This window comes from Oncorhynchus nerka, linkage group LG20, assembly GCF_034236695.1.
Source record: "Oncorhynchus nerka isolate Pitt River linkage group LG20, Oner_Uvic_2.0, whole genome shotgun sequence".
In the NCBI taxonomy this organism is placed as follows: Eukaryota; Metazoa; Chordata; class Actinopteri; order Salmoniformes; family Salmonidae; genus Oncorhynchus; species Oncorhynchus nerka.
Window position 1 is genome coordinate 132,569 of NC_088415.1, and position 288,358 is coordinate 420,926.

Below are 288,358 nucleotides of genomic sequence, written 5' to 3' on the forward strand. Positions count from 1 at the left end.
CATGTAGGTAGCAGGGTAGTACATGTAGGTAGCAGGGGTAAAGTACATGTAGGTAGCAGGGGTAGTACGTGTAGGTAGCAGGGGTAAAGATACGTGTAGGTAGCAGGGGTAGTACATGTAGGTAGCAGGGGTAAAGAGGTAGCAGGGGTAGTACATGTAGGTAGCAGGGGTAGTACATGTAGGTAGGGGCAGTAGTACATGTAGGTAGCAGGGGATACATGTAGGTAGCAGGGTGTACATGTAGGTAGCAGGGGTAAAGTACATGTAGGTAGCAGGGGTATCAAGTACATGTAGGTAGCAGGGGTAAAGATACATGTAGGTAGCAGGGTAGTACATGTAGGTAGCAGGGGTCCAAAGTACATGTAGGTAGCAGGGGTAGTACATGTGGTAGCAGGGGTAAAGATACATGTAGGTAGCAGGGTAGTACATGTAGGTAGCAGGGTAAAGTACATGTAGGTAGCAGGGGTAGTACATGTAGGTAGCAGGGTAGTACATGTAGGTAGCAGGGGTAGATACATGTAGGTAGCAGGGGTAGTACATGTAGGTAGCACACACAATTAAAGATACATGTGGTAGCAGGGGTAGTACATGTAGGTAGCAGGGGTAGTACATGTAGGTAGCAGGGGTAAAGATACATGTAGGTAGCAGGGGTAGTACATGTAGGTAGCAGGGGTAGTACATGTAGGTAGCAGGGGTAGTACATGTAGGTAGCAGGGGTAAAGTACATGTAGGTAGCAGGGGTAAAGATACGTGTAGGTAGCAGGGTAGTACATGTAGGTAGCAGGGGTAAAGATACGTGTAGGTAGCAGGGGTAGTACATGTAGGTAGCAGGGTAGTACATGTAGGTAGCAGGGGGTAAAGATACGTGTAGGTAGCAGGGGTAGTACATGTAGGTAGCAGGGGTAAGTACATGTAGGTAGCAGGGGTAGTACATGTAGGTAGCAGGGGTAAAGATACGTGTAGGTAGCAGGGGTAAAGATACGTGTAGGTAGCAGGGGTAAAGATACGTGTAGGTAGCAGGGTAAAGTACATGTAGGTAGCAGGGGTAAAGTACATGTAGGTAGCAGGGGTAGTACATGTAGGTAGCAGGGGTAAAGTACATGTAGGTAGCAGGGGTAAAGATACATGTAGGTAGCAGGGGTAGTACATGTAGGTAGCAGGGGTAAAGATACATGTAGGTAGCAGGGGTAAAGATACGTGTAGGTAGCAGGGTAGTACGTGTAGGTAGCAGGGTAGTACATGTAGGTAGCAGGGGTAGTACATGTAGGTAGCAGGGGTAGTACATGTAGGTAGCAGGGGTAGTACATGTAGGTAGCAGGGGTAGTACATGTAGGTAGCAGGGGTAAAGATACGTGTAGGTAGCAGGGGTAGTACATCTAGGTAGCAGGGGTAAAGTACGTGAGGTAGCAGGGGTCAAGATACATGTAGGTAGCAGGGTAGTACATGTAGGTAGCAGGGGTAAAGATACATGTAGGTAGCAGGGGGTCAAGTACATGTAGGTAGCAGGGGTAGTACATGTAGGTAGCAGGGGTAGTACATGTAGGTAGCAGGGGTAAAGATACGTGTAGGTAGCAGGGGTAGTACATGTAGGTAGCAGGGGTAAGTACGTGTAGGTAGCAGGGGAGTACATGTAGGTAGCAGGGGTAGTACATGTAGGTAGCAGGGGTAAAGTACATGTAGGTAGCAGGGGTAAAGATACATGTAGGTAGCAGGGTAAAGACACGGTAGGTGGCAGTACATGTAGGTAGCAGGGGGTAAAAGATACCTGTAGGTAGCAGGGTAAAGATCGTGTAGGTAGCAGGGGCCAGTACATGTAACAGCAGGGTAAAGATACATGTAGGTAGCAGGGGTAGTACATGTAGGTAGCAGGGGTAGTACATGTAGGTAGCAGGCTACCTTGAGTAAAGTACATGTAGGTAGCAGGGGAGTACATGTAGGTAGCAGGGGTAGTACATGTAGGTAGCAGGGGTAGTACATGTTAGCAGGGGTAAAGTACGTGTAGGTAGCAGGGGTAGTACATGTAGGTAGCAGGGGAGTACATGTAGGTAGCAGGGGTAAAGATACATGTAGGTAGCAGGGGTAAACTACGTGTAGGTAGCAGGGTAGTACATGTAGGTAGCATCTCATGTAGGTAGCAGGGGTCTACATGTAGGTAGCAGGGTAGTACATGTAGGTAGCAACCATCAGTCCATGTCCAGGTAGCAGGGTCCTCCTAGATGTAGGTAGCAGGGGGTAGTACATGTAGGTAGCAGGGTAAAGACATACGCTGTAGCAGGTAGCAGGCAGTAGTACATGTAGGTAGCAGGCGCAGTACGTGTAGGTAGCAGGGCAGTACATGAAGGTAGCAGGGGTAGTACATGTAGGTAGCAGGATGTAGTACATGTAGGTAGCAGGGGTAAAGATACGTGTAGGTATCAGGGGTTAGTACATGTAGGTAGCAGGGGTAAAGATACATGTAGGTAGCAGGGTAGTACATGTAGGTAGCAGGGGTAGTACATGTAGGTAGCAGGGGTAAAGACGGACGCTGTAGGTAGCAGGGGGTAGTGCATGTAGGTAGCAGGGTCAAGTACGTGTAGGTAGCAGGGGTAGTACATGTAGGTAGCAGGGCCAAAAGTACGTGTAGGTAGCAGGGGTAATTCTCAAGATACGTGTCCAGGTAGCAGGGGTAGTACATGTAGGTAGCAGGGGTAGTACATGTAGGTAGCAGGGGTAAAGATACATGTAGGTAGCAGGGGTAGTACATGTAGGTAGCAGGGGTAAGTACACCGTGTAGGTCCTTACTAGTACATGTAGGTAGCAGGGGTAGTACATGACAGGTAGCAGGGTAAAGATACGTGTAGGTAGCAGGGGTAAAGATACGTGTAGGTAGCAGGGGTAAAGTTACATGTAGGTAGCAGGGGTAGTACATGTACCTACAGGGAAGTACATGTAGGTAGCAGGGGTAAAGTACGTGTAGGTAGCAGGGGTAGTACATGTAGGTAGCAGGGGTAGTCAACGTGTAGGTAGCAGGGGTAGTACATGCTAGGTAGCAGGGTAGTACATGTAGGTAGCAGGGGTAAAGATACGTGTAGGTAGCAGGGGTAAAGTACATGTAGGTAGCAGGGTAGTACATGTAGGTAGCAGTTTCAAGTAGTAGGCAGCAGGGTAGTACATGTAGGTAGCAGGTAGTACGTGTAGGTAGCAGGGGTAGTACATGTAGGTAGCAGTTGGGTAGTACCATGTAGGTAGCAGGGGTAGTACATGTAGGTAGCAGGGGTCAAAACTACGCTGTCTGGCCCCCAGGGTAACACATGTAGGTAGCAGGGGACAGCTGTAGGTCAGCATCACCACCGTGTAGGTAGCACCTAAGTACATTAGGTAGCAGGGGGTAAAGATAATGTAGGTAGCAGGGGTAAAGTACATGTAGGTAGCAGGGGTCGCCATCCGGTGAAAGTACATGTAGGTAGCAGGGTACATGTGTAGTAAAATGTAGCAGGGTAAAGATACATACGTGTAGGTAGCAGGGTAAAGTACATGTAGGTAGCAGGGGGTAGTACATGTAGGTAGCAGGGGTAGTACATGTAGGTAGCAGGGGTAGTACATGTAGGTAGCAGGGGTAGTACATGTAGGTAGCAGGGGTAAAGATACATGTAGGTAGCAGGGGTAGTACATGTAGGTAGCAGGGGTAGTACATGTAGGTAGCAGGGGTAAAGATACGTGTAGGTAGCAGGGGTAGTACGTGTAGGTAGCAGGGGTAGTACATGTAGGTAGCAGGGGTAGTACATGTAGGTAGCAGGGGTAAAGATACGTGTAGGTAGCAGGGGTAAAGATACGTGTAGGTAGCAGGGGTAGTACATGTAGGTAGCAGGGGTAGTACATGTAGGTAGCAGGGTAAAGATACATGTAGGTAGCAGGGGTAAAGATACATGTAGGTAGCAGGGGTAGTACATGTAGGTAGCAGGGGTAGTACATGTAGGTAGCAGGGGTAGTACATGTAGGTAGCAGGGGTAAAGATACGTGTAGGTAGCAGGGGTAGTACATGTAGGTAGCAGGGGTAGTACATGTAGGTAGCAGGGGTAGTACATGGAAGTAGCAAGGGGTAGTACATGTAGGTAGCAGGGGTAGTACATGTAGGTAGCAGGGGTAAAGATACGTGTAGGTAGCAGGGGTAAAGTACATGTAGGTAGCAGGGTAAGTACATACGTGTAGGTAGCAGGGGTAGTACATGTAGGTAGCAGGGTAGTACATGTAGGTAGCAGGGTAAAGTACGTGTAGGTAGCAGGGGTAAAGTACATGTAGGTAGCAGGGTAGTACATGTAGGTAGCAGGGGTAGTACATGTAGGTAGCAGGGGTAGTACGTGTAGGTAGCAGGGGTAGTACGTGTGGGTAGCAGGGGTAGTAGGTGTGGGTAGCAGGGGTAAAGATACGTGTAGGTAGCAGGGGTAGTACATGTAGGTAGCAGGGGTAGTACATGTAGGTAGCAGGGGTAAAGATACGTGTAGGTAGCAGGGGTAGTACATGTAGGTAGCAGGGTAGTACATGTAGGTAGCAGGGTAGTACGTGTAGGTAGCAGGGTAGTACATGTAGGTAGCAGGGTAGTACATGTAGGTAGCAGGGGTAGTACATGTAGGTAGCAGGGGTAAAGTACATGTAGGTAGCAGGGGTAGTACATGTAGGTAGCAGGGTAGTACATGTAGGTAGCAGGGTAGTACATGTAGGTAGCAGGGGTAGTACATGTAGGTAGCAGGGGTAAAGATACGTGTAGGTAGCAGGGGTAGTACATGTAGGTAGCAGGGGTAGTACATGTAGGTAGCAGGGGTAGTACATGTAGGTAGCAGGGGTAGTACATGTAGGTAGCAGGGGTAAAGATACGTGTAGGTAGCAGGGGTAGTACGTGTAGGTAGCAGGGGTAGTACATGTAGGTAGCAGGGGTAGTACATGTAGGTAGCAGGGGTAAAGTACATGTAGGTAGCAGGGTAGTACATGTAGGTAGCAGGGGTAAAGATACGTGTAGGTAGCAGGGGTAGTACATGTAGGTAGCAGGGGTAAAGATACGTGTAGGTAGCAGGGGTAGTACGTGTAGGTAGCAGGGGTAGTACGTGTAGGTAGCAGGGGTAGTACATGTAGGTAGCAGGGTACATGTAGGTACATGTAGGTAGCAGGGGTAAAGTACGTGTAGGTAGCAGGGGTAAAGATACGTGTAGGTAGCAGGGGTAGTACATGTAGGTAGCAGGGGTAGTACATGTAGGTAGCAGGGGTAGTACGTGTAGGTAGCAGGGGTAAAGATACGTGTAGGTAGCAGGGGTAGTACATGTAGGTAGCAGGGGTAAAGTACATGTAGGTAGCAGGGGTAAAGATACGTGTAGGTAGCAGGGGTAAAGTACATGTAGGTAGCAGGGGTAGTACATGTAGGTAGCAGGGGTAGTACATGTAGGTAGCAGGGGTAGTACATGTAGGTAGCAGGGGTAGTACATGTAGGTAGCAGGGGTAGTACATGTAGGTAGCAGGGGTAAAGATACGTGTAGGTAGCAGGGGTAAAGATACATGTAGGTAGCAGGGGTAAAGATACATGTAGGTAGCAGGGGTAAAGATACATGTAGGTAGCAGGGGTAGTACATGTAGGTAGCAGGGGTAGTACATGTAGGTAGCAGGGGTAAAGATACATGTAGGTAGCAGGGGTAGTACATGTAGGTAGCAGGGGTAGTACATGTAGGTAGCAGGGGTAGTACGTGTAGGTAGCAGGGGTAGTACATGTAGGTAGCAGGGGTAGTACATGTAGGTAGCAGGGGTAAAGATACGTGTAGGTAGCAGGGGTAGTACATGTAGGTAGCAGGGGTAGTACATGTAGGTAGCAGGGGTAGTACATGTAGGTAGCAGGGGTAAAGATACGTGTAGGTAGCAGGGGTAGTACGTGTAGGTAGCAGGGGTAGTACATGTAGGTAGCAGGGGTAGTACATGTAGGTAGCAGGGGTAGTGCATGTAGGTAGCAGGGGTAGTGCATGTAGGTAGCAGGGGTAGTGCATGTAGGTAGCAGGGGTAGTACATGTAGGTAGCAGGGGTAAAGATACATGTAGGTAGCAGGGGTAAAGATACATGTAGGTAGCAGGGGTAGTACATGTAGGTAGCAGGGGTAGTACATGTAGGTAGCAGGGGTAGTACATGTAGGTAGCAGGGGTAGTACATGTAGGTAGCAGGGGTAAAGATACGTGTAGGTAGCAGGGGTAGTACATGTAGGTAGCAGGGGTAAAGTACATGTAGGTAGCAGGGGTAGTACATGTAGGTAGCAGGGGTAGTACATGTAGGTAGCAGGGGTAGTACATGTAGGTAGCAGGGGTAGTACATGTAGGTAGCAGGGGTAGTACATGTAGGTAGCAGGGGTAGTACATGTAGGTAGCAGGGGTAAAGATACGCGTGGGTCTGTGGTAGTACGTGTGGGTCTGTGGTAGTACGTGTGGGTCTGTGGTAGTACGTGTGGGTCTGTGGTAGTACGTGTGGGTCTGTGGTAGTACGTGTGGGTCTGTGGTAGTACGTGTGGGTCTGTGGTAGTACGTGTGGGTCTGTGGTAGTGGGTCGTACGTGGGGTCAGGGTAGTAGTACACGCGTGGGTCTGTGGTAGTACGCGTGGGTCTGTGGTAGTACGCGTGGGTCTGTGGTAGTACGCGTGGGTCTGTGGTAGTACGCGTGGGTCTGTGGTAGTACGCGTGGGTCTGTGGTAGTACGCGTGGGTCTGTGGTAGTACGCGTGGGACTGTGGTAGGACGTGTGGGTCTGTGGTCGTATGTGTGTGTCCATAAATGTTAGGGTATAATTTGGCCTAGCGGTTAGTGTTGATCCAATGACTGAAAGGTTGTGAGATCGAATCCCGAAGCCGACAAGGTGAATCTGTCGATGTCCCCTTTAGTAGACCGGTGCGGAGTAGGGGGAGCTCTGTAGACCCTCGTGTCAATAAACTTGTGACATTCCTGGATTACTCATTATGTTGATAAAGTCTGATTTAATCAACCAAGAGTCAGTTGAAAGAAGGTTAAAGGTAGAAGACTGTACATATCTGGTTGTCTTGGCAACATCACTACATATCCCATCGAGCCAACCCGTTCCTTTAGTTCCAAGACCAGTCAGAAACGTCCAACTAACCCTACGCCAATGATGCCAGTGGATCTCAAAACTGAACTTGGATCTGCGTTAAGTATCAATGATATCCGTCGTCACCATCATCTTATGACAGATATGCTGAACCAGTCATGGCTATTCCAACAAAACAATACACCATTTCAAGTTCCTTTCCATCAAATTTCTTAGTTACAATATTGTACAACTAGTTTTGAAGTTGAGGGTGCAGTATTTATGAAGTTTGGGAATGAGGATGAAAACTAGCATAGTTCAGATAGTTTAGCCAGGGAAACGAGCTGGGGCCAAGTGCACGTTTGCGCCAGCTGGGCTAATTCAGGAGACTAGGTTTTATGCCCTGATATCAGGAGCTGGTGGCGAAAAGGTTGATCAAACAAATAAATCAGATGACTTTTATTTAAGGAGAACAAATCGACATACAAAAATTAGCTGTAACTTTCACTGTCAATACAGCCCCATAGTGAATTTATTTTATTTTTTCTTTATTTAACCAGGCAAGTCAGTTAAGAACACATTCTTATTTTCAATGACGGCCTGGGAACAGTGGGTTAACTGCCTGTTCAGGGGCAGAACGACAGATTTGTACCTTGTCAGCTCGGGGGTTTGAACTCGCAACCTTCCGTTTACTAGTCCAACGCTCTAACCACTAGGCTACCCTGAAGGTGTCATAATACCCATAACACCTAGCAGTCAAAGGGAAATGGTTCCAATCGTTTTTCCATCCCAGGTTTTGATAATGATGTAAATCTCTCTTGGTGACTTATCAATATATTCCTCTTTTTACTCTCAGATTCGAAAATGCTAATTAGCATTAAAGTAGACATCATGCAAAACTACAAATCCCTGCAAGCTCTTGAACGTCATCTCTAGCTGACACCTTTGCTAACAGATATTGTGTCAATTTAAAACTTGCACAAGACAGTTCACAGAATTGTTAATGTATAGAAATGTAGCCAGTTTATTCATTACTAAATTTAGCTAACATTAGTTAATCCAGAGATTCTTACCTTTGCCTTGATTGGGCAGTGACGTCCAGATCATCATGGCATTTATAGTTCTTTACAATAGTCACATTAGCAGCTAATTAGCATTTAATTGTTGGGGGGGTAAATACAGGCGAATTATATTGATAAAAGAGATTGACATGGTTATCAAAAGTCATGCCAGAGTAAGCCTACAAAAAACACCTTCCTTATTTTAAGTGTTTCTAAAACCCCTTAATGACAAAGTGAAAACAGATTTTTAGATTTACAAATATAGAACAAATACCTTATTTACATACGCATTCAAACCCTTTGCTACGAGAATCGAAATTGAGCTCAGGTGCATCCTGTTTCCATTGATCATCCTTGAGATGTTTCTACAACTTAATTGGAGTCCACCTGTGGTAAATTCAATTGATTGGACATGATTTGGAAAGGCACACACCTGTCTATAAAATGCCCCACAGTTGACAGTGCACGTCAGAGCAAAAACCAAACCACGAGGTTGAAAGAATTGTCCGTGGAGCGCCGAGACAGGATTGTTTCGAGGCACAGATCTGGAGAAGGGTACCAAAACATTTATCCAGCATTGAAGGTCCTCAAGAACACAGTGGCCTCCATCATTCTTAAATGGAAGAAGTTTGGAACCACCTAGACTCTTCCTAGAGCTGGCCGCCCGGCCAAACTGATCAATCGGGGGAGAAGGGCCTTGGTCAGGGAGGTGACCAAGAACGCGATGGTCGCTCTGACAGCTCCAGAGTTCATTTGTTGAGATGGGAGAATCTTCCAGAAGGACAACCATCTCTGCAGCACAACACCAATCAGGCCAAAAGGCACCTAAAGACTCTCAGACATTGAAAACAAATTTCTCTACTCTTTGGCCTGAATGCCAAGTGTCACGTCTGGAGGAAACCTATCACCATCCCTACGGTGAAGCATGGTGGTGGCAGCATCATGCTGTGGGGATCTTTTTCAGCAGCAGGGACTGGGAGACTAGTCAAGATCGAGGGAAAGATGAACGGAGCAAAGTACAGAGAGATCCTAGATGAAAACCTGCTCCAGAGCACTCAGGACCTCCTACTAGGGTGAAGGTTCACCTTCCAACAGAACAACAACCCTAAGCACACAGCCAAGACAACGCAGGAGCGGCTTTGGGACAAGTCTTTGAATGTGATTTAGTGGTCAAGCCAGAGCCTGGACTTGAACCCAATCTAACATCTCTGGAGAGATCTGAAACTAGCTGTGTAGCGATGCTCCCCATCCAACCTGACAGAGCTTGAGAGGATCTGCAGAGAAGAATGGGAGAAACTCCCCAAATACAGGTGTGCCAAGCTTGTAGCGTCATTCCCAAGAAGACTTGTGGCTGTAATCGTTGCCAAAGGTGCTTCAACAAAGTACTGAGTAAAGGGTCTGAATACTTATGTAAATGTGATATTTCATTATTTTTTTTATACATTTGCAAACATTCTAAAAGCCTGTTTATGCTTTGTCATTATGGTGTATTGTGTGTAGTTTGATGAGGATTTATTTTAAATCCATTTTAGAATAATTCTGTAACAAAATGTGGAAAAAGTCAAGGGGTCTGAATACTTTCTGAAGGGGCTGTACATGAATACATGATTTCAACATTACTGGATAGTTTGCTTCACAGCATGACTGTGAGTGTAAAGAACATCCCGCTGCTTGCTTAGCGAGTACCACTTCCTCCCGATTCGGTCCATTCCTGGCGCGAACTCTGGATCTCTGCCTTGCACATGTGACTGCTCTCCTGAAGGGTCTTACCAGTTGACGACATGCGAAAAGCAGGTGGGGACAGTTCAGACTGAGAAGGAAATTCCACATATACCCATGGTCTACACTAGCATCATATCCCCATGGTCTACACTAGCATCATATCCCCATGGTCTACACTAGCATCATAGCCCCATGGTCTACACTAGCATCATATCCCCATGGTCTACACTAGCATCATATCCCCATGGTCTACACTAGCATCATATCCCCATGGTCTACACTAGCATCATATCCCCATGGTCTACACTAGCATCATATCCCCATGGTCTACACTAGCATCATATCCCCATGGTCTACACTAGCATCATATCCCCATGGTCTACACTAGCATCATATCCCCATGGTCTACACTAGCATCATATCCCCATGGTCTACACTAGCATCATATCCCCATGGTCTACACTAGCATCATATCCCCATGGTCTACACTAGCATCATATCCCCATGGTCTACACTAGCATCATAGCGCTTATGAAACGCAATAGCTCACTGTATTGGCAACTGTTTTCACCAATGATTTACATATGCACAATGACTGATAGGGGGTGCTGTGTTGAAGCCACTGCGCCTCCATCTTGGCATTCTGTCCCCGTCGTAAATAATATTATGGAAGCTAGTTTGTTCATGTCTACATTCGTTTCTGACATGTTTATTATATTACAGACATCTTAATGCAGACATTTATATTATGTGAGCTAAACATACAAATAATTGTTAAAATTTTTACCGTTATTTAACTTGGCAAGTCAGTTAAGAACAAATTGTTATTTGCAATGACGGCCTACCCCGTCCAAACCCGGACGACGCTGGGACCAATTGTGCACCACCCTATGGAACTCCCAATCACGGCCAGATGTTATACAGCCTGGATTCAAACCAGGGACAATAGTGATGCCTCTTGCACTGAGATGCAGTGTCTTAGACCGCTGTGCCACTCGGGAGTCATGGACTCTTCTCTCTGCTACCGCATGGCAAGTCTAGATCCAAAAGACCTAACAGCTTCTACCCCCAAGCCATAAGACTCCTGAACAGCTAATCAAATGGCTACCCAGACTATTTCAATCAAATGTACAGAAACCCAGCCTAAAACCCCAAACAGCAAGCAATACAGATGTAGAAGCACGGTGACTAGGAAAAACTCCCTAGAAAGCCAGGAACTTAGGAAGAAACCTAGAGAGGAACCAGGCTCTGAGGTGTGGCCAGTCCTCTTCTGGCTGTGCCGGGTGGAGATTATAACAGTACATGGCCAAGATGTTCAAACTTTCATAGATGACCAGCAGGGCCAAATAATAATAATAATCACAGTGATTATAGAGGGTGCAACAGGTCAGCACCTCAGGAGTAATTGTCAGTTGGCTTTTCATAGCCGAGGATTCAGAGTTTGAGACTGCAGGTTCGGTAGAGAGAGAGAGTTGAAAACAGCAGGTCTGGGACAGGTAGCACGTCCGGTGAACAGGTCAGGGTTCCATAGCCGCAGGCAGAACAGTTGAAACTGGAGCAGCAGCACAGCCAGGTGAACAGGTCAGGGTTCCATAGCCGCAGGCAGAACAGTTGGAGCAGCAGCAGGACAGCCAGGAGAACAGGTCAGGGTTCCATAGCCGCAGGCAGAACAGTTGGAGCAGCAGCAGGACAGGGGACAGCGAGGAGGAGTCATCAGGCCAGGTAGTCCTGAGGCATGGTCCCAGAACTACCTGGGAGGGAGAGAGAATTAGAGGGAGCATACTTCAATTCAGACAGGACACTGGATAAGACAGGAGAAATACTCCAGACATAACAGACTGGCCCTAGCCCCCTGACACAAACTATTGCAGCATAAGGCTGAGGCAGGAGGGGTTGGGAGACACTGTGGCCCCGTCCAACGATACCCCCAGACAGAGCCAACCAGGCAGGATATAATCCCACCCACTTTGCCAAAGCATAACCCCCATACCACCAGAGGGATATCTTCAAACCACCAACTAACTACTCTGAGGCAAGGCTGAGTATAGACCACGAAGATCTCCCCCACGGCACAAACTGAGGGGGGGCACCAAACCCGGACAGGAAGATCACATCAGTGACTCAACCCACTCAATTGACGCACCCCTCCTAGGGATGGCATGGAAGAGCACCAGTAAGTCAGTGACTCTGCCCCGGTAATAGGGTTAGAGGCAGAGAATCCCTTTACAGGAAGCCAGTGTAGAGAGGCTAGCACTGGAGTAATATGATCACATTTTTGGGTTCTAGTCAAGATTCTAGCAGCAGTGTTTAGCACTAACTGAAGTTTATTTAGTGCTTTATCCGGGTAGCCGGAAAGTAGAGCATTGCAGTCTAATCTAGAAGTGAACAGAAAGTTAATGATTTTTGCAATGTTGCAAAGATGGAAAAAAGCTATCTTTGAAATAGTCTTGATATGTTCGTCAAAAGAGAGATCAGGGTCCAGAGTAATGCCGAGGTCCATCAGTTTTTTTTGAGACAACTGTACAACCATCAAGATTAATTGTCAGATCCAACAGCAGATCTCTTTGTTTCTTGGGACCTAGAACCAGCATCTCTGTTTTGTCCGAGTTTAAGAGTAAAACATTTGCCGCCATCCATTATGTCTGAAACACAGGCTTCCAGGAAGGGCAATTTTGGGGCTTCACCATGTTTCATCGAAATGTATAGCTGTGTATCGTCGGCATAGCAGTGAAAGTTAACATTGTGTTTCCGAATGACATCACCAAGATGTAAAATATATAGGGAAAACAGTAGTGGTCCTAAAACGGAGCCTTGAGGAACAGCAAAACTTACAGTTGATTTGTCAGAGGACAAACCATCCACAGAGACAAACTGATATCTTTCTGACAGATAAGATCTTAACCAGGCAAGAACTTGTCAGTGTAGACCAATTTGGGTTTACAATCTCTCCAAAAGAATGTCACGATCGATGGTTTCAAAAGCAGCACTAAGGTCTTGGAGCACGTGGACAGATGCAGAGCCTCGGTCTGACACCATTAAAAGTTAATTTACCACCTTCACAAGTGCAGTCTCAGCGCTATGATGGGATCTAAAAACAGACTGAAGCATTTCGTAAACATTGTTTGTCTTTAGGGAGGCAGTGAGTTGCTGCTCAAAAGCTTTTTCAATTTTTTTGAGAGAAATGGGAGATTCGATTTAGGCTGAATTATGATTTTTATTTTTGTATTTAAAAAATCCGGGGGCTGAACTTTTCAACAGTTTAGCCCATATGGGACTGGCCATAGCCGTCAGGTAGCCTGATGATTAGAGCGTTGGGCCATAGCCGTCAGGTAGCCTGATGATTAGAGCGTTGGGCCATAGCCGTCAGGTAGCCTGATGATTAGAGCGTTGGGCCATAGCCGTCAGGTAGCCTGATGATTAGAGCGTTGGGCCATAGCCGTCAGGTAGCCTGATGATTAGAGCGTTGGGCCATCAGTAGCCTGATGATTAGAGCGTTGGGTCAGGTAGCCTGATGATTAGAGCGTTGGGCCATAGCCGTCAGGTAGCCTGATGATTAGAGCGTTGGGCCATAGCCGTCAGGTAGCCTGATGATTAGAGCGTTGGGCCAGTAACCGGAAGTTTGCTGGATTTAATCCCTGAGCTGACAAAAATCTGTCAGTTAACCCACTGTTCCCCGGGCGCTGAAGGCATGGATGTCGAATAAGGCAGCCCCCCGCTCCTCTCTAATTCAGAGGGGTTGGGTTAAATTTCAGTTAAATACATTCAATTGGATAACTGACTAGGTATTTCCCTTTAATATATTGTTCATTAATTGGCATGGAGTCATCATTGTTTCAATGTCCTGCAATATGATAATGAAGTCCAATGTCCTGCAATATGATAATGAAGTCCAATGTTCAGCAATATGATAATGAAGTCCAATGTTCAGCAATATGATAATGAAGTCCAATGTTCAGCAATATGATAATGAAGTCCAATGTCCTGCAATATGATAATGAAGTCCAATGTTCAGCAATATGATAATGAAGTCCAATGTTCAGCAATATGATAATGAAGTCCAATGTTCAGCAATATGATAATGAAGTCCAATGTTCAGCAATATGATAATGAAGTCCAATGTTCAGCAATATGATAATGAAGTCCAATGTTCAGCAATATGATAATGAAGTCCAATGTTCAGCAATATGATAATGAAGTCCAATGTTCAGCAATATGATAATGAAGTCCAATGTTCAGCAATATGATAATGAAGTCCAATGTTCAGCAATGATAACGATAATAATAATGATGATGATAAGGATGTTAATAATATTAGTGTTCCTTGTACCCCATTTAGGAGATGTGTTTATCATAGTCTTATGCTGAGGGCAGCATCACAGCCATAGGCTGCGTGATTGTTCGTGGGTAGTATACCTCAATATTGAGCCAGTCAAATTGGGGTTAGCCTATATCTGTCGTCTCCTCCCTTTGTGAGTCAAATCAAAGTTTATTTGTCACGTGCGCCGAATACACAGTGAAATGCTTACTTACAGGCTCTAACCAATAGTGCAAAAAAGGTATTAGGTGAACAATTGGTTAAAAACAACAGTAAAAAAACAGTAGAGAGGCTATATACAGTAGAGAGGCTATATATAGTAGAGAGGCTATATACAGTAGAGAAGCTATATACAGTAGAGAGGCTATATACAGTAGAGAGGCTATATATAGTAGAGAGGCTATATACAGTAGAGAAGCTATATACAGTAGAGGCTACATACAGTAGAGAGGCTATATACAGTAGAGAGGCTATATACAGTAGAGAGGCTATATACAGTAGAGAGGCTATACAGTAGAGAGGATTATATAGTAGAGAGGCTATATACAGTAGAGGGGCTATATACAGTAGAGAGCCTGATGATTAGAGAGGCTATATACAGTAGTAGAGGCTATATACAGTAGAGAGGCTATGATACAGTAGAGAGGCTATATACAGTAGAGAGGCTATATACAGTAGAGAGGCTATATACAGTAGAGAGGCTATATATAGTAGCCTGATGAGGCTATATACAGTAGAGAGGCTATATACAGTAGAGGGGCTATATACAGTAGAGAGGCATATAGGTAGCCATGATTAAAGAGGCTATATACAGTAGAGAGGCTATATACAGTAGAGAGGCTATATACAGTAGCCTGATGATTAGGCTACATACAGTAGCGAGGCTATATACAGTAGCGAGGCTATATAGCCGTGATTAGAGGCTACATACAGTAGCTGATGATTAGGCTACATACAGTAGAGAGATTAGAGCTACATACAGTAGAGAGGCTATATACAGTAGAGAGGCTATATACAGTAGAGAGGCTATATACAGTAGCGAGGCTATATACCGTAGGTAGGCTGACATACAGTAGCGAGGCTACAGGTACAGTAGCGAGGCTATATACAGTAGCCTGATGATTATGTAAATGTAGCGAGGCTAGCCATGACAGTAGCGAGGCTACATACAGTAGCGAGGCTATATACAGTAGAGAGGCTATATACAGTAGAGAAGCTATATACAGTAGAGAGGCTATATACAGTAGCGAGGCTATATACAGTAGAGAGGCTACATACAGTAGAGAGGCTATATACAGTAGCGAGGCTATATACAGTAGTAGAGAGGCTATATACAGTAGAGAGGCTATATACAGTAGAGAGGCTATATACAGTAGAGAAGCTATATACAGTAGCGAGGCTACATACAGACACCGGTTAGTCAGGCTGATTGAGGTGTTGTGCTTGATGTGTTTATCCAAGAAGTCTTGAGTCTCCTTGCCAGTGGAAACGTGTGTTGTATTCTATTAGATCAAGATGAGTTTTGCCTTGTGGATGAAGCCTCATCTCAGGTTTAGCTTGCATGGCTGGGATCTCACCTCATTATAGGTCACTCTGTTTTAGCAGTTCAGCACTCAGATCTGGGTAGATGCTTATCCTCTTATCCCCACAGGTCAGAGCCCCCAATTCCACTGCGAGGCAAACAATTTGCAGTTTGACTTCTACACGGTGGATTTATACAATCATACACCGAGATCCATTGCAGAGAGGATCCGTACGAGGCTCAGTGGTTATCAGTGGCATGGGACCTAGCTTCTCCTGCCCAAGAGGACCCGTACAAGGCTCAAAGTTTATCAGTACATAGAGATTAAAAAGCCTCTCTATGGCCAGGGCGTGACACCAACAAGCTTTATCTGCCCTTAACCTTGTTCTGAACACCTCCATAACAAAGGTAATGTGGTTTGGTAAGAAGAATGCCCCTCTCCCCACAGGTGTGATAACTACATCTGAGGGTTTAGAGCTTGAGGTAGTCACCTCATACAAGTACTTGGGAGTATGGCTAGATGGTACACTGTCCTTCTCTCAGTACATATCAAAGCTGCAGGCTAATGTTAAATGTTAAATGTAAAGTTAAATCTATACTTGGTTTCTTCTATCGTAATCGCTCCTCTGTCACCCCAGCTGCCAAACTAACCCTGATTCAGATGACCATCTTACCCATGCTAGATTACGGAGACGTAATTTATAGATCGGCAGGTAAGGGTGCTCTCAGCCATCAGATTTGCCACCAATGCTCCTTATAGGACATATCACAGCACTTTATATTCCTCTGTAAACTGGTCATCTAGGTTCCCCCTTTCATCTGTGGATTCATTGTCGGAGGCTATCAAAACGTCCCGCCGGGGTCAGCCTACACAAAACACAGACTTCTGTATAACTGTCGCAAGACCCACTGGTTGATGCTTATTTATAAAACCCTCTTAGGCCTCACTCCCCCCTATCTGAGATATCTACTGCAGCCCTCATCCTTCACGTACAACACCTGTTCTGCCAGTCACATTCTGTTAAAGGTCCCCAAAGCACACACATCCCTGGGTCGCTTGTATTTTCAGTTTGCTGCAACTAGCGACTGGAGCGAGCTGCAGCAAACACTCAAACTGGACAGTTTTATCTCAATCTCTTCATTCAAAGACTCAATCATGGACACTCTTACTGACAGTTGTGGCGCTGCTTTGCGTGATGTATTGTTGTCTCTACCTTCTTGCCCTTTATGCTGTTGTGTGTGCCCAATAATGTTTGTACCATGTTTTGTGCTGCTACCATGTTGTGTTGCTACCATGTTGTTGTCATGTTGTGTTGCTACCATGCTTTGTTGTAATGTGTTGCTGCCTTGCTATGTTGTTGTCTTAGATCTCCCTTTATGCAGTGTTGTCTCTTGTCGTGATGTGTGTTTTGTCCTATATTTATAATTTCTAAAAAATATATATTTTTAATCCGGGCCCCCGTCCCCGCAGGAGGCCTTTTGGTAGGCCATCATCGTAAATAAGAATTTGTTCTTAACTGACTTGCCTAGTTAAATAAAAGTTACATAAAAAGGAGAAAAAAAGGAGATGATCGTGGACTTCAGGAAACAGCAGAGGGAGCTCCCCCTATCCACATCGACAGGACAGCAGTGGAGAAGGTGGAACATTTTAAGTTCCTCGGCGTACACATCACGGACAAACTGAATTGGTCCACCCACACAGACAGTGTAGTGTGGTGAAGAAGGCGTAACAGCGCCTCTTCAACCTCAGGAGGCTGAAGACATTTGGCTTGTCACCTAAATCCCTCACACACTTTTACAGATGCACAATTGAGAGCATCCTGTCGGGCTGTTTCACTGCCTGGTACGGCAACGGCCGCCCACAACCGCAGGGCTCTCCAGAGGGTGGTGCTCCGGGCAGCCGAGCGGAAATGGAGGAAAACTCGCCTCCCTGCGGACCTGGCATCCTTTCACTCCTCCTCTCTAGGCCTACATTTTCCTCCTCTGTCTCTGCTGCTAAAGCCACATTCTACCACTACCTAAATTCCAAGCATCTGCCTCTAACCCTAGGAAGCTCTTTGCCACCTTCTCCTCCCTCTTGAATCCTCCTCCCCCCCCTCCTCCCTCTCTGCAGATGACTTTCAACCATTTTGAAAAGAAGGTCGACGACATCCGATCCTCGTTTGCTAAGTCAAACGACACCGTGGTTCTGCTCACACTGCCCTACCCTGTGCTCTGACCTCTTTCTCCCCTCTCTCTCCAGATGACATCTCGCGTCTTGTGACGGCCGGCCGCCCAACAACCTGCCCGCTTGACCCTATCCCCTCCTCTCTTCTCCAGACCATCTCCGGTGACCTTCTCCCTTACCTCACCTCGCTCATCAACTCATCCCTGACCGCTGGCTACGTCCCTCCCGTCTTCAAGAGAGCGAGAGTTGCACCCCTTCTGAAAAAACCTACACTCGATCCCTCCGATGTCAACAACTACAGACCAGTATCCCTTCTTTCTTTTCTCTCCAAAACTCTTGAACGTGCCGTCCTTGGCCAGCTCTCCCGCTATCTCTCTCAGAATGACCTTCTTGATCCAAATCAGTCAGGTTTCAAGACTAGTCATTCAACTGAGACTGCTCTTCTCTGTATCACGGAGCGCTCCGCACTGGCTAAAGCTAACTCTCTCTCCTCTGCTCTCATCCTTCTAGACCTATCGGCTGCCTTCGATACTGTGAACCATCAGATCCTCCTCTCCACCCTCTCCGAGTTGGGCATCTCCGGCCGCGGCCCACGCTTGGATTGCGTCCTACCTGACAGGTCGCTCCTACCAGGTGGGTTTGGCGAGAATCCCCTCTCTTCACCCTGTGCTCTCACCACTGGTGTCCCCCAGGGCTCTGTTCTAGGCCCTCTCCTATTTCTCTATACACCAAGTCACTTGGCTCTGTCATAACCTCACATGGTCTCTCCTATCATTGCTATGCAGACGACACACAATTAATCTTCTCCTTTCCCCTTCTGACGACCAGGTGGCGAATCGCATCTCTGCATGTCTGGCAGACATATCAGTGTGGATGACGGATCATCACCTCAAGCTGAACTCTCGGCAAGACGGAGCTGCTCTTCCTCCCGGGAAGGACTGCCCGTTCCATGATCTGGTCATCACGGTTGACAACTCCATTGTGTCCTCGTCCCAGAGCGCTAAGAACCTTGGCGTGATCTGGACAACACCCTGTCGTTCTCAAATAACATCAAGGCGGTGGCCCGTTCCTGTAGGTTCATGCTCTACAACATCCGCAGATCTGACGACCCTGCCTCACACAGGAAGCGGCGCAGGTCCTAATCCAGGCACTTGTCATCTCCCGTCTGGATTACTGCAACTCGCTGTTGGCTGGGCTCCCTGCCTGTGCCATTAAACCCCTACAACTCATCCAGAACGCTGCAGCCCGTCTGGTGTTCAACCTTCCCAAGTTCTCCACGTCACCCCGCTCCTCCGCTCTACCATGTTGTTGCCACTGGCTTCCAGTTGAAGCTCGCATCCGCTACAAGACCATGGTGCTTGCCTACGGAGCTGTGAGGGGAACGGCACCTCAGTACCTCCAGGCTCTGATCAGGCCCTACACCCAAACAAGGGCACTGCGTTCATCCACCTCTGGCCTGCTCGCCTCCCTACCACTGAGGAAGTACAGTTCCCGCTCAGCCCAGTCAAAACTGTTCGCTGCTCTGGCCCCCAATGGTGGAACAAACTCCCTCACGACGCCAGGACAGCGGAGTCAATCACCACCTTCCGGAGACACCTGAAACCCCACCTCTTTAAGGAATACCTAGGATAGGATAAAGTAATCCTTCTCACCCCCCTTAAAAGATTTAGATGCACTATTGTAAAGTGGCTGTTCCACTGGATGTCATAAGGTGAATGCACCAATTTGTAAGTCGCTCTGGATAAGAGCGTCTGCTAAATGACTTAAATGTAAATGTAAATGTACGGTCTGCACAACGCATCACCGGGGCAAACTACCTGCCCTCCAGGACACATACAGCACCCTATGTCACAGGAAGGCCAAAAAGATAATCAACAAATAGATCACTAGTAATTTTATTAATGCCATTTTAATGATGATCTTTACATATATTGCATTACTCATCCCATATGTATATATTGTATTTTATACCATCTATAGCATCTTGCCTATGCCGCTTGGTCATTGCTCATCCTATATGTATATATTGTATTTTATACCATCTATAGCATCTTGCCTATGCCGCTTGGTCATTACTCATCCCATATGTATATATTGTATTTTATACCATCTATAGCATCTTGCCTATGCCGCTTGGTCATTGCTCATCCCATATGTATATATTGTATTTTATACCACCTATAGCATCTTGCCTATGCCGCTTGGTCATTACTCATCCCATATGTATATATTGTATTTTATACCATCTATAGCATCTTGCCTATGCCGCTTGGTCATTGCTCATCCATATATTAATATGTTGTATTTTATACCATCTATTTATTTTGATGCCGCTTGGTCTTTTGCTGGATCCAGTGGATATTAATATGACCAGTATTCTTATTCAATACAGGCAACTCTTATTTAGGTGTCCAAGATCTTTTAGTCGGACAAGTGTTTAAAAAATGGAACCAAGATCCCACAATACAGGCGGACATGTGTTTGAATCTTGGTGGAATCCAAGATGGCGTAGCAGTCGGACGTGTGTGTTTGAATCTTGGTGGAATCCAAGATGGCGTAGCAGTCGGACATGTGTTTGAATCTTGGTGGAATCCAAGATGGCGTAGCAGTCGGACGTGTGTTTGAATCTTGGTGGAATCCAAGATGGCGTAGCAGTCGGACATGTGTTTGAATCTTGGTGGAATCCAAGATGGCGTAGCAGTCGGACGTGTGTTTGAATCTTGGTGGAATCCAAGATGGCGTAGCAGTCGGACGTGTGTTTGAATCTTGGTGGAATCCAAGATGGCGGTAGCAGTCGGACATGTGTTTGTTTTGTCCCGTCTTGTCCCATGTAAATAGTCGGTTTCATCTGGGGGGTTTTCGTATATATTTTAATCTCACTTTCCACCAACGATCTAAATATACTTTCCTGCAACCCCCAATGTGGTACAGATCTGCTGTTTTTTTATGTTACAACTGGAACTTCCATCAGAAGCAAACTAGTAACGAGCTAGTAGTCACTGTTAGCCACGGCTAACGGTCTACACCTTCAGCTCGGACACCAGCCGGCTTTAGCTCCGTCGATACCTGCCAGTCTGCACAGCGCAAAATCAACCCAGAGCATATCGGACTGCTTTTCTCCACCACATCACCGGATTCCTGCCTCAAGCTCTAGGCCATTACACCAGATCATCGCAGCTACAGTAGCTAGCTGCAACCGAGTGGCTACCGCTGGCTAATGCCTCTGTCCCGAAGCAAGCACCTTTGAGCTAGCCTCGAGCTAGGCCCATCTCCCGGCTAACCGAAGAGGTATACCCGCTAATTTCGTGGGCTACAATACCTCTTGCCAATTGGCCTGGACATTTTATTGCCGACACGGAGCCCCGCCGATCCATCACGACTGGTCTGCCGACGTAATTGTCCGATGTGGTTTCAACAGGCTTTTCCATTGCAATGTCGCCGAAGACCCATCTGCTAGCCCCGGCCCGCTAGCTTTCTGAACGCCGTGCCTCCCGCTCGCCTAGCATAGTAGTGACTATCGAACGACTCCCGGACTCACCTATTGCTGCTCTTTGGACCCTATGATCACTCGGCTACACATGCCTCTCTATAATTTCAATATGCCTTGCCTTCTGCTGTTTCAGTTAGTTATTGTTTTATTTCACTGTAGAGCCCCTAGTCCAGCTCAACATTCCTTATATAGCTCTTTTGTCACCTGGCTTAGCTGGTGTCTCTAGAGATGCAAGTGCCCTCATCGTCACTCAATGCCTTGGTTTACCCCCACTGTACTCACATCCTACCCTTGTCTGTACAGATCGGACAATTACAGCTTCTATCTCAAGGCCATAACACTGTTAAACAGCCTTCACTAACATTGAGTGGCTGCTGCCAACATACTGACTCAAAGCTCTAGCCACTTAATATTTAATAATTGAATGTAATAAATGTGCCCCAGGACTACCTGACATGATGACTCCTTGCTGTCCCCAGTCCACCTGGCCATGCTGCTGCTCCAGTTTCAACTGTTCTGCCTTATTATTATTCGACCATGCTGGTCATTTATGAACATTTGAACATCTTGGCCATGTTCTGTTTTAATCTCCACCCGGCACAGCCAGAAGAGGACTGGCCACCCCACATAGCCTGGTTCCTCTCTAGGTTTCTTCCTAGGTTTTGGCCTTTCTAGGGAGTTTTTCCTAGCCACCGTGCTTCTACACCTGCATTGCTTGCTGTTTGGGGTTTTAGGCTGGGTTTCTGTACAGCACTTTGAGATATCAGCTGATGTACGAAGGGCTATATAAATACATTTGATTTGAAATTTGATTTGATAAATGTATCACTAGTCACTTTAAACAATGCCACTTTATATAATGTTTACATACCCTACATTTCTCATCTCATATGTATATACTGTACTCTATACCATCTACTGCATCTTGCCTATGCCGTTCGGCCATCACTCATCCATATATTTATATGTACATATTCTTATTCATTCTTTTACACTTGTGTGTATAAGGTAGTTGTTGTGAAATTGTTAGATTACTTGTTAGATATTACTGCATGGTCGGAACTAGAAGCACAAGCATTTCGCTACACTCGCATTAACATCTGCTAACCATGTGTACTTGACCAATACAATTTGATTTGATTTGATTTACATTATGCCCTGACTCAATGCTACCAAGGCTAGGAATCTGCCCCTTTTATTCTCTGTTCCCAACGCACTAGACGATCAGTTCTTATAGCCTTTAGCCGTACCCTTATCCTACTCCTCCTCTCTTCCTCTGGTGATGTAGAGGTTAAACTAGGCCCTGTAGCCCCCAGCATCACACCTATTCCCCAGGCGCTCTCATTTGTTGACTTCTGTGACAGTAAAAGCATTGGTTTCATGCATGTTAACATCAGAAGCCTCCTCCCTAAAAAAAAATGTTCACTGCTTTAGCACACTCCGCCAACTCTGATGTCCGTGTCTGAATCCTGGATAAGGAAGGCCACAAGAATTCTGAAATGTCCATCCCCAATTACAACATTTTCCATCAAGATAGAACTGCCAAAGGAGGTGGAGTTGCAATCTATTGCAGAGATAGACTGCAGAGTTCTGTCAGACTATCCAGGTCTGTGCCCAGTTTGAGCTTCTACTTTTAAAAATCCACCTTTCCAGAAATGTCTCTCACCGTTGTAGCATGTTATGGACCCCCCTCAGCCCCAAGCTGTGCCCTGGACACCATATGTGAATTGATCGCCCCCATCTATCTTCAGAGTTCGTACTGTTAGGTGACCTAACCTGGGATATGTTTAGCACCCCGGCCGTCCTACAATCTAAGCTAGATGCCCTCAATCTCACACAAATTATCAATGAACCTACCAGGTACAACCCTAAATCCGTAAACATGGGCACCCTCTTAGATATCATCCTGACCAACTTTCCCTCTAAATACACCGCTGCTGTCTTCAACCAGGATCTCAGCGATCACTGCCTCATTGCCTGTGTCCGTAATGGGTCTGCGGTCAAACGACCACCCCTCATCACTGTCAAACGCTCCCTAAAACACTTCAGCGAGCAGCCCTTTCTAATCGACCTGGCCCGGGTATCCTGGAAGGATATTGACCTCATTCCGTCAGTAGAGGATGCCTGGTTATTTTTTTAAAGTGCTTTCCTCACCATCTTAAATAAGCATGCCCCGTTCAAAAAATGTAGAACGAGGAACAGATATAGCCCTTGGTTCACTCCAGACCTGACTGCCAGCACAAAAACATCCTGTGGCGACTGCATTAGCATCGAATAGCCCCCGTAATATGCAATTTTTCAGGGAAGTCAAACAGAAATTTGCGTCCTGTAGCACAAACTCCAAAAAGTTCTGAGACACTGTAAAGTCCATAGAGAATAAGAGCACCTCCTCTCAGCTGCCCACTGCACTGAGGATAGAAAACACTGTCATCACCGATTTAAATCCACAATAATTGAGAATTTCAATAAGCATTTCTCTACGGCTGGCCATGCTTTCCACCTGGCTACCACTACCCGGGTCAACAGCCCTTAACCCCCCACAGCATCTTGCCCAAGCCTCCCCATTTCTACTTCACCCAATTCCAGATAGCTGATGTTCTGAAAGAGCTGCAAAATCTGGACCTAGGTTGTCAGCCGGGCTAGACAACCTGGACCCTCTCTTTCTAAAATTAAATGTTGCAACCCCTATTACTAGTCTGTTCAACCTCTCTTTCGTATCGTCTGAGATCCCCAGAGATTGGAAAGCTGCCTCGGTCATCCCCCTCTTCAAAGGGGGAAACACTCTAGACCCAAACTCCCACAGACCTACATCTTTCCTACCCTGCCTTTCTAAGTTCTTTGAAAGCCAAGTTAACAAACAGATCACTGACCATTTCGAATCCCACCGTACCTTCTCCGCTATGCAATCTGGTTTCCGAGCTGGTCATGGGTGCACCTCAGCCACGCTCAAGGTCCTAAATGATATCATAACCGCCATCAATAAGAGACAATACTGTGCAGCTGTATTCATCGACTTGGCCAAGGCTTTCGACTCTGTCAATCACCACATTCTTATCGGCAGACTCAACAGCCTTGGTTTCTCAAATGACTGCCTTGCCTGGTTCACCAACTACTTCTCAGATGTAGTTCAGTGTGTAAAATCAGAGGACCTGTTGTCCGGACCTTTGGCAGTCTCTATGGGGGTGCCACAGAGTTCAATCCTTGGGCCAACTCTCTTCTCTGTATACATCAATGATGTCGCTCTTGCTGCTGGTGATTCTCTGATCCACCTATAGAGCAGACCACACCATTCAGAATACTTCTGGCCGTTCTTTGGACACTGTGTAACTAACCTCCAGACAAGCTTCAATGCCATACAACTCCTGTGGCCTCCAACTGCTCTTAAATGCAAGTAAAACTAAATGCATGCTCTTTAACCGATTGCTGCCTGCGCCTGCCCGCCCGTCCAGCATCACTACTCTCAACTACAAATACCTAGGTGTCTGGTTAGACTGTAAACTCTCCTTCCAGACTCACATTAAGCATCTCCAATCCAAAATTAAATCTAGAATCGGCTTCCTATTTGGCAACAAAGCATCCTTCACTCATACTGCCAAACATACCCTCGTAAAACTGACTATGTTTGACTTCTGCAATGTCATTTACAAAATAGCCTCCATTACAGTGCCATTCATTTTGTCAACAAAGCCCCATATACCACCCACCACTGCGACCTGTATGCTCTCGTTGGCTGGCCCTCGCTTCATATTCGTTGCCAAACCCACTGACTCCAGGTTATCTATAAGTCTTTGTTAGGTAGACAGATTTTTTTCACATTGAGTTGCAAACACGAGTCACTGAGCCACTTTGTAACCTAGACCATAAAATCAAATCAAATGTATTTATATAGCCCTTCTTACAAGTCAAGAACCAATACATGCAGTCAGCCAGGAAAGCAAAGACTAGCTTTTTCAAACAGAAATTTGCATCCTGTAGCTCTAACTCCAAAAAGGTTTGGGACACTGTAAAGTCCATGGAGAACAAGAGCACCTCCTCCCAGCTGTCCACTGCTCTGAGGCTAGGTGACACGGTCACCACAGATAAATCCATGATAATCGAGAATTTCAAGAAGCATTTCTCTATGGCTGGCAATGTTTTCCTCCTGGCTACCACTACCCCGGCCAACAGCTCCATCCCCCCCACAGCTACTTGCCCAGCCTCCCCAGCTTCTCCTTCACCAAAATCCAATTGCAGATGTTCTGAAGAGCTGCAAAACCTGGAGCTCAGTTGGGCTAGACAATCTGGACCCTCTATTTTTAAAACTATCCACATTGTTGCAGTTCCCCGGATATCGCCCGAGATCCCTAAAGATTGGAAAGCTGCCGTGGTCATCCCCCTCTTCAAAGGGGTGACACTTGGACAAACTTTATAGACCTATATCCATCCTTCCCTGCCAAAATCTTCCCAAGTTAGGTCCAGATCACTGAAACACAGCCACCATCAACGCTGTGCAATCCGGTTTCCAGCAAGAAGAAGGCACCTGGCACGTTTCTAAACGGTAGTGCCATTGGGGTGGCAGGGTAGCCAAGAGCATTGGACTAGTAACTGGATGGTTGCAAGTTCAATTGAGCTGTGGGTACAAATCTGTCATTCTGCCCCTGAACAGGCAGTTAACCCACTGTTCCTAGGCCATCATTGAAAATAAGAATTTGTTCTTAACTGACTTGCCTAGTTAAATATCAGGTTAAAAAAAAATATTTTTATTTTTTTCAAGATGGCCGTCTTCATCGACCTGGCCAAGGCTTTCGACTCTGTCAAACTGTATTCTTATCGACAGACCAATAGCCTTGGTCTCTCCCCTAGAGACTGCCAGTAATCCGGACAACAGGCCCCAATTTTACACACTGAACTCTGTTGTAGTTAGCAATCATTTGAAGACCAAGGCTAGAGTCCATAAAAATACAGTGATTGACAGAGTCGGAAAGCCTTGGCCTCGATGAAAACTTGGCTACACAGTACTGTCTTTAAAAAATAAAAACTTTTTTTAACCTGATATTTAACTAGGCAAGTCAGTTAAGAACAAATTCTTATTTTCAATGATGGCCTAGGAACAGGTTAACTGAAGCAGAATGGGTCTTGTCAGTTTGGGTGGTATATCAGGGGCTTTGTTACCCTGCCAAAAGGCAACAATGGAGGGCACTGTGGGATAGACTGCACTTTTAGAAGCAGGGAAGGATGGCCAGCCATCTTTGGGTGGAGCAACCTTTGCTGAGTAGACTTTACAGGTATTGGATGCTACAGGATGCAAATTTTGTTGAAAGTTCATTGCTTTCCTGGCCGAGGATGTATTGGGACTTAGTAAGAAGGGCTATATAAATACATTTAGGGATTTTAGGTCTGAAGAGGTTACAAAGTGGCTCAGTGAGGCTGTTTGCAACTCAATAGAAAAGCCATTCTAGATTTGAAAATAGATTGAGATGTTTGTTCAATGAGTCTTGGAAGGAGAGTTTATAGGTCTAAAAGCCAGACATTTTTAGGTTTTTGTAGTTGTCCACATATTCTAGGTCAGAACAGCCTAGGGTAGATTTTAGTCGGGTGGGTTTGGCAGGCAGTGCAAACGGTTGAAAAGAATGCATTTGGTTTTACTAGCGAGAGATCCGGACAACAGGCCCTCCAATTTTACACACTGAACTTCTGCGAAGTAGTTGGTGAACCAGGCGAGGCAATCATTTGAGAGACCAAGGCTATTGAGTCTGTCGATAAGAATACAGTGATTGACAGAGTCGAAAGCCTTGGCCAGGTCGATGAAGACGGCTACACAGTACTGTCTTTAAAAAAATAAAAAATTTTAACCTATATTTAACTAGGCAAGTCAGTTAAGAACAAATTCTTATTTTCAATGATGGCCTAGGAACAGTGGGTTAACTGCCTGTTCAGGGGCAGAATGACAGATTTGTACCTTGTCAGCTCGGGGAATTGAACTTGCAACCATCCAGTTACTAGTCCAATGCTCTAACCACTAGGCTACCCTGCCACCCCAATGGCGGTTAGGATACCGTTTAGTACCTTAAGCGTGGCTGAGGTGCACCCGTGACCAGCTCGGAAACCGGATTGCACAGCAGAGAAGGTACGGTGGGATTCGAAATGGTCAGTGATCTGTTTATTAACTTGGCTTTCAAAGATTTTAGAAAGGCAGGGCAGGATGGATATAGGTCTATAACAGTTTGGGTCTAGAGTGTCACCCCCTTTGAAGAGGGGGATGACCACGGCAGCTTTCCAATCTTTAGGGATCTCGGGCGATACGAAGGAGAGGTTGAACAGGCTGGTAATAGGGGTTTGCAACAATGGCGGCGGATAGTTTTAAAAATAGAGGGTCCAGATTGTCTAGCCCAACTGATTTGTACGGGTCCAGGTTTTGCAGCTCTTTCAGAACATCTGCAATCTGGATTTTGGTGAAGGAGAAGCTGGGGAGGCTGGGCAAGTAGCTGTGGGGGGGATGGAGCTGTTGGCCGGGGCATGGGTAGCCAGGAGGAAAACATGGCCAGCCATAGAGAAATGCTTCTTGAAATTCTCGATTATCATGGATTTATCTGTGGTGACCGTGTCACCTAGCCTCAGAGCAGTGGACAGCTGGGAGGAGGTGCTCTTGTTCTCCATGGACTTTACAGTGTCCCAAACCTTTTTGGAGTTAGAGCTACAGGATGAAAATTTCTGTTTGAAAAAGCTAGTCTTTGCTTTCCTGGCTGACTGCATGTATTGGTTCTTGACTTCCCTGAACAGTTGCATATCACGGGGACTATTCGATGCTATTGCAGTATTGCAGGATGTTTTTTGTGCTGTTCAAGGGCAGTCAGGTCTGGAGTGAACCAAGGACTATATCTGTTCTTAGTTCTACATTTTTTGAAAGGGGCTTGCTCATTTAAGATGGTAAAGAAATTACTTTTAAAGAATGACCAGGCATCCTCGACTGACAGGATGAGGTCAATATCCCTCCAGGATACCCGGGCCAGGTAATAACTATAATAATGTTAACATACTGCTTTACTCATCTCATATGTATATACTGAATTCTTTTCTACTGTATTCTAGTCAATGTCACTCCAACATTACTCGTCCTAATATTTATATATTTCTTAATTCCATTCTTTTACTTTTAGATTTGTGTATTATTGTGAATTGTTCTATACTACTGCACTGTTGGAGCTAGGAACACACGCATGTGTATGCGACCAATATGATTTGATTTGATATATATATACAGCAATAGTTTAATAGGATGGCCTTGACTATAAATACAGTTTACATGCAGTATGAAATGGGTTAAACAGTATGTAAACATTATTAAGTTGACCAGTGTTCCATTATTAAGGTGACCAGTGTTCCATTATTAAGGTGACCAGTGTTCCATTATTAAGGTGACCAGTGTTCCATTATAAAGTTGACCAGTGTTCCATTATTAAGGTGACCAGTGTTCCATTATTAAGGTGACCAGTGTTCCATTATTAAGGTGACCAGTGTTCCATTATTAAGTTGACCAGTGTTCCATTATTAAGTTGACCAGTGTTCAATTATTAAGGTGACCAGTGTTCCATTATTAAGGTGACCAGTGTTCCATTATTAAGTTGACCAGTGTTCCATTATTAAGGTGACCAGTGTTCCATTATTAAGTTGACCAGTGTTCCATTATTAAGGTGACCAGTGTTCCATTATTAAGGTGACCAGTGTTCAATTATTAAGGTGACCAGTGTTCCATTATTAAGTTGACCAGGGTTCCATTATTAAGGTGACCAGTGTTCCATTATTAAGGTGACCAGTGTTCCATTATTAAGATGACCAGTGTTCCATTGTTAAAGTGACCAGTGTTCCAGTGTTCCATTATTACCAGTGGTCCATTATTAAAGTGACCAGTGTTCCATTATTACCAGTGTTCCATTAAAAGGTGACCAGTGTTCCATTAATTAAGTGTTCCATTATTACCAGTGTTCCATTATTAAGGTGACCAGTATTCCATTATTAAAGTGACCAGTGTTCCATTATTAAGGTGACCAGTGTTCCATTATTAATATGACCAGTGTTCCATTATTACCAGTGTTCCATTATTAAGGTGACCAGTGTTCCATTATTAAGGTGACCAGTGTTCCATTATTAAGATGACCAGTGTTCCATTGTTAAAGTGACCAGTGTTCCATTATTAAGATGAACAGTGTTCCATTATTACCAGTGGTCCATTATTAAAGTGACCAGTGTTCCATTATTACCAGTGTTCCATTAAAAGGTGACCAGTGTTCCATTAATAAGGTGACGAGTGTTCCATTATTACCAGTGTTCCATTATTAAGGTGACCAGTATTCCATTATTAAAGTGACCAGTGTTCCATTATTAAGGTGACCAGTGTTCCATTATTAATATGACCAGTGTTCCATTATTACCAGTGTTCCATTATTAAGGTGACCAGTGTTCCATTATTAAGATGACCAGTGTTCCATTATTAAGGTGACCAGTGTTCCATTATTAAGGTGACCAGTGTTCCATTATTAAGATGACCAGTGATTTCATGACTATGTACATAGGGCAGCAGGCTCTAAGGGGCAGGGTTGAGGAATCGGTGGTAGCTGTCTAGTGACCGTGACTAAGTTCAGGGCAGGGTACTGGTTTCCACTTGTGGTTTCCACTAGTTACCACAGCCGCAAAGTCAGAATTGGCTATATCGTAAGAATGTACTTTTTGGTCTTCATTTAAGGTTAGGCATAAGGTTAGCAGTTTACTTAAGGTTAGAGTTGAGGTTAGGGTTAGGTTTAAACCCCGTTTTTAAGAAGAGAAATAGTAGAAATAGGGTTGTTTATGACTTTGTGACTGTGGTAACTAGTGACAATCAATCTGAAGGTCCTAGGCTCTAGGAGATTGCACACACGCTGCTGTCCACACGGTTACTGATTAAGTCTTACAATCACGCTGAGTGTAAAACATTGTGTGTGTGTGTATGTGTGTGTGTGTGTGTGTGTGTGTGTGAGAGCGAGCTTGTTTTTCAGGAGGGTGAATGTTGCAAACTTCCCTTTGGACAGTCAGGAGGACAAGACAGGACAGGAGCAGGACAGGGGCAGGACAGAACAGAACAGGATAAGAAAGAAGAGGACAGCAGGACAGGACAGAAAATGAAAGGACAGGAGGACAGAACAGGGCAGGACACAGAACAGGACAGGACAGGAGGACAGAAGAGGACAGGGCAGGACACAGAACAGGGAAGGACAGGACAGGAGGACAGAACAGGGCAGGACGCAGAACAGGGCAGGACGCAGGACAGGGAAGGACAGGAGGACAGAACAGGGCAGGACAGGACAGGAGGACAGAACAGGGCAAGACACAGAACAGGGCAGGACACAGAACAGGACAGGACAGGAGGACAGAACAGGACAGGACACAGAACAGGGCAGGACAGGAGGACAGAACAGGGCAGGACACAGAACAGGGCAGGACACAGAACAGGGCAGGACACAGGACAGGGAAGGACAGGAGGACAGAACAGGGCAGGACAGGGCAGGACAGGAGGACAGAACAGGGCAGGACACATGAACAGGACAGGACAGGAGGACAGAACAGGGCAGGACACAGAACAGGACAGGACAGGACAGGAGGACAGAACAGGACAGGACAGGAGGACAGAACAGGACAGGAGGACAGAACAGGACAGGACAGGAGGACAGAACAGGACAGGACACAGAACAGGGCAGGACAGGAGGACAGAACAGAACAGGACAGGACACAGAACAGGACAGGACAGGAGGACAGAACAGGACAGGACACAGAACAGGGCAGGACAGGAGGACAGAACAGGGCAGGACACAGAACAGGGCAGGACACAGAACAGGGCAGGACACAGAACAGGGCAGGACACATGAACAGGACAGGACAGGAGGACAGAACAGGGCAGGACACAGAACAGGGCAGGACAGGAGGACAGAACAGGGCAGGACACAGAACAGGGCAGGAGGACAGATCAGGACAGGACACAGAACAGGGCAGGACAGGAGGACAGAACAGGACAGGACACAGAACAGGACAGGACAGGAGGACAGAACAGGACAGGACACAGAACAGGGCAGGACAGGAGGACAGAACAGGGCAGGACACAGAACAGGACAGGGCAGGAGGACAGAACAGGACAGGACACAGAACAGGGCAGGACAGGAGGACAGAACAGGGCAGGACACAGAACAGGACAGGACACAGAACAGAACAGGGCAGGAGGACAGAACAGGGCAGGACACAGAACAGGACAGGGCAGGAGGACAGAACAGGACAGGACACAGAACAGGGCAGGGCAGGAGGACAGAACAGGGCAGGACACAGAACAGAACAGGGCAGGAGGACAGAACAGGACAGGACACAGAACAGGGCAGGACAGGAGGACAGAACAGGGCAGGACACAGAACAGGACAGGAGGACAGAACAGGACAGGACACAGAACAGGGCAGGACAGGAGGACAGAACAGGACAGGAGGACAGAACAGGACAGGACAGGAGGACAGAACAGGACAGGACACAGAACAGGGCAGGACACAGAACAGGGCAGGAGGACAGAACAGGACAGGACACAGAACAGGGCAGGACAGGAGGACAGAACAGGGCAGGACACAGAACAGGACAGGACAGGACACAGAACAGGACAGGACAGAACAGGACAGGAGGACAGAACAGGACAGGACAGGAGGACAGAACAGGACAGGACACAGAACAGGACAGGACAGGAGGACAGAACAGGACAGGACACAGAACAGGACAGGACAGGAGGACAGAACAGGGCAGGACACAGAACAGGACAGGACAGGAGGACAGAACAGGACAGGACACAGAACAGGGCAGGACAGGAGGACAGAACAGGGCAGGACACAGAACAGGGCAGGACACAGAACAGGGCAGGACACAGAACAGGACAGGACAGGAGGACAGAACAGGGCAGGACACAGAACAGGGCAGGACAGGAGGACAGAACAGGGCAGGACAGGAGGACAGAAGAGGACAGGACACAGAACAGGACAGGACAGGAGGACAGAAGAGGACAGGGCAGGACGCAGGACAGGGAAGGACAGGACAGGAGGCAGGACAGGAGGATAGGGCAGGGTAGGACTTGAAAGGACAGGAAAAGGCAGCAGGACAGGACAGAAAAAGATAGGAAAGAAGAGGACAGAAAAGGATAGGAAAGAAGAGGACAGGAGGGGAGGGCGCACAGCAGGACAGGTCAGGGTAGGCCTACCGTGGCCCCCGACCTCTCTACCTCCTGATGATGAAATCCTTGCGGCCCATTAATCAGCACTCAGAGATATTTACTATTTAGTCATAAACCTAAAAGTTAGTCATAAACCTAAACCTATTTAGTCATAAACCTAAAAGTTGGCCCAGGTCTCTCATCCAAGGGTCAGCTTTGCTTTCCTGTTCTGAGCCAATTGCAATTTTCCTAAGTCCCTCTTTTGTGGCACCTGATTACACGACTGAACAGTAGTCAAGGTGTGACAAACTAGAGCCTGTAGGACCTGCCTTGTTGATAGTGTTGTTAAGAAGGTAGAGCAGTGCTTTATTATGGACAGACTTACCCCTACCTTAGCTACTGTTGTATCAATATGTTTTGACCATGACAGTTTACAATCCCGGGTTACTCCGAGCAGTGTGTGTGTGTGTATCTATTAGTTACCCATATATGTCAGTACATACACACAACAAGTAGGCCACATGGGTGAGAGGCATTGTGCCATTTTATTTGTTTCTTGAAACCAGGTTTGCTGTTCACTTGCCCTATAAAAGATGGAAGGGAGTTCCATGCACTCATGGCTGTGTATAATACTGTACGTTTACATGAATTTGTTCTGGACCTGGGGACTGTTAAAAGAACCCTGGTGGCATGTCTGTGTGTAAATTGACTTTGCAAACAATTTTATGTTTCTTACAAAAACAAGAAGTGAGGCAGTCAGTCTGTCCTCAACTCTCAGCCTGGAGAGACTTGCATGCATAGTATTAATATTAGCCCTCTTTCTGGGTTCATCTAGAGCAAGACATGCCACTCTGTTCTGGGCCAGCTGCAGTTTAACTAGGTCTTTCTTTGCAGCATGTGTGCAAAGGTGCGGAGAATCAGAGCAGGTGCTATGTCCAGTTCAAGTGTTCAGCAGTCTGATGGCTTGTAGATAGAAATTGTCTTTGAGTCTGTTGGTATCAGACATGCTCCGATACAGTCTTCCTGACCGTCGGTAAGGGAGTGAATAGCTCATGGCTGGGGTATATGGGGTCCTTGATGATGCTCTGGGACTTCTTCAGGCACTGTTTCAAGTGATGTACTGGGCTGTCTTCACCACGATGGAGGGCCTTTGCTGTCATGGACGGAGCAATTCCCATAGCAGGCCGTGATGCAACCTGTCACAACCCTCTCAAAATGCAGTGGTAGAATCTGGAGAAGATCCGGGGTGGCTTGCCAAATTTCGTCAGCCATTTTAGGAAGTAGAGGTGTCGTTGCGCTCTCTTCACAAGAGTGGTGATGTTGTAGTCAATGTCAAGTCCTCAGTGATGTGAACGGTGAGGAACTTAAAACTGCTGACTCTCTACTGCAGTCCAGTTAATGTGGATAGGGGCTTGTTCCCTAAAATGCTTCCTGAAGTCGACAGGAAGAGGTTGTGGTCTTGGCGACACAATGCCAGTTCACTTACCTCTTCCCTATAGGCTTATTCGTTGTTGTTGGTTACTAGGCCTACAACCGTGGTGTCATCAGCAAACTTAATGATGGGGTTAAGAGTCAGTGTGAAGGAGGTGTTATTGCCAATCCTGACAGCCTGTGGTCTGCCCATCAGGAAGTCCAGGATCCAGTTGCAGAGGGTGGTGTCCAGACCCAGGGCTATGAGCTTAGTGTCAAGCTTGGAGGAAGCAATAGTGTTGAATGCTGTAATCAATGTGCCTGGCATGCTGGCCTTGATGTGGACCATGACCAGCTTCTCAAGCACTTCATGATGACCGGGGTGAGTGTGACAAGGTGATAGTCATTTGGGCATGTCACCTTGCTTTACTTGGGCACTGGGATGATTGTGATCTCCTTGAAGCAAGTGGAGACTACAGCCTGGGACAGGAACAGGTTGAAGATGTCAAAGAAGACACCCTCCAGCTGGTTAGCAAACACTCTGAGGACGCGGCCAGGGATGGCATGTGGGCCGGCGGCTTTGTGAGTATTCACTTTGATAAGAGTTTTCCTCACGTCAGCCTCGGAGAGCGAAAGCACCTGGTCGTCCGGAGCAGCGAGAGCCCTCCTGGGTGGCTCGGTATTGTCTGCCTCAAAGCAAGCATAAAATGTGTTAAGTTTGTCTGGGAGGGAAGCTTCGGTGGGCAACACACAGCCGGATTTGCCTATGTAGTCCGTGGTAGTCTGTAGTTCTTGCCACACGCTTCGTGAGTCTGAGTTGTCGAACATCGATTCAAGTTCGCGTCAGTATTGTCTTTTTGCATCCCTAATGCATTTGCGGTGCTGATACCTGCTTGCCTTGTATATGCATCGTGCACCACCAAGTAATCAGGAGTCGTTCTGCTGAAGTTGAATGCTGCAGTACAGACTCTCAGCATGGTATGGATTTCTCCGTTCATCCGGGCATTTTGTTTGGGGTATGTCAGGATTATTATTGTGGGTACAATATCATCAATATATTTCCTAATGAAGCCTGTGACTGATGATGTACAATCCTCAACGTTGATGAATGAGAACCGAGTATGAGAGCTGACCTGAAGAATCGTGTTAGCTCCCTAAGGGTTCAAAACAGATGTCTGCAGCTGTAGAGCAGAAGAACCCTCTAATTCCATGACTGGATACCCAACTAAACATTTTAGGCAGAGAGAACATTTTTTAAACATTTAATATATGTTTGAGAGGCTAATTTTCCATGAGTTAGGGGAACATTCTATCTATGTTAGCAAAACCATTCAGAGAACCTTTTTAGCATGTTTGATGTTAAAGGAGAAAGTTAACTACAAAATGACATTACTGGTGTCTGATGGTGTCTGCTTGCATGGTGTTGTTAACTACAACATGATGTTACTGGTGTCTGCTGTTATGGTGTTGCAGCACTTCGGTCTGCACTTCGGTCTGCAGGTAGTATAACTTTTCATTACATTTCATTACATTTCATTATAGTACAACGGTTTGATTTGTCTAATCTTAGCAATTTCTTCTTAGCTAGCTACATAGCCGTCTTTGTATCAAAGATAATTGCGTAATTATCGTATTTCGTCGTCCTAACGTATCTGCCCAGCAGCTAGCCAGCTAGCTAACGCCCACCGTCTACATAGCTAGCTACATAGCCGTCTCTGTATCAAAGATAATTGTGTAGATAATTGTGTAGTCTAGAGCGATTTTCTAGGTTACCTAGCCAGCTATTGTCGTTCTTTTAACGCAACGTAACGTAATCAACACTGCTAGCTAGCTAGCCAGCTAGCCCCTGAATCAACAACGCAGCCAGCTATTTGTCGTCCTTAACGTAGGAGACACTGCTAGCTAGCCAACAGCTAGCCAACGTCTACCGATTAGAACTCAACAACCCGGTCGCATTCCGCCTCGCTCCACAGGTAGTATCACATTTTCATTTCATTTCATTACAGTACAACGGTTTGATTTGTTTGATCGTAGCTAGCTACATAGCTAGCTACATAGCCGGCTCTGTATCAAAGATAATTGTGTAGTCTAGAGCGATTTTCTAGGTTACCTAGCCAGCTATTGTCGTTCTTTTAACGCAACGTAACGTAATCAACACTGCTAGCTAGCCAGCTAGCCCCGAATCAACAACGCAGCCACTGCCAGCTAGCCTACAAAGTCAACAACGCAGCCACTGCCAGCTAGCCTACTTCAGCAGTACTGTATCATTTTTAATCATTTTAGTCAATAAGATTCTTGCTACGTAAGCTCAACTTTCTGAACATTCGAGACGTGTAGTCCACTTGTCATTCCAATCTCCTTTGCATTAGCGTAGCCTCTTCTGTAGCCTGTCAACTATGTGTCTGTCTATCCCTGTTCTCTCCTCTCTGCACAGACCATACAAACGCTCCACACCGCGTGGCCGCGGCCACCCTAATCTGGTGGTCCCAGCGCGCACGACCCACGTGGAGTTCCAGGTCTCCGGTAGCCTCTGGAACTGCCGATCTGCGGCCAACAAGGCAGAGTTCATCTCAGCCTATGCCTCCCTCCAGTCCCTCGACTTCTTGGCACTGACGGAAACATGGATCACCACAGATAACACTGCTACTCCTACTGCTCTCTCTTCGTCCGCCCACGTGTTCTCGCACACCCCGAGAGCTTCTGGTCAGCGGGGTGGTGGCACCGGGATCCTCATCTCTCCCAAGTGGTCATTCTCTCTTTCTCCCCTTACCCATCTGTCTATCGCCTCCTTTGAATTCCATGCTGTCACAGTTACCAGCCCTTTCAAGCTTAACATCCTTATCATTTATCGCCCTCCAGGTTCCCTCGGAGAGTTCATCAATGAGCTTGATGCCTTGATAAGCTCCTTTCCTGAGGACGGCTCACCTCTCACAGTTCTGGGCGACTTTAACCTCCCCACGTCTACCTTTGACTCATTCCTCTCTGCCTCCTTCTTTCCACTCCTCTCCTCTTTTGACCTCTCCCTCTCACCTTCCCCCCTACTCACAAGGCAGGCAATACGCTCGACCTCATCTTTACTAGATGCTGTTCTTCCACTAACCTCATTGCAACTCCCCTCCAAGTCTCCGACCACTACCTTGTATCCTTTTCCCTCTCGCTCTCATCCAACACTTCCCACACTGCCCCTACTCGGATGGTATCGCGCCGTCCCAACCTTCGCTCTCTCTCCCCCGCTACTCTCTCCTCTTCCATCCTATCATCTCTTCCCTCTGCTCAAACCTTCTCCAACCTATCTCCTGATTCTGCCTCCTCAACCCTCCTCTCCTCCCTTTCTGCATCCTTTGACTCTCTATGTCCCCTATCCTCCAGGCCGGCTCGGTCCTCCCCTCCCGCTCCGTGGCTCGACGACTCATTGCGAGCTCACAGAACAGGGATCCGGGCAGCCGAGCGGAAATGGAGGAAAACTCGCCTCCCTGCGGACCTGGCATCCTTTCACTCCCTCCTCTCTACATTTTCCTCTTCTGTCGCTGCTGCTAAAGCCACTTTCTACCACTCTAAATTCCAAGCATCTGCCTCTAACCCTAGGAAGCTCTTTGCCACCTTCTCCTCCCTCCTGAATCCCCCTCCTCCCTCTCTGCAGATGACTTCGTCAACCATTTTGAAAAGAAGGTCGACGACATCCGATCCTCGTTTGCTAAGTCAAACGACACCGCTGGTTCTGCTCACACTGCCCTACCCTGTGCTCTGACCTCTTTCTCCCTCTCTCTCCAGATGAAATCTCGCGTCTTGTGACGGCCGGCCGCCCAACAACCTGCCCGCTTGACCCTATCCCCTCCTCTCTTCTCCAGACCATTTCCGGAGACCTTCTCCCTTACCTCACCTCGCTCATCAACTCATCCCTGACCGCTGGCTACGTCCCTTCCGTCTTCAAGAGAGCGAGAGTTGCACCCTTCTGAAAAAACCTACACTCGATCCCTCCGATGTCAACAACTACAGACCAGTATCCCTTCTTTCTTTTCTCTCCAAAACCCTTGAACGTGCCGTCCTTGGCCAGCTCTCCCGCTATCTCTCTCAGAATGACCTTCTTGATCCAAATCAGTCAGGTTTCAAGACTAGTCATTCAACTGAGACTGCTATTCTCTGTATCACGGAGGCGCTCCGCACTGCTAAAGCTAACTCTCTCTCCTCTGCTCTCATCCTTCTAGACCTATCGGCTGCCTTCGATACTGTGAACCATCAGATCCTCCTCTCCACCCTCTCCGAGTTGGGCATCTCCGGCGCGGCCCACGCTTGGATTGCGTCCTACCTGACAGGTCGCTCCTACCAGGTGGCGTGGCGAGAATCCGTCTCCTCACCACGTGCTCTCACCACTGGTGTCCCCCAGGGCTCTGTTCTAGGCCCTCTCCTATTCTCGCTATACACCAAGTCACTTGGCTCTGTCATAACCTCACATGGTCTCTCCTATCATTGCTATGCAGACGACACACAATTAATCTTCTCCTTTCCCCCTTCTGATGACCAGGTGGCGAATCGCATCTCTGCATGTCTGGCAGACATATCAGTGTGGATGACGGATCACCACCTCAAGCTGAACCTCGGCAAGACGGAGCTGCTCTTCCTCCCGGGAAGGACTGCCCGTTCCATGATCTCGCCATCACGGTTGACAACTCCACTGTGTCCTCCTCCCAGAGCGCTAAGAACCTTGGCGTGATCCTGGACAACACCCTGTCGTTCTCAACTAACATCAAGGCGGTGGCCCGTTCCTGTAGGTTCATGCTCTACAACATCCGCAGAGTACGACCCTGCCTCACACAGGAAGCGGCGCAGGTCCTAATCCAGGCACTTGTCATCTCCCGTCTGGATTACTGCAACTCGCTGTTGGCTGGGCTCCCTGTCTGTGCCATTAAACCCCTACAACTCATCCAGAACGCCGCAGCCCGTCTGGTGTTCAACCTTCCCAAGTTCTCTCACGTCACCCCGCTCCTCCGCTCTCTCCACTGGCTTCCAGTTGAAGCTCGCATCCGCTACAAGACCATGGTGCTTGCCTACGGAGCTGTGAGGGGAACGGCACCTCAGTACCTCCAGGCTCTGATCAGGCCCTACACCCAAACAAGGGCACTGCGTTCATCCACCTCTGGCCTGCTCGCCTCCCTACCACTGAGGAAGTACAGTTCCCGCTCAGCCCAGTCAAAACTGTTCGCTGCTCTGGCCCCCCAATGGTGGAACAAACTCCCTCACGATGCCAGGACAGCGGAGTCAATCACCACCTTCCGGAGACACCTGAAACCCCACCTCTTTAAGGAATACCTAGGATAGGATAAAGTAATCCTTCTCACCCCCCTTAAAAGATTTAGATGCACTATTGTAAAGTGGCTGTTCCACTGGATGTCATAAGGTGAATGCACCAATTTGTAAGTCGCTCTGGATAAGAGCGTCTGCTAAATGACTTAAATGTAAATGTAAATGTTGTTAACTACAACATGATGTTACTGGTGTCTGATGGTGTCTGCTGTTATGGTGTTGTTAACTACAACATGATGTTACTGGTGTCTGATGGTGTCTGCTAGTGTGGTGTTGTTAACTACAACATGATGTTACTGGTGTCTGCTGTTATGGTGTTGTTAACTACAACATGACATTACTGGTGTCTGATGGTGTCTGCTAGTGTGGTGTTGTTAACTACAACATGATGTTACTGGTGTCTGCTAGCATGGTGTTGTTAACTACAACATGATGTTACTGGTGTCTGATGCATGGTGTTTTTAACACCAACATAATGTTACTGGTGTCTGATGGTGTCTGCTAGTGTGGTGTTGTTATTTCCAACATGATGTTACTGGTCTGATGGTGTCTGCTAGCGTGGTGTTGTTATATACAACATGATGTTACTGGTGTCTGCTAGCATGGTGTTGTTAACACCAACATAATGTTACTGGTGTCTGATGGTGTCTGCTAGCATGGTGTCTAACTACAACATGATGTTACCCTCTTCTCTCTCCCGCTCTCTCTTTCTCTCTCTTTCTTTCTCTCTCTCTCTCTTTCTCTCTCTCTCTTTCTCTCTCTCTCTTTCTCTCTCTCTCTTTCTCTCTCTCTCTTTCTCTCTCTCTCTTTCTCTCTCTCTCTTTCTCGCTCCTTCCTTGCTGCTTTAGCGGTAAATAGTCATCCCCCATCCTCCCCCATTTATGGGGGTTTCAGGGGTGAGAGGAGTGAGTCAGGAAAACAGAGGTGTGATTCCCTTCCTCTTCTTATCTGTTTCTTGGTTCAGAAACCCCATAACCCCATGAGTAGACATTCCCGTTCTCCGTGCTTCCCCCTTCCCAGACAAGCAAGCCCTCTGTCGGCCTTCTGCAGCTGTAAGGCTGAGCTTCTGAGAATGGTGAATAACACTCTCTCTATACCCCCTGTCCCCCCACTCCCTCTCTCCCTCTCTCTCTCTCTCACTCTACTCGTTAACAGAAGCTAAATTAACATTCCAATCAGAGGATCTGTCAGGTTGTTGGGCCAGAACCCTCATTAGACGCTGTCACCTGGAAACACAGAACAGAACCGTATCCCACGGTTACGCAAGAACACCTCACACTGCAGCTCAGCCAATCAGATCACTAGGTCTACTCCTCCTCCTCCTCAGCCAATGAGATGAAGATCTACCCTTCCTCGGCAGGACTAAGTATGTATGCTCCATATGTATTGGACGTCACGCTCCTTGGTGAACAGTATATTTTCCTCGCTCACAAACCATGACTGGTGTTTGATCTTGTGTCCTTGGCTCACAAACACCTCTCTGTTGAACACCTTAACCAGTAGCACCCAATAGCTCCATAGTGTGGCTATGTATAGAATAACAAAGATATTGTGTTAGATTACTGTTTCTCATTTCATGTTAGGCCTATGTAGATGTAATGTATGTTATTGTATATGTTTTAGCTGTGTCCTGTCCTTGTTAGATGATTGGGTTTCATTCTGAAGAAGCCTTCATGGTCTCCCTGGAAAATAGATGATTTATCTGAATGTAACTGTATGGAATAATTAACAGCCTAAACTCTAAAGGACACAAACAGTAGGCTGTAACATGTTTTCCTTGGATCATATCTGCACTGTATCTCTCTTCATTATATTTTCTCCTCTCCATCTCCCCATTCCTCTCTCTTCTCCTTAGTCTATCTCTCCTTTTCTCCTATCTCTATCTCATCTGAATTTATTCCATCCCCCCATTCCTCTCTCTTCTCCTTAGTCTATCTCTCCTTTTCTCCTATCTCTATCTCATCTGAATTTATTCCATCCCCCATTCCTCTCTCTTCTCCTTAGTCTATCTCTCCTTTTCTCCTATCTCTATCTCATCTGAATTTATTCCATCTCCCCATTCCTCTCTCTTCTCCTCATCTGAATTTATTCCATCTCCCCATTCCTCTCTCTTCTCCTTAGTCTATCTCTCCTTTTCTCCTATCTCTATCTCATCTGAATTTATTCCATCCCCCATTCCTCTCTCTTCTCCTTAGTCTATCTCTCCTTTTCTCCTATCTCTATCTCATCTGAATTTATTCCATCTCCCCATTCCTCTCTCTTCTCCTATCCTCTATTCTCTCCATTCTGTCATCAGAGTGGATTCCTTCACACCGAGGACCCACTTTGAGAAGCCTATCCAATGCACAGGTATTTACAGTTTTACTCTGTGTTCAACTAGACATAGTTATCGATAGTTTGTTTCTTTGTTATTCATTCAAAATGTACAGGGTTACCGTGTTAACTTTGTTGTGAGGTACATGTAATTTAGCAGACACTCTTATCCAGAGCAACTTACAAGAGCAATTAGGACTAAGTGCCTTGTTCAAGAACACATCGACAGATGTTTCACCTAGTCAGCTCAGGGATTCGCACCAGTGACCAGTCGGCTAATTTCCCAATGCTTCTAACTGCTAGGCTACCTATCCTTGCTTTCAAGTAAGCTAGGCTACCTATCCTTGCTGTAAGCTAGGCTACCTATCCTTGCTGTAAGCTAGGCTACCTATCCTTGCTGTAAGCTAGGCTACCTATCCTTGCTGTAAGCTAGGCTACCTATCCTTGCTGTAAGCTAGGCTACCTATCCTTGCTGTAAGCTAGGCTACCTATCCTTTGGTTACCTTCCATTCTTTGCTGCTGCGTAATATCCTTTACAGCAGGTCTCAACTCCATTCAGCCACAGGCCCATTTCTTTTTTGAGTGGATTGGTCAGGGGCTGCAACATAATTACAAATAATTTGTAGACTGCAAATTGACCGCCAGAAGCCCAAACAGACATAATATGTGACCGACCGGAACTACAAAATGGTAAATCATACACTGCATTTGAGGAACAATGGGAAAGTAATTCTGCTTTGAAAGTTGATCAACTTGTAATCTCACTTTTGAGAAAAGGGCCTTTGAATGTTTTGGTACCTACTGGAGAGCTCTCCTTTGTCTTCACCCATTCAGCATTGTTCACACCCTCTTAAGCCTTAGCCCCACCCATCTCTTTAAGGATCAGGTCATGTGCTAACCAGTGAGTAGTGTAGTAAAGACTAAAAGTGGTAAAAGTGGTAGCAATAAGGAAAATTCCAGGTAAACAGAAAGTGTCAAGATATAAATATTAGATGATGTTTACTCAGACACACTTGTCTAAATTGATGGGTCATGTGAAACGAATGCTGTAACCCCCAGCCACATCCAGTAATGGAGAAAGTACTAAATTGTCATACTTGAGTAAAAGCCACCCAGTAAAATACTACTTGAGTAAAAGTCTAAAAGTATTGGGTTTTAAAAATAATATGAACATAATTTAACATAATTTACAAATGAAGCATTTGTGTTTAGTGAGTCTGCCAGATCAGATGCTGTAGGGTTGTTCTCTTGATAAGTGTGTGAATTGGACAATTTTCCTGTCAAAATGTAACAAGTACTTTTGGGTGTCAGGGAAAATGTATGGAGTAAAAAGTACATAATTTTTTGGAATGTAGTGAAGTAAAAGTAAAAGTTGTCATAAAAGTTGCTCTGGAGCCTGGCGACAACACCAGGCTCCAGAGCATCGGAGGTGTAAAACAATAAATAACACAAAACATGTACAAGACATTACAACCTTGCACAACATCAATTCACCTACCAAGTTTAGATAAGAAGAATAACTTCATACAAAGCAATGAAAATGATATTCACCTGAAGTGCTGGTACTGCTTGCCCTGTAGCAGCGGCCTGAAGTACAGAGTCAGGTGTTGTTGCCAGCCATAGCTTTCCACCAGCATCGTACCATCCTCCAGTCCAACCAGCTGTGGGATGTTGACCCCTGTCACAGTGCTGTCCTTCACAACACCAGCAATCTCAGACAGTGTTGACTCTGGTCTTTCTGAAACGCTGCTTGATGAGGCCGAAGCACCAGTCAGGGGCAAACTTGGTGTGGCCTGTGATCAGGAAGTGAAAGTCCAGACTGTGTATGAGCATGGTCCGCCAGGCACAATACCAGAGCACAAAATTGTTCTTGTTTTGGCCACTGCAGTTATCACAATTCAGGTCCACACGTGTTTCCCCAACTCCATATTTGGTGAAGAAATGGTGCATGTACAGTTGAAGTCAGAAGTTTACATACACTTAGGTTGGAGTCATTAAAACTAGTTTACAGACACTTAGGTTGGAGTCATTAAAACTAGTTTACATCCACTTAGGTTGGAGTCATTAAAACTAGTTTACAGACACTTAGGTTGGAGTCATTAAAACTAGTTTACAGACACTTAGGTTGGAGTCATTAAAACTAGTTTACAGACACTTAGGTTGGAGTCATTAAAACTCGTTTTTCAACCACTTCACAAATTTCTTGTTAACAAACTATCATTTTGGTAAGTCGGTTAGGTCATCTACTTTGTGCATGACACAAGTCATTTTTCCAACAATTGTTTACAGACAGATTATTTCACAATTCCAGTGGGTCAGAAGTTTACATTCACTAAGTTGGCTGTGCCTTTAAACAGCTTGGAAAATTGCAGAAAATGATGTCATGGCTGTAGAAGCTTCTGATAGGCTAATTGACATCATTTGAGTCAATTAGAGGTGTACCTGTGGATGTATTCCAAGGTTTACCTTCAAACTCAGGGCCTCTTTGCTTCACATCATAGGAAAATCAAAAGAAATCAGCCAAGAACTTAGAAAAAAATTATAAACCTCCACAAGTCTGGTTCATCCTTGGGAGCTATTTCCAAACGCCTGAAGGTACCACGTTCATCTGTACAAACAATAGTACGCAAGTATAAACACCATGGGACCACGCAGCCGTCATACCACTCAGGAAGCAGACACGTTCTGTCTCCTAGAGATGAACCTACTTTGGTGCAAAAAGTTCAAATCAATCCCAGAACAACAGCAAAGGACCTTGTGAAGATGCTGGAGGAAACGGGTACAAAGTATCAATATCCATAGTTAAACGGGTCCAATATCGACATAACCTGAAAGGCCGCTCAGCAAGGAAGAAGTCCCTGCTCCAAAACCGCCATAAAAAAGCCAGACTACCGTTGCAACTGCACATGGGGACAAAGATTATACTTTTTGGAGAAATGCCCTCTGGTCTGATGAAACAAAAATAGAACTGTTTGGCCATAATGACCATCATTATGTTTGGAGGAAAAAGGGGGAGGCTTGCAAGCCGAAGAACGCCATCCCAACCGTGAAGCACGGGGGTGGCAGCATCATGTTGTGGGGGTGCTTTGCTGCAGGAGGGACTGGTGCTCTTCACAAAATAGATGGCATCATGAGGCAGGAAAATTATGTGGATATATTTAATTATGTGGATATATTGAATCAAATCAAATATATTTATAAAGCCCTTCGTACATCAGCTGATATCTCAAAGTGCTGTACAGAAACCCCTCAGCCTAAAACCCCAAACAGGAAGCAATGCAGGTGTAGAAGCACTGTGGCTAGGGAAAACTCCCTAGAAAGGCCAGAACCTAGGAAGAAACTTGGAGAGGAAACAGGCTATGAGGGGTGGAGATTATAAACCTAGAGAGGAACCAGGCTATGTGGGGTGGCCAGTCCTCTTTTGGCTGTGCCGGGTGGAGATTATAAACCTAGAGAGGAACCAGGCTATGAGGGGTGGCCAGTACTCTTCTGGCTGTGCCGGGTGGAGATTATAAACCTAGAGAGGAACCAGGCTATGAGGGGTGGAGATTATAAACCTAGAGAGGAACCAGGCTATGAGGGGTGGAGATTATAAACCTAGAGAGGAACCAGGCTATGAGGGGTGGAGATTATAAACCTAGAGAGGAACCAGGCTATGAGGGGTGGAGATTATAAACCTAGAGAGGAACCAGGCTATGAGGGGTGGAGATTATAAACCTAGAGAGGAACCAGGCTATGTGGGGTGGCCAGTCCTCTTCTGGCTGTGCCGGGTGGAGATTATAACAGAACATGGCCAAGACGTTCAAATGTTCATAGATGTTTATGTGTTTATGCTTTACATACCAAGTGTTGTCATCGATTCCTTGTAGAGACGTCACACGGCTGCTTTTGTTACGAGATGTCAGCAGCTTTCCACCAAAGTGTTTGTGTCCTGGGTGGCGTCCTGGTAACACTATTACATTATCCTCTGCGTGGTTGTTGATGAAGTTCACCACTCGCTGCAGGTCCTCTTGCTTCAGGTGTAACCTGTGCTTGCTTGGGCCACCATTCTCCTTGTATGACTGCTGAGGACAAGTCCTCTTGTTGACCTCTTGCTTGGACCAGCTCTCTTTCTGATGGGAGGCATTAGACCATTCTCCTTGTATGACTGGTGGAGGAGAGTCAGGTGTGTTCTACTGATGCTGAAAGACAAATTCCTGATACAAATAATTTAGCATTATAATATAGATGTGAAATGGAATTCTGAGATAACATCACTACACTGAGTTCATACATGTAATGTTAGCTAACCAGCCAGCCATCAAACTTCAAGCTTTTAGTTTGCACAGGTTGCTTGTCAAGTCACTCTGATTCCCACTGACTGAGTGCAATGCCATAAGAATCATCAGATCTTTCTCCCTCTCTGTCACGGAGGCAATGGTTGCCCTTAGTTTGATGTGATCCGTAGACATGGTTTATACAACAGCCTTCTGTGTTTTCTTTCGACTCCATCTGCATTTGCAATCAAACTCCAGAATTATATTAATCTCTTTATCATATTTTGCTTCTACCAGATATTCCACTGATTTCAAAACTTGGTTAACTTCTTCCGTGACAACGACACTGTTGATCACCGTTTCTTCCCCATCACTGTCATCAGAAGACTCTAAAAATAATAATAATAATTTAAATCAGGGATTTCCTCATCGTCTGAGTCAGCATGGCACGGTCGTCGTCCATCACAACTTTTCCCACTGACCTTTGAACTTTGTTGATAGCGCCTGATAAATTCAGGGCAACAATGTATTTAGAGCAGTAGCAACATATTTGCAGTTCTCCATTATATATCTCCATTATATAAACGTTATATCTTTTGAAAAAACTGCAGTAGAAAGGTTTATCTACGCATAACGAGCAGCTCATTTTATAGACACAAGATGCTACACAGCACACCGTTTGAGCCCATCCCGTCCCCTTCCAGATGTAATATTTGTTTTACTGGGCTGTTTCTGCGAAGCATATACAATTGTTTTATACATCATCTTAGCGAACACTATTCATATCAAAAGTGCACATGACTGTGCTCTTTCATGTCCCTCACACAGACCTAGACGCTCTCAACCTGGCATGAAAATGTAATTAAAGTATTTTTTTCAATATCAGTAGGTTTTGTGATGAATGAGCCATCTGATTCAATAAATGATGGAGCTAAGTTTTCCCTTTTCCAAAAAATGTATTGAAGGTCCCCCAAAGCTTTTTACTGTCATTCTTTATGTAATTTATCTTTGTTTCATAGTGTAGCTTTTTATATTTTTTAGTCAGTTTAGTCACATGATTTCTCAATTTGCAATACGTTTGCCAATCGGTTGTGCAGCCAGACTTATTTGCCATTCTTTTAGCCTCATCCCTCTCAACCATACCATTTTTCAATTCCTCATCAATCCACAGGGATTCAACCATTTTTACAGTTATTTTCTTAATGGGTGCATGCTTATTAGTAACTTGAATAAGCAGTTTCAAAAATGTGTCAAGTGCAGCGTCTGTTTGCTCCTCATTACACACCACAGACCAACAAATATTCTTTACATCATCAACATAGGAATCACAACAAAATGTCTTGATTGACCTCTTATACACTATATTAGGCCCAGCCTTTGGAACTTTGGTTTTCCTAGATATGACTACTATATTGTGATCACTACATCTGATGGATCTGGATACTGCTTTCAAGCTCATTTCTGCAGCATTAATCAAGATGTGATCAAAACATGTTGATGATTTCATTCCTGTGCTGTTTGTAACTACCCTGGTAGGTTGACTGATAACCTGAACCAGGTTGCAGGCACTGGTTACAGTTTGAATCTTTGTCTTGAGTGGGCAGCTTGATGAAAGCCAGTCAATATTTAAATCACCCAGAAAATATTCCTCTATGTTGATGTCACATCCTGCAATATGAGCTACTACATTAATATTTGTGTAAACTCTTCAAAGTTGTACTGTGAGTGACACTGAGTAGACTGATGCACTATTTAATTGGTCCACAATCCACAAGTAAGGCTGTACAGTGAAATATTAGTGTGCTCCCAAAGCAGTTCTGAAGTCTAACACATCGAGTTCAACTGATTTATACTTTTTTTGGCCAAATTAATAATGGTATTTTCTTGAATTTATATAACATTCCAACCATGTTAAGCATTATCTAGTCAAAATATGGCATGATTCCATTATTTATATCAATTTGCATCACTTTCAAATGGGGACTTTTATCTAGAAGGCGAAACGCAAATTCCACTCGTGGCTAATTCTTATTGTGCCTATTTTAACTTAGGTGCTCAAATGCTGTTTCTGTTCCGAACACGCTCTAGCCATAGAAAATGGTAGAGGCCTCACGTGGCCAAACGGCTTTTTAGCCTGGCAGCGCAATTGAGGGCTTCCACCATTTTTTATGTCGTCAACTGGGTGGGACTTCCAACCCAATTGGCTGATCGCTCCTGGTGACCTGGTTGAAGTCATGTCCAACAGGGTCATCAGGAGGGATAGGTTAATCAAGAATAAGAAAATGCACTACTTCAAAATGGAGATTGTCGAAAAAAAAAAAAGATGACAGATACAGATACAAAGGGGAGTCCTCTATTTATGTCTATGGCTCGACTCTGCTGTGGTTCAGTTGGCAAGTGCAGCCAGGACACACGGACCAATTCCTGGACAAGAGAGACTTGAGTTTTATGGTGAGTTTTTATGTCAAAAGGTAAATGTATATTCATGTAACCGTTGTGTGTTTTAAACCGAAGTCAGGGCTTTAGCTGTTTGGACAAAGTTAAGTACTTTAGCCAAGTTTCGTCACTATCCAGGCCATTAAACGTTAGCTACCGTTAGCGCTATGGGGGCTACGCGGCCACTGCGGATGGATAATCAAGTCCAGATGCTAATTAGCTAGCTGGATATTTAGCTTTTGGGCAGCTAGCAGCAGAAGAGGGTCTCTCTCCACATAACGACACAGCTAACTAGCTACGCTGATGAATGGATATATAAGGGCTCCATCTTTTGTAGGTAGATGAGTTGCTTTTACCGGCCAGTGCGTTATCTGGTTGACAGGGTTTATGGTAGAAATCCATCTTTAGCACGTTGGGGGCGATTAAACAACGGAGACCTCATTCAATGAAGGTAAGCGCAGTTAGCGGTGACCATTGGGGCATGCAAGAGACCAAAGTTGTGGAAAGCTGAACTTTTGCATACTCCGCGACATCGCGTTGCGATTGACCAATCAAAGGTCACTAGTTTCCAGCCCCTACTGGATGGTTTTTGCATACCTAGTACCGACACGAGGGCGAAGCTAGAGTAGCCATCCATATAGCGTGGATTACTTCTGTTAGGTTCAGATGGAACAGCTCAGCTTCTCCGCAAAATACCAAGATGGGGAGGGAAGACACTGTCCTGATTTATTTGTTTGTGGTTCCATTAGTAACTCTTTGAATTAGAGACTGTTGTGTCGTCTTGACTGTTCAGGGTGCATTTGTCCAGTATTTTTTTGTACAACAATGAGTCTGACGTGCAGCACGTCGTCAGTGTTGAAGCAGCCGAGTTGAATCACATGATGAGGAAGACGAGCGCTTTGTACCCTGCCACTGGGCCGCCACTCTGTCTCAACAACAACTCGAAAGGAGAGGTGGCTGGCTGGCACTTCTAACGGTGATAGGATGTCTTAAACGAATTAATACATTTTCTCTCTGTCCGCTCTCTCTCCCTGTATGTCTCTCTTACTGAACAAAAAATTTAATGTAATAAGGAAACCAGTCAATTGAAATACGTTAATTAGGCCTGAATCTATGTATTACACATGATTGGGCAGGGGTGCAGCGAGCTGGGGAGACCGCCCCAGGCAATCAAAATGAGTTTTCCCCCACAAAAGGGCTTTATTACAGACAGAAATACTCCTCAGACGATCCTGCAGGTGAAGAAGCCGGATGTGGAGGTCCTGGGCAGGCATTGTTAGACAAGTTCTTCGGTTGTTCATCAAATCAAAGCACAGTAAATAGCCTATATACCACTGCTCTGTGGCTCCATCTGAAACACACCAGTGACCAACATTAACTTTTTTTTCCTTATTGGCCCGGTCGGGCAATTTGGCCAAAAATCGACAGGTCCGAAAATGTATTGTCCTGAAAATAATTTATCCTGGCCCGGACATGGTGTAGTTCTTAAATGCATTGTGGTCATTCAGGGACCACACACTGAGTATACCTTCTAAGACAAACATTCCCAAAGAGAGCTGGACGTGGCACACTATCAACAGTAGCCAGTAAATTGCTAGTATGTTCACTTTTGAAGGTTTACTATTGTAAATCACTTTCCCTAAAATAACCGAGCTCAGCTAGTAGGTTGATGGGCACTTTTGCTCTGGACAGCTTGTGTGTGCTGTGTGTAGGCATTGACTGATGTACTGCTGGAGAAGCTGTGACTGGCGGAACGTGGTGGTCAAATACAAATAGCATGACATTTAGGCGTGTAGTCTTCAATGGTATACTGCCACAGATCAGGTAGGTAAAATGTTGAACTGGAATGCAAAAATGCGCTGAAAATTTACTGGCCCGGTCGGGGATAAGATCTACTCGCCATCACATGTTTTTACAGGCCCTGGACTAGTGGGCCATTGTTAATGTTGGACCCTGCTCGTAAAAGACAATAAATGAATGTGCCAGAACAATAGGCTAAGTGGATTTCATTGCCAAGATTGTGCAAAGCTGTCATCAAGGCGAAGGCTGACTGCTTTAAAGAATCTCAAATATAAAACACTTTTGGTTACTACATGATTCCATATGTGTTATTTCATAGTTTAGATGTCTTCAGTATTATTATACAATGTAGAAAATAGTAAAAATAAAGAGAAACCCTGGAATGAGTAGGCTTATCCAAACTTTTGACTGGGACTTTTTTTTTTTTAAATGTACAAAAATGTGGCTTTGCCATTTTGGAGTATTGTGTGTAGACTGATGAGGGGGACAAAAACACTTTAATCAATTTTAGAATAATGCTGTAACATTACAAAATGTGGAAAAAGAAGGGGTCTGAATACTTTGCGAAGGCACTGTATACTCTATGAAGAACGGATAATGATATGGATTGGCCCTACAATCCCATAATGCATTAACTGAGGCTAGAACAAAGCAGAAGTTAAAAGCAGAACATTGCTACTTATCTACAATTAAAAACAAATCATGGAGGTTTGTTGCATGGATGTCAAATGAAACAAAATGTTATTTGTCACATGCTTTGTAAACAACAGGTGTAGACCAACAATGAAATGCTTACTGACAGGCCCTTCCCAACAATGCAGAGAGAGAAAAAGTAATAGTAAATACTAGAGGTTGACCGATTTCAAGTTTTCATAACAATCGGAAATCGGTATTCTTGGGCGCCGATTTTGCCGACTATTCTTTTTTTTTTACACCTTTTATTTAATCTTTATTTAACCAGGCAAGTCAGTTAAGAACACATTCTTATTTTCAATGACGGCCTAGGAACGAGGCAGAACAACAGATTTTTACCTTGTCAGCTCGCGGGATCCAATCTTGCAACCTTACAGTTAACTCGTCCACCGCTCTAACCACCTGCCTCACGAGGAGCCTGCCTGTTACGCGAATGCAGTAAGCCAAGGTAAGTTGCTAGCTAGCATTAAACTTCTGTTGTAAAACAATCAATCAATGACTGTCGTTGCTCCAATGTGTACTTAACCATAAACATCAATGCCTTTCTTAAAATCATTACACACAAGTATATATTTTTAAACCTGCATATTTAGCTAAAAGAAATCTAGGTTAGCAGGCAATATTTACTAGGTGAAATTGTGTCACTTCTCTTGCGTTCATTGCACACAGAGTCAGGGTATATGCAACAGTTTGGGCCGCCTGGCTCTTTGCGAACTCATTTGCCAGAATTTTACGTAATTATGACAACATTGAAGGTTGTGCAATGTAACAGAAATATTTAGACTCATGGATGCCACCCGTTAGATAAAATACGGAACGGAATAAACGTTTTGTTCTCGAGGTGATAGTTTCCGGATTTGACCTAAGGCTCGTATTTCTGTGTCTATTATAGTTAAGTCTATGATTTGATAGAGCAGTCTGACTGAGGGGTGGTAGGCAGCAGCAGACTCGTAATAGTCAAAGGTATATGGTTTAGAGAGAAATAGTTGACGTGTTATAATTCCTGTAATAACTTGCGGCTGAACTTGAAAGGGGTTCCTTCGTTATTTTACCATTGTCTTCCATAGAGAATGTCTTGATCTACGTCCAATAAGGTCTGTGTTTCGTGCTTACACCACCTCTGTTCATGTCTTCCATAGAGAATGTCTTGATCTACTTCCAATAAGGTCTGTGTTTCGTGCTTACACCATCTCTGTTCATGTCTTCCATAGAGAATGTCTTGATCTACTTCCAATAAGGTCTGTGTTTCGTGCTTACACCATCTCTGTTCATGTCTTCCATAGAGAATGTCTTGATCTACTTCCAATAATACACCATCTCTGTTCATGTCTTCCATAGAGAATGTCTTGATCTACTTCCAATAAGGTCTGTGTTTCGTGCTTACACCATCTCTGTTCATGTCTTCCATAGAGAATGTCTTGATCTACGTCCAATAAGGTCTGTGTTTCGTGCTTACACCACCTCTGTTCATGTCTTCCATAGAGAATGTCTTGATCTACGTCCAATAAGGTCTGTGTTTCGTGCAGGTTAGGGTGCAGGTTAGGGTGCAGGTTAGGGTGCAGGTTAGGGTGCATGTTCGGGTGCAGGTTTAGACCGCCTCTGCGTTTTGATACCCGTGTAAATCTCACTAGGATAAGATAACGTTTGTCAACATTTTCAGAAATCCACTACAAAAAAATATATTCTCTTATATTTAGCCAATATTGATCAGATATCTACACAGTTATAAAATTGGAAAGGTGGTGTAAGCCTACACGAAACAGACCTTATTTTAAGTGAATCTAAAAATATCCTATGGAATAAATGAATGAAGGAACCGCTTTTCAGATGTTGCTAGAAGGTGTCATGGGAATTATGACTCGCGCTTTGGTAGTCAATTCTTACCATATCCATTATTAAAATAGGATTTCCTGCATATAGAAATTACAGTTTTTGTTTTCAACATTCATCACAGGTCACTTGAACTCGATTTTTATTCAAAGAGTTGAGAGTATTTGTCTCCGAAGCAGACGCTTCAGTGTCATTGTCACTTCAGAGCTGTGTGTGTGTGTGTGTGTGTGTTTGACAGATGGCAGAGAAAAGCAGAGCACCAGTGTGGTACTATTACATGGAAATGGCACCAGGGAAAGCAAGGCGTCTTATTTGTGATAAAGATGTAAGCATGGGGTCAGCAACGGCTAAATCAAAACATACCACCAACCTGTGGAATCCCCTTAAGAACACCCATATGTATTATATTAAGTTAAAATAAAAATTATATATATATCCTCCAATAATCGGTATCTGCGTTGAAAAATCATAATCGGTCGACTTCTAGTAAATACACTATTATACACAGGGTACCAGTACTGGGTCGGTGATGACTAGGCTACAGTTGAAGTCAGAAGTTTACATGCACTTAGTTTGGAGTCATTAAAACTCATTTTTCAACCACTCCACAAATGTCTTTTTTAACAAACGATAGTTTTGGCAAGTCTGTTAGGACATCTACTGTGTGCAGAACACAAGTACATCCCAACCGTGAAGCACAGGGGGAGGGGCAGCATCATGTTCTGGGGCAGCATCATGTTCTGGGGCAGCATCATGTTCTGGGGCAGCATCATGTTCTGGGGCAGCATCATGTTCTGGGGGCAGCATCATGTTCTGGGGGCAGCATCATGTTCTGGGGGCAGCATCATGTTCTGGGGGCAGCATCATGTTCTGGGGGTGCATCATGTTCTGGGGGTGCTTCATGTTCTGGGGGTGCTTTGCTGCAGGAGGGCTGGTGCACTTCACAAAATAGATAAAATCAAGTCAAATGTATATATATAGCCCTTCTTACATCAGCTGATATCTCAAAGTGCTGTACAGAAACGCAGCCTAAAACCCCAAACAGCAAGCAATGCAGGTGTAGAAGCACGGTGGCTAGGAAAAACTCCCTAGAAAGGCCAAAACCTAGGAAGAAACCTAGAGAGGAACCAGGCTATGTGGGGTGGCCAGTCCTCTTCTGGCTGTGCCGGGTGGAGATTATAACAGAACATGGCCAAGATGTTCAAATGTTCATAAATGACCAGCAGGGTCAGATAATAATAAGGCAGAACAGTTGAAACTGGAGCAGCAGCACGGCCAGGTGGACTGGGGACAGCAAGGAGTCATCATGCCAGGTAGTCCTGAGGCATGGTCCTAGGGCTCAGGTCGAGAGAGGTCAAGAGAGAGGGAGAGAGCTTAAATTCACACTCCGAATAGAACAGGAGATATTGTTATCCACGTCGGCACCAACGATGTTAGGATGAAACAGTCAGAGGTCACCAAGCGCAACATAGCTTCAGCGTGTAAATCAGCTAGAAAGATCTGTCGGCATCGAGTAATTGATAGGATGATCGAGCAGCAGTAAGGGCTCTTTGGTACTGTCTTTCCAATGACTAGAGATTTCAATTTGTCAGAGCTAATGGTGGGAAGCTTCGGCGTCTCAGACCCCGTAACGGGAGGAGTAGAGACGAGAAGGCCCGGCCTCTGACTCCGACTCGCTGCTTAATGGGGAAAACCTGTTGAAAGTTTCTGTCGGCTGAATGAGCGACACCGGTTGAGCGTTCCTACAGCATTTCCTTCCAGAAACCATGAGAAAGTTGTCCTGCTGCGGGGACTGTGCCAGGGGATTTATACTACTATCTGTACTTACTGGTGGCACAGACGCTGTTTCATCCTCTCCTACACTGAAATTACCCTTGCCTAATGATTGCGTCTGAAGCTGGGCTTGTAGCACAGCTATCCTCGCCGTAAGGCGATCGTTCTCCTGTATATTATGAGTACAGCGGCTGAAATTAGAAGGCATCATGTTAATGTTACTACTTAGCTTCGGCTGTTGGAGGTCCTGTTTTTCCTAAGCGCTGAATAGTGTAGAGAATGGATGGCATCATGATGTGGCTATATTGAAGCAACATCTCAAGACATCAGTTAAAGCTTGGTCGCAAATGGGTCTTCCAAATGGACAATGACCCCAAGCATACTTCCAAAGTTGTGGCAAAATGGCTTAAGGACAACAAAGACAAGGTATTGGAATGGCCATCACAAAGCCCTAACCTCAATCCTATAGAACATTTGTGGGCAGAACTGAGAAAGCATGTGCGAGCAAGGAGGCCTACAAACCTGACTCAGTTACACCAGTTCTGTCAGAAGGAATGGGCCAAAATTCATCCAATTTATTGTTGAAAGCTTGTGGAAGCCTACCCAAAACGTTTGACCCAAGTTAAACAATTTAAGACGATGCTACCAAATACTAACTGAGTGTATGTAACTTCTGACCGACTGGGATTGTGATGAAAGAAATAAAAACTGAAAGGAATCATTCTCTACTGTTATTCTGGCATTTCACATTCTTAAAATAAATTGGTGATCCTAAGACAGGTAATTTTTACTAGGATTAAATGTCAGGAATTATGAAAAACTGAGTTTGAATGTATTTGGCTAAGGTGTATGTAAACTTCTGACTTCAATTATATGTACACAGGGTACCAGTACTGGGTCAGTGATAACTAGGCTATATAAATGGGGTACCAGTACTGGGTCAGTGGTAACTAGGCTATATACAAGGGGTACCAGTACTGGGTCAGTGGTAACTAGGCTATAGACACGGGGTACCAGTACTGGGTCAGTGGTAACTAGGCTATATACACGGGGTACCAGTACTGGGTCAGTGGTAACTAGGCTATATACACGGGGTACCAGTACTGGGTCAGTGGTAACTAGGCTATATAAACGGGGTACCAGTACTGGGTCAGTGGTAACTAGGCTATATACACGGGGTACCAGTACTGGGTCAGTGGTAACTAGGCTATATACACGGGATACCAGTACTGGGTCAGTGGTAACTAGGCTATATACACTGGGTACCAGTACTGGGTCAGTGGTAACTAGGCTATATACACGGGGTACCAGTACTGGGTCAGTGGTAACTAGGCTATATAAACGGGGTACCAGTACTGGGTCAGTGGTAACTAGGCTATATATGCAAGGGGTACCAGTACTGGGTCAGTGGTAACTAGGCTATATACAAGGGGTACCAGTACTGGGTCAGTGGTAACTAGGCTATATACACGGGGTACCAGTACTGGGTCAGTGGTAACTAGGCTATATACAAGGGGTACCAGTACTGGGTCAGTGGTAACTAGGCTATATACACGGGGTACCAGTACTGGGTCAGTGGTAACTAGGCTATATACACGGGGTACCAGTACTGGGTCAGTGGTAACTAGGCTATATACACGGGGTACCAGTACTGGGTCAGTGGTAACTAGGCTATATACACGGGGTACCAGTACTGGGTCAGTGGTAACTAGGCTATATACAAGGGGTACCAGTACTGGGTCAGTGGTAACTAGGCTATATACACGGGGTACCAGTACTGGGTCAGTGGTAACTAGGCTATATACAAGGGGTACCAGTACTGGGTCAGTGGTAACTAGGCTATAATACACGGGGTACCAGTACTGGGTCAGTGGTAACTAGGCTATAGACACGGGGTACCAGTACTGGGTCAGTGGTAACTAGGCTATAGACACGGGGTACCAGTACTGAGTCAATGTGCAGGAGTATGAGGTAGTTGAGTAGATATGTACATATAGGTAGGGATAAAGTGACCAGGCAACAGGATAGATGATAAACAGTAACTGCAGCGTATGTGATGAGTCAAGAGTTGGTGCAGAAAGGGTCAATGCAGATAGTGGAGGTAAGCTATTGGTTAACTATTTATCAGTCTTATGGCTTGGGGGTAGAAGCTGTTCAGAGTCCTGTTGGTTCCAGACTTAGTGCATTATGGATTTTTAGTAGTGGTAGGGGTTAAAAAATATATTATAAAGTACCGTGTATTATTCTTGTATAGTTTAAAGTATTCAATGTTGGCTAATTAAATCTAGAATTTAGCAAACATATTTTAGAATTATTTTCAAACTGAAACAGACCGAACTTTAATATAAATTGGTGTCTTTTCAGCAAAATGTGAGTATGGCAGACTACTACACTACTACTATACTACTACTACTATACTACTACTACTATACTACTACTACTACTACTACTACTACTACTACTACTATACTACTACTATACTACTATACTAATACTACTATACTACTACTACTACTACTACTACACTACTACTACTACTATACTACTACTACTACTATACTACTACTACTATACTACTACTACTACTCTACTACTACTACTACTAACTATACTACTACTACTACTACTACTACTATATACTACTACATACTACTATACTACTACTACTATACTTACTAGCAAACTATACTACTGGCAGACTACTACTACTACTACTATACTACTACTACTCTACTACTCTACTACTATACTACTACTACTCTACTACTACTACTACTATACTACTACTACTACTACTACTACTATACTACTATACTACTACTACTATAGAGTGGCTATTGATTATTGGCAGAGTGGCTATTGATTATTGGCAGAGTGGCTATTGATTATTGGAACATTTTATTGTTCTGGATGCAAATGAAAAATGGTACTTGGGTCAGTTTTACGAACATGCTGTAGCCTAACTTCTATTTGTGTATTGTGCGTTTCGTGGCATCCCAGCGCACGACTAGAATGCATATTAGAGGCTGGTTAAGAGACACCACTAGAGACTAGAGGTCGACCGATTTAATCAGCATTGCCAATTAATTAGGGCCGATTTCAAGGTTACATAACAATCAGTAATTGGCATTTTTTGACGCTGATTATGGCCGATTACATTGCACTCCACGAGGAGACTGCATGGCAGTTCATCTGCCCATTTATCGATAGAAGTGGATGTTATAGCCGGCAACAGTTTTAAACTACTAGTCCACACCATTTGTTGTTTTGACTAGCATCAATGACAGATGAGATCATTGGAAACGTGCCGATCCTGGCAACAAGATTGACAGACACGAAGCCATCAGCGAGGAGACTGCGTGAGCTGTCTGTTTTTGTCTCTACAAAGTTGTCTTCATCGTAACATTCTTGAACGATGTGATCAATTATCAGTTGTAAACCTTTTTCATATGCTGCCTGCAGCGTGATCTATTTAAAACAGTCAGTTGTTGGTTGGAGTACACCTCCGGAGTCACTGGAGGAGCACATATTGATCCTGCTGTACAGGTCATTGCGGCCAGCAGGTCATTGCGGCCAGCAGGTCATTGCGGCCAGCAGGTCATTGCGGCCAGCAGGTCATTGCGGCCAGCAGGTCATTGCGGCCAGCAGGTCATTGCGGCCAGCAGGTCATTGCGGCCAGCAGGTCATTGCGGCCAGCAGGTCATTGCGGCCAGCAGGTCAAATGAACGAGTTACTCAAAAAACAATCTTGACCTCAAGTCAGTAAATTAAAAAAAATAATAATGATAGTCCACCACAACATAACAAGAGTTTTCTGATTAGCAAGGGGTAGTACGTTTTTAATTTCATTGTGTATTTGAAAACACAGTTTGACATCATTGTGATGGGTTTTCTTCACTAGTTACAATGGGAAACGGGCTTCCCTAGAACAGTAACTGGGGGGTGGGAAACGGGCTTCCCTAGAACAGTAACTGGGGGTGGGAAACGGGCTTCCCTAGAACAGTAACCGGGGGGTGGGAAACAGGCTTCCCTAGAACAGTAACCGGGGGGTGGGAAACGGGCTTCCCTAGAACAACAGTAACCGGGGGTGGGAAACTGGCTTCCCTAGAACAGTAACCGGGGGGGGAAACGGGCTTCCCTAGAACAGTAACCGGGGGGGGGGAAACGGGCCGGGGGGGCTTCCCTAGAACAGTAACCGGGGGGAAACTGGCTTCCCTAGAACAGTAACCGGGGGAAACGGGCTTCCCTAGAACAGTAACCGGGGGGGGGGGGTGGAGCTTAAGCAATAGGACTGCAGTGAGGGGTTCCGAAAGTGGATTCTCAATACTCGAATCCGGTGACGATATCAAAGATTAGCGTTATTACTGTAAAGCGTAGACATTCTATTTTCTACCCAGATTGCGAAAACATTTGCATGTTGATTTAATGCGCATTGGTTTCAACATCTGTGTTGAGAAATCGTGTTTTTAAAATTTTTCTAGAATTTGACGATACAGACCGCAATGCAGTCTGGGATGAGCAGTTTGTCTCCTAACTCTAGTACATACAGTGGGGCAAAAAAGTATTTAGTCAGCCACCAATTGTGCAAGTTCTCCTACTTAAAAAGATGAGAGGCCTGTAATTTTCATCATAGGTACACTTCAACTATGACAGACAAAATGAGAAAAAAATCCAGGACATCTCATTGTAGGATTTTTAATGAATTTATTTGCAAATTATGGCCAAAATACCAGCAACAGTGTGTGAAAACTTACAGAAAATGTTTGACCTCTGTCATTGCCAACAAAGGGTATATTTTTATTTTTTTATTTCACCTTTATTTAACCAGGTAGGCTAGTTGAGAACAAGTTCTCATTTGCAAATGGCCAAGAAAAGCATAGCAGTGTGAACAGACAACACAGTTACACATGGAGTAAACAATTTTAACACAGTAGAAAAAAATGGGCAGTCTATATTATTTGCAAAGGCATGAGGATAGGCGAATAATACAATTTTGCAGATTAACACTGGGGTGATAAATGATCAGATGGTCATGTACAGGTAGAGATATTGTGTGCAAAAGAGCAGAAAAGTAAATAAATAAATAAAATAAAAAACAGTATAAGAACAATGGGGATGAGGTAGGTGAAAATTGACCAATAGACTATGTCTGTCGGTTAGCTGCTCGGATACTGATGTTTGAAGTTGGTGAGGGAGATAAAAGTCTCCGTATATAACAAAGTATTGAGAAACTTTTGTTATTGACCAAATACCATTATTGACCAAATAAGTATTTGGTCAATAACAAAAGTTTCTCAATACTTTGTCATTGCCAACAAAGGGTATATAACAGAGGTCAAACGTTTTCTCTAAGTCTTCACAAGAGACTTTTATCTTCCTCACCAACTTCAAACATCTGCTATCTGAGCAGCTAACCGATCGCTGCAGCTGTACATAGTCTATCGGTAAATAGCCCACCCAATTTTACCTACCTCATCCCCATACTGTTTATTTATTTACCTTTCTGCTCTTTTGCACACCAATATCTCTACCTGTACATGATCATCTGATCATTTATCACTCCAGTGTTAATCTGCAAAATTGTAATTATTCGCCTACCTCCTCATGCCTTTTGCACACATTGTATATAGACTCTTTTTTTTCTACTGTGTTATTGACTTGTTAATTGTTTACTCCATGTGTAACTATGTGTTGCTGTCTGTTCACACTGCTTGCTTTATCTTGGCCAGGTCGCAGTTGCAAATGAGAACTTGTTCTCAACTAGCCTACCTGGTTAAATAAAGGTGAAATAAAAATAAATAAAACAAGGTTTTCACACACTTGCTGGTATTTTGGCCATAATTTGCAAATAAATTCATTAAAAATCCTACAATGAGATGTCCTGGATTTTTTTTCTAATTTTGTCTGTCATAGTTGAAGTGTACCTATGATGAAAATTACAGGCTTCTCTCATCTTTTTAAGTGGGAGAACTTGCACAATTGGTGGCTGACTAAATACTTTTTTGCCCAACTTTATATTCACCATAGTGAAGGAGTAGGCTCAGGTTTTCTGGGTCTCTGTTTTTGGTTGGACAGGATTCTCAATTTCTTAGGTTTTTGCATTCTTCATCAAACCAATTGTCACTGTTTGTAATTTTCTTAAGTTGTCAGCTTGAAATGTTTAGATTTGATAGGGAAGCTGAGAGGACAAATATACTGTTTAGGTTTTCTACTGCCAAGTTTACAACTTCACTATTACAGTGGAACGTTTTGTCCAGGAAGTTGTCTAAGAGTGAATTTGTTGCCTAATTTGTTTTTTGGGAAATTTCTACACTACTTTCCTTCAGTCTAAAGCATTTCTTAATATTGCGCAGTTCATTTGGCTTTGATGCCTCATGATTGAGTATTGCTCTGTTCAAGTAGACTGATTTTGCTGTGGTCTGATAGGGTTGGGCTGACTGAACGCTCTGAGAGACTCTGGGTTGAGCTCAGTGCTAAAGTAATCCACAGTACTACTGCCAAGAGATGAGTTATAGGTGTACCTACCATAGGAGTCTCCTCGAAGCCTAACATTGATTATGTACAGAGCTGCGGGAGTTGTGACCTGTTTTTGTTGGTTGTTTTGTCATAGTTGTGCCTAGGGGGGGCATATTGTGGAAGGAATGCGGTCACCTCCAGGTTGGCGTTTGTCCCCCTGTGTGCTGAGGGTGTCAGGTTCTTGTCCAGTTCTGGCATTTAGGTCATCACAGACTAGTACATGTCCCTGGGCCTGGAAATGGTTGATCTCCCCCTCTAGGATGAAGGATCTGTCATTGTTAAAGTTTGGGGATTCAATTGGGGGGATATAGTTAGCACACATTTTTATGTCTCTCCCTCTCTCTCTCTCTCTCGGTCTCTCCCCTCTCTCGGTCTCTCCCCTCTCTCGGTCTCTCCCCTCTCTCGGTCTCTCCCCTCTCTCGGTCTCTCCCCTCTCTCGGTCTCTCCCCTCTCGGCCTCTCTCGGTCTCTCCCCTCTCGGTCTCTCTCGGTCTCTCCCCTCTCGGTCTCTCTCGGTCTCTCCCCTCTCGGTCTCTCTCCTCTCTCGTCTCTCTCCTCTCTCTCTCGGTCTCTCTCCTCTCTCTCTCCTCTCTCTCTCGGTCTCTCTCCTCTCTCGTCTCTCTCTCTCTCTCTCTCTCTCTCTCCTCTCTCTCTCTCCTCTCTCTCTCGGTCTCTCTCCTCTCTCTCTCGGTCTCTCTCCTCTCTCTCGGTCTCTCCCCTCTCTCTCGGTCTCTCTGAAGGCATTCAGTTTCTCTTCAGCAGGTCTGTTCCTTTTCTAAGTTGCCCTATGGTAACAGTGTAGGGTTGCCAACAGCAGTTCTGTTCCTCTTCTAAGTCAGAGACTCATCAACAGTTATTACTGAGGAAGTGATACATTCTCTCCCAGTCAACATCTCAGCCCAACCCTGGTCCTCCAGTATAATCTAGTTCAGTGTTTCCCAACCCTGGTCCTCCAGTATAATCTAGATCAGTGTTTCCCAACCCTGGTCCTCCAGTGTAATCTAGAACAGTGTTTCCCAACCCTGGTCCTCCAGTGTAATCTAGATCAGTTTTTCCCAACCCTGGCCCTCCAGTGTAATCTAGAACAGTGTTTCCCAACCCTGGCCCTCCAGTATAATCTAGTTCAGTGTTTCACAATCCTGGCCCTCCAGTATAATCTAGATCAGTGTTTCCCAAGTGACTAGGCAACAGGATAGATGATAAACAGTAACTGCAGCGTATGTGATGAGTCAAGAGTTGGTGCAGAAAGGGTCAATGCAGATAGTGGAGGCAAGCTATTGGTTAACTATTTATCAGTCTTATGGCTTGGGGGTAGAAGCTGTTCAGAGTCCTGTTGGTTCCAGACTTGGTGCATCGATACCGCTTACCGTGTGGTAGCAGAGAGAAAGGTATGACTTGGGTGGCTGGAGTCTTTGACCCTTTTTAGAACTTTCCTCTTACACCGCCTGGTATAGAGGTCCTGGATGGCAGGAAGTTCTCGACCTGCTCCACTACAGCCCCGTTGATGTGAATGGGGGTGTTTTCGGTTTTCGATTTCTTGTAGTCCACAATAAGATCCTTTGTCTTGCCCACGTTGAGGGAGAGGTAGTTGTCCTGGCACCAAACTGCCAGGTCAATGACCTCCTACTTGTAGGCTGTCTCGTCGTCGGTGATCAGGCCAACAACCGTCTTGTCATTAGCAAACTTAATGATGGTGTTGGAGTCATGGTGGCCACGCAGTCTTGGGTGAAGAGGGTCTACAGCCTGGGACTGAGCACACTCACATAGCTGTGTCTTTTGTATAGTTATGAAAGGGCAGTGTGGAGTGCAATAGATTGCATCATCTGTTGGGGCGGTATGGGGATTGAAGCGGGTCTGGGATGACTGTGTTGATGTCAGCCATGACCAGCCTTTCAGAGCATTTCATGGCTACAGATGGTCAGAGCATGCTCTGAGTACGTGTCCTGGTAATTCGTCTGGGCCTTTGTGTGTTTTTAGATCATGAGGTATTAGTGTATTGTAATGTCGTGTCAGACTCTGGTGTGGTTAACCAGTTACCGGACTGACAGGGTAATGATTACAGAGAGACATGGCTGTGTACACCTGTTACTAGTGGTACAGGTTACAGGGCAGTGTTCATTTTGGCAGTTATTTTAGATTTAGTTTTAGTCAGCCATTTGAGTCACAGTCTGTCCATTTCTCTCTAACTTCCATTTGGTGCAGCCTTGTCCAACCAGGCTGACTGTCCCCTTGCATACCTTAGCTGGCAACATTGATATTGTGGCAGATTATAACCAGTGCCAGCCATAATTAACCATCTACTATAAAGCCTTGGCTAGAGGTTAAACAATTTACTGATCTGATTTTTCTCCCCATCATAACCGTCAAGAGGGTAAGTTAGGGTTAGGGCTAACCCTAACCCCATCATAACCGTCAAGAGGGTAAGTTAGGGTTAGGGCTAACCCTAACCCCATCATAACCGTCAAGAGGGTAAGTTAGGGTTAGGGCTAACCCTAACCCCATCATAACCGTCAAGAGGGTAAATAAGTGGTTACCTTGAAAAGGGGAGGATTTTTGACTTTCAAGAAATGCTATTTTCCGGTCTTTCCCGGTCCCTGTCCTTCCCTGTCCTTGTCCTTCTGGTCCCTGTCTTTCCGGTCCCTGTCCTTCCCTGTCCTTCCCTGTCTTTCTGGTCCCTGTCCTTCCCTGTCTTTCCTGTCCCTGTCTTTCCTGTCCCTGTCCTTCCCTGTCTTTCCTGTCCCTTTCCTGTCCCTGTCCTTCCCTGTCTTTCCTGTCCCTGTCCTTCCCTGTCTTTCCTTTCCCTGTCTTTCCCTGTCTTTCCTGTCCCTCCCTGTCTTTCCTGTCCCTGTCTTTCCCTGTCTTTCCTGTCCCTCCCTGTCTTTCCTGTCCCTGTCCTTCCCTGTCTTTCCCGGTCCCTGTCTTTCCCGGTCCCTGTCTTTCCCGGTCCCTGTCCTTTCCCGGTCCCTGTCCTTCCCTGTCTTTCCGGTCCCTGCCCTTAATATTTTGTACACTGTATGTTGCCCTAAGAGTTTCATAGTTGGTAGAATTGTATTCTAGATGATTTACAGCTGTAGTGACTGCCAAAGGTACTTCCACCACATCCTCCAGTGATTTTCTAACGTTTCCTGTTGCAAAGCCATATCCCAAGTATAAATACAGTAACGCACACACTAATGGGTCAAAACTGTCTAATAGCAAAATAGTGCTGATTAGACACAACTGCAAACGTCAAGGAGTAGGGCTTGGTCTGATGGGAATTCATGATGTCATCGCCCCCCCCCCTTGCTTGAGGAACAATATGAAACAAAAGGGGAAAGGCCCACCCCCTTGACATACCTGGACTACCTATTGTTAAAGGGGAATTTCACCCTGGGCGAATCTGGGCTTGTTTTCATCATGTCCGAGGCCTTTCTAGGACCGTGAGATGTGTTTCACACAATGCCCAGGAGGGAGGAAGAAAGGTCTGGGCGTCGCGCGCTGAATGATGACTTCCGGTGTATTGATGTGGTCTGAGAATAAATGTAGTCCTGCTTTGTGGCGTTTTGCGATGGCTCTGTTACACCAGACAATCAGTCACAAGCATTTCGCTACACCCGCAACAACATCTGCTGAACATGTGTATGTGACCAATAACATCTGCTGAATATGGGCATGTGACCAATAACATCTGCTGAATATGGGCATGTGACCAATAACATCTGCTGAATATGGGCATGTGACCAATAACATCTGCTGAATATGGGCATGTGACCAATAACATCTGCTGAATATGGGCATGTGACCAATAACATCTGCTGAATATGGGCATGTGACCAATAACATCTGCTGAATATGGGCATGTGACCAATAACATCTGCTGAATATGGGCATGTGACCAATAACATCTGCTGAATATGGGCATGTGACCAATAACATCTGCTGAATATGGGCATGTGACCAATAACATCTGCTGAATATGGGCATGTGACCAATAACATCTGCTGAATATGGGCATGTGACCAATAACATGTGATTTTGTGATACTGACCACACTATACGTTTTTGTGCGTGTAGATGTGGTTATCCTTGTTCGATAGAGCCTTTGGACGTCTTTCAGCGACGTTCCTATCAGCAGATTCATTGCTAATTATATAAGCTGACACATTTTTTTCCCCTTGTCTCTACAACTCATGTGGGGCGGTGCTTCGTGCTCTGGCCCCGTCCTTCCCCCAAGGCAGGCAGACACAAGTTATAACATTACAACCAACCGCCTAAATCTAGGTTTACCAGCAAATGTTAGCACATGACCGGCGTTGGCTAGCTAGTTAGCCTGGCGTCTGTTAACTGGTTAATATGTGTCAGGCCTCCTGTTTAACTTTTTAGGGATCATGTAACATTAGGTAAATAGTTTTACCAGCTAAATATAACATCATTGACAAGGGTTGACATTGGTAATGATTATGATAGATTTATTTTAAAATCACTCAATTATAGGCATGATGAAAAATAGGATTCTAAACCGATGCAAATAACAATTATTGGCTATCCAACAAGCTAGCTAGCTAAGTTTACTAGCTAATATGGAGGAGAAACTATAATACAACAATTTAAATGTTTGAAAATCTCTAAAACGTAATATCTGGTTTTACTATAAATATATTTACCTAAGCGTGCATGTGAAACATGGCTGTAGCTCGATACTGGTACATTTGTACGGTCTGTTCGCTGTGCAAAGTTTGAGATTTATGCCATATTTCTGTCAATTAGGGTAAATATTGTTCTATACACGTAATCTCTGCCTATGTGCATGTTCAAACTGTACAATGTGTTACAGACAATGCCGTGTGGTGCCTGGGCTTCTTCCTGGAGTAAATGATTGGAGAGAAATATTCCTTTACCTGCATGTGTCATTGTAGCAGAACTGTAACTCATCGACCGAATCCCTCTCAATGGGTTAGACATTATGCTGGATTTCAAGTAGAAGATGACTCGAGGACCTGAATGGCAGTTTGATCATGACAACACTCCGCCTACAGTTGTTCTCTGAACTCACTATGTTTCTTTGGGATTTCATCATGATCACCTCTCATCATCTGCTGATCACCAGTTCTCTTAACCAAAGATTTTTGTAACCATCTGTAGCTAAGTCACATTATCTGTTAACCTTTCGGTTTCTAGTCCAACGCTCTAACCACTAGGCTCTAACCCGATCTGACTAGGAGTGGTGTACTTCTATTTGTTTAGATCAGGGAGCGCAACAAAATATGTCAGTGATGTCGTCATTTCCTCAATCAAAGTTTGTACCGACAGATATAGCCTATTGAATTACAGGGCTCTCCAACCCTGTTCCTGGAGAGAGACCCTCCTGTAGGGTTTCACTCCAACCCTGTTCCTGGAGAGAGACCCTCCTGTAGGGTTTCACTCCAACCCTGTTCCTGGAGAGAGACCCTCCTGTAGGGTTTCACTCCAACCCCGTTCCTGGAGAGAGACCCTCCTGTCGGGTTTCACTCCAACCCCGTTCCTGGAGAGAGACCCTCCTGTCGGGTTTCACTCCAACCCCGTTCCTGGAGAGAGACCCTCCTGTCGGGTTTCACTCCAACCCCATTTGTAACCAACCCCATCCATTTTATAATCCAGCTAATTATTATAATCAGGTGTGCAACCCCATCCATTTTATAATCCAGCTAATTATTATAATCAGGATGGTAGCTCTCCAGAACGGGGTTGGAATGTAGACTCTACAGGATGGTAGCTCTCCAGGAACAGGATGGTAGCTCTCAGGGTTGGAATGTAGACCCTACAGGATGGTAGCTCTCCAGGAACGGGGTTGGAATGTAGACCCTACAGGATGGTAGCTCTCCAGGAACGGGGTTGGAATGTAGACCCTACAGGATGGTAGCTCTCCAGGAACGGGGTTGGAATGTAGACCCTACAGGATGGTAGCTCTCCACAGGGGTTGGAAACAGGGGGTTGGTTGGAATGTAGACTCTACAGGATGGTAGCTCTCCAGGAAGCGGGGTTGGAATGTAGACCCTACAGGATGGTAGCTCTCCAGGAACGGGGTTGGAATGTAGACCCTACAGGATGGTAGCTCTCCAGGAACGGGGTTGGAATGTAGACCCTACAGGATGGTAGCTCTCCAGGAACGGGGTTGGAATGTAGACCCTACAGGATGGTAGCTCTCCAGGAACGGGGTTGGAATGTAGACCCTACAGGATGGTAGCTCTCCAGGAATGGGGTTGGAATGTAGACTCTACAGGATGGTAGCTCTCCAGGAACGGGGTTGGAATGTAGACTCTACAGGATGGTAGCTCTCCAGGAACAGGGTTGGAGAGCCCTGTTTATAAAATATGCATAAAATGGATCCTCCAATTGCAATGTCTGTCTATGCCCACACATTTTGTCTCAAGAAAATGTTATATTTTTAATACCCTCAAACATCAAGTTAGGCATACCTCATTTCAAAATAGTCCATCACTGTCAATGGTGAATGCCAGTTCTTGAAATGTTACTGGTGAAACTGCATGCCAATCATTTGGTCTCAGTTTCATGGGAATATCTTATGCATTTCCTTCTTGTTGAATGACAGTTTATTACCATCTGTTCTAAACAATTAGCCTTTCTTGGGAAGAGTGCACTTGGCCCAGCATCGTCCGGGTGTGGCCGCGGTAGGCAGTCATTGTAAATAAGAATTTGTTCTTAACTGACTTTCCTAGTTCAAGAAGGTTACACACACACACCACACTGACCAAAAAAGTTTTTTTGTTGGCATTTACATATGTCCCCATTACCAGTCAAACATACAAAACCTATTTCTTTCACTTACTTGCTGTGCTGTTTCGTTGTTCAGTCGTTTCATTCTCACCCAGGGTTTTTATGGAACGCCTTTTGGGTCTTTGCATGTCAAAGAAGAGAACACACTTTGACCTGTCAAATAAAACTTGTTGACCAATTAGGGCCTGAATATGACTGCACGTCACATAATAATTTAACACGTTCATGACCCCCCCCCCCCATCGTTATTACACGTTGATTACACTATCACTTGTGTTTCATATTACTGCATTACTTATATACTTGCACATTCATCTTCTGCACATCAATCACTCCAGTGTCTAATTGGTATATTGTAATTACTTCACCACCATGGCATATTTATTGCCTTGTCTCTTTTTTCTTACCTCATTTGCACACACTGTATATAGATTTTCTTCAACTGTATTATTGACTGTACGCTAGTTTATTCCATGTGTAACTTTGTGTTTGTGTCTCACTGCTTTGCTTTATCTTGGCCAGGTCGCAGTTGTAAATGAGAACTTGTTCTCAACTTGCCTACCTGGTTAAATAAAGGTGAAAAAATGTGTCAACGATTCATCATGCTATGATGCTATGCTATGATGCTATGCTATGATGTTGGTAAAGTTGTCTTGCGTACCTACAGTGCCGGTCATTAAAAAGCTAGCTAGCTGATGGATGCAAACAATGTTCTTCCCCAGAAACATAGCAAAACGACATCTGTTTCAGTAGAGCTATAGCTACTAACTATACATATCTAACCATATAGCTAGGTGTCATCATCTAAAATAACCCTAATTTATAAAACTGTTCTTATTTGATTAATGGTTGTCGGACCAATCTATGTGAAGCTAGCCACAATAAGGATTAGCCACAATAGTTGACTTTGCGGTTGTCCTTCAGAATAAAAGTATGCCATTGACAGTGATGCAAATGAATACAAATAGTAGAATTATGCCATAATTTAATAGATCATGCTAAATGAGGTTGGAATGTTATATAAAATTAACAAAATACTACCATTTGTTAATCTGTTGAAATCACACTGGATGTATTGTACTTTAGAATTGCATTGGGGGCATACTTATTTCACTGTACAGCCTTACCCCATGTCATTGATCCACAATCCATAAGTATCAGTCTACTCCGTGACACCCAGGGAACATTAGCATTGTAGCTCTTATTGCGGGACTCTGAAACAACTGTGGATTGAGCCACATTTATTGTCAACCTCGGAGTCTGATAACTCGGAGGATGAAAAAATTGGGTAGACTGTTACCCATTTCATTGATCCCCAATCCTTTAGGTAAAGCTGTACAGTGCAATATGAATGTCAATACAGACAGACTGACTGGTGAGGGGATTTCAGTCACAGTCCCGCGATAAGAGCTACAACGCTAATATTTGTGTGAACTCTTCACGGTTGTGTTCTGTGGGTGTCACCGAGTAGACTGATACCCCATTTCATTGCTTCATATTCCAACCTTGTTTAATATGATCTAGTCTAAATATGGCATGATTCCACCAATTGTAACCTCCTGCATCACTTTCAGGGGTACTTTTATTTTGAAGGCAAACCACAAATTTCACTATTGTGCCTAACCCTTATTGTGGCTAGCTTCACAACACATAACCCAGTCAGGTCTAGCCTCACTAGCCAGATGAAGCTAGCTGGCTGCTTATCATGTTAGCTTTGGGCAACAAAGCTAGCGGAACACCCCCCCCCGCAACAGCAACAACAAAAATCTCAATTTAAATTCCTCAAGCATTCAAGTATTTTACACCATTTTAAAGATCAAATTCTCGTTAATCCAGCCACAGTGTCTGATTTCAAAAAGGATTTACAGCAAAAGCACACCAAACGATTATTATTATTATTTCCAGCCAAAGAGTCACAAAAAGGAGAAAGAGATCAAATTAATCACTAACCTTTTGATCTTCATCAGATGACACTAATAGGACTTCATGTTACACAATACATGTATGTTTTGTTTGATAAAGTTCATATATAAAAAAAAAAAAATCTGAGTTTAAATTGGCACGTTACATTCAGTAGTTCTAAAACATGTAGTGATATTGCAGAGCCACGTCAATTTACATAAATACTCAGACTATTATACATGGAACTTTAGATAAATGTCTCCTTAACCTCTTGGTGTTAGGGGGCAGTATTTTCATTTTTGGAGAAAAAAAAGTTCCCGTTATAAACGGGGATATTTTGTCAGGAAAAGATGCTAGAATATGCATCTAATTGACAGCTTTCGATAAACACTAACGTTTCCAAAACTGTAAAGATATTGTCTGTGAGTATAACAGAACTGATGTTACAGGCGAGAGCCTGAGAAAAATCCTATCCGGAAGTGCCCCAGGTTTTGAAAGTGCTGCGTTCCAATGACTCCCTATTCAGCTGTGAATGTACCATCAACGAGCTTACGCTTTCTACGTATTCCCCAAGGTGTCTACAGCATTATGACGTAGTTTTACTCATTTCTGTTGAAGAATAGCCGTAGGCGGCCACATTGCGTAAGTGGTCACATGGTGGCTCCGAGAGAGATTCTCACGTAAAATACAGAGGTAGCCATTACTCCAATCGGTCAGAGTGAAAAACGAATTGTCCCGACGGATATATTATCGAATAGATATTAGAAAAACACCTTGAGGATGGATTCTAAACAACGTTTGCCATGTTTCTGTCGATATTATGGAGCTAATTTGGAAAAAAAAATTGGCGTTGTGGTGACCGCAATTTCTCAGCCAAACATGAAGAACAAACAGAGCTATTTTGCCTACAAAAATAATATTTTGGGAAAAATGAACTTTGGCTGTCTACCTGGGAGTCTCGTGAGTGAAAACATCCGAAGTACATCAAAGGTAAACGATTTAATTTGATTGCTTTTCTGATTTCCGTGACAAGTTTGCCTGCTGCTAGCAAGGCATAATGCTATGATAAACTTACACAAATGCTTGTCTAGCGTTGGCTGTAAAGCATATTTTGAAAATCTGAGATGACAGGGTGATTAACAAAAGACTAAGATGTGTTCTAATATATTTCACTTGTGATTTTCATGAATAGGAAGATTTATGTCCGTTGCGTTATGCTAATTAGTGTCAGATGATGATAACGGTCCCGTTCACGGGCTGGGCGTCACTACAGGTTAATGCAACCGCTGTGTCAGATTTAAAAAAAAAAAAAAAAACTTTACGGAGAAAGTAAACCATGCAATAATCTGAGTGCAGCCTTTAGACAACAAAGCAGCCAAAAAGATACCTGCCATATTGGGTAGTCAACATTACTCAGAAATAGCATTTTAAATATTCACTTACCTTTGATAATCTTCATCAGAATGCACTCCCAGGAATCCCAGTTCCACCATAAATGTTTGATTTGTTCGATAATGTCCATCAATTATGTCCAAATATCTTCTTTTGTTAGGGCGTTTGGTAAACAAATCCAAAAGGTGTAGGTGTCCTGGAGGGCAGGTAGTTTGCCCCCGGTGATGCGTTGTGCAGACCTCACTACCCTCTGGAGAGCCTTACGGTTGTGGGCGGAGCAGTTGCCGTACCAGGCGGTGATACAGCCCGACAGGATGCTCTCGATTGTGCATCTGTAGAAGTTTGTGTGCTTTTGGTGACAAGCTGAATTTCTTCAGCCTCCTGAGGTTGAAGAGGCGCTGCTGCGCCTTCTTCACGATGCTGTCTGTGATGTGTATGCCGAGGAACTTAACTTACTACCCTCTCCACTACTGTCCCATCAATGTGGACAGGGGGGGTGATCCCTCTGCTGTTTCCTGAAGTCCACAATCATCTCCTTAGTTTTGTTGACGTTGAGTGTGAGGTTATTTTCCTGACACCACACTCCGAGGGCCCTCACCTCCTCCCTGTAGGCCGTCTCGTCGTTGTTGGTAATCAAGCCTACCACTGTTGTGTCGTCCGCAAACTTGATGATTGAGTTGGAGTAATGTATTATAGTTATGTTATGAGCTGACACTGAATCGTAGGAGCTTAACTACCAGCTAAAAGTTGGACGGAAGAACGCCCAGTGCTGCTTACCTGAGATGCCATCATCACACAGTCCTTCTTCGTAGGTGTCCGCTATGACTTCCTTTGTGTCGGAAAGAAAGGCTGAACAGTATTGGTTGTAGCCAAACTGACACTCAAAAAATTGACAAAATGGAGGGTGGTTGATAGTGAAATGAAATTGGAGTTTTGTTTTCAAAAACAATTTTTGGGAATAAAATGCATAACGTTTTGCGCTCTATTACAAAATATTCGATTTCATTTTTTACATTTATTTTTTACTTTGAAGCCTCGTTTTTGCTTTCAGAACAATTATTTTTGATAGAAAATAAAGTTTTGCTTTCGACAAAAAGACATCTATTTGTTGCAAGGTGGGGAGTGTGGCTAATAGCTGAACAATACTCTAACAGCCGAGCTAGGTGTGAAAACCCCCCCCTCCTATCACAGACCAGATTTGCCCTAAAGACCAAGGGAGAGTTAAGGCCCTTTTAATTTTGTCTGCCATTCCATTGGTAGACTACAAGTACACGTTGCATATATTTTAGTGATCCAATACGTAATATAGTAATTAATAATATAGTACACTGATTATACTTTTTCTATTTTGGATTAAAAACAAATGATTTAGATCCTCTGAAGCTGTGGATTGTAATTGTGGTTATAAAATAAAACTTGAGTCATCAGCGTACAATGACACCTTTTTTTTGTTTTTCAGCCCTGGATTTCTAATCCCTTAATTATATTGTTGGATCTAATTTTAACAGCTAACAATTCGATGGCAATAATATATACACTCCTCAAAAAAAATAAAGGGAACACTTAAACAACACAATGTAACTCCAAGTCAATCACAACTTCTGTGAAATCAAACTGTCCACTTAGGAAGCAACACTGATTGACAATACATTTCACATGCTGTTGTGCAAATGGAATGGAAAACAGGTGGAAATTATAGGCCATTAGCAAGACACCCCCAATAAAGGAGTGGTTCTGCAGGTGGTGACCACAGACCACTTCTCAGTTCCTATGCTTCCTGGCTGATGTTTTGGTCACTTTTGAATGCTGGCGGTGCTTTCACTCTAGTGGTAGCATGAGACGGAGTCTACAACCCACACAAGTGGCTCAGGTAGTGCAGCTCATCCAGGATGGGACATCAATGTGAGCTGTGGCAAGAAGGTTTGCTGTGTCTGTCAGCGTAATGTCCAGAGCATGGAGGCGCTACCAGGAGACGGGCCAGTACATCAGGAGACGTGGAGGAGGCCGTAGAAGGGCAACAACCCAGCAGCAGGACCGCTACCTCCGCCTTAGTGCAAGGAGGAGCAGGAGGAGCACTGCCAGAGCCCTGCAAAATGACCTCCAGCAGGCCACAAATGTGCATGTGTCTGCTCAAACGGTCAGAAACCTACTCCATGAGGGTGGTATGAGGGCCCGACGTCCAACACCGTGCAGGACGTTTGGCATTTGCCAGAGAAGACCAAGATTGGCAAATTCGCCACTGGCGCCCTGTGCTCTTCACAGATGAAAGCAGGTTCACACTGAGCAAATGTGATAGACGTGACAGTCTGGAGACGCTGTGGAGAACGTTCTGCTGCCTGCAACATCCTCCAGCATGACCGGTTTGGCGGTGGGTCAGTCATGGTGTGGGGTGGCATTTCTTTGGGGGGCTGTGACTGCCATTAGATACCGAGATGAGATCCTCAGACCCCTTGTGAGACCATATGCTGGTGCGGTTGGCCCTGGGTTCCTCCTAATGCAAGACAATGCTAGACCTCATGTGGCTTGAGTGTGTCAGCAGTTCCTGCAAGAGGAAGGCATTGATGCTATGGACTGGCCCGCCCGTTCCCCAGACCTGAATCCAATTGAGCACATCTGGGACATCATGTCTCGCTCCATCCACCAACGCCACGTTGCACCACAGACTGTCCAGGAGTTGGCGGATGCTTTAGTCCAGGTAGAGTACGACCCTACCTCACACAGGAAGTGGCGCAGGTCCTAATCCAGACACTTGTCCTCCATCCACTGCAACTCACTGGCTCCCGGCTTGTGCCATTAAACCCTTTTGTGGAAATTCTAACCAGAAGAAGAGACTGTAGATTCTTCAAACAACAACTTTATTATAACTGTACACCCAGACTATATATATATAATATATATAATAATAATAATATATATATAATATATATATATAATAATATATATATATATAATATATAATAATATATATATAATAATAATAATATATATATATAATAATAATATATAATAATAATAATAATATATAATAATAATATATATATATATATATATATATTATAATATATATAATAATAATAATATATTATAATATATATAAATAATATATATATATAATAATAATATATAATAATAATAATAATATATAATAATAATAATAATATATATATATAATAATAATAATAATATATATAATAATATATATATATAATATATATATATATTATAATATATATAAATAATAATAATATATATATAATAATAATATATATAAGATTTGCTAAAATGAAGCGGTTAACAATCCACTCAATGGTGCAGAGTTAAGAGCCCAACGAACAGTTGGCTCAGCTTTTATAGAAATGTCCGACCGCAGTTAGCAGATGCAAAGGGGGGGGGTCATAATAATATATAAAAGGTGATTAGCTTGTCTGTGCAGATTAAGAGCTGACGTTGCCACAATTCTCTGTCCCTTCCTGCAAGTTTCCACACAGATGAGTTCCTGCAGATAGTGCAAATGGGATGTCACATACTGTGGTCGCACCCGGCTCTTAACTGTACACCCAGACTTATGACTGAGTCACACAAGACGAGCCTGCATCAGCAAGAGAAACACTAGCATATAACAATGGACAATTGTCTATGTAAAACAGCATAGTATGTCTGAATGTAATTTTTCCACCACAACTTATCCAGAACGTAGCAGCCCGCCTCATTTTCAACTTTCCCAAATTCATGTCATCCCACTCCTCTCCACACTCCACTGGCTTCCAGTCGAAGCTCACATCCACTACAAGACCATGGTGTTTACCTACGGAGCAGCAAGAGGAACTGTCCCTCCATATCTTCAGGCTATGCTTAAATCCTACACCCCAACCTGAGCACACTGTTCTGCCACCTCGGGTCTCTTGGCCCTCCGACCCCAAATCAAATGTATTTATATAGCCCTTCGTACATCAGCTGATATCTCAAAGTGCTGTACAGAAACCCAGCCTAAAACCCCAAACAGCAAGCAATGCAGGTGTAGAAGCACGGTGGCTAGGAAAAACTCCCTAGAAAGGACAAAAGCTAGGAAGAAACCTAGAGAGGAACCAGGCTATATGGGGTGGCCAGTCCTCTTCTGGCTGTGCCGGGTGGAGATTATAACAGAACATGGCCAAGATGTTCAAATGTTCATAAATGACCAGCATGGTCGAATAATAATAAGGCAGAACAGTTGAAAATGGAGCAGCAGCACAGTCAGGTGGAAGTTGAAACTGGAACAGCAGCATGGCCAGGTGGACTGGGGACAGCAAGGAGTCATCATGTCAGGTGGTCCTGGGGCATGGTCCTAGGGCTCAGGTCCTCCGAGAGAGAGGAGAGAATTAGAGAACGCACACTTAGATTCACACAGGACACCGAATAGGACAGGAGAAGTACTCCAAATATAACAAACTGACCCCAGCCCCCCGACACAAACTACTGAGCATAAATACTGGAGGCTGAGCCCCAAGCTCTTCTCTGTCCTGGCACCCAAATGGTGGAACCAGCTTCCCTCTGAAGCTAAGAGAGCAGAGTCCCTGTCCATCTTCCGAAAACATCTGAAACCCCTACCTCTTCAAACAGTATCTTCACCATCTGAAACCTCTTCAAACAGTATCTTTAAATAATCCTCCATCTGCTAAATGACTAACATTCAAATGTCTCTCTGTCTGCAGGTCCAAAGTGATTCCTGGTGGTAGCTACAGACTGAGAAGGAAGGACTGACTGACTATAACTACAACCTCTACCAGATTAAGACCTCAAACGGGTTTGTGTGACCTACCCTTCAGTGTGGGGGTGTTAGGACTATCCCTCTGACAGCATGGCCCCAGCGGTGGGCGGTCCGGTGGGCTACACTCCTCCAGAGGGGGGCTGGGGCTGGGCGGTGGTGGTGGGAGCCTTCATCTCTATTGGCTTCTCCTATGCCTTCCCCAAGTCCATCACTGTCTTCTTCAAGGAGCTGGAGGTCACCTTTGACGCTACTCCCTCACAGGTCTCATGGATCTCCTCTATCATGCTGGCCTGCATGTACGGTGGAGGTGAGTAGTGGGGGCTGGTAGGGAAGGAATCTGATCTCCCCGAAGGGGTTTCTGTCGTCACTGAAACGGAGACAAATACTGTCTTCATTAAAAACATAAAAAATACATCAAAATAGGGAGAGAGGGGAAGATTGGGGGGGGGGGTGAGAGGGCAAGATGGGTGGGAGAGAAGGTGAGAAAGGATGGGGTTGAAAGTCCTCTTCATGCTAAATTGTGTGATTGGTTCAGGGGGCGCCTCATAATGTGCTTTACCCTAGACGTTCTGACCCCTTTCTGTTCTCTTTACAAAAAGATGTGTACCAATCACATTGTAGACTCACTCACCAGCTAGTGATCAGGTGGATACAGGCATTATCATGTCATTAGTGTTGTGAACAGAGGAAGTCAAATAGATCTGTTCTGAGATCTATATGGAGAACAGAGGAAGTCAAATAGATCTGTTCTGAGATCTATATGGAGAACAGAGGAAGTCAAATAGATCTGTTCTGAGATCTATATGGAGAACAGAGGAAGTCAAATAGATCTGTTCTGAGATCTATATGGAGAACAGAGGAAGTCAAATAGATCTGTTCTGAGATCTATATGGAGAACAGAGGAAGTCAAATAGATCTGTTCTGAGATCTATATGGAGAACAGAGGAAGTCAAATAGCTACGTCGGTAGCAATGAAGTGCTTTGAAAGGCTGGTCATGGCTCACATCAACACCATCGTCCCAGAATCCCTAGACCCACTCCAATTTGCATACAGGTCCTCAGATGATGTAATCTCTATTCCACTCCACACTGCCCCAACAGGTCCTCAGATGATGTAATCTCTATTCCACTCCACACTGCCCCAACAGGTCCTCAGATGATGTAATCTCTATTCCACTCCACACTGCCCCAACAGGTCCTCAGATGATGTAATCTCTATTCCACTCCACACTGCCCCAACAGATCCTCAGATGATGTAATCTCTATTCCACTCCACACTGCCCCAACAGATCCACAGATGATGTAATCTCTATTCCACTCCACACTGCCCCAACAGATCCACAGATGATGCAATCTCTATTCCACTCCACACTGCCCATTCCCACCTGGACAAAAGGAACAGCTATGTGAGAATGCTGTTCATTGACTACAGCTCAGCGTTCAACACCATAGTGCCCACAAAGCTCATCACTAAGCTAAGGACCCTGGGACTAAACACCTCCCTCTGCAACTGGATCCTGGACTTCCTGATGGGCCACCCCCAGGTGGTAAGGGTAGGTAACAACACATCCGCCATGCTGATCCTCAACACAGGGGCACCTCAGGGGTGATTGCTCAGTCCCCTCCTGTACTCCCTGTTCACTCATGACTGCATGGCCAGGCACGACTCCAACACCATCATTAAGTTTGCCAATGGCAACAGTGGTAGGCCTGATCACCGACAACGACCAGACAGCCTATAGGGAGGTCAGAGACCTGGCTGTGTGGTGCCAGGACAACAACCTCTCCCTCAACGTGATCAAGACAAAGGAGATGATTGTGGAACACAGGAGAAGGAGGACCGAGCACACCCCCATTATCATCGACGGGGCTGTAGTGGAGCAGGTTGAGCTTCAAGTTCCTTTGTGTCTACATCACCAACAAACTAGAACGGTCCAAACACACCAAGACGGTCGTGAAGAGGGCATGACAAAGCCTATTCCCCCTCAGGAGACTGATTCTTTTTTTTTTTGGCATGGGTCCTCAGATCCTCAAAAGGTTCTACAGCTGCACCATTGAGAGCATCCTGGTTGCATCAGTGCCTGGTGTGTGGCAACTGCTCGGCCTCCGACTGCAAGGCACTTCAGAGGGTAGTATGTACGTCCTAGTACATCACCGGGGCAAAGCTTCCTGCCATCCAGGACCTCTTTACCAGGCGGTGTCAGGGGAAGGCCCTTCCTGCCATCCAGGACCTCTTTACCAGGCGGTGTCAGGGGAAGGCCCTTCCTGCCATCCAGGACCTCTTTACCAGGCGGTGTCAGGGGAAGGCCCTTCCTGCCATCCAGGACCTCTTTACCAGGCGGTGTCAGGGGAAGGCCCTTCCTGCCATCCAGGACCTCTTTACCAGGCGGTGTCAGGGGAAGGCCCTAAAAAGACTCATGTCACCCAAGTCATAGATTGTTCTCTCTGCTACTGCACAGCAAGTGGTACCGGAGCGCCAAGTCCAGGTCCAAAAGGCTCCTATATATAGCTTATACCCCCAAGCCATTAGACTCCTGAACAGCTCAAATGGCTACCCGGACTATTTGCCTTGCTCCCCCCCTTCCCCCTCTGTAGCGCTTCTGCTACTCTCTATTAACATAGGCACTTTAATAACTACCCGCATGTACATATTACCTCAATTACCTGGACTAACTGGTGCCCCTGCACATTGACTCTGTACCAGTACCCCCTGTATATAGCCTCCACATTGACTCTGTACCGGTACCCCCTGTATATAGTCTCCACATTGACTCTGTACCGGTACCCCCTGTATATAGCCTCCACATTGACTCTGTACCGTAATACCCTGTATATAGCCTCCACATTGACTCTGTACCGGTACCCCCTGTATATAACCTCCACATTGACTCTGTACCAGTACCCCCTGTATACAGTCTCCACATTGACTCTGTACCGGTACCCCCTGTATATAGTCTCCACATTGACTCTGTACCAGTACCCCCTGTATATAGCCTCCACATTGACTCTGTACCAGTACCCCCTGTATATAGCCTCCACATTGACTCTGTACCGTAATACCCTGTATATAGCCTCCACATTGACTCTGTACCGGTACCCCCTGTATATAACCTCCACATTGACTCTGTACCAGTACCCCCTGTATATAGTCTCCACATTGACTCTGTACCAGTACCCCCTGTATATAGCCTCCACATTGACTCTGTACCAGTACCCCCTGTATATAGCCTCCACATTGACTCTGTACCGGTACCCCCCTGTATATATCCTCCACATTGACTCTGTACCAGTACCCCCCCTTTATATATCCTCCACATTGACTCTGTACCGGTACACCCTGTATATAGCCTTGCGATTGTTATTTTACTGCTCTTTAATTATTTGCTTTGATTTGTTACTTTCTTTTAGGTGTTTTTCCTAACTGCATTGTTGGTTAAGGGCTTGTAAGTAAGCATTTCACTGTAAGGTACCGGACGGAGCCTGTTGTGTTCGGCGAATGTGACAAATACAATTTGATTTGGTATATAGTACCCGTCAAAAGTTTGGACACACCTACTCATTCCAAATGTGTTATTTTTTAAAATTATTTTCTACATTGTAGAATAATAGTGAAGACCATCAAAACTATGAAACAACACATATGGAATCATGTAGTAACCAAAAAAAAGTGTGAAACAAAAAAGTGTAGCCACCCTTTGCCTTTGACAGCTTTGCACACTCTTGGCATTCTCTCAACCTGCTTCACGAGGAAGTCACCTGGAATGCATTTCAATGAACAGGTGGCCTTGTTAACCTCTCTAGGGTATGTGGGATGCTAGCCTCCCATCTGGCCAACATCCAGTGAGATGAAAGAGCGCCAAATTAAAATACGGAAATACTTGTTATAAAAATTCAGAAATCAAAACATATTTTACATATTTTAACTTCTTGTGAATCCAACCACGGTGTCAGATTTAAAAAATGCTTTACGGCGAAAGCATACCTTACGATTATTTGAGAACATAGCCCAGTTGACAAATGCAAGAATGGGCTGCCATCAGTCAGGATGTGGTCCAGAAGTTAATTGACAACATGCGAAGGCGGAGATCTTGAAAAAGAAGGGTCAACACTGCAAATATTGACTATTTGCATCAACTTAATGTAATTGTCAGTAAAATGTTATACTCAGACATAATTTTAACAGTTGTAGAAACTGTCGAATTAAAAAAAAATCTAAATCTACCAATCATATGCATATCCTAGCTTCTGGGCCTGAGTAGCAGGCAGTTTACTTTGGGCACGCTTTTCATTCGAACGTGAAAATACTGCCCCCCCCCTGTCCAAACAGGTTAATCAGGTTGTTTTGTCCATTAATAGACAGGTATTTTCCTTTCCATGGTCTCATCTATTTTTGCTAACTTTCTATCAAATGAATTTGGATCATTTCTTTCGGGATATGTATTCCGAGTATGTCCCCGTCACACCATTTTATTAGTAAACTACACAGTGATGTACAAGTTGCATTCATTTGAGTGATCTTATACGTAATATATATACCTGTGTGTGTGTGTGTGTGTGTGTGTGTGTGTGTGTGTGTGTGTGTATATATACGTAATATATATACCTGTGTGTATATATACGTAATATATATACCTGTGTGTGTATATATATATACGTAATATATATACTTATCATAATTTGGTTTTAATCCAGAGAGGTTAGAAAAAGTTATCTAGATCCTCTGAGGCTGTGGAGGGATTCTAATTGTGAAAAGAAAACATGAATCATCAGCGTACAATGACACATTTTTTGTTTTTAATCCCAGGATTTCTAAACCCTTAATATTATTGTTGGATCCAATTTAACAGGTAACATTTCGATGGCAATAATAAATAAATATGCTGATAGTGGACAACCTTGATTTACTCCTCTTGGCAGTTTAAAACTTTCTGAGAAGTATTTTACAGCTACAGTGAGGGGGAAACATGTATTTGATCCCCTGCTGATTTTATACATTTGCACACTGACAAAGAAATTATCAGTCTAATTTCAATGGTAGGTTTATTTGAACAGTGAGAGACCGAATAACAACAAAAATGTTATAAATGGATTTACATTTTAATGAGGGAAATAAGTATTTGACCCCTCTGCAAAACATGACTTAGTACTTGGTGGCAAAACCCTTGTTGGCAATCAGAGGTCAGACGTTTCTTGTAGTTGGCCACCAGGTTTGCACACATCTCAGGAGGGATTTTGTCCCACTCCTCTTTGCAGATCTTCTCCAAGTCATTAAGGTTTCGAGGCTGACGTTTGGTAACTCGAACCTTCAGCTCCCTCCACAGATTTTCTACAGGATTAAGGTCTGGAGACTGGCTAGGCCACTCCAGGACCTTAATGTGCTTCTCCTTGAGCCACTCCTTTGTTGACTTGGCCGTGTGTTTTGGGTCATTGTCATGCCGGAATACCCATCCACAACCCATTTTCAATGCCCTGGCTGAGGGAAGGAGGTTCTCACCCAAGATTTGACGGTACATGGTCCTGTCCATCGTCCCTTTAATGCGGTGAAGTTGTCCTGTCCCCTTAGCAGAAAAACACCCCCAAAGCATAATGTTTCCACCTCCATTTTTGACGGTAGGGATGGTGTTCTTGGGGTCATAAGCAGCATTCCTCCTCCTCCAAACACGGCGAGTTGAGTTGATGCCAAAGAGCTCCATTTTGGTCTCATCTGACCACAACACTTTCACCCAGTTGTCCTCTGAATCATTCAGATGTTCATTGGCAAACTTCAGGCAGGCATGTATATGTGCTTTCTTGGGCAGGGGGACCTTGCGGGCACCTCAGGATTTCAGTCCTTCACAGCGTAGTGTGTTACCAATTGTTTTCTTGGTGACTATGGTCCCAGCTGCCGTGAGATCATTGACAAGATCCTCCCGTGTAGTTCTGGGCTGATTCCTCACCGTTCTCATGGTAATTGCAACTCCACGAGGTGAGATCATGCATGGATCCCCAGGCCTAGGGAGATTGACTGTTATTTTGTGTTTCTTCCATTTGCGAATAATCGCACCAACTGTTGTCAACTTCTCACCAAGCTTCTTGGCGATGGTCTTGTAGCCCATTCCAGCCTTGTGTAGGTCTACAATCTTGTCCCTGACATCCTTGGAGAGCTCTTTGGTCTTGGCCATGGCAGAGAGTTTGGAATCTGATTGATTGATTGCTTCTGTGGACAGGTGTCTTTATACAGGTAACAAGCTGAAATTAGGAGCAATCCCTTTAAGAGTGTGCTCCTAATCTCAGCTCGTTACTTGTATAAAAGACACATGGGAGCCAGAAATCTTTCTGATTGAGAGTGGGTCAAATACTTATTTCCTTCATTAAAATGCAAATCAATTTATACAATTTTTGACATGTGTTTTTCAGGATTTTTTTTTGTTTGTTATTCTGTCTCTCACTGTTCAAATAAACCTACCATTAAAATTATAGACTGATCATTTCTTTGTCAGGCAGTTTACCAACTGTTTCCCGGGAGGCTGTCATTGAAAATAAGAATTTGTTCTTAACTGACTTGCATAGTTAAAGGTCAAATAAAAAAAAGTGTGTGTCTATTTACCTGTACCATGATATTTGCATTGCTACTAAGGCGAAGATACTACTAAGGTCGAGAGCCGTGCGTCCTCCGCCACGCAACTAAGCCGCGCTGCTTCTTGATACAATGCCCACTTAACCCGAAAGCCATCCACACCAATGTGTCGGAGGAAACACCGTACACTGCGCCCGGCCCCCGCGGGAGTTGCTAGGATCTCTAGTGGCACAGCTACCACTGTGATGCAGAGCCTTAGACCACTGGGCCACTCAGGAGGCCTTACATAAATACTTTAATTCACTAACTAACTTGTTCCTAATATTATTCTCTTCTGTCCCTCTCCTCCCCCTTCCCCGTCTCTCGCCCTTCCCTGTCCTCTCATTTTTTTTCACCCCCCCCCCCTCCCCTGTCTCTCCAGGACCAATTAGCAGTATTCTGGTGAACCGCTATGGCAGTCGACCAATCATGATGCTAGGGGGCTGTCTGTCAGGAAGTGGTTTGATAGCAGCTTCCTTCTGCAACACTGTGCAACAACTCTACTTCTGTGTCGGAGTTATTGGAGGTACCACCAACCCTGTATTTGTATGTGGACATTTTTCTAATACAGTAGTTTACTGATCATTGCCTCCCTCCCCTCCCCTCTCTAGGTCTGGGTCTAGCGTTCAACCTGAACCCGGCGTTGACTATGATTGGTAAATACTTCTATAAGCGTCGTCCTATAGCTAATGGCATTGCCATGGCGGGCAGCCCAGTCTTCCTGTCCACGCTGGCTCCTCTCAACTCCTGGTTCTTTGACCAGTTTGGCTGGAGGGGCTCCTTCCTCATCCTAGGTGGTCTACTGCTCAACTGCTGTGTAGCCGGGTCCTTGATGAGACCCATTGGACCCAAACCTGCCGACCCCCAACTGTCGGAGAACGGGGCGGTGAAGAAGGCGGAGTCTAATCTGACGGTGATGCAGCGTGTCAATGCCGTGATCGACCTGACGCTGTTTAAACACCGCGGCTTCCTGCTGTATCTCCTTGGCAACGTCATCATGTTCTTTGGCCTGTTCTCTCCCCTAGTCTTCCTCTCCAACTACGCTAAGAGTAAGGACATCAGTAAAGAGAAGGCTGCTCTGCTTCTCTCCATCCTCGCCTTTGTTGACATGTTCGCCCGTCCTTCTATGGGGCTGTTAGCCAACACGCGCTGGGTCCGACCCAGGATACAGTACTACTTCGCTGCATCCGTGCTCTATAACGGGGTGTGTCACGTCTTGGCGCCGCTGTCCGTGGACTATGTAGGCTTCGTGGTGTATGCTGTGTTCTTTGGGTTTGCGTTCGGCTGGCTGTCAGCAGTTCTGTTTGAGACTCTGATGGACCTGGTCGGGACCCAGAGGTTCTCCTCAGCCGTCGGACTCGTCACCATCGTGGAGTGTGGACCGGTACTGCTGGGACCGCCACTACTCAGTAAGTGTGTGTGAGCGAGAGAGCCATACTCTACCTATATCACAATGAACACATTTCCCTTATTGTCATCATCAACAAGTCTCTCTCCTCCCTCTCTCTCTCCTCCCTCTCTCTCTCCTCCCTCCCTCTCTCTCTCTCCTCCCTCTCTCTCTCCTCCCTCTCTCTCTCCTCCCTCCCTCTCTCTCTCCTCCCTCTCTCTCTCTCCTCCCTCTCTCTTCTCTCTCTCTCCTCCCTCTCTCTTCTCTCTCTCTCCTCCCTCTCTCTTCTCTCTCTCTCCTCCCTCTCTCTCTCTCCTCCCTCTCTCTCTCTCTCCTCCCTCTCTCTCTCTCTCTCCTCCCTCTCTCTCTCTCTCTCCTCCCTCTCTCTCTCTCTCTCGTCTCTCTCTCTCTCGTCCCTCTCTCAATTCAATTCAAGGGGCTTTATTGGCATGGGAAACATGAACATTGCCAAAGCAAGTGAGGTAGATAATATACAAAAGTGAATTATTTCTCTCCTCCGTCTTTTCCCCCCTCCAGGTCGTTTCTATGACTTCTATGGTGACTACCAGTGGACCTACCTGTGTTGTGGGATCATCCTCATCATCTCCTCAGTTTTCCTCTTCGTAGGGATGGGCATCAACTACAAGCTGTTGGAGAAAGAGAAGGAGGAGGAGGAGAGGAGAGAGACGGAGCGGCCCAAGGAGGAGTGCACGGCCATGCTGGAGGGAGAGAAGGAGGAGAGGAGAGAGACGGAGCGGCCCAAGGAAGAGTGCACGGCCATGCTGGAGGGAGAGAAGGAAAGGAGGGAGGAGAGTAGTGAGGCCACACCCATGACGGATGTTTCTAAGATGGATGAAGATATTGTTTAGCAGGGGCCGAAACAACATAATTTGAATAATTTGAACACTAAATTCACCACAACTAAGCCCAAAAAGAGAGAACATGATCATTTCATACCTTGATTACATTGAGAATAGTTGGGAGCACATTTCCTAAATTTAAATAATTTTTAGTTTAATTCCTGTATCCCCTTTATTATTACTATAATTATAATTATTATTACTACTACTTCAGGGGGACCCAAAAAAATCACTTTCGGGCTGGTTTTGGCCCGTGGGCCGCCTGTGGCCAACCCCTGCTGTATAGACTGACCTGATCTGGACACACACCCTCTGGTTTAGGTACCTTTGGTAAACTGAGCCGAGTCCTCTACAGTAGACGAGCAATAACACAGAGGACTACTGTCTCTGAGCTCACATATACAACATCCAGTATCTATCCCAGCTCTACACACTGTCTTCATACATACCTGAATGGTCATGTCTTTGTGCTTCCCAGATCCTGTGTGCGGTACGATCAATCACAGTATTATAGGTGATCAGAATGATTGATAGTGTTGTTTTTATAATGTTAATGATTAGTAGAATGTAGAGACTATTGGGATTCTGTAATGATGTAGATTTCTAGTTGAGGAGCACAACGATGTGATTTCAACCGCTAAGCTTTTCAGTTTAGCCGAGAAGCATTTTGTAAGCACTTTGAACATCTTTCTGAAGACAGACACAACCTTTTGAGTGTGTGGGGACGTGAGTGTGTGGGGACGTGAGTGTGTGTGGGGACGTGAGTGTGTGTGGGGACGTGAGTGTGTGTGGGGACGTGAGTGTGTGTGGGGACGTGAGTGTGTGTGGGGACGTGAGTGTGTGTGGGGACGTGAGTGTGTGTGGGGACGTGAGTGTGTGTGGGGACGTGAGTGTGTGTGGGGACGTGGGGGACGTGAGTGTGTGGGGACGTGAGTGTGTGTGGGGACGTGAGTGTGTGTGGGGACGTGAGTGTGTGTGGGGACGTGTGTGTGTGTGGGGACGTGAGTGTGTGTGGGGACGTGTGTGTGTGTGTGGGGACGTGTGTGTGTGTGTGGGGACGTGTGTGTGTGGGGGACGTGTGTGTGTGTGGGGGGACGTGTGTGTGGGGACGTGTTTAACCATTTTTGTCCCCCACAAGAATAGTAAAGGAACAAAAATGTGACCAACTGGGGACATTTTGTTAGTCCCCACAAGGTCAAATCCTATTTCTAGACGGTTTAGAGTTAGAATTAGTGTTAGAATGATGTTAAGGGTTGGGAGCTAGGGTTGGGGTTAAGGTAAGAGTACAGGTTAGGGAAAATGGGATTTTGAATGGGACTGAATTGTGTGTCCTCACAGTTAGCTCTGTGTGTGTGGCAGGCGGACACGCAGGCAGACACGCAGGCAGATAGACAGACACAGGCGTTTCTTTTAGTGCTGTATCATATCAGCAGATACTGTATCAGTATGTCCCAAACTGAATCCTGTTCCCTATATAGTGCACTACTTTAGACCAGAGCCCTATTCCCTGTATAGGTCACTAAGGTAATGGGTACTATTTTGAGGTCCTATGTCTACAGATACAGTATGAGCGTTAATTCAGTAAGTCCTTCCATTCAGCAGTCTGGGGCAGTACCAGCTGTCACCAGGAGATGGCAGTAGAGTCTTTAGAACATTCAGCAGTCTGGGGTAGTACCAGCTGTCACCAGGAGAGGGCAGTATAATCTTTAGAACATTCAGCAGTCTGGGGCAGTAGTCTTTAGAACATTCAGCAGTCTGGGGCAGTAGTCTTTAGAACATTCAGCAGTCTGGGGCAGTAGTCTTTAGAACATTCAGCAGTCTGGGGCAGTAGTCTTTAGAACATTCAGCAGTCTGGGGCAGTAGTCTTTAGAACATTCAGCAGTCTGGGGCAGTAGTCTTTAGAACATTCAGCAGTCTGGGGCAGTAGTCTTTAGAACATTCAGCAGTCTGGGGCAGTAGTCTTTAGAACATTCAGCAGTCTGGGGCAGTAGTCTTTAGAACATTCAGCAGTCTGGGGCAGTAGTCTTTAGAACATTCAGCAGTCTGGGGCAGTAGTCTTTAGAACATTCAGCAGTCTGAGGCAGTAGTCTTTAGAACATTCAGCAGTCTGAGGCAGTACCGGCTGTCACCAGGAGAGGGCAGTAGAGTCTTTAGAACAGTGTTCAGGTTTTCTGATTCAAAATCACTTTCAGTCAACAAGTCAGCCAAGATCTACAGCTCAGATAGTTTTTCCTTAAATGACTTTAATAATGTAACATGAACCTAATAAAAACAGTTCTGTAGGATTGTGCAGTAGGCCTAATACATTATCATGTGCCTGGCCTGCCAATATTGTTCTTATTCGACCATATTATATTTCAAATGTCGAGCCTTGATAACAAAATAGATCAGTTGGTGTAGCACTTGCTCGGCACTGTGGAGCATTAATTAAAATAATTAGCTTTTTTATTTTACTGCACTGATGGTACCTGCATCTTATGGTCATGGTGCTTTCAATACAACTGGGAATTTGAGAAAAATAAAACTAGGTCAAAAATATGAAGTCGGTGATCTTCAGGTTGGAACGTCGGACCTCTAGAAAGATGCCAGAGTTTCCGACTGGGAATTCCGAGTTGGATGTCCTTCAAAACAAATGTTCCCAATCGGATCTAAAAAAAAGAACATTCAGAGTTCCCAGTTTTCTTCAACATACTGAAGTCGGAAGGCAGAGATTTCCAAGTTCCCAGTTGTTTTGAACACTGCATTAGTCTCAATGGAGGGAGAGAGAGAGAGAGCAGCAGAGGGTTCACCTCTCACGGTCCCTGTTCTCTCCTTTTCCTCCCGTGAGACTGACCAGAGAGAGGGGACACCGTCATCCACCTGGTGGCCAAACTTGAGTCGCGCCGCATCTGCCTCAGGCACAAATTCATGTTGTTCCTGTGACCAGAGAAAGTGAAATATTCCTTGATATTAAAATAGACACGACAAGCTGCTAGTAATGATAAAACGCAGGGCTATCGCTGCACTTGGCTACTCATTCATTGCAGCTACAGCGTGAGCGGAAGTATGGAGAAGCGTGTTTTGTATTAGTGTTGAATAAACACAGTTGACAGTGCTGAATACACAAACTCAGCAGCTCTTTGCTCTATTCTATGACAGTCTCTCTGTGGTCATAATTCTAAAATGTTTTAAATGTTATGTAGGCTAGTAGCCTATCAAACTGCTGTGGCCAAGGGTCCTGGAAGATCTGCAGGCACGCTTCATTTAGCTACAGATCTCCCAGTCTCTAGACTAGGCAGAGTTGATCTTTTCAGACAAATAAAATGTTTCAAAATAGGAACACTTTGCCTAGCCGGTGTGCAGGGCTTCTGAATCAATGCACCTACTAACAACCGTGTAACATGAATAAAAAAGGAGAGCGAGCCTTTATCGTTGGCTTTTCTACAGACATGTTTGATGATTGACTAAGAATACCTTGAAGATCGACCAGTCAGCGACCGTGCTTTAGAACATTCAGAAGGCTGGGGTAGTACCGGCTGTCACCAGGAGAGGGCAGTAGAGCCTTTAGGACATTAGACGGCGGGGGGTAGTACCGGCTGTCACCAGGAGAGGGCAGTAGAGCCTTTAGGACATTAGAACCTTCTCTCTGGGTTAGGTTGCCCAGGGGACAGGTTTATCCTCAATAATTGTTCAACCTTTCAGATTTTTGTCATTTAACTCCATCGATCAGCACCCCACATTGAAATGTTTTTAGAAACAGAATTAAATCATGTTTGTAACACTTGATTACTTTAGCATTTCTTGTTCTCAGTCTTCCATGATATTGTGACGCAGCCTTTTTTTACTGTGTGCGATGTCATGTTTAAAGGAAGTGTTTCATCATGTTTTTCCTATTTGATGGATGGTAATGAAGGAACAGTGTTGCTGCTTCAGTTGTAGTATGCAATAGCTAGCTATTATCTGGTGCTTAATGAGGGATTTGGGCCCTGTCTAGATCCACTCAAACACTGCCTTTCCGGCTCCCCTCCTTTCTGTCATTTTGTGAGGAAGGATGAGGTACATATTTGAACTGAAGGAATATAAAGCTACTGTGGCTTGTGATGTCTTGAGGTGAACCCTGGTTGTAAAAAGACACCTGGAAGGTTGACAGGATTTAACATTTAATAAGTCATACTCTTCCAGCAGTGTGGAGGAGTTTTGGTTCTTGTGATCAATGTTCCCTTAAAAAAAAAATTAGGCGCTGAGCAAATTTCAGGTCTGCTTAGCACAAACTGGTTGAATGTTGTGAAGGTTCTGTGCAACTTCCGGCGCGTTTACTGAGGCTGTACCGGCTTTACAGTTACATTTGCAGACAGTGGTCAAGTAGGCTACTGTGGCTATGTGATCATAATGTCGGCCTACCAGAGTGGCCTACCATCAAAACAATGGAGAAAATGCATCCCATAACATTTGAACATGGAAATAGCTGTTGTATCATACAGCCCACAGTAGCAGCCAATGTGTGGTTTGTGTAGAGGACGAGTCATAGTTCCTATTCTGGTGGGTTCTGCCTAAAACACAATCTCTTGCATGGTTAGTTTTGCATACGAAGTCTTGCATAGTTCATTTTGTTTCGGTATGTTACATAGAAAGCGGTTAATATTTAATTGATTCTCTGACAATTCCCACAGTAAAGGGAAACATTGAGAGAGTGAATTACAGGGAGAAAACTAGAAAGTTGAGTGAAGTTAGATCTTCGTCTTAGATGGAACATTGCTTGTGATTTATAGTTGAATAGCTTCGCAGCACAAGCCAGCAGGTTGACCTCTAGAGTTCGGAGAACAGTAGAAAACATATGACATTTCACTGGAAAGAAAACAACATGACTGTGTAAAAATAATAAACAATGCAGTGTTACTTTTTATGGGGAGGAAATGAATAAACCATTTAAAACACAACGCTGTCTCGTGGTGTGTTTCTGATTTAATAAAGTCTATATAAAAATACAGCAGACGTGATATAGAACTCAAAATGTATTACAATATAAAGTGGTAGCTAGCTTCGTGTTCATCATCGATACTAAAACTAGCTTCGTGTTCATCATCGATACTAAAACTAGCTTCGTGTTCATCATCGATACTAAAACTAGCTTCGTGTTCATCACCGATACTAAAACTAGCTTCGTGTTCATCACCGATACTAAAACTAGCTTCGTGTTCATCACCGATACTAAAACTAGCTTCGTGTTCATCACCGATACTAAAACTAGCTTCGTGTTCATCACCGATACTAAAACTAGCTTCGTGTTCATCACCGATACTAAAACTAGCTTTGTGTTCATCACCGATACTAATACTAAAACTAGCCGTGTTCATCAGATACTAAAGCTCGTGTTCATCACCGATACTAAAAACCGTGTTCTAGCTTCGTGTTCATCACCGATACTAAAAAACCGTGTTCATCACCGATACTAAAACTCGTGTTCATCGATACTAAAACGATACGTGTTCAAAACTAAAACCGTGTTCATCACCGATACTAAAACTAGCTTCGTGTTCATCACCGATACTAAAACTCGTGTTCATCACCGATACTAAAAAGCCGTGTTCATCACCGATACTAAAACTCGTGTTCATCACCGATACTAAAACTAGCTTCGTGTTCATCACCGATACTCGATACTAAAACTAGCTTCGTGTTCATCACCGATACTAAAACTAGCCGTGTTCATCACGATACTAAAATCGATACTAAAACTAGCTTCGTGTTCATCACCGATACTAAAACTAGCTTCGTGTTCATCACCGATACTAAAACTAGCCGTGTTCATCACCGATACTAAAAAAACCAGATACTAAAACTAGCTTCGTGTTCATCACCGATACTAAAACTAGATACTAAAACTCGTGTTCATCACCGATACTAAAACTAGCTTCGTGTTCATCACCGATACTAAAACTAGCTTCGTGTTCATCACCGATACTAAAACCAGCTTCGTGTTCATCACCGATACTAAAACTAGCTTCGTGTTCATCACCGATACTAAAACTAGCTTCGTGTTCATCACCGATACTAAAACCAGCTTCGTGTTCTTCTGTGGAGTCCAATCAAGTTGTAGAAACATCTCAAGGCTGATCAATGGAAGCAGGATGCACCTGAGCTCCATTTCTAGTCTCATAGCAAAGGGTCTGAATACATCTGTAAATAAGGTCTTTCTGTTAGCGAAAATGTCTAAACCTGTTTTCTCTTTGTTATTTCGGGGTATTGTGTGTAGATTGATGAGGAAAGAAATGAATTGAATCCATTTTAGAAAAAGGCTGTAACGTGGCAATGTGGATGAAGGCGAGGTGTAGGAATACTTCCCTTAGGGACTGTACAGTGCCCTCCGTAATAATTGGGACAGTGAACCATTTTTCTTCTTTTGGTTCTATATTCCAAACATTTGGATTTGAAATCAAACAATTACAATGAGATTAATGTACAGATCGTCAGCTTTAATTTGAGGGTATTTTCATCCATATCTGGTGAACCATTTAGAAATTACAGCACATAGTCCCCCCCCATTTTAGGGGAGCAAAAGTATCGGGATGAATGTACTTGTATGTAAAGTAGTAAAAAGTGAAGTATTTGGTCACATATCATGCAATGAGTACATCAAGCTTGTGACTATACACATTTGTTAGATGTATTTGCTTTTTGTTTTGGTTGTGTTTCAGAATTTTATTTTCAATAGAAATGAATGGTAAACAATGTATTGTCATTTTAGGAAATGTTTATTGTAAATAAGAATAGAATGTTTCTAAACACTTCTACATGCTACTATGATTACGGATCATCCTGATAAATCGTGAATAATGACGAGTGAGAAAGTTAGACGCACAAATATCATACCCCCAAGACATGCTAACCTCTCGCCATTACAATAACAGGGGAGGTTAGCATTTTAAATCAAAGCCCCAAGACATGCTAACCTCTCGCCATTACAATAACAGGGGAGGTTAGCATTTTATATCATATCCCCAAGACATGCTAACCTCTCACCATTACAATAACAGGGGACGTTAGCATTTTATATCATATCCCCGAGACATGCTAACCTCTCACCATAACAGGGGAGGTTAGCATTTTATATCATATCCCCAAGACATGCTAACCTCTCACCATAACAATAACAGGGGAGGTTAGCATATATGCATAATATGGGGTGGCAGGTAGCCTAGTGGTTAGAGCATTGGGCCAGTAACCGAAAGGTTGCTTGATCGAAGCCCTGAGCTGACAAGGTAAAAATCAGTCCCTGAGCAAGGCAGTTAGCCTACTCACTGTTCCTAGGCCGTCATTGTAAATAATTATTTATTCTTAACTGACTTGCCTAGTTAAAGGTTAAATAAATAAAACATATGACATTTGTAATGTCTTTTGTAACTTCTGTGAGTGTAATGTTTATTGTTTCATTTTTATTGTTTATTTCACTTTTGTATATTATCTACTTCACTTGCTTTGGCAATGTTAACATGTGTTTCCCATGGCAATAAAGCCCCTTGAATTGAATTGAGTGGAGGGGAGGAGGGAGAAGAGAGTGGAGTAGGGGGAGAGAGAGCAACATATTTCACCAACTCACTTAGATTGTGGTCAAATTATACAAAATGTGTGAGTGTGTGCGATGATGATGGTGGGCTGGTATTTCTGTATCAGTGCGTCACATGAGGCTGCTGAGGGGAGAACGGCTCATAATAATAACTGTAACGGCATAAATGGAATGGCATCAAACACCTGGAAACCATGTGTTTGATGTATTTGATACCATTCCACCTATTCTGCTCCAGTCTTACAACAACCCTGTTCTCCCCAATTAAGGTGCCACCAAACTCCTGTGCAGTGGGTGTACTATAGCAGGGTTGTATTTGGGGTGCTAGGGGCAGGGAGTGTGTCTAGGCCTCGGGGGTAAAATGGCTATGGGGAGGTGTAGGGGTTGATTTTGGAATACAGAAAGACTCCTTTTCTCATGTTAAAATCCCCAAATACATGATGTACCTGCCGTCCCAAATTTATCCACAAGGGGGCGACATATATAACCTATCGGCACTGGTAATAGGTTGGCCACATCACAGCCCTGGTCATGGCTAGAAGGGATACGGCTTTTGTCAAATTAACGTTAAAAATATACATTTAGTTAATTTTCGCTAACCGTTACTCTTTTCCAAAACTAAACCTAATTCTCCTAACCTGCTACGAAAAGTCGTTATTCGACAAAAGCTGTTTCCATCTAGTCAAAAACCCTCCGCTTCCCTCCCACTTGTGTTGGTCCGTGAGGAAGTCGCAAGATGGCTGACAGCGCTCGGAAGTATGCTCCCTTCCTCCACATGAAGTCGTGAGTTTGGAAGTATGCTCCCTTCCTCCACATGAAGTCGTGAGTTTGGAAGTAAGCGAGGGAGGCACTATCAGGCGTTTGTTTTTATTTAAGGTATTGTATTTCTCCAAACAGACCATTTCATTCCTGGGGACCCAGTTGGCTAAAAGCTCCTGTAGATGGCTAACGGTATCAACATACACATTACCTAGTACATTACATTAGCTAGCACTTGCAATTTGAACTAGTCTAAACATAAATATTTGCTCCGTCAGGTTAAGTATTCCGCTGTAGTCATGTTCACTAATTTAGATCATTCGCAGAGGGTTTCTTCGTGTGAACCAGGATTATAACTTTGGAGTTGGAAGCATCGTCAATCATAACTACGGATGGCCAGTCAGCTGCCAGTCACATTTTCAGATGTTAACTAGTTAAGGACTATTTAACGAGAAACTTCAGTTGTTTTGCTGGCAGTTTACCACAATACTACCAGGGATGGACACACACGACCAAATGTAGCAACGTTAGCCAGGTTGCTAACCAGCTAGGCAGGGTTGAGGGGGGCAACTAGCTACCGGCGACAACAGCCGTGTAGTCAGTCAGTTACTGTCAGAGAGACGAGTTAGTCAGCCGCCCGTTTCCAGCTAGCTACCGGATCGACACCACCCGAGCCTTCCCCCGGACAGACCCACCGGCACAACAACACCGGGATGGGCGTGCAGGGCTTCCAGGAGTATCTGGAGAAACGGTGTCCCGGGGCTGCCATCCCCGTGGACCTCCTCAAACTAGGCCGTACTGCGGGACGCCAGCACCACCACCCCGGCCCTCTGCCCCTTCCGGCCCGGATACTCATCGATGCTGACTCCGGTCTGCAGCGTCTGTACGGCGGCTACCAGACGGACTGGGTGTGCGGCGGGGAGTGGAACGCCATGCTGGGATACCTGTCCGCTCTGTCCCAGGCCTGTCTGTACCAGGGCGGGCTGGAGCTGGTCGTGGTGTTCAACGGGACCCTGGGGAAGGAGCGGTGGCCGGAGTGGGCACGCCGGGCCCAGGGACAACGCCAGACGGCCCAGCTCATCGTTAACCACGTCGGCAGTAAGGCCACTCCGCCTCCCCGCGCCTGGTTCCTGCCCCCTGCCTGCCTCAGTCACTGTGTCCGCCTCGCCATGTTCCGCTTCAGAGTGCGGGTGAGTAACGAGCAGTAGCTGGCTAGCTAAGAATAAAGATATAGCAGATAAACACTAAGTCTGGTTTCTGGACTGATAATGAGGGGGAGGAGGGAGTAAAAAAAATCAATTGTAGTGATAAGAGGGGATGGTCAAGAGGCAGTGTTTGAGCCAGTGGCTGTGATAGAGGCAGGTCTCTGCAGGTGACATTTGTTTTTACAAGGAGCACATGTGCTCTTAAGTTAAAAAATGTAGCTGCACACAATGTAGGACCACAATTAAAAATATGTAAGGTATTAATGGCATTTTGGCATTTTGTATTAAAAAAAAAATGTCACCTGGAGAGGCCTGCCTCTCTAACTGCCACAGTCGCTGGTTCAAGGACTGCCTGTTGACTGTTCCCTCTTAAATAGGCCGTCATTGTAAATAAGATTTTGTTCTTAACTAACTTGTCTAAAGGTTAAATAAAAAAATGTATTCAAAGAATTGTCAGTAATAACAAAATACAGGTTTTGAGAATACAAACAATATATTTGTATGATTGAGATATAACCAACATTGCACCTATGTGAATCCAAGCTACTTCATTGTCCTTTCTGTGCCACCATGTTTTCATACTACGTAAGCTGCGGGACAGCAAATGAAGAATTACAATTATTACCTGGGTGATATAAAAATATATAAATTCTAGTGGCACTGGTGCTCCCAAATTCCATATTTAAGAGCATATGCCCCCACAATGGTAACACTGTAGATCCCTGACAGGGTGCAGTGATGCAGAGGCTAATGCTTAACTAATGTGATATTGGTTGAATGTTGCCAGTGGACTGACTGACCTCTGGATGAACTACTACTGGACTGACTGACCTCTGGATGAACTACTACTGGACTGACTGACCTCTGGATGAACTACTACTGGACTGACTGACCTCTGGACTGACTGACCTCTGGATGAACTACTACTGGACTGACTGACCTCTGGATGAACTACTACTGGACTGACTGACCTCTGGATGAGTAGTGCACTATATATGGAATCTGCCCTGGTCTAAAGTAGTGCACTATATATGGAATCTGCCCTGGTCTAAAGTAGTGCACTATATATGGAATCTGCCATGGTCTAAAGTAGTGCACTATATATGGAATCTGCCCTGGTCTAAAGTAGTGCACGAGCCTATGGAATCTGCCCTGGTCTAAAGTAGTGCACTATATATGGAATCTGCCCTGGTCTAAAGTAGTGCACTATATATGGAATCTGCCCAGGTCTAAAGTAGTGCACTATATATGGAATCTGCCATGGTCTAAAGTAGTGCACTATATATGGAATCTGCACTGGTCTAAAGTAGTGCACTATATATGGAATCTGCACTGGTCTAAAGTAGTGCACTATATATGGAATCTGCCCTGGTCTAAAGTAGTGCACAAGCCTATACAGGGAATAGGGTGCCATTTGGAACCAGCCAGGGGTTACAGATTGGGATGAAATGTACACAGCTGTGCACTGTATACTTGTAGTGTTGCACGGTATACCGAAACTTCAGTCCTATTTAGATACCAAAAACCCCTATTTGGAACTAGAATTTGTAACGTTCCGTACTTCTGTCAAAGGTCTCGCATGATTTAATCCTTTAAGACTATATCAGCGTAGCTCCTTTTTATAGCACGAAGAGCAAAGTACCTGCTCTGCTTAGGCCTACTCATTTATTGCTATAGCTGTCTGGGTTGCATTGTTAGCGCATCAAAAGGGACCATGCCTCTCCTCATGGGTGCTGTGTAAAACCATGGTGTTCTCCCAGAAGCTTGGGTTCTGTGTAAAACCATGGTTCTCCCAGAAGCTTGGGTTCTGTGTAAAACCATGGTGTTCTCCCAGAAGCTTGGGTTCTGTGTAAAACCATGGTGTTCTCCCAGAAGCTTGGGTTCTGTGTAAAACCATGGTTCTCCCAGAAGCTTGGGTTCTGTGTAAAACCATGGTTCTCCCAGAAGCTTGGGTTCTGTGTAAAACCATGGTGTTCTCCCAGAAGCTTGGGTTCTGTGTAAAACCATGGTGTTCTCCCAGAAGCTTGGGTGCTGTGTAAAACCATGGTTCTCTACTAGATGCTTGGGTGCTGTGTAAAACCATGGCGTTTCTCCTAGAAGCTGTGTAAAACCATGGCGTTCTCCTAGAAGCTGTGTAAAACCCTGGCGTTCCCCCAGATGCTTGGGTGCTGTGTAAAACCATGGCGTTCTCCCAGAAGCTGTGTAAAACCATGGCGTTCTCCTAGAAGCTGTGTAAAACCATGGCGTTCTCCTAGAAGCTGTGGAAAACCATGGCGTTCTCCTAGAAGCTGTGGAAAACCATGGCGTTCTCCTAGAAGCTGTGGAAAACCATGGCGTTCTCCTAGAAGCTGTGGAAAACCATGGCGTTCTCCTAGAAGCTGTGGAAAACCATGGCGTTCTCCTAGAAGCTGTGTAAAACCATGGCGTTCTCCTAGAAGCTGTGTAAAACCATGGCTCTCTACCAGAAGCTGTGTAAAACCATGGCGTTCTCCTAGAAGCTGTGGAAAACCATGGCGTTCCCCCAGATGCTTGGGTGCTGTGTAAAACCATGGCTCTCTACCAGAAGCTGTGTAAAACCATGGCTCTCTACCAGAAGCTGTGTAAAACCATGGCGTTCTCCTAGAAGCTGTGGAAAACCATGGCGTTCTCCTAGAAGCTGTGGAAAACCATGGCGTTCTCCTAGAAGCTGTGGAAAACCATGGCGTTCTCCTAGAAGCTGTGGAAAACCATGGCGTTCTCCTAGAAGCTGTGTAAAACCATGGCTCTCTACCAGAAGCTGTGTAAAACCATGGCTCTCTACCAGAAGCTGTGTAAAACCATGGCTCTCTACCAGAAGCTGTGTAAAACCATGGCTCTCTACCAGAAGCTGTGTAAAACCATGGCTCTCTACCAGAAGCTGTGTAAAACCATGGCTCTCTACCAGAAGCTGTGTAAAACCATGGCGTTCTCCCAGATGCTTGGGTGCTGTGTAAAACCATGACGTAGATTTTCTTGCTACCTTGTAGCTGAATTTACTACCCTAGTACTTTGTTTCAAATATGCAAACCATAACACACAATATGTTGATTCTTACCAAAAACATTACTTCACTTGGTCTCTCCCTAGCCACCTAAAACGTATTAACTTGTTCATCTTCCTCACCTCCGTCTGGTTTCAACTAGATTCCGTAGCCAGTCAGATTCAACAACCACATTCTGCCTGGTGAATGACATCATTAAACAGACCAGACCTTTATAATGTTGTTGATCAGTACAATAAAATGTTCTACTAGCAGCTGCCAATAAAATCATTCCTGTGGCAGGGATTGTTTGTCTGTAGCCCGACGATATCAGCCAAAACGAGCTGAATACTGAGTTTTAGGCGTTCACTCTCCTATTGAATATGTATTCACCTGCATTGTGAATAGATCTAGGCTACATCTTCATTTAGCCAGTTTATCAATAAACATTTACCATTCAAATTATTTCCTTTTGTATTTAGATTTGTAAAAACAAAGTCAAATTGATTTGTAAAATTGATTCATTAATGACTTTCTCTTGAACATATTCATAATGTTCAAATGTAATGATATTGAGCTCAAGAGGCCCAGCAGTAGTTGAGTTTGTCTGGATCAAGTGCCAGTCAGAGTTCTGGTATTGTGATACCAGCTAATAGGTAGTGGAGAGTAGCCCAGTAAATCAGTGTATTTAGGCCTGGTCGTGTTCATACATAATACTGTTAATACCAGCTAATAGGTAGTGGAGAGTAGCCCAGTAAATCAGTGTATTTGGGCCTGGTCGTGTTCATACATAAAACTGTTAATACCAGCTAATAGGTAGTGGAGAGTAGCCCAGTAAATCAGTGTATTTAGGCCTGGTCGTGTTCATACATAATACTGTTAATACCAGCTAATAGGTAGTGGAGAGTAGCCCAGTAAATCAGTGTATTTGGGCCTGGTCGTGTTCATACTGTTCTTGCTGGGGTGGTCTGACAGTCTTCTACCCTCACTTCAACACAGGGACTAGAGGCTGGTCTTTGGTCACACACCTGGAACTAAACTTTTATATTTTAACAGCCCTATTTGACCAGGTATACATTTATTTTTACCTTTATTTATCTCGGCAAGTCAGTTAAGAACAAATTCTTGTTTTCAATGACACCCTGGGAACAGTGAGTTATCTGCCTTTTTCAGGGGCAGAACGACAGATTTTTACCTTGTCAGCTCAGGGATTCGATCTAGCAACCTTTTGGTTACTAGTCCAACGCTCTAACCACTAGGCTACCTGCCGCCCCAATACATGCATGTTGCTAAGGGTAACTACCTGGTTGTTCAGCATCACCATATGTTCAGATGAGGGTTGGCTGGGACCTGTTATGGTAATGAGTGCTGGGTGGGACCTGTTATGGTAATGAGTGCTGGGTGGGACCTGTCATGGTAATGAGTGCTGGGTGGGACCTGTCATGGTAATGAGTGCTGGTCGGGACCTGTCATGGTAATGAGTGCTGGGCGGGACCTGTCATGGTAATGAGTGCTGGGCGGGACCTGTCATGGTAATGAGTGCTGGGTGGGACCTGTCATGGTAATGAGTGCTGGGTGGGACCTGTCATGGTAATGAGTGCTGGGTGGGACCTGTCATGGTAATGAGTGCTGGGCGGGACCTGTCATGGTAATGAGTGCTGGGCGGGACCTGTCATGGTAATGAGTGCTGGGCGGGACCTGTCATGGTAATGAGTGCTGGGCGGGACCTGTCATGGTAATGAGTGCTGGGCGGGACCTGTCATGGTAATGAGTGCTGGCTGGGATAAAGGCTGTGGGGCAAACTACTGGTGTACTTACTGTATCTTCTATACCATGGCACTTTGATCAACGTTTCAGCATGGTGGCCTTTCTACAGGGTTAGAGGAGGGTTTAAGATGTGTAATATTGTATACGGATGTACGATATATCGGTGAACGTATCGGATATCTAGTTTAACGCCCCGAGGTGCAAAACCGATGTCAACGCTGACGTGCATACCTATATAACATAAGTACGTGGTGTAATGACGCCACAAACATTTTTCCGCTATACGTGCAACACAGCATTCCTAAACTAACCCACAATGTCTGCTCTGTGGATCGAGCAGTCATTGGAAAGACTAACAACATTTCAGCGAGACAACTCAAAGGTGAAATCTATTAAAGTCAAGATAATGGAATTCATTGTCCTTGACAATCAACCGTTCTCTGTCGTGTGTGTGTGATGTTGGCTTTCGCCGACCGGAGTTACACAGTAATGGCATCACTGCTATTAGCTTCACGACATACTACGGAACGCCGTTTGGGTCTTTGCGTGTCAAAAAAGGTACAGTAGCTCTGTCAAAGCTATACAAAAAAAGTCTGCAAACACCGGCCATGAACGATGTGTTTACAATACCACGCTGGTAATAAAGCATCTGTTCAACCGCAACTACTGGGGTGGCTAGCTTCACCTTGGTACCTGGCTAGCTTCACCTTGGTACCTAGCTAGCTTCACCTTGGTACCTAGCTAGCTTCACCTTGGTACCTAGCTAGCTTCACCTTGGTACCTGGCTAGCTTCACCTTGGTACCTAGCTAGCTTCAACTTGGTACCTAGCTAGCTTCACCTTGGTACCTGGCTAGCTTCACCTTGGTACCTAGCTAGCTTCACCTTGGTACCTAGCTAGCTTCACCTTGGTACCTAGCTAGCACCAATACAACCAGCCTGAAAACACCTTCTGGGGTGGCTAGCTTCACCTTGGTACCTAGCTAGCTTCACCTTGGTACCTAGCTAGCTTCACCTTGGTACCTAGCTAGCTTCACCTTGGTACCTAGCTAGCACCAATACAACCAGCCTGAAAACACCTTCTGGGGTGGCTAGCTTCACCTTGGTACCTAGCTAGCTTCACCTTGGTACCTAGCTAGCTTCACCTTGGTACCTAGCTAGCTTCACCTTGGTACCTAGCTAGCACCAATACAACCAGTCTGAAAACACCTTCTGGGGTAGCTAGCTTCACCTTGGTACCTAGATAGCACCAATACAACCAGCCTGAAAACACCTGGGGTAGCTAGCTTCACCTTGGTACCTAGATAGCACCAATACAACCAGCCTGAAAACACCTTCTGGGGTAGCTAGCTTCACCTTGGTACCTAGATAGCACCAATACAACCAGCCTGAAAACACCTTCTGGGGTAGCTAGCTTCACCTTGGTACCTAGATAGCACCAATACAACCAGCCTGAAAACACCTTCTGGGGTGGCTAGCTTCACCTTGGTACCTAGCTAGCTTCACCTTGGTACCTAGATAGCACCAATACAACCAGCCTGAAAACACCTTCTGGGGTGGCTAGCTTTAGCTTGGTACCTAGATAGCACCAATACAACCAGCCTGAAAACACCTTCTGGGGTGGCTAGCTTCACCTTGGTACCTAGCTAGCTTCACCTTGGTACCTAGATAGCACCAATACAACCAGCCTGAAAACACCTTCTGGGGTGGCTAGCTTTAGCTTGGTACCTAGATAGCACCAATACAACCAGCCTGAAAACACCTTCTGGGGTGGCTAGCTTCACCTTGGTACCTAGCTAGCTTCACCTTGGTACCTAGATAGCACCAATACAACCAGCCTGAAAACACCTTCTGGGGTGGCTAGCTTTAGCTTGGTACCTAGATAGCACCAATACAACCAGCCTGAAAACACCTTCTGGGGTGGCTAGCTTCACCTTGGTACCTAGCTAGCTTCACCTTGGTACCTAGATAGCACCAATACAACCAGCCTGAAAACACCTTCTGGGGTGGCTAGCTTCACCTTGGTACCTAGCTAGCACCAATACAACCAGCCTGAAACAATGACCAGTAGAAACTGCAGTCATTTTCACTATTCTTAGCAATGATTTAGGAATCCTTGTAAGTATTGTTGTTTGCCTATTGAAATTGAACTTCAAGCTACTTAACCCTGTTGCCCAAAGCTAATGTTATAAGGAGCCAGCTAGCTTCACCTGGCTCGACAGGACCGGCTAATGTGTTTTGAAGCTAGCCACAATAAGGACTGGCAAAATAGTGGAATTTGCGGTTTGCGTTCAAAATAAGTGTCATTGACAGTAATGCAAATTAATACAAATTGTAGAATTATGCCATACTTTTATTTTGAAGGCTAACTGCAAAGTCAACTATTGTGGCGAAACCTTATTGTGGCTAGCTTCACATAGATGGTTCCGACCACCATCAACCAAATAAGAACGGTCTTATAAATTAGGGTTATTTTAGATGATGACACCTAGCTATATGGTTAGGTAGTAGCTATAGCGAACTATATAGCTACTGAAACGGATGTCGTGTTATTTGACAGGTCAAATAGTGTTCTCTGTTTTGACATGCAAAGACCCAAACGGCGCTCCACAGAAACCCTGGTTGAGAAACGACTGAACAAATGAACAACGAAATAGCACAGCAAGTAAGTGAAAGAAATGGGTTTTGATGATGTTTTACTGGTAATGGGGAGATATGTAAATGCCAACAAAATAACTTTTTGGTCAGTGTGTGTGTGTAAAACCTTTATTTAACCAGGCAAGTCGGTTAGGAACAAATTCTTATTTACAATGACGACGTACCCCGGCTCAACCCGGACGACGCTGGGCCAAGTGTGCGCCGCACTATGGGACTCCCAATCACGGCCGGATGTGATACAGCCTGGATTCGAACCAGGAACTGTAGTCACGCCTCTTGCAGTGCCTTAGACCGCTGCGTCCGTGTTAACTATTTAACTGTACTAGAATGCTTAAAAGGCCGCTAAAATTGTAAATATCGGTAATCGGAATCGTTTTTTTTTTTTGTCAGGGAAAATATTGGATATCGGTATCGTCCAAAAATGTCATATCGGTGCATCACTAATATTGTATTATCCAGGTTGTCCAGACGTTGGAGGACCACCACCAGGAGGTGCTGTCCCTCTACAGGGACTTTGGTTTCTGCGGCCTGATCGCCCAGGACTCAGAGTTTGCTCTCTGCAACGTGCCCGCCTACTTCTCCTCGCATGCCCTGAAACTGTCCTGGAACGGCAAGAACCTGACCACCCACCAGTACCTGCTCTCTGAAGCAGCCAGACAGCTGGGTCTGAAGACACAACAACTGCCCTGCTTCGCTGCTCTGCTGGGTAGGTACAGTACCTTCAGAAAGTATTCATACCTAAAATTCCACATTTTGTGTTAAAGCCTGAATTCCAAAAGGATTTTTTTCTCTCACCGATCTACACACAATAAATCAAATCAAATCAAATTTTATTTGTCACATACACATGGTTAGCAGATGTTAATGCGAGTGTAGCGAAATGCTTGTGCTTCTAGTTCCGACAATGCAGTGATAACCAACAAGTAATCTAACTAACAATTCCAAAACTACTGTCTTATACACAGTATAAGGGGATAAGGAATATGTACATAAGGATATATGAATGAGTGATGGTACAGAGCAGCATACAGTAGATGGTATCGAGTACAGTATATACATATGAGATGAGTATGTAGACAAAGTAAACAAAGTGGCATAGTTAAAGTGGCTAGTGACATAAGAATGCAGTCGATGATCTAGAGTACAGTATATACATATGCATATGAGATGAATAATGTAGGGTAAGTAACATTATATAAGGTAGCATTGTTTAAAGTGGCTAGTGATATATTTACATCATTTCCCATCAATTCCCATTATTAAAGTGGCTGGAGTTGGGTCAGTGTCAATGACAGTGTGTTGGCAGCAGCCACTCAATGTTAGTGGTGGCTGTTTAACAGTCTGATGGCCTTGAGATAGAAGCTGTTTTTCAGTCTCTCGGTCCCAGCTTTGATGCACCTGTACTGACCTCGCCTTCTGGATGATAGCGGGGTGAACAGGCAGTGGTTCGGGTGGTTGATGTCCTTGATGATCTTTATGGCCTTCCTGTAACATCGGGTGGTGTAGGTGTCCTGGAGGGCAGGTAGTTTGCCCCCGGTGATGCGTTGTGCAGACCTCACTACCCTCTGGAGAGCCTTACGGTTGAGGGCGGAGCAGTTGCCGTACCAGGCGGTGATACAGCCCGCCAGGATGCTCTCGATTGTGCATCTGTAGAAGTTTGTGAGTGCTTTTGGTGACAAGCCGAATTTCTTCAGCCTCCTGAGGTTGAAGAGGCGCTGCTGCGCCTTCTTTACGACGCTGTCAGTGTGAGTGGACCAATTCAGTTTGTCTGTGATGTGTATGCCGAGGAACTTAAAACTTGCTACCCTCTCCACTACTGATCCATCGATGTGGATAGGGGGGTGTTCCCTCTGCTGTTTCCTGAAGTCCACAATCATCTCCTTAGTTTTGTTGACGTTGAGTGTGAGGTTATTTTCCTGACACCACACTCCGAGGGCCCTCACCTCCTCCCTGTAGGCCGTCTCGTCGTTGTTGGTAATCAAGCCTACCACTGTTGTGTCGTCCGCAAACTTGATGATTGAGTTGGAGGCGTGCGTGGCCACGCAGTCGTGGGTGAACAGGGAGTACAGGAGAGGGCTCAGAACGCACCCTTGTGGGGCCCCCGTGTTGAGGATCAGCGGGGAGGAGATGTTGTTGCCTACCCTCACCACCTGGGGGCGGCCCGTCAGGAAGTCCAGTACCCAGTTGCACAGGGCGGGGTCGAGACCCAGGGTCTCGAGCTTGATGACGAGCTTGGAGGGTACTATGGTGTTGAATGCCGAGCTGTAGTCGATGAACAGCATTCTCACATAGGTATTCCTCTTGTCCAGGTGGGTTAGGGCAGTGTGCAGTGTGGTTGAGATTGCATCGTCTGTGGACCTATTTGGGCGGTAAGCAAATTGGAGTGGGTCTAGGGTGTCAGGTAGGGTGGAGGTGATATGGTCCTTGACTAGTCTCTCAAAGCACTTCATGATGACGGTACCCACAATAACACCCACAATAACAAAGTGAAAACATGTTTTTAGAAATGTTAGCAAAGTTATTGAAAATTAAATACAGAAATATTGTATTTACATAAATATCCACACACCTGAGTTAACACTTTGTAGAAGCACCTTTGTTGAATAAAAGATCCCAGAAATGTTCAATTACACACAAAAAGCTTATTTCTCTAAAATGTTCTTAACACATCCATCCAGCTGACAGGTGGGGTATATCAAGAAACTGATTAAACAGCATGATCATTACACAGGTGCACCTTGTGCTGGGGACAATAAAAGGCCACTCTAAAATGTGCAGTTTTGTCACACAACGCTACAGATGTCTGAAGTTTTAAGGAGCATGCAATTGGCATGCTGACTGCAGGAATGTCCACCAGAGCTGTTGCCAGAGATTTGAATGTTCATTTCTCTACCACAAGGGAAAGGGGATACCTAGTCAGTTGCTACCGGTAGCCTGTATGGTTAACGCTTTTCAGAAAATGGAATGTGGCCCCTTGAAAGCACCTCGGCTACAGAAGGTTTGTTTGTCTGGTTTTTAGGGTAGGCTACACTCCTTTTAAATGCCAACATGAAACCTCTATGAACAGACATTTTATTTGTCTGTAAAGGAATGCCGCTTCTGAAGCATGACTAAAGCCCGTCACTAGGCAACCAGAACTGTCAATCAAATAATATCTCCCAAAACAGAACTTTAAAGGTTCTTAAATACTGTGACTTAGTAGAAAATTAATCTAGCTACTCTACCATAAAACACCACAGCAGCACATCAATCAGCGATGTTTATTGTCAGGGAAACAGTACAGAACATTTTACGAAGGTACAGACCTGATGCAGCGCTTAAATTATTATATATATATATTTTTTAATGTCAAAGTTAACAATTGTCGCTATCGACATGTTTCTGTAGCTGCGTTTTGTAAAGGGTTGTGGTAGAATAACTTAATTACCCGATCGTAGCCAATATTCTACATTGTAAATTGATGTGATTTTTTTTCTTTTCTTAGTTTTAACAGAAAACCGATAAACAATGGCTGTTTAAACATTAAGCAAAATGGTCAATTTGTCACATCCATAGTGTTAGCTGACATTAGCAAGAATAATTTTGCACGCCCAATTTTTCAGTTTTTGATTTGTTAAAAAAGTTTGAAATATCCAATAAATGTCGTTCCACTTCATGATTATGTCCCACTTGTTGTTGATTCTTCACAAAAAAATACAGTTTTATATCTTTATGTTTGAAGCCTGAAATGTGGCAAAAGGTCGCAAAGTTCAAGGGGGCCGAATACTTTCGCAAGGCACTGTAGATAAAATGAATCACTAACCTTTTGATCTTCATCAGATGACACTCCCAGGACTCAATGTTACACAATACATGTATGTTTTGTTCGATCAAGTTCATATTTATATCCAAAAACCTCAGTTTACATTGGCGCCATGTTCAGAAATGCCTCCAAAACATCCGGAGAAATTCCAGAGAGCCACATCAAATAACAGAAATACTCATCATAAACTTTGATGAAAGATACATGTTTTACATAGAAATAAAGAAACTTGTTCTTAATGCAACCGCTGTGTCTGATTTCAAAAAAGCTTTACGCCAAAAGCACATTATTCAATCATTTGAGAACAGCGTTCAGCCACAAAAGCAAGCCATACACTTACCCGCCAAATGGTATAGTCAACAAAAGTCATAAATAGCATTATAAATCTTCACTTACCTTTGCTGATCTTCATCAGAATGCACTCCCAGGACTCCCACTTCCACAAGAAATGTTCGATTCCGTCCATATTTGTCCAAATACCTCCGTTAGCGTTTATTCTAAAGGCACAAAATCCAGACAAAGTCGAGTTCCTTTACAGTTTGTAGAAACATGTCAAACGATGTTTACAATCAATCCTTAGGGTCTTTTTATAATAAGTCTTCAATAATATTCCAACCGGACAATAGCGTATTCACTACAGAGGAAAAAGAAGGCACAGTGAGCCCGCGTGACTGTGCAGTAAACAACTGATGATTGGCCTCAGCCTAGTCCACTTGTTGAAACAGCTCTTATTTGACCTCCTTCCACAATAGAAGCCTCAAACAACTTTCTAAAGACTGTTGACATCTGCTGGAAGCCTTGGGAAGTGCAATCTGACCCCATTGACACAGCATAGGCAATCACTTAAATGGAACTACAAACCTCAGATTTCCCACTTCCTGGTTGGATTTTTCTCAGGTTTTTTCCTGCCAAATGAGTTCTGTTATACTCAGACATCATTCAAACAGTTTTAGAGACTTCAGAGTGTTTTCTATCCAATACTACTAATATGCATATATATTAGCATCTGGGATGGAGTAGCAGGTAGTTTACTCTGGGCACCTTGTTCATCCAAGCTACTCAATACTGTCCCCCTGTCACCAAGAAGTTAACAAAAAGAAAACTATACTATGGAACAAATATCCATTTTTAAAGAATGATCGTAAAAAGCTCTTGAGTAACTTATTAAATGAGATTCTAGGCAGAAAAACTCCATCCTTCAACTCGGCGCCATCCTTCATTGATGCAGATCACCGTAACTTTCCGAAAAATGTCTGTTCATCTTTAATCGATTAACTGTGCAATCCCTGAGACGCAACCAAACACGCCTTTTACACTTTATTTACTACCGGTCTCTTTCTCCCCCCTGTAGGGAACCATATTCTCCCTGATGAGGACCTGGCTGCCTTCCACTGGAGCCTTTTAGGACCAGAACACCCCCTGGCCTCACTCAAGGTATAACCTCTGACCTTTAACCCTTCCACTGGAGTCTGACCTCTAACCCCTGACCTCTAACCCTCTAGGTGCGTGCCCACCAGTTGGTGCTGCCTCCCTGTGAGGTGGTTATCAAGGCGGTGTCTGACCTCTAACCCCTGACCTCTAACCCTCTAGGTGCGTGCCCACCAGTTGGTGCTGCCTCCCTGTGAGGTGGTTATCAAGGCGGTGTCTGACCTCTAACCCTCCTGCCCACCAGTTGGTGCTGCCTCCCCCTGACCTCTAACCCTCTAGGTGCGTGCCCACCAGTTGGTGCTGCCTCCCTGTGAGGTGGTTATCAAGGCGGTGTCTGACCTCTAACCCTCTAGGTGCGTGCCCACCAGTTGGTGCTGCCTCCCTGTGAGGTGGTTATCAAGGCGGTGTCTGACCTCTAACCCTCTAGGTGCGTGCCCACCAGTTGGTGCTGCCTCCCTGTGAGGTGGTTATCAAGGCGGTGTCTGACCTCTAACCCTCTAGGTGCGTGCCCACCAGTTGGTGCTGCCTCCCTGTGAGGTGGTTATCAAGGCGGTGTCTGAGGTGCGTGCCCCTAGTTGGTGGTTAACAAGGCGGTGTCTAACCCTCTAGGTGCGTGCCCACCAGTTGGTGCTGCCTCCCTGTGAGGTGGTTATCAAGGCGGTGTCTGACCTCTAACCCTCTAGGTGCGTGCCCACCAGTTGGTGCTGCCTCCCTGTGAGGTGGTTATCAAGGCGGTGTCTGACCCCTGACCTCTAACCCTCTAGGTGCGTGCCCACCAGTTGGTGCTGCCTCCCTGTGAGGTGGTTATCAAGGCGGTGTCTGACCTCTAACCCTCTAGGTGCGTGCCCACCAGTTGGTGCTGCCTCCCTGTGAGGTGGTTATCAAGGCGGTGTCTGACCTCTAACCCTCTAGGTGCGTGCCCACCAGTTGGTGCTGCCTCCCTGTGAGGTGGTTATCAAGGCAGTGTCTGACCTCTAACCCCTGACCTCTAACCCTCTAGGTGCGTGCCCACCAGTTGGTGCTGCCTCCCTGTGAGGTGGTTATCAAGGCGGTGTCTGACCTCTAACCCCTGACCTCTAACCCTCTAGGTGCGTGCCCACCAGTTGGTGCTGCCTCCCTGTGAGGTGGTTATCAAGGCGGTGTCTGAACTCTAATCCCTGACCTCTAACCCTCTAGGTGCGTGCCCACCAGTTGGTGCTGCCTCCCTGTGAGGTGGTTATCAAGGCGGTGTCTGACCTCTAACCCTCTAGGTGCGTGCCCACCAGTTGGTGCTGCCTCCCTGTGAGGTGGTTATCAAGGCGGTGTCTGAACTCTAATCCCTGACCTCTAACCCTCTAGGTGCGTGCCCACCAGTTGGTGCTGCCTCCCTGTGAGGTGGTTATCAAGGCGGTGTCTGACCTCTAACCCTCTAGGTGCGTGCCCACTAGTTGGTGGTTAACAAGGCGGTGTCTGACCTCTAACCCTCTAGGTGCGTGCCCACCAGTTGGTGCTGCCTCCCTGTGAGGTGGTTATCAAGGCGGTGTCTGACCTCTAACCCTCTAGGTGCGTGCCCACCAGTTGGTGCTGCCTCCCTGTGAGGTGGTTATCAAGGCGGTGTCTGACCTCTAACCCTCTAGGTGCGTGCCCACCAGTTGGTGCTGCCTCCCTGTGAGGTGGTTATCAAGACGGTGTCTGACCTCTAACCCCTGACCTCTAACCCTCTAGGTGCGTGCCCACCAGTTGGTGCTGCCTCCCTGTGAGGTGGTTATCAAGGCGGTGTCTGAGTACGTCTCCTCCATTAAAGACCTGGGGAACCTCGACGCTGTTGCCAGGGACGTCTTCAACCAATCCCAGGTACACATTTAAATACTTTGTTTGGATCAAGAAATCACATTACTGTCCAGAAAGATTAAAATGTGTAGAACCTGTGGTCTAGTGCTAATGTCCTTGCTCTAGACACATGTACTCATCTCCCCACCGGAGACCGGGGTTCAATCCCCACTCCACCCTGTCTACCCGTCTGATTTCATAACGGTCTAGATAGGATACATGGATACAGAAAGCACCTTCTCCATTCAGCTAGACTGACCATACCAGCTGAAACAGAGCAGTACCTTCTCCTCCATACAGCTAGACTGACCATAACAGCTGAAAGAGAGCAGTACCTTCTCCATACAGCTAGACTGACCATACCAGCTGAAACAGAGCAGTACCTTCTCCATACAGCTAGACTGACCATAACAGCTGAAACAGAGCAGTACCTTCTCCATACAGCTAGACTGACCATAACAGCTGAAACAGAGCAGTACCTTCTCCCCCATACAGCTAGACTGACCATAACAGCTGAAACAGAGCAGTACCTTCTCCTCCATACAGCTAGACTGACCATAACAGCTGAAACAGAGCAGTACCTTCTCCATACAGCTAGACTGACCATACCAGCTGAAACAGAGCAGTACCTTCTCCTCCATACAGCTAGACTGACCATAACAGCTGAAACAGAGGAGTACCTTCTCCTCCATTCAGCTAGACTGACCATACCAGCTGAAACAGAGCAGTACCTTCTCCATACAGCTAGACTGACCATACCAGCTGAAACAGAGCATTACCTTCTCCATACAGCTAGACTGACCATAACAGCTGAAACAGAGCAGTACCTTCTCCATTCAGCTAGACTGACCATACCAGCTGAACAGAGCAGTACCTTCTCCATACAGCTAGACTGACCATACCAGCTGAAACAGAGCAGTACCTTCTCCATACAGCTAGACTGACCATAACAGCTGAAACAGAGCAGTACCTTCTCCATACAGCTAGACTGACCATAACAGCTGAAACAGAGCAGTACCTTCTCCAGACAGCTAGACTGACCATAACAGCTGAAACAGAGACGGTACCTCCTCCATACAGCTAGACTGACCATACCAGCTGAAACAGAGCATTACCTTCTTCTCCATACAGCTAGACTGACCATACCAGCTGAAACAGAGCAGTACCTTCTCCTCCATACAGCTAGACTGACTATAACAGCTGAAACAGAGCAGTACCTTCTCCATACAGCTAGACTGACCATACCAGCTGAAACAGAGCAGTACCTTCTCCATACAGCTAGACTGACCATACCAGCTGAAACAGAGCATTACCTTCTCCATACAGCTAGACTGACCATAACAGCTGAAACAGAGCAGTACCTTCTCCATTCAGCTAGACTGACCATACCAGCTGAACAGAGCAGTACCTTCTCCATACAGCTAGACTGACCATACCAGCTGAAACAGAGCAGTACCTTCTCCATACAGCTAGACTGACCATAACAGCTGAAACAGAGCAGTACCTTCTCCATACAGCTAGACTGACCATAACAGTTGAAACAGAGCAGTACCTTCTCCAGACAGCTAGACTGACCATAACAGCTGAAACAGAGACGGTACCTCCTCCATACAGCTAGACTGACCATACCAGCTGAAACAGAGCATTACCTTCTTCTCCATACAGCTAGACTGACCATACCAGCTGAAACAGAGCAGTACCTTCTCCTCCATACAGCTAGACTGACTATAACAGCTGAAACAGAGCAGTACCTTCTCCATACAGCTAGACTGACCATACCAGCTGAAACAGAGCAGTACCTTCTCCTCCAGACAGCTAGACTGACCATAACAGCTGAAACAGAGCAGTACCTTCTCCCTACAGCTAGACTGACCATAACAGCTGAAACAGAGCATTACCTTCTCCTCCATACAGCTAGACTGACCATAACAGCTGAAACAGAGCATTACCTTCTCCTCCATACAGCTAGACTGACCATACCAGCTGAAACAGAGCAGTACCTTCTCCTCCAGACAGCTAGACTGACCATACCAGCTGACACAGAGCAGTACCTTCTCCAGACAGCTAGACTGACCATACCAGCTGAAACAGAGCAGTACCTTCTCCATACAGCTAGACTGACCATACCAGCTGACACAGAGCAGTACCTTCTCCTCCATACAGCTAGACTGACCATACCAGCTGAAACAGAGCAGTACCTTCTCCATACAGCTAGACTGACCATACCAGCTGAAACAGAGCAGTACCTTCTCCATACAGCTAGACTGACCATACCAGCTGAAACAGAGCAGTACCTTCTCCTCCATACAGCTAGACTGACCATAACAGCTGAAACAGAGCAGTACCTTCTCCTCCATACAGCTAGACTGACCATAACAGCTGAAACAGAGCAGTACCTTCTTCTCCATACAGCTAGACTGACCATACCAGCTGACACAGAGCATTACCTTCTCCTCCATACAGCTAGACTGACCATACCAGCTGAAACAGAGCAGTATCCTGCTAGCTGCTTAGCCTTTGTCCTATGCAGGCTTGCAATCTATAGGCCATGTATCTTAAGTCAAGACTGCCAAATATCAGTACCACTGGCTTTCTGTCACCCCTCTTTCACATTCTCTCTAGTCTCGTATGGAGGATAAGGTGGAGCGTTTTAAGAAGGCTGTGGAGTATTTCTCATCTGCCTCTAAACCACGCCCACTCTCCATGGGACCCTCCCCCTACCTTTGTGAGTAACTCTGCCATTGGCTGAAGCCATCATACTCAAACCTCTCCTCGGGGACCTCCAGCAGTTCCATGTATTTGGTCTATTCCAGAGATGGCACACCTGATTGAACTTGTCAACTAATCTTCCAGCCCCTGACTAGTTGAATCAGGTGAGCTGGTCCCAACAACATTGAGACGTCTGAGGGTTCTTGAGTAGAGGACTGAGAAGCACTGGGCTAAGGCACCTGCCAGTCATATCTACTGTAGTCTGAAAACAAGTGCTTTTCCTCTGAAAGTGTTAGGCTTGCTTAACTGGATGTGTCCATTTGTCTTTCTGTGTGGTGCCAGGGTTTGGTCCGGCTCCTTTTGGCAGTCCTCCTGGCCACATGGGGGCAATGCAGCCTGGAAAGCACCAGGTAGGAGTCTCTGATGTCCCTTCAGAAAGTATTGATACACCTTTATTCCTCATTTAGTTGTTACAACCGGAGTTAAACATTCATTAACAAATTCTCACCGATCTACACACAATACCCCATAATGACAAAGTTAAAAACAAGTTTATAGAAATGTTTGTTCATTTATTGAAAACAAAATACAGATATCTAATTTACATAAGTATTCACACCCCTGAGTCAATACTTTGTAGAAGCACCTTTTGGTGGTGATTCCAGCTTTGAGTCTTCTTGGGTATGTCTATCAGCTTTGTACATCTGGATTTGCGGATTTTCTCAAGCTCTGTTAAGTTATATGGGGAGTGGCGGTGAACAGCAATCTTCAAGCCTTTCCACAGATTTTCAATGGGATTCAAGTCTGGGCTTTGGCTAGGCCATTCAAGGGCTTTATAGGAGCTATATTTAACATTGTTCTGAAGCTGTTCCGGCATTGCTTTGGCTGTATGCTTTGGGATCATTGTCCTGTTGGAACATATATCTTCGCCCCAGTCTAAGGTCATTTGCACGCTGAAGCAGGTTGTCATCAAGGATTTGCCTGTATTTGGCTCCATTAATTTCTCCTTCTATCTTTACCAGTCTCCAAGTCCCTGATGCTGAAAAGCATCCCCCATAGCATGATGCTGCCACCACCATGCTTCACGGCAAGGATGATGTTTAGACAGGTGATGAGCTGTGCCTGGTTTCCTCCAGAAATTTGCATTGAGGCCGAAGTTATTTTTTACATTTTTATTTTTGTCTTATCAGACCACAATCTTTTGCCTTATGCTTTAATTCTTTCACATGCCTTCACATGCCAGGCTGTCATGTACCTTTTTCTCAGGATAGACAGGCTTCTGTCTCCACTTAAATCCCAGAGACTGTTGTCCTTCAGACAGGTTTTTTTCCCATCTCAGCCCAGGAACTCTGTCAGAGTGGTAATTGGGTTCTTGGTCATCTCCCTGACCAAGGTCCTTGCCCGTTTCATCCACAGCCAGCTCTAGGCAGTCTGGGTAAGAGCAACAACGACTCAGCCGTGAAATGATAGGCCACACTAGCTCACAGAACGGGACTGCGTAGCACGTAAAGATTGTTGGTCCTCGGTTACAACACTCATTGAGTTCCAAACTGCAAAGCAGCACTAACTGTTCTTCGGGAGCTTCATGAAATGGTTTTCCATGGCAGAGCAGCTGCATACAAGCCAATGATCACCAGGCGCAATTCCAAGTGTTGGCTGGAGTGGCGCCATTGGAAGCAGTGGAAACGTCTCTCCGGAGTGAATAATCACGCTTCACCATCTGGCAGTCGGACGGACGGACGAATCTGGGTTTGGCGTATGCCAGGAGAACTCTACCTGCCCCAATGCATAATGCCAACTAAAGTTTGGAGGATGAGTAATGGTCTGGGGCTGTTTATCATGGTTTGGGCCCCTTAGTTCCAGTGAAGGGGATTTGATTTGAAATCTTAATGCATACAATTCTGTGCTTCCAACTTTGTGGCAACAGTTTGGGGGAAGGCCTTTTCCTGTTTCAGCATGACAATGCACCCATGCACAAAGCGAGGTCCATACAGAAAAGGTTTGTCGATCATTGTGGAAGAACTTGACTGGCCTGCGCAGAGCCCTGAACTTAACCCCCATCGGAATGTGACCTGCGAGCCAGGCCTAATTTCCCAACGTCAGTGCTGATCTCACTAATGCTTGTGGCTGAATGGAAGCAAGTTCCCGCAGCAATGTTCCAACATCTAGTGGAAAACCTTCCCAGAAGAGTGGAGGCTGTTATAGCAGCAATGTTCCAACATCTAGTGGAAAACCTTCCCAGAAGAGTGGAGGCTGTTATAGCAGCAATGTTCCAACATCTAGTGGAAAGCCTTCCCAGAAGAGTGGAGGCTGTTATAGCAGCAATGTTCCAACATCTAGTGGAAAACCTTCCCAGAAGAGTGGAGGCTGTTATAGCAGCAATGTTCCAACATCTAGTGGAAAGCCTTCCCAGAAGAGTGGAGGCTGTTATAGCAGCAATGTTCCAACATCTAGTGGAAAACCTTCCCAGAAGAGTGGAGGCTGTTGTAGCAGCAATATTCCAACATCTAGTGGAAAGCCTTCCCAGAAGAGTGGAGGCTGTTTAGAACAGCTAAGGGGCAACCAACTCCATGTTAATGCCCATGAGATGTTCGATGGGCAGGTTTCCCCACATTTTTGGTCATGTAGTGTAGATACGCCTCATCACAATTCTGTCTAGATCTATGGCCATTACCTTGGGCTTCATGGTATGGTTTCTGCACGGTAAACTGTGGGACCTTAAATAAACCAGTGTTTTGCCATCTATTTTGTGAAGTGCACCAGTTCCCTCCTGCAACAAAGCACCCCCACAACATGATGCTGCCACCCCCGTGCTTCACGGTTGGGATGGAGTTCTTCGGCTTGCAAGCCTCCCCCTTTTTCCTCCAAACATAATGATGGTCATTATGGCCAAACAGTTCTATTTTTGTTTCATCAGACCAGAGGACATTTCTCCAAAAAGTATAATCTTTGTCCCCATGTGCAGTTGCAACGGTAGTCTGGCTTTTTAATGGCGGTTTTGGAGCAGTGACTTCTTCCTTGAGTGGCCTTTCAGGTTATGTTGATATTGGACTCGTTTTACTGTGGATATAGATACTTTTGTACCGGTTTCCTCCAGCATCTTCACAAGGTCCTTTGCTGCTGTTCTGGGATTGATTTGCACTTTTTGCACCAAAGTACGTTCATCTCTAGGAGACAGAATGCGTCTCCTTCCTGAGCGGTATAACGGCTGTGTGGTCCCATGGTGTTTATACTTGCGTACTATTGTTTGTACAGATGAACGTGGTACCTTCAGGCATTTGGAAATTGCTCCAAGGATGAACCAGACTTGTGGAGGTCTGCTATTTTTTTTCCTGAGGTCTTGGCTGATTTCTTTTGATTTTCCCATAATGTCAAGCAAAGAGGCACTGAGTTTGAAGGTAGGCCTTGGAATACATCCACAGGTACACCTCTAATTGACTCAAATGATGTCAATTAGCCTATCAGAAGCTTCTACAGCCATGACATCATTTTCTGCAATTTTCCAAGCTGTTTAAAGGCACAGTCAACTTAGTGAATGTAAACTTCTGACCCACTGGAATTGTAAGTGAAATAATCTGTCTGTAAACAATTGTTGGAAAAATGACTTGTCATGAACAAAGTAGATGTCCTAACCGACTTGCCAAAACTATAGTTTGTTAACAAGACATTTGTGGATGGGTTGAGAAATTGGTTCTAATGACTCCAGCCTAAGTGTATGTAAACTTCTGACTTCAACTGTATACTTGTGCTGGTGGGAACATGTCTTTGTTCAGCTGTCTGACCCTTTGGGTGAATAAACTTTGTTTGAGCTCTTGGTCGTCTGTCAGTTCTATGCCCTTTAGCACCAAACACTGCTAAATGAACTAGTGTAGCCACACCAGGGCGTAACATAAGGACAACTCAGACTATGCTATTCTGTTCTTCTGAAATAGACTACATTTTCTTCATATCATGTTTCTTTAGGCCTGTCTAAAATCATTCATGGACTTATTGTGAAGGTGTAGGCTATATTACATGGGATGCTATAAAGTCCATGGAGAATAAGAGCACCTCCTCCCAGCTGCCCACTGCACTGAGGCTAGGAAACACTGTAAAGTCCATGGAGAATAAGAGCACCTCCTCCCAGCTGCCCACTGCACTGAGGCTAGAGAACACTGTCACCACTGATAAGTCTGCGATAATTGATCATTTCAATACGCATTTTTCTATGGCTGGCCATGTTTTGAGCCGTACTGCTTTGCTTTATCTTGGCCAGGTCGCAGTTGTAAATGAGAACTTGTTCTCAACTGGCCTACCTGGTTAAATAAAGGTGAAATAAAAAATATAATTTCGTGACCGCCCTAGTTCTGACTGAGCTCAATCGTCATGACTGTTTCTAGGGTTTCATACAAGCTTTGAGAAATAACAATCAGTGCCCACAATGTGTTTTGTGTGTGAAGTGCTTTAGTCATGAATCTCAAAAATAACTAATTAAAACATACCCTGACCAAACATCAACAGCATGATGCTAAACCCAGGGAGTTCTTTGAGGACAGGGCAGAATGCTTCAGGAAACAGGGCTTTGTCAGTGGACAAGTTAGACAGCTCTCAAGGCATTGTTGTCACTTAATAACAGGTGATGATCAGCAGAAATAAGGGAGTACTATCTCTCCTAGTAGTGTTTCTCTTTCAAACAATCCCCTTGAACACAGCTAATAGCTAGCTAGCTATTGTTAGCCGTAGCTAGCTAATTAACAGTACATATGAAGATGTACAATCAGCCCTACTGTGCATTTTACTGTATAAATGTTTGTTGAAAACAAGTCTTTTGGAACTGTTAAAATACAAGTAGTTTTATTCTGTACTGGAATAAACTAATTGAAATAAGATGTTTTTTGAGGCAAACACTCTCACACAGTTCTGGGTTGTTCATCTACAGCAGGAAGCGGTAGATGTTCTGATCCAGTTTGGCACCACATAATGTGAGTCAGGGTTCTCAACTCTGGAATACTTAAAAAAAAAAACAAGTACAGAAACAGACTCGATACCAATGACCCTCAATGACCTCAGGGTTGCACGGTCTCAAACTGAGCCCAGAATACACCTGCTTGTTGAAAAGTGCAACCAGCCACACACTTCATTAGGACTGTGTGTGTTCTGTTATACATCTGTGTGACGTGATGAATACGTCTTTTTCTAGCTCAGAATGAAAATCATTTGTGGTATTTTAACAGCAACAATTCGAACCTAAACAGATATGTCAGTGTGTTTAATGGGGGAAAAATAAACATGAATTGCTATATACAGTATATGGGTATTACATTGCCCTTATGTCAGCCTAAAACAAATAATATTGTAATGTAGCATGTTTTCATAAGCTTGGGTCCTAGAAAAACACATTTTTCTTTCGGTCCCAGGCTGAAAAAGTTGAAGAATCCCTGAGCTAAGTGGATGGGTCACTATTGTCTAGACATGTACACATGTTCATTAAATACAATAGATGGCTGTAATCACCCCCCCCAGACACATCTAGCAAGGAGCAACAATAAAATAACAGTAGCGAGGCTATATACAGGGGGTACCGGTACAGAGTCAATGTGGAGGCTATATACAGGGTGTTACGGTACAGAGTCAATGTGGAGGCTATATACAGGGGGTACCGGTACAGAGTCAATGTGGAGACTATATACAGGGGGTACTGGTACAGAGTCAATGTGGAGGCTATATACAGGGGGTACTGGTACAGAGTCAATGTGGAGGCTATATACAGGGTATTACGGTACAGAGTCAATGTGGAGGCTATATACAGGGTGTTACGGTACAGAGTCAATGTGGAGGCTATATACAGGGTGTTACGGTACAGAGTCAATGTGGAGGCTATATACAGGGGGTACCGGTACAGAGTCAATGTGGAGGCTATATACAGGGTGTTACGGTACAGAGTCAATGTGGAGGCTATATACAGGGGGTTCCGGTACAGATTCAATGTGGAGGCTATATACAGGGTATTACGGTACAGAGTCAATGTGGAGGCTATATACAGGGGGGTACAGAGTCAATGTGGAGGCTATATACAGGGGGTACCGGTACAGAGTCAATGTGGAGGCTATATACAGGGGGTACTGGTACAGAGTCAATGTGGAGACTATATACAGGGTATTACGGTACAGAGTCAATGTGGAGGCTATATACAGGGGGTTCCGGTACAGAGTCAATGTGGAGGCTATATACAGGGGGTACCGGTACAGAGTCAATGTGGAGGCTATATACAGGGGGTACCGGTACAGAGTCAATGTGGAGGCTATATACAGGGTGTTACGGTACAGATTCAATGTGGAGGCTATATACAGGGCGTTACGGTACCGAGTCAATGTGGAGGCTATATACAGGGTGTTACGGTACAGATTCAATGTGGAGGCTATATACAGGGGGTTACGGTACAGATTCAATGTGGAGGCTATATACAGGGGGTACCGGTACAGAGTCAATGTGGAGGCTATATACAGGGGGGGTTACGGTACAGATTCAATGTGGAGGCTATATACAGGGGTACCGGTACAGAGTCAATGTGGAGGCTATATACAGGGGGTACCGGTACAGAGTCAATGTGGAGGCTATATACAGGGGGTACCAGTACAGAGTCAATGTGGAGGCTATATACAGGGGGTACCAGTACAGAGTCAATGTGGAGGCTATATACAGGGGGGGTTACGGTACAGAGTCAATGTGGAGGCTATATACAGGGGGTACCGGTACAGAGTCAGTGTGGAGGCTATATACAGGGGGGGTTACGGTACAGATTCAATGTGGAGGCTATATACAGGGGGTACCGGTACAGAGTCAGTGTGGAGGCTATATACAGGGGGTACTGGTACAGAGTCAATGTGGAGGCTATATACAGGGGAAACCGGTACAGAGTCAATGTGGAGGCTATATACAGGGGGTACTGGTACAGAGTCAGTGTGGAGGCTATATACAGGGGGTACCGGTACAGAGTCAATGTGGAGAGTATATACAGGGTATTACGGTACAGAGTCAATGTGGAGGCTATATACAGGGTATTACGGTACAGAGTCGATGTGGAGGCTATATACAGGGTATTACAGTACAGAGTCAATGTGGAGACTATATACAGGGGGTACCGGTACAGAGTCAATGTGGAGGCTATATACAGGGGGTACTGGTACAGAGTCAATGTGGAGTCTATATACAGGGGGTACCGGTACAGAGTCAATGTGGAGGCTATATACAGGGTTTTACGGTACAGAGTCAGTGTGGAGGCTATATACAGGGGGTTCCGGTACAGAGTCAATGTGGAGGCTATATACAGGGGGTACTGGTACAGAGTCAATGTGGAGGCTATATACAGGGGGTTCCGGTACAGATTCAATGTGGAGGCTATATACAGGGGGTACCGGTACAGAGTCAATGTGGAGGCTATATACAGGGGGTACTGGTACAGAGTCAATGTGGAGACTATATACAGGGTATTACGGTACAGAGTCAATGTGGAGGCTATATACAGGGGGTTCCGGTACAGAGTCAATGTGGAGGCTATATACAGGGGTTACGGTACAGAGTCAATGTGGAGGCTATATACAGGGGGTACCGGTACAGAGTCAATGTGGAGGCTATATACAGGGGGTACCGGTACAGAGTCAATGTGGAGGCTATATACAGGGGGTACCGGTACAGAGTCAATGTGGAGGCTATATACAGGGGGTTACGGTACAGATTCAATGTGGAGGCTATATACAGGGCGTTACGGTACCGAGTCAATGTGGAGACTATATACAGGGCGTTACGGTACCGAGTCAATGTGGAGGCTATATACAGGGTGGTACGGTACAGAGTCAATGTGGAGGCTATATACAGGGGGTTACGGTACAGATTCAATGTGGAGGCTATATACAGGGGTTACGGTACAGAGTCAATGTGGAGGCTATATACAGGGGTACCGGTACAGAGTCAATGTGGAGGCTATATACAGGGGGTACCAGTACAGAGTCAATGTGGAGGCTATATACAGGGGGTACCAGTACAGAGTCAATGTGGAGGCTATATACAGGGGGGGTTACGGTACAGAGTCAATGTGGAGGCTATATACAGGGGGTACCGGTACAGAGTCAGTGTGGAGGCTATATACAGGGGGGGTTACGGTACAGATTCAATGTGGAGGCTATATACAGGGGGTACCGGTACAGAGTCAGTGTGGAGGCTATATACAGGGGGTACTGGTACAGAGTCAATGTGGAGGCTATATACAGGGGAAACCGGTACAGAGTCAATGTGGAGGCTATATACAGGGGGTACTGGTACAGAGTCAGTGTGGAGGCTATATACAGGGGGTACCGGTACAGAGTCAATGTGGAGAGTATATACAGGGTATTACGGTACAGAGTCAATGTGGAGGCTATATACAGGGTATTACGGTACAGAGTCGATGTGGAGGCTATATACAGGGTATTACAGTACAGAGTCAATGTGGAGACTATATACAGGGGGGTACCGGTACAGAGTCAATGTGGAGGCTATATACAGGGGGTACTGGTACAGAGTCAATGTGGAGGCTATATACAGGGGGGTACCGGTACAGAGTCAATGTGGAGGCTATATACAGGGGGTACTGGTACAGAGTCAATGTGGAGGCTATATACAGGGGGGTACCGGTACAGAGTCAATGTGGAGGCTATATACAGGGGGTACTGGTACAGAGTCAATGTGGAGTCTATATACAGGGGGTACCGGTACAGAGTCAATGTGGAGGCTATATACAGGGTTTTACGGTACAGAGTCAATGTGGAGGCTATATACAGGGGGTTCCGGTACAGAGTCAATGTGGAGGCTATATACAGGGGGTACTGGTACAGAGTCAATGTGGAGTCTATATACAGGGGGTACTGGTACAGAGTCAATGTGGAGTCTATATACAGGGGGTACCGGTACAGAGTCAATGTGGAGGCTATATACAGGGTTTTACGGTACAGAGTCAATGTGGAGGCTATATACAGGGGGTTCCAGTACAGAGTCAATGTGGAGGCTATATACAGGGGGTACTGGTACAGAGTCAATGTGGAGACTATATACAGGGTGTTACGGTACAGAGTCAATGTGGAGGCTATATACAGGGGATTCCGGTACAGAGTCAATGTGGAGGCTATATACAGGGGGTACTGGTACAGAGTCAATGTGGAGGCTATATACAGGGGGTACTGGTACAGAGTCAGTGTGGAGGCTATATACAGGGGTTCGGTACAGAGTCAATGTGGAGGCTATATACAGGGGTACTGGTACAGAGTCAATGTGGAGGCTATATACAGGGGGGTACCGGTACAGAGTCAATGTGGAGGCTATATACAGGGGGTACTGGTACAGAGTCAATGTGGAGTCTATATACAGGGGGTACCGGTACAGAGTCAATGTGGAGGCTATATACAGGGTTTTACGGTACAGAGTCAGTGTGGAGGCTATATACAGGGGGTTCCGGTACAGAGTCAATGTGGAGGCTATATACAGGGGGTACTGGTACAGAGTCAATGTGGAGGCTATATACAGGGGGTACTGGTACAGAGTCAATGTGGAGGCTATATACAGGGGGTACCGGTACAGAGTCAATGTGGAGGCTATATACAGGGGTACTGGTACAGAGTCAATGTGGAGGCTATATACAGGGGTACCGGTACAGAGTCAATGTGGAGGCTATATACAGGGGTACTGGTACAGAGTCAATGTGGAGTCTATATACAGGGGTACCGGTACAGAGTCAATGTGGAGGCTATATACAGGGTTTTACGGTACAGAGTCAATGTGGAGGCTATATACAGGGGTTACGGTACAGAGTCAATGTGGAGGCTATATACAGGGGTACTGGTACAGAGTCAATGTGGAGGCTATATACAGGGGTACTGGTACAGAGTCAATGTGGAGTCTATATACAGGGGGTACCGGTACAGAGTCAATGTGGAGGCTATATACAGGGTTTTACGGTACAGAGTCAATGTGGAGGCTATATACAGGGGAAACCGGTACAGAGTCAATGTGGAGGCTATATACAGGGGGTACTGGTACAGAGTCAGTGTGGAGGCTATATACAGGGGGTACCGGTACAGAGTCAATGTGGAGAGTATATACAGGGTATTACGGTACAGAGTCAATGTGGAGGCTATATACAGGGTATTACGGTACAGAGTCAATGTGGAGGCTATATACAGGGTATTACAGTACAGAGTCAATGTGGAGGCTATATACAGGGGGTTCCGGTACAGAGTCAATGTGGAGGCTATATACAGGGGGTACTGGTACAGAGTCAATGTGGAGTCTATATACAGGGGTACCGGTACAGAGTCAATGTGGAGGCTATATACAGGGTTTACGGTACAGAGTCAATGTGGAGGCTATATACAGGGGTTCCGGTACAGAGTCAATGTGGAGGCTATATACAGGGGTACTGGTACAGAGTCAATGTGGAGGCTATATACAGGGGGTACTGGTACAGAGTCAATGTGGAGGCTATATACAGGGGTTCCGGTACAGAGTCAATGTGGAGGCTATATACAGGGGTACTGGTACAGAGTCAATGTGGAGGCTATATACAGGGGTACTGGTACAGAGTCAATGTGGAGGCTATATACAGGGGTACCGGTACAGAGTCAATGTGGAGGCTATATACAGGGTTTTACGGTACAGAGTCAATGTGGAGGCTATATACAGGGGGTTCCAGTACAGAGTCAATGTGGAGGCTATATACAGGGGGTACTGGTACAGAGTCAATGTGGAGACTATATACAGGGTGTTACGGTACAGAGTCAATGTGGAGGCTATATACAGGGGATTCCGGTACAGAGTCAATGTGGAGGCTATATACAGGGGGTACTGGTACAGAGTCAATGTGGAGGCTATATACAGGGGGTACTGGTACAGAGTCAGTGTGGAGGCTATATACAGGGGGTTCCGGTACAGAGTCAATGTGGAGGCTATATACAGGGGTACTGGTACAGAGTCAATGTGGAGGCTATATACAGGGGGTACCGGTACAGAGTCAATGTGGAGGCTATATACAGGGGTACTGGTACAGAGTCAATGTGGAGTCTATATACAGGGGGTACGGTACAGAGTCAATGTGGAGGCTATATACAGGGTTTACGGTACAGAGTCAGTGTGGAGGCTATATACAGGGGGTTCCGGTACAGAGTCAATGTGGAGGCTATATACAGGGGGTACTGGTACAGAGTCAATGTGGAGGCTATATACAGGGGGTACCGGTACAGAGTCAATGTGGAGGCTATATACAGGGGTACTGGTACAGAGTCAATGTGGAGGCTATATACAGGGGGTACCGGTACAGAGTCAATGTGGAGGCTATATACAGGGGGTACTGGTACAGAGTCAATGTGGAGGCTATATACAGGGGGTACCGGTACAGAGTCAATGTGGAGGCTATATACAGGGGGTACTGGTACAGAGTCAATGTGGAGTCTATATACAGGGGGTACCGGTACAGAGTCAATGTGGAGGCTATATACAGGGTTTTACGGTACAGAGTCAATGTGGAGGCTATATACAGGGTTTTACGGTACAGAGTCAATGTGGAGGCTATATACAGGGGGTACTGGTACAGAGTCAATGTGGAGGCTATATACAGGGGGTACTGGTACAGAGTCAATGTGGAGTCTATATACAGGGGGTACCGGTACAGAGTCAATGTGGAGGCTATATACAGGGTTTTACGGTACAGAGTCAATGTGGAGGCTATATACAGGGGGTTCCGGTACAGAGTCAATGTGGAGGCTATATACAGGGGGTACTGGTACAGAGTCAATGTGGAGACTATATACAGGGTGTTACGGTACAGAGTCAATGTGGAGGCTATATACAGGGTGTTACGGTACAGAGTCAATGTGGAGGCTATATACAGGGGGTTCCGGTACAGAGTCAATGTGGAGGCTATATACAGGGGGTTCCGGTACAGAGTCAATGTGGAGGCTATATACAGGGGGTACCGGTACAGAGTCAATGTGGAGGCTATATACAGGGGGTTCTGGTACAGAGTCAATGTGGAGGCTATATACAGGGTATTACGGTACAGAGTCAGTGTGGAGGCTATATACAGGGGATTCCGGTACAGAGTCAATGTGGAGGCTATATACAGGGGGTACTGGTACAGAGTCAATGTGGAGGCTATATACAGGGGTACTGGTACAGAGTCAGTGTGGAGGCTATATACAGGGGTTCCGGTACAGAGTCAATGTGGAGGCTATATACAGGGGTACTGGTACAGAGTCAATGTGGAGGCTATATACAGGGGTTACCGGTACAGAGTCAATGTGGAGGCTATATACAGGGGTACTGGTACAGAGTCAATGTGGAGTCTATATACAGGGGTACTGGTACAGAGTCAATGTGGAGGCTATATACAGGGTTTTACGGTACAGAGTCAGTGTGGAGGCTATATACAGGGGTTCCGGTACAGAGTCAATGTGGAGGCTATATACAGGGGTACTGGTACAGAGTCAATGTGGAGGCTATATACAGGGGTACCGGTACAGAGTCAATGTGGAGGCTATATACAGGGGTACTGGTACAGAGTCAATGTGGAGGCTATATACAGGGTACCGGTACAGAGTCAATGTGGAGGCTATATACAGGGGTACTGGTACAGAGTCAATGTGGAGGCTATATACAGGGTTTTACCGGTACAGAGTCAATGTGGAGGCTATATACAGGGGTACTGGTACAGAGTCAATGTGGAGTCTATATACAGGGGTACCGGTACAGAGTCAATGTGGAGGCTATATACAGGGTTTTACGGTACAGAGTCAATGTGGAGGCTATATACAGGGGTTCCGGTACAGAGTCAATGTGGAGGCTATATACAGGGGTACTGGTACAGAGTCAATGTGGAGGCTATATACAGGGGTACTGGTACAGAGTCAATGTGGAGTCTATATACAGGGGTACCGGTACAGAGTCAATGTGGAGGCTATATACAGGGTTTTACGGTACAGAGTCAATGTGGAGGCTATATACAGGGGTTCCGGTACAGAGTCAATGTGGAGGCTATATACAGGGTACTGGTACAGAGTCAATGTGGAGCTATATACAGGGTGTTACGGTACAGAGTCAATGTGGAGGCTATATACAGGGGTTACGGTACAGAGTCAATGTGGAGGCTATATACAGGGGTTACGGTACAGAGTCAATGTGGAGGCTATATACAGGGGTTACGGTACAGAGTCAATGTGGAGGCTATATACAGGGGTACCGGTACAGAGTCAATGTGGAGGCTATATACAGGGGGTTCTGGTACAGAGTCAATGTGGAGGCTATATACAGGGTATTACGGTACAGAGTCAGTGTGGAGGCTATATACAGGGGGTACCGGTACAGAGTCAATGTGGAGGCTATATACAGGGGGTTCTGGTACAGAGTCAATGTGGAGGCTATATACAGGGTGTTACGGTACAGAGTCAATGTGGAGGCTATATACAGGGGGTACCGGTACAGAGTCAATGTGGAGGCTATATACAGGGGGTACCGGTACAGAGTCAATGTGGAGGCTATATACAGGGGTACGGTACAGAGTCAATGTGGAGGCTATATACAGGGGTTCCGGTACAGAGTCAATGTGGAGGCTATATACAGGGGTACGGTACAGAGTCAATGTGGAGGCTATATACAGGGGGTTCCGGTACAGAGTCAATGTGGAGGCTATATACAGGGGGTACTGGTACAGAGTCAATGTGGAGACTATATACAGGGGGTACCGGTACAGAGTCAATGTGGAGGCTATATACAGGGTATTACGGTACAGAGTCAATGTGGAGGCTATATACAGGGTATTACGGTACAGAGTTAATGTGGAGGCTATATACAGGGGGTTCCGGTACAGAGTCAATGTGGAGGCTATATACAGGGTATTACGGTACAGAGTCAATGTGGAGGCTATATAAAGGGGGTTCCGGTACAGAGTCAATGTGGAGGCTATATGCAGGGGGTACTGGTACAGAGTCAATGTGGAGGCTATATACAGGGGTTCGGTACAGAGTCAATGTGGAGGCTATATACAGGGGTTACGGTACAGAGTCAATGTGGAGGCTATATACAGGGGTTCCGGTACAGAGTCAATGTGGAGGCTATATACAGGGGGTTACGGTACAGAGTCAATGTGGAGGCTATATACAGGGTGTTACGGTACAGAGTCAATGTGGAGGCTATATACAGGGGTTCGGTACAGAGTCAATGTGGAGGCTATATACAGGGGTTACGGTACAGAGTCAATGTGGAGGCTATATACAGGGTGTTACGGTACAGAGTCAATGTGGAGGCTATATACAGGGTGTTACGGTACAGAGTCAATGTGGAGGCTATATACAGGGGGTACCGGTACAGAGTCAATGTGGAGGCTATATACAGGGGGTACCGGTACAGAGTCAATGTGGAGGCTATATACAGGGTATTACGGTACAGAGTCAATGTGGAGGCTATATACAGGGGTACCGGTACAGAGTCAATGTGGAGGCTATATACAGGGGTACCGGTACAGAGTCAATGTGGAGGCTATATACAGGGTTTTACGGTACAGAGTCAGTGTGGAGGCTATATACAGGGGGTTCCGGTACAGAGTCAATGTGGAGGCTATATACAGGGGGTACTGGTACAGAGTCAATGTGGAGGCTATATACAGGGGGGTACCGGTACAGAGTCAATGTGGAGGCTATATACAGGGGGTACTGGTACAGAGTCAATGTGGAGGCTATATACAGGGGGTACCGGTACAGAGTCAATGTGGAGGCTATATACAGGGGGTACTGGTACAGAGTCAATGTGGAGGCTATATACAGGGGGGTACCGGTACAGAGTCAATGTGGAGGCTATATACAGGGGGTACTGGTACAGAGTCAATGTGGAGTCTATATACAGGGGGTACCGGTACAGAGTCAATGTGGAGGCTATATACAGGGTTTACGGTACAGAGTCAATGTGGAGGCTATATACAGGGGTTCCGGTACAGAGTCAATGTGGAGGCTATATACAGGGGTACTGGTACAGAGTCAATGTGGAGTCTATATACAGGGGTACTGGTACAGAGTCAATGTGGAGGCTATATACAGGGTTTACTGGTACAGAGTCAATGTGGAGGCTATATACAGGGGTTCCGGTACAGAGTCAATGTGGAGGCTATATACAGGGGTACTGGTACAGAGTCAATGTGGAGACTATATACAGGGTGTTACGGTACAGAGTCAATGTGGAGGCTATATACAGGGTGTTACGGTACAGAGTCAATGTGGAGGCTATATACAGGGGTTCCGGTACAGAGTCAATGTGGAGGCTATATACAGGGGTACTGGTACAGAGTCAATGTGGAGCTATATACAGGGGTACCGGTACAGAGTCAATGTGGAGGCTATATACAGGGGTTCTGGTACAGAGTCAATGTGGAGGCTATATACAGGGGTTACGGTACAGAGTCAATGTGGAGGCTATATACAGGGGTACCGGTACAGAGTCAATGTGGAGGCTATATACAGGGGTTCTGGTACAGAGTCAATGTGGAGGCTATATACAGGGTGTTACGGTACAGAGTCAATGTGGAGGCTATATACAGGGGTACCGGTACAGAGTCAATGTGGAGGCTATATACAGGGGTTCCGGTACAGAGTCAATGTGGAGGCTATATACAGGGGTACTGGTACAGAGTCAATGTGGAGGCTATATACAGGGGTACCGGTACAGAGTCAATGTGGAGGCTATATACAGGGGTTACGGTACAGAGTCAATGTGGAGGCTATATACAGGGTATTACGGTACAGAGTTAATGTGGAGGCTATATACAGGGGGTTCGGTACAGAGTCAATGTGGAGGCTATATACAGGGTATTACGGTACAGAGTCAATGTGGAGGCTATATACAGGGGTTCCGGTACAGAGTCAATGTGGAGGCTATATGCAGGGGTACTGGTACAGAGTCAATGTGGAGGCTATATACAGGGGTTCCGGTACAGAGTCAATGTGGAGGCTATATACAGGGGTTACGGTACAGAGTCAATGTGGAGGCTATATACAGGGGTTCGGTACAGAGTCAATGTGGAGGCTATATACAGGGTATTACGGTACAGAGTCAATGTGGAGGCTATATACAGGGGGTACTGGTACAGAGTCAATGTGGAGGCTATATACAGGGGGTTCCGGTACAGAGTCAATGTGGAGGCTATATACAGGGTATTACGGTACAGAGTCAATGTGGAGGCTATATACAGGGTATTACGGTACAGAGTTAATGTGGAGGCTATATACAGGGGGTTCCGGTACAGAGTCAATGTGGAGGCTATATACAGGGTATTACGGTACAGAGTCAATGTGGAGGCTATATAAAGGGGGTTCCGGTACAGAGTCAATGTGGAGGCTATATGCAGGGGGTACTGGTACAGAGTCAATGTGGAGGCTATATACAGGGGGTTCCGGTACAGAGTCAATGTGGAGGCTATATACAGGGTATTACGGTACAGAGTCAATGTGGAGGCTATATAAAGGGGGTTTCGGTACAGAGTCAATGTGGAGGCTATATACAGGGTATTACGGTACAGAGTCAATGTGGAGGCTATATACAGGGTGTTACGGTACAGAGTCAATGTGGAGGCTATATAAAGGGGGTTCCGGTACAGAGTCAATGTGGAGGCTATATACAGGGTATTACGGTACAGAGTCAATGTGGAGGCTATATACAGGGTGTTACGGTACAGAGTCAATGTGGAGGCTATATACAGGGGTACCGGTACAGAGTCAATGTGGAGGCTATATACAGGGGTACCGGTACAGAGTCAATGTGGAGGCTATATACAGGGTATTACGGTACAGAGTCAATGTGGAGGCTATATACAGGGTGTTACGGTACAGAGTCAATGTGGAGGCTATATACAGGGGTACGGTACAGAGTCAATGTGGAGGCTATATACAGGGGTACCGGTACAGAGTCAATGTGGAGGTTATATACAGGGGTTACCGGTACAGAGTCAATGTGGAGGCTATATACAGGGAGTACCGGTACAGAGTCAATGTGGAGGTTATATACAGGGGGTACCGGTACAGAGTCAATGTGGAGGCTATATACAGGGGTTCCGTACAGAGTCAGTGTGGAGGCTATATACAGGGGTACCGGTACAGAGTCAATGTGGAGGTTATATACAGGGTACCGGTACAGAGTCAATGTGGAGGCTATATACAGGGTATTACGGTACAGAGTCAGTGTGGAGGCTATATACAGGGGTACGGTACAGAGTCAATGTGGAGGTTATATACAGGGGTACCGGTACAGATTCAATGTGGAGGCTATATACAGGGGGTTACGGTACAGATTCAATGTGGAGGCTATATACAGGGGTTCGGTACAGAGTCAATGTGGAGGCTATATACAGGGTATTACGGTACAGAGTCAATGTGGAGGCTATATACAGGGTGTTACGGTACAGAGTCAATGTGGAGGCTATATAAAGGGGTTCTGGTACAGAGTCAATGTGGAGGCTATATACAGGGTATTACGGTACAGAGTCAATGTGGAGGCTATATACAGGGGTTCTGGTACAGAGTCAATGTGGAGGCTATATACAGGGTATTACGGTACAGAGTCAATGTGGAGGCTATATACAGGGTGTTACTGGTACAGAGTCAATGTGGAGGCTATATACAGGGGTTCCGGTACAGAGTCAATGTGGAGGCTATATACAGGGTATTACGGTACAGAGTCAATGTGGAGGCTATATACAGGGGTTCCGGTACAGAGTCAATGTGGAGGCTATATACAGGGGTACTGGTACAGAGTCAATGTGGAGGCTATATACAGGGGTACCGGTACAGAGTCAATGTGGAGGCTATATACAGGGTATTACGGTACAGAGTCAATGTGGAGGCTATATACAGGGTGTTACGGTACAGAGTCAATGTGGAGGCTATATACAGGGGTACCGGTACAGAGTCAATGTGGAGGCTATATACAGGGGGTACCGGTACAGAGTCAATGTGGAGGTTATATACAGGGGGTACCGGTACAGAGTCAATGTGGAGGCTATATACAGGGAGTACCGGTACAGAGTCAATGTGGAGGTTATATACAGGGGGTACCGGTACAGAGTCAATGTGGAGGTTATATACAGGGGGTTCCGTTACAGAGTCAGTGTGGAGGCTATATACAGGGGGTACCGGTACAGAGTCAATGTGGAGGTTATATACAGGGGGTACCGGTACAGAGTCAATGTGGAGGCTATATACAGGGTATTACGGTACAGAGTCAGTGTGGAGGCTATATACAGGGGGTACCGGTACAGAGTCAATGTGGAGGTTATATACAGGGGGTACCGGTACAGATTCAATGTGGAGGCTATATACAGGGGGTTACGGTACAGATTCAATGTGGAGGCTATATACAGGGGGGTACCGGTACAGAGTCAATGTGGAGGCTATATACAGGGTATTACGGTACAGAGTCAATGTGGAGGCTATATACAGGGTGTTACGGTACAGAGTCAATGTGGAGGCTATATAAAGGGGGTTCCGGTACAGAGTCAATGTGGAGGCTATATACAGGGTATTACGGTACAGAGTCAATGTGGAGGCTATATACAGGGTGTTACGGTACAGAGTCAATGTGGAGGCTATATAAAGGGGGTTCCGGTACAGAGTCAATGTGGAGGCTATATACAGGGTATTACGGTACAGAGTCAATGTGGAGGCTATATACAGGGTGTTACGGTACAGAGTCAATGTGGAGGCTATATACAGGGGGTACCGGTACAGAGTCAATGTGGAGGCTATATACAGGGGGTACCGGTACAGAGTCAATGTGGAGGCTATATACAGGGTATTACGGTACAGAGTCAATGTGGAGGCTATATACAGGGTGTTACGGTACAGAGTCAATGTGGAGGCTATATACAGGGTACCGGTACAGAGTCAATGTGGAGGCTATATACAGGTATTACCGGTACAGAGTCAATGTGGAGGCTATATACAGGGGTACCGGTACAGAGTCAATGTGGAGGCTATATACAGGGGTACCGGTACAGAGTCAATGTGGAGGTTATATACAGGGGTACCGGTACAGAGTCAATGTGGAGGTTATATACAGGGGTTCCGTTACAGAGTCAGTGTGGAGGCTATATACAGGGGTACCGGTACAGAGTCAATGTGGAGGTTATATACAGGGGTACCGGTACAGAGTCAATGTGGAGGCTATATACAGGGTATTACGGTACAGAGTCAGTGTGGAGGCTATATACAGGGGTACCGGTACAGAGTCAATGTGGAGGTTATATACAGGGGGTACCGGTACAGAGTCAATGTGGAGACTATATACAGGGGTACCGGTACAGAGTCAGTGTGGAGGCTATATACAGGGGTACCGGTACAGAGTCAATGTGGAGGCTATATACAGGGGGTACCGGTACAGAGTCAATGTGGAGGCTATATACAGGGGTTCGGTACAGAGTCAATGTGGAGGCTATATAAAGGGGGTTCCGGTACAGAGTCAATGTGGAGGCTATATACAGGGGTACCGGTACAGAGTCAATGTGGAGGCTATATACAGGGGTACCAGTACAGAGTCAATGTGGAGTCTATACAGGGGTACCGGTACAGAGTCAATGTGGAGGCTATATACAGGGGTACCAGTACAGAGTCAATGTGGAGGCTATATACAGGGGTACTGGTACAGAGTCAATGTGGAGGCTATATACAGGGGTACTGGTACAGAGTCAATGTGGAGACTATATACAGGGTGTTCGGTACAGAGTCAATGTGGAGGCTATATGCAGGGGGTTCCGGTACAGAGTCAATGTGGAGGCTATATAAAGGGGGTTCCGGTACAGAGTCAATGTGGAGGCTATATACAGGGGGTACCGGTACAGAGTCAATGTGGAGGCTATATACAGGGGGTTCCGGTACAGAGTCAATGTGGAGGCTATATGCAGGGGGTTCCGGTACAGAGTCAATGTGGAGGCTATATGCAGGGGGTTCCGGTACAGAGTCAATGTGGAGGCTATATGCAGGGGGTTCCGGTACAGAGTCCATGTGGAGGCTATATGCAGGGGGTTCGGTACAGAGTCAATGTGGAGGCTATATGCAGGGGGTTCCGGTACAGAGTCAATGTGGAGGCTATATGCAGGGGTTCCGGTACAGAGTCAATGTGGAGGCTATATGCAGGGGTTCCGGTACAGAGTCAATGTGGAGGCTATATAAAGGGGTTCGGTACAGAGTCAATGTGGAGGCTATATGCAGGGGTTCGGTACAGAGTCAATGTGGAGGCTATATACAGGGGGTACTGGTACAGAGTCAATGTGGAGGCTATATGCAGGGGGTTCCGGTACAGAGTCAATGTGGAGGCTATATACAGGGGGTTCCAGTACAGAGTCAATGTGGAGGCTATATACAGGGGGTACCGGTACAGAGTCAATGTGGAGGCTATATACAGGGGGTACCGGTACAGAGTCAATGTGGAGGCTATATACAGGGGGTTCCGGTACAGAGTCAATGTGGAGGCTATATACAGGGTATTACGGTACAGAGTCAATGTGGAGGCTATATACAGGGGGTTCCGGTACAGAGTCAGTGTGGAGGCTATATAAAGGGGGTTCCGGTACAGAGTCAATGTGGAGGCTATATGCAGGGGGTTCCGGTACAGAGTCAATGTGGAGGCTATATACAGGGTATTACGGTACAGAGTCAATGTGGAGGCTATATAAAGGGGGTTCCGGTACAGAGTCAATGTGGAGGCTATATAAAGGGGGTTCCGGTACAGAGTCAATGTGGAGGCTATATAAAGGGGTTCCGGTACAGAGTCAATGTGGAGGCTATATACAGGGGGTTCCGGTACAGAGTCAATGTGGAGGCTATATAAAGGGGTTCCGGTACAGAGTCAATGTGGAGGCTATATACAGGGGGTTCCGGTACAGAGTCAGTGTGGAGGCTATATACAGGGGGTACCGGTACAGAGTCAATGTGGAGGCTACATACAGGGTATTACGGTACAGAGTCAATGTGGAGACTATATACAGGGTGTTACGGTACAGAGTCAATGTGGAGGCTATATAAAGGGGGCACCGGTACCGAGTCAATGTGGAGGCTATATAAAGGGGGTTCCGGTACAGAGTCAATGTGGAGGCTATATAAAGGGGGTTCCGGTACAGAGTCAATGTGGAGGCTATATAAAGGGGTTCCGGTACAGAGTCAATGTGGAGGCTATATAAAGGGGGTTCCGGTACAGAGTCAATGTGTCCCCGGTTAGTCGAGGTAATATGTAGGTAGGCGTAAAGTGACTATGCATAGATAATAAACAGAGTAGCAGCAGTGTAAAAATAAAAGAATTGTGGGTGTGGACAATGCAAATAGTCCGGGTAGCCATTGTATTAACTGTTCAGGAGTCTTGTGGCTTGGGGGTTAGAAGCTGTTTGGACCTAGACTTGGTTCTCCAGTACCACTTGCTGTGCGGTAGCAGAGAGCACAGTCTATGACTAGGGCGGCGGAGTCTTTGGCAATTTTTTGGGCCTTCTTCTGACACCGCCTGGTATATAGGTCCTGGATGGCAGGAAGCTTGACCCCAGTAAGGTACTGGGCCATGCGCACTACCCTCTGTAGTGTCTTGTGGTCGGAGGCCAAGCAGTTGCCACACCATACAACCAGTGCTCTCCGTGCTCTCCATGTTGCAGCTGAATAACTTTTTGAGGATCTGGGGAACCATGCCAAATCTTTTCAGTGTCAGGAGGGGGAATAGTTGTGGTCATGCCCTCTTCACGACTGTCTTGGTGTGTTTGGACGATGATAGTTTGTTGATGTGGACACCAAGGAACTTGAAACTCGGACTGATTTGTCAACAGCACCTGCTAATTTCAGGGCATCAATGTTGTTGAGAAAAGTGGCAACTTTCAGTTCTCGAACGTTATATCGTTCCAAAACGCTGTGGTAGAAAGGACTATCAACACATACTGAGCAGCTCACGTTATCAACTGAAGCATGCGACATGGCAGACCAATCCAAACACTTCTCCCAGCATGTCCAGCCCATCCATTAGCTCAGCCAAAGTTCCTGTCTTTTTCTGTGGCTAAACCAACTAGGCTCGTAATTTAACAATTGTTTTTCTTATTTACAGTTTGAATAGAACTTTAAGGCAGAAAGTTCACATTTTCTAGAAGGCATTTCTGCCAAAAAAGCTTTTTCATTAAAAACAAAATTGCCTGTCCTGTGTGATGTGCAAAATATGACTAGTTTCCTGAAACGGGTCTCTTGCTCGCGCGCGGTCGCACTCTCTCTCTCTCTCTGGGTGTTTTTCAAAATGCATACTTGGCGAATCGGAACACGGGAGGGTTGGAGTAAAAGTCCAAATCAAAGTATGCGAGACGGAGCACGGAGGGCACTTTTCGAATGCGTGCTCTTGTTTGTACATATTTTTAAGCATGCATCGATGCAAACTTCAACAGAAAGAACGCAAAGAAATATGACGTAACCATTTAAAAAGTTATGCCAATATTCTTGAAATCAACGGTGGCCATTGTTTGAGCTGAAGTGAGAGAAAATACACTCCAACCTGGGAATGAAGTGTTGCCTGTTCATATCTCATATCTCGCCTCACTACACTATTTGATCTTGATACGTTAATAAATACATTCTGTGTTAATTTTGGCACGGTTACCTGCCTACAATACCCACTGTAGTGTGTGTAGGTCATAAGCCCAAGGTAAATCATTAGAGCTAACTGGCTAGCTACTACTGTTAGCAAGCCCGATGGCCATGAAGAATCTACTGTACCTTGCGTTACATAAGTTTTAGATAATAATAACTAGCTAGCTGGCTTACGATTACGGTTCATATATCTAGCTGATAATTATGAAGTAAAATGTTAGATTTTTGTATGTCTTGTTTTGTCTATTGTTTGCATTGTCCTGGCTGCAAGAAGGGTCAGTGAATGGGGAGGTGCAGCGTGAGGTAATACAGTAGGGGCAGTGCTGCTCAGCGTGAGGTAATACAGTAGGGGGAGTGCTGCTCAGCGTGAGGTAATACAGTAGGGGAGTGCTGAGGTAATACAGTAGGGGGAGTGCTGCTCAGCGTGAGGTAATACAGTAGGGGAGTGCTGCTCAGCGTGAGGTAATACAGTAGGGGAGTGCTGAGGTAATACAGTAGGGGAGTGCTGCTCAGCGTGAGGTAATACAGTAGGGGAGTGCTGCTCAGCGTGAGGTAATACAGTAGGTGCTGCTCAGTGAGGTAATACTGCTCAGCGTGAGGTAATACAGTAGGGGAGTGCTGCTCAGCGTGAGGTAATACAGTAGGGGAGTGCTGAGGAGGTAATACAGTAGGGGAGTGCTGCTCAGCGTGGTAGAAGGTAATACAGTAGGGGCTGCTGCGTGAGGTAATACAGTAGGGGAGTGCTGCTCAGCGTGAGGTAATACAGTAGGGGAGTGCTGCTCAGCGTGAGGTAATACAGTAGGGGAGTGCTGAGGTAATACAGTAGTGGGAGGTAATACAGGAGTGCTGCTCAGCGTGAGGTAATACAGTAGGGGAGTGCTGAGGTAATACAGTAGGGGAGTGCTGCTCAGCGTGAGGTAATACAGTAGGGGAGTGCTGCTCAGCGTGAGGGTAATACAGTAGGGGAGTGCTGCTCAGCGTGAGGTAATACAGTAGGGGAGTGCTGCTCAGCGTGAGGTAATACAGTAGGGGAGTGCTGAGGTAATACAGTAGGGGAGTGCTGAGGTAATACAGTAGGGAGTGCTGCTCAGCGTGAGGTAATACAGTAGGGGAGTGCTGCTCAGCGTGAGGTAATACAGTAGGGAGTGCTGCTCAGCATGAGGTAATACAGTAGGGGAGTGCTGCTCGGCGTGAGGTAATACAGTAGGGGAGTGCTGAGCGTGGTAATACAGTAGGGGAGTGCTGAGGTAATACAGTAGGGGAGTGCTGCTCAGCGTGAGGTAATACAGTAGGGAGTGCTGCTCAGCGTGAGTAATACAGTAATACTGAGTAGTAGGGAGTGCTGCTCAGCGTGAGGTAATACAGTAGGGAGTGCTGCTCAGCATGAGGTAATACAGTAGGGGGAGTGCTGCTCAGCGTGAGTAATACGTAATACAGTAGGGGAGTGCTGCTCAGCATGAGGTAATACAGTAGGGGAGCTGCTGAGGTAATACAGTAGGGGAGTGCTGCTCAGCGTGAGGTAATACAGTAGGGAGTGTTGCTCAGCGTGAGGTAATACAGTAGGGGAGTGCTGAGAGGTAATACAGTAGGGAGTGCTGCTCAGCGTGAGGTAATACAGTAGGGGAGTGCTGCTCAGCGTGAGGTAATACAGTAGGGGAGTGCTGCTCAGCATGAGGTAATACAGTAGGGGGAGTGCTGCTCAGCGTGAGGTAATACAGTAGGGGAGTGCTGCTCAGCGTGAGGTAATACAGTAGGGAGTGCTGCTCAGCGTGAGGTAATACAGTAGGGGAGTGCTGCTCAGCATGAGGTAATACAGTAGGGGAGTGCTGCTCAGCGTGAGGTAATACAGTAGGGGAGTGCTGCTCAGCGTGAGGTAATACAGTAGGGAGTGCTGCTCAGCGTGAGGTAATGCAGTAGGGGAGTGCTGCTCAGCGTGAGGTAATACAGTAGGGGGAGTGCTGCTCAGCGTGAGGTAATACAGTAAGGGGTAATACAGTGCTGCTGCTGAGGTAATACAGTAGGGGAGTGCTGCTCAGCGTGAGGTAATACAGTAGGGAGTGCTGCTCAGCGTGAGGTAATACAGTAGGGAGTGCTGCTCAGCGTGAGGTAATACAGTAGGGGAGTGCTGCTCAGCGTGAGGTAATACAGTAGGGGAGTGCTGAGGTAATACAGTAGGGGAGTGCTGCTCAGCGTGAGGTAATACAGTAGGGGAGTGTGCTGAGTAATACAGTAGGGAGTGCTGCTCAGCGTGAGGTAATACAGTAGGGGAGTGCTGCTCAGCGTGAGGTAATACAGTAGGGGAGTGCTGCTCAGCGTGAGGTAATACAGTAGGGAGTGCTGAGGTAATACAGTAGGGGAGTGCTGCTCAGTGTGAGGTAATACAGTAGGGGGAGTGCTGCTCAGCGTGAGGTAATACAGTAGGGAGTGCTGAGCATGAGGTAATACAGTAGGGGAGTGCTGCTCAGCGTGAGGTAATACAGTAGGGAGTGCTGCTCAGCGTGAGGTAATACAGTAGGGGGAGTGCTGCTCAGCGTGAGGTAATACAGTAGGGAGTGCTGCTCAGCGTGAGGTAATACAGTAGGGAGTGCTGAGGTAATACAGTAGGGAGTGCTGCTCAGCGTGAGGTAATACAGTAGGGGAGTGCTGAGGTAATACAGTAGGGAGTGCTGCTCAGCGTGAGGTAATACAGTAGGGAGTGCTGCTCAGCGTGAGGTAATACAGTAGGGGGAGTGCTGCTCAGCGTGAGGTTATACAGTAGGGGAGTGCTGAGGTAATACAGTAGGGAGTGCTGCTCAGCGTGAGGTAATACAGTAGAGAGTGCTGCTCAGTGTGAGGTAATACAGTAGGGAGTGCTGCTCAGCGTGAGGTAATACAGTAGGGGAGTGCTGCTCAGCGTGAGGTAATACAGTAGGGAGTGCTGCTCAGCGTGAGGTTATACAGTAGGGGTGTGCTGAGGTAATACAGTAGGGGAGTGCTGCTCAGCGTGAGGTAATACAGTAGGGGAGTGCTGCTCAGCGTGAGGTAATACAGTAGGGGAGTGCTGCTCAGCGTGAGGTAATACAGTAGGGGAGTGCTGCTCAGCGTGATATAATACAGTAGGGGAGTGCTGCTCAGCGTGAGGTAATACAGTAGGGGAGTGCTGCTCAGCGTGAGGTAATACAGTAGGGAGTGCTGCTCAGCGTGAGGTAATGCAGTAGGGGGAGTGCTGCTCAGCGTGAGGTAATACAGTAGGGGAGTGCTGCTCAGCGTGAGGTAATACAGTAGGGGAGTGCTGCTCAGCGTGAGGTAATACAGTAGGGGAGTGCTGAGGTAATACAGTAGGGGAGTGCTGAGTGTGAGGTAATACAGTAGGGAGTGCTGCTCAGCGTGAGGTAATACAGTAGGGAGTGCTGAGGTAATACAGTAGGGAGTGCTGCTCAGTGTGAGGTAATAGAGTAGGGGAGTGCTGCTCAGCGTGAGGTAATACAGTAGGGGAGTGCTGCTCAGCGTGAGGTAATACAGTAGGGGAGTGCTGAGGTAATACAGTAGGGGAGTGCTGCTCAGCGTGAGGTAATACAGTAGAGTGCTGCTCAGCGTGAGTGCTGTAATACAGTAGGGGAGTGCTGCTCAGCGTGAGGTAATACAGTAGGGGGAGTGCTGCTCAGCGTGAGGTAATACAGTAGGGAGTGCTGCTCAGCGTGAGGTAATACAGTAGGGGAGTGCTCAGCTGAGGTAATACAGTAGGGAGTGCTGCTCAGCGTGAGGTAATGCAGTAGGGGAGTGCTGCTCAGCGTGAGGTAATACAGTAGGGGAGTGCTGCTCAGCGTGAGGTAATACAGTAGGGGGAGTGCTGCTCAGCATGGTAATACAGTAGGGAGTGCTGCTCAGCGTGATATAATACAGTAGGGGAGTGCTGCTCAGCGTGAGGTAATACAGTAGGGGAGTGCTGCTCAGCGTGAGGTAATACAGTAGGGGAGTGCTGCTCAGCGTGAGGTAATACAGTAGGGGAGTGCTGCTCAGCGTGAGGTAATACAGTAGGGGAGTGCTGCTCAGCGTGAGGTAATACAGTAGGGGAGTGCTGCTCAGCGTGAGGTAATACAGTGAGTGCTGAGGTAATACAGTAGGGGAGTGCTGCTCAGCGTGAGGTAATACAGTAGAGGGAGTGCTGAGGTAATACAGTAGGGAGTGCTGCTCAGCGTGAGGTAATACAGTAGGGAGTGCTGCTCAGCGTGAGGTAATACAGTAGGGGAGTGCTGCTCAGCGTGAGGTAATGCAGTAGGGGAGTGCTGCTCAGCGTGAGGTAATACAGTAGGGGAGTGCTGCTCAGCGTGAGGTAATACAGTAGGGGAGTGCTGCTCAGCGTGAGGTAATACAGTAGGGGGAGTGCTGCTGAGGTAATACAGTAGGGGGAGTGCTGAGGTATATACAGTAGGGGAGTGCTGCTCAGCGTGAGGTAATACAGTAGGGGGAGTGCTGGGTACTACAGTAGGGAGTGCTGCTCAGTGTGAGGTAATACAGTAGGGGGAGTGCTGCTCAGCGTGAGGTAATACAGTAGGGAGTGCTGCTCAGCGTGTAATACAGTAAGTGCTGACAGTAGGGAGTGCTGAGCGTGAGGGGTAATACAGTAGGGGAGTGCTGCTCAGCGTGAGGTAATACAGTAGGGAGTGCTGCTCAGCGTGAGGTAATACAGTAGGGGGAGTGCTGCTCAGCGTGAGGTAATACAGTAGGGGAGTGCTGCTCAGCGTGAGGTAATACAGTAGGGGAGTGCTGCTCAGCGTGAGGTAATACAGTAGGGGAGTGCTGAGGTAATACAGTAGGGGAGTGCTGCTCAGCGTGAGGTAATACAGTAGGGGGAGTGCTGAGGTAATACAGTAGGGGAGTGCTGCTCAGCGTGAGGTAATACAGTAGGGGAGTGCTGCTCAGCGTGAGGTAATACAGTAGGGGAGTGCTGCTCAGCGTGAGGTTATACAGTAGGGGAGTGCTGAGGTAATACAGTAGGGGAGTGCTGCTCAGCGTGAGGTAATACAGTAGGGAGTGCTGCTCAGCGTGAGGTAATACAGTAGGGGAGTGCTGCTCAGCGTGAGGTAATACAGTAGGGGAGTGCTGCTCAGCGTGAGGTAATACAGTAGGGGAGTGCTGCTCAGCGTGAGGTTATACAGTAGGGGGTGTGCTGAGGTAATACAGTAGGGGAGTGCTGCTCAGCGTGAGGTAATACAGTAGGGGAGTGCTGCTCAGCGTGAGGTAATACAGTAGGGGAGTGCTGCTCAGCATGAGGTAATACAGTAGGGAGTGCTGCTCAGCGTGATATAATACAGTAGGGGAGTGCTGCTCAGCGTGAGGTAATACAGTAGGGGAGTGCTGCTCAGCGTGAGGTAATACAGTAGGGGAGTGCTGCTCAGCGTGAGGTAATGCAGTAGGGGAGTGCTGCTCAGCGTGAGGTAATACAGTAGGGGAGTGCTGCTCAGCGTGAGGTAATACAGTAGGGAGTGCTGCTCAGCGTGAGGTAATACAGTAGGGGAGTGCTGAGGTAATACAGTAGGGGGAGTGCTGAGGTAATACAGTAGGGAGTGCTGCTCAGCGTGAGGTAATACAGTAGGGGAGTGCTGAGGTACTACAGTAGGGGAGTGCTGCTCAGTGTGAGGTAATAGAGTAGGGGAGTGCTGCTCAGCGTGAGGTAATACAGTAGGGGAGTGCTGCTCAGCGTGCGGTAATACAGTAGGGGAGTGCTGAGGTAATACAGTAGGGGAGTGCTGCTCAGCGTGAGGTAATACAGTAGGGGAGTGCTGCTCAGCGTGAGGTAATACAGTAGGGGGAGTGCTGCTCAGCGTGAGGTAATGCAGTAGGGAGTGCTGCTCAGCGTGAGGTAATACAGTAGGGGGAGTGTTGCTCAGCGTGAGGTAATACAGTAGGGGGAGTGCTGAGGTAATACAGTAGGGGGAGTGCTGCTCAGCGTGAGGTAATGCAGTAGGGGGAGTGCTGCTCAGCGTGAGGTAATACAGTAGGGGGAGTGCTGCTCAGCGTGAGGTAATACAGTAGGGGAGTGCTGCTCAGCATGAGGTAATACAGTAGGGAGTGCTGCTCAGCGTGATATAATACAGTAGGGGAGTGCTGCTCAGCGTGAGGTAATACAGTAGGGAGTGCTGCTCAGCGTGAGGTAATACAGTAGGGGAGTGCTGCTCAGCGTGAGGTAATGCAGTAGGGGAGTGCTGCTCAGCGTGAGGTAATACAGTAGGGGAGTGCTGCTCAGCGTGAGGTAATACAGTAGGGAGTGCTGCTCAGCGTGAGGTAATACAGTAGGGAGTGCTGAGGTAATACAGTAGGGGAGTGCTGCTCAGCGTGAGGTAATACAGTAGAGGAGTGCTGAGGTACTACAGTAGGGGAGTGCTGCTCAGTGTGAGGTAATAGAGTAGGGGAGTGCTGCTCAGCGTGAGGTAATACAGTAGGGGAGTGCTGCTCAGCGTGAGGTAATGCAGTAGGGGAGTGCTGCTCAGCGTGAGGTAATACAGTAGGGGAGTGCTGCTCAGCGTGAGGTAATACAGTAGGGGGAGTGCTGCTCAGCGTGAGGTAATACAGTAGGGGAGTGCTGAGGTAATACAGTAGGGGAGTGCTGAGGTAATACAGTAGGGGAGTGCTGCTCAGCGTGAGGTAATACAGTAGGGGAGTGCTGAGGTACTACAGTAGGGGGAGTGCTGCTCAGTGTGAGGTAATAGAGTAGGGGAGTGCTGCTCAGCGTGAGGTAATACAGTAGGGGAGTGCTGCTCAGCGTGCGGTAATACAGTAGGGGAGTGCTGAGGTAATACAGTAGGGGAGTGCTGCTCAGCGTGAGGTAATACAGTAGGGGAGTGCTGCTCAGCGTGAGGTAATACAGTAGGGGAGTGCTGCTCAGCGTGAGGTAATGCAGTAGGGGAGTGCTGCTCAGCGTGAGGTAATACAGTAGGGGAGTGTTGCTCAGCGTGAGGTAATACAGTAGGGGGAGTGCTGAGGTAATACAGTAGGGGAGTGCTGCTCAGCGTGAGGTAATGCAGTAGGGGAGTGCTGCTCAGCGTGAGGTAATACAGTAGGGGAGTGCTGCTCAGCGTGAGTAATACAGTAGGGGGAGTGCTGCTCAGCGTGAGGTAATACAGTAGGGGAGTGCTGCTCAGCGTGATATAATACAGTAGGGGGAGTGCTGCTCAGCGTGAGGTAATACAGTAGGGGAGTGCTGCTCAGCGTGAGGTAATACAGTAGGGGAGTGCTGCTCAGCGTGAGGTAATGCAGTAGGGGGAGTGCTGCTCAGCGTGAGGTAATACAGTAGGGGGAGTGCTGCTCAGCGTGAGGTAATACAGTAGGGGGAGTGCTGCTCAGCGTGAGGTAATACAGTAGGGGAGTGCTGAGGTAATACAGTAGGGGGAGTGCTGCTCAGCGTGAGGTAATACAGTAGAGGAGTGCTGAGGTACTACAGTAGGGGGAGTGCTGCTCAGTGTGAGGTAATAGAGTAGGGGGAGTGCTGCTCAGCGTGAGGTAATACAGTAGGGGGAGTGCTGAGGTAATACAGTAGGGGGAGTGCTGCTCAGCGTGAGGTAATACAGTAGGGGGAGTGCTGCTCAGCGTGAGGTAATACAGTAGGGGGAGTGCTGCTCAGCGTGAGGTAATACAGTAGGGGGAGTGCTGAGGTAATACAGTAGGGGGAGTGCTGCTCAGCGTGAGGTAATACAGTAGGGGAGTGCTGCTCAGCGTGAGGTAATACAGTAGGGAGTGCTGCTCAGCGTGAGGTAATACAGTAGGGGAGTGCTGCTCAGCGTGAGGTAATACAGTAGGGAGTGTTGCTCAGCGTGAGGTAATACAGTAGGGGAGTGCTGAGGTAATACAGTAGGGGGAGTGCTGCTCAGCGTGAGGTAATACAGTAGAGGGAGTGCTGAGGTACTACAGTAGGGGGAGTGCTGCTCAGTGTGAGGTAATAGAGTAGGGGGAGTGCTGCTCAGCGTGAGGTAATACAGTAGGGGGAGTGCTGCTCAGCGTGAGGTAATGCAGTAGGGGGAGTGCTGCTCAGCGTGAGGTAATACAGTAGGGGAGTGCTGCTCAGCGTGAGGTAATACAGTAGGGAGTGCTGCTCAGCGTGAGGTAATACAGTAGGGAGTGCTGTAATACAGTAGGGAGTGCTGAGGTAATACAGTAGGGGAGTGCTGCTCAGCGTGAGGTAATACAGTAGGGGAGTGCTGAGGTACTACAGTAGGGGAGTGCTGCTCAGTGTGAGGTAATACAGTAGGGGAGTGCTGCTCAGCGTGAGGTAATACAGTAGGGAGTGCTGCTCAGCGTGCGGTAATACAGTAGGGAGTGCTGAGGTAATACAGTAGGGGAGTGCTGCTCAGCGTGAGGTAATACAGTAGGGAGTGCTGCTCAGCGTGAGGTAATACAGTAGGGAGAGTGCTGCTCAGCGTGAGGTAATACAGTAGGGGGAGTGCTGCTCAGCGTGAGGTAATACAGTAGGGGAGTGCTGCTCAGCGTGAGGTAATACAGTAGGGGGTGCTGAGGTAATACAGTAGGGGGAGTGCTGCTCAGCGTGAGGTAATACAGTAGGGGGAGTGCTGCTCAGCGTGAGGTAATACAGTAGGGAGTGCTGCTCAGCGTGAGGTAATACAGTAGGGGGAGTGCTGCTGCATGAGTAATACAGTAGGGGAGTGCTGCTCAGCGTGATATAATACAGTAGGGGGAGTGCTGCTCAGCGTGAGGTAATACAGTAGGGGAGTGCTGCTCAGCGTGAGGGTAATACAGTACAGTAGGGGAGTGCTGCTCAGCGTGAGGTAATACAGTAGGGGGAGTGCTGCTCAGCGTGAGGTAATACAGTAGGGGGAGTGCTGCTCAGCGTGAGGTAATACAGTAGGGGAGTGCTGCTCAGCGTGAGGTAATACAGTAGGGAGTGCTGAGGTAATACAGTAGGGGAGTGCTGCTCAGCGTGAGGTAATAATAGAGTGCTGAGGTACTACAGTAGGGGGAGTGCTGCTCAGCGTGAGGTAATACAGTAGGGGAGTGCTGAGGTAATACAGTAGGGGAGTGCTGCTCAGCGTGAGGTAATACAGTAGGGGAGTGCTGCTCAGCGTGAGGTAATACAGTAGGGAGTGCTGCTCAGCGTGAGGTAATACAGTAGGGGAGTGCTGAGGTAATACAGTAGGGGAGTGCTGCTCAGCGTGAGGTAATACAGTAGGGGGAGTGCTGCTCAGCGTGAGGTAATACAGTAGGGAGTGCTGCTCAGCGTGAGGTAATGCAGTAGGGAGTGCTGCTCAGCGTGAGGTAATACAGTAGGGGAGTGTTGCTCAGCGTGAGGTAATACAGTAGGGGAGTGCTGAGGTAATACAGTAGGGAGTGCTGCTCAGCGTGAGGTAATACAGTAGGGGAGTGCTGAGGTAATACAGTAGGGAGTGCTGCTCAGCGTGAGGTAATACAGTAGGGGAGTGCTGAGGTAATACAGTAGGGGAGTGCTGCTCAGCCTGAGGTAATACAGTAGGGAGTGCTGCTCAGCGTGAGGTAATACAGTAGGGGGAGTGCTGCTCAGCGTGAGGTTATACAGTAGGGCTGCTCAGCTGAGGTAATACAGTAGGGGAGTGCTGCTCGGCGTGAGGTAATACAGTAGGGAGTGCTGCTCAGTGTGAGGTAATACAGTAGGGAGTGCTGCTCAGCGTGAGGTAATACAGTAGGGGAGTGCTGCTCAGCGTGAGGTAATACAGTAGGGGAGTGCTGCTCAGCGTGAGGTAATACAGTAGGGGAGTGCTGCTCAGCGTGAGGTAATACAGTAGGGGGAGTGCTGCTCAGCGTGAGGTAATACAGTAGGGGAGTGCTGCTCAGCGTGATATAATACAGTAGGGGAGTGCTGCTCAGCGTGATGTAATACAGTAGGGGGAGTGCTGCTCAGCGTGAGGTAATACAGTAGGGAGTGCTGCTCAGCGTGAGGTAATGCAGTAGGGAGTGCTGCTCAGCGTGAGGTAATACAGTAGGGGGAGTGCTGCTCAGCGTGAGGTAATACAGTAGGGAGTGCTGAGGTAATACAGTAGGGAGTGCTGCTCAGTGTGAGGTAATACAGTAGGGGGAGTGCTGCTCAGCGTGAGGTAATACAGTAGGGGGAGTGCTGCTCAGTGTGAGGTAATACAGTAGGGGAGTGCTGAGGTAATACAGTAGGGAGTGCTGCTCAGCGTGAGGTAATACAGTAGGGGTAGTGCTGAGGTAATACAGTAGGGAGTGCTGCTCAGCGTGAGGTAATGCAGTAGGGGGAGTGCTGCTCAGCGTGAGGTAATACAGTAGGGAGTGCTGCTCAGCGTGAGGTAATACAGTAGGGGAGTGCTGAGGTAATACAGTAGGGGGAGTGCTGCTCAGCGTGAGGTAATACAGTAGGGGAGTGCTGCTCAGCGTGAGGTAATACAGTAGGGGAGTGCTGAGGTAATACAGTAGGGGAGTGCTGCTCAGCGTGAGGTAATACAGTAGGGGGAGTGCTGAGGTAATACAGTAGGGAGTGCTGCTCAGCGTGAGGTAATACAGTAGGGGAGTGCTGAGGTACTACAGTAGGGGAGTGCTGAGGTAATACAGTAGGGAGTGCTGAGGTAATACAGTAGGGGTGCTGCTCAGCGTGAGGTAATACAGTAGGGGGTAGTGCTGAGGTAATACAGTAGGGGAGTGCTGCTCAGCGTGAGGTAATATAGTAGGGGGAGTGCTGAGGTAATACAGTAGGGGTGCTGCTCAGCGTGAGGTTATACAGTAGGGAGTGCTGAGGTAATACAGTAGGGGAGTGCTGCTCAGCGTGATGTAATGCAGTAGGGGAGTGCTGCTCAGCGTGAAGTAATACAGTAGGGAGTGCTGCTCAGCGTGAGGTAATACAGTAGGGGAGTGCTGAGGTAATACAGTAGGGGAGTGCTGCTCAGCGTGAGGTAATACAGTAGGGAGTGCTGCTCAGCGTGAGGTAATACAGTAGGGGGAGTGCTGCTCAGCGTGAGGTAATACAGTAGGGGGAGTGCTGAGGTACTACAGTAGGGGGAGTGCTGAGGTAATACAGTAGGGGGAGTGCTGAGGTAATACAGTAGGGGGAGTGCTGAGGTAATACAGTAGGGGGAGTGCTGAGGTAATACAGTAGGGGGAGTGCTGAGGTAATACAGTAGGGGGAGTGCTGCTCTAATATCATGTTTTATGTGTTCTCCACACTATCTTCCTCACAAGAACGTACTGAAGAGAACGTGGTGGGAGAATGTACTTGGAGCATGAGTGTGGAGTACGATAGTATGCATATTGAGACACAGCCTGTGTGTTTCTTCCCCAGGGGGTAAAACGGAATGCTCCGTGTGGACCAGGCCACGCCTCTCTGTTCCAGAACCTGCCCCCCCTGCCGGACTGCAACGATTCGCTGTCTGGGACAATGGGCTACATGGATTGGTCGGCTCCATATGACCAGGGAGGAAGTAGATTAACGAATCACCACACGTCCGCTCCCTCTGGCCCCTCCCACTCATCTTCCTCCGATGGAGACGAACCAAACGACAGCAGCCAGTAAGACACCTGTTACACTTACACACACACACACGTGTTACACACACACACACACACACACACACACACCTGTTGCTTATGGTAGTCCATTGTATCCGATGATGACTTCTACTTCTGAGTTAACTGTGAATTATTTGGTAACTTTAGAGTCCAATCCAAGATCCACAAACTTTATTTCAGGTGGGGTATGTACAGTCTGTGTTGGTGGGGGCAGGCATGGTCGTATGTCTCCTGAGCTGTTTTAGCTGTCTGTGTGCTCCTCTCCTCCTCCCACCTCTGTACACCGCTCTGACAGAGCTACCGCCAGGCAGCAGAATCCTCTAGGTCTGTGGGTTTGATGTTGCACTTCTTCAGCAACGTTTGTAGCTGGTACTTGTAGAGCTTCATCTGCCCCCCCCTACAGACCGCTGGCCAAGATGTAGCTGGCCCCCCCTGCAGACCGCTAGCCGAGATGTAGCTGGCCCCCCCTACAGACCGCTGGCCAAGATGTAGCTGGCCCCCCCCTACAGACCACTGGCCAAGATGTAGCTGGCCCCCTTACAGACCATCGGCCAAGATGTAGCTGCCCCCCTACAGACAGCTGGCCAAGATGTAGCTGGCCCCCCTGCAGACCGTCGGCCAAGATGTAGCTTGCCCCCTTACAGACCGCTGGCCAAGATGTTGTTGGCCCCCCTATAGACCGCTGGCCAAGATGTAGCTGGCCCCCCTGCAGACCGTCGGCCAAGATGTAGCTTGCCCCCCTACAGACCGTCGGCCAAGATGTAGCTGGCCACCCCCTACAGACCGCTGGCCAAGATGTAGCTGGCCCCCCTACAGACCGCTGGCCAAGATGTAGCTGGCCCCCTGCAGACCGTCGGCCAAGATGTAGCTTGCCCCCCCTACAGACCGCTGGCCAAGATGTAGCTGCCCCCCCCCCCCCTACAGACCGCTGGTCAAGATGTAGCTGGCCAAACAGGATCTGTTTTGGAAGACCCTGTGTCTGAGTTTCCCGAAGGCAGCTGATGCTTGATCAGCTGCCCACCTCATCAGGATCTGGTTTTGGTGGGTCAGCCCACCTCATCGGGATCTGGTTTTGGTGGTCAGCCCACCTCATCAGGATCTGGTTTTGGTGGTCAGCCCACCTCATCAGGATCTGGTTTTGGTGGTCAGCCCACCTCATCGGGATCTGGTTTTGGTGGGTCAGCCCACCTCATCGGGATCTGGTTTTGGTGGGCCAGCCCACCTCATCAGGATCTGTTTTTGGTGGGCCAGCCCACCTCATCAGGATCTGGTTTTGGTGGGCCAGCCCACCTCATCAGGTTTTGGTGGGCCAGCCCACCTCATCAGGTTTTGGTGGGCCAGCCCACCTCATCAGGTTTTGGTGGGCCAGCCCACCTCATCAGGTTTTGGTGGGTCAGCCCACCTCATCGGGATCTGGTTTTGGTGGGTCAGCCCACCTCATCGGGATCTGGTTTTGGTGGGCCAGCCCACCTCATCGGGATCTGGTTTTGGTGGGTCAGCCCACCTCATCGGGATCTGGTTTTGGTGGGTCAGCCCACCTCATCGGGATCTGGTTTTGGTGGGCCAGCCCACCTCATCGGGATCTGGTTTTGGTGGGCCAGCCCACCTCATCGGGATCTGGTTTTGGTGGGCCAGCCCACCTCATCAGTATCTGGTTTTGGTGGGTCAGCCCACCTCATCAGTATCTGGTTTTGGTGGGTCAGCCCACCTCATCAGGATCTGGTTTTGGTGGGTTTTCATCGAACCAGTCCTGATGTTTCCTACCTCTGTAGCCAATGAAGTGGGTCACTGCCTGATTTAGCACTGAGATAATAGATGCCCACTTCTGGTCCATGGGGTCCTCTGTGTTTAGAAGAGGCTCAGTCTTCTGGTCCTTTGGGTCCTCTGTGTTCAGAAGAGGCCCAGTCTTCTGGTCCACGGGGTCCTCTGTGTTCAGAAGAGGCTCAGTCTCCCGCAGCCTTTCAGTGAGAGAGCTACAAAACTCTTCCCTTACTGCAGCTTTCTCAAGCCGGATATGGTGCAGACGCCTCTTACTGGACTTCTGCTGGCGTTGGGACGTATTCTCACCTGGAGTTTAGCCAGTTCCAAAACCGTGATCCCTCCAGAATTCAGTACCCCTCATGTCACGTGTCAGCAGGACATCATTAGTGTCAGAACGTCTCACTGTGACGTAGCCAATCAGGGGCCAGTGTTTGGAGTGTGGGGGCATCCATGACGTAGCCAATCAGGGGCCAGTGTTTGGAGCGTGGGGGCATCCATGATGTAGCCAATCAGGGGCCAGTGTTTGGAGCATCCATGACGTAGCCAATCAGGGGCCAGTGTTTGGAGCGTGGGGGCATCCATGATGTAGTCAATCAGGGGCCAGTGTTTGGAGCATCCATGATGTAGCCAATCAGGGGCCAGTGTTTGGAGCGTGGGGGCATCCATGACGTAGCCAATCAGGGGCCAGTGTTTGGAGCGTGGGGGCATCCATGACGTAGCCAATCAGGGGCCAGTGTTTGGAGCATCCATGACGTAACCAATCAGGGGCCAGTGTTTGGAGCATCCATGATGTAGTCAATCAGGCGCCAGTGTTTGGAGCATCCATGATGTAGTCAATCAGGGGCCAGTGTTTGGACCATCCATGATGTAGCCAATCAGGGGCCAGTGTTTGGAGCGTGGGGGCATCCATGACGTAGCCAATCAGGGGCCAGTGTTTGGAGCGTGGGGGCATCCATGACGTAGCCAATCAGGGGCCAGTGTTTGGAGCGCTAACCCTAACCCACACACACACACTTACACACACACACACACACACAACTCATAGGTTATTCATGAAGGTCTGTGTGCTGTGACGTTGCTACTGTTACTATAACATTGTTTTAGTCTTAGTTAGCACTAACTCTCTCCCTCTCTTCTCCCCCCCACTAACCCTCTCACTCTCTCCCCCACTAACCCTCTCACTCTCTCCCCCACTAACCCTCTCACTCTCTCCCCCACTAACCCTCTCACTCTCTCTCCCCCACTAACCCTCTCACTCTCCCCCTCACTAACCCATTCTCTCCCTCTCTCCCCCTCACTAACCCGTTCTCTCCCTCTCTCCCCCCTCACTAACCCGTTCTCTCCCTCTCTCCCCCCTCACTAACCCTTTCTCTCCCTCTCTCTCCCCCCCTCTCTCCCATTTAACATTATTTACATTTAAGTCATTTAGCAGACGCTCTTATCCAGAGCGACTTACAAATTGGTGGATTCACCTTATGACATCCAGTGGAACAGTAGTGCATCTAAATCTTTTAAGGGGGGTGAGAGGGATTACTTTATCCTATCCTAGGTATTCCTTAAAGAGGTGGGATTTCAGGTGTCTCCGGAAGGTGGTGATTGACTCCGCTGTCCTGGCGTCGTGAGGGAGTTTGTTCCACCATTGGGGGCCAGAGCAGCGAACAGTTTTGACTGGGCCGGAGCGGGAACTGTACTTCCTCAGTGGTAGGGAGGCGAGCAGGCCAGAGGTGGATGAACGCAGTGCCCTTGTTTGGGTGTAGGGCCTGATCAGAGCCTGGAGGTACTGAGGTGCCGTTCCCCTCACAGCTCCGTAGGCAAGCACCATGGTCTTGTAGCGGATGCGAGCTTCAACTGGAAGCCAGTGGAGAGAGCGGAGGAGCGGGGTGACGTGAGAGAACTTGGGAAGGTTGAACACCAGACGGGCTGCGGCGTTCTGGATGAGTTGTAGGGGTTTAATGGCACAGGCAGGGAGCCCAGCCAACAGCGAGTTGCAGTAATCCAGACGGGAGATGACAAGTGCCTGGATTAGGACCTGTGCCGCTTCCTGTGTGAGGCAGGGTCGTACTCTGCGGATGTTGTAGAGCATGAACCTACAGGAACGGGCCACCGCCTTGATGTTAGTTGAGAACGACAGGGTGTTGTCCAGGATCACGCCAAGGTTCTTAGCGCTCTGGGAGGAGGACACAATGGAGTTGTCAACCGTGATGGCGAGATCATGGAACGGGCAGTCCTTCCCCGGGAGGAAGAGCAGCTCCGTCTTGCCGAGGTTCAGCTTGAGGTGGTGATCCGTCATCCACACTGATATGTCTGCCAGACATGCAGAGATGTGATTCGCCACCTGGTCATCAGAAGGGGGAAAGGAGAAGATTAACTGTGTGTCGTCTGCATAGCAATGATAGGAGAGACCATGTGAGGTTATGACAGAGCCAAGTGACTTGGTGTATAGCGAGAATAGGAGAGGGCCTAGAACAGAGCCCTGGGGGACACCAGTGGTGAGAGCACGTGGTGTGGAGACGGATTCTCGCCACGCCACCTGGTAGGAGCGACCTGTCAGGTAGGACGCAATCCAAGCGTGGGCCGCGCCGGAGATGCCCAACTCAGAGAGGGTGGAGAGGAGGATCTGATGGTTCACAGTATCGAAGGCAGCCGATAGGTCTAGAAGGATGAGAGCAGAGGAGAGAGAGTTAGCTTTAGCAGTGCGGAGTGCCTCCGTGATACAGAGAAGAGCAGTCTCAGTTGAATGACTAGTCTTGAAACCTGACTGATTTGGATCAAGAAGGTCATTCTGAGAGAGATAGCGGGAGAGCTGGCCAAGGACGGCACGTTCAAGAGTTTTGGAGAGAAAAGAAAGAAGGGATACTGGTCTGTAGTTGTTGACATCGGAGGGATCGAGTGTAGGTTTTTCAGAAGGGTGCAACTCTCGCTCTCTTGAAGACGGAAGGGACGTAGCCAGCGGTCAGGGATGAGTTGATGAGCGAGGTGAGGTAAGGGAGAAGGTCTCCGGAAATGGTCTGGAGAAGAGAGGAGGGGATAGGGTCAAGCGGGCAGGTTGTTGGGCGGGCGGCCGTCACAAGACGCGAGATTTCATCTGGAGAGAGAGGGGAGAAAGAGGTCAGAGCACAGGGTAGGGCAGTGTGAGCAGAACCAGCGGTGTCGTTTGACTTAGCAAACGAGGATCGGATGTCGTCGACCTTCTTTTCAAAATGGTTGACGAAGTCATCTGCAGAGAGGAGGAGGGCGGGGGAGGGGAGGAGGATTCAGGAGGGAGGAGAAGGTGGCAAAGAGCTTCCTAGGGTTAGAGGCAGATGCTTGGAATTTAGAGTGGTAGAAAGTGGCTTTAGCAGCAGAGACAGAAGAGGAAAATGTAGAGAGGAGGGAGTGAAAGGATGCCAGGTCCGCAGGAGGCGGGTTTTCCTCCATTTCCGCTCGGCTGCCCGGAGCCCTGTTCTGTGAGCTCGCAATGAGTCGTCGAGCCACGGAGCGGGAGGGGAGGACCGAGCCGGCCTGGAGGATAGGGGACATAGAGAGTCAAAGGATGCAGAAAGGGAGGAGAGGAGGGTTGAGGAGGCAGAATCAGGAGATAGGTTGGAGAAGGTATGAGCAGAGGGAAGAGATGATAGGATGGAAGAGGAGAGAGTAGCGGGGGAGAGAGAGCGAAGTTTGGGACGGCGCGATCCCATCCGAGTAGGGGCAGTGTGGGAAGTGTTGGATGAGAGCGAGAGGGAAAAGGATACAAGGTAGTGGTCGGAGACTTGCAATGAGGTTAGCGGAAGAACAGCATCTAGTAAAGATGAGGTCGAGCGTATTTCCTGCCTTGTGAGTAGGGGGGGAAGGTGAGAGGGTGAGATCAAAAGAGGAGAGGAGTGGAAAGAAGGAGGCAGAGAGGAATGAGTCAAAGGTAGACGTGGGGAGGTTAAAGTCGCCCAGAACTGTGAGAGGTGAGCCGTCCTCAGGAAAGGAGCTTATCAAGGCATCAAGCTCATTGGTGAACTCTCCGAGGGAACCTGGAGGGCGATAAATGATAAGGATGTTAAGCTTGAAAGGGCTGGTAACTGTGACAGCATGGAATTCAAAGGAGGCGATAGACAGATGGGTAAGGGGAGAAAGAGAGAATGACCACTTGGGAGAGATGAGGATCCCGGTGCCACCACCCCGCTGACCAGAAGCTCTCGGGGTGTGCGAGAGCACGTGGGCGGACGAAGAGAGAGCAGTAGGAGTAGCGGTGTTGTCTGTGGTGATCCATGTTTCCGTCAGTGCCAAGAAGTCGAGGGACTGGAGGGAGGCATAGGCTGAGATGAACTCTGCCTTGTTGGCCGCAGATCGGCAGTTCCAGAGGCTACCGGAGACCTGGAAGTCCACGTGGGTCGTGCGCGCTGGGACCACCAGATTAGGGTGGCCGCGGCCACGCGGTGTGGTGCATTTGTATGGTCTGTGCAGAGAGGAGAGAACAGGGATAGACAGACACATAGTTGACAGGCTACACAAGAGGCTACGCTAATGCAAAGGAGATTGGAATGACAAGTGGACTACACGTCTCGAGTGTTCAGAAAGTTAAGCTTACGTAGCAAGAATCTTATTGACTAAAATGATTAAAATGATACAGTACTGCTGAAGTAGGCTAGCTGGCAGAGGCTGCGTTGTTGACTATGTAGGCTAGCTGGCAGTGGCTGCGTTGTTGACACTACACTAATCAAGTCGTTCCGTTGAGTGTAATAGTTTCTACTGTGCTGCTATTCGGGGCTAGCTGGCTAGCTAGCAGTGTTGATTACGTTACGTTGCGTTAAAAGAACGACAATAGCTGGCTAGCTAACCTAGGAAATCGCTCAAGACTACACAATTATCTTTGATACAAAGACGGCTATGTAGCTAGCTAGGTAGCTAGCTACGATCAAACAAATCAAGCCGTTGTACTGTAATGAAATGAAATGAAAAATGTGATACTACCTGTGGAGCGAAGCGAAATGCGACCGGATTGTTGGGTGCGGAAGTTCTGTTCGGTAGACGTTGGCTAGCTGTTGGCTAGCTAGCAGTGTCTCCTACGTTAAGGACGACAAATAGCTGGCTAGCTAACCTCGGTAAATTAAGATAATCACTCTAAAACTACACACTCTAAACTACACAATTATCTTGGATACGAAGACAGCAAAGACAACTATGTAGCTAGCTAACACTACACTAATCAAGTTGTTCAGTTGAGTGTAATAGTTGTGCTGCTAATCGGTAGACGGTGGACTAGCTAACGGTGGACGTTAGCTAGCTGGCTAGCTGCAGGGCAGTGTAGACTGCGTTAGGACGACGAAATACGATAATTACGCAATTATCTATGATACAAAGACGGCTATGTATCTAGCTAAGAAGAAATTGCTAAGATTAGACAAATCAAACCGTTGTACTATAATGAAATGTAATACTACCTGCGGACCGAGTGCCCAATTTCTCCCTCTCTCCCCCCTCACTAACCCATTCTCTCCCTCTCTCCCCCCTCACTAACCCTTTCTCTCCCTCTCTCCCCCCTCACTAACCCTTTCTCTCCCTCTCTCCCCCTCACTAACCCATTCTCTCCCTCTCTCCCCCTCACTAACCCATTCTCTCCCTCTCTCCCCTCACTAACCCTTTCTCTCCCTCTCCCCCTCACTAACCCATTCTCTCCTTCTCTCTCCCCCTCTCCCCCCCCTCACTAACCCATTCTCTCCTTCTCTCTCCCCCTCTCCCCCTCACTAACCCTTTCTCTCCCCCTCACTAACCTGTTCTCTCCCTCTCCCCCTCACTAACCCTTTCTCTCTCTCTCCCCCTCACTAACCCATTCTCTCTCTCTCCCCCTCACTAACCCGTTTCTCTCCTCCTCTCCTTTCTCACTAACCCTTTCTCTCTCCCTCACTAACCTGTTCTCTCCCCTTTCTCTCCTCCTCACTCCCCCTCACTAACCCGTTCTCTCCTCCTCTCTCCCCCCTCTCTCCCCCTCACTAACCCGTTCTCTCCTCCTCTCTCTCTCCCCTAACCCTTCTCTCCTCTCTCTCCCCCCTCTTCCCCTCACTAACCCTTTCTCTCCCTCTCTCCCCCTCACTAACCCGTTCTCTCCCTCTCTCCCCTCACTAACCCGTTCTCTCCTCTCTCCCCCTCACTAACCCGTTCTCTCCTCCTCTCTCCCCCTTTCTCTCCTCCTCTCTCCCCCTCACTAACCCGTTCTCTCCCTCTCTCCCCCTCACTAACCCGTTCTCTCCCTCTCTCCCCCTCACTAACCCTTTCTCTCCTCCTCTCTCCCCCTCACTAACCCATTCTCTCCCTCTCTCCCCCTTTCTCTCCTCCTCTCTCCCCCTCACTAACCCATTCTCTCCTCTCTCTTTCTCTCCCTCTCTCCCCCTCACTAACCCGTTCTCTCCCTCTCTCCCCCTCACTAACCCTCTTCTCTCCCCCTCCTAACCCTTTCTCCCCCTCTCTAACCCGTTCTCTCCCCCTTCTCCCTCTCTCCCCCCTCACTAACTCGTTCTCTCCCTCTCTCCCCTCACTAACCCGTTCTCTCCCTCTCTCACTAACCCGTTCTCTCCCCCTCTCTCTCTCCCCCTCACTAACCCTTTCTCTCTCCCCCCTCACTAACCCATTATCTCCCTCTCTCCTCCTCTCTCCCCCTTTCTCTCCTCCTCTCTCCCCCTTTCTCTCCTCCTCTCTCCCCCTTTCTCTCCTCCCTCACTAACCCTCTCTCTCTCCCCCTTCACTAACCCGTTCTCTCCTCCTCTCTCCCCCTCTCTCCCCCTCTCTAACCCGTTCTCTCCACCTTTCTCTCCTCCTCCTCCCCCTCACTAACCCGTTCTCTCCCCCTTTCTCTCCTCCTCTCTCCCCCTCACTAACCCATTCTCTCCTCCTCTCTCCCCTCCTCTCTCCCCCTTTCTCTCCTCGTCTCTCCCCCTTTCTCTCCTCCTCTCCCCCTCACTAACCCATTCTCTCCTCCTCTCTCCCCCTTTCTCTCCTCCCTCACTAACCCTCTCTCTCTCCCCCTCACTAACCCGTTCTCTCACTCTCTTCCCCCTCACTAACCCGTTCTCTCACTCCCCCTCACTAACCCATTCTCTCCTCCTCTCTCCCCCTTTCTCCTCGTCTCTCCCCCTTTCTCTCCTCGTCTCTCCCCCTTTCTCTCCTCCTCTCTCCCACCTTTCTCTCCTCCTCTCTCCCCCTCACTAACCCGTTCTCTCCCTCTCTCCCCCTCACTAACCCATTCTCTCCTCCTCTCTCCCCCTCACTAACCCTTTCTCTCCCCCCTCACTAACCCGTTCTCTCCCTCTCTCCCCCTCACTAACCCGTTCTCTCCTCCTCTCTCCCCCTTCTCTAACCCATTCTCTCCTCCCTCTCCCCCTTTCTCTCCCTCTCTCCCCCTCACTAACCCGTTTCTCTCCTCCTCTCTCCCCCCTTTCTCTCCTCTCTCCCCCTCACTAACCCGTTCTCTCCCTCTCTCCCCCTCACTAACCCGTTCTCTCCTCCTCTCTCCCCTCACTAACCCATTCTCTCCTCCTCTCTCCCCCTCACTAACCCGTTCTCTCCTCCTCTCTCCCCCTCTCTCTCCCTCTCCCCCCTCACTAACCCATTCTCTCCCTCTCTCCCCCTCACTAACCCATTATCTCCCTCTCTCCCCCTCACTAACCCGTTCTCTCCTCCTCTCTCCCCCTTTCTCTCCTCCTCTCTCCCCCTCACTAACCCGTTCTCTCCTCCTCTCTCCCCCTCTCTCTCCCTCTCTCCCCCTCACTAACCCATTCTCTCCTCTCTCCCCCTTTCTCTCCTCCTCTCTCCCCCTCACTAACCCGTTCTCTCCCTCTCCCCCCTCACTAACCCATTCTCTCCCTCTCTCCCCCTCACTAACCCGTTCTCTCCTCCTCTCCCCCTTTCTCTCCTCCTCTCTCCCCCTCACTAACCCATTCTCTCCCTCTCTCCCCCTCACTAACCCATTCTCTCCTCTCTCCCCCTCACTAACCCGTTCTCTCTCTCCCCCTCACTAACCCGTTCTCTCCTCCTCTCCCCTTTCTCTCCCCCTTTCTCTCCTCCTCTCTCCCCCTCACTAACCCATTCTCTCCTCTCTCCCCCTCACTAACCCGTTCTCTCTCTCCCCCTCACTAACCCGTTCTCTCCTCCTCTCCCCCTTTCTCTCCCCCTTTCTCTCCTCCTCTCCCCCTTTCTCCCTCTTCTCTCCCCCTTTCTCTCCTCTCTCCCCCTCTCTCTCCCCCTCTCCCCCCTCTCTCCCCTCACTTACCCGTTCTCTCCTCTCTCCCCCTCACTAACCCGTTCTCTCCCCTCTCCCCCTCACTAACCCGTTCTCTCCCTCTCTCCCCCTCACTAACCCATTCTCTCCTCCTCTCTCCCCCTCACTAACCCGTTCTCTCCCTCTCTCCCCCTCACTAACCCGTTCTCTCCCTCTCTCCCCCCTCACTAACCCGTTCTCTCCTCCCTCTCCCCCCTCACTAACCCGTTCTCTCCTCCTCTCTCCCCCTCACTAACCCTTCTCTCTCACTAACCCTCTCTCTCTCCCCTCACTAACCCGTTCTCTCCTCTCTCCTTTCTCACTAACCCTTTCTCCCCTCACTAACCTGTTCTCTCCCCCCTTTCTCTCCTCTCCCCCTCACTAACCCGTTCTCTCCTCCTCTCTCCCCCTCTCTCCCCCTCACTAACCCGTTCTCTCCTCCTCTCTCCCCCTCTCTCCCTCCTCACTAACCCGTTCTCTCCTCTCTCTCCCCCTCTCTCTCCCCCTTTCTCTCCTCCTCTCCCCCCTCACTAACCCGTTCTCTCCCTCTCTCCCCCTCACTAACCCGTTCTCTCCCTCTCTCCCCCTCACTAACCCTTTCTCTCCTCCTCTCTCCCCCTCACTAACCCATTCTCTCCCTCTCTCCCCCTTTCTCTCCTCCTCTCTCCCCCTCACTAACCCGTTCTCTCCCTCTCTCCCCCTCACTAACCCATTCTCTCCCTCTCTCCCCCTCTCTCCCCCTCTCTCCCCCTCACTAACCCGTTCTCTCCTCCTCTCTCCTCCTCTCTCCCCCTCACTAACCCGTTCTCTCCCCTCTCTCCCCCTCACTAACCCTTTCTCTCCTCCTCTCTCCCCCTCACTAACCCGTTCTCTCCCCCTTCTCCTCTCTCTCCCCCTCACTAACTCGTTCTCTCCTCTCTCCCCCTCACTAACCCGTTCTCTCCCTCTCTCACTAACCCGTTCCTCTCCCCCTCTCTCTCTCCCCCTCACTAACCCTTTCTCTCTCCCCCCTCACTAACCCATTATCTCCCTCTCTCCTCCTCTCTCTCCCCCTTTCTCTCCTCCTCTCTCCCCCTTTCTCTCCTCCCTCACTAACCCTCTCTCTCTCTCCCCTTCACTAACCCGTTCTCTCCTCCTCTCTCCCCCCTCTCTAACCCGTTCTCTCCACCTTTCTCTCCTCCTCACTCCCCCCTCACTAACCCGTTCTCTCCCCTTTCTCTCCTCCTCTCTCCCCCTCACTAACCCATTCTCTCCCCTCTCTCCCCTCCTCTCTCCCCCTTTCTCTCCTCGTCTCTCCCCCTTTCTCTCCTCCTCTCCCCCTCACTAACCCATTCTCTCCTCCTCTCTCCCCCTTTCTCTCCTCCCTCACTAACCCTCTCTCTCTCCCCCTCACTAACCCGTTCTCTCACTCTCTTCCCCCTCACTAACCCGTTCTCTCACTCCCCCTCACTAACCCATTCTCTCCTCCCTCTCCCCCTTTCTCCTCGTCTCTCCCCCTTTCTCTCCTCGTCTCTCCCCCCTTTCTCTCCTCCTCTCTCCCACCTTTCTCTCCTCCTCTCTCCCCCTCACTAACCCCGTTCTCTCCCTCTCTCCCCCTCACTAACCCATTCTCTCCTCCTCTCTCCCCCTCACTAACCCTTTCTCTCTCCCCCCCTCACTAACCCGTTCTCTCCCTCTCTCCCCCTCACTAACCCGTTCTCTCCTCCTCTCTCCCCCTCACTAACCCATTTCTCTCCTCCTCTCTCCCCCTTTCTCTCCTCTCTCCCCCCTCACTAACCCGTTCTCTCCTCCTCTCTCCCCCTCACTAACCCGTTCTCTCTTCCTCTCTCCCCCTTTCTCTCCTCTCTCCCCCTCACTAACCCGTTCTCTCCCTCTCTCCCCCTCACTAACCGTTCTCTCCTCCTCTCTCCCCCCTCACTAACCCTTTCTCTCCTCCTCTCTCCCCCTCACTAACCCATTCTCTCCCTCTCTCCCCCTTTCTCTCCTCCTCTCCCCCCTCACTAACCCGTTCTCTCCCTCTCTCCCCCTCACTAACCCATTCTCTCCCTCCTCTCCCCCTTTCTCTCCTCCTCTCTCCCCCCTCACTAACCCGTTCTCTCCTCCTCTCCCCCTCCTCTCTCCCCCTCACTAACCCGTTCTCTCCCCCTCACTAACCCTTTCTCTCCTCCTCTCTCCCCCTCACTAACCCGTTCTCTCCCCCTTCTCCCTATCTCCCCCTCACTAACTCGTTCTCTCCCTCTCTCCCCCTCACTAACCCGTTCTCTCCCTCTCTCACTAACCCGTTCTCTCCCCCCTCTCTCTCCCCCTCACTAACCCTTTCTCTCTCCCCCTCACTAACCCATTATCTCCCTCTCTCCTCCTCTCTCCCCCTTTCTCTCTCCTCTCTCCCCCTTTCTCTCCTCCTCTCTCCCCCTTTCTCTCCTCCCTCACTAACCCTCTCTCTCTCCCCCTTCACTAACCCGTTCTCTCCTCCTCTCTCCCCCTCTCTCCCCCCCTCTCTAACCCGTTCTCTCCACCTTTCTCTCCCCCTCCTCCCCCTCACTAACCCGTTCTCTCCCCCTTTCTCTCCTCCTCTCTCCCCCTCACTAACCCATTCTCTCCTCCTCTCTCCCCTCCTCTCTCCCCCTTTCTCTCCTCGTCTCTCCCCCTTTCTCTCCTCCTCTCCCCCTCACTAACCCATTCTCTCCTCCTCTCTCCCCCTTTCTCTCCTCCCTCACTAACCCTCTCTCTCTCCCCCCTCACTAACCCGTTCTCTCACTCTCTTCCCCCTCACTAACCCGTTTCTCTCACTCCCCCTCACTAACCCATTCTCTCCTCCTCTCTCCCCCTTTCTCCTCGTCTCTCCCCCTTTCTCTCCTCGTCTCTCCCCCTTTCTCTCCTCCTCTCTCCCACCTTTCTCTCCTCCTCTCTCCCCCTCACTAACCCGTTCTCTCCCTCTCTCCCCCTCACTAACCCATTCTCTCCTCCTCTCTCCCCCTCACTAACCCTTTCTCTCCCCCCTCACTAACCCGTTCTCTCCCTCTCTCCCCCCTCACTAACCCGTTCTCTCCTCCTCTCTCCCCCTCACTAACCCATTCTCTCCTCCTCTCTCCCCCTTTCTCTCCTCTCTCCCCTCACTAACCCGTTCTCTCCTCCTCTCTCCCCCTCACTAACCCGTTCTCTCTTCCTCTCTCCCCCTTTCTCTCCTCTCTCCCCCTCACTAACCCGTTCTCTCCCTCTCTCCCCCTCACTAACCCGTTTCTCTCCTCCTCTCTCCCCCTCACTAACCCATTTCTCTCCTCCTCTCTCCCCCTCACTAACCCGTTCTCTCCTCCTCTCCCCCCTCTCTCTCCCTCTCCCCCTCACTAACCCATTCTCTCCCTCTCTCCCCCTCACTAACCCGTTCTCTCCTCCTCTCTCCCCCTTTCTCTCCTCCTCTCTCCCCCTCACTAACCCTTCTCTCCTCTCTCCCCCCTCTCTCCCTCTCTCCCCCTCACTAACCCATTCTCTCCTCTCTCCCCCTTTCTCTCCTCCCTCTCTCCCCCTCACTAACCCGTTCTCTCCCTCTCCCCCTCACTAACCCATTCTCTCCCTCTCTCCCCCTCACTAACCCGTTCTCTCCTCCTCTCCCCCTTTCTCTCCTCCTCTCTCCCCCTCACTAACCCATTCTCTCCCTCTCTCCCCCTCACTAACCCATTCTCTCCTCTCTCCCCCTCACTAACCCGTTCTCTCTCTCCCCCTCACTAACCCGTTCTCTCCTCCTCTCCCCTTTCTCTCCCCCTTTCTCTCCTCCTCTCTCCCCCTCACTAACCCATTCTCTCCTCTCTCCCCCTCACTAACCCGTTCTCTCTCTCCCCCTCACTAACCCATTCTCTCCTCTCTCCCCCTTTCTCTCCTCTTCTCTCCCCCCTTTCTCTCCTCCTCTCCCCCTCTCTCTCTCCCCCTCTCCCCTCTCTCCCCCTCTCTCCCCTCACTTACCCGTTCTCTCCCTCTCTCCCCCTCACTAACCCGTTCTCTCCCTCTCTCCCCCTCACTAACCCGTTCTCTCCCTCTCTCCCCCCTCACTAACCCATTCTCTCCTCCTCTCTCCCCCTCACTAACCCGTTCTCTCCCTCTCTCCCCCTCACTAACCCGTTCTCTCCCTCTCTCCCCCTCACTAACCCGTTCTCTCCTCCTCTCTCCCCCTCACTAACCCGTTCTCTCCTCCTCTCTCCCCCTCACTAACCCGTTCTCTCCTCTCCCCCCTCACTAACCCATTCTCTCCCTCTCTCCCCCTCACTAACCCGTTCTCTCCTCCTCTCTCTCCCCCTTTCTCTCCTCCTCTCTCCCCCTTTCTCTCCTCCTCTCCCCCTCACTAACCCGTTCTCTCCCTCCCCCCACTAACCCGTTCTCTCTCCTCTCTCCCCCCCTCTCTCCCCTCACTTACCCGTTCTGTCCCCTCTCTCCCCCTCACTAACCCGTTCTCTCTCTCTCTCTCCCCCTCACTAACCCGTTCTCTCTCTCTCTCTCCCCCCTCACTAACCCGTTCTCTCTCTCTCTCTCCCCTCTCACTACTCACTAACCCGTTCTCTCCTCTCTCCCAGCCATCTGACAGACAAGTCCTCCGGGTGGGACGATCCGGCCGGTCGGGGGAGTGGAGGGGATGGTTCCCACGGTAACGGGTCCAACATTCCATCGCTGTTGTCAATGGCGACGCGGAGTCACATGGACATAACCACGCCCCCTCTGCCTCAAATCAGCGCTGAGGTGTTGAGAGTAGCAGAACACAGACATCGCAGAGGACTGATGTATCCAGAGATATACCACATACTGACCAAGGTAACAGACACAGAGGACTGATGTATCCAGAGATATACCACATACTGACCAAGGTAACAGACACAGTGGACTAATGTATCCACAGATATACCACATACTGACCAAGGTAACAGACACACAGGACTGATGTATCCACAGATATACCACATACTGACCAAGGTAACAGACACAGAGGACTGATGTATCCACAGATATACCACATACTGACCAAGGTAACAGACACACAGGACTGATGTATCCACAGATATACCACATACTGACCAAGGTAACACAGGACTGATGTATCCACAGATATACCACATACTGACCAAGGTAACAGACACAGAGGACTGATGTATCCACAGATATACCACATACTGACCTAGGTAACAGACACAGAGGACTGATGTATCCACAGATATACCACATACTGACCAAGGTAACAGACACAGAGGACTGATGTATCCAGAGATATACCACATACTGACCAAGGTAACAGACACAGAGGACTGATGTATCCAGAGATATACCACATACTGACCAAGGTAACAGACACACAGGACTGATGTATCCACAGATATACCACATACTGACCAAGGTAACAGACACACAGGACTGATGTATCCACAGATATACCACATAGTGACCAAGGTAACACAGGACTGATGTATCCACAGATATACCACATACTGACCAAGGTAACAGACACAGTGGACTGATGTATCCAGAGATATACCACATACTGACCAAGGTAACAGACACACAGGACTGATGTATCCACAGATATACCACATACTGACCAAGGTAACAGACACAGAGGACTGATGTATCCACAGATATACCACATACTGACCAAGGTAACAGACACACAGGACTGATGTATCCACAGATATACCACATACTGACCAAGGTAACAGACACAGAGGACTGATGTATCCACAGATATACCACATACTGACCAAGGTAACAGACACAGTGGACTGATGTGTCCACAGATATACCACATACTGACCAAGGTAACAGAGGACTGATGTATCCACAGATATACCACATACTGACCAAGGTAACAGAGGACTGATGTATCCACAGATATACCACATACTGACCAAGGTAACAGAGGACTGATGTATCCACAGATATACCACATACTAACCAAGATAACAGACAGAGGACTGACGTATCCACAGATATACCACATACTGACCAAGGTAACAGACACAGTGGACTGATGTGTCCACAGATATACCACATACTGACCAAGGTAACAGAGGACTGATGTATCCACAGATATACCACATACTGACCAAGGTAACAGAGGACTGATGTATCCACAGATATAACACATACTGACCAAGGTAACAGAGGACTGATGTATCCACAGATATACCACATACTAACCAAGGTAACAGACACAGAGGACTGACGTATCCACAGATATACCACATACTGACCAAGGTAACAGACACAGAGGACTGATGTATCCACAGATATACCACATACTGACCAAGGTAACAGACACAGAGGACTGATGTATCCACAGATATACCACATACTGACCAAGGTAACACAGGACTGATGTATCCACAGATATACCACATACTGACCAAGGTAACAGACACAGAGGACTGATGTATCCACAGATATACCACATACTGACCAAGGTAACAGAGGACTGATGTATCCACAGATATACCACATACTAACCAAGGTAACAGACACAGAGGACTGACGTATCCACAGATATACCACATACTGACCAAGGTAACAGACACAGAGGACTGATGTATCCACAGATATACCACATACTGACCAAGGTAACAGACACAGAGGACTGATGTATCCACAGATATACCACATACTGACCAAGGTAACACAGGACTGATGTATCCACAGATATACCACATACTGACCAAGGTAACAGACACAGAGGACTGATGTATCCACAGATATACCACATACTGACCAAGGTAACAGAGGACTGATGTATCCACAGATATACCACATACTGACCAAGGTAACAGAGGACGGATGTATCCACAGATATACCACATACTGACCAAGGTAACAGAGGACTGATGTATCCACAGATATACCACATACTGACCAAGGTAACAGACACAGTGGACTGATGTATCCAGAGATATACCACATACTGACCAAGGTAACAGACACACAGGACTGATGTATCCACAGATATACCACATACTGACCAAGGTAACAGACACAGAGGACTGATGTATCCACAGATATACCACATACTGACCAAGGTAACAGACACAGAGGACTGATGTATCCACAGATATACCACATACTGACCAAGGCAACAGACACAGAGGACTGATGTATCCACAGATATACCACATACTGACCAAGGTAACACAGGACTGATGTATCCACAGATATACCACAAACTGACCAAGGTAACAGACACAGAGGACTGATGTATCCACAGATATACCACATACTGACCAAGGTAACAGAGGACTGATGTATCCACAGATATACCACATACTGACCAAGGTAACACAGAGGACTGATGTATCCACAGATATACCACATACTGACCAAGGTAACAGAGGACTGATGTATCCACAGATATACCACATACTGACCAAGGTAACACAGGACTGATGTATCCACAGATATACCACATACTGACCAAGGTAACAGACACAGTGGACTGATGTATCCAGAGATATACCACATACTGACCAAGGTAACAGACACACAGGACTGATGTATCCACAGATATACCACATACTGACCAAGGTAACAGACACAGAGGACTGATGTATCCACAGATATACCACATACTGACCAAGGTAACAGACACAGAGGACTGATGTATCCACAGATATACCACATACTGACCAAGGCAACAGACACAGAGGACTGATGTATCCACAGATATACCACATACTGACCAAGGTAACACAGGACTGATGTATCCACAGATATACCACAAACTGACCAAGGTAACAGACACAGAGGACTGATGTATCCACAGATATACCACATACTGACCAAGGTAACAGAGGACTGATGTATCCACAGATATACCACATACTGACCAAGGTAACAGAGGACTGATGTATCCACAGATATACCACATACTGACCAAGGTAACAGACACACAGGACTGATGTATCCACAGATATACCACATACTGACCAAGGTAACAGAGGACTGATGTATCCACAGATATACCACATACTGACCAAGGTAACACAGAGGACTGATGTATCCACAGATATACCACATACTGACCAAGGTAACAGAGGACTGATGTATCCACAGATATACCACATACTGACCAAGGTAACAGACACAGAGGACTGATGTATCCACAGATATACCACATACTGACCAAGGTAACAGACACAGAGGACTGATGTATCCACAGATATACCACATACTGACCAAGGTAACAGACACAGAGGACTGATGTATCCACAGATATACCACATACTGACCAAGGTAACAGACACAGAGGACTGATGTATCCACAGATATACCACATACTGACCAAGGTAACAGACACAGAGGACTGATGTATCCACAGATATACCACATACTGACCAAGGTAACAGACACAGAGGACTGATGTATCCACAGATATACCACATACTGACCAAGGTAACAGAGGACGGATGTATCCACAGATATACCACATACTGACCAAGGTAACAGAGGACTGATGTATCCACAGATATACCACATACTGACCAAGGTAACACAGGACTGATGTATCCACAGATATACCACATACTGACCAAGGTAACAGACACAGTGGACTGATGTATCCAGAGATATACCACATACTGACCAAGGTAACAGACACACAGGACTGATGTATCCACAGATATACCACATACTGACCAAGGTAACAGACACAGAGGACTGATGTATCCACAGATATACCACATACTGACCAAGGTAACAGACACAGAGGACTGATGTATCCACAGATATACCACATACTGACCAAGGCAACAGACACAGAGGACTGATGTATCCACAGATATACCACATACTGACCAAGGTAACACAGGACTGATGTATCCACAGATATACCACAAACTGACCAAGGTAACAGACACAGAGGACTGATGTATCCACAGATATACCACATACTGACCAAGGTAACAGACACACAGGACTGATGTATCCACAGATATACCACATACTGACCAAGGTAACAGAGGACTGATGTATCCACAGATATACCACATACTGACCAAGGTAACACAGAGGACTGATGTATCCACAGATATACCACATACTGACCAAGGTAACACAGGACTGATGTATCCACAGATATACCACAAACTGACCAAGGTAACAGACACAGAGGACTGATGTATCCACAGATATACCACATACTGACCAAGGTAACAGAGGACTGATGTATCCACAGATATACCACATACTGACCAAGGTAACACAGGACTGATGTATCCACAGATATACCACATACTGACCAAGGTAACAGAGGACTGATGTATCCACAGATATACCACATACTGACCAAGGTAACACAGAGGACTGATGTATCCACAGATATACCACATACTGACCAAGGTAACAGAGGACTGATGTATCCACAGATATACCACATACTGACCAAGGTAACAGACACAGAGGACTGATGTATCCACAGATATACCACATACTGACCAAGGTAACAGACACAGAGGACTGATGTATCCACAGATATACCACATACTGACCAAGGTAACAGACACAGAGGACTGATGTATCCACAGATATACCACATACTGACCAAGGTAACAGACACAGAGGACTGATGTATCCACAGATATACCACATACTGACCAAGGTAACAGACACAGAGGACTGATGTATCCACAGATATACCACATACTGACCAAGGTAACAGACACAGAGGACTGATGTATCCACAGATATACCACATACTGACCAAGGTAACACAGAGGACTGATGTATCCACAGATATACCACATACTGACCAAGGTAACACAGAGGACTGATGTATCCACAGATATACCACATACTGACCAAGGTAACAGACACAGAGGACTGATGTATCCACAGATATACCACATACTGACCAAGGTAACACAGAGGACTGATGTATCCACAGATATACCACATACTGACCAAGGTAACACAGAGGACTGAGGGAGAATGAGGATCACACAGGACAACAGATAGAACAGACTGACCCCCTGGCACATAGACTATAGCAGCATAGATACTGGAGACTGAGACAGGGGTTCGGGATGCTGTGGCCTTGTCCAAAGTTACCCCCGGACAGGGCCAATCTGGCAGGATATAAACCCACCCACTTTGCCAAAGCACAGACCACCAACTTACTACCCTGAGACAAGGCCAAGTATAGCCCACAATGATCTCCACTGCTCGAGCCAGAGGGGAGCAAGACCGGACAGGAAGATCACATCCCTGACTCAACCCATTCAAGTAGAGAATAGCGGGGGGAAAAGCCTGGCAAGATGTGATGCTCCCCTCCTAGGGACGGCATGGAAGAGCACTCGTAAGCCAATGACTCAGCCCTCATGATAGGGTCAGAGGCAGAGAATTCCAGTGGAGAGAGGGGAGCCGGCCAGGCCGAGACAGCAGGAGACTGAGTCTCTCACATGGATAGGCAGACCATTTCATAAAAATGTATCTTTGTAGGAGACAGCCCTGCCTCCAGTTTATAAATTCTAGGGACAATAAGGAGGACTGTGTCTTGTGACCGTACGTGTAGATACAGTGCATGCTGAAAGTATTCAGACCCCTCAACTTTTTTTTCCCTCAACACAATACCCCATAATGACAAATCAGAAACGTTTTTTTTTTACATTTTTGCAAATGTATATTAAATAAACTGAAATATCATATTTACATAAGTATTCAGACCCTTTACCCAGCATTTTGTTGAAGCACCTTTGGCAGCGATTACAGCCTTGAGTCTTCTTGGGTATGACAGTACAAGCTTGGCACACCTGTATTTGGGAATTTCTCCCATTCTTCTCTGCAGATCCTCTCAAGGTCTGTCAGGTTAGATGGGGAGCATCGCTACACAGCTATTTTCAGGTCTCTCCAGAGACGATCAGTCGGTTTTGTGACGACCCTCCCACTCTGTCTGCCGTATTCTCTCTTTGTTCTTGTTTCCTTATTAGGATGCCGGTGGGCGGAGTTGGGAGGGTCGTCAGCTACATGGGACACACCTGGGCCCGGTGTCTCCCAGGATAAATAGACCTCTTCCACATTCATGGAAGAGACTCTCTCCATGCAGACACCTTTGTAGATTGTGTTGTGGTTCTTCCTTTTGTTTGTTTGCTTTGGCACCTTTCAACACCCTGCATTATCACATTCATGCATGCAAAACACTCACTTACACTACCAATTACTGATTACACACACCATTGTATATTTTCCTTAGTTGCTTTAGTTAATAAATACATATTTTGCTACTCCTTATCTCCACGCTGTCTCCCTTTGTTACGGGCTTTGAGCCGGTTCGTGACAGTTTGAACTCCAGGCTCTGGCTGGGCCATTCAAGGGCATTCAGAGACTTGTCCCGAAGCCACTCCTTCATTGTCTTGGCTGTGTGTTTAAGGTCATTGTCCTGTTAGAATGAGAACCGTCGCCCCCAGTCTGAGGTCCTAAGTGCTTTCATCAAGGATCTCTCTGTACTTTGCTCAGTTCATCTTTCCCTGGATCCTGACTAGTCTCCCAGTCCCTGCTGCTGTAAAACATCCCCGCAGCATGATGCTGCCTCCACCATGCTTCACCTTATGAATGGTGGCAGGTTTCCTCCAGACGTGACGCTTGGCATTCAGGCCAAAGATCTTGGTTTCAATCTTGGTTTCATCAGACCAGAGAATCTTGTTTCTTATGGTCTGAGAGTCCTTTAGGTGCCTTTTGGCAAACATCAAGTGGACTGTCATGTGCCTTTTACTGAGGACTGGCTTCCTGCTGGCCACTCTACCATAAAGGCCTGATTGGTGGAGTGCTGCAGAGATGGTTGTCCTTCTGGAAGATTCTCCCATCTCCACAGAGGAACTCTGGAGCTTTGTCAGAGTGACCATCGGGTTCTTGGTCACCTCCCTGACCAAGGTCCTTCTCCCCCGATTGCCAGGCGGCCAGCTCTAGGAAGAGTCTTGGTGGTTCCAAACTTCTTCCATTTAAGAATGATAGAGGCCACTGTGTTCTTGACCTTCAATGCTGCAAACATTTTTTGGTCCCCTTCCCCAGATCTGTGCCTCGACATAATCCTGTCTCTGAGCTCTACAGACAATTATTTTGACCTCATGGCTTGGTTGTTGCTCTGACATACACTGTCAACTGTGGGACCTTATGTAGACAGGTGTGTGCCTTTCCAAATCATGTCCAATCAATTGAATTTACCACAGGTGGACTCCAATCAAGTTGTAGAAACATCTCAAGGATGATCAGTGGAAACAGGATGCACCTGAGCTCAATTTCAAGTCTCATAGCAAAGGGTCTGAATTCCTACAGTACCAGTCAAGGTTTGGACACACCTTCTCATTCAGGGGTTTCTCTTCATTACAGTTGTTTTACATTGTAGAGTAATAGTGAAAGCATCAACTATGAAATACCACACATCAAATCATGTAAATAACAAAAAAAGTGTTTGACAAATAAAAATAGATTTGAGATTCTTCAAATAGCCATCCTTTGCCTTGATGACAGCTTTGCACACTCTTGACATTCTCTCAACCAGCTTCACCTGGAATGCTTTTCCAACAGTCTTGAAGGAGTTCCTAAATATGCTGCTTTTCAATTCACTCTGCTGTCCAACTCATCCCTAACCATCTCAATTGGGTTGAGGTCAGGTGATTGTGGAGGCCAGGTCATCTGATGCAGCACTCCATCACTCTCCATCTTGGTCAAATAGCCCTTACACAGCCTGGAGGTGTGTTTTGGGTCATTGTCCTGTTGAAAAACAAATGATAGTCCCACTAAGCGAATGAAAAACTAATTTGAATGATTCCACCTAAGTGTATGTAAACTTCCGTCTTCAGGTATTTATATTTTGTGTTTTATTTACATTTAGACACTTTTGTTTGACCTGTTTTCTCTGTCATTATCTGGTGTGTAGATTGAGGGGTGAAAACATGATTTCATAAATGTTATATTAATACTGTAAGAAAATGTGAAAAAAGTGAAGGGGTCTGAATACTTCCCGAATGCACAGCTCTGTCTGAACAATTTGCACATTCGGATCAAAGATGTTAATGTCATCACCCCTTTTGAGTTTCTTTGCTCATATTTTACCCCCCAGTCCTTTTCCCAAACAATTATTTTTTAAATAATTGAATGAGTTCCCTGGCAATAATAGATATTATTTTCCTTCTCTTTTAGCCGGGTAAATACTGACCGTCTTAATATCTGCTAAGCCATTACAATTTTAACTGGCTATATTTTTTCACCATTTACCATAATGTGATACAGTTTTCAATTCTGTTGCTCATATTATATGTTTGTAAACCATTAGAAGGTACCATACTGATTGAGTGTCCATATAGCGGTACCATTAGAAGGTAGCATACTGATTGAGTGTCCATATAGCGGTACCATTAGAAGGTAGCATACTGATTGAGTGTCCATATAGTGGTACCATTAGAAGGTACCATACTGATTGAGTGTCCATATAGCGGTACTGAGTAAAGCTCCAATTGTTCTCTACTATTCCACCCGCTAAATGCTCCCCCCATCCCAATTTGGGTTGTCATCCCAGTGACTGGCAGACCACCCCTGTCCACCTGGATCCCAGGTCGTCCCAGTGACTGGCTGTCCACCTGGATCCCAGGGACTCTGAGAGATCGGGCCCCATCCTTTAAAAAGAGCCCACAGTGCCACCCACAGAACAGAAGCAGATTAATTGCCAGAAGCGTTTCCAACACCCTCACCTCGATTGTATTGTATACAGTTTTTTTTCAGGCTCTGACCACGTTTACCTTTGTCTTGGCTGCATATACGCTACTTATACTTATAAAACAGGAGGACTGCTCCCAGGGCTTTTGGGAGATGTGGGAGCAGCTGAAAGGGGAGTTTGAGTCTCTAAATCGGTGGGATCTAGGGAAAGCCCAGATTCAGGTTTTCTGTCAGCAGTATACAGTCCAGGAGAGTACCTGGTCTGTGGGGAACGGTGGGGTGGGGCTGCAAGATAATCTATCTGAACTACGCAGGGACCTAGAGGAGAGGGTAACTGCTGTTATGGGGAGATGAGGGAGTCTGATGGGTGTCATCTGGAGGTGGCTGCTCTCCCTAGGGCCATCTGGAGGTGGCTCCTCTCCCTAGTGCCATCTGGAGGTGGCTCCTCTACCTAGTGTCATCTAGAGGTGGCTCCTCTCCCTAGTGCCATCTGGAGGTGGCTCCTCTCCCTAGTGCCATCTGGAGGTGGCTCCTCTCCCTAGTGCCATCTGGAGGTGGCTCCTCTACCTAGTGTCATCTGGAGGTGGCTCCTCTAGTGTCATCTAGAGGTGGCTCCTCTACCTAGTGTCATCTAGAGGTGGCTCCTCTCCCTAGTGCCATCTGGAGGTGGCTCCTCTAGTGTCATCTAGAGGTGGCTCCTCTCCCTAGTGCCATCTGGAGGTGGCTCCTCTCCCTAGTGTCATCTGGAGGTGGCTCCTCTAGTGCCATCTGGAGGTGGCTCCTCTACCTAGTGCCATCTGGAGGTGGCCCCTCTCCCTAGTGTCATCTGGAGGTGGCTCCTCTCCCTAGTGCCATCTGGAGGTGGATCCTCTCCCTAGTGTCATCTGGAGGTGGCTCCTCTCCCTAGTGCCATCTGGAGGTGGCTCCTCTAGTGTCATCTGGAGGTGGCTCCTCTCCCTAGTGTCATCTGGAGGTGGCTCCTCTCCCTAGTGCCATCTGGAGGTGGCTCCTCTCCCTAGTGCCATCTGGAGGTGGCTCCTCTCCCTAGTGTCATCTGGAGGTGGCTCCTCTCCCTAGTGCCATCTGGAGGTGGCTCCTCTCCCTAGTGCCATCTGGAGGTGGCTCCTCTCCCTAGTGCCATCTGGAGGTGGCTCCTCTCCCTAGTGCCATCTGGAGGTGGCTCCTCTAGTGTCATCTGGAGGTGGCTCCTCTCCCTAGTGTCATCTGGAGGTGGCTCCTCTCCCTAGTGCCATCTGGAGGTGGCTCCTCTCCCTAGTGCCATCTGGAGGTGGCTCCTCTCCCTAGTGTCATCTGGAGGTGGCTGCTCTCCCTAGTGCCATCTGGAGGTGGCTGCTCTCCCTAGTGCCATCTGGAGGTGGCTCCTCTAGTGTCATCTAGAGGTGGCTCCTCTCCCTAGTGTCATCTGGAGGTGGCTCCTCTCCCTAGTGCCATCTGGAGGTGGCTCCTCTCCCTAGTGCCATCTGGAGGTGGCTCCTCTCCCTAGTGCCATCTAGATGATATGTAATGATATGTAATGATATGCTATGTGGTTCATAAGGACAGCTAACTAACATACCAGTACATACTGCTGTAATGATATGCTATGTGGTTCATAAGGACAGCTAACTAACATACCAGTACATACTGCTGTAATGATATGCTATGTGGTTCATAAGGACAGTGTAGCTAACTAACATACCAGTACATACTGCTGTAATGATATGCTATGTGGTTCATAAGGACAGTGTAGCTAACTAACATACCAGTACATACTGCTGTAATGATATGCTATGTGGTTCATAAGGACAGCTAACTAACATACCAGTACATACTGCTGTAATGATATGCTATGTGGTTCATAAGGACAGTGTAGCTAACTAACATACCAGTACATACTGCTGTAATGATATGCTATGTGGTTCATAAGGACAGTGTAGCTAACTAACATACCAGTACATACTGCTGTAATGATATGCTATGTGGTTCATAAGGACAGCTAACTAACATACCAGTACATACTGCTGTAATGATATGCTATGTGGTTCATAAGGACAGCTAACTAACATACCAGTACATACTGCTGTAATGATATGCTATGTGGTTCATAAGGACAGCTAACTAACATACCAGTACATACTGCTGTAATGATATGCTATGTGGTTCATAAGGACAGCTAACTAACATACCAGTACATACTGCTGTAATGATATGCTATGTGGTTCATAAGGACAGCTAACTAACATACCAGTACATACTGCTGTAATGATATGCTATGTGGTTCATAAGGACAGCTAACTAACATACCAGTACATACTGCTGTAATGATATGCTATGTGGTTCATAAGGACAGTGTAGCTAACTAACATACCAGTACATACTGCTGTAATGATATGCTATGTGGTTCATAAGGACAGTGTAGCTAACTAACATACCAGTACATACTGCTGTAATGATATGCTATGTGGTTCATAAGGACAGCGTAGCTAACTAACATACCGGTACATACTGCTGTAATGATATGCTATGTGGTTCATAAGGACAGCTAACTAACATACCAGTACATACTGCTGTAATGATATGCTATGTGGTTCATAAGGACAGCTAACTAACATACCAGTACATACTGCTGTAATGATATGCTATGTGGTTCATAAGGACAGCTAACTAACATACCAGTACATACTGCTGTAATGATATGCTATGTGGTTCATAAGGACAGCTAACTAACATACCAGTACATACTGCTGTAATGATATGCTATGTGGTTCATAAGGACAGCTAACTAACATACCAGTACATACTGCTGTAATGATATGCTATGTGGTTCATAAGGACAGCGTAGCTAACTAACATACCAGTACATACTGCTGTAATGATATGCTATGTGGTTCATAAGGACAGTGTAGCTAACTAACATACCGGTACATACTGCTGTAATGATATGCTATGTGGTTCATAAGGACAGCTAACTAACATACCAGTACATACTGCTGTAATGATATGCTATGTGGTTCATAAGGACAGTGTAGCTAACTAACATACCAGTACATACTGCTGTAATGATATGCTATGTGGTTCATAAGGACAGCGTAGCTAACTAACATACCAGTACATACTGCTGTAATGATATGCTATGTGGTTCATAAGGACAGCGTAGCTAACTAACATACCAGTACATACTGCTGTAATGATATGCTATGAGGTTCATAAGGACAGCGTAGCTAACTAACATACCAGTACATACTGCTGTAATGATATGCTATGTGGTTCATAAGGACAGTGTAGCTAACTAACATACCAGTACATACTGCTGTAATGATATGCTATGTGGTTCATAAGGACAGCGTAGCTAACATACCAGTACATACTGCTGTAATGATATGCTATGTGGTTCATAAGGACAGCTAACTAACATACCAGTACATACTGCTGTAATGATATGCTATGTGGTTCATAAGGACAGCGTAGCTAACTAACATACCAGTACATACTGCTGTAATGATATGCTATGTGGTTCATAAGGACAGTGTAGCTAACTAACATACCAGTACATACTGCTGTAATGATATGCTATGTGGTTCATAAGGACAGCTAACTAACATACCAGTACATACTGCTGTAATGATATGCTATGTGGTTCATAAGGACAGCTAACTAACTATGGTTCATAAGGACAGCTAACTAACATACCAGTACATACTGCTGTAATGATATGCTATGTGGTTCATAAGGACAGCTAACTAACATACCAGTACATACTGCTGTAATGATATGCTATGTGGTTCATAAGGACAGCTAACTAACATACCAGTACATACTGCTGTAATGATATGCTATGTGGTTCATAAGGACAGCGTAGCTAACTAACATACCAGTACATACTGCTGTAATGATATGCTATGTGGTTCATAAGGACAGTGTAGCTAACTAACATACCAGTACATACTGCTGTAATGATATGCTATGTGGTTCATAAGGACAGCTAACTAACATACCAGTACATACTGCTGTAATGATATGCTATGTGGTTCATAAGGACAGCTAACTAACATACCAGTACATACTGCTGTAATGATATGCTATGTGGTTCATAAGGACAGCTAACTAACATACCAGTACATACTGCTGTAATGATATGCTATGTGGTTCATAAGGACAGTGTAGCTAACTAACATACCAGTACATACTGCTGTAATGATATGCTATGTGGTTCATAAGGACAGCGTAGCTAACTAACATACCAGTACATACTGCTGTAATGATATGCTATGTGGTTCATAAGGACAGCGTAGCTAACATACCAGTACATACTGCTGTAATGATATGCTATGTGGTTCATAAGGACAGCTAACTAACATACCAGTACATACTGCTGTAATGATATGCTATGTGGTTCATAAGGACAGCGTAGCTAACTAACATACCAGTACATACTGCTGTAATGATATGCTATGTGGTTCATAAGGACAGTGTAGCTAACTAACATACCAGTACATACTGCTGTAATGATATGCTATGTGGTTCATAAGGACAGCTAACTAACATACCAGTACATACTGCTGTAATGATATGCTATGTGGTTCATAAGGACAGCTAACTAACATACCAGTACATACTGCTGTAATGATATGCTATGTGGTTCATAAGGACAGCTAACTAACATACCAGTACATACTGCTGTAATGATATGCTATGTGGTTCATAAGGACAGTGTAGCTAACTAACATACCAGTACATACTGCTGTAATGATATGCTATGTGGTTCATAAGGACAGCTAACTAACATACCAGTACATACTGCTGTAATGATATGCTATGTGGTTCATAAGGACAGCGTAGCTAACTAACATACCAGTACATACTGCTGTAATGATATGCTATGTGGTTCATAAGGACAGCGTAGCTAACATACCAGTACATACTGCTGTAATGATATGCTATGTGGTTCATAAGGACAGCGTAGCTAACTAACATACCAGTACATACTGCTGTAATGATATGCTATGTGGTTCATAAGGACAGCTAACTAACATACCAGTACATACTGCTGTAATGATATGCTATGTGGTTCATAAGGACAGTGTAGCTAACTAACATACCAGTACATACTGCTGTAATGATATGCTATGTGGTTCATAAGGACAGCTAACTAACATACCAGTACATACTGCTGTAATGATATGCTATGTGGTTCATAAGGACAGCGTAGCTAACTAACATACCAGTACATACTGCTGTAATGATATGCTATGTGGTTCATAAGGACAGCGTAGCTAACATACCAGTACATACTGCTGTAATGATATGCTATGTGGTTCATAAGGACAGCGTAGCTAACTAACATACCAGTACATACTGCTGTAATGATATGCTATGTGGTTCATAAGGACAGCGTAGCTAACATACCAGTACATACTGCTGTAATGATATGCTATGTGGTTCATAAGGACAGTGTAGCTAACTAACATACCAGTACATACTGCTGTAATGATATGCTATGTGGTTCATAAGGACAGCGTAGCTAACTAACATACCAGTACATACTGCTGTAATGATATGCTATGTGGTTCATAAGGACAGCGTAGCTAACATACCAGTACATACTGCTGTAATGATATGCTATGTGGTTCATAAGGACAGCTAACTAACATACCAGTACATACTGCTGTAATGATATGCTATGTGGTTCATAAGGACAGCGTAGCTAACTAACATACCAGTACATACTGCTGTAATGATATGCTATGTGGTTCATAAGGACAGCGTAGCTAACATACCAGTACATACTGCTGTAATGATATGCTATGTGGTTCATAAGGACAGCGTAGCTAACAAATTGTCAGCCAATATAATGTTTAACTTAACTTACTTGAAAGGTAATTACTTTATTACGTTGCTCAACACTGTGTTAACATTTGTGATAATTAGTTAAAGCAATGAATTTGTATCCGCTCTCGTCGGACTTCGGCTGCATATTTTCCTCAATTTTCTTCAAATCTGAAAATGTTCTGAAGCCACGTCCAGTTTAGAAATAGTTGCATTATGGGCCCTAAATCACGGAAATAGTGTCCACTGCTTGTATACTTCGTATTTGTAGTACGACATCCGGGAACCTTGTGGATACTATGTCCATACTATGACCAATAAGCATTCCACTTACTCAATTTACATCACAAATAGTGAGGTTAGTATGAGTATTCAAACACAGCTTCTTATGACGGACAACTCATTTACCATCTCCTTTACCTGCACTAGCTCTCTCCTCATGGTGGTCTTTACCATCTCCTTTACCTGCACTAGCTCTCTCCTCATGGTGGTCTTTACCATCTCCTTTACCTGCACTAGCTCTCTCCTCATGGTGGTCTTTACCATCTCCTTTACCTGCACTAGCTCTCTCCTCATGGTGGTCTTTACCATCTCCTTTACCTGCACTAGCTCTCTCCTCATGGTGGTCTTTACCATCTCCTTTACCTGCACTAGCTCTCTCCTCATGGTGGTCTTTACCTCCTCCAGAGCTGTGGTAAGACTCTCTCCTCATGGTGGTCTTTACCTCCTCCAGAGCTGTGGTAAGGTTCTCTCCTCATGGTGGTCTTTACCTCCTCCAGAGCTGTGGTAAGGCTCTCTCCTCATGGTGGTCTTTACCATCTCCTTTACCTGCACTAGCTCTCTCCTCATGGTGGTCTTTACCATCTCCTTTACCTGCACTAGCTCTCTCCTCATGGTGGTCTTTACCTCCTCCAGAGCTGTGGTAAGGCTCTCTCCTCATGGTGGTCTTTACCATCTCCTTTACCTGCACTAGCTCTCTCCTCATGGTGGTCTTTACCTCCTCCAGAGCTGTGGTAAGGCTCTCTCCTCATGGTGGTCTTTACCATCTCCTTTACCTGCACTAGCTCTCTCCTCATGGTGGTCTTTACCTCCTCCAGAGCTGTGGTAAGGCTCTCTCCTCATGGTGGTCTTTACCATCTCCTTTACCTGCACTAGCTCTCTCCTCATGGTGGTCTTTACCATCTCCTTTACCTGCACTAGCTCTCTCCTCATGGTGGTCTTTACCATCTCCTTTACCTGCACTAGCTCTCTCATCATGGTGGTCTTTACCTCCTCCAGAGCTGTGGTAAGGCTCTCTCCTCATGGTGGTCTTTACCATCTCCTTTACCTGCACTAGCTCTCTCCTCATGGTGGTCTTTACCTCCTCCAGAGCTGTGGTAAGGCTCTCTCCTCATGGTGGTCTTTACCTCCTCCAGAGCTGTGGTAAGGCTCTCTCCTCATGGTGGTCTTTACCTCCTCCAGAGCTGTGGTAAGACTCTCTCCTCATGGTGGTCTTTACCTCCTCCAGAGCTGTGGTAAGGCTCTCTCCTCAAGGTGGTCTTTACCTCCTCCAGAGCTGTGGTAAGGCTCTCTCCTCACGGTGGTCTTTACCTCCTCCAGAGCTGTGGTAAGGCTCTCTCCTCACGGTGGTCTTTACCTCCTCCAGAGCTGTGGTAAGACTCTCTCCTCATGGTGGTCTTTACCTCCTCCAGAGCTGTGGTAAGGTTCTCTCCTCATGGTGGTCTTTACCTCCTCCAGAGCTGTGGTAAGGCTCTCTCCTCATGGTGGTCTTTACCTCCTCCAGAGCTGTGGTAAGGCTCTCTCCTCATGGTGGTCTTTACCTCCTCCAGAGCTGTGGTAAGGCTCTCTCCTCATGGTGGTCTTTACCTCCTCCAGAGCTGTGGTAAGGTTCTCTCCTCATGGTGGTCTTTACCTCCTCCAGAGCTGTGGTAAGGCTCTCTCCTCATGGTGGTCTTTACCTCCTCCAGAGCTGTGGTAAGGCTCTCTCCTCATGGTGACCTTTACCTCCTCCAGAGCTGTGGTAAGGCTCTCTCCTCATGGTGGTCTTTACCTCCTCCAGAGCTGTGGTAAGGCTCTCTCCTCATGGTGGTCTTTACCTCCTCCAGAGCTGTGGTAAGGCTCTCTCCTCATGGTGGTCTTTACCTCCTCCAGAGCTGTGGTAAGGCTCTCTCCTCATGGTGACCTTTACCTCCTCCAGAGCTGTGGTAAGGCTCTCTCCTCATGGTGGTCTTTACCTCCTCCAGAGCTGTGGTAAGGCTCTCTCCTCATGGTGACCTTTACCTCCTCCAGAGCTGTGGTAAGGCTCTCTCCTCATGGTGGTCTTTACCTCCTCCAGAGCTGTGGTAAGACTCTCTCCTCATGGTGGTCTTTACCTCCTCCAGAGCTGTGGTAAGACTCTCTCCTCATGGTGACCTTTACCTCCTCCAGAGCTGTGGTAAGACTCTCTCCTCATGGTGGTCTTTACCTCCTCCAGAGCTGTGGTAAGGCTCTCTCCTCATGGTGGTCTTTACCTCCTCCAGAGCTGTGGTAAGGCTCTCTCCTCATGGTGGTCTTTACCTCCTCCAGAGCTGTGGTAAGGTTCTCTCCTCATGGTGACCTTTACCTCCTCCAGAGCTGTGGTAAGGCTCTCTCCTCATGGTGGTCTTTACCTCCTCCAGAGCTGTGGTAAGGCTCTCTCCTCATGGTGGTCTTTACCTCCTCCAGAGCTGTGGTAAGGCTCTCTCCTCATGGTGGTCTTTACCTCCTCCAGAGCTGTGGTAAGGCTCTCTCCTCATGGTGGCCTTTACCTCCTCCAGAGCTGTGGTAAGGCTCTCTCCTCATGGTGGCCTTTACCTCCTCCAGAGCTGTGGTAAGGCTCTCTCCTCACGGTGGCCTTTACCTCCTCCAGAGCTGTGGTAAGACTCTCTCCTCATGGTGGCCTTTACCTCCTCCAGAGCTGTGGTAAGACTCTCCTCATGGTGGTCTTTACCTCCTCCAGAGCTGTGGTAAGACTCTCCTCATGGTGGTCTTTACCTCCTCCAGAGCTGTGGTAAGGCTCTCTCCTCATGGTGGTCTTTACCTCCTCCAGAGCTGTGGTAAGGCTCTCTCTTCATGGTGGCCTTTACCTCCTCCAGAGCTGTGGTAAGACTCTCTCCTCATGGTGGCCTTTACCTCCTCCAGAGCTGTGGTAAGGCTCTCTCCTCATGGTGGCCTTTACCTCCTCCAGAGCTGTGGTAAGACTCTCTCCTCATGGTGACCTTTACCTCCTCCAGAGCTGTGGTAAGACTCTTTCTCAGCTCCTGGACAGAGTTCTTCAACTGGGTCCTGCGCTGGTTGATCTGGTCCTGTAGAAGTGTCTGGGCTGGTGGTGGTGTAGCTGGGGGGCTGCTCCTTCAGCTCAGTAACCCATACCTCTAACAGAGCTAGCTTGTCTCTCAGCAGTCTGGAGGTGGTGTAGCTGGGGGGCTGCTCCTTCAGCTCAGTAACCCATACCTCTAACAGAGCCAGTCTGTCTCTCAGCAGTCTGGAGGTGGTGTAGCTGGGGGCTGCTCCTTCAGCTCAGTAACCCATACCTCTAACAGAGCCAGCCTGTCTCTCAGTAGTCTGGAGGTGGTGTAGCTGGGGGGCTGCTCCTTCAGCTCAGTAACCCATACCTCTAACAGAGCCAGCCTGTCTCTCAGTAGTCTGGAGGTGGTGTAGCTGGGGGCTGCTCCTTCAGCTCAGTAACCCATACCTCTAACAGGCTGATGGTGGTGTGGTCTTGGCTCTGGTGGTCGTAGGCAGGCAGGGGAGAGGATGGTCCTGTTGAGTTTATCTGGGCCTGAGCTCCTGTTGTTGTAGAGCCTGAGGTAAGGGGAAGTCCTGCACAGAACTGCCCTGGGCCATGACAGTGTCCGTTCCGGTACACGTTTACCGGCACGTTTACCGGCACGTTTACCGGCAGAAACCTGTTTTCCTGGTCTTTTTCCATGTCCTCAAAAATGTGGATTTGCCTTCCCTGGCAGAGGCCTTTCTTCGTATGGCTGCAATGCCTGGTTACAGCTGTATGCCAGGCAGTAATGTGGTCTGTAAAATAACAGGTTCGTAACAGTCGGCAGAGAAGGTTTCCGGGTTCTCCCTCCAGAATTCTGTGTTTCAAATGGATTCTTCCCTTCTCTGATTTTATTTCAGCTGGAAATGTTAAAAAAAGGGGGGAAGTCTTTCTCTGCTGGTGCTGCTAGCGCTGCCTCAGTGGCCATGTTGCTCTGGTTACCACCAGGTAACAGTTGGCGCTAGCCAGTAAACTAGCTAACAATTTAACATTTGGCTAGCTAGCACGATTAAGATTGGCAGTGTGAGTTAAAAGACTAATCGTTTTCTCCGCTGTTCAATTTAATTACCTATATATTTTTTGCTAATTTAATCTTGTAACTTTCTGGTTGTTAAGAGTGAGATTAACAAGTCAGGAGATGTTCGTCTGCATGACTGCGTCTTTCTTTCTCTCTCTCTCAGGGAGAGATGAAGATGGCGGTGTGTATAGAAGATGATTGTAACAGTGAACTGCCTCCAGCCTCTCTGCTGTTCAGAGCAGCCCGACAGTACAGCTATGGGGTCCTCTTCAGCCTAGCCGAAACACACCGACGCCTCGAGAGACTCGCCATGCGCAACAGAGGACCCCTCGAAGGTGAGGGAAGGAGGAAGGGGAAAGAGTTGGGCTAGTGAAAGATGAATGATTTTAATTCCAATTGAAGCATTAGGTTTTTAATTGTCTGCTTTGTCTAGCCTGGTCAGCTGTCTGCTTTGTCTAGCCTGGTCAGCTGTCTGCTCTGTCTAGCCTGGTCAGCTGTCTGCTTTGTCTAGCCTGGTCAGCTGTCTGCTCTGTCTAGTCCAGTCAGCTGTCTACTCTGTCTAGCCAGGTCACCGGTCTGCTTTGTCTAGTCCAGTCAGCCTGGTCTGCTTTGTCTAGCCTGGTCTGCTTTGTCTAGTCCAGTCACCTGTCTGCTTTGTCTAGTCCAGTCACCTGTCTGCTCTGTCTAGTCCAGTCACCTGTCTGCTCTGTCTAGTCCAGTCACCTGTCTGCTTTGTCTAGTCCAGTCACCTGTCTGCTTTGTCTAGTCCAGTCACCTGTCTGCTTTGTCTAGCCCAGTCACCTGTCTGCTTTGTCTAGCCCAGTCACCTGTCTGCTTTGTCTAGCCCAGTCACCTGTCTGCTTTGTCTAGCCCAGTCACCTGTCTGCTTTGTCTAGCCCAGTCACCTGTCTGCTTTGTCTAGCCCAGTCACCTGTCTGCTTTGTCTAGCCCAGTCACCTGTCTGCTTTGTCTAGCCCAGTCACCTGTCTGCTTTGTCTAGCCCAGTCACCTGTCTGCTTTGCTGCACAGCTCATTTGTTTATCTTGTTGGTTAGGTTGTTATTGTAAAAGAGAATGTGTTCTTCTCATCGTCTTCCAGTTCCTCCAGTGATAGTGAAGGAGTGGTCCAGTGGGAAGTCGAAGTCGGCCCTGACCCCGGAGCTGGTTCCAGCGCTGTGCTTCAGAGAGTGGACCTGTCCTAACCTGCGGAGGCTGTGGCTTGGTAGAGCCAGTGAAGATCGCTCCCGGAGGACCAGAGCTTTCCTAGCCTGTCTGCGCTCTGACTGTCCTGCCTTACTCAACCCTGCTCAGGTCCCACAACACCTTCTGCTCATGTGCTGCGTGCTCAGGTGAGACTGGAAGGGTGTGAGAGGTGTGTGTGCTGCGTGCTCAGGTGAGACTGGAAGGGTGTGAGAGGTGTGTGTGCTGCGTGCTCAGGTGAGACTGGAAGGGTGTGAGAGGTGTGTGTGCTGCGTGCTCAGGTGAGACTGGAAGGGTGTGAGAGGTGTGTGTGCTGCGTGCTCAGGTGAGACTGGAAGGGTGTGAGAGGTGTGTGTGCTGCGTGCTCAGGTGAGACTGGAAGGGTGTGAGAGGTGTGTGTGCTGCGTGCTCAGGTGAGACTGGAAGGGTGTGAGAGGTGTGTGTGCTGCGTGCTCAGGTGAGACTAGAAGGGTGTGAGAGGTGTGTGTGCTGCGTGCTCAGGTGAGACTAGAAGGGTGTGAGAGGTGTGTGTGCTGCGTGCTCAGGTGAGACTGGAAGGGTGTGAGAGGTGTGTGTGCTGCGTGCTCAGGTGAGACTGGAAGGGTGTGAGAGGTGTGTGTGCTGCGTGCTCAGGTGAGACTGGAAGGGTGTGAGAGGTGTGTGTGTCTGTGTACCACGTGTGTATGCTGCGTGCTCAGGTGAGACTGGAAGGGTGTGAGAGGTGTGTGTGTCTGCGTGCTCAGGTGAGACTAGAAGGGTGTGAGAGGTGTGTATGCTGCGTTCTCAGGTGAGACTGGAAGGGTGTGAGAGGTGTGTGTGTCTGTGTACCACGTGTGTATGCTGCGTGCTCAGGTGAGACTGGAAGGGTGTGAGAGGTGTGTGTGTCTGTGTACCACGTGTGTGTGCTGCGTGCTCAGGTGAGACTGGAAGGGTGTGAGAGGTGTGTGTGTCTGTGTACCACGTGTGTGTGCTGCGTGCTCAGGTGAGACTGGAAGGGTGTGAGAGGTGTGTGTGTCTGTGTACCACGTGTATATGCTGCGTGCTCAGGTGAGGCTGTGTCTTTCTGTACAGGTATATGATTCAGTGGCCAGGTGGTAGGATTCCACAGAGACGTGTTAGACGTGTGTGTGTGTGATAACAGGTGTGTGTGTGATAACAGGTGTGTGTGTGATAACAGGTGTGTGTGTGATAACAGGTGTGTGTGTGATAACAGGTGTGTGTGTGTTAACAGGTGTGTGTGTGATGTTAACAGGTGTGTGTGATGTTAACAGGTGTGTGTGATGTTAACAGGTGTGTATGTGATAACAGGTGTGTGTGTGTTAACAGGTATATGATGCAGTGGCCAGGTGGTGGTATTCTACAGAGACATGAGTTAGATGCCTTCCTGGCCCAGGCAGTCTCTAACCAGCTCTACGAACCAGACCAGCTACAGGAACTGAAGGTACAACACCCATATTACCATACCATCACATTTCCATGGTGACGACACCGTGATGTGACAGACGATGTAAAGCCTGTTTCAACTTGACTGGCACCACGCAAATCAAGTCAAATCACATGTTATTTGTCACATGCCCCAAATACAACGGTGTAGTTGGTCAGCCCATGCTCGCAGTACACCTCCTGGTAATCTGTCTGGCCCTGCGGCCTTGTCAATGTTCACCTGTTTAAAGGTCTTGCTCACATCGGCTGCGGAGAGCGTGATCACACAGTCGTCCGGAACAGCTGGTGCTCTCATGCATGTTTCAGTGTTATTTGCCTCGAAGCGAGCATAGAAGTAATTTAGCTCGTCTGCTAGGCTCGTGTCACTGGGCAGCTCTCGGCTGTGCTTCCCTTTGTAGTCTAATGGTTTGCAAGCCCTGCCACATCCGACGAGCGTCTGAGCCGGTGTTTTGTTTGATTCGAGTCCTGTATTGACACTTTGCCTGTTTGATGGCTCATCGGAGGTCATAGCGGGATTTCTTATAAGCTTCCGGGTTAGAGTCCCGCTCCTTGAATGCAGCAGTTCTAGCCTTTAGCTCAGTGCGGATGTTGCCTGTAATCCATGGCTTCTGGTTGGGGTATGCACATACAGTCTCTGTGGGGACGACGTCATCAACGCACTTATTGAGAACACCAATGACTGATGTGGTGTACCCCTTAATGTCACATGAGGAATCCCGGAACATATTCCAGTCTGTGCATATTCCAAACTGGCTCTCATGAGGTGCTCCACAGGAAAGGAAGACCCAGAGTTACCTCTGCTGCAGAGGATAATGTCATTAGAGTTAACAGCCTCAGATTGCAGACCAAATAAATGCTTCACAGAGTTCAAGTAACAGACACATCTCAACATCAACTGCTCAGAGGAGACTGCGTGAATCAGGCCTTCATGGTTGAATTGCTGCAAAGAAACCACTACTAAAGGACACCAATGGACATTAGACCAGTGGAAATCTGTCCTTTGGTCTGATAAGTCCAAATTTTTGATTCCATTTGGTTCCATCCGCCATGTTTTTGTGAGATGCAGAGTAGGTGAATGGGTGATATCCGAATGTGTGGTTCCCACCTTGAAGCATGGAGGAGGAGGTGCGATGGTGTGGGGTTGCTTTGCTTTGCTTTGCTGGTGGCACTGTCAGTGATTTATTTAGAATTCAAGGCACACTTAACCAGCATGGCTACCACAGCATTCTGCAGCGATACACCATCCCATCTGGTTTGGGTTTAGTGGGACTATCACAGGACAATGACCCACAACACACCTCCAGGCTGTGTACGGCCTATTTGATCAAGGAGAGTGATGGAGTGCTGCATCAGATGACCTGGCCTCCACAATCACCCGATCTGAACCCAATTGAGATGGTTTGGGATGAGTTGGAAGCATAGTGAAGGAATAGCAGCCAACAAGTGCTCAGCATATGTGGGAACTTCTTCAAGACTGTTGGAAAAGCATTCCAGATGAAGCTGGTTGAGAGAATGCCAAGTGTGTGCAAAGCTGTCAAGGCAAAGAGTGGCTACTTTGAAGAATCTTAAATATATTTTGTCTTGTTTAACACTTTTTTTGGTTACTACATGATTCCATGTGTGTTATTTCATAGTTTTGATGTCTTCACTATTATTCTACAATGTAGAAAATAGTCCAAATAAAGAAAAAAAACTTGAATGAGTAGGTGTGTCCAAACCTTTGACTGGTACTGTACATGAAGATGTCTATCTGTTCTAATATTTCTAGATCTGATAGAGTTGGTATAGGAGAGGATGTGGTCGTGTACTGAACAAAAAATATAAACGCAACATGCAACAATTTCGAAGATTTTACAGAGTTTACTTATTCTTTATTTCACCTTTATTTAACCTGGTAGGCTAGTTGAGAACAAGTTCTCATTTACAACGGCGACCTGGCCAAGATAAAGCAAAGTAGTGCAACAAAAACCACAGCACAGAGTTACACATGGAATAAACAAACACACAGTCAATAACACAATAGAAAAATATATATACAGTGTGTGCAAATGTAGAAGAGTAGGGAGGTAAGGCAATAAATAGGCCATAGAGGTGAAATAATTACAATTTAGCATTAACACTGGAGTGATGTGCAGATTATGTGAAAGTAGAGATATTGGGGTGCAAAGGAGCAAAAATAAATAACAATATGGGGATGAGGTAGTTGGGTGGGCTATTTACAGATGGGCTGTGTACAGGTGCAGTGATCGGTAAGCTGCTCTGACAGCTGATGCTGAAAGCTAGTGAGGGAGATAGAAGTCTCCAGCTTCAGTGATTTTTGCAATTCGTTCCAGTCGTTGGCAGAAGAGAACTGGAATGAAAGGCGGCCGTAGGAGGAGTTGGCTTTCGGGATGACCAATGAAATATACCTGCTGGAGCGCGTGCTATGGGTGGGTGTTGCTATGGTGAACAGTGAGCTGAGATAAGGCGGGGCTTTACCTAGCAAAGACTTATAGATGACCTGGAGCCAGTGGGTTTGGCGACGAGTATGAAGCGAGGGCCAGCCAACGAGAGCGTACAGGTCGCACTGGTGGGTAGTATATCTGGCTTTGGTGACAAAACAGATGGCACTGTGATAGACTGCATCCAATTTGCTGAGTAGAATGTTAGAGGCTATTTTGTAAATGACATCGCCGAAGTCGAGGATCGGTAGTCCGTTTTACGGTGATATGTTTAGCAGCATGAGTGAAGGAGGCCTTGTTGCGAAATAGGAAGCCAATTCTAGATTTAATTTTAGATTAGAGATGCTTAACACAGTGTCCAAAGAAGGGCCAGAAGTATACAGAATGGTGTCGTCTGCATAGAGGTGGATCATAGAATCACCAGCAGCAAGAGCGACATCATTGATGTATACAGAGAAAAGAGTCGGCCTGAGAATTGAACCCTGTGGCACCCCCATAGAGACTGTCAGAGGTCCGGACAACACACCCTCCAATTTGACACACTGAACTCTATCTGAGAAGTTACATCTGGATTACATCTTCAAACTAAGGGCAATGGTGATATCCTGACAGGGAGACGTGTCCATCATGGATGATGATGTATACAGGTAAGATAGTCTAGCTATAGCTAGCTAAATTTTCAGATATTACACATTTCTAATTTGGGCAGAAAGTGGTTTCATTTCAAGCTAAAGTGTACTGTTAGCTAGCTAGCTAACGTTAGCTGGCTGGCTCCCTTGCTGACTGTATTATTCGTATCCCAGAGCTGTTTTCTGTTCTAGTTAGAGCCTAATGTTAGCTAGCTAACATTGCACCTGGTTGGTTAGCTCCCAGCACTGTGGCATTGTTGGCACTGTGTTTATTGTTGTTTAACTAGCTAACGTTAGCTGTCTGTCTCGCTAGCTAACGTTAGCTGGCTGGCTCGTTAGCTAACGTTACGTGACGTGTATACAACACCTGTTGAATATGGCCGGTGTCAGTAAACGTCTGAAAAAAAACATAATGTAATTGTAGCCAGCAGAGCTGGTTAGGCTGTTTTCATGTTATCCAGAGGTAAACAAATCATCGGCCAGAGCGTCAAGTTTGCGTGCACTCCAAGAGTGAAACGAGTTGGGTGGGGCTAAAGCTTAAGAGGGTGGTAACGATGCTGAATGGGTGGGGCTAAAGCTTAAGAGGGTGTGAACTATGCTGAATGGGTGGGGCTAAAGCTTAAGAGGGTGTGAACCATGCTGAATGGGTGGGGCTAAAGCTTAAGAGGGTGTGAACCATGCTGAATGGGTGGGGCTAAAGCTTAAGAGGGTGTGAACCATGCTGAATGGGTGGGGCTAAAGCTTAAGAGGGTGTGAACCATGCTGAATGGGTGGGGCTAAAGCTTAAGAGGGTGTGAACCATGCTGAATGGGTGGGGCTAAAGCTTAAGAGGGTGTGAACCATGCTGAATGGGTGGGGCTAAAGCTTAAGAGGGTGTGAACCATGCTGAATGGGTGGGGCTAAAGCTTAAGAGGGTGTGAACCATGCTGAATGGGTGGGGCTAAAGCTAAGAGGGTGTGAACCATGCTGAATGGGTGGGGCTAAAGCTTAAGAGGGTGTGAACCATGCTGAATGGGTGGGGCTAAAGCTTAAGAGGGTGTGAACCATGCTGAATGGGTGGGGCTAAAGCTTAAGAGGGTGTGAACCATGCTGAATGGGTGGGGCTAAAGCTTAAGAGGGTGTGAACCATGCTGAATGGGTGGGGCTAAAGCTTAAGAGGGTGTGAACCATGCTGAATGGGTGGGGCTAAAGCTTAAGAGGGTGTGAACCATGCTGAATGGGTGTAGACAAAGAAGGGCTCTTCACTAGATACCCAAACATTCAAAGGCAAAAGGAGTTTACAAGTTGATCAACTTTCAAAGCAGAATTACTTTCCCATTGTTCCTCAACTGTAGTGTATGAAATACCATTTTGTAGCTCCGAGTCTCTACTTTTATCCAGTGTAAAAACATCATTTCAAATGTTGCTACCGAATCCAGGTGGTGAGTCACATGTGTTTAGTGAGTCCGCCAGATCAGATGCAGTAGGGATGACCAAGGATTTTCTCTGTTTAGTGAGTCCGCCAGATCAGAGGCAGTAGGGATGACCAGGGATGTTCTCTGTTTAGTGAGTCCTCCAGATCAGAGGCAGTAGGGATGACCAGGGATGTTCTCTGTTTAGTGAGTCCTCCAGATCAGAGGCAGTAGGGATGACCAGGGATGTTCTCTGTTTAGTGAGTCCTCCAGATCAGAGGCAGTAGGGATGACCAGGGATGTTCTCTGTTTAGTGAGTCCTCCAGATCAGAGGCAGTAGGGATGACCAAGGATTTTCTCTGTTTAGTGAGTCCGCCAGATCAGATGCAGTAGGGATGACCAAGAATTTTCTCTTTAAGTGGGTGAATTAGGCAATTTTCCTGTCCTGCTAAGCATTCAAAATGTCTAATAAAAATCTAATCAAATCACATTTTATTGGTCACATGCGTGTTTAGCAGATGTTATTGCGGGTGTAGCGAGTACTTTTGGGTATCAGGGAAAATGTATACATTATTTATTTTATTATATTTTGGACCACAGTGAGGCTCTCTCTCCATTACCTATTGTTCCTGCAGTTGGGATTCAACATCTTCAAATGTATTCATAATTTATGTGCAGATAATCGGCAAAAAGCAGTCGTAGCCTACCAGTATGCTAATTAGGGAGCCAAATGAATGTCTTTCTCACTGATGTGATTCGGTTCCATTTACCTAAAATATCTATTCAAAAAGAGCATTTCATTCATGAACAACCCATCACTAGGCTACACTGGCAAGTACTTTAAAATAATACTTTAAAGTACTACTTAAGTAGTTTTCTGGGGGGTATCTGTACTCTACTATTTTATATTTTTTGACAACTTTTACTTTACTACATTGCTAAAGAAAAACAGCCTTCCCTCAAGTCCCACCCACAGTGATTGATTGACAGCTCTGAAACCCTACCAACTCTGACTCACAAACATCCTGCCCCCTCCTCTGACAATCCCACCCACAGAACATTGGTTTCCGTACCCTAAGTGTCCAAAGGAGCAGAGCCAATAAAATACCTAATTTGAGGAACAAATGTCATTGTGGCAATTTATATCTGGCAGTAAATCTAAATATGACTTTAATCTCAAGAGAAGACAGGATAAAGGTTCTCTTAGAAAGTAGTGCTGATCATATAGGCCTAAATCATATCCAAAACAACTAACACAATTCATACATACAAGTGTTGATCCCATGAGCTGCAATAAAACATCCCAGAAATGTTGTACATACATTTGTTTACATCCCTGCCAGTGAGCATTTCTCCTTCGCCAAGATCATTCATCCACCTGACAGGTGTGGCATATCAAGAAGCTGGTTAAATGGCATGATCATGACACAGGTGCACCTTGTGCTGGGGCACAAAAAAAAGCCACTCTAAAATGTGCAGTTTTGTCACACAACACAACGCCACAGATGTCTGAAGTTTTAAGGAGCGTGCAGTTGGCATGCTGACTGCAGGAATGTCTCCCACAGCTGTTGTCAGATAATTTAATGTTCATTTCTCTACCATAAGCCATCTCTACAACGTTGTTTAAGAACATTTGGCAGTACGTCCAACCGGCCTCACAACCGCAGACCACGTGTTGCCACGCCAACCCTGGATCGTCTGAGATCAGCCACCCGGAAAGCTGACCAAACTGCAGAGTAGTTCTGTCTGTAATAAAACCCCTTTTTGTTTGGGGTTGGCTGGACCTGGCTCCCAGTGGGTGGGCCTGGCTCCCAGTGGGTGGGCCTATGCCCTCCCAGGCCGATCCATGGCTGTGCCCCTGCCCAGTCATGTAAAATCCATAGATTAGGGCCTAATGAATGTATTTTTACTGATTTCCTTATGAACTGTAAACTCAGTAAAATCATTGAAATTGTTGCATGTAATTTTGTGTGTATCTCTGTAGGTGGAGAAGGTAGACAGTCGGGGAGTCCAGCTGGCGTCTCTCTTCATGGCGGGCGTGGACACTGCTCTGTTGGTCAATGACGTGTGTGGTCAGCCGTTACCATGGGAACACTGCTGCCCCTGGGGCTTCTTCGACGGGAAACTCTTCCAGACCAAACTGGCCCGCGCCGGCCGAGACCGACTGGCCCTGTTCGACATGTGTGAAGGACAGGTAGGTGTGTGTGGGAGCCGGACAGAAACATGGCAACGCGTTCACTACCTGCTCTAGAATGCAGGGTAAAATGGGGCAATTCAAGAGGGTGCTACTAACTTAAATTTAAAACATTGTTTTCTTTGCCTTAAATAACATTAATTTGATTATGCTCTACAATATTATAACCTTAATATTCCTGTACTTAAGTGTTGACACTAGCTATTTTAAACCTTAATATTCCTGTACTTAAGTGTTGACACTAGCTATTTTAAACCTTAATATTCCTGTACTTAAGTGTTGACACTAGCTATTTTAAACCTTAATATTCCTGTACTTAGAAAAGCCCCCTAGTCAACACTTTTATGTCAATTTAAAGGGGAAGACTCAGGAATACACCATCAATTTAAAGGGGAAGACTCAGGAATACACCATCAATTTAAAGGGGAAGACTCAGGAATACACCATCAATTTAAAGGGGAAGACTCAGGAATACACCATCAATTTAAAGGGGAAGACTCAGGAATACACCATCAGGAACAGGACACTTTTGCACATGGTAGATGTTGTAATTCAGTCTGTTAGCTTTGTAAATGGGCCCAAATGTATTTTGTATTCTGGGGATTTAATTTAACGTTCAAAGTTAGCGCCGTTCTCCCCAGTGAGCAGTGACAATTCTATTTTAGTGATAATGCCCGAGAAGCTGTGGTTTGGAGGAGGTACGGTGTGTTTTGTCTCGGGCCGACAGACCGTGCCAATATATCCTCCAAACCACGTTATTGAGGCCATTATCACTTTTATACAACGGCTACCAGCATATTAAAATGATTAACATTCATTTATTCCTACTATTTCATCCTTTCCAGGGGAGATAGTCCTGAGGTTGCTACCCAAGCCGTCTAGGCGTTCGTTCCATTGCATTGTTTCCAGCCAAGGTTCACTGGTCATTTGTTGACTGGTGACAGACCTTTTCCCCCTTGCTACCTGACGTTTCCCCCTTGCTACCTGACCTTTCCCTCTTGCTACCTGACCTTTCCCTCTTGCTACCTGACCCTTTCCCTCTTGCTACCTGACCTTTTCCCCCTTGCTACCTGACCTTTCCCCCTTGCTACCTGACCTTTCCCCCTTGCTACCTGACCTTTCCCCCTTGCTACCTGACCTTTCCCCCTTGCTACCTGACCTTTCCCCCTTGCTACCTGACCTTTCCCCCTTGCTACCTGACCTTTCCCCCTTGCTACCTGACCTTTTTTGACCCCCTTGCTACCTGACCTTTCCCCTTGCTACCTGACCTTTCCCCCTTGCTACCTGACTTTTTTTTCCCCTTGCTACCTGACCTTTTTTTGACCTTTCCCCCTTGCTACCTGACCTTTCCCCCTTGCTACCTGACCTTTTCCCCCTTGCTACCTGACCTTTTCCCCTTGCTACCTGACCTTTTTTACCCCTTGCTACCTGACCTTTTCCCCCTTGCTACCTGACCTTTCCCCCTTGCTACCTGACCTTTTCCCCCTTGCTACCTGACCTTTACCTGACCCCCCTTGCTACCTGACCTTTCCCCCTTGCTACCTGACCTTTTCCCCCTTGCTACCTGACCTTTTCCCCCTTGCTACCTGACCTTTTCCCCTTGCTACCTGACCTTTCCCCTTGCTACCTGACCTTTTCCCCCTTGCTACCTGACCTTTCCCCCTTGCTACCTGACCTTTTCCCCCTTGCTACCTACATTTACATTACATTTAAGTCATTTAGCAGACGCTCTTATCCAGAGCGACTTACAAATTGGTGCTTTCACCTTAACCTGACCTTTCCCCCTTGCTACCTATGCAACAACACAGCTAACACAAACACTACACAGCAAACTAGCTACATTTCGTTGTTCCTGTTTATCTATGGACATATCTTTGTGCAGTGTATACAGTGTACACTATACAGTGCATTTGGAAAGTATTCAGACCCCTTGACTTTTTTCACAATTTGTTACGTTACAGCCTTATTCTAAAATGGATTCCCACTGCATCAATCTACACACAATACCCCATAATGACAAAGTAAAAACAGATTTTTAGAATTTTTTGCAAACGTATTAAAAATAAAAAACTGAAATGACATTTACATAAGTATTCAGGCCCTTTACTCAGTACTTTGAAGCACCTTCGGCAGCGATTACAGCCTCAAGTCTTCTTGGGTATGACGCTACAAGCTTGGCACACCTGTATTTGGGGAGTTTCTCCCATTCCTCTCTGCAGGTCCTCTCAAACTCGGTCAGGTTGGATGGGGAGCGTCGCTGCACAGCTATTTTCAGGTCTCCAGAGATGTTCGATCGGGTTCAAGTCTGGACTCTGGCAGGGCCACTCAAAGACATGCAGAGACTTGTCCCGAAGCCACTCCTGCTTTGTCATGGCTGTGTGTTTAGGGTCGTTGTCCTATTGGAAGGTGAACCTTCGCCCCAGTCTAAGGTCCTGCTCTGGAACAGCTTTTCATCAAGGATCTCGCTGTACTTTGCTCCGTTCATCATTCCCATGATCCTGACTAGTCTCCCATTCCCTGCTGCTGAAAGACATCCCCACAGCATGATGCGGCCACCACCACACGTCCTCCAGACGTGATGCTTGGCATTCAGGCCAAAGAGTTCAATCTTGGTTTCATCAGACCAGAGAATCTTGTTTCTGAGGGTCTGAATACTTATGTAAATAAGGTGTTTCTGTTTTTATTTTGAATGAATTTGCACACAAAAAATGCCTGTTTTTGCTTAGTCATTTTGGGGTATTGTGTGTAGATTGAGGACATGTTTTTATTAAACCCATTTTAGAGTAAGGCTGTAACGTAACAAAATGTGGAAGAAGTGAAGCGGTCTGAATACTTTCCCGAAAACACTGTATCCATAAAAATTATTCTCATGCTGATTCATGATTTCGACTGGCTGAAAAACCTGTCTGTCTCGCTTAAAATGTTCATTAACTATGGTCAGTGCTATCCGGGATCCTTGGGATGTCCATAGCCTTGTTCTAACCATAACCCAAACCTTAACCATTTCAAATGTCAACTTCAGTGGTGTAGGGATGTACCAATTATCCCGGATAGCACAGACCCTTTAACTATGGAACAGTGGAGATCGAATTTCAATATTGAAACAGTGTTGCAAATGTCAGATAGACAGACTGCAATAGTTATACAAATCTCCATTTATGAAAAACAAATTGTAGCTATAAGCAAGGGGAGATAATATCTAGATGCTTTTTTAAAGTGGAGATCAAGTTCATAAATTGCCTGGCTGGGCTGATGACAGTGAATTGCGCTGTGAGATGGAACAGAGTAAATAGGCATTTCAATGTCATAGCCTTATTCTGGGGTAACTTGTGGAATAGACACTGGCTGGAACACGGTCTTAACCAATCAGCATCCAGGATTAGACCTACCTGTTGTATAGTGAGCAGCGTAGGGTTTAGTCCTACCTGTTTATTTAGTCCTACCTGTCTCTCTAAGCACTTCATGATGACGGAAGTGAGTGCTACGGGGCGGTAGTCGTTTAGTGGGAACTGCAGACTGGGATAAGGATTGATTGAATATGTCCGTAAACACACCAGCCAGCTGGTCTGCGCATGCTCTGTGGACGCGGCTGGGGATGCCGTCTGGGCCTGCAGACGGGAAACCCGTTCCGCTAGCGGAACCCCTCGCCAACAGCCAATGGAATTGCAGGGTGCCAAATAAATCAAATTTCTCAAACATACAAGTATTAAGCACCATTTTAAAGATAAAATTATCTTTAATCCAGCCACAGTGTCTGATTTAAAAAATGCTTTACAGTGAAAGCTCCACAAACGATTGTTAGGTCACCACCAACGCACAGAAAAACCCAGCCATTTTTCCAACCAAAGAGAGGAGTCACAAAAAGCACAAATAGAGATAAAATTCATCACTAACCTTTGATCTTCATCAGATGACACTCATAGGACTTCATGTTACACAATACATGTATGTTTTGTTCGGTAAAGTTCATATTTATGTCGAAAAATCTTATTTTACATTGGCGTGTTATGTTCAGTAGTTCCAAAACATGCCGTGATATTGCAGAGAGCAACATGAATTCACAGAAATACTTATAATACATGTTGATGAAAATTCAACTATTATACATGGGAACTTTATCTAAATTTCTCCTTAATGCAAAACCGCTGTGTCAGATTATTTTTTTTACTTTATGGAACAAGCATAATCTGAGAACGGCGCTCAGAGCCCACCCAGCCAGAAAAATATCCGCCATGTTGGGTAGTCAACATTATTCATAAATAGCATTATAAATATTCACTTACCTTTGATGATCTTCATCAGAATGCACTCCCAGGAATCGAAGTTCCACAATAAATGCTTGTTTTGTTCGATAATGTCCATCATTTATGTCCAATAGCATCCGGCCCCACTTCACATGAGCAGCCTGAAACAACATTCTAAAGATGGTTGACATCTAGTGGAAGCCTTAGGAAGTGCAAAATAACCCATATCCCACTGTGTATTCGATAGGGGTGAGTTCAAAAACTACAAACCTCAGATTTCCCACTTCCAGTTGGATTTCTGTTATACTCACAGACATCATTCAAACAGTTCTAGAAACTGAGTGTTTTCTATCCAATACTTATAATAATATGCATATATTAGCATCTGGGACTGAGTAGGAGGCAGTTCACTCTGGGTACGCTATTCATCCAAAGTGAAAATGCCCCCTGTCGCAAACAAGTTAAATGTTTTCCTCACGTCGGCTGCAGTGAAGGAGAGTCCGCAGGTTTTGGTAGCTGGCCGTGTCAGTGGCACTGTATTGTCCTCAAAGCGGGCAAAAAAGTTATTTAGTCTGTCTGGGAGCAAGACATCCTGGTCTGCGATGGGGCTGGTTTTCTTTTTGTAATCCGTGATTGACTGTAGACCCTGCCACATACCTCTTGTGTCTGAGCCGTTGAATTGAGATTCTACTTTGTCTCTATACTGACGCTTAGCTTGTTTGATTGCCTTGCGGAGGGAATAGCTACACTGTTTGTGTTCGGTCATGTTTCCGGTCACCTTGCCCTGATTAAAAGCAGTGGTTCTCGCTTTCAGTTTCGTGCGAATGCTGCAATCAATCCACGGTTTCTGGTTTGGGAATGCTTTAATAGTTGCTGTGGGTAATACATTGCCTATGCACTTGCTAATAAACTTGCTCACCGAATCAGTGTATTCGTCAATGTTGTTGTTGGACGCAATGCGGAACATATCCCAGTCCATGTGATCGAAGCGTGGAATCAGATTGGTCGGACCAGCGTTGAACAGACCTGAGCGCGGGAGCTTCCTGTTTTAGTCTCTGTCTATAGGCAGGGAGCAACAAAATGGAGTCGTGGTCAGCTTCTCCGAAGGGAGGGCGGGGGAGGGCCTTATATGCGTCGCGGAAGTTAGAATAACAATGATCCAGGGTTTTACCAGCCCTGGTAGCACAATCGATATGCTGATAGAATTTTGGGAGTCTTGTTTTCAGATTATCTTGTTAAAATCCCCAGCTACAATGAATGCAGCCTCAGGATATGTGGTTTCCAGTTCACATAGAGTCAAATTAAGTTCATTCAGGGCCATCGATGTGTCTGCTTGGGGGGGATATATACGACTGTGATTATAATCGAAGAGAATTCTCTTGGAAGATAATGCGGTCAACATTTGAATGTGAGGAATTCTAAGTCAGGTGAACAGAAGGACTTGTATGTTCCTGTATGTTGTTGGGACCACACCACGTCTCGTTAATCATAAGGCATCCCCCCCCCGCCCCTATTCTTACCAGAAAGATGTTTGTTTCTGTCGGCGCGATGTGTGAAGAAACCAGCTGGCTGTACTGACTCCGATAGCGTGTCTCGAGTGAGCCATGTTTCCGTGAAACAAAGAACGTTACAGTCTCTGATGTCTCTCTGGAATGCTACCCTTGCTCGGATTTCACCAACCTTGTTGTCAAGAGACTGGACTTTGGCGAGTAGTATGCTCGGGAGCGGTGCGTGATGTGCCCGTCTCCGGAGCCTGACCAGAAGACCGCTTCGTCTGCCCCTTTTACGTCGACGTTGTATTGGATCGCCGGCTGGGATCCGATCCATTGTCCTGGGTGGTGGACAGAACACAGGATCCGCTTTGGGAAAGTCATATTCTTGGTCGTAATGATGGTGAGTTGACGTTGCTCTTATATTCAGTGGTTCCTCCCGACTGTATGTAATGAAACCTAAGATTACCTGGGGTACCAATGTAAGAAATAACACGTGAAAAAACAAAATACTGCGTAGTTTCCTCGTAACGCGAAACGAGGCGGCCATCTCTGTCGGCGCCGGAAGTTGCGAATTCCTGGGGGTCTCAACGTGTATCTGTCTCTCCTCTCCATCCTGGGGGTCTCAACCTGTATCTCTCTCTCTCCTCTCCATCCTGGGGGTCTCAATGTGTATATCTCTCTCTCTCCTCTCCATCCTGGGGGTCTCAACGTGTATCTCTCTCTCTTCTCCATCCTGGGGGTCTCAACGTGTATCTCTCTCTCTCCTCTCCATCCTGGGGGTCTCAATGTGTATATCTCTCTCTCTCCTCTCCATCCTGGGGGTCTCAACGTGTATCTCTCTCTCTCTCCTCTCCATCCTGGGGGTCTCAATGTGTATATCTCTCTTTCTCTCTCCTCTCCATCCTGGGGGTCTCAACGTGTATATCTCTCTCTCCTCTCCATCCTGGGGGTCTCAATGTGTATATCTCTCTCTCCTCTCCATTCTGAAGGGTCTCAACGTGTATATCTCTCTTTCTCTCTCCTCTCCATCCTGGGGGTCTCAATGTGTATATCTCTCTCTCTCCTCTCCATCCTGGGGGTCTCAATGTGTATATCTCTCTCTCCTCTCCATCCTGAAGGGTCTCAATGTGTATCTCTCTCTCTCTTCTCCATCCTGGGGGTCTCAATGTGTATATCTCTCTCTCTTCTCCATCCTGGGGGTCTCAATGTGTATACCTCTCTCTCTTCTCCATCCTGGGGGTCTCAATGTGTATATCTCTCTCTCTTCTCCATCCTGGGGGTCTCAATGTGTATACCTCTCTCTCTCTCCTCTCCATCCTGGGGGTCTCAATGTGTATCTCTCTCTCTCTTCTCCATCCTGGGGGTCTCAACGTGTATATCTCTCTCCTCTCCATCCTGGGGGTCTCAATGTGTATCTCTCTCTCTTCTCCATCCTGGGGGTCTCAATGTGTATATCTCTCTCTCTCCTCTCCATCCTGGGGGTCTCAATGTGTATCTCTCTCTCTCTCTCTCTTCTCTATCCTGGGGGTCTCAATGTGTATATCTCTCTCTACTCTCCTTGTCCTCTCCTTCAGGAGGAGCTGGTGTCTCGTGTGGAGAAGATGCGTCAGGCCGTTCTAGATGGCATCAACTTTACTCGTCCTCCTCCCCCTCTCCCCCCTCTTTCCTTCCTCCGCCCTCCCCTTCTACCCCCTACCCCCTCTACCCCCCGGCCCATGGGTAACATGCCCCCCCCACTACCACCCTCATCATCCTCACCACCACCCAAATGATCCTCACCACCACCCTCATCATCCTCACCACCACCCAGCCCAGCATCGACCCAGAGGCTTCCCAGGTAAACAACAAACAAACGCATACACACACGCATACACAGTATACACGCAGTTCACACATATATAGACAAGCCTTGGTGTTTGTTTGACAGATTAGAAACACCCAGATCATCATTGTACTGATAGGTTCAACAGTTATGGAAAACATTCTCATCCGGTCTGTCTCCCCAGGTCTGCAGTCGATCCCCCCTCAGGGAGGGAAGTTGGAGATAGCCGGCATGGTGGTGGGCCAGTGGGCCGGGAACAAACCACTGCGTGGCAGAGGGGGGCTCAACATGCAGGTGGTGTCGGTCGGAGCAGGGAGAGGGTGAGACTCTGGCTGCTCTTTAAATGAAGCTGTTTATATAATATAACCTTTTACTGATCTCTCCCCGTCTATATAATATAACCTTTTACTGATCTCTCCCCGTCTATATAATATAACCTTTTACTGATCTCTCCCCGTCTATATGTAATATAACCTCTCTCTCTCCCCGTCTATATAATATAACCTTTTACTGATCTCTCCCCGTCTATATAATATAACCTTTTACTGATCTCTCCCCGTCTATATATAATATAACCTTTTACTGATCTCTCCCCGTCTATATAATATAACCTCTCTCTCTCCCCGTCTCTCTCTCTCCCCGTCTCTCTCTCTCCCCGTCTCTCTCTCTCTCCCCGTCTCTCTCTCTCCCCGTCTCTCTTTCTCTCCCCGTCTCTCTCTCTCCCCGTCTCTCTCTCTCTCCCCGTCTCTCTCTCTCTCCCCGTCTCTCTCTCTCTCCACGTCTCTCTTTCTCTCCCCGTCTCTCTTGCTCTCCCCGTCTCTCTCTCTCCCGTCTCTCTTGCTCTCCCCGTCTCGCTCTCTCCCCGTCTCTCTCTCTCCACGTCTCTCTTTCTCTCCCCGTCTCTCTCTCTCCCCGTCTCTCTCTCTCCCCGTCTCTCTCTCTCTCCCCGTCTCTCTCTCTCTCCCCGTCTCTCTCTCCCCGTCTCTCTCCACGTCTCTCTTTCTCTCCCCGTCTCTCTCTCTCCCCGTCTCTCTCTCTCTCCCCGTCTCTCTCTCTCTCCACGTCTCTCTTTCTCTCCCCGTCTCTCTTTCTCTCGGTCTCTCTCTCCACGTCTCTCTCTCCCCATCTCTCTCTCTCTCCCCGTCTCTCTCTCTCCCCGTCTCTCTCTCTCTCGCTCTCCCCGTCTCTCTCTCTCGCTCCCCGTCTCTCTCTCTCCCCGTCTCTCTCTCGCTCTCCCCGTCTCTCTCTCTCCCCGTCTCTCTCTCTCTCTCTCTCTCCCCGTCTCTCTCTCTCTCTCTCCCCGTCTCTCTCTCTCTCCCCGTCTCTCTCTCTCTCCACGTCTCTCTCTCTCTCTCTCTCCCCGTCTCTCTCTCTCCCCGTCTCTCTCTCTCTCGCTCTCCCCGTCTCTCTCGCTCTCCCCGTCTCTCTCTCTCGCTCTCCCCGTCTCTCTCTCTCTCTCTCCCCGTCTCTCTCTCGCTCCCCGTCTCTCTCTCTCCCCGTCTCTCTCGCTCTCCCCGTCTCTCTCTCTCGCTCCCCGTCTCTCTCTCTCCCCGTCTCTCTCTCTCTCGCTCTCCCCCGTCTCTCTCTCTCGCTCCCCGTCTCTCTCTCTCTCTCTCTCCCCGTCTCTCTCTCTCGCTCCCCGTCTCTCTCTCGCTCCCCGTCTCTCTCTCTCCCCGTCTCTCTCTCTCGCTCCCCGTCTCTCTCTCTCGCCGTCTCTCTCGCTCCCCGTCTCTCTCTCTCTCCCCGTCTCTCTCTCTCTCCCCATCTCTCTCTCCCCGTCTCTCTCTCTCTCGCTCCCCGTCTCTCTCTCTCGCTCCCCGTCTCTCTCTCGCTCCCCGTCTCTCTCTCTCCCCGTCTCGCTCCCCGTCTCTCTCTCTCTCTCCCCGTCTCTCTCTCTCTCGCTCCCCGTCTCTCTCTCTCTCCCCGTCTCTCTCTCTCTCGCTCCCCGTCTCTCTCTCTCGCTCCCCGTCTCTCTCTCTCTCCTCCCCATCTCTCTCCTCCCCGTCTCTCTCTCTCTCCCCGTCTCTCTCTCTCTCCCCGTCTCTCTCTCTCTCTCCCCGTCTCTCTCTCTCTCCCCGTCTCTCTCTCGCTCCCCGTCTCTCTCTCTCTCTCTCTCTCTCTCTCCCCGTCTCTCTCTCTCTCTCTCTCTCTCTCTCTCTCTCTCTCTCTCTCGCTCTCTCTCTCTCTCGCTCTCCCCATCTCTCTCGCTCCCCGTCTCTCTCTCTCTCGCTCCCCGTCTCTCTCTCTCCCCGTCTCTCTCTCTCTCCCCGTCTCTCTCTCTCCACGTCTCTCTTTCTCTCCCCGTCTCTCTTGCTCTCCCCGTCTCTCTCTCTCTCCCCGTCTCTCTCTCTCTCCCCGTCTCTCTTGCTCTCCCCGTCTCTCTCTCTCTCCCCGTCTCTCTCTCTCCCGTCTCTCTTTCTCTCCCCGTCTCTCTCTCTCCCCGTCTCTCTCTCTCTCCCCGTCTCTCTCTCTCTCCCGTCTCTCTCTCTCTCCCCGTCTCTCTCTCTCCCCGTCTCTCTCTCTCCCCGTCTCTCTCTCTCCACGTCTCTCTTTCTCTCCCCGTCTCTCTCTCTCTCCCCGTCTCTCTCTCTCTCTCCCCGTCTCTCTCTCTCTCCCCGTCTCTCTCTCTCTCCACGTCTCTCTTTCTCTCCCGTCTCTCTTTCTCTCGGTCTCTCTCTCCACGTCTCTCTCTCCCCATCTCTCTCTCTCTCCCCGTCTCTATCTCTCCCCGTCTCTCTCTCTCTCGCTCTCCCCGTCTCTCTCTCTCGCTCCCCGTCTCTCTCTCTCCCCCGTCTCTCTCTCGCTCTCCCCGTCTCTCTCTCTCCCCCCGTCTCTCTCTCTCTCTCCCCGTCTCTCTCTCTCTCCCCGTCTCTCTCTCTCTCACGTCTCTCTCTCTCTCTCTCTCCCCGTCTCTCTCTCTCCGTCTCTCTCTCTCTCGCTCTCCCCGTCTCTCTCTCTCTCGCTCTCCCCCTCTCTCTCTCGCTCTCCCCGTCTCTCTCTCTCTCTCCCCGTCTCTCTCTCTCGCTCCCCGTCTCTCTCTCCCGTCTCTCTCTCTCTCGCTCTCCCGTCTCTCTCTCGCTCCCCGTCTCTCTCTCTCCCCGTCTCTCTCTCTCTCGCTCTCCCCGTCTCTCTCTCTCGCTCCCCGTCTCTCTCTCTCGCTCCCCGTCTCTCTCTCTCTCCCCGTCTCTCTCTCTCCCCGTCTCTCTCTCTCCCCCGTCTCTCTCTCTCTCTCCCCCCGTCTCTCTCTCTCTCGCTCTCCCCGTCTCTCTCTCTCCCCATCTCTCTCTCCCCGTCTCTCTCTCTCCCCGTCTCTCTCGCTCCCCGTCTCTCTCTCGCTCCCCGTCTCTGTCTCTCCCCGTCTCTCTCTCTCCCCATCTCTCTCTCCCCGTCTCTCTCTCTCTCTCCCCGTCTCTCTCTCTCCCCATATCTCTCTCCCCGTCTCTCTCTCTCTCTCCCCGTCTCTCTCTCTCCCCATCTCTCTCTCCCCGTCTCTCTCTCTCCCCGTCTCTCTCTCTCGCTCCCCGTCTCTCTCTCCCCGTCTCTCTCTCTCGCTCCCCGTCTCTCTCTCTCGCCGTCTCTCTCGCTCCCCGTCTCTCTCTCTCTCTCTCCCCGTCTCTCTCTCTCCCCATCTCTCCCCGTCTCTCTCTCTCTCGTTCCCCGTCTCTCTCTCTCGCTCCCCGTCTCTCTCTCTCCCCGTCTCTCTCTCTCGCTCCCCGTCTCTCTCTCTCTCTCCCCGTCTCTCTCTCTCTCGCTCCCCGTCTCTCTCTCTCTCCCCGTCTCTCTCTCTCTCGCTCCCCGTCTCTCTCTCTCTCGCTCCCCGTCTCTCTCTCTCTCCTCCCCGTCTCTCTCTCTCTCTCCCCGTCTCTCTCTCTCTCTCTCCCCGTCTCTCTCTCGCTCCCCGTCTCTCTCTCTCTCCCCGTCTCTCTCTCTCTCTCTCCCCGTCTCTCTCTCTCCCCGTCTCTGTCTCTCTCTCTCTCTCTCCCCGTCTCTCTCTCTCTCTCCCCGTCTCTCTCTCTCTCTCTCTCTCTCTCTCTCTCTCGCTTCCCATCTCTCTCGCTCCCCGTCACTCTCTCTCTCGCTCCCCGTCTCTCTCTCTCTCTCCCCGTCTCTCTCTCTCCCCATCTCTCTCGCTCCCCGTCTCTCTCGCTCCCCGTCTCTCTCTCTCTCTCTCCCCATCTCTCTCGCTCCCGTCTCTCTCGCTCCCCGTCTCTCTCGCTCCCCGTCTCTCTCTCTCCCCATCTCTCTCTCCCCGTCTCTCTCTCTCGCTCCCCGTCTCTCTCGCTCCCCGTCTCTCTCTCGCTCCCCGTCTCTGTCTCTCCCCGTCTCTCTCTCTCTCCCCGTCTCTCTCTCTCTCTCTCCCCGTCTCTCTCTCTCCACGTCTCTCTCTCTCCCCGTCTCTCTCTCTCCCCGTCTCTCTCTCTCCCCGTCTCTCTCTCTCTCCCCGTCTCTCTCTCTCTCTCTCCCCGTCTCTCTCTCTCCACGTCTCTCTCTCTCCCCGTCTCTCTCTTGCTCTCCACGTCTCTCTCTCTCTCTCCCCATCTCTCTCTCTCTCTCCCCGTCTCTCTCTCTCTCTCTCCACGTCTCTCTCTCTCCACGTCTCTCTCTCTCCCCGTCTCTCTCTCTCCCCGTCTCCCGTCTCTCTCTCTCCCCGTCTCTCTCTTGCTCTCCCCGTCTCTCTCTCTCCCCGTCTCTCTCTTGCTCTCCCCGTCTCTCTCTCTCCCCGTCTCTCTCTCTCTCTCCCCGTCTCTCTCTTGCTCTCCCCGTCTCTCTCTCTCTCTCCCCGTCTCTCTCTCTCTCTCCCCGTCTCTCTCTCTCTCTCCCCGTCTCTCTCTCCCCGTCTCCCGTCTCTCTCTCTCCCCGTCTCTCTCTCTCCCCCGTCTCTCTCTTGCTCTCCCCGTCTCTCTCTCTCTCTCCCCGTCTCTCTCTCTCTCCCCGTCTCTCTCTCTCTCCCCGTCTCTCTCCCCGTCTCTCTCTCTCTCCCGTCTTTCTCTCTCCCCGTCTCTCTCTCTCTCCCCGTCTCTCTCTCCCCGTCTCTCGCTCCTCCTGTTTCTCTCGCTCCCCGTGTCTCTCTCTATGTCTCGCTCTCTGTCCCTCTCTCCAGAAGGGGTAAGGACATCCCAGCGAAAGCAGGACGAGGAGTTAAAAAGGTGACTGCCAAGTCATTAAGGTTAAGGTGACTGCCAAGTCATTAAGGTTAAGGTGACTGCCAAGTCATTAAGGTTGGGCCATTTTATCGACGATGTTTGACTGCCATCGTTGACTGACGATATCATGATGTCACAAAATATGTTTTGGCATATTTGAGTCTGGCAGCACACAGTAGGGCTGTGCAGTGAGCACACAGTAGGGCTGTGCAGTGAGCACACAGTAGGGCTGTGCAGTGAGCACACAGTAGGGCTGTGCAGTGAGCACACAGTAGGGCTGTGCAGTGAGCACACAACAGGGCTGTGCAGTGAGCACACAGTAGGGCAACATACCAAATGGTCTGTTCCCTATTGGCCTTCGCCTCAATGGTCTATACATATGTGGTAGGTAGACTATTAACTTAATGCAAGAGAACAATGTAGCTTGTAGAAGAGACCAGAGCAAAATGTCAGCTAGGTCCTAACGTGGTTTTTGTCTCCTCTCCAATGTGGGATAAGAATGGACCTTTTGCAGCACAAACTCTGTGTCTTATTGTTTCAAAATCTTCATTTCCTTTTTTCCATTTGAATGGGATTTGTTAGACTAGGCATAGCCTACTCTTTGAATGGGATTTGTTAGGCTAGGCATAGCCTACTCTTTGAATGGGATTTGTTAGGCTAGGCATAGCCTACTCTTTGAATGGGATTTGTTAGACTAGGCATAGCCTACTCTTTGAATGGGATTTGTTAGGCTAGGCATAGCCTACTCTTTGAATGGGATTTGTTAGGCTAGGCATAGCCTACTCTTTGAATGGGATTTGTTAGACTAGGCATAGCCTACTCTTTGAATGGGATTTGTTAGGCTAGGCATAGCCTACTCTTTGAATGGGATTTGTTAGGCTAGGCATAGCCTACTCTTTGAATGGGATTTGTTAGACTAGGCATAGCCTACTCTTTGAATGGGATTTGTTAGACTAGGCATAGCCTACTCTTTGAATGGGATTTGTTAGGCTAGGCATAGCCTACTCTTTGAATGGGATTTGTTAGGCTAGGCATAGCCTACTGATGATCAACCATGGAATGAGTCTATAGACCTGAGTTCCATCTCAGTTTGTGAATAAAAACATAGGCGCTGGAAAGGGGAGACTCACCAACACTATGGTGGGCACTGCTCTACCACCCCCACAAGGGCCTCCTCTGAAGGTAACCGCTACCGCTCTACCACCCCCACAAGGGCCTCCTCTGAAGGTAACCGCTACCGCTCTACCACCCCCACAAGGGCCTCCTCTGAAGGTAACCGCTACTGCTCTACCACCCCCACAAGGGCCTCCTCTGAAGGTAACCGCTACTGCTCTACCACCCCCACAAGGGCCTCCTCTGAAGGTAACCGCTACTGCTCTACCACCCCCACAAGGGCCTCCTCTGAAGGTAACCGCTACCGCTCTACCACCCCCACAAGGGCCTCCTCTGAAGGTAACCGCTACCGCTCTACCACCCCCACAAGGGCCTCCTCTGAAGGTAACCGCTACCGCTCTACCACCCCCACAAGGGCCTCCTCTGAAGGTAACCGCTACCGCTCTACCACCCCCACAAGGGCCTCCTCTGAAGGTAACCGCTACCGCTCTACCACCCCCACAAGGGCCTCCTCTGAAGGTAACCGCTACCGCTCTACCACCCCCACAAGGGCCTCCTCTGAAGGTAACCGCTACCGCTCTACCACCCCCACAAGGGCCTCCTCTGAAGGTAACCGCTACCGCTCTACCACCCCCACAAGGGCCTCCTCTGAAGGTAACCGCTACTGCTCTACCACCCCCACTGCTCTACCACCCCCACAAGGGCCTCCTCTGAAGGTAACCGCTACCGCTCTACCACCCCCACAAGGGCCTCCTCTGAAGGTAACCGCTACTGCTCTACCACCCCCACTGCTCTACCACCCCCACAAGGGCCTCCTCTGAAGGTAACCGCTACCACTCTACCACCCCCACAAGGGCCTCCTCTGAAGGTAACCGCTACCGCTCTACCACCCCCACAAGGGCCTCCTCTGAAGGTAACCGCTACTGCTCTACCACCCCCACAAGGGCCTCCTCTGAAGGTAACCGCTACTGCTCTACCACCCCCACAAGGGCCTCCTCTGAAGGTAACCGCTACTGCTCTACCACCCCCACTGCTCTACCACCCCCACAAGGGCCTCCTCTGAAGGTAACCGCTACCGCTCTACCACCCCCACAAGGGCCTCCTCTGAAGGTAACCGCTACTGCTCTACCACCCCCACAAGGGCCTCCTCTGAAGGTAACCGCTACTGCCTTTTAAAGGGAATGGAAGTATGAAGGTACTTCACTCAAAAAAAGGGTTTAATATGTATATTTACATACCATTCAAAAATATGGAGTCGCTTAGAAATGTCCTTGTTTTTGAAAGAAAAGTACATTTTTTTGTCCATTAAAATAACATCAAATTGATCAGAAATACAGTGTAGACATTGTTAATGTTGTAAATGACTATTGTAGCTGGAAACAGCTGATTTTAATGGAATATCTACAGTTGAAGTCTGAAGTTTACATACACTTAGGTTGGAGTCATTAAAACTAGTTTTTCAACCACTCCACACATTTCTTGTTAACAAATGATAGTTTTGCCAAGTCGGTTAGGACATCTACTGTGTGCATGACACAAGTAATTTTTCTAACAATTGTTTAGACAGATTATTTCACTTATAATTCACTATATCACAATTCCAGTGGGTCAGAAGTTTACATACACTAAGTTGACTGTGTCTTTAAACAGCTTGGAAAATTCCAGAAAATTATGTCATGGCTTTAGAAGCTTCTGATAGGCTAATTGACATCATTTGAGTCAATTAGAGGTGTACCTGTGGATGTATTTCATGGCCTACTTTCAAACTCAATGCCTCTTTGCTTGACATCATGGGAAAATCAAAAGAAATCAGCCAAAACCTCAGAAAAAGAAATGTAGACCTCCACAATCTGGTTCATCCTTGGGAGCTATTTCCAAACGCCTGAAGGTACCACGTTCATCTGTACAAACAATAGTGCACAAGTATAAACACCATGGGACCACACAGCCGTCACACCGCTCAGGAAGGAGACACGTTCTGTCTCCTAGAGATGAATGTACTTTGGTGCGAAAAGTGCAAATCAATCCCAGAACAACAGCAAAGGACCTTGTGAAGATGCTGGAGGAAACAGGTACAAAAGTATCTATATCCACAGTAAAACGAGTCCTATATCGACATAACCTGAAAGGCCGCTCAGCAAGGAAGAAGCCACTGCTCCAAAACCGCCATAAAAAAGCCAGACTTAGAGGAAAAAGGGGGATGCTTGCAAGCCGAAGAACACCATCCCAACCGTGAAGCACGGGGGTGGCAGCATCATGTTGTGGGGGTGCTTTGCTGCAGGAGGGACTGGTGCACTTCACAAAATAGATGGCATCATGAGGTAGGAAAATGATGTGAATATTTTGAAGCAACATCTAAAGACATCAGTCAGGAAGTTAAAGCTTGGTCGCAAATGGGTCTTCTAAATGGACAATGAGCCCAAGCATACTTCCAAGGTTGTGTCAAAATGGCTTAAGGGCAACAAAGTCATTGAATTATATCACAAAGCCCTGACCTCAATCCTATAGAAAATGTGTGGGTAGAACTGAAACTTCTGACCCTCTGGGAATGTGATGAAGGAAATAAAAGCTGAAATAACTATTATTCTGACATTTCACATTCTTAAAATAAAGTGGTGATCCTAACTGTCCTAAGACAGGCATTTTTACTAGGATTAAATGTGATCACGCTCTCCGCAGCCAATGTGAGTAAGACCTTTAAAAAGGTCAACATTCACCAGGCCACAGGGCCAGACGGATTACCAGGATGTGTACTCCGAGCATGCGCTGACCAACTGGCAAGTGTCTTCACTGACATTTTCAACCTCTCCCTGTTCTAGTCTGTAATACCAACATGTTTCAAGCAGACCACCATAGTCCCTGTGCCCAAGAACACTAAGGTAACCTGCCTAAATGGCTCCCGCTCACGTCTGTAGCCATCAAGCGCTTTGAAAGGCTGGTCATGGCTCACATTAACACCATCATCCCAGAAACCCTAGACCCACTCCAATGTGCATACTGCCCCAACAGGTCCTCAGATGATGCCATCTCTATTGCACTCCACACTGCCCTTTCCCACCTGGACAGAAGGAACACCTATGTGAGAATGCTATTCATTGACTACAGCTCATCGTTCAACACCATAGTGCCCTCAAAGCTCATCACTAAGCTAAGGACCCTGGGACTAAACCCCTCCCTCTGCAACTGGATCCCGGACTTCCTGGCGGGCCACCCCCAGGTGGTGAGGGTAGGTAACAACACATCCGTCATTCTGATCCTCAACACGGGGGCACCTCAGGGGTGTGTGCTCAGTCCCCTCCTGTACTCCCTGTTCACTCATGACTGCACGGCCAGGCACGAGTAGAAACACCATCATTAAGTTTGATGATGACAACAAAGACGATACAGCCTATAGGGAGGAGGTCAGAGACCTGGCCGTGTGGTGCCAGGACCACAACCTCTCCCTCAACGTGAGCAAGACAAAGGAGCTGATCGTGGACTACAGGAAAAGGAGGACCGGCAACTGCTCGGCATCTGACCGTAAGGCGCTACAGAGGGTAGTGCGTACGACTCAGTACATCACTGGGGCCAGGCTTCCTGCCATCCAGGACCTGTATATCAGAGGGTAGTGCGTACGGCCCAGTACATCACTGGGGCCAAGCTTCCTGCCATCCAGGACCTGTATATCAGAGGGTAGTGCGTACGGCCCAGTACATCACTGGGGCCAAGCTTCCTGACATCCAGGACCTGTATAATAGGCAGTGTCAGAGGAAAGCCCAAAAATTTGTCAGAGACTCCAGTCACCCAAGTCATAGACTGTTCTCTCTACTATCGCACGGCAAGCGGTACCGGAGCCCCAAGTCTAGGTCCAAAAGGCTCCTTAACAGCTTCTACTCCCAAGCCATAAGACTGCTGAACAATTAATCAAATGGCCACCGGACTATTCCATTGACCCCCCCCTCCATTGGTTTTGTACACTGCTGCTACTCACTGTTCATTATCTATGGATAGTCCCTTCATCCCTACCTACATTTACAAATGACCCCGACTAACCTGTACCCCCGCACATTGACCCTGTAAATAGTCTCGTTATTGTTATTTTGTTACATTTTATTATTTTTTTTACTTTAGTTAATTTGGTAAATATTTTCTTAACTCTTCTTGAACTGCACTGTTGGTTAAGGGCTTGTAAGTAAGCATTTCACGGTAAAGTCTACTCTTGTTGTATTCGGCTCATGTGACAAGGACTTTGTGACTGTGGTAACTCGTGAAAACGGAATGATGGAATAATGTCCAGATAATGAGATAAAACAATAATAGCCTTGAAGGCTAATATAAATATTATCTGATTATTTTTGACAAGACAAACATAGGCCTACCAGTTAGAAAATCATTTGTAGACTAGATTAAATAATTAACTAGGCCTAATACTGTTTTCAACAATGATTTAATGAGATTGATTGTGACTTTACTAACAATTTAAATAAAAAATAATGACATTACCAACCAAATCACAGTTCTGGTATAACCATATGTAAAGAAGGCTCTTTACTAAAGAGAGGTAGCTGTAGCTAACTAACTCTAGGTAAACATGAACTCTCTCTCCTCTCCTCCCCCAGACACATTCCCCCTCCTCCAGCAGCCCCACCAAGCCTGAGGAGGAGGAGGAGCCTAACTCTGGGGCCGTGACCCAGCAGCTGAATGGCAGCCCTGCAGCCTCCGGTATTGGCCAGCCTCTGGATCTGCCCCCACTGGCCCATCCAATCCCGTGTGCCTTAGCAAGCAGAGACAACCAAACAGAGGAGGCCCCCTGTTGCCTTGACGACTGTCCTTCAGACGGAACACTAACGAAGGAGGCGTGATGAGGCTTTCCCAGAATGCACCAGGGTGTTCTGAAAAAGCTGCCCCTTGATTTTGTCATGTAGTTTTATTTTATCTTAACGATCAGAGGTGTTTCTCCATGAGTCCATATGTATGTTAGCCCCTGCCTACCTAAAGCACCGCCCCCATGGCCCGTCGCTATAGTAACCCCAGCCCACTGTCTCATGATGTTCTGATGGTCCCTCCCTACTGTTAATATTCCTGCCGGGATCCTTGCGGTTAGACTTGAACTACGGTGTTTAGTAGTAGTGTGTTTAGATACACTAACGTCGACACTACTACACACTGTTGGCTAGGTGCCTGGGTTTGGTTGCCGGGTGTGTCGGTTGTTGCCATAGGGACCTCATGGTGAGCTCAGAGTTCCAGGAGTGTTGGACTCTAGAAGTGTCAGAGGAGGATGACGAATGAATGAGTGCAGTGTTTGTGTGCTAAATAAGCCCGGTTTACCACCAATAATGATTTATTAGTGTTAGCCGCGCCACTAACCACCCAGAGCGCGTGTTTGCATTGCTCTAACCCTTCAGTAGCATTTGCACCGCCGCACCGCTAATGCATTAGCATGCTAACGTAGCCCACACCTTGAATAACATGAGCACTTGCCCTAATATGTTATCATGCTAAGTTAGCCTAGCCCAGCTGTATTTAGACCCCCTGACCACAGATGTAATGTATGTACGCACCTTAACCTGACGCTCCAACGTATGGAAGCTCTTACCCCTATATTAGATTATATCCCCTATGCTCTGATTGTATATCCCAACAGAGAGCACTTACTAATGTTGGATTCATTGATTTAATATTGATTATTATTGACCAGACCCCTAGACAGTTTGTCTGACCTGATGAAGTCCCTTGCGACCTAGGAAATCACTTTGATCATTGACCTCAAGGTCTATTTTAACATGGCCTTTGTGTTGTGCAAACGAGACCTGTTTGAATGTGATCAGAGTAGGGCTGCACAATTCATCCAAACCGCAATATTGACATGTGCAATATCCATATCGCAATATTTTGCAACCCCACTCAGCCGCGTGTACGGTCCGTTATTATAGTTGACTCTGTCGTCCCTCTCCTCTTGCGGCTGCTTCCTACAACTCAAGCAGCACAGTTCCTCTTCTGTTAGATTCACTAGAAGCTTCCATGCTGTTCTGTTAAGTCAAATGCAGTCAACACATTGTTCCAAAATAGAATGATGCTGCTTTCCACTTAGCTTCTTAATATAAATCATTATATTTCTCTGGTTCCAACTGTGTTTTGATCGATCACAGGTCAAATTGTAATATGTGTTCAAAGTAAATCAAATGCGCCAATATGGTGCAGCCCTAGAACGGCGTGGTCTTCAGAAGAAGCACATTTAGTTTTAAAAGGAATCCTCTAGCAGGTCAAAACATTCACGCGATCAGAGATAGAGGACATCTTTGTATCTGTACCGTTATTGCATCTATAACAGTATGGGCAGCTCTATTGAGCCTAGCTTCATTTTAAAGTAGTCTATTTTCTTCACAGTTAGCTAATCCCTCCCAGTTTGACATGACTTCAACAGGGTCACCAGGAGGGATCAGCCAATGAAGTTGGGAGGCCCACACAGTCGACTACATTAAAATGGTGGAAGCGCTCAATGGCGCTGCCCAGGCTAATACGGCCTGTTGGCCAGTAGAGGCCTCTATCATTCTCTATGGGCCAAGTATGGTGCCACGTCAGAGGACGGGAGGGTCAGGGCTTAAAGGTCAGAGTGCTGACGCTACCAAGCTCCTCTTCTGACTGGCACCTTGTCTAAATGAACCCAAGGCTGCATCTGAAATGGCATTCCCTGCGTAGTGCATCAGAAGCAGTGCATTATAGGGGGTAGGTTGCCTTTAGAGACAAGACCTGATGAAGTCCCAAAGCATAGGCCCACACTAGCCTTGTCAGCTGGCTGGCCAATCAGGACAGGCCTGGTAGCACCGCCTGGTGATTGGTTAGCAGTTTCCACGGCGATAGCCCAGCATTCTAAGCTCTTTATCTAACAGGAAGCACTTCCCCCAAACCACTTAGCCAATCAGCAGGGGTTTAAGGTGAGAACAGTTGCATGTTCCGCCCACAATCTAAAGATCCTAAATAGTTTTAATGTTAAACTCTTTATGTTGTCATCATTATAGTAGAGGATAAAGTATCATTTTAATAGGTCTCCTCTGAGACCAATCAGAGTATTGACTTGATTTAATGTTAGTAGGAGACTACGGAGAGATAGCAGAGAGGAATCAGTTAATGTTAGTAGGAGACTACAGAGAGATAGAAGAGAGGAATCAGTTTTAATGTTAGTAGGAGACTACGGAGAGATAGCAGAGAGGAATCAGTTAATGTTAGTAGGAGACTACAGAGAGATAGCAGGGACTAAGTTCTACAGGACTGTCAGACAATAGTAACCGTGTTGGACTAAGTTCTACAGGACTGTAGTTGACACAAACAGAAAAGGTCTGGCTGCTAAGTAGTCCAATTGCAGGCCAAACTACCGTAGTAGAATGGAAATAACCCCCGCAGAGCGCACAGTTGCCAGAACAACCGTAACATCTGAATAGAGACAGCACTTCAACCCACATGGGTTTGGATTTCTGCGGCTCATGACTGTGTTGTGGGACTGTTTACAAGCAAATAGAGAGTTTTGGAATTAATTCCTCATCAAGTATTTGGAACAACAATATTTTAGGGATATCTAGCAGACAGAGTTGAACCTGGATGGAGAAGAGCCCCACTGGTCATATAATACCCAGCATGACTAGACGACTACGACTCATACATACATATACAGTATAATACTTTAACCTTTAACCTTTCATTACTGTAGTACAATAAAACGGACCACTGCAGGTCATGAGTATGGCTCTTCAGCCAGGAGGAGTGGTGAGCTTATTTATGTCACTCCACTATCTGACAAAATTACACACAACCCTGTCGACTCGTTCCTAACGATACTTACATACATATATACACAGTACATATCTCCAACCACACAGTATCAATATACACAGTACATATCTCCAACCACACAGTATCAATATACACAGTACATATCTCCAACCACACAGTACCAATATACACAGTACATATCTCCAACCACACAGTACCAATATACACAGTACATATCTCCAACCACACAGTACCAATATACACAGTACATATCTCCAACCACACAGTACCAATATACACGTTAAATATCTCTTGCTCATGTCTCTGTGCTCTCTGTTCCCTCTAGGACCGTTTCTATTGGCTGTTTTCTGACCCCGCCCCTAACCACCCCCACTAATATTCTATATCGTGATGAACTTTTCTTAGTGATTATCAGTTTCTCTGTAAACTAGCCAGAATCTGGAAGGAAAAAAGTAAACAACAAAAAGAAATCAAACTGTTTTATTCAATTGTACTTTAAACTGTGTTTTTTCTTACTATTTTGAATGTCTCTTCTAACCCTTCTATCAAAGCGTTCGTTTGGAGAGGCTTTAGCCAACCATAGAGATGTAAACTGAAAGCGTTCGTTTGGAGAGGCTTTAGCCAACCATAGAGATGTAAACTGAAAGCGTTCGTTTGGAGAGGCTTTAGCCAACCATAGAGATGTAAACTGAAACCATTCAATATATGATCCTTCTCCGTATTTGATATTACGCCATCGTTCGTTTAAAGACCACTTCGCCGTTGTTACTAAGTTAAGTATCGCACGTCAAAACATTTTAAAATAATCATGGTCTCTGCACTACGTTGGTATATTCTGTTTATCGTCCCTTATAAAGATTTAATGGTCAACTCGTCAAGTGAAGCTGAACTTTGCACAGAGTTAGAAGTCTCACATTACCACCCTGAGAACCAAAGTCCCCCTCCCCCGTTTCCCTGCCATGATGGTATGCCCCAAACCAATGACCTATCAAGAGATTCTATGATGACGTCACAGCACGTGTGATTGGTTTACCCCTATTGAGTGGAGTTTTGTGATGAGTAGAACAGAACTGTGTTGGATGCTGTAGGACTGTTATGTGTCAGTACATGGATGGATGAATAGCTACACCGACTGACTGGTCCAGACAAGATGAGCCTGCAGGGAAAAGAGACAATGAGACATTCCAAATGGCACCCTGTTCCCTATAATAGTGCACTACTTTATACCTTGTGGTGCAGGAAGGTTTTCATTTCTGAGACTCTCATGGTCCTCGTCACGAGTAGTGTTCTAGAAAGGGAACAGGATGTCGTTTGGGATGCTGCCAGGGAGATGGCCAGTCAATTCAGGTCACATGGCCAGGTCACATGATTATTTTATGACATCATCCAGGTGTCAGTCTAAATCTCTGTACTACTACATCACCTTCTCAACCAACTAACATGTATACTACAGTACATCATGTAAACTAGCGGGAATGTGAGTACATCATGTACTGTAAGCCACACCCCCCCTAAACAACAACATCCGTAAAGGATTCCTCTTCATTATTATGATTATTGCTGTTATGATATTTATTGGTATAATTTGTCATTGTTAGCTAAATGGAAACACCAGAATGTTGTTGTGGAGAGGGCTTTTATATTCTTATGGCTGTGGAGGAAGTGATGTCAGAGGACAGGAACAGGAAGGAAGGAGAGGCGTGATGATGTAAAGATGGTCATGTTTGTTGGGAAATGACATCCAGTGCTGAAATAAAATTTATTCTTATAGGAAAAAAATGAACTTAGCGCTGTCAGTGTGTTCTTTTGATCTTTCTGTTTGGGCCCAGTTAGTAAGTGGTCCTTGTTATCTGGGATCCTTGGGACGTACAACTCTGACGTCACTCAATTGAAGTTGAAATGATAAATGGTTAGTGTCATTTTGTTGGTCGGTGGAGCAGGCAGGCAGAAGACCAAAACGCGACTCTGGACGGTGCAGCCTTCCAGTCAGAGCGGTGGTGGAACACGGTCGGAGCCGAGGGAGCTGCATCGGGGGGACTTCGACGGGCTGCGAGAGTGATGAGGTCGACGCTGTCTCATCCACTAGTTAAGCTCAAGGCCAGGAAGCGATGTGGAAAACATGACATTTCGACAGAATATGAAGGCTTTATTCTGGGGGGGAAAATCATTCAGCAAAATGCATTGACAATTCTCATTCCAGCTTATCCCGAGTGTGGGAATTCCTCCAGGTCAGAGGGCAATTCCGATGAAGGACTGTGTTCCACAGCTAGTTACAAGTGTGTCAGAGTGGTATAGCCAGTGAAGCCTGGGGTTTGACACCATCCACATTAAAAATCTATTGGGCCGAAATATTAGACGTTTTTTGCAGTTCCAACCGAAGACTGCAGGCCAAAGCCGATTGAATTTGGAAGTTGTTACTCTGCTTGGCAAAGATGGATCTCGATTCGCGGCAGACCCTGGCAACGCACAATATCACAAGCACTGTAAAGCCGAGGTGCTCAGAGCTGAGGAGTTAGGCCAGTTCGTTGAGCTGAGTTCGCAGGCTATTCCTTTGGTTCTCAAAAGACTGGAAGTCTGAGCCACCTGCTCTGACAGGCGTAGGTTTGCGGCTCTCATAACCAGCCGAGGCAAAACCAAGCCACCATGTTCAGTGAAAGGGAATTTATGGAAGTTACCCAGGAAAGTGGGGGTCATGATCTGTGTGTTGCAGGCCATAAAACAAACTATAGCTACAGGACCAGTCAAAAGTTTGGACACACCTACTCATTCAAGGGTTTTTCTTTATTTTTACTCTTTTCTACATTGTAGAATAATAGCAAAGACATAAAGGAAGGACTGTCAACAGGATGTGCTTGGCCTTTTAACAGGATGCGCTTGGCCTTTCAACAGGATGCGCTTGGCCTTTCAACAGGATGCGTTTGGCCTTTTTAACAGGATGCGCTTGGCCTTTTCAACAGGATGCTCTTGGCCTTTTCAACAGGATGCTCTTGGCCTGTTAACAGGATGCGCTTGGCCTGTCAACAGGATGCGCTTGGCCTTTTCAACAGGATGCTCTTAGCCTGTCAACAGGATGCGCTTGGCCTTTTCAACAGGATGCGCTTGGCCTTTTCAACAGGATGCGCTTGGCCTTTTTAACAGGATGCGCTTGGCCTTTTTAACAGGATGCGCTTGGCCTTTTCAACAGGATGCGCTTGGCCTTTTCAACAGGATGCGCTTGGCCTTTTTAACAGGATGCGCTTGGCCTTTTTAACAGGATGCGCTTGGCCTTTTCAACAGGATGCTCTTGCCTGTCAACAGGATGCGCTTGGCCTGTTAACAGGATGCTCTTGGCCTGTTAACAGGATGCGCTTGGCCTTTTTAACAGGATGCGCTTGGCCTGTCAACAGGATGCGCTTGGCCTTTTTAACAGGATGCGCTTGGCCTTTTCAACAGGATGCTCTTGGCCTTTTCAACAGGATGCGCTTGGCCTGTCAACAGGATGCTCTTGGCCTTTTCAACAGGATGCGCTTGGCCTTTTCAACAGGATGCTCTTGGCCTTTTCAACAGGATGCTCTTGGCCTTTTCAACAGGATGCTCTTGGCCTTTTCAACAGGATGCTCTTGGCCTTTTCAACAGGATGCTCTTGGCCTGTCAACTGGATGCGCTTGGCCTTTTCAACAGGATGCTCTTGGCCTGTCAACAGGATGCTCTTGGCCTGTTAACAGGATGCTCCCAGTTCCCACTGCCCTGTCTGGGTCTGGTTACCACACACGTCTCATGCTGTGACGTAGAATGAGTTTCATCTCTGTGTGGCCTGTTCTGCCACGCAAAGGTCCACTCTGTTGCGTCTGTAGAGTGTGCCGTCGTCATCGTCCACAAGAAACGGGGAGCGACCCTCTTCAGACAGGAACCGAGCCGCCACCGTCCTGTGTGGTCACCTGGTAATGGTCGCATTTTGATCGGATCTCCAATGTTCAAGTCAGGGAGGTTTCTGGTGGCCACGTCATAGTGAGTTTCTCTGTGACACCCACAACCACAGAGGGCTGCAGCAAGCTGGGTGCCGCGGCAACGATGACTTGACATGAGCTGCTGTGTGGGCCTACTGTCCATCCCCTCAGTGGGCATGTTGCGCCACTACAGTTTAGCTGCCCTTACGTCCGTACCGTTTAGCTTTGCCCTCTTGCTTAAGCCTTTCACTATCTTGACCGCTGACTCTGCCTTTCCATTGGCCGGTGGCTGGTGAGGGGGAGGTGACATGTTATTTATTTATTTAAACTTTAACTAGGCAAGTCAGTTAAGAACAAATTCTTATTTACAATGACAGTGGGTTAAATGCTTTGTGCAGGGCCTGAATGACAGATTTTTACCTTGTCAGTTCGGAGATTCAATCTAGAAACCTTTCGGTTACTGGCCCAACACTCTAACCACTAGGCTACCTGCCGCCCCAAAGAGTAGTTCACTGACCGGGAATTGAACCCGGGCCGCGACATGAGTGAATCCCCACTCCTCTGCAAAAAAAGTTTTGAACATCTCGGAATCAAATTAAATTCTAATCAAATTTTATTTGTCACATACACATGGTTAGCAGATGTTAATGCGAGTGTAGTGAAATGCTTGTGCTTCTAGTTCCGACCATGCAGTAATATCTAACAAGTAATCTAACAATTTCACAACAACTACATTTTACACACAAGTGTAAAAGAATGAATAAGAATATGTACATATAAATATATGGATGAGCGATGGCCGAACGGCATAGGCAAGATACAGTAGATGGTATAGAGTATTTTTATTTTATTTATTTCACCTTTATTTAACCAGGTGGGCTAGTTGAGAACAAGTTCTCATTTGCAACTGCGACCTGGCCAAGATAAAGCATAGCAGTGTGAACAGACAACACAGAGTTACACATGGAGTAAACCATTAACAAGTCAATAACACAGTAGAAAAAAAATGGGCAGTCTATATACAATGTGTGCAAAAGGCATGAGGAGGTAGGCGAATAATACAATTTTGCAGATTAACACTGGGGTGATAAATGATCAGATGGTCATGTACAGGTAGAGATATTGGTGTGCAAAAGAGCAGAAAAGTAAATAAATAAATATAAAAACAGTATGGGAATGAGGTAGGTGAAAATGGGTGGGCTATTTACCAATAGACTATGTACAGCTGCAGCGATCGGTTAGCTGCTCGGATAGCTGATGTTTGAAGTTGGTGAGGGAGATAAAAGTCTCCAACTTCAGCGATTTTTGCAGTTCGTTCCAGTCACAGGCAGCAGAGTACTGGAACGAAAGGCGGCCAAATGAGGTGTTGGCTTTAGGGATGTTCAGTGAGTACAGTATATACATATGAGATGAGTAATGTAGGGTATGTAAACATTATATAAAGTGGCATTGTTTAAAGTGGCTAGAGATTTGAGTCAGTATGTTGTCAGCAGCCACATGGTGGCTGTTTAACAGTCTGATGGCCTTGAGATAGAAGCTGTTTTTCAGTCTCTCGGTCCCAGGTTTGCTGCACCTGTACTGACCTCACCTTCTGGATGAAAGCGGGGTGAACAGGCAGTGGCTCAGGTGGTTGTTGTTTTGTAATGTTTTTAAAATTGTATAAACTGCCTTAATTTTGTGGGACCCCAGGAAGAGTAATGGGGATCCATAATAAATACAAATAAACTCAGCAAAAACATCCCTTTTTCAGGTCCATGTCTTTCAAAGAATTTGTAGAAATCCAAATAACTTCACAGATCTTCATTGTAAAGGGTTTAAACACTGTTTCCCTGCTTGTTCAATGAACCATAAACAATGAATGAACATGCACCTGTGGAACGGTCGTTAAGACACTAACAGCTTACAGACGGTAGGCAATTAAGGTCACAGTTATGAAAACTTAGGACACTAAAGAGGCCTTTCTACTGACTCTGAAAAACACCAAAAGAAAGATGCCCAGGGTCCCTGCTCATCTGCGTGAACGTGCCTTAGTCATGCTGCAAGGAGGCATGAAGACTGCAGATGTGTCCAGGACAATAAATTGCAATGTCCATACTGTGAGACACCTAAGACAACGCTACAGGGAGACAAGACGGACAGCTGATCGTCCTCGCAATGGCAGACCACGTGTAACAACATCTGCACAGGACCGGTACTTCCGAACATCATACCTGCGGGACAGGTACAGGATGGCAACAACAACTGCCTAAGTTACACCAGGAACACACAATCCCTCCATCAGTGCTCAGACTGTCCGTAATAGGCTGAGAGAGGCTGGACTGAGGGCTTGTAGGCCTGTTATAAGGCAGGTCTTCACCAGACATCATCGGCAACAACGTCGCCTATGGGCACAAACCCACCGTCACTGGACCAGACAGGACTGGCAAAAAGGGATTTTCACTGACTAGTCACGGTTTTGTCTCACCAGGGGAGATGGTCAGAATCGCGTTTATCATCGAAGGAATGAGCGTTACACTGAGGCCTGTACTCTGGAGCGAGATAGAGGTGGAGGGTAAAGTCATGGTCTGAGGCGGTGTGTCACAGCATCATCGGACTGAGCTTGTTGTCATTGCAGGCAATCTCAACGCTGTGCGTTACAGGGAAGACATCCTCCTCCCTCATGTAGTACCCTTCCTGCAGGCTCATCCTGACATGACCCTCCAGCATGACAATGCCACCAGCCATACTGCTGGACAGTATGCAAGACAGGAATGTCAGTATTCTGCCATGGCCAGCAAAGAGCCCAGATCTCAATCCCATTGAGCACGTCTGGGACCTTTTGGATCGGAGGGTGAGGGCTAGGGCCATTCCCCCCAGAAATGTTTGAGAACTTGCATGTGCCTTGGTGGAAGAGTGGCGTAACATCTCACAGGAAGAACTGGCAAATCTGGTGCGGTCCATGTGATGCACTGCAGTACTTACTGCAGCTGGTGGCCACACCAGACACAGACTGCTACTTTTCATTTTGACCCCCCTTTGTTCAGGGACACATTATTCAATTTCTGTAAGTCACATGTCTGTGGAATTTGTTCATTTTATGTCTCAGTTGAATCTTATGTTCATACAAATATTTACACATGTTAAGTTGGCTGAAAATAAACGCAGTTGACAGTGAGAGGACGTTTCTTTTTTTTGCTCCGTATATAATTCTGTTTGAGAGAGAGGTGAAGTGTATGAGTTGGAGAAACTAGGAAAGTGAACTGAAATATGTAGGTTGTCCCTAGAGAGTTGTAGAGAGTTGGAGTGTGAGAAACTTTCATAGGGGCTTGCTTTAATTCGTCTCGCTGTCCCGGGTCCTTCTATAAAAGAAAGTGTGTATTTTCCTGACTTCACTCCCAATGTCCAAGTGTTACTTGGATCCAGCAGGTCGGACACATTTTATTCACTTAGGAATACGGGCGTATCCTCATAATAATGAATGTACATATGTTATACAAGTTTACAGTGTATGTACACAATAGGGGGTGTAGATCAATTACTAAAGTAACTTGGAAAGTTACTGGTGTCCAAAACACTCTGAAACCACCCGTCCAAATGACTCTTGACATCACACAACATTCTCTGGGCCTCAGTACCACTCTCTCTCCCAAGTCTTGTATCTAAGTAATTATCTTCTTTTGCATATCTGTAAAAGCCAAGTCATGGCATACAAGCAGGGCTGAATTTGAGCCGAAACCTGCCTGAACAGCATCCGTCTCCTGTACCTCTTGTGGCGTGAACAATGATTTTCACTGTTTGTCATATCAAAAATAATTTTCACTGTAATGTCAAAATAAATTTCACTGTAATGTCTACATTATTTTCACTGTTTGTAATGTCAAAATTAGAATAGAAGCAATTTGAGTCCATTCAAACGGACTCTGTAATTCTCCTGCCTGCATGTGGAAACGTGCCTGATAAGAACAGATTTGTGTTGGGCCGGCCGGACTTAGCCCGTTTGCGCAACATTGTAGTCTATAAAGACCAACACGTGGCCATTGCTGTGGTGAGAGAGAGAGAAGCTGTCTCTCACAGAACTAGAATGAGATTCACTTTATGATCTCCCTCTCACTCCTCTGATAGACATGAGCCGGCAACTCATCTCCAGCGTTGCACTTCATCGTGTATTTCCTTATTGTAGGGTGCTGGGGATGCTGCAGCACCAATGATCAATTGAAATACATTTGCCAAAGTTCTAGAATTACTGCTGTCTGATCAGAAAGAAATGAAATCATTCCATAAACTACACCAGCAGTTGGCCTATAATTTAACCACAGAGGATCAATAGTTTATTTGTAAGAAAATAGCCTATCAGTGTATTGTGTGTAGCCCAATCAAAAGACATGCCTACAATCGGGAACGCACTGTAAAATTTGTCAGTGAACAGCATGCAGCCAAAACAGGCCTTTAGCAATATTTCAAATACTATCGCGGGAAAACACAGAGGTTGGAAAGCAAATGTATCCCGCTGAAAAAAAAATAAGACTAATCTGTCTGTAGGCTACTAAATTATCAACTTCCAAATAGGTATATTTAGCGAAAAGCATTGTTTAATTAAGTAAAATGAGAGAGAAGCTTTAGGCGCATGCGCATTGGCCATCATCGTGAGCTGCACATCATTGGGTGAGTGAGTCAGTGAAACTGGAAAGCTTTTTTAGGACTATGATTTCCCCTCATATTGTACAATATGTGTCTCAACACACCTAGGCTATTGATGGATTCAAGACAATCTCGTTTTTATTGATCTCAGAGTTTCAGTTTGACAGTGTCAAAGCAGCATGTCATGTCGATCATTTGTAAAGTTGTTCTGGTAAAGTCTCCAGTCATCTAAAATGATGTAGAATTGCATGAAATGCATTTATAAAAGGCACATTTTTTCCCAGACCCCAGGGTACAATTTGTTTTACCCATGTGAGCAACTTCTGCAAGTGCCTCTACTCTACTGTTCTATGCCAGTAGGCTACACTAACACAATGATATTGCATGCAATGCTTTATAATAAAATAAAATAAATTCATGCGTTCGAGTGCCTCTCTTGCTCTCACTTTTTGTTCCGGCACCGCCCAATTGACAAATTAAGCACTGGTGAGAGGCTATTAAACCGACGCTATAGAGTTTCTAAACTGTACTGTCTTTGCTACAGCACTTTTGGTGCTTTCAGGACATCTGGGAACTCGAGGAACAAAATTAGGTTAAATCATGCCATCAGTGATCTTGAGGTCGGAAAGTCGGACATTTAGAAAGAGGCCCGAGGTTCCGACTTGGAATTCCGAGTTTGATGACCGTTCAAAAAAAATCCCAGTCTGAGCCCGTTTTTTGTCCGAGTTGTCAAATGTCTCGAACGCACTGAGATTGGAGGTCAGATATTTCTGAGTTCCGCGTGCCCAGCTGTTTTGAACGTCGCATTAGAAACAGCATGTTCTCTCCAGGAACTTCTACTGTGACCAGAAGTGTTGTGGCGCGCGCGCAAGTTAGACTTTTGTTTGAATTACTTTTAATTCCGAGTGCGGAGTCCTAACTGGGTGAATGGGTGTGACACTTTTGGACGTCTAACAGTCGAAATGGAGAAAAGGTTTTAGAAGCAACAGCTGTGCTGGAATGTGAACAGTATGGGTGTCAGTTGTGATGGTATGGAGCGGGAGGATGAGGGTCAAGGACTGGAATGGTGGGTAGTGTAAAGACAGGAAGAAGAGAGATCATGATACAGAAAGCAGTGGAGCATCTCGTAGAAAAACACTTACAGAGGGCCAAGGTAGAAAGCAGGAGTAGTGATGTGTTGGAGTGGGAAGTGGTGATAGTTTGAGACCACAGGGCCTCATATTTACACCCTATCTGACTAACCAATGCTGTAGAGAAAGAGATACAGTAGGTGAAGTCAAATTAGCCCGGTTCATTGGAAACGGTAGATTGTTAATACTGTATTTTGTGGTAGCCAGGCTCAGCAAAGGTATATTCTGAAAATGGAAAAGCTTAATGGGAAGAATTTAAAAAGCCATGTCCCTGGTGATTTTGCTAGGTTGAAGGGAGGCAGAGTGATTTGAGGCCAAACGTTTGATGAGTCGGAAAGAGAGTAAAAGTAGTGAAAGCCTATCAGTGCTGCTGAGGTTTGAGAAGGTTTTGCCTGGAAAAGTACAGATAGGATTCCTTAGTTTCAATGTTAGATCATTTGTCCCATATGCACTGCAGTGTTTTCGATGCCATAGAATGGGACATGTAGCTGCTCAGTGTAAAGAAAATATGTACCAAGTGTGGAGGGGAACATGATGATGGTGACTGTGGGAGGGAACATAGTGCAGGATGCCAGTGGCGACCTGTCGTTCGGGGCAGGTGGGGCTCTAGCTCAAACAATATTTTTGGTGCCTGTTTTGCATGTTATTTTGGCATTAATACGTGTCACATATCAGTTTGCAACAATGTAAGCAAAAAAAAATTGAGCTAATAAAGCCTCTATACAAAGTTGGTCTCTTTTTGGCTTTCTGGAGTCAGGCAGCTCCAAAGTGCAGGTGTTTCAGCCCAGCTCTGGGCTTTCTGTGGTGGTGGGGCAGCCAGTGGGAAATACAGAGCGTAGAGGTTGGTAATGTTCTCCAGGCTGTATCAAAACCGGTCGTGATTGGGAGTCCCATAGGGCGGCGCACAATTGGCCCAGCATCGTCCGGGTTTGGCCGGTGTAGGTCGTCATTGTAAATAAGAATTTGTTCTTAACTGACTTGGGAGTCCCTGGGGACTCCAATCACAGCCTGGATTCGAACCAGGTACTGTAGTGACGCCTCTTGCATTGAGATGCTGCGCCACTCGGCACTGCCAAAGTGGAAAGGAGGTCCAGGAAAATAGATATCATTGTGGAAGCGGCTGAAAGATTTCTCTGCGGAGGACTTGCATGGAGTATTGTCACAAGCTGTACCACTCTCTCAGGTCCTAGAGTCTGAGAAGGGACATTTGAAGGAAGGAATAAGTGGGAGTTTTGGTTATGTCAATGTACTATTTTCATTTGGGTGAATTAAATAAGTTAGTTTTCCCTATCAGGTATGGATTTTCTTTTTACCTTGTTTTTTCAACCTGTCCATTTGGTGGTGGCAATACACCTTTTTGGGTTGTAGTCTGCCATAAAACCCACAGAAGAAGCACAGATAGAACAATGAGACAGATTTCACCAGGATGTATAAACGTGAAGCATCCGCTTGGCGTTTCCACTCACTACCAAATACGGAAGTGAGAGGAAGCCCACTGGCCGGTATTGGGAGAAGATGAAACGAAATGGATTTTGGCCGAAATTCTGCACATTTTCTCATCGATTAAACATTTGATTTCAATACAGTTTTCTATTCCCAAAACTAAAATCTGTTATGAAAAGAGTGGACTAAGTTTTGAAGAAGGAGTGCAAAGGCGCACTGCATTGAGTAGGCGTTTCCTAACGAAAATATGCAGATGAGGCTAAAATGTGCCAATAGGATCTCGCTAGCGCGTGCTTGGCTCTGCCCACTATGACCCATTTTCCATTGAAACGAGAGGCTGTGGTCTATCTTAGTTTATATGAATCTTTGAAGAAGAAAAATATGAAGATTATACGTCATCAACACGCGTCTCAACAAGCGGGAGTTTGAGAAGCGGAAGAAGTTTCTAAACAGCCTTTTCGTGAGTGAATAGCTACTTAACGTTACTAGCATTAATACTTTTCTCGGTTTAAATACATTTTAGATTGCTTTTGATACATCATTTTACATTAATGTTGCCTAGTTTGCTTCGGTAGCTAGCTTGCTGGCTTTGGCGTGTCCATCACTAGCTAGCTAGCTAACGTTACGCCAGCCAGAACGCTAATATTGTCGCCCCCCCCCCCCCCCCCCAGTCAGAGCCGTGATGTCTCAGAGAAAGAGAGCATCCAACACACAGAGCTCCCAGAACAAAGGAGTTCGGGTAACTAACAACACACCTACTTCATCTCTATACCTACATCATCCCCCCCCCTCTCCAGCATCTATAAAAAAAACATCCCTTTCTGATGATGATGATGATGATGATGCTGTTGATTTGTCTCTGTTAGTCCCAGCGTTGGGAGACGGTGCTAGGTGATGATGAGGATGACCCGTCCTTCACCCAGCCCAGTACGTCGCAGGTACAGAAGGGTCTGGACAGACTGACACCTGCTCAGGTCGACCTGAAGGTAATACACACACACACTCTATCTCTCATATCTCTCTCTTTCATATATCTTTCTCATCTCTCTCTTTCATATCTCTCTCTCATATCTCTCTCTCTTTCATCTCTCTCTCTTTCATCTCTCTTTCATATCTCTCTCTTTCATATCTCTCTCTCATATCTCTCTCTTTCATCTCTCTCTCTTTCATCTCTCTCTTTCATATCTCTGTTTCATATCTCTCTCTCATATCTCTCTCTTTCATATCTCTCTCTTTCATCTCTCTCTTTCATATCTCTGTTTCATATCTCTCTCTCATATCTCTCTCTTTCATATCTCTCTCTCTCGCTCATATCTCTCTCTCGCTCATATCTCTCATCTCTCTCTCTCTCACATATCTCTCTCTCTCTCTCTCACATATCTCTCTCTCACATATCTCTCTCTCTCACATATCTCTCTCTCTCTCTCACATATCTCTCTCTCTCACACATATCTCTCTCTCACACATATCTCTCTCTCACACATATCTCTCTCTCTCTCACACATATCTCTCTCTCTCACATATCTCTCTCTCACACACATATCTCTCTCTCACACATATCTCACACATATCTCTCTCTCTCTCACACATATCTCTCTCTCACATATCTCTCTCTCTCTCACACATATCTCTCTCTCTCTCTCACACATATCTCTCATATCTCTCTCTCTCACACACATATCTCTCTCTCACACACATATCTCTCTCTCTCTCTCACACATATCTCTCTCTCTCTCTCTCTCACACATATCTCTCTCTCTCTCACACATATCTCTCTCTCTCTCTCACACTCTCTCTCTCTCACACATATCTCTCTCTCTCTCACACATATCTCTCTCTCTCTCACATCTCTCTCTCTCTCTCTCACACTTATCTCTCTCTCTCTCTCTCACACTTATCTCTCTCTCTCTCTCACACATATCTCTCTCTCTCTCTCACACATATCTCTCTCTCTCTCTCACACATATCTCTCTCTCTCACACATATCTCTCTCTCTCACACATATCTCTCTCTCTCTCACACATATCTCTCTCTCTCTCACACATATCTCTCTCTCTCTCACACATATCTCTCTCTCTCACATATCTCTCTCTCTCTCTCACACATATCTCTCTCTCACATATCTCTCTCTCACACATATCTCTCTCTCACATATCTCTCTCTCACATATCTCTCTCTCTCACATCTCTCTCTCTCACATATATCTCTCTCACATATCTCTCTCTTTCACATATATCTCTCTCTCTCTCTCACATATCTCTCTCTCATATCTCTCTCTCATATCTCTCTCTCACTCATATCTCTCTCATATCTATCTCTTTCCCTAGACAGCTGAGGTTGTCCAGTTCATCTTCGTTAAGGACCAGAAAAAGTTCCCCATCCGCAGAGCAGGTAGGAGCTGATGAAACACTACAACTTCCTTCATGCTCCCTCACTGGGCTCCAACTACTTATGCTTTATAAACAATGTCTTAGCCAGTCGTGCCAACGAAAAGGTACTAATTCAATTAGGGCTGTCCCCGACAAAAAAAAAAATCTTTGTCGACCAAGGGTCTGTTATTTCAACCAATCCATTGGTCAAAATGTTAAAATATGTATTTTTCCATATAGACACATCCTCTGTGTTGTAATCAAATCAACTATATGCACTGAGCTTGTCTGATGTTTTAAGCCAGTTCTAATTAGTTTTTTGGGAGCACAGATTCTCTCTCTGTGCTTTGGCTCCAACAATAAGTACCTTGGTCTTGATTTAGTTGATACAGTCTAATAATTTATCCGTGGAGCTAAAACCTGTTTTCTCTTTGTCATTATGGGGTATTGTGTGTAAATTGAGGAAAAAATATATTTTAGTCTATTTTAAAATAAGCCTGAAACTAAACAAAATGTGGAAAAAGTTAAGGGGTCTGAATACTTTCTGAATGTACTGTACATTACCCCTTGCCAGTGTTATCAGAAAGCAGAGTATTGATTTTCACTGCTACGCAGATGATACTGAACTTTACATTTCTGTGTAACCAGAGGATTTTAGCTCCACAGATAAATTATTAGACTGTATTTGTGATTAAAATTATTGGATGGCTCACACTTCTTCCAGCTAAATCTAGATAAGGCCGAGGAACTTATTGTTGGAGCCAAAGCACAGAGAGAATCTGGCCGCACATTTTAATGGGCAATGAAGATAAAACACCAGGTAAAAAACGAGATGCTATATTAGATCCTGAACTCAATTTTGAATCACACAGTTTCTAGTTACTATGCCCCCAGCCTCTAGTTACTACGCCCGCAGCCTTTAGTTACTACGCCTCTAGTTACTATGCCCCCCAGCCTCTAGTTACTATGCCCCCCAGCCTCTAGTTACTATACCCCCCAGCCTCTAGTTACTGCGCCCCCAGCCTCTAGTTACTGCGCCCCCAGCCTCTAGTTACTGCGCCCGCAGCCTCTAGTTACTATGCCCCCAGCCTCTAGTTACTGCGCCCCCAGTCTCTAGTTACTATGCCCCCAGCCTCTAGTTACTATGCCCCCAGCCTCTAGTTACTATGCCCCCAGCCTCTAGTTACTATGCCCCCAGCCTCTAGTTTCTATGCCCCCAGCCTCTAGTTTCTATGCCCCCAGCCTCTAGTTACTGCGCCCCAGCCTCTAGTTACTGCGCCCCAGCCTCTAGTTACTATGCCCCCAGCCTCTAGTTACTATGCCCCCAGTCTCTAGTTACTGCGCCCCAGCCTCTAGTTACTGCGCCCCAGCCTCTAGTTACTATGCCCCCAGCCTCTAGTTACTATGCCCCCAGCCTCTAGTTACTATGCCCCCAGCCTCTAGTTACTATGCCCCCAGCCTCTAGTTACTATGCCCCCAGTCTCTAGTTACTATGCCCCCAGCCTCTAGTTACTATGCCCCCAGCCTCTAGTTACTATGCCCCCAGTTTCTAGTTACTATGCCCCCAGCCTCTAGTTACTGCGCCCCCAGCCTCTAGTTACTATGCCCCAGTTTCTAGTTACTATACCCCCAGCCTCTAGTTACTGCGCCCCCAGCCTCTAGTTACTATGCCCCCAGTTTCTAGTTACTATGCCCCCAGTTTCTAGTTACTATGCCCCCAGTTTCTAGTTACTATGCCCCCAGTTTCTAGTTACTATACCCCCAGCCTCTAGTTACTATACCCCCAGCCTCTGGAATAGCCTGCCAATAACCTGAGGGGGACTGAAACTGTGGACATATTTTAAAGAGATCTTAAAACACCTTTTCTTGAGCTTTGATTTTACTTCGTGTGCTTTTTAGTCGTTCAGTTTTTATTCCTTTGTTTGTGTAATGAATGTTTAAGTTTAGCATTTTTGTAGTTTTATTCATTTTTGACCTGTGAAACACATTGTGTTGCATTCCATGTCTGAAATGTGCTGTATAAATAAAGCTTGATTTGATCTCCTCTCTCTCTTCCCGTACCCTCTCTTTTCCCCTCTATTCTCCCCACCTCTCTCTCTCTATCTCCATCCCCTTCTCTCCTTTCCCCTCTATTCTCCCCACCTCTCTCTCTCTCCATCCCCTTCTCTCTTTTCCCCTCTATTCTCCCCACCTCTCTCTCTCTCTGTCCATCCCCTTCTCTCTTTTCCCCTCTATTCTCCCCACCTCTCTCTCTCTCCATCCACTTCTCTCTTTTCCCCTCTATTCTCCCCACCTCTCTCGCTCTCTCTCTCTCCATCCCCTTCTCTCTTTTCCCCTCTATTCTCCCCCCTCGCCCCCCTCTCCAGACATCGTGAAACATGTTGTGAAGGAGTACAGGAACATCTACCCTGAGATTATAAAGAGGGTGGGATGTGTTTTTGAGACCGTGTTTGGTCTGAAGCTGGTGGAGATCGACTCTAAGAACCACGTCTACATCCTCATCAACAAACTGGAGCAGCTAGAGGGAGAATCTCTCAACATGTAGGTCACTGTGTGGAAAGACTAGAGGGAGAATCTCTCAACATGTAGGTCACTGTGTGGAAAGACTAGAGGGAGAATCTCAACATGTAGGTCACTGTGTGGAAAGACTAGAGGGAGAATCTCTCAACATGTAGAAGCACGGTGGCTAGGAAATACTCCCTAGAAAGGCCAAAACCTAGGAAGAAACCTAGAGAGGAACCAGGCTATGTGGGGTGGCCAGTCCTCTTCTGGCTGTGCCGGGTGGAGATTATAACAGAACATGGCCAAGATGTTCAAACGTTCATAAATGACCAATATGGTAAAATAATAATAATCACAGTAGTTGTCGAGGGTGCAGCAAGTCAGCACGTCGGCGGTTCGTTGTTCCAGTGCCTTTCCGTTCACCTTCACACTCCTGGACCAGACTACTCTCAATCATAGGACCTACTGAAGAGATGAGTCTTCAGTAAAGACTTAAAGGTTGAGACCGAGTTTGCGTCTCTGACATGGGTAGGCAGACCATTACACAGAAATGGAGCTCTATAGGAGAAAGCCCTGCCTCCAGCTGTTTACTTAGAAATTCTAGGGACAATAAAGAGGCCTGCGTCTTGTGACCGTAGCATACGTGTAGGTATGTACGGAAGGACCAAATCGGAAAGATAGGTAAGAGCAAGCCCAGGAAGGTTAGCAGTAAAACCTTCGTATCAACAGGAAGCCAGTGTAGAGAGGCTAGAACTGGAGTAATATGATCACATTGTTTGGTTCTAGTCAGGATTCTAGCAGCCGTGTTTATCACTAACTGAAGTTTATTTAGTGCTTTATCCGGGTAGCCGGAAAGTAGAGCATTGCAGTTACCACCTTCGTGAGTGCAGTCTCAGTGCTATGATGGGGTCTAAAACCAGACTGTTTGCATTTCGTATGCATTATTTGTCTTCAGGAAGGCAGTGAGTTGCTGTGCAACAGCTTTTTATTTTTATTTTGAGAGGAATGGGAGATTCTTAAAGGCCAATCGTTTTTTATATTTTCTGGGTCAAGGTTTGGCTTTTTCAAGAGGCTTTATTTATTACTGCCACTTTTAGTGAGTTTGGTACACATCCAGTGGATAGAGAGACGTTTATTATGTTCAACATAGGAGGGCCAAGCACAGGAAGCAGCTCTTTCAGTAGTTTAGTTGGAATAGGGTCCAGTATGTAGCTTGAAGGTTTAGAGGCCATGATTATTTTCATCAATGTGTCAAGAGATATAGTACTAAAACACTTGAGTGTCTCCCTTGGTCCTGACAGAGCTGTGCAGACTCAGGACAACTGAGCTTTGGAGGAATACGCAGATTTAAAGAGGAGTCCGTAATTTGCTTTCTAATGATCATGATCTTTTCTTTATGAATTAATCACTGCTGAAATGAAAGCCATCCTCTCTTGGGGAATGTTGTTTTTTGTTAGCTTTGCGACAGTATCAAAAATACATTTTGGATTGTTCTTATTTTCCTCAATAAGTTTGAAAAATAGGATGATCGAGCAGCAGTGAGGGCTCTTCGGTACTGCACGGTACTGTCTTTCCAAGCTAGTCAGAAGACTTCCAGTTTGGTGGAGCAGCAGTAGGGGCTCTTCGGTACTGCACGGTACTGTCTTTCCAAGCTAGTCAGAAGACTTCCAGTTTGGTGGAGCAGCAGTAGGGGCTCTTCGGTACTGCACGGTACTGTCTTTCCAAGCTAGTCAGAAGACTTCCAGTTTGGTGGAGCAGCAGTAAGGGCTCTTCGATACTGCACGGTACTGTCTTTCCAGGCTAGTCGGATGACATGCAGTTTGGTGGAGCAGCAGTAGGGGCTCTTCGGTACTGCACGGTACTGTCTTTCCAAGCTAGTCGGATGACATGCAGTTTGGTGGAGCAGCAGTAGGGGCTCTTCGGTACTGCACGGTACTGTCTTTCCAAGCTAGTCGGATGACATGCAGTTTGGTGGAGCAGCAGTAGGGGCTCTTCGGTACTGCACGGTACTGTCTTTCCAAGCTAGTCGGATGACATGCAGTTTGGTGGAGCAGCAGTAGGGGCTCTTCGGTACTGCACGGTACTGTCTTTCCAAGCTAGTCGGATGACATGCAGTTTGGTGGAGCAGCAGTAAGGGCTCTTCGGTACTGCACGGTACTGTCTTTCCAAGCTAGTCGGATGACATGCAGTTTGGTGGAGCAGCAGTAGGGGCTCTTCGGTACTGCACGGTACTGTCTTTCCAAGCTAGTCGGATGACATGCAGTTTGGTGGAGCAGCAGTAGGGGCTCTTCGGTACTGCACGGTACTGTCTTTCCATGCTAGTCGGAAGACTTCCAGTGTGGTGTGGAGCCATTTTCTGTATACCAGGGAGGTAGTTTCTTATGAGAAATGTTTTGGAGTTTTTAGGGGTGTGACTGCATCTTGTGTATTGCAGTTTTGAGCAGCAGTTAGGTGGTTAACTGATGTTTGTACTCAACGCTAGTCGGATGACATGCAGTCTGGAAGGAGCAGCAGTAGGGGCTTTGGGTACTCCAAGCATTTATAGCACAACTTTTGATGTCGGATGACATGCAGTTTGGTGGAGCATAGGGGCTCTTCGGTACTGCAAAACTGTCTTTCCGATTAGTCGGATGACATGCAGTTTGGTGAGCAGCAGTAGGGGCTCTGTGATAGTGCAGTACCGTCTTTCCAGAGCATAGTTGGACAACACCCAGTTTGGTGGAGCAGCAGTAGGGGCCTTTACTGCACGGTACTGTGGACTTTTCCATCGGATGACATGCAGTTTGGTGGAGCAGATTAGGGGCTCTTCTGTACTGCACTACTGTTTTCCAAGCTAGTCGGATGACATGCAGTTTGGTGGAGCAGCAGTAGGGGCTCTTCGGTACTGCACGGTACTGTCTTTCCAAGCTAGTCGGATGACATGCAGTTTGGTGGAGCAGCAGTAAGGGCTCCAGATTTGCCTGTAAACTGTCTTAAAAAGCTAGTCGGATGACTGCAGTTTGTGGAGCAGCAGTAAGGGCTCTTCAGGAGGCCTGCACGGTACTGTCTTTAAAAGCTAGTCGGATGACATGCAGTTTGGGAGCAGCAGTAGGGGCTCTTCGGTACTGCACAGGAGGTCTTTCCAAGCTAGTCAGAAGACTTCCAGTTTGGTGGAGCAGCAGTGAGGGCGCTTATACTGCACAGGAGGCCTTTCCAAGCTAGTAAGAAGACTTCCAGTTTGGTGGAGCAGCAGTAGGGGCTCTTCATGACTGCACGGTACTGTCTTTCCAAGCTAGTCGGATGACATGCAGTTTGGTGGAGCAGCAGTGGGCTCTTCGGTACTGCACGGTACTGTCTTTCCAGCTAGTCGGATGACGGGGCAGTTTGGTCAGCAGTAGGGGCTCAGGTACTGCACGGTACTGTCTTTCCAACTAGGGGATGACATGCAGTTTGTGGAGCAGCAGTAAGGGCTCTTCGGTACTGTCTTTCCAAGCTAGTCGGATGACATGCAGTTTGGTGGAGCAGCAGTAGGGGCTCTTCAGGTACTGCACGGTACTGTCTTTCCAAGCTAGTCGGATGACATCACTGCACGGTACTGTCTTTCCAATTAGTCGGATGACATGCAGATGGAGCAGCAGTAAGGGCTCTTCGGTACTGCACGGTAACTGTCTTTCCAAGCTAGTCGGATGAATGCAGTTTGGTGGAGCAGCAGTAAAAGTGCACGGTATCACTGTCTTTCCAAGCTAGTCGGATGACATGCAGTTTGGTGGAGCAGCAGTAGGGGCTCTTCGGTATTCACGGTACTGTCTTTCCAAGCAGTCGGATGACATGCAGTTTGTGGAGCAAACCTAGGTACTGCACGGTACTGTCTTTCCAAGCTAGTCGGATGACATGCAGTTTGGTGGAGCAGCAGTAGGGGCTCTTCGGTACTGCACGGTACTGTCTTTCCATGCTAGTCGGAAGACTTCCAGTGTGGTGTGGAGCCATTTTCTGTATACCAGGGAGGTAGTTTCTTATGAGAAATGTTTTTTGTTTTTAGGGGTGTGACTGCATCTTGTGTATTGCGCAAAGTTAAATTGAGTTCCTCAGTTAGGTGGTTAACTGATGTTTGTACTCTGACGTCCTTGTGTAGGTGGAGGGAGTCTGGAAGGGCATCTAGGAATCTTTGGGTTGTCCAAGAATTTATAGCACAACTTTTGATGCTCCTTGGTTGGGGTCTGAGCAGATTATTTGTTGCGATTGCAAATGTAATAAAATGGTGGTCCGATTTGTCCACTGGACAAAACTAGTATGACTGTGACAGAGTAGAGTATGACTGTGATAGTGAGTAGGTCCAGAGACATGTTGGACAAAACCCACTGAGTCGATGATGGCTCCGAAAGCCTTTTGGAGTGGGTCTGTGGACTTTTCCATGTGAATATTAAAGTCACCAAAGATTAGAATATTATCTGCTATGACTACAAGGTCCGAAAGGAATTCAGGGAACTCAGTGAGGAACGCTGTATATGGCCCAGGAGGCCTGTAAACAGTAGCTATAAAAAGTGAATTCAGGGAACTCAGTGAGGAACGCTGTATATGGCCCAGGAGGCCTGTAAACAGTAGCTATAAAAAGTGAATTCAGGGAACTCAGTGAGGAACGCTGTATATGGCCCAGGAGGCCTGTAAACAGTAGCTATAAAAAGTGAATTCAGGGAACTCAGTGAGGAACGCTGTATATGGCCCAGGAGGCCTGTAAACAGTAGCTATAAAAAGGGATTGAGTAGGTAGGCGGCATACATTTCATGACTAGAAGCTCAAAATACGTAAATGTCGGTTTTTATTTTGTAAAGTGAAATTTGCTATCGTAAATGTTAGCAACACCTCCGCCTTCACGGGATGCGCGGGGGATATGGTCACTAGTGTAGCCAGGAGGTGAGGCCTCATTTAACACAGTAAATTCATCAGGCTTAAGCCATGTTTCAGTCAGGCCAATCACATCAAGATTATGATCAGTGATTAGTTCATTGACTATAACTGCCTTTGAAGTGAGGGATCTAACATTAAGTAGCCCTATTTTGAGATGTGAGGTATCATGATCTCTTTCAATAATGGCAGTTATGGAGAAGGTCTTTATTCTCGCGAGATTGCTAAGGCGAACACCGCTGTGTTTAGTTTTGCCAAACCTAGGTCAAGGCACAGACACAGTCTCAATGTGTGTGTGTGTGTTTGTTTACAGGAGTCCCAGTAATCCAAAGACAGGTCTACTCTTCGTAATCCTCAGCATCGTCTTCATGAAGGGGGGTGTGGTCAAGGAGAGTGAGTGTTCCGTTGGCTTTGTCCCAATTCTGACACCAGTGTAGCCAATGGGGGGGCCACAACTCAATTTTTTTGTAAAAAAAATACATATATTTGGCAATTCTTGTCTGTCTGTCCCCCACTTATTGATGACATCACAGTGTCGTGTGTATGCCCCTTCTCCTCACTGAGATGTCCCATCATGCTTTGTGTTTGTAGGTATGGTGTGGAACACACTGAAGAAGCTGAGAGTTGATCAAGGGTAAGTCTGTGTGGATCATGGGTTCCTTCACTGTCCCCATCACCAGGTTTGATCATCACGAGCCAGTTGTGGAGTGAGATTAAAGTCTGATCTGTGTGTTGACTGTTTTGACCCACCCAGGGAGAGACACGAGATTTTTGGAGACGTGAAGAAGGTCGTTACTGATGAGTTTGTCCGTCAGAGGTGAGTCTCTCTCGACCCTGAATGGGTAATGTGTGGTAAGGGTTAACCCTAACCCTGAATGGGTAATGTGTGGTAAGGGTTAACCCTAACCCTAACCCTGAATGGGTAATGTGTGGTAAGACATGAGTTGTGAACTCGTATACCAGTTCACCTGGTGTGATGGTCGGTTGTATTGTCTGGGTGTGATGGTCGGTTGTATTGTCTGGGTGTGATGGTCGGTTGTATTGTCTGGATGTGATGGTCTGTTGTATTGTCTGGGTGTGGTGGTCGGTTGTATTGTCTGGGTGTGATGGTCGGTTGTATTGTCTGGATGTGATGGTCTGTTGTATTGTCTGGGTGTGGTGGTCGGTTGTATTGTCTGGGTGTGATGGTCGGTTGTATTGTCTGGGTGTGATGGTCGGTTGTATTGTCTGGGTGTGATGGTCTGTTGTATTGTCTGGATGTGATGGTCTGTTGTATTGTCTGGGTGTGATGGTCGGTTGTATTGTCTGGGTGTGATGGTCTGTTGTATTGTCTGGGTGTGATGGTCGGTTGTATTGTCTGGGTGTGATGGTCTGTTGTATTGTCTGGGTGTGATGGTCTGTTGTATTGTCTGGATGTGATGGTCTGTTGTATTGTCTGGGTGTGTACCATAGTCATGACTATCTAACCTGTCTATACCACAGGACAGTAGTAGGAAGATGAGAACCTGTCTATACCACAGGACAGTAGTAGGAAGATGAGAACCTGTCTATACCACAGGACAGTAGTAGGAAGATGAGAACCTGTCTATACCACAGGACAGTAGTAGGAAGATGAGAACCTGTCTATACCACAGGACAGTAGTAGGAAGATGAGAACCTGTCTATACCACAGGACAGTAGTAGGAAGATGAGAACCTGTCTATACCACAGGACAGTAGTAGGAAGATGAGAACCTGTCTATACCACAGGACAGTAGTAGGAAGATGAGAACCTGTCTATACCACAGGACAGTAGTAGGAAGATGAGAACCTGTCTATACCACAGGACAGTAGTAGGAAGATGAGAACCTGTCTATACCACAGGACAGTAGTAGGAAGATGAGAACCTGTCTATACCACAGGACAGTAGTAGGAAGATGAGAACTGAGACCACATCACTGTCAGCACCTCCTTCCACTCCTCACATTTTAAACGTTATACTACGTGTGTGACCAGGGTGACGTGAGTATCTGTATGATAACCAGACTGTGAGTATCTGTATGATAACCAGACTGTGAGTATCTGTATTGATAACCAGACTGTGAGTATCTGTATTGATAACCAGACTGTGAGTATCTGTATTGATAACCAGACTGTGAGTATCTGTATTGATAACCAGACTGTGAGTATCTGTATGATAACCAGACTGTGAGTATCTGTATGATAACCAGACTGTGAGTATCTGTATTGATAACCAGACTGTAGTAGGAAGATGATAACCAGAGACTGTGAGTATCTGTATTGATAACCAGACTGTGAGTATCTGTATTGATAACCAGACTGTGAGTATCTGTATTGATAACCAGACTGTGAGTATCTGTATGATAACCAGACTGTGAGTATCTGTATGATAACCAGACTGTGAGTATCTGTATGATAACCAGAGACTGTGAGTATCTGTATGATAACCAGAGACTGTGAGTATCTGTATTGATAACCAGACTGTGAGTATCTGTATTGATAACCAGACTGTGAGTATCTGTATTGATAACCAGACTGTGAGTATCTGTATTGATAACCAGACTGTTAGTATCTGTATGATAACCAGACTGTGAGTAGGTGACTTTATAAAATGTGCTGATCTGTTCTTGGACCTCTGGTGTTTTTCTAAATACTTTTTACCCGTCAGTTGATTCAACTCTCCGTAAAGTGAATGGACTAAACCTGTGTGTGTGTGTAGGTACCTGGAGTATGTGCGTATCCCACACACAGAGCCGTTGGAGTTTGAGTTCCGTTGGGGTCAGAGGGCAGACATGGAGGTGTCAAAGGTTAAACTACTGGAGTTCATTGGACAGGTGAGACACTGCCGCATCCCGGGGTAGGGTTAGTCTACACACCCCTTGTTGTTCATCACTAGAAGGCAGTTTACAGGTCTTGTTGTTTGATTGTCAAGCCGATATGAGTCAAATCTGTAACTAGGCCCATCAGGAACATTCACTGTCTTGGTAAATCAACTCCAGTGTTTATTCAGTGCACTTGGAAAGTATTCAGACCCCTTGACATTTTCCACATTTTGTTACGTTACAGCCTTATTCTAAAATTGATTAAATTAATCTACATACAATTCCCAATAATGACAAATAGGAAGTAGATTTTTTGAAATTTTAGCAAATGTATTACAAATAAAAAAAACTGAAAAACCTTATTTACATAAGTATTCAGACCCTTTGCTTTGAGACTTGAAATTGAGCTCAGGTACATCCTGTTTCCATTGATCATCCTTCAGATGTTTCTACATCTTGATTGGAGTCCACCTGTGGTAAATTAAATTGGATTGGACATGATTGATTTGGAAAGGCACACACCTGTCTATATATGGTCCCACAGTTGACAGTGTATGTCAGAGCAAAAACCAAGCCATGAGGTTGAAGGAATTGTCTGTAGAGATCTGGCACAGATCTGGGGAAGGGTACAAAACATTTCTGCAGCATTGAAGATCCCCAAGAACACAGTGGCCTCCATCATTCTTAAATTAAAGACGTTTGGAACCACCAAGACTCTTCCTAGAGCTGGCCGCCCGGCCAAACTGAGCAATCGGGGGAGAAGGACCTTGGTCAGGGAGGTGACCAAGAAACTGATCGTCACTCTGACAGAGCTCCAGAGTTCCTCTGTTGAGATGGGAGAATCTTCCAGAAGGACAATCATGTCTGCAGCCCTCCACCAATCAGGCCTTTATGGTAGAGTGACCAGACTGAAGCCACACCTCAGTAAAAGGCACATGACAGCCCGCTTGGAGTTTGCCAAAAGGCACCTAAAGGACTAAACACTAAACAATTTAATCAATTTTAGAATAAGACTAACGTAACAAAAACACAGTATAATTCTATGTGTGGAGTACAGGGATGGGGTAGTTAATCATGTTTGCATAATAAGTTGCATTGACTCATTCTGTGTTAAATAATAGTGACTATTTGTTAAGCACATTTTTTCTCCTCAACGTATTTAGACTTGCCATAACAAAGTGGTTGAATACTTATCGACTCAAGACATTTCAGCTTTTCATTTCTTATTATTACAAATAAAATGTCACTTTGACTTTCTGGGGTGTGGTGTGTAGATGAGTGATACAACATCTCAATGTAATCCATTTTAAATTCAGGCTGTAACACAACAACGTGGAAAAGTCAAGCGGTGTGAACACTTTGTAGGCGCTGTCTCGTCATTGAGCAGCTCAAGCAGAACAGTTGCTGTGGAAACGCGCACACTGAGAGCCGCCATGTGGAGCGAGCTGCCCAGGGAGAGATCGCGTGACGGAGCGGCTGATGTGTTATTAACGGAGGAAGTTATTTCTGGTTTCGGCTGGGCTTTGCCTTAAATTTGGCAGAGGCAAACAGGCCAGGATAGTGTTGGGCCTGAACATCGGCGACATGGGTAGGGCTCGGGCTTAAAATTCAGGGCCGTTCAGGGCTCTACCTACTAGCTTCGTCTTCCTCAGGATCGTGCTCTTGTGTTTTAAATAACTCAACTGGCCAGTTTGCCTGTCTGTAAAGAGAAGGGCGGGCTGTACCCCTCTGATTGGATAGAGCCAAACTGTCTTTGATCACTCGCTTCATACTTCACCCGATAACTTCTCATTGCACTTTGTTCAACTCCTGACCCGCAACTCTCCACAACCACACAGCTACTGAGCACAACCACACAGCTACTGAGCACAACCACACAACTACTGAGCACAACCACACAGCTACTGAGCACAACCACACAACTACTGAGCACAACCACACAACTACTGAGCACAACCACACAACTACTGAGCACAACCACACAACTACTGAGCACAACCACACAGCTACTGAGCACAACCACACAACTACTGAGCACAACCACACAACTACTGAGCACAACCACACAACTACTGAGCACAACCACACAGCTACTGAGCACAACCACACAGCTACTGAGCACAACCACACAACTACTGAGCACAACCACACAACTACTGAGCACAACCACACAACTACTGAGCACAACCACACAACTACTGAGCACAACCACACAACTACTGAGCACAACCACACAACTACTGAGCACAACCACACAGCTACTGAGCACAACCACACAGCTACTGAGCACAACCACACAGCTACTGAGCACAACCACACAGCTACTGAGCACAACCACACAGCTACTGAGCACAACCACACAGCTACTGAGCACAACCACACAGCTACTGAGCACAACCACCAGCTACTGAGCACAACCATGCACAGCTATCACAAACACAGTCACTGAGCACAACCACACAACTACTGAGCACAACCACACAACTACTGAGCACAACCACACAACTACTGAGCACAACCACACAACTACTGAGCACAATTACTGATCACCACGCAACTACTGAACCAACTCTCCACAACCATGCAACTATCACTAACCAGTCACTACCACTACTACTGTAGACACTACCACTACTATAACCAGTCACTACCACTACTACTGTAGACACTACCACTACTATAACCAGTCACTACCACTACTATAACCAGTCACTACCACTACTATAACCAGTCACTACCACTACTATAACCAGTCACTACCACTACTATAACTATAACCAGTCACTACCACTACTATAACCAGTCACTACCACTACTATAACCAGTCACTACCACTACTATAACCAGTCACTAGCACTACTATAACCAGTCACTACCACTACTATAACCAGTCACTACCACTACTATAACTATAACCAGTCACTACCACTACTATAACCAGTCACTACCACTACTATAACCAGACACTACCACTACTATAACTATAACCAGTCACTACCACTACTATAACCAGTCACTACCACTACTACTGTAGACACTACCACTACTATAACCAGTCACTACCACAACTATAACCAGTCACTACCACTACTATAACCAGTCACTACCACAACTATAACCAGTCACTACCACTACTATAACCAGTCACTACCACTACTATAACCAGTCACTACCACTACTATAACCAGTCACTACCACTACTATAACCTGTCACTACCACTACTATAACCAGTCACTACCACTACTATAACCAGTCACTACCACTACTATAACTAACCAGTCACTACCACTACTATAACTAACCAGTCACTACCACTACTATAACTAACCAGTCACTACCACTACTATAACTAACCAGTCACTACCACTACTATAACTAACCAGTCACTACCACTACTATAACTAACCAGTCACTACCACTACTATAACTATAACCAGTCACTACCACTACTATAACCAGTCACTACCACTACTATAACTATAACCAGTCACTACCACTACTATAACTATAACCAGTCACTACCACTACTATAACTCACCAGTCACTGCCACTATTAAACAGCTAGCTAAACAGCTAGCTACCACACCACATTTTCTTCAGGAAATGTACTTTTCTAATTTTACAAATTTTTTTAAATGAATTTCTTTCACTTTGAAAATGTGGAGTAGATTGTGTAGATCAGTGGGGATTTATTTTTTAGTTTTAATCCATTTTTAGATTAAATTGGACATTTTAAGGCAACAGAATGTAAACCTTGCAAAGATGTGTGGACTTTCACTAGGTACTGTAGCTGTGTAACTGAGGTGGTCCTCTCTCCCGTCTGTTAGCTCCATGAACAGGATCCTCAGAGCTGGACTCAGCAGTACAGAGAAGCCACCGCCCCTCCTGCCACCCCGGCAGTTGTCACCTCTGCTAACACGAGCGCCAGTGTTAGCCAGAGATAGAGGGGGGTTGTGGGAAGTCATTCTGTGTGTTTGTTTAGTGTGTGTTCTACTCCAGTCTGTTTCTGTTGGACTGTTCTGTTAGTGAAACAATAACAGTAGAGAATCACACACCAGTTCATTCAGTCATTGTTATATTCATTTAAGGTGACATTGTTTTCATTTGTCAAGTTCAACAATAAAAATGATTTTATACAAATGTTATTTACCCTCAATGGGATTGACTTGCTTTTCTTTACTTTTACACACATCAAGACAATGTAGTTGTCTTGGTTATGCATAGTCCCAGTTTATTAGTAGCTGTGGGGTTAATTACTAAGATGCACGATACAACAAGCAGGTACAACATCAGTCAGTACACCCCAAAACGCTACACCTGTTTGACCCTCTGCCCCTCGTTGTGATCACCCCCCCCCCCCCCCCCCACCTTGTAGCTGAAGCTTCTGATATTATAATTAATGTATTTATATTAATTTATTTTCTAGTCTTTATTGGTGTTTATGGTTATAAAAGAAGGCTGAGACAGACTGACAGGATTTGCTTGGAGTCAATTCAGTTTTCAATCCAGGGACATCTTCTCATTGATTTCTATGGGGATTTTTCAACTCATGACCTAAAATGTTAATGACCCAAACCCTGACAGAAGCCCTGTTTATACCTGGTTCTAACATGTATATTTTGTCCTGACTTTGTCCCGATCTTGTCTGTTTGCACTTAGATCAGATAACAATGCATCTTTTAATCGTCTACACTGGTCTAAAAATGTGGGTACAATCAGAATGTGGACAAGTTAAGGACAAATGTTAGCACCAGGTATAAACGGGGCTCGACAGTCACCATCAGTTAGAGCTAGGTGGGAAAGGAGGTACACCTTTCGGCTCGGGCTTCTCTCCTGTCCATTTTTGCCCCACCCACTTTACAAAAGAGGATGCGTCCAGCTGATGCTCCTAGCGATGATTTAATAATGTCATGTTCTTTAAACGTTGGTTTGCACCCCACCATTAAACCCCACATCGCCCCTCATCATTCACCCAAGCGTTAGTCGCCCCTCATCATTCACCCCAAGCGTTAGTCACCCCTCATCATTCACCCCAAGCGTTAGTCGCCCCTCATCATTCACCCCAAGCGTTAGTCGCCCCTCATCATTCACCCCAAGCGTTAGTCGCCCCTCATCATTCACCCCAAGCGTTAGTCGCCCCTCATCATTCACCCCAAGCGTTAGTCGCCCCTCATCATTCACCCCAAGCGTTAGTCGCCCCTCATCATTCACCCCAAGCGTTAGTCACCCCTCATCATTCACCCCAGCGTTAGTCTGATGGTCATGTAAATGTTAGTTCTGACATTTCTTATCAACAATCTATAGCTGCTGTTGATCTAGCATACAGAAACATAAGGTGAAAGGTTTTCTAGGAACTAAAGTGTCTGGACTACTAGCCAGTACAGAGTGGAACCATATAGATTGTAATGATTATTATCATAGGATGACACACAGGAACCATAGTCTATATTCAATGAGAAAAGTTTACCGGCGATAGCTGACATACTCAAAGCTGATGTTTTGGAGGTGTCGGAGGTGGAAATCTGTTGGAGATGTCAAATCGGTGAGCAGCTGACTGTAATATTTGTGTTGTGGAGAAATGACCAGGCAGGAGACGGGAGTACAGTTAGTTGTCGTTTAGTCAAAAAAAAACCCTCGTGCTCTACAGTTCGCGGCATTCCAGTGCGCATGTGCATTTCCTATTAGGCGTAGTAACGTAACACTGCCGTAATGCATTACTGCTTAGTAACAGCACAGTAACTAATATAAACAGATGTAGATCCCAGATACTACACTCCTCCCCCATAGTGTTTAACTCCCAGAGAACAAGGTAAATATGTTAGGTAACTACTAATGCAATATCTGAACAATGCATTCTTAAACATTTTTCAACTACTGGGTTGAAGCAGACTTTTCAGAGCCCAGCACAAATCCAGGGATTATTCTGCCCCGAAGATGGAGTTTGTGTCCTAATAACTAACCCAGGTAATGTCCTTTTTCTTTCCTTTTATCTAGGACATATTAAAGTGTTTGTTTTACTGTCCGTTACCTCCTTAACCAGCTCAACTCACAGGTCAAGCTTTTGAGGTGCCCTTCGCTCTCGAATAGGATATCTCCGCTCCTCCTGGGCTTCCTGTGGTGGGCCAGGTTCGGGTGGAAGGTCAGGCTCTGTCTCTTCCGTACGACCACAGTCAGGAGAATAGTCCTGGGGGTCGTTATTGTTCTTGTTCTCTCGGCATGTCTCTGCTGGGGCGTTGGACCGTAGCAGATGATCCACATGAACGTTGACCTGGCGATGACCAATTTGGACTTGGTAAGTCAAAGGTCCTCTGCGTTGCAAGATCACACCTGAGTTCCACAGGCGCTTGGGGTGTCTGAAATCACGTACCATCACCCTCTCTTCCTCTTTGAATTCTCTGACAGTCTTTGAGTGTCTGTCATGAGCTTTCTTCTCAATTTGAGCATCATTTTTCTCACTTGGTGACAGAGTCCGTGATGCAAATGCAATAGGGTGTTCTTCACCTGACGGTAGAACATGTGAGATGACGGCTCCTACTCCGTATGGAGATGCATCACACGCGAGTCTCAGCTTCATCTCTGTGTTATAGTGGGCAAGCCACTTGCTCTTTAGCAGACGCTGTTTGCAAGTCTTGAATGCTTCTTCGCATTGTGGGGACCAATTCCACTTTGTATCGGCCTGCAGCAGTTGGGGAAGCGGATGCAACAATGTGGACAAGTTTGCCACAAACTTTCCGTAATAGTTCAGGAGCCCCAAAAATGACCTCAGCTCTGAGATATTTGTGGGTGCTGGAGCGTTTACGATTGCTTCCACCTTGCTGTTGGTTGGGTGCAGGCCTTGTGCATCAATCTTGTATCCGAGATACTCCACTGAGTCCTGGAGGAACTCACACTTGCTGCGTTTCATTCTCACTCCGTATTTCTCCAGTCTTGACATCACTTTGTCCAGCACTACAAGGTGCTCTCCAATGGTTGGTGCTGACACGAGGATGTCGTCCATGAAGCACACAACATGGCCTATACCGTCCAAGATCTGATCCATTGTTTGTTGGAATATCGCTGGAGCTGTCGAGATTCCATAGGCCAAGCGATTGAATCTGAATAGCCCCTTGTGTGTATTGATGGTCAGATACTGTTCTGACTCCGGATCCAGCTTCAGTTGCTGATAAGCGAATGCCAGGTCCAGCTTACTGAAAACCTTCCCACCAGGTAGAGTGGCAAACAGATCTTCAGCGTTTGGTAGTGGATATTCGTCTGGTAGTATGCAGCGATCTACTGTGACCTTGTAGTCACCGCACATTCTGACGGTCTTGTCTTTCTTTGGGACTACAACAATCGGAGCGGCCCAGTCGCTCCTCGCTACTTTCGTTATTATGTTATTCTTCTGTAGGCGGTCCAGTTCCTTCTCTACTGCTTCCTTAAGAGCATAGGGAACTGGACGTGGTTTGTGAAAGATAGGCTTGGTTCCTTCTTGCACTCTGACTTTTGCTGTGAAGTCTTGTATTTCACCGTAGCCATCTTTAAAAAGTTCTCTGTGCTTCTCCAGCATGTTAGTGAGTGTAGCCTGACTCACTGGTTTGTCATTTCTCAGACTGAAGATTTCTCCCCAGTTCAACTTGATCTTTTGTAGCTAGTTTCTGCCTAGCAAGGCTGATTTTTCTCCTTTAACAATGACAAGCGGTAGCGTCCACTCCTTCCCCTCATACCGGACTGGTACCTGGATCTGCCCTAACACAGGAATAGTGTCACCAGTGTATGAAGAAAGGCGGATGGACGCGGGCTGAAGAGGGCACTCTTTCAGTTTTTCTTTGTAGAGTCTCTCTGGAACCAGGGATACAGACGCTCCGGTGTCCAGCTGCATTTTTACTGGTTTTCCCGCTAACTCCATGTTGAGATAGACTCCATCTTTTAGTTGTTGAGCTGTGTACACTGTGAACAGTTCCACTACTGTTTCAGTTGTACCTTCCTCTTCTTGTGCTGCGTCTGACACTTTGTGCACTCTTGCTGTGCGTTCCGAGGCTTTACACACTCTCTGTAAATGTCCAACCTTTCCACAATTGTGGCACTTTTCCTTTTGGAATCGACATTCACTGTGCTGATGATTATCTCCCCCACATCTGTAGCAACTTGGCTTAGACCTTTGAGATGTGGGCTGCTTTGTTCTTGTGTAACCTTGAGAATGGGACTGAAAAAAGTGTGACTTTTGTGAGCTTTTTTCACCACGTGCATCACTGACCTTGTGAACACCTTTCTGACGTTCTGCATGTCCCGATAGCTCAATAGTATCCCTGTGGGCAAGCTCGAGTCCAAGTGCTATATCACAGGCTTTCTTAAAGGTCAGGTCCTTCTCTGACAGAAGCCTTCTGTGATATGCTTCACCTGTGAGACCACATACAAACTTGTCTCGGAGAGCATCATCAAGAAATCGTGCAAACTCACATGTACTTGCCAGCCTTTTCAAAGCAAGGATGTAGTCAGCCACGGTTTCCCCTTGACTCTGGTGACGTTGGTAAAATCTGAAACGTTCTGCAATGAGAATTGGCTTAGGCTTGAAATACCTTGAAAGAGTTTCAGTCACTTCTGCATAGTTCAACTCCACTGCTTTCATTGGTTCAATGAGACCTTTCAGCAATCCATACTCAGTTGGACCCAAAACACTGAGAAATATGTCTGCTTTCTTTCCATCTTTGATTTCATTTGCAGCCAGCCAACGCTCCAAATAGGAATCAAAATCCTCTTTTGTAGCCTCAAACTCTGGTACTCGACCAATGGTTGCCATTTTCACAGTTAATTGTTCAGTTTACTTATATTCCTTAATTTTCTGAATATTCATCTACTTCTTCACTTCAGAAGTTTCTGCAATTACTTCATTCACTGCACTCATTTGTATTAATGTACACACCGTGTTACGTCCCTTCTTCCTTTTTTTTCCTTCCTTGACAATATTTCTCCACTGAGATCGCCTAATTTCAATGGGTTCAATGACAGTTTCTTTTATTTAACCACCAGAGGGCAGTGTCGCTATTCTGGACTCCAATAGTCTTGCTACTTGGCAGCTCCTGAATACTGTACTAGCAGTGCTAGCCTACTCTACTGGCGAAAGAAAATAAAAAATAACTGACGAATTACATACTTTTTTTGAGTTTCATTACTCACGCAACATTCTTCCCTTCAAGCAATGTCCGTTTATGTAGTTTAATCACCTCGTCGCCACTGTAATATTTGTGTTGTGGAGAAATGACCAGGCAGGAGACGGGAGTAGTTAGTTGTCGTTTAGTCAAAAAACCCCTCGTGCTCTACAGTTCGCGGCATTCCAGTGCGCATGTGCATTTCCTATTAGGTGTAGTAACGTAACACTGCCGTAATGCATTACTGCTTAGTAACAGCACAGTAACTAATATAAACAGATGTAGATCCCAGATACTACACTGACCTTGCGATCACTGTAATGAAGCCACACCCCCCACTCGCGTTAGAAATTCAAAAGGAGAAAGTGTAGCTATATAGAAATAATGATGCTCAAATTAATCATTACACTAAATAATAATTATCCTAACGGAGGAGTAGATTACATATATCATCCTAATGGAGGAGTAGATTACATCCATCATCCTAATGGAGTAGATTACATCTATCATCCATCATCCTAATAGGAGTAGATTACATCTATCATCCTAATGGAGGAGTAGATTACATCTATCATCCTAATAGGAGTAGATTACATCTATCATCCTAATGGAGGAGTAGATTACATCTGTCATCCTGAAGGAGATGTAGATTACATCTATCATCCTAATGGAGTAGTATGTTACATCTATCATCCTAATGGAGTAGTATGTTACATCAATCATCCTAATGGAGTAGTATGTTACATCAATCATCCTAATGGAGTAGTATGTTACATCAATCATCCTAATGGAGTAGTATGTTACATCAATCATCCTAATGGAGTAGTATGTTACATCAATCATCCTAATGTGCCGCCCTGATGTGTTCTCTACAACATTCTATTGTTGCAGTGGCATCATTTCAGCTGAACCTGTTGGAAAAACTTACCATGTTCGTATTGTTGAGGAGAAAGTGTGATAGACAGCAGAGGATGAGGTTTTTTTATTAGTTACAAAACCACAGAGAGCATAGCGGAGTACTGCAGTGCTGTGGATATGAACAACAGAAACAAACATTAATTTGAGCTACAGTAGGGGTACATGTGTTACAGTTTCACATTCCATTTGGTGTCCAAATGTCCCGTGTGGCTCAGTGGGTGGAGCAAGGCACTGGCAACGCCAGGGTTGTGGGCTCGATTCCCACGGGGGACCAGTACCAATGAAAATGTATGCACTCACTAAGTGGCTCTGGATAAGAGCGTCTGCTAAATGACTGAAATGCAACTGTACTCCCCACTAGACCCTCCCCCATCAGGGCTGCATGCGGATGGCTCCGTCCAGCCTGATGACCTCCCCGTTGATCATGGGGTTCTCAGCCAGTGATGTCACCAGGTGAGCAAACTCTGCAGGGTCTCCCAGGCGGGACGGGAAGGGCACCTGACGGGCCAGGAACGACTGCACCTGGGGAGGGAGAGAGACCTGGGGAGGAGAGAGAGAGAGAGTGTGGGGGGGTTAGTATAGAGAGAGAGAGGTGTGGGGAGTTAGTAGAGAGAGAGAGGTGTGGGGGGGGTTAGTATAGAGAGAGAGAGAGAGAGGGGTGTGGGGGGTTAGTATAGAGAGAGAGAGAGGTGTGGGGGGTTAGTATAGAGAGAGAGAGAGAGAGAGAGGTGTGGGGGGTTAGTATAGAGAGAGAGAGAGAGGTGTGGGGGGTTAGTATAGAGAGAGAAAGGTGTGGGGGGTTATTATAGAGAGAGAGGTGTGGGGGGTTAGTATAGAGAGAGAGAGTGTGGGGGGTTAGTATAGAGAGAGGTGTGGGGGGTTAGTATAGAGAGAGGTGTGGGGGGTTAGTATATAGAGAGAGGTGTGGGGGGTTAGTATAGAGAGAGAGGTGTGGGGGGTAGTAGTTAGTATAGAGAGGTGTGGGGGTTAGTATAGAGAGAGGTGTGGGGGGTTAGTATAGAGAGAGGTGGGGGGTTATAGAGGGGGTTAGTATAGAGAAAGAGGTGTGGGGGGTTAGTATAGAGAGAGGTGTGGGGGGGTTATTATAGAGAAAGAGGTGTGGGGGGTTAGTATAGAGAGAGAGGTGGGGGGTTATTATAGAGAAAGAGGTGTGGGGGGTTAGTATAGAGAGAGGTGTGGGGGGTTATTATAGAGAGAGAGGTGTGGGGGGTTATTATAGAGAGAGAGGTGGGGGGTTATTATAGAGAGAGAGGTGGGGGTTAGTATAGAAGAGGTGTGGGGGTTAGTATAGAGAGAGAGGTGGGTAGAGAGAGGTGTGGGGGTTAGTATAGAGAGAGGTGTGGGGGTTATTATAGTGAGAGAGGTGGGGGGTTACATAGAGAGAGAGGTGGGGGTTAGTATAGAGAGAGATGTGGGGGGTATATAGAGAGAGGGGGTGGGGGGGGTTAGTATAGAGAGAGGTGGGGGGTAGTATAGAGAGAGGTGGGGGGTAGTATAGTGAGAGATAGTAGAGAGAGGTGGGGGTAGTATAGAGAGAGAGGGGTGGGGGGTAGTATAGAGAGGTGTGGGGGTTATTATAGAGAGAGGGGTGGGGGGTAGTATAGTGAGAGAGGTGTATATAGAGAGAGAGGGCTTGGGGGGGGTAGTATAGAGAGGTGTGGGGGTTATTATAGAGAGAGGGGTGGGGGTAGTATAGTGAGAGAGGTGTATATAGAGAGAGAGGTGGGGGTAGTATAGAGAGGTGTGGGGGTTATTATAGAGAGAGGGGTGGGGGTAGTATAGTGAGGTATATATAGAGAGAGAGGTGGGGGGTATAGAGAGAGAGAGGTGGGGGTTAGTATAGAGAGAGAGGTGGGGGGTTAGTATAGAGAGAGGTGTGGGGTTAGTATAGTGAGAGAGGTGTGGGGTTAGTATAGAGAGAGGTGGGGGTTAGTATAGAGAGAGAGGTGGGGGGTTATTATAGAGAGAGAGAGGTAGAGAGGGGGGTTAGTATAGTGAGAGAGGGGGGGTTATATAGAGAGAGGTGGGGGGGTAGTATAGAGAGAGATGGGGGGTAGTATAGTGAGAGAGGTGTATAGAGAGAGAGAGGTGGGGGTAGTATAGTGAGAGAGGTGTATATAGAGAGAGAGGGGTGGGGGGTAGTATAGAGAGTGTGGGGGGTTATATAGAGAGAGAGGTGGGGGTTAGTATAGTTAGAGAGAGGTGTATATAGAGAGAGAGGTGGGGGGTTAGTATAGTGAGAGAGGTGTATAGTATAGAGAGAGGTGGGGGTTAGTATAGAGAGAGGTGGGGGGTAGTATAGTGAGAGAGGTGTATATAGAGAGAGAGGTGGGGGTAGTATAGTGAGAGAGGTGTATATAGAGAGGGGTGGGGGGTAGTATAGTGAGAGAGGTGTATATAGAGAGAGAGAGGGGTGGGGGTAGTATAGAGAGAGGTGTATATAGAGAGGGGTGGGGGGTAGTATAGTGAGAGAGGTGTATATAGAGAGAGAGGTGGGGGGTAGTATAGAGAGAGGTGGGGGGTAGTATAGAGAGAGGTGGGGGGTAGTATAGTGAGAGGTGTATATATAGAGAGAGGTGGGGGGTAGTATAGTGAGAGAGGTATATATAGAGAGAGAGGTGGGGGGTAGTATAGAGAGGTGTGGGGGGTATTATAGAGAGAGGTGGGGGGTAGTATAGTGAGGTATATATAGAGAGAGAGGTGGGGGGTAGTATAGTGAGAGAGAGGTGGGGGTAGTATAGTGAGAGAGGTGTATATAGAGAGAGAGGTGGGGGGTAGTATAGTGAGAGAGGTGTATATAGAGAGAGAGAGGTGGGGGGTAGTATAGTGAGAGAGGTGTATATATAGAGAGAGTAGTATAGTGGGGGGGTAGTATAGAGAGAGGTGGGGGGTAGTATAGTGAGAGAGGTGTATATAGAGAGAGAGGTGGGGGGTAGTATAGTGAGAGAGGTGTATATAGAGCGAGAGGGGTGGGGGGTAGTATAGTGAGAGAGGTGTATATAGAGAGAGGGGTGGGGGGTAGTATAGTGAGAGAGGTGTATATAGAGAGAGAGGTGGGGGGTAGTATAGTGAGAGAGGTGTATATAGGTGGGGGGTAGTAGTAGAGAGAGAGAGGTGGGGGGTAGTATAGTGAGAGAGGTGTATATAGAGAGATAGGAGGGGGGGGTATAGAGAGAGGTGGGGGGTAGTATAGAGAGAGGTGGTAGAGAGAGGGTGGGGGGTAGTATAGTGAGAGAGGTGTATATAGAGAGAGAGGTGGGGGGTAGTATAGTGAGAGAGGTGTATATATAGAGAGAGGTGGGGGTAGTATAGAGAGAGGTGGGGGTAGTATAGTGAGAGAGGTGGGGGTAGTATAGTGAGAGAGGTGTATATAGAGAGAGGTGTATATAGAGAGGTGGGGGTAGTATAGTGAGAGAGGTGTATATAGAGAGAGAGGTGGGGGGTAGTATAGTGAGAGAGGTGTATATAGAGAGAGAGGTGGGGGGTAGTATAGTGAGAGAGGTGTATATAGAGAGAGAGGGGTGGGGGGTAGTATAGTGAGAGAGGTGTATATAGAGAGAGAGGTGGGGGGGGTAGTATAGTGAGAGAGGTGTATATAGAGAGAGAGGTGGGGGGTAGTATAGTGAGAGAGGTATATATAGAGAGAGAGAGGTGTGGGGGGTAGTATAGAGAGAGGTGTAGGGGGTGGGGGGTAGTATAGAGAGAGGTGTGGGGGTTATTATAGAGGGGTGAGAGGGGTGGGGGGTAGTATAGTGAGAGAGGTGTATATAGAGAGAGAGGTGGGGGGGTAGTATACCTTCTCAGGTAGACCTGCCAGGAGAGGAGTAGCAAACAGACCTGGGGAAGGAAGGAGGGCTCATGTTAATGTCTCACTGATTAAATAATAATAAAGATTGTTTCAAGTTCATAAATATGTGACAATTACCATCTGCTGAATACGTGACAATTACCATCTGCTGAACACGGGACAATTACCATCTGCTGAATACGTGACAATTACCATCTGCTGAATAGAGAGAGTGACAATTACCATCTGACCTGAAGAGGGACAAACCATCTGCTGAAGGAAGGACATGTTAATGTCTCATCTGATTGAATAATAATAAAGATTGTTTCAAGTTCATAAATATGTGACAATTACCATCTGCTGAATACGTGACAATTACCATCTGCTGAATACGTGACAATTACCATCTGCTGAATATGTGACAATTACCATCTGCTGAATATGTGACAAACACCATCTGCTGAATACGTGACAATTACCATCTGCTGAATACGTGACAATTACCATCTGCTGAATACGTGACAATTACCATCTGCTGAATACGGGACAATTACCATCTGCTGAATATGTGACAAACACCATCTGCTGAATATGTGACAAACACCATCTGCTGAATATGTGACAATTACCATCTGCTGTATACGTGACAATTACCATCTGCTGAACACGGGACAATTACCATCTGCTGAACACGTGACAAATACCATCAGCTGAACACGGGACAATTACCATCTGCTGAACACGGGACAATTACCATCTGCTGAATACGGGACAATTACCATCTGCTGAATACGTGCCCAAAACCTGACCAATTACCATCTGCTGAACACGTGCCCAAAACCTGACCAATTACCATCTGCTGAATACGTGCCCAAAACCTGACCAATTACCATCTGCTGAATACGGGACCAATGCCTGACCAATTACCATCTCCTGAATACAGGACCAATGCCATCTGCTGAATACGGGACCAATGCCATCTGCTGAATACGGGACCAATGCCATCTGCTGAATACGGGACCAATGCCATCTGCTGAATACGGACCAATGCCATCTGCTGAATACGGGACCAATGCCATCTGCTGAATACGGGACCAATGCCATCTGCTGAATACGGGACCAATAACATCTGCTGAATACGGGATCAATGCCATCTGCTGAATACGGGACCAATGCCATCTGCTGAATACGTGACCAATGCCATCTGCTGAATACGGGACCAATGCCATCTGCTGAATACGGGACCAATGCCATCTGCTGAATACGGGACCAATGCCATCTGCTGAATACGTGACAATTACCATCTGCTGAATACGTGACCAATACCATCTGCTGAATACGGGACCAATGCCATCTGCTGAATACGTGACAATTACCATCTGCTGAATACGTGACCAACACCATCTGCTGAATACGGGACCAATACCATCTGCTGAATACGGGACCAATGCCATCTGCTGAATATGGGACCAATGCCATCTGCTGAATACGTGACAATTACCATCTGCTGAATACGTGACCAATACCATCTGCTGAATACGGGACCAATGCCATCTGCTGAATACGGGACCAATGCCATCTGCTGAATACGGGACCAATGCCATCTGCTGAATATGGGACCAATGCCATCTGCTGAATACGTGACAATTACCATCTGCTGAATACGTGACCAATACCATCTGCTGAATACGGGACCAATGCCATCTGCTGAATACGTGACAATTACCATCTGCTGAATACGGGACCAATACCATCTGCTGAATATGCGACCAATACCATCTGCTGAATACGTGACCAATGCCATCTGCTGAATACGTGACAATTACCATCTGCTGAATACGTGACAATTACCATCTGCTGAATACGGGACCAATACCATCTGCTGAATACGTGACCAATACCATCTGCTGAATATGTGACCACAGCCATCTGCTGAATACGTGACAAAAACCATCTGCTGAATACGGGACCAAGGTCATCTGCTGAATACGTGACCAATACCATCTGCTGAACACGGGACAATACCATCTGCTGAACACGGGACAATTACCATCTGCTGAACACGGGACAATTACCATCTGCTGAACACGGGACAATTACCATCTGCTGAACACGGGACCATTACCATCTGCTGAATACAAAACGGGACCATTACCATCTGCTGAATACGTGCCCAAAACCTGACCAATTACCATCTGCTGAACACGTGCCCAAAACCTGACCAATTACCATCTGCTGAACACGTGCCCAAAACCTGACCAATTACCATCTGCTGAATACGTGCCCAAAACCTGACCAATCACCATCTGCTGAATACGGGACCAATGCCATCTCCTGAATACAGGACCAATGCCATCTGCTGAATACGTGACCAATACCATCTGCTGAATACGGGACCAATGCCATCTGCTGAATACGGGACCAATGCCATCTGCTGAATACGGGACCAATGCCATCTGCTGAATACGGGACCAATGCCATCTGCTGAATACGGGACCAATGCCATCTGCTGAATACGTGACAATTACCATCTTCTGAATACGTGACAATTACCATCTGCTGAATACGGGACCAATGCCATCTGCTGAATACGGGACAATGCCATCTGCTGAATACGGGACCAATGCCATCTGCTGAATACGGGACCAAATCTGCTGAATATGGGACCAATGCCATCTGCTGAATACGTGACAATTACCATCTGCTGAATACGTGACCAATACCATCTGCTGAATATGTGACAAATACCATCTGCTGAATACGGGACCAAGGTCATCTGCTGAATACGTGACCAATACCATCTGCTGAACACGGGACAATTACCATCTGCTGAACACGGGACAATTACCATCTGCTGAACACGGGACAATTACCATCTGCTGAACACGGGACAATTACCATCTGCTGAATACGGGACCAATGCCATCTGCTGAATACGTGACCAATAACATCTGCTGAATACGGGACCAATGCCATCTGCTGAATACGTGACCAATGCCATCTGCTGAATACGGGACCAATGCCATCTGCTGAATACGGGACATTTACATTTACATTACATTTAAGTCATTTAGCAGACGCTCTTATCCAGAGGACCAAATGCCATCTTATGACCTCCAGTGGAACAAGTGCATCTAAATCTTTTCAGGGGAGGGGGTGAGAGGGATTACTTTATCCTATCTAGGTATTCCTTAAAGAGGTGGGGACCAGGTGTCTCCGGAAGGTGGTGATTGACTCCGCTGTCCAATGCCATCTGTTTGTTCCACCATTGGGGGCCAGATAACAGTTTTGAACATGAGCGGGAACTGTACTTCCTCAGTGGTAGGGAGGCGAGCAGGCCAGAGGTGGATGAACCAGTGCCCTTGTTTGGGTGTAGGGCCTGATCAGAGCCTGGAGGACCAGGTGTTCCCCTCCATCTAGGCTGACCATGGTCTTGTAGCGGATGGACCAATGCCATGGAGGGAGCGGAGGATGACGGAGAGAACAAGGTTGAACACCATCTGCTGATGATAGGGGTTTAATGGACAGGCAAGCCCAGCCCATCTGCAGAATCCAGACGGGAGATGACAATGCCATTCTGCTTCCTGTGTGAGGCAGGGTCCAATGCCGGATCTAGAGCATGAATACAGGAACGGGCCACCTGATGTTAGTTGAGAACGACAGGGTGTTGTCCAGGATCACGCCAAGGTTCTTAGCGCTCTGGGAGGAGGACACAATGCCATCTGCTGAATACGGGACCAATGCCATCTGCTGAATACGGGACCAATGCCATCTGCTGAATACGTGACAATTACCATCTGCTGAATACGTGACCAATACCATCTGCTGAATACGGGACCAATGCCATCTGCTGAATACGTGACAATTACCATCTGCTGAATACGTGACCAACACCATCTGCTGAATACGGGACCAATACCATCTGCTGAATACGGGACCAATGCCATCTGCTGAATACGGGACCAATGCCATCTGCTGAATACGTGACAATTACCATCTGCTGAATACGTGACCAATACCATCTGCTGAATACGGGACCAATGCCATCTGCTGAATACGGGACCAATGCCATCTGCTGAATACGGGACCAATGCCATCTGCTGAATACGGGACCAATGCCATCTGCTGAATATGGGACCAATGCCATCTGCTGAATACGTGACAATTACCATCTGCTGAATACGTGACCAATACCATCTGCTGAATACGGGACCAATGCCATCTGCTGAATACGTGACAATTACCATCTGCTGAATACGGGACCAATACCATCTGCTGAATATGCGACCAATACCATCTGCTGAATACGTGACCAATGCCATCTGCTGAATACGTGACAATTACCATCTGCTGAATACGTGACAATTACCATCTGCTGAATACGGGACCAATACCATCTGCTGAATACGTGACCAATACCATCTGCTGAATATGTGACCACAGCCATCTGCTGAATACGTGACAAAAACCATCTGCTGAATACGGGACCAAGGTCATCTGCTGAATACGTGACCAATACCATCTGCTGAACACGGGACAATTACCATCTGCTGAACACGGGACAATTACCATCTGCTGAACACGGGACAATTACCATCTGCTGAACACGGGACAATTACCATCTGCTGAACACGGGACCATTACCATCTGCTGAATACGTGCCCAAAACCTGACCAATTACCATCTGCTGAATACGTGCCCAAAACCTGACCAATTACCATCTGCTGAACACGTGCCCAAAACCTGACCAATTACCATCTGCTGAACACGTGCCCAAAACCTGACCAATTACCATCTGCTGAATACGTGCCCAAAACCTGACCAATTACCATCTGCTGAATACGGGACCAATGCCATCTCCTGAATACAGGACCAATGCCATCTGCTGAATACGTGACCAATACCATCTGCTGAATACGGGACCAATGCCATCTGCTGAATACGGGACCAATGCCATCTGCTGAATACGTGACCAATGCCATCTGCTGAATACGTGACCAATGCCATCTGCTGAATACGGGACCAATGCCATCTGCTGAATACGTGACAATTACCATCTGCTGAATACGTGACCAAAACCATCTGCTGAATACGTGACCAATACCATCTGCTGAATACGGGACCAATGCCATCTGCTGAATACGGGACCAATGCCATCTGCTGAATACGGGACCAATGCCATCTGCTGAATACGTGACAATTACCATCTGCTGAATACGTGACCAATACCATCTGCTGAATACGTGACCAATACCATCTGCTGAATACGGGACCAATGCCATCTGCTGAATACGTGACAAATACCATCTGCTGAATACGGGACCAATACCATCTGCTGAATATGCGACCAATACCATCTGCTGAATACGTGACCAATGCCATCTGCTGAATACGTGACAATTACCATCTGCTGAATACGTGACAATTACCATCTGCTGAATACGGGACCAATACCATCTGCTGAATACGTGACCAATACCATCTGCTGAATACATGACCACAGCCATCTGCTGAATACGTGACAAATACCATCTGCTGAATACGGGACCAAGGTCATCTGCTGAATACGTGACCAATACCATCTGCTGAATACGCGACCATACCATCTGCTGAATACGCGACCAATACCATCTGCTGAATACGTGACCAATACCATCTGCTGAATACGTGACCAATACCATCTGCTGAATGCGGGACCAATGCCATCTGCTGAATACGTGACAATTACCATCTGCTGAATACGGGACCAATACCATCTGCTGAATATGCGACCAATACCATCTGCTGAATACGTGACCAATGCCATCTGCTGAATACGTGACAATTACCATCTGCTGAATACGTGACAATTACCATCTGCTGAATACGGGACCAATACCATCTGCTGAATACGTGACCAATACCATCTGCTGAATATGTGACCACAGCCATCTGCTGAATACGTGACAAAAACCATCTGCTGAATACGGGACCAAGGTCATCTGCTGAATACGTGACCAATACCATCTGCTGAACACGGGACAATTACCATCTGCTGAAACGGGACAATTACCATCTGCTGAACACGGACAATTACCATCTGCTGAACACGGGACAATTACCATCTGCTGAACACGGACCATTACCATCTGCTGAATACGTGCCCAAAACCTGACCAATTACCATCTGCTGAATACGTGCCCAAAACCTGACCAATTACCATCTGCTGAACACGTGCCCAAAACCTGACCAATTACCATCTGCTGAACACGTGCCCAAAACCTGACCAATTACCATCTGCTGAATACGTGCCCAAAACCTGACCAATCACCATCTGCTGAATACGGGACCAATGCCATCTCCTGAATACAGGACCAATGCCATCTGCTGAATACGTGACCAATACCATCTGCTGAATACGGGACCAATGCCATCTGCTGAATACGGGACCAATGCCATCTGCTGAATACGGGACCAATGCCATCTGCTGAATACGGGACCAATGCCATCTGCTGAATACGTGACAATTACCATCTGCTGAATACGTGACAATTACCATCTGCTGAATACGGGACCAATGCCATCTGCTGAATACGGGACCAATGCCATCTGCTGAATATGGGACCAATGCCATCTGCTGAATACGTGACAATTACCATCTGCTGAATACGTGACCAATACCATCTGCTGAATATGTGACCACAGCCATCTGCTGAATACGTGACAAATACCATCTGCTGAATACGGGACCAAGGTCATCTGCTGAATACGTGACCAATACCATCTGCTGAACACGGGACAATTACCATCTGCTGAACACGGGACAATTACCATCTGCTGAACACGGGACAAATACCATCTGCTGAACACGGACAATTACCATCTGCTGAACACGGGACCATTACCATCTGCTGAATACGTGCCCAAAACCTGACCAATTACCATCTGCTGAATACGTGATCAAAACCTGACCAATTACCATCTGCTGAATACGTGCCCAAAACCTGACCAATTACCATCTGCTGAACACGTGCCCAAAACCTGACCAATTACCATCTGCTGAACACGTGCCCAAAACCTGACCAATTACCATCTGCTGAATACGTGCCCAAAACCTGACCAATTACCATCTGCTGAATACGGGACCAATGCCATCTCCTGAATACAGGACCAATGCCATCTGCTGAATACGTGACCAATACCATCTGCTGAATACGGGACCAATGCCATCTGCTGAATACGGGACCAATGCCATCTGCTGAATACGTGACAATTACCATCTGCTGAATACGTGACCAATGCCATCTGCTGAATACGGGACCAATGCCATCTGCTGAATACGTGACAATTACCATCTGCTGAATACGTGACCAAAACCATCTGCTGAATACGTGACCAATACCATCTGCTGAATACGGGACCAATGCCATCTGCTGAATACGTGACAATTACCATCTGCTGAATACGGGACCAATACCATCTGCTGAATATGCGACCAATACCATCTGCTGAATACGTGACCAATGCCATCTGCTGAATACGTGACAATTACCATCTGCTGAATACGTGACAATTACCATCTGCTGAATACGTGACAATTACCATCTGCTGAATACGTGACAATTACCATCTGCTGAATACGTGACAATTACCATCTGCTGAATACGTGACAATTACCATCTGCTGAATACGTGACAATTACCATCTGCTGAATACGTGACAATTACCATCTGCTGAATACGTGACAATTACCATCTGCTGAATACGTGACAATTACCATCTGCTGAACACGTGACAATTACCATCTGCTGAATACGTGACAATTACCATCTGCTGAACACGGGACAATTACCATCTGCTGAACACGGGACAATTACCATCTGCTGAATACGGGACAATTACCATCTGCTGAATACGTGCCCAAAACCTGACCAATTACCATCTGCTGAACACGTGCCCAAAACCTGACCAATTACCATCTGCTGAATACGTGCCCAAAACCTGACCAATTACCATCTGCTGAATACGGGACCAATGCCTGACCAATTACCATCTCCTGAATACAGGACCAATGCCATCTGCTGAATACGGGACCAATGCCATCTGCTGAATACGGGACCAATGCCATCTGCTGAATACGGGACCAATGCCATCTGCTGAATACGGGACCAATGCCATCTGCTGAATACGGGACCAATGCCATCTGCTGAATACGGGACCAATGCCATCTGCTGAATACGTGACCAATAACATCTGCTGAATACGGGATCAATGCCATCTGCTGAATACGGGACCAATGCCATCTGCTGAATACGGGACCAATGCCATCTGCTGAATACGGGACCAATGCCATCTGCTGAATACGGGACCAATGCCATCTGCTGAATACGGGACCAATGCCATCTGCTGAATACGTGACAATTACCATCTGCTGAATACGTGACCAATACCATCTGCTGAATACGGGACCAATGCCATCTGCTGAATACGTGACAATTACCATCTGCTGAATACGTGACCAACACCATCTGCTGAATACGGGACCAATACCATCTGCTGAATACGGGACCAATGCCATCTGCTGAATACGGGACCAATGCCATCTGCTGAATACGTGACAATTACCATCTGCTGAATACGTGACCAATACCATCTGCTGAATACGGGACCAATGCCATCTGCTGAATACGGGACCAATGCCATCTGCTGAATACGGGACCAATGCCATCTGCTGAATATGGGACCAATACCATCTGCTGAATACGGGACCAATGCCATCTGCTGAATACGTGACAATTACCATCTGCTGAATACGGGACCAATACCATCTGCTGAATATGCGACCAATACCATCTGCTGAATACGTGACCAATGCCATCTGCTGAATACGTGACAATTACCATCTGCTGAATACGTGACAATTACCATCTGCTGAATACGGGACCAATACCATCTGCTGAATACGTGACCAATACCATCTGCTGAATATGTGACCACAGCCATCTGCTGAATACGTGACAAAAACCATCTGCTGAATACGGGACCAAGGTCATCTGCTGAATACGTGACCAATACCATCTGCTGAACACGGACAATACCATCTGCTGAACACGGACAATTACCATCTGCTGAACACGGACAATTACCATCTGCTGAACACGGGACAATTACCATCTGCTGAACACGGACCATTACCATCTGCTGAATACGTGCCCAAAACCTGACCAATTACCATCTGCTGAATACGTGCCCAAAACCTGACCAATTACCATCTGCTGAACACGTGCCCAAAACCTGACCAATTACCATCTGCTGAACACGTGCCCAAAACCTGACCAATTACCATCTGCTGAATACGTGCCCAAAACCTGACCAATCACCATCTGCTGAATACGGGACCAATGCCATCTCCTGAATACAGGACCAATGCCATCTGCTGAATACGTGACCAATACCATCTGCTGAATACGGGACCAATGCCATCTGCTGAATACGGGACCAATGCCATCTGCTGAATACGGGACCAATGCCATCTGCTGAATACGGGACCAATGCCATCTGCTGAATACGGGACCAATGCCATCTGCTGAATACGTGACAATTACCATCTTCTGAATACGTGACAATTACCATCTGCTGAATACGGGACCAATGCCATCTGCTGAATACGGGACCAATGCCATCTGCTGAATACGGGACCAATGCCATCTGCTGAATACGGGACCAATGCCATCTGCTGAATATGGGACCAATGCCATCTGCTGAATACGTGACAATTACCATCTGCTGAATACGTGACCAATACCATCTGCTGAATATGTGACAAATACCATCTGCTGAATACGGGACCAAGGTCATCTGCTGAATACGTGACCAATACCATCTGCTGAACACGGGACAATTACCATCTGCTGAACACGGGACAATTACCATCTGCTGAACACGGGACAATTACCATCTGCTGAACACGGGACAATTACCATCTGCTGAATACGGGACCAATGCCATCTGCTGAATACGTGACCAATAACATCTGCTGAATACGGGACCAATGCCATCTGCTGAATACGGGACCAATGCCATCTGCTGAATACGGGACCAATGCCATCTGCTGAATACGGGACCAATGCCATCTGCTGAATACGGGACCAATGCCATCTGCTGAATACGGGACCAATGCCATCTGCTGAATACGTGACAATTACCATCTGCTGAATACGTGACCAATACCATCTGCTGAATACGGGACCAATGCCATCTGCTGAATACGTGACAATTACCATCTGCTGAATACGTGACCAACACCATCTGCTGAATACGTGACCAACACCATCTGCTGAATACGGGACCAATACCATCTGCTGAATACGGGACCAATGCCATCTGCTGAATACGGGACCAATGCCATCTGCTGAATACGTGACAATTACCATCTGCTGAATACGGGACCAATACCATCTGCTGAATACGTGACCAATACCATCTGCTGAATATGTGACCACAGCCATCTGCTGAATACGTGACAAAAACCATCTGCTGAATACGGGACCAAGGTCATCTGCTGAATACGTGACCAATACCATCTGCTGAACACGGGACAATTACCATCTGCTGAACACGGGACAATTACCATCTGCTGAACACGGGACAATTACCATCTGCTGAACACGGGACAATTACCATCTGCTGAACACGGGACAATTACCATCTGCTGAACACGGGACCATTACCATCTGCTGAATACGTGCCCAAAACCTGACCAATTACCATCTGCTGAATACGTGCCCAAAACCTGACCAATTACCATCTGCTGAACACGTGCCCAAAACCTGACCAATACCATCTGCTGAACACGTGCCCAAAACCTGACCAATTACCATCTGCTGAATACGTGCCCAAAACCTGACCAATTACCATCTGCTGAATACGGGACCAATGCCATCTCCTGAATACAGGACCAATGCCATCTGCTGAATACGTGACCAATACCATCTGCTGAATACGGGACCAATGCCATCTGCTGAATACGGGACCAATGCCATCTGCTGAATACGTGACAATTACCATCTGCTGAATACGTGACCAATGCCATCTGCTGAATACGGGACCAATGCCATCTGCTGAATACGTGACAATTACCATCTGCTGAATACGTGACCAAAACCATCTGCTGAATACGTGACCAATACCATCTGCTGAATACGGGACCAATGCCATCTGCTGAATACGGGACCAATGCCATCTGCTGAATACGGGACCAATGCCATCTGCTGAATACGTGACAATTACCATCTGCTGAATACGTGACCAATACCATCTGCTGAATACGTGACCAATACCATCTGCTGAATACGGGACCAATGCCATCTGCTGAATACGTGACAATTACCATCTGCTGAATACGGGACCAATACCATCTGCTGAATATGCGACCAATACCATCTGCTGAATACGTGACCAATGCCATCTGCTGAATACGTGACAATTACCATCTGCTGAATACGTGACAATTACCATCTGCTGAATACGGGACCAATACCATCTGCTGAATACGTGACCAATACCATCTGCTGAATACATGACCACAGCCATCTGCTGAATACGTGACAAATACCATCTGCTGAATACGGGACCAAGGTCATCTGCTGAATACGTGACCAATACCATCTGCTGAATACGCGACCATACCATCTGCTGAATACGCGACCAATACCATCTGCTGAATACGTGACCAATACCATCTGCTGAATGCGGGACCAATGCCATCTGCTGAATACGTGACAATTACCATCTGCTGAATACGGGACCAATGCCATCTGCTGAATACGTGACAATTACCATCTGCTGAATACGGGACCAATACCATCTGCTGAATATGCGACCAATACCATCTGCTGAATACGTGACCAATGCCATCTGCTGAATACGTGACAATTACCATCTGCTGAATACGTGACAATTACCATCTGCTGAATACGGGACCAATACCATCTGCTGAATACGTGACCAATACCATCTGCTGAATATGTGACCACAGCCATCTGCTGAATACGTGACAAAAACCATCTGCTGAATACGGGACCAAGGTCATCTGCTGAATACGTGACCAATACCATCTGCTGAACACGGGACAATTACCATCTGCTGAACACGGGACAATTACCATCTGCTGAACACGGGACAATTACCATCTGCTGAACACGGGACAATTACCATCTGCTGAACACGGGACCATTACCATCTGCTGAATACGTGCCCAAAACCTGACCAATTACCATCTGCTGAATACGTGCCCAAAACCTGACCAATTACCATCTGCTGAACACGTGCCCAAAACCTGACCAATTACCATCTGCTGAACACGTGCCCAAAACCTGACCAATTACCATCTGCTGAATACGTGCCCAAAACCTGACCAATCACCATCTGCTGAATACGGGACCAATGCCATCTCCTGAATACAGGACCAATGCCATCTGCTGAATACGTGACCAAACCATCTGCTGAATACGGGACCAATGCCATCTGCTGAATACGGGACCAATGCCATCTGCTGAATACGGGACCAATGCCATCTGCTGAATACGGGACCAATGCCATCTGCTGAATACGTGACAATTACCATCTGCTGAATACGTGACAATTACCATCTGCTGAATACGGGACCAATGCCATCTGCTGAATACGGGACCAATGCCATCTGCTGAATATGGGACCAATGCCATCTGCTGAATACGTGACAATTACCATCTGCTGAATACGTGACCAATACCATCTGCTGAATATGTGACCACAGCCATCTGCTGAATACGTGACAAATACCATCTGCTGAATACGGGACCAATGCCATCTGCTGAATACGTGACAATTACCATCTGCTGAATACGTGACCAATACCATCTGCTGAATATGTGACCACAGCCATCTGCTGAATACGTGACAAATACCATCTGCTGAATACGGGACCAAGGTCATCTGCTGAATACGTGACCAATACCATCTGCTGAACACGGGACAATTACCATCTGCTGAACACGGGACAATTACCATCTGCTGAACACGGGACAATTACCATCTGCTGAACACGGGACAATTACCATCTGCTGAACACGGGACCATTACCATCTGCTGAATACGTGCCCAAAACCTGACCAATTACCATCTGCTGAATACGTGCCCAAAACCTGACCAATTACCATCTGCTGAATACGTGCCCAAAACCTGACCAATTACCATCTGCTGAACACGTGCCCAAAACCTGACCAATTACCATCTGCTGAACACGTGCCCAAAACCTGACCAATTACCATCTGCTGAATACGTGCCCAAAACCTGACCAATTACCATCTGCTGAATACGGGACCAATGCCATCTCCTGAATACAGGACCAATGCCATCTGCTGAATACGTGACCAATACCATCTGCTGAATACGGGACCAATGCCATCTGCTGAATACGGGACCAATGCCATCTGCTGAATACGTGACAATTACCATCTGCTGAATACGTGACCAATGCCATCTGCTGAATACGGGACCAATGCCATCTGCTGAATACGTGACAATTACCATCTGCTGAATACGTGACCAAAACCATCTGCTGAATACGTGACCAATACCATCTGCTGAATACGGGACCAATGCCATCTGCTGAATACGGGACCAATGCCATCTGCTGAATACGTGACAATTACCATCTGCTGAATACGGGACCAATACCATCTGCTGAATACGTGACCAATACCATCTGCTGAATATGTGACCACAGCCATCTGCTGAATACGTGACAAAAACCATCTGCTGAATACGGGACCAAGGTCATCTGCTGAATACGTGACCAATACCATCTGCTGAACACGGGACAATTACCATCTGCTGAACACGGGACAATTACCATCTGCTGAACACGGGACAATTACCATCTGCTGAACACGGGACCATTACCATCTGCTGAATACGTGCCCAAAACCTGACCAATTACCATCTGCTGAATACGTGCCCAAAACCTGACCAATTACCATCTGCTGAACACGTGCCCAAAACCTGACCAATTACCATCTGCTGAACACGTGCCCAAAACCTGACCAATTACCATCTGCTGAATACGTGCCCAAAACCTGACCAATCACCATCTGCTGAATACGGGACCAATGCCATCTCCTGAATACAGGACCAATGCCATCTGCTGAATACGTGACCAATACCATCTGCTGAATACGGGACCAATGCCATCTGCTGAATACGGGACCAATGCCATCTGCTGAATACGGGACCAATGCCATCTGCTGAATACGGGACCAATGCCATCTGCTGAATACGTGACAATTGCCATCTGCTGAATACGTGACAATTACCATCTGCTGAATACGTGACAATTACCATCTGCTGAATACGGGACCAATGCCATCTGCTGAATACGGGACCAATGCCATCTGCTGAATATGGGACCAATGCCATCTGCTGAATACGTGACAATTACCATCTGCTGAATACGTGACCAATACCATCTGCTGAATATGTGACCACAGCCATCTGCTGAATACGTGACAAATACCATCTGCTGAATACGGGACCAAGGTCATCTGCTGAATACGTGACCAATACCATCTGCTGAACACGGGACAATTACCATCTGCTGAACACGGGACAATTACCATCTGCTGAACACGGGACAATTACCATCTGCTGAACACGGGACAATTACCATCTGCTGAACACGGGACAATTACCATCTGCTGAACACGGGACCATTACCATCTGCTGAATACGTGCCCAAAACCTGACCAATTACCATCTGCTGAATACGTGCCCAAAACCTGACCAATTACCATCTGCTGAATACGTGCCCAAAACCTGACCAATTACCATCTGCTGAACACGTGCCCAAAACCTGACCAATTACCATCTGCTGAACACGTGCCCAAAACCTGACCAATTACCATCTGCTGAATACGTGCCCAAAACCTGACCAATTACCATCTGCTGAATACGGGACCAATGCCATCTCCTGAATACAGGACCAATGCCATCTGCTGAATACGTGACCAATACCATCTGCTGAATACGGGACCAATGCCATCTGCTGAATACAGGACCAATGCCATCTGCTGAATACGTGACAATTACCATCTGCTGAATACGTGACCAATGCCATCTGCTGAATACGGGACCAATGCCATCTGCTGAATACGTGACAATTACCATCTGCTGAATACGTGACCAAAACCATCTGCTGAATACGTGACCAATACCATCTGCTGAATACGGGACCAATGCCATCTGCTGAATACGGGACCAATGCCATCTGCTGAATACGGGACCAATGCCATCTGCTGAATACGTGACAATTACCATCTGCTGAATACGTGACCAATACCATCTGCTGAATACGTGACCAATACCATCTGCTGAATACGGGACCAATGCCATCTGCTGAATACGTGACAATTACCATCTGCTGAATACGGGACCAATACCATCTGCTGAATATGCGACCAATACCATCTGCTGAATACGTGACCAATGCCATCTGCTGAATACGTGACAATTACCATCTGCTGAATACGTGACAATTACCATCTGCTGAATACGGGACCAATACCATCTGCTGAATACGTGACCAATACCATCTGCTGAATACATGACCACAGCCATCTGCTGAATACGTGACAAATACCATCTGCTGAATACGTGACAAATACCATCTGCTGAATACGGGACCAAGGTCATCTGCTGAATACGTGACCAATACCATCTGCTGAATACGCGACCATACCATCTGCTGAATACGCGACCAATACCATCTGCTGAATACGTGACCAATACCATCTGCTGAATACGCGACCAATGCCATCTGCTGAATACGGGACCAATGCCATCTGCTGAATACGGGACCAATACCATCTGCTGAATACGCGACCAATACCATCTGCTGAATACGTGACCAATACCATCTGCTGAATACGCGACCAATACCATCTGCTGAATACATGACCAATACCATCTGCTGAATACGCGACCAATACCATCTGCTGAATACGTGACAAATACCATCTGCTGAATACGCGACCAATACCATCTGCTGAATACGCGACCAATACCATCTGCTGAATACGCGACCAATACCATCTGCTGAATACGCAACCAATACCATCTGCTGAATACGCGACCAATAGCATCTGCTGAATACGCAACCAATACCATCTGCTGAATATGACCAATACCATCTGATCAATACGCGACCAATACCATCTGATCAATACATGACCAATACATGACCAATACCATCTGATCAATACGTATGTGACCAATACCATCTGATCAATACGTATGTGACCAATACCATCTGATCAATACGTATGTGACCAATACCATCTGATCAATACGCACGTGACCAATACCATCTGATCAATACGCATGTGTAACCAATACCATCTGATCAATACGCATGTGACCAATACCATCTGATCAAAACGTATGTGACCAATACCATCTGATCAATACGCACGTGACCAATACCATCTGATCAATACGTATGTGACCAATACCATCTGATCAATACGTATGTGACCAATACCATCTGATCAATACGTATGTGACCAATACCATCTGATCAATACGTATGTGACCAATACCATCTGATCAATACGTATGTGACCAATACCATCTGATCAATATGTGTGACCAATACCATGTGATCAATACGTATGTGACCAATACCATGTGACCAATACCATCTGATCAATACGTATGTGACCAATACCATCTGATCAATACGTATGTGACCAATACCATCTGATCAATACATATGTGACCAATACCATCTGATCGATACGCATGTAACCAATACCATCTGCTGAATACGGGACCAATGCCATCTGCTGAATACGGGACCAATGCCATCTGCTGAATACGTGACAATTACCATCTGCTGAATACGGGACCAATACCATCTGCTGAATACGGGACCAATACCATCTGCTGAATACGCGACCAATACCATCTGCTGAATACGCGACCAATACCATCTGCTGAATACGTGACCAATGCCATCTGCTGAATACGTGACAATTACCATCTGCTGAATACGTGACAATTACCATCTGCTGAATACGGGACCAATACCATCTGCTGAATACGCGACCAATGCCATCTGCTGAATACGTGACCAATGCCATCTGCTGAATACGTGACCAATGCCATCTGCTGAATACGTGACAATTACCATCTGCTGAATACGTGACAATACCATCTGCTGAATACGGGACCAATACCATCTGCTGAATACGTGACCAATACCATCTGCTGAATACGTGACCACAGCCATCTGCTGAATACGTGACAAATACCATCTGCTGAATACGGGACCAAGGTCATCTGCTGAATACGCGACCAATACCATCTGCTGAATACGCGACCAATACCATCTGCTGAATACGTGACCAATACCATCTGCTGAATACGCGACCATACCATCTGCTGAATACGACCAATACCATCTGCTGAATACGTGACCAATACCATCTGCTGAATGTGACCAATACCATCTGCTGAATACGTGACCAATACCATCTGCTGAATACTGACCAATACCATCTGCTGAATACGGACCAATGCCATCTGCTGAATACGGGACCAATACCATCTGCTGAATACGGGACCAATACCATCTGCTGAATACGGGACCCTAGCCATCTGCTGAATACGCGACCAATACCATCTGCTGAATACGCGACCAATACCATCTGCTGAATACGGGACCAATACCATCTGCTGAATACGCGACCAATACCATCTGCTGAATACGGGACCAATACCATCTGCTGAATACGCGACCAATACCATCTGCTGAATACGTGACCAATACCATCTGCTGAATACGCGACCAATACCATCTGCTGAATACGTGACCAATACCATCTGCTGAATACGCGACCAATGCCATCTGCTGAATACGTGACCAATACCATCTGCTGAATACGTGACCAATACCATCTGCTGAATACGGGACCAATACCATCTGCTGAATACGTGACAATTACCATCTGCTGAATACGGGACCAATACCATCTGCTGAATACGCGACCAATACCATCTGCTGAATACGTGACCAATACCATCTGCTGAATACGCGACCAATGCCATCTGCTGAATACGTGACAATTACCATCTGCTGAATACGGGACCAATACCATCTGCTGAATACGCGACCAAGACCATCTGCTGAATACGTGACCAATGCCATCTGCTGAATACGTGACAATTACCATCTGCTGAATACGTGACAATTACCATCTGCTGAATACGGGACCAATACCATCTGCTGAATTGACCAATACCATCTGCTGAATACGTGACCAATACCATCTGCTGAATCTGCAATGCCATCTGCTGAATACGTGACAATTACCATCTGCTGAATACGGGACCGATACCATCTGCTGAATACGCGACCAATACCATCTGCTGAATACGTGACCAATGCCATCTGCTGAATACGTGACAATTACCATCTGCTGAATACGTGACAATACCATCTGCTGAATACGGGACCAATACCATCTGCTGAATACGCGACCAATACCATCTGCTGAATACGTGACCACAGCCATCTGCTGAATACGTGACAAATACCATCTGCTGAATACGGGACCAAGGTCATCTGCTGAATACGCGACCAATACCATCTGCTGAATACGCGACCAATACCATCTGCTGAATACGCGACCAATACCATCTGCTGAATACGCGACCAATACCATCTGCTGAATACGCGACCAATACCATCTGCTGAATACGCGACCAATACCATCTGCTGAATACGCAACCAATACCATCTGCTGAATACGCGACCAATAGCATCTGCTGAATACGCAACCAATACCATCTACTGAATACGTGACCAATACCATCTGCTGAATACGTGACCATACCATCTGCTGAATACGCGACCAATACCATCTGCTGAATACGTGACCAATACCATCTGCTGAATACGCGACCAATACCATCTGCTGAATACGCGACCAATACCATCTGCTGAATACGCAACCAATACCATCTGCTGAATACGCGACCAATACCATCTGCTGAATACGCGACCAATACCATCTGCTGAATACGCGACCAATGCCATCTGCTGAATACGTGACCAATGCCATCTGCTGAATACGTGACAATTACCATCTGCTGAATACGTGACAATTACCATCTGCTGAATACGGGACCAATACCATCTGCTGAATACGTGACCAATACCATCTGCTGAATACGTGACCACAGCCATCTGCTGAATACGTGACAAATACCATCTGCTGAATACGGGACCAAGGTCATCTGCTGAATACGCGACCAATACCATCTGCTGAATACGCGACCAATACCATCTGCTGAATACGTGACCAATACCATCTGCTGAATACGCGACCATACCATCTGCTGAATACGCGACCAATACCATCTGCTGAATACGTGACCAATACCATCTGCTGAATACGCGACCAATACCATCTGCTGAATACGTGACCAATACCATCTGCTGAATACGCGACCAATACCATCTGCTGAATACGGGACCAATGCCATCTGCTGAATACGGGACCAATACCATCTGCTGAATACGGGACCAATGCCATCTGCTGAATACGGGACCCTAGCCATCTGCTGAATACGCGACCAATACCATCTGCTGAATACGCGACCAATACCATCTGCTGAATACGGGACCAATACCATCTGCTGAATACGCGACCAATACCATCTGCTGAATACGGGACCAATACCATCTGCTGAATACGCGACCAATACCATCTGCTGAATACGCGACCAATACCATCTGCTGAATACGCGACCAATACCATCTGCTGAATACGGGACCAATACCATCTGCTGAATACGCGACCAATACCATCTGCTGAATACGCGACCAATACCATCTGCTGAATACGCGACCAATACCATCTGCTGAATACGCAACCAATACCATCTGCTGAATACGCGACCAATGCCATCTGCTGAATACGTGACAATTACCATCTGCTGAATACGGGACCAATACCATCTGCTGAATACGGGACCAATACCATCTGCTGAATACGGGACCAATACCATCTGCTGAATACGTGACCAATACCATCTGCTGAATACGTGACCAATACCATCTGCTGAATACGCGACCAATGCCATCTGCTGAATACGTGACAATTACCATCTGCTGAATACGGGACCAATACCATCTGCTGAATACGCGACCAAGACCATCTGCTGAATACGTGACCAATGCCATCTGCTGAATACGTGACAATTACCATCTGCTGAATACGTGACAATTACCATCTGCTGAATACGGGACCAATACCATCTGCTGAATACGCGACCAATACCATCTGCTGAATACGTGACCAATACCATCTGCTGAATACGTGACCACAGCCATCTGCTGAATACGTGACAAATACCATCTGCTGAATACGGGACCCTAGCCATCTGCTGAATACGCGACCAATACCATCTGCTGAATACGCGACCAATACCATCTGCTGAATACGTGACCAATACCATCTGCTGAATACGCGACCAATACCATCTGCTGAATACGCGACCAATACCATCTGCTGAATACGTGACCAATACCATCTGCTGAATACGTGACCAATACCATCTGCTGAATACGCGACCAATACCATCTGCTGAATACGCGACCAATACCATCTGCTGAATACGCAACCAATACCATCTGCTGAATACGCGACCAATACCATCTGCTGAATACGCGACCAATAGCATCTGCTGAATACGCGACCAATAGCATCTGCTGAATACGTGACCAATAGCATCTGATCAATACGTATGTGACCAATACCATCTGATCAATATGTATGTGACCAATACCATCTGATCAATACATATGTGACCAATGCCATCTGCTGAATACGGGACCAATGCCATCTGCTGAATACGTGACAATTACCATCTGCTGAATACGGGACCAATACCATCTGCTGAATACGGGACCAATACCATCTGCTGAATACGGGACCAATGCCATCTGCTGAATACGTGACAATTACCATCTGCTGAATACGTGACAATTACCATCTGCTGAATACGGGACCAATACCATCTGCTGAATACGCAACCAAAACCATCTGCTGAATACGTGACCAATGCCATCTGCTGAATACGTGACAATTACCATCTGCTGAATACGTGACAATTACCATCTGCTGAATACGGGACCAATACCATCTGCTGAATACGCGACCAATACCATCTGCTGAATACGTGACCAATGCCATCTGCTGAATACGTGACAATTACCATCTGCTGAATACGGGACCAATACCATCTGCTGAATACGTGACCAATACCATCTGCTGAATACGTGACCACAGCCATCTGCTGAATACGTGACAAATACCATCTGCTGAATACGGGACCAAGGTCATCTGCTGAATACGCGACCAATACCATCTGCTGAATACGTGACCAATACCATCTGCTGAATACGAGACCATACCATCTGCTGAATACGCGACCAATACCATCTGCTGAATACGTGACCAATGCCATCTGCTGAATACGCGACCAATACCATCTGCTGAATACGTGACCAATACCATCTGATCAATACGTATGTGACCAATACCATCTGATCGATATGTATGTGACCAATACCATCTGATCGATACGCATGTGACCAATACCATCTGATCAATATGTATGTAACCAATACCATCTGATCAATATGTATGTGACCAATACCATCTGATCAATACGCATGTAACCAATACCAAATTGAATTGATTTATATACAGTAGGTGTGTGTCCGTATACAGTGTGTCTGTATACTGACCGGGTGCTATAGTAACCACTCTGATGCCCATGGGTGCCAGGTCTCTAGCGATGGGTAGAGTCATTCCTACGATACCTCCTTTAGACGCAGAGTACGCTGCCTGGCCCACCTAGAGAGACAGAGAGAGACAGAGACAGAGAGACAGAGAGAGAGAGAGAGAGAGAGAGAGAGAGAGAGACAGAGAGAGAGAGAGAGAGAGAGAGAGAGAGAGAGAGAGAGAGAGAGAGAGACAGAGAAGAGAGAGAGAGAGATGGGTAGAGTCATTCCTATGATACCTCCTTCAGACAGAGAGAGAGACAGAGTACGCTGCCTGGCCCACCTAGAGAGAGAGAGAGAGAGAGAGAGAGAGAGAGAGAGATGGGTAGGGTCAATCCTATGATACCTCCTTCAGACAGAGAGAGAGACAGAGTACGCTACCTGGCCCACCCAGAGAGAGAGGGAAGCTTTCATCAAATCAGATTGTCAAGTGCTCTGAACACAACACAAAAGTGAAATGCTCCCTTAACCAACAATGCAGTTTTAAGAAAAATAAGTGTTAAGTATAATATATATTTTTTAAAGTTTAAAACATAATTAAAGAGCAGCAGTAAAACAACAACAGTGAGGCTATATACAGGGTTTTACGGTACAGAGTCAATGTGGAGGCTATATACAGGGTTTTACAGTACAGAGTCAATGTGGAGACTATATACAGGGTTTTACAGTACAGAGTCAATGTGGAGGCTATATACAGGGTTTTACGGTACAGAGTCAATGTGGAGGCTATATACAGGGGGTACCGGTACAGAGTCAATGTGGAGACTATATACAGGGGGTACCGGTACAGAGTCAATGTGGAGACTATATACAGGGGGTACCGGTACAGAGTCAATGTGGAGACTATATACAGGGGGTACCGGTACAGAGTCAATGTGAAGGCTATATACAGGGGGTACCGGTACAGAGTCAATGTGGAGGCTATATGCAGGGGGTACCGGTACAGAGTCAATGTGGAGGCTATATGCAGGGGGTACCGGTACAGAGTCAATGTGCGGGGTCACCGGTTAGTCGAGGTAATATGAACATGTAGGTAGAGTTATCGAAGTGACTATGCATAGATAATAACAGCAGCGGGCGTAAAGGGGGGCAATGCAAATAATCTGGGTAGCCATTTGATTAGACATTCAGGAGTCTTATGGCTTGGGGGTAGAATCTCTTTAGAAGCCTCTTGGACCTAGACTTGGTGCTCTGGTACCGCTTGCCGTGCAGTAACAGAGAGAACAGTTTATGACTAGGGTGGCTGGAGCTGGAGTCTGACAAATTTTAGGGCCTTCCTCTGACACCGCCTGGTATAGAGGTTCTGGATGGCAGGAAGCTTGGCCCCAGTGTACTGGGTCGTGCGCACTACACTCTGTAGTGCCTTGTGGTCGGAAGCCGAGCAGTTGCCACATACCAGGCAGTGCTGCAACAAGTCAGGATGCTCTCGATGGTGCAGCTGCAGAACTTTTTGAGGATCTGAGTACCAATGCCAAATCTAGTCAGTCTCCTGAGGGGGAATAGGTTTTGTCGTGCCCTCTTCATGACTGTCTTGGTGTGTTTGGACCATGACAGTTTGTTGGTGACGTGTACATCGAGGAACTTGAAGCTCTCAACCTGCTCCACTACATCCCCGTTGATGAGAATGGGGGCATGCTCGGTCCTCCATTTTCTGTAGTCCACAATCATCTCCATTGTCTTGATCACGTTAAGGGAGAGGTTGATATCCTGGCACCACACGGCCATGTCTCTGACCTCCTCCCTATAGGCTGTCTCGTCGTTGGGGTATTTTGTCACTGTTGGTGATCAGGCCTACCACTGTTGTGTCGTCAGCAAACTTAATGATGGTGTTGGAGTCGTGCCTGGCCACACAGTCGTGGGTGAACAGGGAGTACAGGATGGGACTAAGCACGCACCCCTGAGGGGCCCCCGTGTTGTGGATCAGCATGGAGGATGTGTTGTTACTTACCCTTATCACCTGGGGGGCGACCCATCAGGAAGTCCAGGATCCAGTTGCAGAGGGAGGTGTTTAGTCCCAGGATCCTTAGCTTGGTGATGAGCTTTGAGGGCACTATGGTGTTGAACACTGAGCTGTAGACAATGAACAGCATTCTCACATAGGTGTTCCTTTTGTCCAGGTCTGAAAGGGCAGTGTGGAGTGGAATAGAGATTACATCATCTGTGGATCTGTTGGTGCAGTATGCAAATTGGTGTGGGTCTAGGGATTCTGGGATGATGGTGTTGATGTGAGCCATGACCAGCCTTTCAAATCATTTCATGACTACAGAGTGCTACATGTCGGTAATCATTTAGGCAGGTTACCTTGGTGTTCTTGGGCACAGGGACTATGTTGGTATTTCAGACTCGGACAGGGAGAGGTTGAAAATGTCAGTGAAGACACTTGCCAGTTGTTCAGCACATGGTCGCAGTGCAGGTTATGGTAATCCATCTGGCCCTGCGGCCTTCTGAATGTTGACATGTTTAAAGGTCTTACATCGGCTGTGGAGAGCATGATCACACAGTCGTCTGGAACAGCTGATGCTCTCATGCATGTTTCAGTGTTACTTGCCTCGAAGCGAGCATAGAAGTTATTTAGCTCGTCTGGTAGACTCGTGTCACTGGGCAGCTCTCGGCTGTGCTTCACTTTGTAGTCTAATAGTTTGCAAGCCCTGCCACATCCGACGAGCGCTGGAGCCAGTGAAGTATGATTCAATCTTAGTGTCAGTGATTGTTAGCAGGCTCATGTTGTACTGTACCGTCATAGGCCACCGTGGCTACCTGTCCGTCATAGGCCACCGTGGCTACCTGTCCATCATAGGCCACAGGTGTGTGTGTGTGTACCTGTCCGTCATAGGCCACAGGTGTGTGTGTGTGTGTGTGTACCTGTCCGTCATAGGCCACAGGTAGGTGTGTGTGTGTGTGTACCTGTCCGTCATAGGCCACAGGTAGGTGTGTGTGTGTGTGTGTGTGTGTACCTGTCCGTCATAGGCCACAGGTGTGTGTGTACCTGTCCGTCATAGGCCACAGGTAGGTGTGTGTGTGTGTGTGTGTGTGTGTGTGTGTGTGTGTGTGTGTGTACCTGTCCGTCATAGGCCACAGGTGTGTGTGTGTGTGTGTACCTGTCCGTCATAGGCCACAGGTGTGTGTGTGTGTGTGTGTGTGTGTACCTGTCCGTCATAGGCCACAGGTGTGTGTGTGTACCTGTCCGTCATAGGCCACAGGTGTGTGTGTGTGTGTACCTGTCCATCATAAGCCACAGGTGTGTGTGTGTACCTGTCCATCATAGGCCACAGGTGTGTGTGTGTACCTGTCCGTCATAGGCCACAGGTGTGTGTGTGTGTGTGTGTGTGTGTGTACCTGTCCATCATAGGCCGCAGGTGTGTGTGTGTACCTGTCCATCATAGGCCGCTACACTTGCTGTGTTGATGATACAGCCTCTGTGTCCGTCTGCGTCTGGTTCGTTCTTCCCCATCTCACCAACAGCCAATCGGATCACATTAAACGTCCCCGCGATGTTCACCTACACACACAAAGTTTTAAAGTATGTGAAATTTCAAAAATGGGTATGTTTTTAAAATCTCTAATGCTTTGTTCACACTGTAGGACATAATGCTCACTCCAGGTGTGTGCACTGGCCAATCAGTGATCTTTACATCCAGACAGATTGAATAGCTGGACTAGGAGTTGTTCCTGGATCTGGCCCCTCTCCAAATCCCTGTTCACACTGCAGGCCTTAAAGCTCAAATCAGTTTGTTTTTTTAATTCGTTTTGGAATACTGACTGCCCAAACAACAAGTTACAACTGTAAAATGTATATAGGTTCAGAAATTTTGTGAAATAGCAGTTACAAATAGAAATCAAACTGGATGGACATCAGAAATAGAGGAAGGACATACAAACAAACAAAATATAACTATTGTAAAATAGATTGTGTCTGTAAAATGTGTATAGTATGTATAAACTGAAGGTAGAAGCCTAAGTGTTTATTAGTTTACTCCAATTGGGGGAAGGGTGGTCAGGCTTGGGGGAATAATAAAGGTATATTCTTAAAAAAGTATGTATATCTACATAGGTAAGTGTATGTATACAGTGGGGCAAAAAAGTATTTAGTCAGCCACCAATTGTGCAAGTTCTCCCACTTAAAAAGGTGAGGCCTGTAATTTTCATCATAGGTACACATCAACTATGACAGACAAAATGAGAAAAAAAAATCCAGAAAATCACGTAGGATTTTTTATGAATTTATTTGCAAATTATGGTGGAAAATAAGTATTTGGTCAATAACAAAAGTTTATCTCAATACTTTGTTATATACCCTTTGTTGGCAATGACAGAGGTCAAACGTTTTCTGTAAGTCTTCACAAGGTTTTCACACACTGTTGCTGGTATTTTGGCCCATTCCTCCATGCAGATCTCCTCTAGAGCAGTGATGTTTTGGGGCTGTTGCTGGGCAACACGGACTTTCAACTCCCTCCAAAGATTTTCTATGGGGGTTGAGATCTGGAGACTGGCTAGGCCACTCCAGGACCTTGAAATGCTTCTTACGAAGCCACTCCTTCGTTGCCCGGGCGGTGTGTTTGGGATCATTGTCATGCTGAAAGACCCAGCCATGTTTCATCTTCAATGCCCTTGCTGATGGAAAGAGGTTTTCACTCAAAATCTCACGATACATGGCCCCATTCATTCTTTCCTTTACACGGATCAGTCGTCCTGGTCCCTTTGCAGAAAAACAGCCCCAAAGCATGATGTTTCCACCCTCTTGCTTCACATTAGGTATGGTGTTCTTCGGATGCAACTCAGCATTCTTTGTCCTCCAAACAAGACGAGTTGAGCTTTTACCAAAAAGTTATATTTTGGTTTCATCTGACCATATGACATTCTCCCAATCTTCTTCTGGATCATCCAAATGCTCTCTAGCAAACTTCAGACAGGCCTGGACATGTACTGGCTTAAGCAGGGGGACACGTCTGGCACTGCAGGATTAGAGTCCCTGGCGGCGTAGTGTGTTACTGATGGTAGGCTTTGTTACTTTGGTCCCAGCTCTCTGCAGGTCATTCACTAGGTCCCCCCATGTGGTTCTGGGATTTTTGACCCCATGGGGTGAGATCTTGCGTGGAGCCCCAGACCGAGGGAGATTATCAGTGGTCTTGTATGTCTTCCATTTCCTAATAATTGCTCCCACAGTTGATTTCTTCAAACCAAGCTGCTTACCTATTGCAGATTCAGTCTTCCCAGCCTGGTGCAGGTCTACAATTTTGTTTCTGGTGTCCTTTGACAGCTCTTTGGTCTTGGCCATAGTGGAGTTTGGAGTGTGACAGTTTGAGGTTGTGGACAGGTGTCTTTTATACTGATAACAAGTACAAACAGGTGCCATTAATACAGGTAACGAGTGGAGGACAGAGGAGCCTCTTAAAGAAGAAGTTACAGGTCTGTGGGAGCCAGAAATCTTGCTTGTTTGTAGGTGACCAAATACTTATTTTCCACTATAATTTGCAATAAATTCATTAAAAATCCTACAATGTGATTTTCTGGATTTTTCCCCCTAATTTTGTATGCCATAGTTGAAGTGTACCTATGATGAAAATTACAGACCTCTCTCATCTTTTTAAGTGGAAGAACTTGCACAATTGGTGGCTGACTAAATACTTTTTTGCCCCACTGTATATGTGTACATGTATATCTATTTAGGTATGTGTATGTATATATGTGTACATGTATATCTATATAGGTATGTGTATATATGTATGTATGTATATCTATATAGGTATGTGTATGTATATATGTGTACATGTATATCTATATAGGTATGTGTATGTATATATGTGTACATGTATATCTATATAGGTATGTGTATATATGTATGCATGCGTGCATGTATATTGATATATATATATTTACCCCAAAAATATATGGGGGATTGTAAATGATGCAGACAATTACATTGATGGAAGCAACAATCTGCCATATTAAGCTGATCCACCCCTTGGATGAAAAACCCAATGTACAAGTGACCAAATCAGATGGTGTGTTTTCAGACAGCAGTCATTAGTTGACATGGTTAAGCTAGTTGTCATAGTAATGACAGGTGTGTGAGCAGTGGCGTAGGCTGATTGGTGGTGGTGCTCATATTTCCTGTCACTCAGAAGTTATGTATCAAGATAAGGTGACAATGACTGTCATGGATGCTTCTCAGTTGCTTTGAATGTTAAAAATCAGTGTCAGAACACTTTTAAAGCCTCAAAGGATAAGATGCTTCAACTTTCAGTCCTTTTTGGCCAGCCACAGCAGTCAACTAGCTAGCTAGGTAGCTTTTTAATTTGACCTTTATTTTACTAGGCAAGTCAGTTAAGAACAAATTCTTATTTTCAATGACAGCCTAGGAACAGTGGGTTAACTGCCTGTTCAGGGGCAGAACAACAGATTTGCACCATGTCAGCTCGGGGATTCGAACTTGCAACCTTTCAGTTACTAGTCCAACGCTCTAACCACTAGGCTACCCTGCCGCCCTGCTTACTAGCACATTCACTCATTTGTTTGTAAACAATTAACAAGCTAGTTAGCTAGCACATCCTCCTGTCAAACTGTCAACATTTACATTACATTACATTTAAGTCATTTAGCAGACGCTCTTATCCAGAGCGACTTACAAATTGGTGCTTTCACCTTATGACATCCAGTGGAACAGCCACTTTACAATAGTGCATCTAGGTCTTTTAAGGGGGGGGGAGAAGGATTACTTTATCCTATCCTAGGTATTCCTTAAAGAGGTGGGGTTTCAGGTGTCTCCGGAAGGTGGTGATTGACTCCGCTGTCCTGGCGTCGTGAGGGAGTTTGTTCCACCATTGGGGGGCCAGAGCAGCGAACAGTTTTGACTGGGCTGAGCGGGAACTGTACTTCCTCAGTGGTAGGGAGGCGAGCAGGCCAGAGGTGGATGAACGCAGTGCCCTTGTTTGGGTGTAGGGCCCGATCAGAGCCTGGAGGTACTGAGGTGCCGTTCCCCTCACAGCTCCGTAGGCAAGCACCATGGTCTTGTAGCGGATGCGAGCTTCAACTGGAAGCCAGTGGAGAGAGCGGAGGAGCGGGGTGACGTGAGAGAACTTGGGAAGGTTGAACACCAGACGGGCTGCAGCGTTCTGGATGAGTTGTAGGGGTTTAATGGCACAGGCAGGGAGCCCAGCCAACAGCGAGTTGCAGTAATCCAGACGGGAGATGACAAGTGCCTGGATTAGGACCTGCGCCGCTTCCTGTGTGAGGCAGGGTCGTACTCTGCGGATGTTGTAGAGCATGAACCTACAGGAACGGGCCACCGCCTTGATGTTAGTTGAGAACGACAGGGTGTTGTCCAGGATCACGCCAAGGTTCTTAGCGCTCTGGGAGGAGGACACAATGGAGTTGTCACCCGTGATGGCGAGATCATGGAACGGGCAGTCCTTCCCCGGGAGGAAGAGCAGCTCCGTCTTGCCGAGGTTCAGCTTGAGGTGGTGATCCGTCATCCACACTGATATGTCTGCCAGACATGCAGAGATGCGATTCGCCACCTGGTCATCAGAAGGGGGAAAGGAGAAGATTAATTGTGTGTCGTCTGCATAGCAATGATAGGAGAGACCATGTGAGGTTATGACAGAGCCAAGTGACTTGGTGTATAGCGAGAATAGGAGAGGGCCTAGAACAGAGCCCTGGGGGACACCAGTGGTAAGAGCGCGTGGTGAGGAGACAGATTCTCGCCACGCCACCTGGTAGGAGCGACCTGTCAGGTAGGACGCAATCCAAGCGTGGGCCGCGCCGGAGATGCCCAACTCAGAGAGGGTGGAGAGGAGGATCTGATGGTTCACAGTATCGAAGGCAGCCGATAGGTCTAGAAGGATGAGAGCAGAGGAGAGAGAGTTAGCTTTAGCAGTGCGGAGTGCCTCCGTGATACAGAGAAGAGCAGTCTCAGTTGAATGACTAGTCTTGAAACCTGACTGATTTGGATCAAGAGGTCATTCTGAGAGAGATTGGCCAAGGAGACGAAAGTTTTGGAGAGAAAGAAGGGATACTGGTCTGTAGTTGTTGACATCGGAGGGATCGAGTGTAGGTTTTTTCAGAAGGGGTGCAACTCTCGCTCTCTTGAAGACGGGAGGGACGTAGCCAGCGGTCAGGGATGAGTTGATGAGCGAGGTGAGGTAAGGGAGAAGGTCTCCGGAAATGGTCTGGAGAAGAGAGGAGGAGATAGGGTCAAGCGGGCAGGTTGTTGGGCGGCCGGCCGTCACAAGACGCGAGATGTCATCTGGAGAGAGAGGGGAGAAAGAGGTCAGAGCACAGGGTAGGGCAGTGTGAGTAGAACCAGCGGTGTCGTTTGACTTAGCAAACGAGGATCGGATGTCGTCGACCTTCTTTTCAAAATGGTTGACGAAGTCATCTGCAGAGAGGGAGGAGGGGGAGGGGAGGAGGATTCAAGAGGGAGGAGAAGGTGGCAAAGAGCTTCCTAGGGTTAGAGGCAGATGCTTGGAATTTAGAGTGGTAGAAAGTGGCTTTAGCAGCAGAGACAGAGGAGGAAAATGTAGAGAGGAGGGAGTGAAAGGATGCCAGGTCCGCAGGGAGGCGAGTTTTCCTCCATTTCCGCTCGGCTGCCCGGAGCCCTGTTCTGTGAGCTCGCAATGAGTCGTCGAGCCACGGAGCGGGAGGGGAGGGACCGAGCCGGCCTGGAGGATAGGGGACATAGAGAGTCAAAGGATGCAGAAAGGGAGGAGAGGAGGGTTGAGGAGGCAGAATCAGGAGATAGGTTGGAGAAGGTTTGAGCAGAGGGAAGAGATGATAGGATGGAAGAGGAGAGAGTAGCGGGGGGAGAGAGAGCGAAGGTTGGGACGGCGCGATCCCATCCGAGTAGGGGCAGTGTGGGAAGTGTTGGATGAGAGCGAGAGGGAAAAGGATACAAGGTAGTGGTCGGAGACTTGGAGGGGAGTTGCAATGAGGTTAGTGGAAGAACAGCATCTAGTAAAGATGAGGTCGAGCGTATTGCCTGCCTTGTGAGTAGGGGGGGAAGGTGAGAGGGTGAGGTCAAAAGAGGAGAGGAGTGGAAAGAAGGAGGCAGAGAGGAATGAGTCAAAGGTAGATGTGGGGAGGTTAAAGTCGCCCAGAAATGTGAGAGGTGAGCCGTCCTCAGGAAAGGAGCTTATCAAGGCATCAAGCTCATTGATGAACTCTCCGAGGGAACCTGGAGGGCGATAAATGATAAGGATGTTAAGCTTGAAAGGGCTGGTAACTGTGACAGCATGGAATTCAAAGGAGGCGATAGACAGATGGGTAAGGGGAGAAAGAGAGAATGACCACTTGGGAGAGATGAGGATCCCGGTGCCACCACCCCGCTGACCAGAAGCTCTCGGGTGTGCGAGAGCACGTGGGCGGACGAAGAGAGAGCAGTAGGAGTAGCGGTGTTGTCTGTGGTGATCCATGTTTCTGTCAGTGCCAAGAAGTCGAGGGACTGGACGGGAGCATAGGCTGAGATGAACTCTGCCTTGTTGGCCGCAGATCGGCAGTTCCAGAGGCTACCGGAGACCTGGAACTCCACGTGGGTCGTGCGCGCTGGGACCACCAGATTAGGGTGGCCGCGGCCATGCGGTGTGGAGCGTTTGTATGGTCTGTGCAGAGAGGAGAGAACAGGGATAGACAGACACATAGTTGACAGGCTAGAGAAGAGGCTACGCTAATGCAGAGGAGATTGGAATGACAAGTGGACTACACGTCTCGAATGTTCAGAAAGTTAAGCTTACGTAGCAAGAATCTAATTGACTAAAATGATACAGTACTGCTGAGGTAGGTTAGCTGCGTTGTTGACACTACCCTAATCAAGTCGTTCCGTTGAGTGTGAAGTTTCTACAATGCTGCTTTTCGGGGGCTAGCTGGCTAGCTAGCAGTGTTGGTTACGTTACGTTGCGTTAGGAGAACGACAATAGCTGGCTAGCTAACCTAGAAAATCGCTCTAGACTACACAATTATCTTTGAAACAAAGACGGCTATGTAGCTAGCTATGTAGCTAGCTACGATCAAACAAATCACACCGTTGGGACTGTAATGAAATGAAATTGTGATACTACCTGTGGAGCGAAGCGGAATGCGAAAGTTCTATTCAGTAGACGTTGGCTGGCTGTTGGCTAGCTAGGAGTGTCTCCTACGTTAAGGACGACAAAATAGCTGGCTAGCTAACCTCGGTAAATTAAGATAATCACTCTAAGACTACACACTCTAAACTACACAATTATCTTGGATACGAAGACAGCAAAGACAACTATGTAGCTAGCTAATACTACACTAACACTAGTCAAGTCGTTCAGTTGAGTGTGATAGTTACTACAGTGCTACGGTACGGTGAACGTATGCTAGCTGGCTAGCTGCTAGGCAGATAGGAGGACGACGAAATACGATAATAACGCAATTATCACTCTAAGACTCCACACTCTAAACTACACAATTATCTTGGATACGAAGACAACAAAGACAACTATGTAGCTAGCTAACACTACACTAATCAAGTCATTCAGTTGAGTGTGATAGTTACTACAGTGCTACGGTAGACGGTGAACGTGTTGGGCAGATAGGAGGATGACGAAATACGACATTATCTTTGATACAACGACGGCTATGTAGCTAGCTAAGAAGAAATTGCTAAGATTAGACAAATCAGACCGTTGTACTATAATGAAATGTAATGAAATGTAATGAAAAAGTTATACAACCTGCAGACCGAAGCGCGGATGCGACCGGCTCACTCCAACCCGGAAGCTCATGAGGCAACAGTAGCTAGCAAACAACAATTACCAAGCTAGTTAACTAGCACATCCTCCTGTCAAACTGTCAGAGTAGCTAGCAAACAACAAAATATGTAAAATAGTCTAAAAACCACTTGAGGGCAAATAAATCCGATTTAACAGTTCAGACAAGTTGTATGGCCAGGAATCAGATTTGGCTTGAAATATCTGATTCCATGTGCTTTTGGGCTGGTCAGACTGCAGGAAAAATAACAGATTAGAATCAGATGTGGGAAAAAAATTGTGATTTGAGTCACTTCAAAACTGCCAATGTGAACCAGGCTTTAGATGTTAAGTCCCCTATTTGGAGGGCTGTGAGCAGTTCCGAGTGACCGTCGTAGGGTCCCATGTCTTATAATACCTAAAAGCCCCATCTCACCGCTGGCGAGAAGAGGCAGGTTTCAAACCTTACATTTGCATAGGGATGTCGCATTTTCTAGCCTATCCAGACGAAATGAACAATTTCCTGTGCCTAAAACTCACAGCTCCGCCTAAAATAGCACACAGAGGAAGTCCCTGCAGCAATGTTCCAACATCTAGTGGAAAGCCTTCCCAGAAGAGTGGAGGCTGTTATAGCAGCAATGTTCCAACATCTAGTGGAAAGCCTTCCCAGAAGAGTAGAGGCTGTTATATCAGCAATGTTCCAACATCTAGTGGAAAGCCTTCCCAGAAGAGTGGATGCTGTTATAGCAGCAATGTTCCAAACATCTCCCAGAAGAGTGGAAAGCCAATGTTCCCAGAAGAAGTGGATGCTGTTATAGCAGCAATGTTCCAACATCTAGTGGAAAGCCTTCCCAGAAGAGTAGAGGTTGTTATATCAGCAATGTTCCAACATCTAGTGGAAAGCCTTCCCAGAAGAGTGGAGGCTGTTATATTAGCAAATGGGGACCAACTCCATATTAATGCTCATGATTCTGGAATGAGATGTTTGACGAGCAGGTGTCTACATACTGTTGGTAATGTAGAGTATACTACAGTCTGACAGTAGGTTCAGTAAGCAGTAGACAATGTCTTACAGTGATAACTCTAGTGAAGTCTTCTAGACTGTGGGGAACATCCTTTTTGAAGTTATAAGTCTTGACGGCAACGGCGATGCCAGCACAGTTCACCGCCAGGTCCAGCTTCCCAAACCGCTGCCGGGCCAGCTCCACCGCAGAACGCACATCTGCCTCCGACGTCACCTAGACAACCAGGACACAGAGGGGCAGGGTTTAGATGTTTCCCAAACTGGCCTGAGCAAAGTACTCCTGATAAAGGAGTAGGGGTCACAGAGGGTAGGGGTCACAGAGTACGGTGCAGGGGTCAGCCTCAATGTAGTGTTCAATGAAGACCTAAAATGCATGAGTGTTTTTACATGAGTAAGGGCTTGACATGAATGAATGTGTTTAACTTGATCTGTACCACCATGGTCCAAATAGGTGATTGTATTGTGTTTAAATAGGTGACTGCAGATTGTATTGTGTTGAAATAGGTGACTGTAGATTGTATTGTATGACACAAGAAACCACTTTACAAAATACAATTCATGATTATTACCATACAGAGAATTAGACAATGTAAGCTACCCGTCTGCCTACTCGCTTAATTGCATATTTAAGCCTGTTTCAAAACACAACACCGCCCCTTTAATTAAGACATCATATGTTTAGCTGACTGACTTTTCAGAGACAGCTTGAAACCTCCACATGTTGTGCTCTTGTAGGAAGCAGTAGGCTAACTTCCCATTACTGACCTATACTTATCTACAGTATAATTGGGCTAACAACTCGCTAACTAGTAAAGGAAATCAACAAATGTGCACACGAGGGCTACTCCAGCCAATAGAATTCTACTCCTTTGCGCTTTTCCTAAAACAAAATCACAGACTCAATCCTGTAAACTTAGATGTGTTTTGGTTTGTTGCATTGAAAAGAGGCTGATATAATGTTGTTCCTAGGCCGTCATTGAAAATAAGAATTTGTTATTAACTGACTTGCCTAGTTAAATAAAGGTCAAATAAAAAAATGTTAAATAATTTGTCACATAAAAAAACCCACATTGATCTATGTAGTGCAAACTAACGGGGTGAACTCGGCTTAGTTGAATATCCTGCGTCTCGGCGTGGCGTTTCTTCTGCGCGGCAGTCCTGGAGGAGGTGCTTAGAGGGAATATTGGTTAGGGGTGAAAGGTCAGACTCACGTCAGCGGGGGCAAAGGTGCAGCGTTCTCCGAGGCTGGCTGCCAGGGTGTGTCCGTCTGAAGAGGGAAGGTCCAGAATGACAGCACACGCCCCCTGCTGCACCAACCTCTCCACGGTAGCCCGGCCCAGCCCTGAAGCACCGCCTGTCACCAGGCCAACCATACCCTGCGGGGTGACATGGTTTAGGTCAGGGGGACCGAGAGGCAGGGATGCAGACAGACACACACACACACACACACACACACACACACACACTAGGGTGTCCAATCAAAAACCCATTTTGACCAATGGGTACAATGTTATATTGGGTAGATAATTCTCAAAGAAAACCAATGGTTAAAACGTCATGTGTAACATAATCTGTTAACAGTTATTGGAGTTTTTACTGTACCCTTGTAGGATGACCAGCATTACGGTGACTAAATATATTATAACTGATATCTACATGGATGTGAACAACACCCTAACCAAGACCAGGTGGAGAACTCACAGTACACTGGTTTTAAGGTCTCTGCACTGGCTGTCAGTTTTAGAATTAATGTTAAAGTTTATTCTATTGGTTTTAAAATAAATCCAAGTTTGTGCACCTCAATACATGTCAGACATACTTTTAAGTTATGTACCCAGTAGGTCCCTCAGGTCCTCTGGCCTTTTAACTATCCCAAAGCCTAGGACCAAGAGGCATGGAGAGACAGCCTTTTAACTATCCCAAAGCCTAGGACCAAGAGGCATGGAGAGACAGCCTTTTAACTATCCCAAAGCCTAGCACCAAGAGGCATGGAGAGACAGCCTTTTAACTACCACAAAGCCTAGGACCAAGCGGCATGGAGAGACAGCCTTTAACTACCAAGACAACAGCCTTTTATCCCAAAGCCTACACCAAGAGGCATGGAAGAGACAGCCTTTTAACTACCACAAAGCCTAGGACCAAGAGGCATGGAGAGACAGCCTTTTAACTACCACAAAGCCAAGGACCAAGCGGCATGGAGAGACAGCCTTTTAACTACCACAAAGCCTAGGACCAAGAGGCATGGAGAGACAGCCTTTTAACTACCACAAAGCCTAGGACCAAGAGGCATGGAGAGACAGCCTTTTAACTACCACAAAGCCTAGGACCAAGAGGCATGGAGAGACAGCCTTTTAACTACCACAAAGCCTAGGACCAAGAGGCATGGAGAGACAGCCTTTATAGTTACAGCCTCTCCCCCCCAAGCCATCAGACTGCTGAACAGCTTCTCCCCCCAGGCCATCAGACTGCTGAACAGCTTCTCCCCCCGACTAGCCTAACCCCACTGTAGCCTATCTGAGAGCTGTTGGCTAGAGTGCTGGTGGCAAGACCATAAGGTACTGCTTCATGTGATGTATTGTTGTAACTACCTTCTTGCCCTTTGTGCTGTTGTCTGAGCCCAATAATGTTTGTACCATGATTTGTGCTGCTACCGTGTTGTCATGTTGTGCTGCTACCATGTTTTTGTCATGTTGTGTTATGTTGCTACCATGTGTTGTCATGCTGCCATGTGTTGTGTCTTAGGTCATGCTGTGTTGCCGTCTTAGGTCATGCTGTGTTGCCGTCTTAGGTCATGCTGTGTTGCCGTCTTAGGTCATGCTGTGTTGCCGTCTTAGGTCATGCTGTGTTGCCGTCTTAGGTCATGCTGTGTTGCCGTCTTAGGTCATGCTGTGTTGCCGTCTTAGGTCATGCTGTGTTGCCGTCTTAGGTCATGCTGTGTTGCCGTCTTAGGTCATGCTGTGTTGCCGTCTTAGGTCATGCTGTGTTGCCGTCTTAGGTCATGCTGTGTTGCCGTCCTTGGTCATGCTGTGTTGCCGTCCTTGGTCATGCTGTGTTGCCGTCCTTGGTCATGCTGTGTTGCCGTCCTTGGTCATGCTGTGCCCTTGGTCATGCGCCCTGGTCCTTGGTCATGCTGTGTTGCCGTCCTTGGTCATGCTGTGTTGCCGTCCTTGGTCATGCTGTGTTGCCGTCCTTGGTCATGCTGTGTTGCCGTCCTTGGTCATGCTGTGTTGCCGTCCTTGGTCATGCTGTGTTGCCGTCCTTGGTCATGCTGTGTTGCCGTCCTTGGTCATGCTGTGTTGCCGTCTTAGGTAGCTTGTCATGATGTTGGTGGCTCACTGTGTTGGCCCAGCGTCGTAGCTTGTCATGATGTTGGGGTTTGGCGTCGAGGTTTAGGTCTCATTGTAAATAAGAATGTGTTCTTAACAACTGACTTACCTAGTTAAATAAAGGTTCAATAAATAAATAGCATAATTTAAACGAAAAAGTACACTGTGCGCACTACGTCATCACGCACTGAAGTCCGTTTGAAAAAGCCCATATTTCATTTATGTTGATTCTAGAATATTCGCATGAAAATTTGTCGCCAATTGGATGGAAGCCCGACTGATAGCCTTCCATAACTGGCACAACATGCAACCCTAACCTGCACCAAATAACCTTTATACGGAGTAGGACAGTACGTCAATGTGTCAACTAAGGCGACAGCAATTGAGGGAAGGTGCACACTGGCATTAGCTAGCAACACAAAATAAACTTGACAGTGAGTCCAACTGACAAACTACAGTATCCTCCTCAATTCTAGAGCTAAACCCCCGCTAACATATACCGCCTGATGTGACAGAAATTGAAAACACCAAAGAACCGTAACTAACAAGCTCTCTGCCATAGATATGTACTAACCTTGATACTTCTAATGTTCGCCATGTCTGCGAGCTCTGCTCAACCGGACGCTGTTACCACCGTGTCGTGAGCAACAATAGTGTATTGGGTGGTTCACCTTCAAAATAAAAGTCACCCGTTGACACTGTACAATAGACTGACTGGAAAGGTGATTTCCCAAAGTCAAACACTTTCCATCGATGTCTCGCCAGAAACGCAAAAACTACTGCCGGGTCACAGAATTTCGGCCACATTCTAAATAAAAGTCCCCCAGGTAATAATAGAAAAATGTCAATAGCCTGTATTTATTAATGATCTATATAAGGGTGTTTTCACACGTGGTCCCTTTCATACAATTCTTGAGAACTATGTGCAGTACACTGAATTTTTTGTAGTGTGAACACTCCAGAGGAACTCAGACCCTTGTAGTAACATATTAACACACTCAAAAGAGTCCCTGAAGCAAACCGAACTGAGACCATCTCGAGAGGTTGTCTGGGATCAGTTCGCTTGAATTCCACAGTTGTGATATCACTTTCTGTGTCAACCAGGGAAAATACACTGAACAATAATATAAACGCAACATACAACAATTTCAACGATTTTACTGAGTTTCGCAACTACTCTTCCTGGTGTTTATTATGGATCCCCATTAGTTCCTGCCAAGGCAGCAGCTACTCTTCCTGGGGTTTATTATGGATCCCCATTAGTTCCTGCCAAGGCAGCAGCTACTCTTCCTGGGGTTTATTATGGATCCCCAGTTTGCCAAGGCAGCAGCTACTCTTCCTGATCCCCAAGGCAGCAGCTACTCTTCCTGGGGTTTATTATGGATCCCCATTAGTTCCTGCCAAGGCAGCAGCTACTCTTCCTGGTGTTTATTATGGATCCCCATTAGTTCCTGCCAAGGCAGCAGCTACTCTTCCTGGGGTTTATTATGGATCCCCATTAGTTCCTGCCAAGGCAGCAGCTACTCTTCCTGGGGTTTATTATGGATCCCCATTAGTTCCTGCCAAGGCAGCAGCTACTCTTCCTGGGGTTTATTATGGATCCCCATTAGTTCCTGCCAAGGCAGCAGCTACTCTTCCTGGGGTTTATTATGGATCCCCATTAGTTCCTGCCAAGGCAGCAGCTACTCTTCCTGGTGTTTATTATGGATCCCCATTAGTTCCTGCCAAGGCAGCAGCTACTCTTCCTGGTGTTTATTATGGATCTCCATTAGTTCCTGCCAAGGCAGCAGCTACTCCTCCTGGGGTTTATTATGGACCCCCATTAGTTCCTGCCAAGGCAGCAGCTACTCTTCCTGGGGTTTATTATGGATCCCCATTAGTTCCTGCCAAGGCAGCAGCTACTCTTCCTGGGGTTTATTATGGATCCCCAGTAGTTCCTGCCAAGGCAGCAGCTACTCTTCTTGAGGTTTATTATGGATCCCCATTAGTTCCTGCCAAGGCAGTAGCTACTCTTCCTGGGGTTTATTTTGGATCCCCATTAGTTCCTGCCAAGGCAGCAGCTACTCTTCCTGGGGTTTATTATGGATCCCCATTAGTTCCTGTCAAGGCAGCAGCTACTCTTCCTGGGGTTTATTATGGATCCCCATTAGTTCCTGCCAAGGCAGCAGCTACTCTTCCTGGGGTTTATTATGGATCCCCATTAGTTCCTGCCAAGGCAGCAGCTACTCTTCCTGGGGTTTATTATGGATCCCAATTAGTTCCTGCCAAGGCAGCAGCTACTCTTCCTGGGGTTTATTATGGATCCCCATTAGTTCCTGCCAAGGCAGCAGCTACTCTTCCTGGGGTTTATTATGGATCCCCATTAGTTCCTGCCAAGGCAGCAGCTACACTTCCTGGGGTCCAAACACATTAAGGCAGTTACATTACATTACATAAAAAAACACAATATAAAACAGTACATTATATAACATTACTACACCACTACATATCTACAATACAACATGTATAATACCACCATACAACAATATTACAATGTACAGTGCATTCGGAAAATATTCAGACCCCTTGACATTTTCCACATTTTGTCACCTTACAGCCTTATTCTAAAATTGATTAAATTGTTTTTTTCCGTCATCAATCTACACACAATACCCCATAATGACAAAGAAAAAATAGATTTTGAGACATTTTTGCATATTTATAAAAAATACAAAACAGAAATATCACATTTCCATACAGTACCAGTCAATAGTTTGGACACACCTCCCCATTCCAGGTTTTTCTTTATTGTTGCTATTTTCTACATTGTATTTTATATTTGAGATTTTTCTACGTAGCCATCCTTTGCCTTGATGACAGCTTTGCACACTCTTGGCATACTCTCAACCAGCTTCATCAGGTAGTCACCCTGAATGCAGTTATATTAACAGGTTTGCCTAGTTTCCATCTTCATGCATTTGAGTCAAGCAGTTGTGCTATGACAAGGTAGGGGTGGTATACAGAAGATAGCCCTATTTGGTAAAAGACCAAGTCCATATTATGGTAAGAACAGCTCAAATAAGCAAAGAGAAATGACAGCCCATCATTACTTTAAGACATGAGGGTCAGTCAATCCGGAAAACACCACCAAGAGCTATGATGAAGCTGGCTCTCATGAGGACCACCACAGGAAAGGAAGACCCAGAGTTACCTCTGCTGCAGAGGATAAGTTCATTAAAGTTACAAGCCTCAGAAATTGCAGCCCAAATATATGCTTCACAGAGTTCAGGTAAAAGACACATCTCAACATCAACTGTTCAGAGGAGACTGCGTGAATCAGGCCTTCATGGTCGAATTGCTGCAAAGAAACCACTACTAAAGGACAACAATAATAAGAAGAGACTTACTTGGGCAAAGAAACACGACCAGTGGACATTAAACCGGTGGAAATCTGTCCTTTGATCCGATGGGTCCAAAATTGAGATTTTTGGTTCCAACCACCTTGTCTTTGTGAGACGAGAGTAGGTGAACGGTTGATCTCCGCATGTGTGGTTCCCACCGTGAATGTAACGGCTGTTGGAAGGAGATCAGGATCCCTCCCTCTGTTCTGGTACAGATCTACTACACCAGTCCTCTCAGGATCCCTCCCTCTGTTCTGGAACAGATCTACTAGTCACACAACTCCTCTCAGGATCCCTCCCCTTGACCCATCTTCCTCTACTTTCTTCACTGCCTCAGCATAGGTCAACTTCTGCACTACTCTAACCCTGGAAACCTCAACCTGCCTCTCTCACACGGGACATTTCTGATCCCCAGTCCCATGGGCACCCCTGCAGTTAACACATACCACTACTTTCCCCAATGCTACACATTCCTTTGTCTCATTCCCCTTCGGCACACTTCTCACACCTAGGAACCTCCCTCCTACACACTGCTGCCACATAGGAACCTCCCTCCTACACACTGCTGCCACATAGGAACCTCCCTCCT

General features: G+C 46.6%; 4 protein-coding genes and 1 long non-coding RNA gene across 7 annotated transcripts; 3 read left to right on the top strand and 2 right to left on the bottom strand.

Annotated features, from left to right (window-relative positions):
• Positions 1-10,516: 10,516 nt before the first annotated feature.
• LOC135562771 (uncharacterized) lies at positions 10,517-43,977 on the bottom strand. The gene is made up of 3 exons (XR_010460092.1): positions 43,075-43,977; positions 42,027-42,121; positions 10,517-11,574 (listed from the first exon to the last, which is right to left on the bottom strand). It is a non-coding gene; the product is annotated as an uncharacterized LOC135562771 (long non-coding RNA).
• LOC115120531 (monocarboxylate transporter 1-like) lies at positions 41,408-85,367 on the top strand. Of its 3 annotated transcripts, none has more exons than XM_029649487.2 (5): positions 41,408-41,559; positions 75,564-75,926; positions 82,597-82,740; positions 82,826-83,623; positions 84,139-85,367. In XM_029649487.2, the coding sequence occupies exons 2-5, from the start codon at positions 75,710-75,712 to the stop codon at positions 84,468-84,470; spliced, it is 1,491 nt and encodes a 496-aa protein (XP_029505347.1). In that variant the 5' UTR covers positions 41,408-41,559; positions 75,564-75,709; the 3' UTR covers positions 84,471-85,367. The 3 variants fall into 3 exon arrangements, with proteins under 3 accessions (XP_029505347.1, XP_029505345.1, XP_029505346.1); XM_029649485.2 differs by lacking the exon at positions 41,408-41,559 and adding an exon at positions 48,124-48,230; XM_029649486.2 differs by lacking the exon at positions 41,408-41,559 and adding an exon at positions 48,487-48,666.
• A 7,142-nt stretch (positions 85,368-92,509) lies between these two features.
• Positions 92,510-211,707, top strand: LOC115120532 (constitutive coactivator of PPAR-gamma-like protein 2). Its single transcript, XM_065005105.1, is given in 17 exon segments — positions 92,510-93,953; positions 101,849-102,095; positions 106,543-106,625; positions 108,324-108,452; positions 111,051-111,153; positions 111,480-111,547; positions 145,038-145,264; positions 159,809-160,043; positions 179,208-179,379; positions 180,143-180,392; positions 181,570-181,684; positions 188,132-188,341; positions 195,653-195,756; positions 195,758-195,915; positions 196,085-196,220; positions 201,002-201,047; positions 206,756-211,707. Coding segments are annotated over 17 exon segments (3,003 nt in total). The 5' UTR covers positions 92,510-93,476; the 3' UTR covers positions 206,999-211,707.
• A 9,685-nt stretch (positions 211,708-221,392) lies between these two features.
• Positions 221,393-237,759, top strand: ndnl2 (necdin-like 2). The gene is made up of 10 exons (XM_065005106.1): positions 221,393-221,500; positions 221,712-221,779; positions 221,907-222,026; positions 223,368-223,431; positions 225,776-225,950; positions 231,106-231,185; positions 231,384-231,426; positions 231,547-231,609; positions 233,511-233,625; positions 237,442-237,759. The coding sequence occupies exons 2-10, from the start codon at positions 221,723-221,725 to the stop codon at positions 237,556-237,558; spliced, it is 834 nt and encodes a 277-aa protein (XP_064861178.1). The 5' UTR covers positions 221,393-221,500; positions 221,712-221,722; the 3' UTR covers positions 237,559-237,759.
• A 5,947-nt stretch (positions 237,760-243,706) lies between these two features.
• hsd17b10 (hydroxysteroid (17-beta) dehydrogenase 10) lies at positions 243,707-285,068 on the bottom strand. The gene is made up of 7 exons (XM_065005107.1): positions 284,964-285,068; positions 282,275-282,439; positions 281,113-281,277; positions 272,704-272,832; positions 269,298-269,406; positions 247,475-247,515; positions 243,707-244,179 (listed from the first exon to the last, which is right to left on the bottom strand). Exons 1-7 carry the CDS (start codon positions 284,985-284,987, stop codon positions 244,030-244,032), a joined length of 783 nt encoding a protein of 260 aa, XP_064861179.1. The 5' UTR covers positions 284,988-285,068; the 3' UTR covers positions 243,707-244,029.
• Positions 285,069-288,358: the final 3,290 nt, after the last annotated feature.

Coding starts and splice junctions, on each gene's coding strand:
- LOC115120531 (XM_029649487.2), top strand. CDS start 75,710: ATGGCCCCAGCGGTGGGCGGTCCGGTGGGCTACACTCCTCCAGAGGGG. Junction 82,741..82,825: donor CTGTGTCGGAGTTATTGGAG/GTACCACCAACC, acceptor TCCCCTCTCTAG/GTCTGGGTCTAGCGTTCAAC. Junction 83,624..84,138: donor GCTGGGACCGCCACTACTCA/GTAAGTGTGTGT, acceptor TCCCCCCTCCAG/GTCGTTTCTATGACTTCTAT.
- ndnl2 (XM_065005106.1), top strand. CDS start 221,723: ATGTCTCAGAGAAAGAGAGCATCCAACACACAGAGCTCCCAGAACAAA. Junction 223,432..225,775: donor GTTCCCCATCCGCAGAGCAG/GTAGGAGCTGAT, acceptor CCCCCTCTCCAG/ACATCGTGAAACATGTTGTG. Junction 231,427..231,546: donor AAGCTGAGAGTTGATCAAGG/GTAAGTCTGTGT, acceptor TGACCCACCCAG/GGAGAGACACGAGATTTTTG.
- hsd17b10 (XM_065005107.1), bottom strand. CDS start 284,987: ATGGCGAACATTAGAAGTATCAAG. Junction 272,833..281,112: donor ACTTCACTAGAGTTATCACT/GTAAGACATTGT, acceptor TTGTGTGTGTAG/GTGAACATCGCGGGGACGTT. Junction 247,516..269,297: donor AGTGGTTACTATAGCACCCG/GTCAGTATACAG, acceptor TTCCTTCCCCAG/GTCTGTTTGCTACTCCTCTC.